The sequence below is a fragment of the Ochotona princeps genome, chromosome 3 (assembly GCF_030435755.1).
Source record: "Ochotona princeps isolate mOchPri1 chromosome 3, mOchPri1.hap1, whole genome shotgun sequence".
Classification (NCBI taxonomy): Eukaryota; Metazoa; Chordata; class Mammalia; order Lagomorpha; family Ochotonidae; genus Ochotona; species Ochotona princeps.
In genome coordinates, this window is record NC_080834.1 from 93,779,523 (window position 1) to 94,067,880 (window position 288,358).

Here is a 288,358-nt window from a genome sequence, read left to right on the forward strand (position 1 = left end):
CTGGAAAGACAGACGTGAAGGTGGGAGCTACAGAGGAAAGAAAGGGCCAGGAAGAGACGTGCAAGGGGCTTTTAAACCCCTCTTGATGTGGAAGTTGAAGCAGGGGTCGCTTTGGCCCTTTGGTGGAGAATATTGGCTTGTGTCTGTTACTGCAACAGTGATTTCACTGCCTCAAAGGCCTGCCAGAATTCTGTTCCTTCTGGGTCCCAGCCAGAGGTTAGAGTGACTCAGGGCTCAAAGCAAGCTCCAACCTCCTCTGGTAACCATGGCAACCCCCCCCCTTTTTTTTTTTTTTAAAAAAGAGATTTGTTTATTTTTATTGGAACGTCAGATATACAGAGAAGAGGAGAGACAGAAAGGAAGATCTTCCATCCATTGATTCACTCCCCAAGTGACCGCAATGGCTGGAGCTGAGCCAAAGCCAGGAGCTTCTTTCTGGGTCTCCCACGCAGGTGCAGGGTCCCAGGGCTTTTGGCCATTCTTGACTGCTTTTCCAGGCCACAAACAGGGAACTGGATGGGAAGCAGGGCCGTTGGGATTAGAACCGGCGCCCATATGAAATCCTGGCATGCGCAAGGAGAGGACTTTAGCTGCTAGTCTACTGTGCCAGGCCGGTTAAAAAAATTTTTTTTCTTGATCAATATCAGTGGAAAAAACGAGACCCCCACAATTATTTATCTCTGATACTGGATGCCATTACCCAAACATACACTAAATCACCTCTACCATAATGATTTGGATCCCATTGTTCAGACCACATTTCATGAATTAGACAAAGTCCAATTCCTTTTCCAAAATTTCTATAAATTCTGAGGCCACCTTCATGCTGTAGGATGTTAAGCTGCTGTTGGTGATGCAGGCATCCCATGTAGGATCGCTGGTTTAAGTCCTGGCTGCTCTGCTTCTGATCCAGCTCCCTGATAATGTGCCTGGGTAAGCAACAGAGGATGCCTCAAGTTCCTGAGCCCCTGATATGACAATACCTGGATGGAGTTTAGGGTTTCTAGCTTTAGCATGGAATAACAACAATCCTTGTTATTTTGAGAGTGGACCAGCAAATTAAACAGCTTTTTTCTAGGCCTGGCATGCCAGCTCAATTGACTTATCCTCCCCTCACAAATGCCAGGGTCCCATAATGGCATCGGTTCATGCTCTGGCTGCTCCATTTCCCATCCAGATTCCTGCTGGTGGCCTGGAAAAACAGAGGAGGGTGCCCCAAAGCCTTGGGATGTTGCACGCACATGGGAGACCAGAAGAAGCTCCTGGTTCCTGGCAATGGATAGGTTCATCTTTGGCCATTGTAACCATTTTGGGAGTGAATCAGTGGGTGGAAGATCTTTCTGTCTCTCTCTGTAAATCTGCCTTTCCAATAAAAATGAATAAATCTTTAAAAACCCCCTTCTTCTCTGTTATCCTTCCTGTAAAACAAACAAATACATAGATCTGAAAAAAGAGTGTTCTGTAAACACTGAAGCAGATTCAGGTTCTCATGGAAGCTTTGGACTCAGAGCTTTTGCGTTCTTTAATTCAAGATCTCTCAGCCTTTTTATTATTGGTACACAGGCTGGAGTGTTCTTTAATGTGGGTGGCAGACATGTGCATTGTAGGATTTTTGGCAGCATCCCTGGCTTTTGTTCACTTGATACCAATAGCTGCCCTTCCTTCCAGTCTTGTCTTAGTGAAGACAGTCAAGAGCTTGCAGATAGTGCCAAATATTGCCAAGGGACAAAAATGTTCCCTTTGTTGCTGTCCAATAACACTTCAAACTAGTTGGAGATGTAGCCATTGTCCCTTCAACCTGGGTCTGCTCACCCACCATACAAAAGAACAACTACTGACGGATGGGCGTGGAATCAGGAGATGTTTATTGCAAAGTGCAAAGAGGAAGAAACCTGGCAGCAATTGAATAACCCCTTGGCTCCCCAAGAAAAGTTAGGTGTGAAAGTCCTTGGAGATTGAAATTGGGGCTGAACAGTACCTGATCATCTTGTGTCCAAGTTCCTGGTTTGTCAGTGGTGATTATGACCTTCCTTGGATCAGTTGGTGTGCTATGATCTTTGGGGAATTTGTGATGGCCGGGTGGGCACCACTAGGTCTTGCATGTAGCAGAACTGTGGGGGTGTGGGGTTAGTTTACATGTTGAGTGATGGTTACCTATGGTCCCAGGCCTGGAATTCCTAGACTTGGAATTCGCTTAAACACATTTCCCACCCCCACCCCCCAGATAGTACAAACCATCAAGGTTTTGTTTACCAGAGAAGCAAAGGACTTTTTGAGTTTGATGATAAGAATGTAGTAGAGCCAGTTATATAACTCTCTTAATTCAGTGAGTTCCTTTTGATGAAAGATGGCAAGGCTACCTTAAGGGAAACAGAGGAGATGGTGGGCCTTACCTTTCCACTATGGTAGTTTATTCCCTTTGGGAGCCATGATTCTACATTTATTTTGTTCAGGAATTTGCATCTATTCCTTCCCTATTCCTTACTAAGTCAATTTAGGTTTGAAGTTGGTATATTTCTTAGCTTCATCTAAGTGTTCAAGAAGTTAAACATGTCTCAAAAAGTATACAATATGTGTAGCACACGTTAAAATGTGAATTTGGAGAAGTAGAGATATTTTTATCACAGATACCACTCAGTGCCAGATTTGTTAGGATTTATTGCCACTCAGACTGCCCTGCTGCCTACACATGGCATCTCACAGGCTGATTTCCTCACATGCAGGTGCCATTCTCATCAGCGGCCACCCACGAGGGTGGAGGTCCCAGCAAGCTCCAAGCATGTCGGGTTGGAGAACACGCCATTGCCAGCAAATGTATGTAAAATGTTCAGCCACTAGGGGGCAGGGTTGACTCATTAAACCAAGGGTCTTGTTTTCTTTTAAAATCTATGCAGTTTAGACCATCAATCTAATGTAGCTTGGTAGTATGGCCATCAAAGCAGCTTCAATTATTTTAACAAGTTAACACTCAAAGACCAGGTTGTTGGAAATTCAAATTACAGTAATTGGGAGCTACTGTAAGAAATTCATTGAATGCAGTTTTATTAGAACAAAATTTTACTTTTAGAATAGCTGTAGTTTTACTGAAAACATTACACAAATGGCATAGAAAGAATTCCAAAAGGCCCAAACCAAGTTTTCCCTACTGTCAACATCTTACATCGACACTATGTATTTAAGGAACCAGTATTGGCACATTAGTGCTAATCGAAGTCCACAAAATTTTTGTTCCAATGTTCTTAGTTTTTATTTTTTTACTTAATATCCTTTCTGTGCCCAGGATCCCATCCAGATACACCTTACACTTAGTAGTTCTGTTTCTTTTGACTCCTCTAGACTGACTTCTTCCCCCACACTTTCCTTGTTTTTGCTGGTCTTCACTGTTTTGAAGGAAACTGATCAGATTTTTGTAGAATACCTTTCAATGTGCATTTCTCTAATACTGTCAGCGTTTAGATGGCGGTTTAGAGAAGATAAGAGGCAAAGTACTCTTCTTAGCATATGATGTTATCAGCCAACTTGAAGTCAACCTGGTTTCTGGCTTCCATCTGCTCTATCCCCTCCTGTAGGCATTTGGAGTGTGAACCAGCAGGTAGAAATTCTCTGTCTTTGCCTTTCAAATAGCAAAGAAAATAAATAAAAAATGGAAAAGGCAGGTGGAGGCGGTGGCAGAATGAGGCTTACTATCCAGTTCTTCGTTCTTTCTTTTACTAATATTTCCTGCCATTTGTGAAGAGTTTGAAAACAAAACTCAGTAAAATGCATTGAGATCTTGCTAATTAACATGTAATGAAATGGTCATATCATAAATTAAGGAATACATTTTTCCTAACAATGTGCTTCTCCAAAGACAGAGAAGGAAACCATTACTTAGTCATACATTTTGTGGTTTACAAAAAAATTTTTATTGTAATTTTACAATAAACCTTTAATTTTAGAATAGTTATGAAAAAAATCATGAAGGTAGTATGTAGAGCTTACCCTGCACCCAACTTTTCCCATTGCTAACATCTTACATTAATGTGGGATTTTTATCATTATTGTTAAGTTGGTATTCTTCTATTGCAATTAAATAACTCTCTAAATTATTCATATTTCCTTAGTTTAATCCAATGCTTTTTGTCTCTTTCAGATTCCCATACAGCAGGGCTGGGAAATGCTTGTTCTGTTAGGTGTGTAAGGCTGATGAAATCGTTTGGTGTCGCTTTGCCAATGCAACAGCAGGTGGGACTTAAATTCAACTTTGTGTGGCTTGTGAGTGATGCTATAAATTTCCAAATGGCCCAATGCTGAGAAAAGGCTTCCCACTCTTTCTACAGGATGGTACACTAACACTGGTTTTCAGGTCTCAGGCTCATCTTGTCCATAATGATTTCCTAAACTTTGCTTGTTTTTGGTGACTTTGGTAGTCTTGAAGAGTATTGATCATTTGTTCTCCGATTGAAATGTATCTAATGCTCTTCTTATGATTGGACTGGAAGAGGGGGAGATCATAGAGGTGCCATGCCACTCTTACCTTCTTATTTTAAGGATGCATACTCAGAGCATCACTTGACAGTACTGGTGCTGGTCTTGACCTCTGGCTGGAGAGTGTTGTTGAAGCTATCCCACTGCAAAGCTTTTCTTCCCCACTCACCTTGTCCGTGATACATTGTTTGTAAGGAAGTTGCTAGAAGAGCCCATGCTTAGGGTGTAGAGAGTCCTGGAACTGTCCTTGTGGGGAGAGCTCTCCATCAATTATTTGGATTCTTTAAGGAATGCTTGTTTCTTCTCCATTTATTTACTCACTCTACAATTTACCTATATCCATTAAATCTCATGAATATTTTGTTATTTGGATTATAATCCATACTACTTTTAAAAATATGCTTGCTCAAATTATTCCAGTTTTGACTATTGAGGGCTCTTTCAGTTATCTCTATATTCAGTTGGCATGTCTATGCCATTTATTTATTTTTATTGGAAGGGCAGATTTACAGAGGAGAGTTAGAGAGAAAGAGAGAGAGAGAGAGAGAGATTTCATCTACTGGTTCACACCCCAAATGGCCACAACAACCAATCTGAAGCCAGAAGCCTGGAGCCTCTTCTGGGTCTCCCAGATGGATGTGGGAGCCCAAGGACTACAGCCATCTTCCACTACTTTCCCAGACCATAAGCAGGGAGCTATATGGGCAATGGAGCAGCCAGGGCACAAACTGGCACCCAAATGTGATGCTGACGCTGCAGGTGAAGGACTAGCCTGCTGAGTCACTGTACTGGCCCACTCTGCAGCGTATTTTTAAGAATGCCTTTTGTGGAATGCAGTTACAAGAAGCTCCAGGCTCATCTTCTATTTGCTTCCCCAGTGTTAGAGTCGGTCATTTTCCTAAGAGCTTTGATTCTTTTATTAGAGGATGGTGTTAGAAGCAAAGTTCTAGGTGTTGGCTTTATGTATACTTCCACACACCACTGTATATACTTTTTATTCTTTCAACCCTCCTGTAAAGCTGTTAGGGCTGTTTTGTAAGGGAGCAATCTTTATAGCCATGAACACAGGTTGCCTACAAATTCGTGCTCCTTTCAGTGTCTGCATGTATGTATTTAGAAGTGGAGTGTCCATTATGGCCTGTCATTGGACAAAAGATTGTGTGCTACTTGCCATTTCTTCCTCTATAGAAAGAATCAGGTTTTCTCCTGCAGTCATTAGCAGTTCTTTGGCAGAGGATGGGGGTGCTGCATCAGGTAGCGCTGTTCTACTGAGAGCACAGACTCTGTATCTTAGATAGGATTGCTTCTCCTGGGTTCACAAGACCAAAGAAAGGAAATTCTTTCCCAGGAAATGTCAAGCAAGCTTCAATCAGAACCAGGGCCAATGCAATATTAGGGAGTTAGGGGCTGTGCGGACAGAAAGAAAGAAACAAAGAACATCACTGAGATTAAAAATAAAATGTTGCAAAAGACAAGATTCTGGTAGGAAAGAGAGGGTGTGAACAACCTCTGCTTTTTTGTGTCCTAGGGCAGTTGAGGACATTCGGTGGGTCCTTAATTAGGATTCATTTGCTAACGCCAAGGGAGGTCTCCAGGTTTTTCTATTTGGATATTTTCTGTGTAATTAAACTGTATTACATCTCTGACTACTCATCTTTGGGAATAATATAATTTGAAGCTCATGAGATCAAAGAGATTGTGAAACTCTCAATGGGGCAAGTAAGAGCCTTGGGCTGCGGGAGAGATTAAGGGCAGTTTAAGGAAATTGTGCTGCAGCAAAACACGTTTAATAAAAACGATTTATTTTATTTTTATTGGAAAGGCAGATATACAGAGAGGAGAGACAGAGAGGAAGATCTTCCGTCCGATGGTTCACTCCCCAAGCGGCCGCAACGGCTGGAGCTGAGCCAATCCGAAGCCAGGAGCCTCTTCCGGGTCTCCCTCATGGGTGCAGGGTCCCAAAGGCTTTGGGCCATCCTCCCCTGCTTTCCCAGGCCACAGGCAGGGAGCTGGATGGGCAGCAGAGCAGCCGGGATTAGAACCGGCGCCCACATGGGATCCCGGTGCGTGCAAGGAGAGGACCTTAACCACTACACCATTGCGCCGGGCCCAGCAAAACACATTTTTAATACAGTCATGTTGATCACAACACAGAAGTATATTTATTGTAGAAAATTAGGTGATACAGCTAATAAAGCAAGACATTCTCCGACACAGAGATATTCGCTGATAGCATTTTGCTCTATCCTGTCTCTGTCATCTCTGTAGCCAGGGACAATATTGAACAACCTATTTTGAGGTCATCATTGTAGCACAACACTGAGTGCCAATTTGAGTGCCTTCTGCTCTGCTTCCAATTCAGCTTCCCAACCATGCACCTGAGAACATGGATGGAATTCTAGACTTCTGGCTTTGATCTGCCCAACCCCAGTCAATGCAGCTGTCTGGGGAATGAAATAGCAGATGAAAAATTTGTTTATTTCTTCCTATCTCTGTAATTCTGTCTTTCAAATAAAAACAAATACATAAGTATTATTTTTTAAAAATCTTATATTTGCTTACCTTTTTCCACTTAACAGTTTATTATCATTTTCACATTATTAAATATCACAAAAAATTTTGTATTAGTGGCTATATGACATTCTATAACACAGATAATATTCAGTTTGAATAATGCTGTGGTAAACTTTTATTCCCATACATTTTGAATATGTCCAAGATATTTCCCTTAGAAGCAATTTCTAGAGGTGGAATAACGTGATGTTAGCCATTGTAATTGTATCATGGAGTTGATAGCAAGTAACTTGACAAGCATTCTTGTTTGGTATGATTATTATTTTTTAAAGATTTATTTATTTTTTTATCTTATTTTGAAAGGCAGTGTTAGAGAGAGTGAGAGAGACAGAAAAAGTGAGAGATCTCCTATTTGCTTGTTGATTTCCCAAATGGCTGCAACAGCTGGAATTGAGTTGGTCTGAACCCAGGAACCAGGAGCTTCCCCTGGGTCTCCCAGATATATGCAGGAGCCCAAGTATTTGGGCCAGCCCCTGCTGCTTTCTCTGGTGCATTAGCCGGGAGATGGATGGGAAGTGGAGCAGTCTTGATTCAAACCAGCGTCTACATGGGATGGCAGTGCTATAGAAGTGGCAGCTTTACTCACTAAACCACAATGTTGCCTGGTTAAGTTTGATTATCATATATATATCCTATTTAATAGACATTAGCAACTGGTCCCCACAGAGACTCCTGTTTCACTCTTGTCTCGAATGTGCCGCTAATCGTTTTAATAGTAACTGAAAATACTATGAATCACAGTACTGGATTCACATGGTCTTGTAACTGATCTCTATGACAAAAGATGGATCCTTGACCAGAAGGATTGAAAAAATGAGTAGTAGGCTTGTAAAGAGTGGGTGTGAAGGTAAGATGGGTACTGGGAATGAATGATGAGGCAAGTATTGCCATTTGGGCTAGGGGAAATATGCTGGAAATGTGAGTGTGTGTGTAGCTGTGGGACTAGAAGGGCTGTGTGCTAAGCTCTTATGATGCTTAACATCTTCTAGCGGCACAAAGTCACCAGCAGACTGGGCCGCACATCTGGCTTAGTAGGGTCACAGGTACATTGAGTAAGGGGGTAGGCCAGCTAATGCCCGGACACACAAAATGTTCAGATCTTGGAGAGGTATAAGCTGGAAAAACCATCTTTTCTATCATAGAGACAGAAAGTATCACAACAAAAAAAATAAAGAAAAAGCTTGTAGGCCCCAAATTAAGGATAATCACAGAGGTGTTAGTTCCATTACATGGAATGGTAATTTGGGGTAGTAGCAGAACGAGTGCATTAGAAGAATAACGGCAGGTTCATCATCTCCAGAGAACTGTATACTGCACCTGTGTTAGCTGGAAGCCCACTGACACTGTCCTTGGAGCAGCTGCACAGTTGTGCGAGCTGCAGGCTCAGGTGCTGCATCCGCCGTTGTCTGCTCTGGTGCTGTGATGGTTGTGACTGCTGCTCCTGTGTTCAGCAGTTCGTACTGAGTGCTCCCTTCCTTCGAGCAGCCTTCAGGGAGCCACTGTAGAAAGATTACACTTTTTTGCCCCATTTTTAACTTTCATAAAAAATTCTCTAGTGCAACAATTTTCTACTTTTCTTGCTTTTTTTTTTCTTTAGAAATCATTCTTATTTGACATATATATGTTGGGCATATATATGTTTTTTTACTTACCCTTGCAAAAATCCCACAGAGTGGAACAGTAGTAGTATCACATTTCATAAATGAAAAACTGAAACAGGGCAGTTAAGTAGCTTGTTAAGTGCTCCATGGTTGTGAGTTCTAACTAAGGTCAATTGTTGCTTGTTGGGCTGCAGTTGGTTTCGGTGCAGCAGGGGTTTGGGAGATGAGGGACAGGGTACAAGAGACTAGAGGCTGGAATCTCAAGTCCAAGGAAGCGTTTGTTTAAATATTCTCCTAAACAACCCAACACACACACAAGCAGATATTTTCTGCTTTTGTGAATGATAAATCATGATAGTGTTCTGTAGCTTTGAACTTCATACTTAACATTTCATGGACATCCTATCTAGACCACATATCTGCCACATCGTTTTATTTTTTTCAACAATTATTTATTTTCATTTGATTTGAAATTTAAAGATACATTGAGAAATACACAGAAGTAGAGGATGGAAGTAGAGAGAGGGAGAGAGAGCCTCTGTTTGTTGGTTCACTGATTCAGTTTCCAAATATAACAGCCAGGGGTGGGGCAGGCTGAAGACAGGAACTCAAAAGTCAACCCAAAAGTTGGGCAGCAAGGATCCAAGTGTGTGAGCCATCATCCACTGCCTCCCAGGATGTGTATTAGCAGCAAGTTGAATCCAAAGCTGGTGAATTGGGATTGAGAACCAATCACTCTGATATGGAATGTAGGCCTTCCAAGCAGCAACGCAATTCCGCTGTGTCCAATACATGACACCCCTTCTGGTTTTTCTTAAGTATTAGGAACACAACACAACTACAATCACTGAAATGTTGGTTCTGTGTTTCTAACGTCAGAGATTGTGATTTGGTAGATCTGAGATGGGAGCAGGGCATGTGGGGTCTGGAAAAGCTCCTATGTGATTGACACACTCCAAGGATGAATAACTACTTCTTATCTATGCTGCCTTCTTTGAGATGAATGAGCTATGAACATGAAAACATGCAACCATTTATAAACCAAGTCCCTTAGTGAGAGAGAGAGAGAGAGAGAGAGAGAGAGAGAGAGATATTAAGCAGAAGGGATAGAAGACTGAGCTCCATTGCCAGCAGAGGCAAAAATGCAGCAACAGTTGCATGCGGATGTGGGTGGTGTTTCACAGGGGTGTGCAAAGGAGGGAGGTACCAAGACAGTGACTGGTGTGTAAACTGAGAACTGATACTGGGTTGGAAGTTGAGGGTCTAATACTCAGATTACATTTACATGGCAAGCACAGTTTTATTTAGAGTGTTTATTTGAAGTGTCATGTTAACTGAAAGAGTTTGAATACCAGTTTGTATTGCTTTATTCTTTTTTTTCCCCTTCAGGAATAACACTTCTCATCACCAATTCACTTAGGGGCTTGGAAGACATATATAATACACACATGAAAGATTTGAATGTCATCTGTCATTCATTTCAGTTCCCTTTCCTTCCCCAGATATTACCGATAAATTCTCTTGATCTTCTTCCCTCTGTGCAGCACTTCACTTATGGATGAAAGAGGTAACCAATATCAAACATTCCCAGCTTTGGGAGAAAGTTAAACAAGAGGTCCCAAGATTTAAGGCTAGGTAGGGCTCTAGCTCTGCACCTTTCTCCATCCCTAGCAGGTGCCTACTCTTGATTTCCCACAGGAACTTCATCATTCCAGGCCCATATAACAGTAGGGAATCCAGCCCAATCTTGCTCTCCACTGTTCAGTACCAAGTCACAGGGCCCACGAGTCTACCTGAGGCAGCCCTCTTCTGCTAACTGGGCTTCTGCCTCATTATTAAACCTAAGGGCCTCTGTGGGTGCTACCATTGCCAAATTGCTTAGTGGCCTGCCTGGAGCCCTAGACCCTTTCTAGGAATTAAACACACAACTTTTCTCTTGCCATCTGGAACTGAAAGGTTCCCCAGGATCAAGGTTTCTGACTGGGGATTAGCCGCTGGAGGTCAGACCTTCCTGTCTGAATTTCCAAGTGTCACACTGTGTGTTGGGGAGTTTCCACTTCAGTCTTAAATCTTCTTTCTCCTGCCCCCTTGGACAACTGCTCTTCTGAGCAATAAGCAAAGATTGCCATAAGCTTCCATTATCTGATTGCTTGGATTTCCTTTATTAGCACAGATATTTCCCTACACACACACACACACACACACACACACACACACACACACGTATTTTTTGCTATGAATAGGTGAGGTCCAATGCTGTATATCAAACCCCTTGCATTTTCCCCGAGAAACTGAATATGCCCAATATGCCCGTGGCCATAGGGCTGTGCAGCTGGTGAGTACCAGGAAAGTTTTATTTAAAGCAATAGTTTGCAAATGGAATCTCAGCTTAAATATTCTAGAGTGTTTTTTTAAGGATTAATTAATTCATTTAAAAGGCAAAGGGAAACAGAGAGAGAGAGAGAGAGAGAGAGAGTTCTTCCATGTGCTGGTTTATTTCTCAAATGGCCACAATGGCCATGGTGGAGTCAGTCCAAAATGAGTGGCCTGAAACTCTGTCCTGGTCTCCCACATGGTTGCAGGAATTCAAAGCACTTGGGCCATCTTCCTAATTTCCTAAGAATGTTAGCAGGGAGCTGGATTAGAAGCGAAACCAGTCAGGACTCAAAAGTAACACTGCCACTTGGGCACCAGTGTTGCAAATGAAGTTGAACTTGCTGTCCACAACACGTCACAAGAGATTGATTTCTTAAAAAAAAAGTGAGGAGGGCCCGGTGGCGTGGCCTAGCGGCTGGGGTCCTCGCCTTGAAAGTCCTGGGATCCCATGTGGGCGCCGGTTCTAGTCCCGGCAGCTCCACTTCCCATCCAGCTCCCTGCTTGTGGCCTGGGAGGGCAGTTGAGGATGGCCCAAAGCTTTGGGACACTGCACCCGCGTGGGAGACCCGGAGGACGTTCCTGGTTCCCTGCATCGGACCGGCGCGCACCGGCCCGTTGCAGCTCACTTGGGGAATGAAAACATCGGATGGAAGATCTTCCTCTCTGTCTCTCCTCCTCTCTGTATATCCGGCTTTCAAATAATAATAATAAAAAAATCTTAAAAAAAAGTGAGGAGCAATAAGGTGTTATATGAAGTATATTACGTATAAGACTTGAGTCTCAACTCCCACCAATTATGACTTTGAACCAATCCTTACAGAGTCTTCCTGTATTATTTCTTCTTCCCTGGAGACATGGTGAGGGTTCCATAGCCATGCCTATCATCCAGTCTAGTTGCTTAGTAGTTCTTGATTCTTGATCACCGCTCCATGATATGTTTCATTCTGTGTATTCAGATGTTCAGGTTCCCAATTTTCAAAATGTTATAGACCGGTGTGAAGTTTCTGCCTGAGGATGGACTCTTCCTGCTTTTGTTTTTATGCACTGCCCCATTCATGACCTGCAACGGTCATAGCAGGTGCCAACTAAAGCAAATGCCACAGAAGGGGTGCTGCTTTACTTCCAGTAAGAAGCTGTTCATTTATTTTTGGAAAAAACAGAAAGCAGAGTTTGGGAAGGGTACTTTCCTGCAGGTGGGAAAGTATACCACCCGCCGCCACCCAGAAGAAGGTCAGAATCCAGTGCCGAGTGGGCCTAGTTCAGAGCAAATCCTTTGAGAAGCCAAGGCAGCTGCTTGCCTGCTCTTTTCTTCTATAATTAATGGGGAGGTTTTGTATCTTTATGTAAGACCTTTTAATCCAAAGGCTGCTAAATGCTTTACAAATACTAATTAATTCAATTAAACTTCACTCCACCACCTTGAGGCAAGTAATTTTCCCTTCAGGACATCACCTCCTTGCTGGCCACAGTATGCTCCATGGACTAGGGATTAGTGACAATGGGGATAATTAGAAATAACAGTAAGCCCTGGAGTTTAGGTGAAGCTCTGTAACTAAGATCTCAAGTACTTTGCACATATCAGATCAGGGTAATGAGGACTGAATAGATGAGTGAAGACGAAAGAGAAGATGCTGCATCAGCCTCAGGTTCCACTCCAGGCTGAGGACACATGACCCTGAACAGCTCCTCGTGACCTCTTTATGACTCAGTTCCTACCGCTTTCAAATGGGGGTAATAATATTATTCACCTCCCTACATCATAGAGATGTTGCAAGGACTAATGTTTGTAATACGCTGCAGAGTTCTCAGATGAAAGATGGAAATTAATACATGATGAAACATTACTGCCACATATCTTTACACCATCTAAATGGACTATGCAAGTGAAAAATCAGCATCCTAGCTGTTCCTGCAAAGAAACTGGTACTGCCATCATTTTTATTTGACATCTCCCAGAGACACCCAGAGGGTGAGAACTGCTCTGGGCAGCAGACATGCTCTTGGAAGATACGAAAGAAAGCTGAGATACGAGATCAGTAAAGAGGTCACCATTTTTTATTATATCTCTTCCTTTCTCATCTTATTTGGGATAGAGTATTAGAGGATAAATGAGAGAGAGAATTAGAGAATGGTCGAAGCAACATTTCTTCCTGGTCATCATTCTCTCCAGAATGGGCTCTGTGCAAAATCCCTATGCCTTAGTAGCCAGGGTCATGAATTGAGAGGCCCGCACTGTCAGTGTGCCTCAGTAATGCTTTCCCTGACTATGACCATTCACTTATGTCAGAAGTTTTTGCTTTCATCCAGCTTTCCTGGCCCAGTCCCCTACTTAAACATCTCTGTCACTCCAACGTAACTAACATTTGTTCTGGAAAATGTATTTCAATATTGGACTTGTTTTCTAATAATATAGTTAACTTTCCCATGCTATACTTTAATTTCTGTTCTTCACCTATCACAATTCTTATCACATTCGAGTTAGTTGAATAAATGGTAAATGAATGAATGGATGGAATCTGTCAGAAAAATGTTAAGATTAGAACTAGATCTACATTTCCGATTCTCAACACACCACACAGAACTTGTTAGGCATATTTAGTGCATATTAGACTTACTGAATAAGTGAAACCAAAGGAGGAGAGATTGATTTAAGAAAAAAGTCCCCTAAAGGAACAAATCTTCAAGAGGCCATCCTTGTGGCTAAGTGGATTTATACCTGTAATGCTGGTATCCCATATGCTGGCATCCCATATGGGTAATGCTACACTTCTGATCTAACTCCCTGCTAATTGCCTGGAAAAGCAGTAGAGAATGGCCCAAGTCCTTGTGCCCCTGCACCTTTTTTGGAAGACCTGGAACAAGCTTCTGGCTGCTGGATTTGGCCTGGCCCAGCTCCAGTCAATGTGGCCATTTTAGGGAGTGAATCAGTGAATGGAAGGCTTCTCATTCTCTCTCTCTCTTTCAAATAAATAAACTAAAATTTCTTAAAAAAAAGAAATAGCAAAATTTCCGAGAGAATTCTGTAGGGAAATGGAGATTTAACTTTGAGGACTCAAGGAACCTGTCTTTACAGTATAGGCTGATCAGGAAAAACACATGTTTACATTATTAGGGCTTGTTGTATCAAGCATACACTCAGGCTGACATTCAAAACTCGCATGGACTGGCCATAATCTGTGTTTGCTGAGCCATCTCATGGCCCGCATCATCCTGAACATACCTCCTTGCCTGCAGTGGGGATGATGGACTCGAACAAGAACTTGTGCTCTTGTTCAAGATTTCCCTCACTCCAAATGTGCTTCCTGTGGCCTTACTTTTTGTTTGATCACCAGAATCTCCACCCGTTAAATCTCTTCCTGTCTGGTCTGTAGATCTCTCTCAGATGCTTCGTGTACCAAGAGGTTGTCCTAGTCATCTAAGGGCAGAATTCCACAGACAGCATGTTGGATGTGCCAGATCAACCTGCCCAAGCCCATGCCCCCTTAGTTACCTGGGTCACGGATTGAGGGAGCTGCATTGCTGAGTCTGAGGATTCACTCTGTCACCTTCTGCTTTAATGGAGGCAAGTTATTTTTTTCCTTGCACCTGTGGTTCTTTCTCGAATGAATGCGCATAGCCATGACAGTGGGAAAACTGTAAACAATGCTGTGTGTTAACGGCTGAGAATTGCACCTCCTGCATGGACACCCACAGTGATGTTTTCTCTGCTTTCCAATGAAATCTCACTCTGTTTCTAGATGCTCATAGCCAACAGCGTTGAGGGTGAGCTCTGCTCATGAGTCATGCTGCCAGAGGTCAGACATGGATGTTTCCCATGAGAACTCCTGGGAAAAGTGAGGAACCTGTCAGCACCTCACAGTGTCTTCAGATTCATGGAGCTGTGTTGTGGCTAATGATTTTCCACAGATACTTGGTCTTTCTTCTAAGATGATGTTGGGGACTCAGCTGCTGCTCAAAACTTGATTCATTTGCTAGGCTAAGTTTGTGTGCAGTTTTCCCCCAGATCTTTATCAATTGCATCGTCACCCAAATCCCACAGTGGGGCAGGAGTTGCCAAGTGTATTTAGGAGCCAGGCCAGCAGGTATTGCCAGGTTCAGCCAAGGAGGCAAAACACTCCTCCCTTATCTGCCCACTTCACATAATAGTTCACCTCAGCCCCAGCTGTTGAGATGAAATTTGATATATTCTCTTCCTCCACTTTGCTAAATACTTAAATGATTGCCGACCAGGACTGTAAAATAAATGTTCATTTACCATTTTGAGGTGCAATATTTTTTGACAAAAATACAAACTTTCGTCACTGTACAAGTCACCCTTTGATGATGGGCAAAGTAATAACTTTTAGTATTTCACAAAGCTGTGAAGTCACCCTGATTCCAGCTCATTTTCATCCCTGCTGCCCGAAAGGCTCCATGCTTTGTGTTTTGACTTAAAAATGTTATACATATTTATATTATATTGATATATTTTAATTTTATTTTTATTTATTGGGTTAGATTATGACAATAATTTTGTCAATTAGAGAACTGTATGTTTGTAATAAATATGAGTTTGCTTTGCTTACATCTTTTTTATCTTATATTTTACCATTTGCTTAAGGTTCTTTAAAAAAGATTTATTTATTTGGAAGGCATAGTCACAGAGGAAGAAGAAAAAAGAGAGAGCAAAAAGAGGAAGAGAGAAAGAAGAGAGACAGAAATATTTTCCATCTGTTGATTCACTTTCTCAAATGACTGCAATTGCCTGGTCTTGGTTCTTGCCAGAGCCAGAAGTCCGAAACTCCATCCTGTTCTCCCACTGGGGCAGGGCCATTGATTGGCTCCTCAGGCGCATTCGCAGGACATTGGACTGGAAGCAGAGTGACATTGGTCCAGACCAGACCAGGTTTTGTATATAGGATGCAGATAGCACAATTTGTGGCTTAACACCTTGCACCACAATGCTACCCCCTGCTTAAAGTTTTATATGTACTTTCCATACTCCTTCCTTGGTCTTATTCTGATTAGGTAAGTCATGTCAAGTTGGGGAAATTAAAGACAGTGTTGTTACTTAGTGTGAAGGAAGAGTCAAGGAATAGTCGACACTGTGAGGGGGGAAACAGCCATTGTTACCTGAATGCCTCCTATTGGCCAGTGTTCCTCAAAAAACTGGAGAGGTAGATCATACTATCATCATCCTTCTTTCACATGTGAGTAAATAGAGGCTTAGAGAATTTATGTAACTTACTATGTCCAAAGGTAGCTTAAGTACTGCCTAAGAAAGCCCACATTGGAACCAAGTCCCCAGGGACTCAGAACACATGTCTTCCATCATAGGGTTCTGTCACCGGCTATCAAGTTGGAAATGGAGTTTGATATTGCCTCCAATGGTGCCAACGTGCCATGTGCTTGTACAAATCTCTTCTATTCTTTCCACAGTCCTGCCAGATCTTACCAGATGAGAAGAGCCGGTTCCTCCAAGGTTGATGATCATCCTGCAGAGCCAGTGCAGACCAGTGGCTGGAATCCAGATGTGCTTCCAAGTCTGAGTGTGCATGCTGCTCCACACTGTACTGTGACTTCTGGCCGCTTTCTGACACTTGGTTCCAGCTTGCCTAACAATCCCCCACCTTCCTTCAGACCTGCTTGAATCCCTACAAGCCTGAGGGTAGCAAACATGATTTGATTTATGTATGTAGTCCCAGTGCTCAAATAATGTTCACTGAATAAATGTATGAGTAAACAAAAAAGGAATCTTGCTGTACAGGCCCTTGACTGTTTTATTTCTTGATATCCTTTAGCATTTAGCCACTCGTATTTGAGGAAAAAGCAACTACATAAAGTAATTGAATATAGTCTGTTTTCTATATATTTTCCCATAATGTAGACTTAATTGCACATAGCTATCAAGTGGACTGTGTTGGCATGCACAGGAGAATGTGATTACAAAAAGCCTTTGAGAGGGATTAGCGATCGTTTATAGCTTTTGGAAGCAAAATGAATGGAGATACTATTAAAAACCTGAGGATCGGGGCTTTCATTAATCAAATATAATCTGCGGCTCAGAAACCCTCCCCCACTCCAGTTCCTCAGCTCCTGTGGAGAAGGCAGACCTGGGAGTTCCTGTCCCGGCTCCTCCCTGGAACAGTCTTGCCAACTTGGTATAGTCCTGCTGGCTTTGCAGTCAGATGCCCGATGTTGGCAGGCACTGGGCAGGCAATGAATTCTTTGCCTGCAAGCTGGGCACAAAGGGATCGGCATGGGAGCAGGCTCCTTTGAGACAGCTGCTCTCCGAGTGAGAGAAAGAGAAGAAAGAGAGAGAAAAGGGAAAAGAGAGAGAGAGAGAGAGAGAGAGAGAGAGAGAGAGAATGCATTTGGCTAGAAGCAACCAGAAATTCCTGTGAGGAGAGGATGACTGGTGGGAGGAGTCCAGTTTGTTGAGAGGAGGTGTGTGCTCCAGGAGTGTTAACCTGAAGGATCCTTAACTCTTTCAGTGAGCTGGGGAGCGGCGCTTGGGGCTCTGCGGGCAGCGAGCTCATCCTGGAAGTGTGTGCTCAGGACGTGTGTCAGGGAGCAGGAGTGCAGGAACTCTTTCATGGGGGACCACTTTGAGAAGGGCCAGCATGCTTTGCTCAATGAAGGAGAAGAGAATGAGATGGTAAGATTCTAGCACACTCCCCTCTCCCCACTCTCCAACTTTCATAACACACACACACTCACAACCTACATGCTCTCCCTCGGACACACGATCACACACGCCGGTGTGATTTGACTCTGTTATTACGTGTGAAAAAGTGATGTCCAAGAAATCTGTCTGACCCAGAAATGTTACCTCCTCTGACAGATGGTTGCTAGAATGGAAGCATTGTGTTTATTTTTATCAAGTATGTTTTCTTTGGAAATAAAGCAGAGAGGGAGAGAGGCACAATGCACTGTTTGCCTTTAGAACCTCGAGACAGAGAGAGTTGCTCCAAACTCTGAGTCCTGTCAGCCATCTGTGGTGTGAGGAGTAGGGTGTTGTCAGATAGCAAGGAACAGAACATCAGCAGGGAAGCCTCAGCACACGGGCTCTTTGACCTTTTTCTCTTCTGACATGTCTCGCTCACGGAGTTTGTCAGCCAAGGAAATCATAGAAAATACTAGCAACTATCTACACACATATGTCTGTTTGCTTCTGGAGTTTGACTCATGGCTTTCAAGTTGTGTCACACAGAAAACTGAATTGTTGACAGGCTCCCTTATTTTTGATGTGTTCCCAGCTTGGGAACTGTAGGACGGTCAAAGATGACTTTTATGCTCTTGCTGAATTTTCAGCTGTATTTCTCAATTACAATGTAATCAAGAGAGAGCTTAAAGTGTGCACTTGTGTTTAATAAGGTCTTTCTGCTAATTGTGTAAGCATAGCCTTTTATGTCAGTAATGATGTAATTAAAATGTTAGAATGGGATGCTCTCCTACTATAATAGCATTTTATCTATAATCACATTTTATCTTCCTGGAATTAATGTATAAATAGCAAACCTGAAAGATATTTATTTAAAATGTTTTTGTTTGTGTGTTGTTAATTGCTTTAGCCCTATTACATTCTTTGCTCTAAAACTCTCAAGTCTAATCTGCTTACCTGTTCCTATAGTAACAACGTTGTTTGGACTGTCAGGAGTAGATTCATTCCTCTATCAAAGATGAAAACATTAGAAAGAAATGAAAGGCACCTTAATTCAGGTGACTTTCCTAACCATATCCTTACTTCTTTCTGCTTTGACTGCCAACAATGGCCGTTAAGTTCTATCCTGCAGAAATTACTGTCTGGTTTCATGTTAGAAATCATCTTGAGAGAAATATGTTTCCTTACTCTTGGTATTATGCTGAACATTTTATCCTCTTCTTAAATACATCTCACAGAAGGCAGTGGCTCCCTCCTCCTGTAATGTGTTTGTTTTTCCTCTTTCATTTAGAAACACGTCTCCTCTCCTGCTAGACATTCTTTCCACTCTTCAACGATTGATCTTTCAAGCCGTATTAAGCATCACCTATTTTTCTAAAACCCATTTGAACCTCTAGAGAAGCTACTACATCTTCCTAACCTCCACATTCCAACAAGGCCATTTTGTTCTAGCACAGCTTTGTCGCAGCGTCACCAAAGGCATGAGGGTGGTCAGCCTGGTTTGTATGCAGTCAAAGGCCCGCCAAGACAGGGCCTTTGCTCTGGCCAGGGACACTGTGTTTTCTGGTGAGGAGTCATTTGGCTAGGGTTCACAGCAGACACGCGGCATTAGTATGCACTCTGGAGCTCCTTGTCCTGTTCTGCTTGGAGAAGCCTGGCCACCTGCCTGGTGCGGTGTCTGATGCTAGGTCTCTCTTTCACTCACTCCTTCACCCCTCGTCTGCAGCACTAGCCTTCAGATACTTTTGGAATACCTTAAATGTACCCCACACATTTTTATATTGATTTTTAGTTTGCCAACTATCTTTTTTTAAGCCACTAGTAACCTTAGTCTTCACCATAACCCTATAAGAAAGATGGTATGAGTCACATTTTAAAGATGTGTAAACCGATGATTAGAGAATTTATGGTTATTATCAGATCTAGGAGCTAAACTTCATATAGATTCACCTAAGCTGGCAGCTCTTTGGCCTCTGGATTTGAATATAGTCCATTGATACCTTTTCAGTTCTTCCAAAGTGCATACTGTAACAGAACATAGCTCCTCCTTTCATAGAACAATTAGAACATCTGATCTTGCATTCCTTAGCGCCAGTATTGTTATATATGATTTATATTTCCCGAATACATCACTCTTTGGCTTCCATGTTAATCCCCTTTAGAAAGTCAAGATTGTCTAGAAATGGGTCATACCAGCATTCACAGATTCTTACTTTATACCATTGCTTGAGTTTGTGTCCTTGAAAAATTAATTTCTTTGATTCCAGAATGTCTCCACATTTTAAGATGAAACAACACTCTAGGGTTATCTCCCATGTTAATAAAAAGAACAGGAATAAGAATCAAGCCTAAAGATGCCTGGGATTACCTTTCATTCTAAAATAAAAGAAACAATAATTAAGTAGTGATTTTGGGTGACCTCAAAGCCATAACCTTAGAAGTGCACAATGAGACAAGAGCCAAAGGAGGGAGGAATGTGTTGAAAATGACCTCCAGAGATGGTCTTGCAAACGATGGGAAAGACCTTAAAGAGGATGGTGCCAGGCTGGAGCAGAGGTCTAGTTCCTCCTATCTGGGCCCGCTGCTTACTGAATGGAGCCTCAGTTTTCTAATCTGTAAAAGTACACCAGGGGGTCTGCGTCCCCTTAGTGTCTCATGGGGTGTTTATGAGGATCAACTGAGACTATCTATGTGGAAGCATTTTGAGAAACACAAAATGCTGGAGGTGTCCTAGTTGTTATATAAACAAAAGTAGAAGTTGAGTTGGTTAACTGCCTTTGTAGTTAACCAACTGAATGAATATTACTCCACCGAAATGAGGTCATCTGTTTTCATCCAATAATGGGAAGAGGAAACCATTTAGACATGGAAAGGCGCTGAGTTGCCCTGTGCTGGTTTTGCAGTGCTTACTTTGGGAAAACACCTGCTTGGAGACTTGGGTTTCTTTATTTCTTAAAGGACAATCTCACTCTAAGAGCTCACATCCCTTTGACTTCCAATATAATCTATATCTGCTTTGAAATATCTTAGGAACATTAAGTATTCATTTGCTTATACCAATACTGAACTAAGCATGGCTTAGTAACTGAAACCATCATCTTTCTGGAGAGGTGTTTTGTTTCAAGTGAGATTTTTTTTCAACGATTAAAAAAAATATTTGGAATGGCAGAGTTACAGATAGAGAGGAAGAGACAGAGAAATTTCCTATCCATTGGTTCTTTCCCTAAATAGCTGTAGCGATCAAGAAGAGGCCAAGCTGATAAGAGTCAGGAGCTTCTTCTCGGTCTGCTCTGTGGGTGGCAGGGCCCAAGCGCTTGGAACAGGGATTCTACTGCTTTTCCTTGAGAATTAGCAAGGAGGTAGTTTGGAAGTGGTGGAGCCAGAACTTGAAACAATGTCCATAAACTGCTATACCATGACACCAGGCCTTGGAGACTTCAAAATACAGTTCCCAGATTTCTTTTTTGATCTTTATTATTAGATTTTAGCAAAGAGGAGAAGAAAAACCCTCAAGTATAAAAGTAAAATTTATTGTCAAAATATTGAAATAACCAAAAGGAACTAAAGAATGAAGTAAATATGATTGATGAGTTTACAATTGAATATGATAAGTATCACATTGATGATTTTTCTTCCAGACTTATAAAATACACCTGCATAAAATTTACAACATTCTAGTTATTTGCTATGTGAAATTACTGATATGTGGTTTTTCTAAATTGCACAAATATTGCATAATAATGTGTAACTATACATCTCTTTTCTTGAAGCTACCTTCTCCATCTTTCTCCACTACTCTTTTCTTGAAGTTACCCTTTTATCACACCTGAAAATGTACAATGGATATATTTTCCTTTTCATAATTATAGTGCTACATAAACATTTCACTGTCTCAGTTGTAGCTGGATTGTGTGTGTTAAACAAATCTCCCAGGTTGCATATTCATGTTGCTTCTAATTTAAGTAATTCTCCCAAATTGCACATTTCTATTATTTCTAATTATTTTGTGTGGAACAACTTTCTATATGCATTTTTCCATATTTATCATTATTTACTTATGGATAAAGGCCCAGCGAAATTGTTCTCCATCAAAGGAGATGTGCATCTTATATTTTGATGGATATATACTTCTCAAATGCCTTTTAAAATGTTGTGATTTTAACAATTTATACACAGCAGAAATCCTTTATGAGAAGGCTTCTTTTCTCCTTCAGACTTGCCAATAGTGAACATTATCAATCTTTTAGGTTTGACTCATCTGTTATGGTAAATGATATTTTATGGCTGTAGTGTTTTTGCATTTCCTTGATTTGAAGCTGAACAAAATTTAATATGTGTTTTTTGGCATTGACTTTTCTCTGCTTAGAATCTGCTTTATCCCTGATGCTATTCTAATTAATATTATGCTAAATATTTAATTAAAATATTTACATTTTAAAGAATAGATTGTGACTTATTTTTTTATACTGGTTTGGTATAATGTGTGGTACAAATGAACCAATGACATCCAAGTAGAGTATTCTTGTTGTACGTGGGCATGTATTCACAGGGTGGTGGTGGTGAACCATAAAAAAATAATGACTGTTTTATTTGAGTGTTGGCAAATATTTAGAATATTGAGTTATGCTAATACTAGGTTACTAAAAACTAATGAATGTTACAAAGCAAGAGAAACTCAGTTTGAACTTCTGTGTCTTTTCTGAGAACCTAGCAAGAAGTTAATCCTGCCATGCTAACACTATTTAAGGTGGCAGCATCGTGGTGCGTGGTGGTTTCCGTCACGCTGGAAACCCCGCTGTGCATTCAGCATGCAAGAGGAACATTTGTCCTCACCAATGCTTAGGCCCGTTTTGATAGCTGATGTCAGTCTTTTCTCATACCCTGAGCAGAAGCACTCCACCATCTCAATACCCCCTTACTTGTTATGCTCCATGAGTACTTCTGAGTTGGTTGCCAATGTTAACTAGTGAGCCCACAGCGCTCATAGTGGATGGATTGTGTTCAGGCTGAGACTTTTTGTCAGTGGAGTATTCAGGAAGCTGGGACATCGGCCAAATTGAATGTCTTTGTTCTTGATTCATTACTACAGAACTCTTATGAAGTCAACTCATCTTTGATATAAACTCTTGAGGAGTGAGTTGGAATCCATAAGACAGGGATCTTATTCAATCATTCTTTCCAAGGCCTCCTCCTGTTCTACCCCTACCCCTATTGTTTGGCATGGTACTTGGCACAAATAAGCCATGCTTGATGGTGCAATTGTAAGTGCCATTAACCTGCAATTTTACTTTCTGACAAGAAAAAGAGGACAACAGGGTTAGAAGGAAGAAACCATTTGACTAATTTAAAGAAAAAACTAGAAAATTTTGTATTGTTTATTTGGAGCGGTCAATAATCCCATTAATCTGTCCATTGGCTTCTGTCTCCACCAAGCATAAACAAAGCTTATGATTGTTTTTAAAAATTATTTTTATTGGAAAGGCAGATTTACAGAGAGAAGGAGAAACAGAGAGAAAGATGCCCTATCTGCTGGTTCCCTCCCCAAGTGGTTGCATGTCTGAAGCTGAGCTTATGTGAAGCCAGGAGTCAGGAGCTCCTTCCAGGTCTCCCACATGGATGCCACATCCCAAGACTTTGGGCCATTCCCTACTACTTTTCCAGACCACAAGCAGGGAGCTGGATGGGAAATGGAGCAGCTGGGACATGAACCGATGCCTACATGGGATTCCCGCTCATGCAAGGTGAGGTTTTGGCTGCTTGAGCCATCACTCAGACCCACAAAGCTTATTCTTTAGAGTTAATTAGCCAGACTATACTATATTTCTATGAAGTACTGCATTCTATCCTTTCATCCATTCACATAAAAACTCTACCATTGTTTAAGAAACCTCTGCTCTGTGCCAGGCGTCCTCCGTGCAAATCAAGGAGAAATTTGAGTGAAACATAAACAACTTCTGTTTTCAAGAAGCTCACAATTGAGTGGGCAAGGCAAAGTACATGCATAGTGCAACATGAAAATGAGATGTCCCTGGTCCAACAACCATCAATATTTTTAGTATAGCATCAACAGAGCATTTAAATCCAAGTGTCAGGCTTTTTTCTGAGTATAGGGCTTGGTCTGACTGTGCAGGCTACATGGTTGGATCTGAGAGATCTTTAGAAACTGAAATTTAAATACCTTTATAAACTACAGACTGTGGGATAAGAGGGAAGGACTGAACAGGGTGAATAGTTGTCAAGAATGTCCCAGAGGTTACTGGCTTGTCCAGTGTCAGAAGATAACATTGTTCTTTAATCCCTCAAGGGAAGATAGGATCAAGTTAGGAGTAGGATTAGGAAGAGAAACAGAAAATACTTATGTGGTGATTGATTATGTGGGTCAGTTTCTGGACTAAGCACTTTTACACACACCAGTTTATTCAGTCCTCTTGGAATTCCTACAAGTCTTTACCATCTCACCTTTATATGTAAGGCAACAGAGGCATGGGATGTTTCGGTGACACACTAAAGTTCACTTGGCTAAGTAAATGGCAAACTGTGACCACTGCTTCTTGATTTTGCTGAGTGCCAAATGTTCTGCTGAACTTGTTAATGGTGGAGAAAGTAGTAGGGCATCTTTGACACAAGCACAATATCAGGAGTCTGATGACAAGTATTGTGTGTTGGCTCTGTCAGCATTTCATCTCATCTCAATTCAAGGTGATCAGATTAGTCTTGGACTTTGCACTGTTTCTAGATGGAGCTAATAATACGGTGCTACCAGTTTGAGCCAGGTCTCAATACAGATGATTTCTTGAGATCTGTTCTCACTCCTTGAGATAATTCTTAATTTTTTAAGACCCTTTCCAACACACACACACACACACTCACACACACTCAAAAATTTAAAACAGGTACAAAAAAATCCATGTGTATCATCTTCAGAAATTTAAATGGTACTTGATTTTCTTTCGAAGCATTGTGAGGTTATATTTGGTCAAGGAAAGGAAGTCATATCTGGAGACCTCGTATGCAGTGGAAACTAGGAATTTACGGCAGTTGTTGTGTGACTTACTTGTGAAAGAAGGAATAAACATAACTGATTCAGCACTGCTGGATCTCATAGGGTTTTCAGACTCACGGAAGATAGTATTTGTAAAAAATTGTCCTTCAGAGTGACCTCTTCAATGCAGTTTCATCCCCAGGAGCCACTTTCAAGACTCTGTGGATCCCAGCCAGAGCACTATCACCCCTCCATCCCTCCACCAAATGACCCACAACTATTTCCAAACGCCCAGCATAAAACTCTTGATTAGTTCTGGAAGCCATAGCCCCGTAGGAAGGCCATCTTGGAACATGGTCAACTCAAATCCACCCACAGCTAGAGGCTACTCTGGACAAGGAATATGCCTATGCCTTGGATGTACTTCTGAAAAGGACAAGGAAGAAGGCCAACTCTGGCAAGCTTTCCAGAGAAATGTTATGTACCCCAGGCAAGGACACCCTCTGATTTCTATGAGTGCCCACATCAGGTTCTAGTTGAGACTGTGATCACTTTAGTGTATCAAGAATCTATTACTCTTGGCAAAGTTTGAAAGTCTGAAATCCAATCTCAAAATCAGTACATAGAAGACAATTTTGTGAGGAATGATTGGCATTTCAAAGCCAGTTTCAAAACAAAAGTACCCAAGAATTGAGTTTGGGAAGACAAGTTCGTGCAAGGCGAGGACTTTATCTGCTAGGTTACCAAGCCAGGTCCACTGTACCATTTTATTTGTTGCCTAAGCTGGGGATATTTTAACTGCTAAACAGATTAAATCACAGGTGATGCTTTTGATTCTGCTTATAAATTCAATCCCTACATGCCACTATATCTGGTCATAAAAGTGGTGTAATTTGCACGTGGTTATCTTATTCTCCTCTTAGATTTTTCTTTTGTTTTCTTTTTTTAAAAGGATTTACTTTGTTTTTATTTGAAAGTCAGAGTTACAGAGAGAAGGAGACATAGAGAGAGGTCTTCTATTTGCTGGTTCACTCCACACATGGTCACAATGACTGCAGCTGAGTTAATCTGAAGCCAAGAGCTTCTTCCAGGTCTCTCACGTGGGTGCAGGGGCCTAAGGATTTGAGCCATCTTCCATGGCTTTTCCAGGTCATAAGCAAAGAGCTGGATGGGAAGTGGAGCAGCCGGGGTGTGATTTGGTACCAATATGGGATGCAGGGGTCCAAGCATTTCAGTCATCTTCCAATTAGGGAGTTGAATTGGAAAAGGTGCAGCTGGGACACAAATTGTTGCCCAAGTGGGATGCCAGCATTACAGGCAGCAGCTCTACAGCTATGTCACAAAGCCAATTCCTATTTTTTTCTGGTCTAACCACAAATTCTAGTACAAGGTTGTGTAGGGGCAGTGAACAATTGTATTGTTCATGTTCTGCTTGTGAAAACATGCAATCTATCACCCTTACTTATATTAGCTGTAGATTCTTAATGATACTCCCTATTGTCTGAGAAAGTTTTCTTTTATCCCTGTTTTTATAAGATTTTCTTATCACAAATGGAGATGCATTTTACTCAACTATATTTTTGCATTATTGATATATTCAGGTGATTTTCTTAATTAGTCTGTTAATACTGTAGTCTGCTAAACTGACATTGCTTGATTTAGGTTTTAGTGCTGAAGAAGCTTAAATCCTGGAATGTACCTCATTTAATCATGGTGTACCACTCTTTAAGCATGTTGTTTGATTTGACTTAGTTTAATTTGATATTTTAACATGTACATTTGTTTCTATAGTCCCAAGTTTCCAAAGGATATTGGATAATGGTCTGTAGTTTTGCTCCTTCTTCTTCCTGTTCCACCACCACAACCACCTCTCTTCCTCCTCCTCTTCCTCCTCCTCCTCCTTCTTCTTCCTCTTCTTTTCTCTCATTTAGCCATTCTTTATGGTTTAGTGTGTTAGTAACTACTACTCTTACTTCTTCCTCATCTAAGAATGCCTTTATTTCTTTTTCATTTCTGAGGCATGTTTTCATGGAAAACATTTCCATTGACAGATGTTTTGTTTCCTCACTTGAAATGTTCTGTGTTACTCCTAGATCTATGCTTTCTGATGAGAAATCTGTGGAGATTGAAACTTTTCCTTTCATAGTTAAGTGCTATTACTCTGGCTGCTGCTGCGGCTTCTCTGTGTAGTTTTGAAAGGACAATTTTTTAATTGTCCTTTCTTTCATTTCATTAATGCTTTTATCTTCCTTCATTTCTGCTATTGAATCCATTCACTGTGTTTTTATTTCAGGTATTATACTACTCAGTTCCAAGAATTACCACTTGGTTCTACTCCTTATTTTTTAAATTTCTTCTTTGAAACATTTGAATTTTTGTTCTTTTTAAGTGTACATGTAAATATTATGCCATTTTGGTGATAGTGACTTGAAAATTCTTTTCAGATAATTTCAGCATAACTGTCATCTTGGTGCTGTCATCTCTATGTGTACTTGAAAAATTTTGTGGGGAAATGTAGTTAAAAGATCAGTTTATTATGGGACACGGAGCTTTTTTTTTCATAATGCATTATTTTAATGAGCTTCCCAAAGGCTCCGTGTATGCCTGTGTTTAGGTGCAACAGTCAAGATGCCACTTGGAATTCCAACATCACATACAAGAGTGCCAGGCCTTAAATTTTCCAATTCCTGCTTTCTGCTGGTGTGTGTCCTGAGAAATAGCAGGTGAAGAACCAAATTCCTCTCACCCACTTGGGAGATCTGGAATGAGTTCCTGGCTCCTGAATTCATATGGATCTGGTCGTGGTTGTTGTAGGCATTTAGAGGCTTGGCCAGTGGACTGGAGCTCTTTATTTCTCTCTCTTCCTTCCCGGTACATTTTTTTTTCTTGCCTACTCAACTTCCATTGATAGTCAAAGGCTTAGGGAGATTGCTTATTCTGCTAAGAAGGGATAGGTGTTCACATTGTTGATGGCAATTCTTTACAATAGTCAAGGTATGGAATCAAGATATGGAGTCAGTCATCAATGGATGAATTGATTAAGGATATCTGGCTGGCATAATCCATGGAGTATTGTTCAGTCAAAAAAGAATAAAAATCTGGCATTTTATATAGCATGGGTGAGCCTGGAGGATAGTATGTTACATGAAATAAGACAGAAAGACAACTACCACGTGTTTTCATCCATATGTGACAGATTAAAAATCCTGGAAGTATGGTGGCTTCCAGAAACTGGAAAGTGCAGGTGAAAGTGAGACAAAGGAAGATTGGTTAATGGATACCAAAATACAGTTAAATACAAAGAATAGGTTCTAGGAATCCTTAGCCCAGGAGGCTAACTATAGATAATAATTGATTGTATACTTCAAAACAGCTAGAAAAGAGTACTTTGAAAGTTTCCAACACAAAGTAATGCTAAATGTCTAAGATGATATATATGATAATTCACTCCTACTTTGATCATTGCATGTCACAAACATGTGTTGATATATCACACTGCACCACATGAATGTGTATAGTAATATGTCAAATAAAAACACTAGGTTGAACAAGAAGGCAAAATGTTTTAGATAAATACTGTAAATACTGTCAACACAATTTTACCTTTCCCCATTTCCTTCCTTACTTTCTTGTTTGGTTATTTATTGAGTATTTATTATGTACAAGTTCCAATGCTAGATATTATATGAAGCAAAATTCTTTGTCTCAATGTTTGGGGAAAAATAATTAGTGAGCTAGTCCTATGACAGGTGCTGTGAGAATAGAAAGCTATAGCCAACTTCTGGAAGACTTCAGTGAGACGTTGCAAAATGGTTGAAAGTTCTTGGTAGATGAATAGGACTTGGCCTGCAAGCCCAGGTTAAGGCAAAGCACATTACAAGCAAGGAAACACAATGTACAAAGGTACTGAGATGTAAAGGAACAAAGCGCATTGTTTTCAGAGAACTAAGTGTGTTGGCTAAGCTGGTTTGTGGGGTAGTGAAGTAAGACAGGGAGAACAAAGTTGAGGTTGGAAAGATAGTGCGATGAAGTTCCAGGAGGGCTTTACATGCATTTTAAAGGGATTTAAAGCTTTGAGTATTTGGCCAACTTTCTTGTTTTGGTTGAATTTTCTGGGCATTAGCATTGAAAAGCCGATATCCTGAGCAACTTCCTGAACAAACCAGAACAGTTCCTCATTTTAGTAATCAGTTTGAGGAAGAACATTATATAGATAGGAAATCTCAGACAGAGGTGGAATTGTCCACATGGCTCTTGCACTGATCCAGTCAGAGCACAGACTGAATTAACAGAGCAGTAGTGTCAGGGATAGTGCAGAATAAACCGATTCAGAGTTTCTAGAAGACGAACAACAAGATTTGGGCTACTCAGATGTTTGAGGAGCAAGGAAGAGCATATTAAAGGGAATTCCTAGATCTCTGAGTCACACAACTAGGTCCATGATGGTGTGGAGGTGATTCATAGAGAGGAGGCTGTAAGTGGTGTGTTTGGTTTCAAATATGTGACTCATTGTGACTAAGGATATTTCATGGAAAAAAAGTTTAATTTGAATAATACCTTTATTTATTTACTGATTTACTTGTTCTTAAAATTTTATTTGAAGCGCAGACATGCACACACACATGCACGTGGGGGAAACAGACATATCTTTGATTTGCTGGTCTACTCCCTAAATTCCCCTAACAGCTAGCATGGGGCCAGGTTGAAGCCAGGAGTCTAGGGTTCCATTTAAATCTCCCATGTGTGTGGCTCTTGAATCATCACCTGCTGCCTTTTAGGAACTAATTAGCAGGAAGCAGGATTAGAACTAGAGCTAGGGCATGCAGCCAGGGACTCTGGTATGGGTTGTGTGTGTCCCAAGTACCAACTTAACCACCAAGTAAATGCTTGTCCCATGAATAGTACTTTTAAAGATTCTTAGAATATTTTTCTCTTCTCTGGGAGAGGAAACAATAAAGGTAGCACACTGGAAACTTCTTTTAAAAATCTTGAAAAACTTACCTGTTTTACTTATTTATTGGAAAGATAAAGACAGAGAGAACTCAATGCAGGTCTCCTACCTGCATGAAGGGACCCTGGTAACTGAGCCGCTATTACCTGCTTCCTTTTAGAGTGCACAGGAGGAGGAAACTGGAATAAAAAATGGAGCCAGAACTGGAACCCAGGCATTTGAGAAGATCATACCATTAGGCCATTAAATTGTTTTTCTATTCTAGAGATTGGAAACCTGTGGATCATGACTCTAAGTAAATCTTAGGGCCGTTGCTATGGGTTCTGAGGGCACATATGTATGGCAAACACTGGAAAACATAAGGTATTTTTTTTTTGAAATTTCACATATTGCCTAAAAATACGCATAGCCAATGTAATATTGAATTGAAACTGATGGTCATCATGCTTGTCTGGACACTAAAACACCGCTGGTATTCCAGAGGCCTTCCTTGGGCCGATTCTAACCATCTCCACTCCCTGGTGCTTATTCCCACCCCAGAGGTAACTTCACACATGACTTTTATAAATATTACTTTTCTGTTAAAATGTGTTTCCTAGTTGTTTATGCATTGTTGAACAATAATTTTGAAGCTTCTAGAAATTGAATCACACGATATTCTTTTGTGTTTTCTTCTGTTCATTCCATTCTAGAGATACAGCCATACCGCTCGCTACATTACATTGAGTATGCTCATTTTCATTGAGGCAGAGCATATTACTGTAAGACTATCATTTGAAAAGTCAGCTTAATTGTGGATGGATTTTCAGATTACTTTCAGCTTTCAGAGTTTTTTAATGGTTTGCATATTCAGGTAATATAAGGAGATGTTCCTGTAGAGAAAATACTGTGAATGGAGTTTTTGGGTCATAAAACATGAATCTCTCTCTCCAATATTACCATATAATGGCAGTGATGTTAATAATTTTATCTCTCACCACCAACACATTAAGGGAATGTTCCTCCCACTACATACGGTGGGACTCATTGGTCTTCAGCATTCCTTCTACTTTTTTATTAACACTCTTTGTACGTAAAAGATGCCAAGCCATCTCAACAGGAGAGCTTGATAATGTAGTGATTTGCAAAACAATTCTTTCATACAAAGTTTGTTTAGGTACAAACATTTAATGGAAAAATAGTACTTAATATATAGAGGAACTGTCTCTCCCTCTGTTTCTGAAATCCTGTTTTTCAAAAAATAAAATAATTTATTTTAAAGATACAGAGCTGTTCGGACAGAAAGGAAAGTGTGTATGTGTGTGCGTTCATGTGTGGTGATGGGGTGAGAGGTCACTTTCCCACGCTCTGGGCTGTAGCCTGGTGTCTGGCACACAGTGTAGCTATTAGCAGGGTTGTCCAGAAATGGAACAACCTTTTTCAGGAAGTTCAGTTTGCTTCATTGGAGGTGTGGGAGCCAGGGTGGCATTTGTTATAGATATTGTTGAGGGAAAGCATAGTTGATCTGTCCCTCTCTAAGAATTCATTAGTAGGTTTTCATTTTTTATTTTTTTATTTTATTTTTTTAAATTATTTATTATTTAGCTTCATTAATTACATTGTATTATGTGACACAGTTACATAGATACTTGGGTTCTCCCACCCCTCCCCAAACCCTCCCACCATGGTGGATTCCTCCACCTTGTTGCATAAACACAGCTCAAGTTCAGTTGAGATTTCCCCATTGCAAGCATATACCAAACACAGAGTCCAGCATCTTATTGTCCAGTCAAGTTCAACGGCTTCTTAGGTATACCCTCTCTGGTCTGAAGACAGAGCTAGCAGAGTATCATCCCAGTCAATTGAAAGCTCCAACATACCATCAGCAAAAATTTACATCATTATGGAATTAATTGACATAGTAATGAGTAACCAATATGTTAAAAGTAAAAATGAGAGTTCCCAGCCACCTTCTGTGACCACCTCACCTACACTTCAATTTTAGTTTATACACAACATATAACATTCATAACATAACATGTTATACATAACATCATATCATCTTAAATTAAGGCAAACATGTGGTATTTAACCTTTTGGGATTGGCTCATTTCCCTTAGCATGATGGTTTCCAGTTTGGCCCACTCCTATAGAAAATGAGGAGTGATTCCTGAGATCCTCCTATTACAGGATGGAGGCGAGTGTGGAAGGCGAGTATTATTTTCCAAAGCTTTCCCTTTAGCTCCTCATTGGAGAATTTTCCTAAGGCCTCAGCTTTCTTCTCTGAAAAATGATGACTTGAATGTCTGTTAAATGTTCTGCAGAAGCTAACTGTTTATGATTGTCATTGTTAACCCCTGTGTTCCACTACCCTCATCTATTCCAATCTAGTTTTTTAGATTAGATCTCTACAATGGATTCTGTACCACTATTCACTTAAAAATATTTGTGGGTCTAGTGTTTGTCAGAAATAATTTTGCTATGCCAGGAATCCAGGAATCAACAAGTCAGAGAGAAACGCCTCTGAGTTTTCAAAATTTACATAAGACAAGTAAGAAAAATACCAGAGTTAAGGGCTTCCAAGGATTCAAAATAGGATGATGTTTTAGAAAGTGGCTGAGTAACTATTTAGACTGTGTTATGAGAGAAGCTGAAGAATGCCAAGGGGTCACACACACTGGGATGTCACTGAGGGCATTCCAAACAGTCAACACTTCAATTTTTTCATAATAGTAACCACTTATACATGAGTAACATTACAGCTTTCATCTCATTTCATTCTCACAATGGTTTTGTGAGGAAGACATTGGTGTTTTTACTTTCTCATATGAGGCTATTGCTTCCAGATGATAAATTTAGGAAGTGGCAGAAGCAGGTGCTTTGCTTTGAATGTTTTGCCTTTCTCCCACATGGACCTGTGCATTTCAAGTGGGCAGGCTGTCTGCAGAGGGCAGGCAGTCCCAGATACGGACCTGCCAGTGCTTATGGCACCAAATGTGTGGAGTTTTTCCCTTCACTACCAACCAATCCTCAAAATCTCTAGACTCTCAATGGGTGTCTTACCACAAAGCCCAATTCTGATGGTAAGCATCCAGATTCATGATCATACTGCACAGCATCACAGGCAGTCTGTGAGTCTGTCCTAAGGATGGAGATGATCAAGTATGGAGTCTCCAGGCAAACCAAACTTCTGTTTAAATCAAGTGTACTTTCAAGGCTCTCTTAATCCATGCCACTTCATGTTCAATAATATGCTAGAATGACTCACAAAACTGGAAAACACCATTTCCTCTCACAGGAGGGATTCTGTCCCCTGGAGTGGGGGTGTGGATACCTCCTAGCTCATGGATGTGTTCATCAGCTCTGAAGTTCTCTGAATCTATTCCCTAGGGGATTCTGTGAAGATTCCGCCACACAGGCAGGATTGATCTTGAACTTGCTGAAGATGGCAGGGTTCCCATGGGTGACTCCTCTGGCACCCATTCCCCATCTAGAGGCTCTCTAGGATTCCACTAAGAGTTACCTTATTAGCATAAACCCAGGTGTGGTTCCAAGGGCCCTAGTAATCATTCAGGAAATTCCAAAATTCTATTAGCACACACTAGGAACAAAAGCAATTATATATGTCACATGGAAGAGAAATTTTAAGTTCAGCATCACCTGGAAGTCTAAGATATGCCTCTTGCTCAAGACTGCCCCGTCAGGAGATTAGAATGTCGCCTACAGAAACTGCTGTCTGGCTTTGGGTGTAGTTCTTCTTGCCTGTTTTGTCTCACTCTGCAGTTTGAAGCTTATGAAAACCTGTCTAAGGGGAATCTAGGAACTTGTCTGGGCATCACAGCCTTTAGCTCAAAATGTGAACAATCAGCAAGTGTTCAAGCACTGTCCCCTCTGACACCTGCATATGGAAATATCAGACTAAGGAGGGGGAGGAAAAGGGGGATGTTCCTCGTGAGAGGCAGTCTTGTCAGGAGGAAAAAGTTTCAATGAAGAAGAACCAGGCTCTGTTACCTACCAGCTGGATGACTCTGGGCACATTCCTTAGCCTCCTGGAAGCTTACCTGCCTTGTTCTGACCTGTGGCTGATAAGTACCTTGCTTGTACGAATTAAAGCAGCATGTGGAGAAACATGTATTTAGGGTGTCTGGAACATTGTAAGAAGTTACGTTTTACATGAACTCTGTGTTTTCATGATCTTTGGTCCAAGTTTGGGTGGAGAATTATCCACAGAGCTGGGTGTTATCACCCTGTCTGCCGCCGCTGCTTTCCTACCAGCCAACTTGTGTGACAAGAAATAGCTTTCACAACCCAGGCTGGCAGCATCCTGGCTTGAGAAGAGGATTAGTCCTGATTAGTCAAAAGGAACTACAGCCTTGAGCATCCTTTGTCTTGCCTCATCCCGTGACTAGACTGTTGCCTGACTGGTTGAGTCACAGCTAGTGACCTCTGCCTTTGGAATTTCCAGGGAATGATGATAAATGTGAGAGAAGTCTTGTTGGTTGTGGGGAGAGATGTAGGTGCCTTTTTTAAGTGTTTGGCAAACTTTCTTTGGCTGCCTGCTAGGTGGAGTGGTACACATCCCTTCAAATTGTAAAGTCCCACCCCAAACTGTGATATTGGACCATGCATGCCTGAGTTAACTGTTATGCTGCACTGTACTGACCCCTCATCATATACTGATGTGATTTTGCATCCTGAGACACACTCCACATTTGCAGCCTCTGCACCTTTGCTCAAGGCCAGCTCCTCAACTCAGAGAGCCCTTTCCACAGTCTTCCTTTCCATATCTTGAGTTTCTACCTATTCTCTCCAGCTCCATGTCAACTAGCTGTTCTCTCGGAAGGCCATTCCTAATTACCATATCAGTGGGAGCTCCTCACCCACTTGAAGCTCGTATTTTCCTTTGCACATCTCACAGAGTGCTTGATAGCTTCTGTCTTGAATTATAGTAATTTTTAAAAAATTCCTCTTCTTCCATGTGAGCCCTTTGAGGATGAGAAATTTGTCTCTAGCTAGTAGACCGTGGCCATGCCTTAAATGTGGTAGAGAATTTGAACTGAAGATATTTTGAAGACTGTGTTTGGGGGTTGCAGCAGGACATGTTTATGACCTTCCCTTCCAGTCTTAGGCCTGACTCTTACAGTGTAAGAACACGAGGACAATATTGTCACAATGTCTGGTTTGTTTTGATAGAAATCATAATCTTTATGTGGAAATAACTTGGGACTGATATAAAGCTTTTAGGAATAAAAGTCAATCAGAAGCCTAAATATGAGCCATTCCTTCTGAGCCTCCAGAATTTATGGATCAGGTCATTCAGGTTTAGGATGTCTTACATGAATCTAGAAGTCAAATTACCCAGGCATACCTTAGCAAAGCCTTCTTTGGGTTAAAAAAATGGCATACAAAAACTACTGTGTGAAAAGAATTTTAATAGATGTTGGGGTTGAGGTAGGCAGCGAGGTACCCTGATTTATTCAGCATGATTTGTTGTGATGCTGTTGCAGGGTGCACAGAAGCTTCTGTGAAGCAGTCTCTTCACAATGAACACCTGGAAATAAAGGGAAAGAGATTACCTTCAGGGAGGCAAGACTGTTCAAGATGCAGCCTTGGAAAACCTTCAAATATCTAATGAAGCCTTTAGAGGAGTGAGAAATTGTCTTCCAGGAGCTGAATGGTTCCCAGGAAGAATATTTGATTGTGATATGATTGAACGAATTAATGTGTTTATGAAGGCATATGCCAATCAGGGTCAGAGAAGACAATATTTGTCTTGGAGAGCACATTCTTCATGGCAATCTTGTTTATCTGGGCAAGGGACAGTTGCACTCAGGTTACTCCTTGTTCTGGCCCAGGTCCCCAAGGCTTTTTGTTGTTGTTTTTGTTGGGAAGGATTTAATTACCTAATCAATCTCAGTCCCAGTTATAGGTCTACTTGAATTATAAATTACCTCATGAATCAATATGGTAGATTGTATGTGTTCAGAAATCTATCCATTTCTTCTAGGTCTTCTGATTTAATGGTGTATAGTTGCATGTAATAGTCCCTGATCATTCTATATATGTTCAAGATAGCCATTGTTATATTTCCTTTTCTACCTCTGATTCTACTGATTCATATCTTCCTCCTTCCTTGATTAGTTAAAGCAGTAGGGAATCTATTTTGTTGATTTTTTGGAAAGAACCAGCTCTTTGGGTTGGGCATAATAGTGTCGTGGCTAAATCCTCACCTTGCAACTGCCAGGATCCCATATGGGTGCTGCTTCATGGTTTTTACTGCTCCACTTCCTGTTCAGCTCCCTGCCTGTGTCCTGGGAAAGCAGCAGAGGATGGCCCAAAACCTTGGGATCCTGCATCCACATGGGAGACCCGGAAAAATCTCCTGGCTTCAGATCAGCTCCGGCTGTTGCAGCCACTTGGGGAGGGAACCAGCGGACGGATGATCTTTCTCTCTCTGTCTCTTCTCTGTGTAGATCTGATAAAATAAATAAAAGAACTAGCTGTTTGAGTCATTGATTTTACATCTACATCTATATATCTATATTTTTTTTGGTCTCCATTTGTTTTTTTCTTATATTTTCATTTTTTCTTCCCTATTTTGATTATTCCTTTTTTTTCTGCCAATCTTGCAATTATTTTGCTGTTGTTTTTCTAGCTCTTTCAGATGTATGATTGGCTCATTTACCTGGTGCATTTATAATTGCTTGATATAGGCATTAATTGGAATAGACTTTTTATTAATCCTGCCTTGACTGTGTCCCATAAATTTTAATATGTTGTGTTGATGCTTTCATTCATTTCAAGCAATTTTTAAATTTTCTTTGTGATTTCTTCTATAACCCATTGCTATTTAGCAGCATGTTTCTCAGTCTCCAAGTATTTTCATATCTTCTTGTTGTCCTCCAGTTTCATTCCATAATGGTCTTAGAATACATGATGTTGATTTTTTTTAAACATTTGCCGAGGCTTGTTTTGTGGCCTATCATATGATCAGTTCTGGAGAAAGTTACATGTCTTGATGAAAAAAGTGTAATCTGCATCTATTTGTTGTATTGTCTGGGTGCGTTCTGTTGTTTTTGCGTTGAGTTTCTGTCTGATCAATCTGTGCATTGAAGTTAGTAGGATGTAAAGGTTCCCCACTGCTATTCCATTGAAATCGATTTCTCCTTTTAAATTCATTAATATTTGTTTCAAGTGACTAGATGCCCTGGCATTTGATGTGTACACATTTATTATGGTAATTTCTTCTTTCTGAATGGATCCCTTGATCATTATATCCTGTTCTTCATCTCTTTTAATGTTTTTCACATTGAAGTATGTATTATCTGATGTTCAAAAGGTTGCAACAGCTCATGTTTTCCTCTGTTAGACTGGAATATCCTTTTCCATCCTTCACTTTCAGTTTCTGCATATCTTGTTGCTGAGCTGTGTCTCCTGTAGGGAACATACAGATTTTTTTTGATCCAGTCCACTAATCTATGTCATCTAATTGATGCTTTTAGCCATTTACATTCAGGGTTAATACCAACAGGTAGTGATTTGGTTTTGTCATTTTAGCATTGGGTTTCTCATTTTTTGATTTAGATTTCTTTTGTGCATTTATTAAGGTGTTCTCTACACTTGCATTTGGGAATTGGTTGGTATTATTACTATTTTTGATTGTTTCTACTTGTTTGCTGTTCTGCCACTAGGACATCTTTAAGAACACTTGTAGGGCAGGTCTAGTAGAGGTGGAAATCTTTCAGCTTTTTTTGCTTTGGAAGTATTATCTTTCGTTTTCAAAGAACAGGTAAGATTTGCTGAGTATGTTATTTTCAGCTGGCATTTTATTTCTTTTAGAATCTGGAATATGTTATTTCATTCTCTTCTGGCGTGCAGAGCTTCCTCTGAGAGGTCATCTGTGAGTCTGATGATTGGGGTTCTTTTATAAGTTAATTGACTTTTCTCATGTGCATATTTAAATATCTTTTCTTTATGTTCAACCAAAATAGAGCTTGATTATGACGTGTCTTGGTGAGAACTGCTTTTGGTTGACTTTATTTTGGGTACTGTGCCTTTCCTGTATTTTGTTTCCCATTTCTTTCTCTATGTTTGGGGAATTCTCAACTGTTATTTTATTGAATAAACCCCAGATTCTCTTTCTTACCCTTCAGGCAGTCCCATGACTCTTATGTTCAGTTTTTGATGTTGTCCCTTAATTCTTGGATACTTTTCTTAGCTTGAGTCAGTTCCTCTTCCAGCTTTCTTGTGTCAGCACTATTACAGGAGGTATCTGTCAGTTCTGAGATTTTTTTTCTTTTGCCTCATTTATTCTGTTATTGAGGCTTCCCAATGAAGTTTTGATTTGCTGTGTTGTGTACTTCATTTCTGCTTTGAAAAAAGATTTATTAATTTTTATTGGAAAAATCAGATTTATAGAGAGAAGGAGAGAAAGGAAGAAAGTTCTTCCACCTGCTTGTTCACTCCTGAAGTAATCCTAATGATTGGAACTGAGTTGATCTGAAACCAGGAGCCAGGATCTTCTTCCAGGTCTTCCACATGAGTGCAGAGTCCCATAGCTCTGGGTCATCCTCTACTGCCTTCCCAGGCCCCAAATCAGGGAACTGGATGGAAGTGGAGCAGCTGGGACATGAGCCGGCACCCATATGGTATCTCAACACTAGGCTATCATGCCAGACCTGTATTCTTTATTTCTAATAATTCTGTTTAATTTTGTTTCAATATTGCTATTTTCTGTGTCACATATTCCTAAATTTCTTAAACTTCTGTACATGGTTCTAATTGTTTTTAGGAGCTTTATAATGATTTCTAAAAGTTCTTCATCTGGCAGTTTTTTTTAATGTCTTCCTCAATTAACTCTGAAGGTAACATAATCTTTCGTACATTTTCAGATGAGGCATCAGTAACCGCATTCGTTGTGTCTGTGCCTCTTTTGCCCTTGGTCATTGCAACTCAGATTAGCAAATTCTTTTCCCTGCGGCCATTTTTAAAGCTGTGTCATACACAAGTCTACTGGTCAACTTTATTGAACCTGCTCAGTTCCTGATATTCCATTTGCCTTTACTTGCCCGCTCCTTCTAGTGAGTTTCAGTTACGGGCTTCCATGCTACACTTCTGCCATGGCCTCTGCAGCCATGGCTTCTGGGTTGCCACTCTTCACTCCTTGTGATTCTGTGCTGTGCTACACCATTATCTGCTCAGACTTTTCCCTCTCCTAGTTCCAGCAAAACTCAGCATTAGGAAGATACCAGCTGTGACTTCAAACTAGAATATAGAGGTCTCAGTGGCATGCATTGCAGAAGTAATTTTTTTTTCTTTTCTCATCTTGCCAGAGCCCATTGGCAGTTAGGTCTGTATGCAAACTGGACCTATTTTTGATGGAATCTGTAGGATGTGAAATTGGTATTATTTTCCCAGTGAAACTGTTGCAATGTGTTGAACCAGAAATGAGTTCTTTCCTGGCTTATTGCATGCACAGCTTGCTGTTGCCCCTCCTCATACCTGCTCCTCCTGAGACTTTGCCACTGAACTCAGAATGATGCCTGATGTAGAAGTGATGAGGGTCTGGGCCCTGAAACACACTCTGTTCCCTCACCTTTGCACCTGGGCAATACCACCTTGCTTCTGCTCACAATCTGATAACAAAAAATCAGCGGGCTCCACAATTCTATAGCTGGATTTACCTTCTAAATCCCCTACAATCTCCTTTTCCCACCTGACCACCAGTGGAGCTCCAATCACTGTTGGGGTATCTGTTCACTGCAGCACAGCTGTGCTGTCTCTGCTTGTTCCCCATGTCCAGAGGTCTCGGGTATCCCTCTGCCACTGGCCTGTCCTCTCCAGATTCACGGGATTGCACCCTCTTTGCTTCTCTTAGGCTAATCCTTCCTCATCTGTTCTAACATGAACTCACCCAATTCTTCCATCTTGGAGAGTTCTGAATGACTAATCTTGATTTAGCCTTATGAACCTTCTAGAGTATAGCTTTACTTAGCATCTGGGAACGCTGCTCTTTCCAAATATCTGTATGAAAGTTTGTGTATTGATGTCTGTTTTTTGGAGAGGGTCTCTAGATTCTGAGAAGGTTTTCTGTGCTGTGATTTAAATCATTGCTACAGAGAGCACATACAGCCTAGGGGCTGTAGGGGAGATGGCTTAGACACCTGAAAGCCAAAGGTCAAGTCCCGAGGGATGCAAAGGACTGGATGTCCAGGAACAGAGCGAGAAGTGAGAAATGTGTGGGTAAGACAGGGCTAAAAAAGGGACAGTGTGCTGTTGCATAACAGGCATCGATCACGAAGAGTTTAATTATTTGTCTGGTACTCTTTGACATTTTTAAATATTCTTTGTGTGTTTATCTCATTGATCACTGTCTTGTGGGAGGTAAGAGTGGGTGGAGGGCAGGGTGGCAGGGACAGTTCCCTTCAGCATATTTGGGGATATGAAAAGATACTGCATAAATGCAGGAAGTAAATTGCCACCTGATGATAATAATAGCAAAGCAAGACATTGTACGAATTTTAAACCCTATGTCTGGCAATAGTCTCTGAGATGCAATCCATTTTGGGTTGGTACAATGAAACTCTCTTCAGTAAGTGATAATTGAGTGACTCTAGTCCACAATGTTTCATAATTTCTACAGAAAATGTAGCAATGTCTTACAGATCATTGCCACTCAATTATACTGTAGTCTTCACCAGACTGAGAACACGGCAGCTCTTAGAGTGACACTGTGCTGTATAACTAAAGTCTCTCCGGAGCCCCTGTGGAGCCCCTCTGGTTGACTATTCATATCCCAGTTCCGTTACTAGTGGCACGTCATTCAGGTAACACCTAATAACATCATACCTTTACATAACACATGTATTGCCTTAACTTCTTTAATTTATTGAACGAGGATTCTGTTGTTTCAATAAATTATTTTTATTTGAAAAGCAGATTTCATAGATAGGAAGAGGCACAGAGAGAAAGATCTTGCATCCACTGATTCACTCCCCAAATGGTGCAACACCTGGAACTGAGGCAACGCAAAACCAGGAGTTTCTTCTGGGTTTCCCCCACGGGTGCAAGATCGTAAGACTTTGGATCATTCTCCTCTGCTTTCTCAGGCTGTAAGCAAGGAGCTGGACTGGAAGTGGAGCAGATGGGACACCAACTGGCACTCATCTGGGACAGGAGCGCATGTAGGTCAAAGATTAGCCTGTTGAGCTGCTGTGCCAGCCCCAGTTGCCCTAACTTTTTTTCTTTTTCTTTTTTGTTTAATTAATTACATTGCATTATGTGACACAGTTTATAGGTACCGGGATTCCCGCCACCCCTCCCCAAGCCCTCCCCCCATGGTGGATTCCTCCACCTTGTTGCATAACCACAGTTCACGTTCAGTTAAGATTCTTTCATTGCAAGCATATACCAAGCATAGAATCCAGCATCTTATTGTTCAGATAAGTTCAACGGCTTGTTGGGGAGACCTTCTCTGGTCTGAAGGTAGAGCCAGCATAGTATCATCCCGATCAATTAAAAGCCCCAGCATAACATCAGCAACAATTTATGTTGTTATGGAATTAATTGACATAGTATTGAGTAACCAATATTTTAAAAGATGCAAATCCTTAACCACATCCTGTGACTACTTCATTGACATTTCAATTTTAGTTTATATACAGCCGGATTCTATACATCTTAAAATGGCTATAGATTACTGTTCAGCTGTCTCGTGTCTATTTTCATTATAATATTTAGCATTTTATAGCATTGAAACATAATTTTGCTGAACCTGGTTTTTTTTTTGGGGGTAGTCTAGACTGGTTTATAACTCTAACAAGACATATGTCAACCATTTAGGTGCAGAACAGTTTTAGGAGGGGTGTGCAGAGAAATCCTCAATACCTTAGTGAGGAGTAACTAATCTTTGTGTCCCACCTAGTAAGGTATAAGTGAATCCACGCTGACAGTTTCCTGTCTGATTCTAAGCTTTTCTTGTTGCTCTCTATCTAGTCTAGATTTTTTGTTTGTTTGTTTGGTTATTTGTTTGTTTTGCAGGGTGTCCGGAGCGATCCTGATGGTCATTGTAAGGGAGGGTGGGGACCCCAAGTTGGAACCAAGCGAGGACCAGAGAGAGCTCCCCTCCCTAGTCCTGAAGGAAGTTTACTGTTCTTCTGTTTCTGCAGACTGCTCAGAGTTGCCCTAACTTTTAAAGTGTCATATTTTTGTGTGTCCCCATTTCTAATTAGACTAGTGAGTTCCTTGAAGCTAGAAGTGCTATCTCATTTGCTTTTGGATTTAGCACATGCTTAACATTTGGAAGACAATGAACACTTGTGAAATTGAACTAAAATTAAAGAAAAAATGAAGCAAAGCAATGTCCAGCACATGTAACCTTCCACAGGTGACAAAATTCTGAAACTAAGACCCAGCTTTGTGTTGGACTGATATTTGTGCCTTGGAAAAATTCTTCAATATTTTTCTCCTATGAGAGAATACAATGAGGTCTTCAAAAATTTCAGGAAAAAAATTCACGTTATGAAAAAACGTACATCAATTTCAATTTCTTTTCATTTGGATAAATTTTCAGTAGCTCACTACAGCGCATCTGCACTAGATCTCTTTTGAAACAGTAAGAAAGGTAAGAAGGCGAGTTTGAAAATCCTTTGTAAGAGCAACAGTGATTCTGTTAACACTGACGCAAGAAGAAACAGAAAAAAATATGTTCAAGTATGGGTGGGAGAATCATGAAATCACTGCAGGTTTATGAACAGATTGTGGCCTCTGTGTCCTCCCAAATATCTCCCCTTGACCTGACTCTGCAATGTCTGCCTTTTGCACTTGGGTATTAATGATGAAATTCACAGAAGCAGATCTTCTGCATCATTTTATTCTAACTGAAGAGGACTGATGGGCCCAGCGGCGTGGCCTAGTGGCAAAAGTCCTTGCCTTGAACGCGCCGGGATTCCATATGGCCGCTGGTTCTAATCCCAGCAGCTCCACTTCCCATCCAGCTCCCTGCTTGTGGCCTGGGAAAGCAGTTGAAGACAGCCCAATGCTTTGGGACCCTGCACCCGCATGGGAGACCCGGAGGAGGTTCCTGGTTCCCAGCTTCGGATCTGTGCGCACCGGCCCGTTGCGGCTCACTTGGGGAGTGAATCGATGGACAGGAGATCTTCCTCTCTGTCTCTCCTCCTCTCTGTATATCTGACTTTGTAATCACATAAATAAAATCTTAAAAAAAAAGAGGACTGATCATTAAATGAGCACTAACAACACAAATATATTCATATATTGAAACCTTTTTTGCCCAGTGGCTACAAAACCATCATGATTAGCTGTGCTGCTGATAAAAGCAGAGCTAACTATGGAAATTTTAAACAAATGGGATTGAGATTTAGAAACTTTCATGAAAGAATCGGAACAGGAGAAGAGCCATGCATTTTTCAGAATGGTTATGGACAAATCACAGTCAATGCAGTGGATATGAAGAAGCGGAAGTGGTGCTGCCACCATCCAAGAGAGCAGACCAAGAGTATGGGTGATGCAAGAACTTGCTGAAATACTCTAAGCATGTTGCTTATTTGTTTCCTGGAGGATCAAGGAACAATAGTATTTGTTTATTATGGGACTTTTTGGGGAAAGTTTAACAGAAAAACATCTGAAAAAACTTAACCAGAGTCTTCTCCACTACAACCGTGCTCTTGTTCATTCTGGCTCACCAAAACAGAAAGGTCTACTTTGCCTCTCTGAAAAGAATGCATTTCTGGGTTAATTGGAATACTTTATCAGAGTGCTGCTAACCTTGAGAAATCCTGGAGGAAGCCATATAGTACTTTTATGTTTTGCTAATGATAGTAAGGAACCTAATAATTACACATGAAATCAGCTTTTGGTTGAGAGCACAGAAACCCTACTGATAATGTAGTTTTAATCAGATGAGATAGAGAAGTTGATGATTTAAAGTTTTGTTCTCAGCTCCCTTGTTACCCAAGAGGCCATTCTAACAAGGGCAGAACATTCACACTGAAAATTCCTGAATCCAACTGCTGATAAACCAAGGGACAGAATTTCAGGTATGTGTTGGGCAACTGGGCTCAAGCCATGGCAGCAATAGCAAAGTGCTTATCTAGCACCTAGGCCGATTGACTCATTGAGATCTTAGAGCAACTCTGTAAAGTGAGTATCATCATTACTCAATTCTGTAAATTATGAACTGAATAATGAAGATATTAAATAACTGAGTGAAGGTTATACAACACGGGAGTGGCTGGGCTGATCTTCAAACTCAGAGTGTCTTGGTTAGAGACTCCACTTTTAGTAACGCACTCTGCCACCTCTATTTCATCCTTTCTATTCAGTGTAACATGTCTGTGACATTGCAGGATACAGTTCTGGAATTGAAGCTATAAACTTTGTGAGGATGGTCTCCACTCTGTCCCAGGCCCAGGGTTTTTTTTTTTTTTTTTTTTTGAAGAAAGCTTGTTTTGATTATTCATTCATTTGAAGTAAGGCACTTATTTACATTCATAGTATCTTCCAGATTCTAATAACAGTCCTCCCACACCCTCCCATGGAGTAAAGCAGGTACTTAATAGCATGATTTCAAGTAGACCAATCTCCATGGGCTTCCCTTTTGATGTAAAATTCTTTTTGTGTCTGAACAGGAAAGGAGCATGCAACCAGTAGCCCCACACCAAACTCCTATAGACAAGTTGACTGTTAATATCTTTGTGATCCAAAGACATTTCATGAAATCCTGATTCCAAAGACTAGGCTTGGTGCCGGTCCCTCTTGCTCAAGATACTGCTGCTTCTAACAAAAGGGATCATGTGATTATTGTCATCATCTAGCCTTCTGTCACCTGGCTTGTGACCATGACTGTTATAGCTCTGAATCAAACTTTAGACTTAGCAGCTGAATGACCTGGGTTTGGATCTTAGCAGAATTTCTTGCAGTGTGGACTTGGACAAGTGGTTCATTCTGTTTAACATTTCTGAGCTCAGTTCCATCATTCCAGTAATGAGGTTAATATGATCTCATTTCAGAATAAAGTAGGACTAGTAATGAATTAGAAGACCTCTGTCAGAGGTATCTGAAGTTGTAACATAGTGATTTACCCTGGGTACTCAAACAACACAAATGGTTTTTCCCAGTTAGACTGCAACTACCAGGCATTCTTGGGTCATGTCTTACAGTTCTTGCTCAAGAATCTTCTCCATTCTCCATTCACCAAGTTCTCTCTTTACCCTCATCAACTTCTTCATTCTCTGGACCCAGTTTCATCACTAAGATTAAACCCTGCTCATGTATTGTTTGTAATGCTTAATCAGTGTTGTGTCCTTTTGATTATGTCCCAGGAAGTATTTGGCTACCGGACTCATGGATGCCGACAAGCCCTCTGTTTGATTGGATCCATCTTGTCATTTGGAATTCTCCCCTTGGTGTTTTACTGGAGACCGGCTTGGCACGTATGGTCCAATTGTGTCCCATGTTCATTGCAAGAAGCAGATGTTGTGTTGCTGCGGACAACAGTAAGTGTGTATCTTACTTTGTAGCTATGGCTTTTTCTCCCATTGAATTGTGGAATGCCTGGAATAAAGGTGAATAAAGCAGGTGGTTAGTAGAGGCTCCGTCTTAACTTCCTATATAGTTTTGCATCTATCAAGAATTCAATATCACAGTTTGATAGAATTTGATTAAGAAGTTTTATTTGAAAGAGCATTAAAAAATTGTAAGACTTATGACTATTAGAGAACAACTAAATTCCGGCTCAAAATAGTAAGCAGTATAAAATTGTTCTCCAGGTTACAAATTCATACTCACCCTTCCCCTGTGAATCTTGAATTATCCATGTCTATCTTCCCCACCCCACACAATTGGAAGGGCCCTAGGTGTTCGGGGGAAAGGTGAGGTGGAGAGATGAGGATCCTTCTGAGGGGGATGGTGTCTTCTGGTTTGACAGAGTGACAGCTATTGATATGGTATGTTGCATTCTACAGCTGTGCTAGAGGAGCAATGCATCCACCTTATCCCTTAGATTATGGATTCTCTCTGGTGTTCCTGTCAGTGAATGACAACAAAATATTTACTTTTATTTTTGTTCATTTTATTTATTGAAAAGATGAGAGAGAGCAAGAATGAGAGTGAGGGCAAGAGTGTGAGAGAGATTCTCTCCACTGGTTCATTCCTCAGATCCCTGAAATTGTGCAACTGAAGGAAGGATTTAGGAACTCAGGCTGAGTCCCCCAGGTGAATGACAGGGACCTGAGTACTTGAGTTATCAACTGCTGTCTCCTCAGGTGAACATGAACACAAATCTGGAACTGGAAACAGTTGGGACCTGAACCTTGGGACATGGAATGCCCATGACCCACGTGGTGTCTTATTTCACAAAAAACGAGTTCAACAGGATTTTTGAAAAATCAGCACATCTTGGAAGTTTGGCTTCTTTTACATGTGATAATCTCTTCAGATAAATATTCTATTTTATTCATAATGAGGGAGATTAGAAAAAACCTTCTAATTATACATATACACACATTTACACACATACACATAATGTGTTTCAATCTGAAATCAACAAAACTGAGGAACTGGATGAGGTATTCTTTCATGTTGATTTGCTCCATTGAGGTCAATATGGCCCTCATTTCTTGATCCCGGAGTCTTCAGAACAATCTACTTTATGTCTCAATGTAGCTGATCTGTGAAACAGGACACAGGTGAGAGTTGAGGGAACTACTGAAGCATAATTTAGTAAGAGCTCCTTGGAGGGTAAACTTCAAACTTTAAGAAAGCAAGACTTTGTAGTGGAGTAAGAGCAGATCATTCTGGTGATATTGGATTGCAGGTGCATTTTGCTAATGCTTCAGATCCTACTTCATGAAAGCTCCCAATATGTGCACTGGAAAAGAGCGTCTGGAAATCACTCCATGAAATGTCTTTATTGATGCATAGGGCTAGGAGTTGGGGAAGTGATGCAACCTTCCTGGGCTCATATACAGGCAAGGGACCTAATTAAGTCCATTGTGGCACCTGGTTCTGGACCCATCTCATAGAATATACTGAGCCAAGTGGGCCTCAAACTTCAGCTGACATCAGAAAGGCTACAGAGGAAATTTGGGGCATGTTTCTAAATCTGCTGGATTTACAATGAAGAGTATGGCTTGTAAACTGGTTCTTGGGGGATGCCAATGATTCTGGTAAGAAACTACACTTGGAGAAAACCTGCTGAAGATGGTGATCTCTTCCCTGAGAAGTCTATAACTTACTAGGTTCTTGGGAGAGGAACAGACACCTGTGCATTTGATTTATAACTCAGAGTCGTTGTGTGTAATTCTGTAGTCTCAGAGAGGAATGATCCAGATTTATAAAGGTGATATAAGTGACCCTCCAGTTCACTACCTGAGTGCTTTTCTAGGGCAATGGCATGTGTTCTTTCACACACATCAATAGGTATATAAGGCCACCATGTTTTGGAACTTTTCATAGTTCAATTCCTCCACAGGAGCATAGAGACCCATGAGATTCACATGTTTTGGCATGAAAGGAATTTCACTCTACCCAGCAGGTGTTGAGATTTGTCTCTTCGGTGATTCTTCCTCTGTGTCTGTGCCTTTGCTGCAGCAGGAACAGAATCCAAGAAATGAAGAGGGATTTTCCTTCCAGAGGGTAGTGAAACACTCTCAACCACCCGAGAATGGCTGATGGCTGAACTCTGCTTTCTTGGCTTGCTGAGTCTGGACATTGTTAGGAATAAGAGGAAATATGCAAGGAAATGGAAAGGGGAAGCAGGAAAATGGGAGACGTGGAGAGGGCAGTAGGTAAGAGAAACAAGAAGAGGAAACTCAGAGTAACAAACGTAAAAAGCGTAACTTAGAGACAGTGCATTTGGGGATTTGGAGTCTTTCTTTAGTCTTGACCTCTAGTCCTAGTAACTTGGGTGTATCCCCCAACTTTCCAGAATCTCAATTTCTTCACTTACAAAATACAAGAAACAAAATACTTGTGGTTTTATGGGCTGCTGTGAGGATGCAGCAAGATTATGTGCATAAAAGCCATTTGCAAACTGTAACACACTTTATAAAAGATCACTCTGTATGCGTGTGTGCGCCCATGCACACACATGTGTGGGTGTGTTATGGTCCAAGAAACTCCAAGAACTTTCTACACGAAAGAACCTGCTACACTCAAGGCACATCCACCTCTCACAGCCCTATTCCTCTGGAGGCTATACTCTTCCCTCTTTCCACAGCAAATCTGATGTACTCTTCCCCGGCCCCAGCATGGGGAAGGATACCATTTGACTAGCAATCTTAACCCTCAGACATACTGACAAGGGACCTCTAGTTGCATGTGGTCTGCTTTGCAACTGGGTATATAGTGGAATGACTGAAAAAAGTACTGTGTCTCCCAGAAGCGGGGTCCCTCTTTGGGCCCCTTCCTTTTCCTCTTTGAAAATGTGTGAAGTCCTTCCTGCTTGTCACTGCCTCTCCTTGACTAATCAGAGCAGTCTAAACCAGCTTCAATCTTGTCTTCTTCATCTTGATTTCAACTTTAATTTTTAATTACCTACTCTGGTGTGTTATCCTAAATGGATTTGCTATGCCAGAGACTCTCTGAATAAATGAGACTCTAAATTAGCCTTTATGTAATTAGGCAAGGACTCAATTATTTCTAACATTCTTACTGTCTAAGTCTTAGAGAAAAATAAGCTTAGGGCACAAGTAGTTCTTTAAAAATCTGGTACTAGTGAGTTTTTGTTTTTTGCATGAAAATGTCACCTTAAAATCTATTTGAATTATGTCACAATAGCTATGGTATAATGACTTCCCATTAGGGAGGACTGCATGATTCCCACGTGAAATGGTGTCTGTCTCTTCTTTATGTTATTAAAACACACATATATGCTCACACACAGTGCTTGGGGTTTATCATCAATCTCATGCTGGTAAGATTACAGAGAGCACTGCTGGTTAGGTAGTCCCTTCTTACACACACACACACACACACACACACACACACACAGAGTCCATCACGCACTCACCGTTCCCTTTAGCTCTTTTTGGCTCCCCTTTAATGAGTACCTCTAGAGATTTTCATCTTTTCCCAAAAGGTAAGAGCAATTACATTTTTATTATGTCACATTTTAAAGTGGCATTTTATTCATTATTCAACTACTTCTGAATTCTGACCAATATCTGTAACAATGCCATATTTCTATGCAAATAGCATGATTTACATTCATTGGCGGTTTGAATTCAATGCTCCTGATGATTTCCATAGTTTTCATCTTTATTATAATTACAAACACATTTTTTCCTTCCCTGTCGTTGTGTGTCACGGCATACAGAGGAGAGCACTGATGGCTTACGAGGCCTGACTCAAGGCACTTAATTCTGATGTATTTACGGGAGGTGAGGGGGACATTTTCCCTTTGATTTCAATTAAAGATGCCAAGGCCAGAGCCCTCCATTTCAAAAACTGAGAAACTGCAAATCAGCCATGCAAATGTATCTGCCTGTGCACCAGGATTCTCACCCATCAGCAGCATTTGTGCTGCCCGAACGTGCTTCCTCCTCTTCCACAAGTGGTCTCTCCCCAAACCAGCACCATTATGCAAGCAGATGCTTTGTTTTGTTCATGCTCTTTTGATTATGATGATGATGAATTTCATGGTACAATTCCATAGGGTCTGGGGTTTCTGGCCCCCCTCCATTCCCAGCCCTGACTGATTTTCCCCATATTATTATAATAGTTTAGTCCTTCATAAGGAGTAATAATACCATCAGTCTGCTATTTAAGTGTGTCTCAACATTGCTGGTACAGACATTGCCAGACAATCTAAAACTCTGTTGTCTAGATACTTCCAACAGTTTCATTGGTAGTACACCTTTGATTTAGAAGTAGGGATGCATACTGCATTGTATCTTCACACCTGGATATGGTAGTATCTGTTACGCCTTGTTCATGCTCTTAACCATAATGTCATGTTTCTTCTGAAATTCTCCTTTCCATTTATTCATTCATTCATTTAGTATTTACCAGATGCTCTTCTAATCACTAGGAATACAGGTATGAAGGACATGGGTGATGAACCACGTGTTTACAGGGTGATGTGATATGGCAGTGGGGAGCCAACATACCTACACACACACACACACACACACACACACACACACACACACACACACCCTTCTCTAGAGAGCAGATGTGCAAAGCAGGTGCTCTATCTCTACTTATTAGAACCTCCTCATTAGTATCAGCTTATCTATTGCTTCTGTGTTGATTCATTCTCTGTCCCAGCTCTGGAGAACCCTGGTAACCTGCCCTGTGTTTTTTAAGCTCCATGTTTGTTCCTGACTGCTGTAGAACTTTTTTTTTGCATGTTGCCTTGTATTAAAATGCGATACATTTTGTAGTTTGTAATAAAACATGTCAGTTATTATTTTATTTAATTCTCTTAGAAATCTTGGGAAATGGACACTATTATTGCCATTTTACAGAGAAAGACACAGAGAATAAGTGACTTAGCAAGCTAAGTAATGTTGGAAGCAGGATTTCCCTCTCTTAGCCCCTTTGTCTTCATAAATTTGATGGATACAGATAGTGTGCCAGCTGCAGTGCTAGCTCATGGGCTGCTGTGTCTCAGGGGAGACAGTGTAATGATTATTAAAGAGGGCACGTGGACTTCATCACACTGCTGCACAAATTAAAAAACCCATTTTTTTCCTTAAGACTAAAACGTAAGAGGAAGAGTGTATTGAGTTCTACCTTCAGGTTGTTGCTCAGCACTTATTTTTTCTTAAAGATTTATTTATTTTATTGGAAAGGTAGACCATATTTATGGAGAGAAGGAGAGACAGAGAGAAAGATCTTCCATCTGCTGGTTTACTCCCTAAGTGGCCGCAATGGCTGGAGCTGAGCTGACTCAAAGCCGTGGGTACAGGGTCCCAAGGCTTTGGACCATCCTCTACTGCTTTCCCAGGTCACACGCAGGGAGCCAGATGGAAGCGTAGCATCCGGGCCATGAACTGGTTCCGATATGGGATTTTCAATGCTTGCAAGGTGAGGATTTAACCACTGAGTTATCACACTGTGCCCCAAAACCCAATACTTAAAATATTTTTATTTTCACTTTATTTGAAAGGCAGAGGGACAGAGTAGAGCTTTTGTTACACTGGTATACTTTACAAATACCTGCAATAGTCAAGGCTAGGTCAGGGCAAAGCTGGCATCCTGTTACTTAGCCTGGGTGTGCCTGGGCCTTAATCAGCTGCCTGAAGGCTACGCATCAGCAGGAAGCTGTATTAAGAGCAGAGGAGTGGACCCAGCACGGTAGCCTAGTGGCTGAAGTCCTTGCCTTGCACGTGCCGGGATCCCATATGGGCACCAGTTCTAATCCTGGCAGCCCCACTTCCTGGAGACCCGGAAGAGGCTCCAGGTTCCTGGCTTCTGATCAGCTTAGCTCCGGCCGTTGGGGAGTGAATCAACGGAGGGAAGATCGTTCTTTCTGTCTCTTCCCCTCTCTGTATATCTGACTTTCCAATAAAAAGAGTAATAAAAAAATCTTAAAAAAAAAAAAGAGCAGAGGAGCTGGCGTCTGAGCCAGGCACATTGATATGGACTGCGAGTGTCCCGAAGTGCATCTAGCTGTCATACCTTGTACTGTCCCCAAGTCCAATTCTCCACAGCACCGATTAAGAAATGTGGATTTGGTAGATTTATTAAAGGCCTTCCCGACCCCAAAGGGCAAGTGTTAAATGGTAACAGATGGGGACAGGCACACTGAGAGTGGCCCAGTTTTAAAGGGAATCTCATGGACAAAGAACTTGAAGCCAAATCTTCTGATTCTTGAGTCCTCAACTTTTTAATATGCTGAATTTCTTTCTCTAGTTTTTTTCTTGTGTTAAACTTTTTGCACATAAGGACTGTGGTTTACTTTTCATTCTTTATATTACTTATCACGTGTGCACAGAAGATATTCAATATCTTCAATCTGTGTTTAATTCAATGAAATATACGGACTTTAATTGGTATTACTATCTGCATGGTTTCTATCAGGCACTTTATTGTAAACACTAAAGTGAGATGTCATGGTTGAGAAAGTAGATTACTACAGTGCAGTTTCTTTAAGGTACATGTTTCTGCTTCTGGATTCTACCCTTTCACCTCCCATTTCAACCTAGTTTGTAAATTAAATATTCAGCCAGAAATCCCTGACACCTTTGACCTAGCCTCTCAGACGTTGCTCTATCTTAAGCCATTATCCTTTATAACATATAACCATTAATATTGTGATTTCAGCTTTCTAAAAAATTATTTTATTTTATTGGAAAGTCAAATATAACAGAGAGGAGGACAGACAGAGAAGAAGATCTTCCCTCTGTTGATTCACTCACTTCCCAAGTGGCAGCATCAGCTGGAGCTGTGCCAATCTGAAGCCAGGAGCCAGGAGCCTCTTCCGCAACTCCCGTGCGAATGCAGGGTCCCAAGGCTTTGGGCCATCCTTGACTGCTTTTCTAGGCCACAAACAGGGAGCTGGATGAGAAGCAGGCCCACCAGGATACAAACTGGCGTCCATATGGGATCCTGGTGCACTCAAGGAGAGGACTTTAGCCTGTAGGCTACTGTGCTGGGCCCGTGATTTAAGCTTTTTTTAGTCCATACATGTCTCATTTGCTACTTCCCTGTAGGGATTATTCCCCTTGACATATTTTACACATGGAAGCAAAGAAAAGCCAAAAAAAAAAAAAAAAGCATGAGGATCAAAGCGGCAAGCAGAAGTGAAACCCATGCTGAGGAATAATGTTTAATAGGAACTAGCTAACTCTATGTCCTGCGCAGTGACTGATTCCCCAGTGACAGTACTGTGAAGCGACTAAAGGGCCTTCCCTGAACAGTTTATTCAGTTAGGACTTCGATGCAGAATAGTACAGACTGGCTCAAACTACAGATATGCTCAGTTCTAGAGGCTGGAAGTCCCAGGACTGACGTGCCAGCAGAGTCGGTTCTGGTGCAGCCTGTGCTTGGCTGGCGGGTGATGGCATTCTCACTGTACCCCCAGACGGCCTTTCCTTTAGTGCTTGTACTTCCATTGTCACGTCTTCGTGTTCTGTGGACATCCTTCTATTGGATTACAGCACCTCATTTCATCTTTGATTCTTTAATAGCTCCACCTCCAAATGTAGTTCATGGTAGTGCTTCAGAGTATGAGTTTCGGGGTGCACAAGTCAGTCTATAATGGGCCAGTTACTGACCTTACTTTGTCCCCATTGCATCTTTTGTTAGCTGAGGCTGCCGATAACATTTATTTCCTTGAGAGTTTGAGAGAACTAAGCAAGGTGAGATGTGTGTAAAACACTGTGATTGAGACTGCATTGCATGTGGGCCTTCCATGAGCATTGTTACTTCTTACTAACACTTCCTCTCTCAATGTTTCAATGAGCTAGATAATCTGTATCTCCCATTACATTCAGAAAACAACTTCAAAAACAAATCAAAAAGAACCATTTCCTTTGCATGTAAACAAAAAATTCTTAGCTGTACAACTTGACTGCTTTGCCGTACTTCACACGTTAGGTCAATATGTCCCCAGAAATTTATAATTAATGTGAAATTTCTCCAGTGGTTAGAATTTTCTCTATGTCTCTTATAACTAAATCCTACATTTTAACCATTGTTAACTTCTTCTAATGAAGCAATATGGGAAATATGAGGTCAAGATGTCAAGAATATCCATGGGTCTGGCTGAGAGAGAGTGTGAAAAAAAAATAAAAAAGATCCTTACTTACACAATTTGTCAAAATTGTGATGTTTTAAAAGAGCCTGAGCATTAGCTATAATCCTCTAAATACTTCACCTTGGCTAGAGTTCATCCTGTTAGCATTGCAGTGCATCCACCTCCAAGTGAAAAGTGCAGGTTTTCTAATGTCTCCTGAAACTGTGTATTGGGTATTTTTTTTCTTTTTAAAGTAAGCTCAGAAGTGTGTGTGTGTGTGTGTGTGTGTGTGTGTGTGTGTGTGTGTAGTGAGCTCCCAGACTGGGAGAGTCACAGCCCTGGCTTGAACTTCAAGTGATCATTACATTGCTTTTAAATTCCAAGGAACGAGGTGCTTGTAGAAAAAGGTTGAAATGAAATAATCCACTTCAGTGATATAAAAGTTAGCCTGACATTTTCCAGGTTCACAAAGTGCAAGGCCACAGGAGATTAAAAACAAACGCTCAGGTGTCTGTCTTTCTCTGTCCGGGTGAAACATACGTCCTCTGTGTATATTCAACTTCTGAAACCTATCGCTGAATTTTTAAAAAATCTACTCTCTCAGAGTTCAAGGGCTAAAGTCATCATTTCTGTTGATAAACAGAAGGGAAAGCCTGTTTGGTGAGGCTTGAGATGTGAACAATCCCAGATTTGCCAGGCAAACCATTCCATGTATTCGTGTTCAGGCCAATTATTTAAAATGGTAGGTTCACCTGTTTTTCCTAAGTGTTAAGTACTTGAAAAAGAATTAGGAAGCAGACTAAAGTGGAAGAATACATTTCCAAGGGAAGATGCTGCTTCTCCAGAAAGGGGAAGGAAGTTTCAGAAAGCTCTCAAGAACCACATGCTGCAGAAAACAAGGCCAGGCACTATATGCCACCTAGCTGTTGCATCCATGCTGTGATCCAGACCTAGCACCAGAAACAGTATTTTATCACATCTTTTGAGGAGCCATTAAATGCAGTATGATTATTACACTTACTTTTTGAATGAAGAAAATCAGGCTTGGAGAGTTCTAAGATCAACCCTCTATTTTTTCTTTAATGGTCAATGGCAAATTGAAAGCTGAAGGAAGTTGGTAATATCATCTCCAGGAGTTACTACATATTGACTTACTTTCCTTGCTTTCATTTCCTTTTTTGACCCTTAAAAATTTGAATGATTTCAGACTCTTAATGTGTTAACTAAGAGGCAACTCATGGCCAGTACTGTACACTAGCAAAAATGACTGTTTAGCTGTTGTATGTTATATTTTGCTTATAGGATTCAATTTTACATAATCGAGAATTATGGGTTACTTGAACTTGGGGCTAATAATGGCAAGAAGTAAAACTTAAAGGCAAACACATGTAAGTTTATCCTTGACTTACAGATGCTACAAGCTAAAAGAGATCTTCCAAACATCTATGAAAACTGCATTTTGTAGAGAAAATATGCATGCACTTCAAAAGCTTTTTATGAACTTCTAAAATTACCTTTATACATTAAGTATTGTATAATACTTATTATACAACAAGTAATATAAATTACCTTTATACAATAAGTAGTGTAGAAATGGTTTTCATTTTTCATTAGTCACTTGGACTAAAAACAAAGCTGTTGCATTAGATTAACATTTACTTTTTTACAAAACACCACTTTTTGTTTTAACCACTTAAGAGGGAGGGGAAAAAGAGGGAGAGGAAGCAGGATAGAAAGAAAAAGAGGGAGAAAACACTCTCCCACCTATTTATTTACACCCAGAATGTTCACATCATGTGGGGCTGGACCATCCTGAAGTTGGGGGCCAGGAACTCAGTCCAGGTCTCCCACACGAACGTCAGGGACCCAGTCATCTAACCGTCTGTCACCTGCTGACTCTATGGTTCTGTGTTATCATGAAGATGGAATTTAGAGTAGAGTTGAAGCTCAAATTCAGGCACTCAGATAGGAACTGTGGGTATCCTCACAGATATTGTAAGCACCAAACACTTGTCCCAAACTTGATCTTGAGAACTTGTGGATTTCAGTAGTTCACTTTACGTTTCCCTCTTTGGAAGTTATAGTCAGCAGTTTATTAGCGGTTTCACAGGGTGCAGGGTGATGGCCTGATTTGAGGAATCCGAATCTGTTCTACTAGCAGATTGTGAGAAACTGATTTTTTTTTAAACGCAACACAAATGTGTGTGATTTTCACACACAAGCCACACACACATAACCATGGGCTACTTGTGGGAAGATGTGACTCAGGTCTCCATTCTAATCCTGATACTGATAGCAGACTGCCTGGAGCAATTATTAAATTTGCTGATGGTCAGCTTTACCATGAGAAAATTGAAGGTGATCCTAATTCTGACACTGGAGAACTGTGAGCCTAAAACAGGAAATTTTTTTAAAAAAATTCTAATTAATCAAATGAAAACTTGTGGTTAGTAGTATTTTAATTCACCTAAGAGGATAATGAGTAGCTATCTTCCTGATTATTTTTTGCTTGATGGCCAGAAGGCTCTGGTCTTGATATGTATTTTGTAAATTATGTTCTTAATAGCCTGGAAATCACATACTTTCTTAACAAATTGTTCAGTTAAACTGTGTTGTTTTGGAAATCTCAGTGGAGTTTTTTTAAAGCAAAGTATAGACTAGAGCAGATAGTAAGAAGGAACCCTGCAGGGGGAAGTGGGTTCTGGAGTAGAATGTCATATCCTTACTCTAAAAGTTACTGATTTTAATCCTCATTGACTCACTTATAATTTTAGAGGATAATGCATAGTAACTGTGCCATAGAATTTTTGAACATCAAATGAAATAGCACATGTATTTATCTATCTATATATATAGTGTACATAGAAATAGTAAGTGCTAGATAAATGCTAACTGTTCTCAGTATTAAAAATGAGCTTTTCTCATAGTCCTCTTAGATGAGGTCAGTGTTATATAAAGCTGAGCTATGTGTATTCTAAGAGGTTGTTGCCTAATGTACCGTCTGCAGAACATGTTCACAAGGTTCAGTGGTTCACTCATGGAAAGTTAGACATCTGCTCATTTTCAGACTTTGAATATGATTTGATTTTAGTCACCTGTTTTTAAACCCACAATGTAATAGCTAATTACAGTATTATTTTAAATCAATTCAGTAATTTTTAAATTTCCAGTAAGATGGTTTTCTCTTTCATACCTGCTCTTTGTTTGGACCTTTCCAGCTCTCTATCGAGCTCTCCATCCTGCCATCTCTGACTCTTTCTCAGAATCTGTGCTGGGCCTGGCTGGGGCATAGGCATGTTTTCAACATTGCCAAATGTCCCAGTACAAGAGTAATGATAATGTGGGAAGGCCAAGGGTGGGATGATGAAAGAATCTATCATCTTGAAGGTTGAGAGAAGGGACCACTCAGAGAGATTAGAGGAACCTCGGATGTAACTTTGAGCTGGACCCTGAAGAATGGTTAGGATCCATCCCATATATTTATGTGAAGATGAACTGAGAGGAGAATGCGGATTCCAAGGTAAGGAAGCAGCAGGAGCAAAGATATGGAGGTGGGCTTCTCTTGGAGGGAGAATCTGTGCCTTTTGCAGCCAGCTCTGTTGCTCTTTATGGCAAATGTGGCTGTGCTGGTGAATATCCTTAGCTCTGCCCTGCATTCCTCAGGCCTGACTTCCCTTTATATCTTTTTTTTTAATAATTTATTTTTTTATTAATTACATTGCAATATGTGGCACATTTTTATATGCACTGGGATTCCCCCTACCCCTCCCCAAACACTTCCCCCATGGTGGATTGCTCCACCTTGTTGCATTTCCATAGTTCAAATTCAGTTGAGATTCTTTCATTGGAGGTATTTACCAAGTATAAAGTCCAGCATCTTATTGTCCTGGTAAGTCCAATAGTTTCTTGGTGAGACCATCTGGTCTGAAGGTAGAGCCAGCAGAGTATCATCCCAATCAATTAAAAACCCCAATATAATATTTACAACCAATTACAACATTATGGCATTAATTGACATGGTATTGATTAACCAATATGTTAATAGGAAAATGCAGGTTCTCAACCACAACCTGTGACTTCTTCATAGACATTTAAATTTTCATTTATATTCAACAGTGTTCTATACACCTTAAAATGGCTATAAATTGCCATTCAACTGTCTCTTGTCTATTTTAATTTTAGTATTTAGCAGTTTATAGCATTGAAGCATGATTTCTCTGAACCTGGCTGTTTTTTGGGTAGTCTAACTCTAGAACAAGACTTATGTCAACAGTTTAGGTGAACAGTTATAGGAGGGGTGTGCAGAGAAATCTTCAATATCCCAGTGAGGCGTAACTAATCTTTGTGTCCCACCCAGTGAGTTATAAGTGCATCCCCACTGACCGTTTCCTGTCTGTTTCTAAGCTTTCCTTGTTATTCTCTGTCTATCTATTTTAGTTTGTTTGTTTGCTTGTTTTGAGGGGTTTCTGGAGAGGGTGGGGACCCAAAGTTGGAAGCAGGCAAGGACCAGAGAAAGCTCCTCTCCCTTGTCCCGAAGTAAGTTTACTGTTCTTCTGTTTCTGCAGACCGCTCAGGGATCCTGGTTGTTGTTCCAATGACCTTGGCTCCTGCAAGGCAGGACTTGGGCTTCTTCCATCCCATGTGGTAGATCCCTTTATATCTTAATGCTGGACCACATGTGTGAGCAAGCTTTATGCTTAGCACTTGCCCTTTCAGATAAGAATAGTTGCTGTTGCTACATCTGTTTCAGTGGATCATTGTGATCTTCACTAATCCAATCATTCCATGCTTCTGGGGTTCTGCAGGCATGGGGAGCTGTGGATTACTGAGGGTAAATGGGATGGAGATGTTGGGAGAGAGGATTGCTGAGGGAAAACGTGACAGGTTAAAAGTGATTTCTGGGGGACTTCCTCCAACCTGGATCCTGCACTTGCAGATAAATGAGGATGCGGAGACTAGGTATTTTAGAGGAAGGAAGCTGGAGGACTTTTCAGGCCCAAATCAATACACCTGCCCATGTGGGAGACCTGAACTGTGATTGTGGGTATCAACCACAATCACACAAAAACCATAGCTGGGTGGCTTGCCTGATAGGGATCAATCACAGTATCCATAGTGAGTGTTGGGACAGGAAATGGATCATGTTAGGCTGGGCTGTGACACTCACCAGCTCATGAGAGAACCTGGTCTGGGAGCAGATTCTGTGGGGGATCGTGGGCTCGTCCCTGTGTTTGCTCAATGGCTAAAGTGGTGATGAGCTGAAACAGACATGACTGTGGAGCTCAACAACATTCATGGGAACAGGGCGAGCTGCAGCATCTGATGGCAAAGGTCAAGCTGGTTATGCCTGGCTGGGTTGCAACAACCACTGGCATGCACAAGATCTGTGGCTGGGAGAAAGCTTGGTCAGGGAGCTAAGGGAATGCCCCTGCTGGGCTATAATTCCTACTAGTGAGCATGAGAGCTGGAATGGGGGTGTTGAGATGGGCTGGACATAGCTGCAGCATCCCATGGTGTGATGTGGACTGGATGTGCCAGACTGGGTTAGGCTTCAGCACCTATTGATGCTCACAAGAGTCAGTATAAGGGTAAGTATAAGTCAGGTTGGGCTAGGTCAGTATACTCATTGAGTCACATGTGAGCTGGGTCTGGGGATGGACCAGGCATTGCTAGGCTGCAGCACCCAACAGTAAGAGCTGGAATGAGTGTAAACCGGGAAAGGCTCAGACTGGGGAGCAACTCCTGTCAAACTAGTACTCCACACTGTCTGGCACACAAAAGAGTCAGGTTGGACTCACTTCTGCCAAGGTTTCTTTGGGTATCCCCTGAACTGGATCACTGAACTCAGAACTCCAGCCATGGGGAAAATCACAGGATATGTGATCTGACCGTGGAGTGCATGTGTCAGTACAGGCTCTCCATTGTTGCTGAGGCCTGGGTGGTGGATGGCATGCCCAGATGGTCCTGGGAGCCATGACAACCAGTTATTTGAGGCCTGCAGAGGACGTCTAGTACTACAGAGGGCTGAACAATTTAGACAGCTCTCCTGGACAAGTATCAGGGTGAATAAAGACTTTAAGGTAGACTATGTCAGCTAATGGATTTTGGAAGGATTCCATCAGCCTTGGAACAGTGAAATCACAGCATGTCAGAATTTTCAGAACCAGTTTTGCAGTATCATTGGAACATGTTTCACATTGGGGATTTTGGAATGACATTGGGTGGCCTTCCCACATTTCTGGGTAGTGAATGCAATTGGGTTGCTGGGAGCAGCCCTATCCCCTTGTCTCTCCACTTTCTCCAGATCCAGATTCAGAAGAAAAAAGGAGATTGGAGGCAGTTGTCTCATCCACTTTCCCCCTTTCCTTGACCCATTCCACCCTAATTGGTGGTCCGTATAGGTATGCATCCCTCTCATCTATGTAAACATCATCAAAATTAAAATTAATTTATTATTATTTTTAAAAAGATGGGGATGTGTCCTTGACTTGATTTCCTCACCCTTGGAGATACACTGAAACCTTTGAAATGCTTGTTTTATTGTTTCCTCTGTGAAATTTTGCACCTGGTATGCAAATGCCCTAAGGAAAGGTAAGGGGAGGAGCATGGGTTCCTAACTGAGACTATACCTCTTGCTTCTCTAGCTCTGTTAGCGATTCATATGCATCCTCAGATTCTCAATGCTCTGTATCCAACATGTTTCAAAGACATAACTCTACCAAGAATGTTCATCAACTCCATAAACTTAGAGTTGCATTAAAATGCTATTTTTCAAGTTGAATCATAGCCTAATGACTTGTCTTAACTTCATGGAGTTTCTGGTATCTGTTTCCTCAGGATGAATTCCAGACTTACTCTCGGAAAAAGGTAACATGGATCTATTTGTCAGCATTGAGCAGTGCCTTTGGTCTCACTCCTGACCACCCTCTCATTACTGAGGAGGAGTACATCATCAGCAGAGCCATCAGAAAGCCAGACCTAAAGGTAGGTGCATTTATGGCTGCAGCTGATACCAGACACACACAACCCAAAACAAGGTGAACTTTGGGAGCTCTATTGTGCCAATCCTTGACTGGCAGTGTAATGAATACAGACTTTGGAGCTAGAAAGGACTCACTTGAAATCTCAGCTTTATGCTTCTCAACAGTGCAAACCTGATTTATCTAATTCTGCTGAGTCTAAGTTTTCTCATCAATAAAATATGATGGTAAAATACACATTTCTAAGATTAGTTGGTGAAATTCAGTAAATTAAGGAATTCAATGGTCCATATAGTGCCAGGTCCAAAAAAGCATGCTCCAAAACATTATCCTTTAATGGTATTATGTCCTGGATTATAACTTGCATAAAGGATTAATCTGACAGTAGGCGATTATCACCCAAGGAACATTCTAAGGAGTTTTCTTATATCTATAAAATGACCTTATTTTGAAGTCTGTCATTCAAAGGTATTGGGATAATCCTTCTTCATTATATTTAATTATTACAACTCAGATTATGACTAGTTAACACTGATACTGTGACACATTTAATGAGACAAATTGTCTGTTACATTGTTAAAAATAATAAAAGCCAATTGTCAAGCATTTTTTTAACAGTCAATTATTTTCACCTAGTGATCTTAGCTGCCCAAATAAGCACAGCAGAAGAGGTCAAATCCCTCCACCTAACATATTTCCTAATTCACATGGAGAAGCAGGATTCACAGATCTGCCTTATGGACATGGCCTCAGAGTCTTACTGTCTAGAAATTCATGCATTCTTAACTGCATTGAATACATAAATGTGCAGACAAATGAAGAGATGCTCAAATAAGTAAACAGAACTTAAGAAAGGAGAAGAGGTCTAGAAACAGAAAGTTGTTTCTCAGGGAGTTGGGCTAATAACCCGACCCTCTCTGAGTCTTGTGTTTCTTATTTACAGAACTAGAGCAACAATCCCTTCCCTGCCTGTTTCCCAGGGCGATTGTGAACCCAAAATAAGAAGGCTTGCATTAAAAGGCATATATTAAGGTGATTTGTGAATTGCCGTGATTTAAATTGACAATAGGGCTAAAACTTTCATTGGACTGAAAGAGAAGTCATGGACTCAGCCTTGGTGGCATGATGTCAATAACATGCAACCACACGGATCAATTGGACCATCTACAGGAAGTTTGGAGAGTGCCACCAAATATAGACTGGGGAGAGTATAAGGACCATCTTGTGGGTCCCACTGAAACCCACTGCTGAAACAGGGTGCTCTGGCAGCATGTGCCAACAAGCAATGGAGGGTGAGAAGCCTAGGAAGAGGAACTCTTCCTGAATCAGGGGTGGGATGATGAAAATCACTCTACAGTAAATACTCCATTTCCGAGTTACAGTTTTCTGGTCCAAAGTTCTAGGAAATGGGTGAATAAACTCATCTCTTCCTTAACCTCTCACCTGTTTGCAGAGGCTCCAAAGGTGATGAAAGAAGCAGATAAACTGCAGGCAGAGTTTTGTGTGGAGGAATCTCAAAGATGCTTGGAAGGTCTATGAGGACGTTAGCTTTCTCATTCTGCAAGGGTGTCCATAAAAGTCATCATGCAGTCTCTAAGGCCTACAATGCAATGTACTAGTAATATCTTTATCCCTTGTATGGCTTCCTTCATCTTTGGATGGTTCATGTTCAGGATGCTCTGTGTATGTTTCAATCTGTTGTTTCACAGCCTTTTGATAAGAGTTCTGTAACTCCTCAGGGCCTCACATTCTACTGAGGCTTCTCCTTTATCCTTTTTTTTTTTTAAATTTCTAAAACAGATTAGCAAATTTATGAAGTTCATCAAGTGGACAGTCCCTACCTTATACAACTTGAATGCTGACATTAAGGGATTTTCAGATTCTCTTTTGGAAACTAAATATTATGTCCTTTGAGTGGCTGAACTTTAGAGCCAGATGGACCAGTGCAAAAATTCCAGCTTTGCAAGTGGCTCCACCAAAATGAAGTTCAGGTGCAGAGTGAGGGTGGAAGCAATGTCTATCCTACCATACGATGATGAGGATAATGTGTGAGAAGCTGTTGAAAAAACAGTGACTGTCAGTACCCGATTCTCTTTGCAAAACTTTGGGGAGTACTGCAAAGGAAAGTTAAATTCTAAGGCAACAAACTTGAGTTCCTCATAGGATCATGATAGCTGAGCCACTGTAGGACTAGACACTTTCAAATACTTTGTTCTCTAATTTTCAATTTATTATCAATTATCAAGTATTACCAATGAAAGTGTCCTTTACATTTGTAATGAAAATCAATTGGAAATAGGACACATTTTTAATACTTTACTTTGCAACTAGCTTATTGAATAAGCTTGTGTGCACACATGCACACACACACATTTGCTTAATGAGTGGAATCAAGATTCATTTGAGGTAACTTTTACTGGAGTGCAGGGATTCAAACCATATTTCTGGTTGACATGGTTTTGCAAAGCATTCCTTCACTTACCTAATCAAGAATATATTGAGTACTTAAAACTTTCCAGCTGTATGTTCTTTCCAGTTTTACAATTTATTTTATAATGCCTGCACTGACTATATCATTGCTAGGTGTAGGAGATAGATAGAGGAGCTGAAGTGGAACTCAAACATTATCTGGCCAATTACCTCCATTTATTCCTGGAGAAACCGAGGTGCAAAGATACTCAGCTAAAGCACACAGCAGCAGAGTAGCTATAAAAAGAAGCTTTGAACATTGTTTCCTGACTTTGGCTGCACATTAAAACTACCTGGGGGAAATTCTGAAATATTCATGCCCATGATGCACTGCAGCCAAATAAAATCAGAACCTGCTGGAGGGGAAAGGAACAGGCAAACACAAGTGGTTTTTGAAGTCTGAGACTATAACCATTTCTGTATTGCAGCATCACACTCTTATTGCTTGTCTTTGTGCGTGGTTGGACCAGCAGTTCATGGCAACTCAGATTCACATTTAAACTGCTTAGAGACATCAGAAGCAAGAAGGCAATCATTACCAGCACTCACCCTCGCTCTTCCACTGCAAGCACCCTCAACCCCTCTCTTACCAGCTTCATCTTTTTTTTTTTTTAGCATCTTCTATAGATTATTCCTAGGCCTGTCGCCTATAAGTTAAAGTCACAGATACCTTACCCTAGCATTTAACACTGCTCATATTTGGTCTTAGTTTATTCTTCCAGGTTTATTCTCCATTCTGCAGTGACAGAGGCCCACTCCTTGACTTCCACCTCTCCACTGACTCGTGGACTATCTCTTCTATTTGTCCTCTTCTCACCTGAGCAATATTCTTCCATTTCTCTAATATTGTAGCTCAGTTGTCATCTCCTTCAGAATGCTTTCCATCCTCATGTTTCTATAGAATTTCAAGACTATATTTTTACTTCATTATATCATTATTTCTTTGATATATACATATTGGAATGCATGAAATAGATTTCTTTCTGGGAAAATATTTTAGCTTTCAAAAAGGGTTTCTTTATTTTTTACTTGAAAGGCAGATTTACAGAAAGAAGGAGAGACAGAAAGATTTTCCATGTGCTGGTTAACTCCCCAAAGGCCTGTAATGGCCAGAGTGGAGCTGATCTGAAGTCAGGAGCCAGGAGCTTCTTCCCAGGCTGCATACATGGGTGCAGGAGCTTAAGGCTTTGGACCTCCCTCTGCTGCTTTCCTAGGCCATAAGCAGGGAGCTGAGTTAGAAGTGGAATGGCCTGGACATGAACTGGCAGCCTTATGGGGTACCAGCACTTGTAGTAGATTGTAACAAGTTTTTTTTTTTTTTTTTTTTAAATTTAATTGAAAGGCACAATAGCAGGGGTGGGGATTCTTTCACCTGTTTCTTCATTCTCCAAATGGCCACAACAACCAGGGTTGGACCAGGACACAGCAGTAGTCAGGAGCTTTGGCTGAGACTGCTATTTGTGTTTCTGGATCTCAAGCAGTTGGGCTATCTGCCATCACTTTCCCACATACATTAGCAGGGAGCTGCATGGGAAGTGGAATGGCTGGGACTCAAATAGGTGGTCATGTAGGATGCCAGCAGTGCAGGTGAAGGCTTAACACATTAAGTTACAGTGCTGGCTCTGGAAAATACTTCCTTTCCTTCACATTTTAAAAGTAATAGAGAGACCCAGCGCGGTAGACTAGCAGCTAAAGTGCTCACCTTGCACGCTCCAGGATCCCATATGGGTTCCGGATCTAAACCTGGGGGCCCAGCTTCCCATTTAGCTCCCTGCTATGGCCTGGGAAAGCAGTTGTGAATGGCCCAAAGCCTTGGGATCCTGCACCCATGTGGAAGACCCGGAAGAGGCTCAGGGTTCCTGGCTTCAAATTAGCTCATCTCTGGCTGTTGCAGTCACATGAGGAGTGAAACAACAGGAGGGAAATCTTCCTCTCTGTCTCTCCTCCTCTCTGTATATCTTGCTTTCTAATAAAAATAACTAAATCTTTTTTAAAAAAAGTAGTAGAGTATAGAAACATGAGTTATTAATCAATGTATTTCATCAATAGAGTAGGCCCAGGACAAATTTTACTGAATTATGACTTCTAATAAAGTATGCCATTGGTGAAGCAGAAAGGATAGCTAAAATAGAGAAGAATAAAATAAATAAGTGTATCAGGACTCTGTGTTTGCTTCCCTCGTCTGTGATGCTGTGTCCTCTGTGATCCTCACACTAGAAACTTGGTGCTTTTCTTTTGCAGGTAAGATGCATAAAAGTGCAGAAAATAAGATATGTTTGGAACAACTTGGAAGAACAGTTCCAGAAAATTGGGTATGTTCTTCTAACAGGTACCTCTAATAAGGAAAATTACGACTTCAAATGTGTTACTGCCAAATATGTTCATCTAATTATTATTATTCTAGTTCTTTGGAAGATTGGCTCAGTTCCGCCAAGATACACCTAAGGTTTGGATCAGGTCTAACAAGAGAAGAACAAGAAATTAGGTATTGTGAAACTGTTGCTTATGTAGCTTGAAAGAACTGTTATCCCCTAGCGGATTGCTTAACATCAGAAAATATCGTAATGCTCTATTTACACTATTAAGGTGGATGCTTTCACATACATTATCTCCTACATGCTTCGACAGCAGCTAGGGAGCCCATAAGAACACTATGGAAGATTTGCTGTTGCAGAACTCCAAGTCAGTTATGAGGCAGAGGATTTGGGACGGGCACTGGGATGTTGAGTGCGTCTGTGGTTTTGAACAAATGTCTTCTTCTGGGCCTTGGCTTCCAAGCTGTAGAACAGGGCAGGGGGACTGAGTAAAGGCCTTGCTGGGGCTCTTTCTGTGACTTTTGCATTCCTCCTCACTCTGTTTCCAGGACTCTGGGAACACCTAGAGTCATGGAACATCAGCACCTTCTGGGAGCTTGGATATACAGAATTTCAGACCAGGTCTCTCCCCTCATGGACCAGAGCCTTCCTTTTCAATAAGGTCACCAAGTTAGCTTTATGCACGGGCCAATTGGAGGGCTCTGCTCTGAAACATTCTGCCAAGCTTTTGGATTTGAGGGTCTGTGAAAGATATAGAGAGTGGTTAGTGTTTTCTCAAAGGCAAAATAAGTCAAAATGCCAGTGTTCCACATAACCAAAAGAACACATCTCTGAGTCTTCTTTTAGACAGATGTGTAATTCTATGTATTGAGAGCCCTGGATCTTTCCATTCATATTGCAACAAATACTGCAGATTTTTATTATTTCTGAAGAGGGGTAGGATGATAGGTATGGTATGTTTTTTCCTAATGACCTCCCCAGCCCTCTTCCATGAACCAAAAATTCAGGAGAGACAAAGTCAGAAACATGTCAGTTTTGAAACTAATTGAATGAAACAATAGGTGATTTTCAATATCCAAATTACCATTTGAGGAAGTTGTTACACCTTTAGGGAATTTAGGTCAAGAGAAGCAATATGGTCTTGTTCATTGTTTTTAATACTTGGGACCCAGTTGTTCAGAAAAAGATCGAAATATTACAAAACAAGAGAGGGCTTTGTTGATCATACAGGTGAGTTAGCAAGCATGGAGTAGAACTTTTTCTGAATGGGTGAGAATGAGTTTCATTGTTCATTATTGGCAACAAAGTGAGCTGTGTTCTTCTGGTACAGGAGGTTAATATGTGGACCCAACACTATTGATGTTGAAATCACACCAATTTGGAAACTTCTCATCAAAGAGGTAATTTCTTTAATATTTCCTCTCAGTATTTGATAGAAATTAATTTTGTTTTAGTCAAAGAATCAGTAGCACTACTTATTAATAAATGATTAATTTTTGAGGTATTTAAAAAGATTGTCAAGTGTGTTTTTCATATTTCTTCTCTTTCTCTTGAAGTGCCTCTTTTGTTCATTGTGTAATAAAATGCAGAGTGGGACACTCGTGTGTACTCGTGTGATTTAACGTCGAGTTGAATACATGCTGGTTCATCCTACTTCCTTACCTCTTTCTTCCTTCCCTCCCTTCCTTCTAGTTTTTACAGTACTATTATTACCCCACCCATTTCAATTTTGTGAAGCTAAAATGATAAATGTTATATAAATAATCTTTTTCTTAATGACGTATACAGTTTCCTTGGCATTTAAAGTTTTGGGAAGAATAAAACCATCTATTTAACCTTACTAAGTTCTACGGACCTAATTCATTGTATGTGTGAGAGGGAAAGAAGGACGAAATGTTCCATGTGGACTCCATACCTGGCCTTCTCATGTTTCATAACCACAAAGCTTTACTATAGAGCTTCCTCTGTACTTGGCACTTACTGGTTCTTGCTTGAAAAAAAGTGCTTACTAATGTCAAAGTAATGTCTCAATACTTCTGGCAAATCTTGAAACATGAAAGGAAGAGAAGCAAATTGAGAGGAGCTTTCTGCATGCTTCCTCTCTCAGTAGGAGCAAGAACTACAGTGCTGGTTTTGGCCGGACGGAAACCATGCAAAAGCATGTGATTCAGGCCACAAAGCAGCAGCACAACTCAAGGAGTTAATGTCTGTTCCCGATGGAATTCTCCACATTCCACTATAACTTACCACTTTTGACTCAGCTTTCTGCTTCTGGAAGAATGTAATCTTGAACTCACCTGTTATTGTACAGCTCCTCAACGGACTGAAATATGCCACAGAATAGAAGCATAACCAAGAAAATCTTTCAACTTCATAAGCTTGAACTAAAATTTCAGCTTTCTCCAGTCCAGTGATTATAAATGGAAAATATTTGTATCTATTCTTTAGACAGTTTGGAGATGGTCACCATGATGACACAAGACATGCTGCTTTGCAAGTTTTAAAAGGCAGCAGCACTTATGTTTATAAGTGTTCTAGGATCAGATTGACTTGATTTGAATCTCCACTCAGTGCTGATCACAGCTGTATGATGGGACAAGTTTCTCAAGATTGAAGGCTCCATTTCTTTATCTTTATGATGGAGTAAATCAATAACTTCTGGTTAACAAGGTTACATGGAAATTAAATGAACAAATTTAGGTAAAGTTGCTATTACTGTATCTGACAGATGTAATTGCTGAATAAATTTAATAATAATAGTAAGACTGCATGGGATGACTCATCTCAAAGAGATATTATGGAAACAAACAGGTCAATGAATTACCAAGTGTGAAGTCTAAATGTCTCCCTTGTCTTCTTATTTTTTGTCTGTTAACAGGTTCTAAATCCATTTTACATATTTCAACTCTTCAGTGTCTGTCTATGGTTTAGTGAAGATTATAAGGAATATGCTTTTGCCATCATAATCATGTCCATCATTTCCATAGCTTTGACAGTATATGATCTCAGAGAGGTGAGTTTTCCCATTAATTTTGTAGTTTAAGAGAGACAGCAATAATTACTTCACTGAAATTTTACTAAAAAGGAGAGCCAGTAAATAGTTGTGCCCACTTCATATTGATTGAGACCAAGTTTGCAAATGTTTAGCACAGTCACTAATACTCAGCAAGCTGGTTCCATCTCTTCCTCTCCATTTTAAGCTCTGACCTCAAGTTTTTTTTTTCCCTGTCTTTATTTTACTCAGGGATGATAAACGAAAAAAAAAATGCAAAGGCTCAAGAAGTAACTATAAACGAAAAAAATATAGAGAACACTGAGGACCTTAAAGATGGTAAAGGCTAGAAGGTTAGAAGGCAGAGGCATCTTTTCAACATGTGTTCCCCTGCACTACAAGTTTGATTGACACTCATTTGTCAAGGTCCTGATTCAGCTCCTGACTTTTGCTAGGCACCAGAGGGTCTAGGCACTACTGGAAAATAATCCCAGAGAAAACATGATTGACTTCTCTCTAAAACCATGAATTGCCCATCTCATACAGGTAAACTTTCCATGTCTCTGAGCAAGTTACTCTTTTATTCTTTCAAATTAATTTTCCAAGTCATCTCTCTTTAGCTTTTTGAGATGCCTATTTTTTTTATACTCCACGAAGATGGGAGACGCTGGACAATTTGCCCAACTCCCACATTCACAGTCCCAGACACGCATCTCCACACACTCCACTTGTACTCACTCCTCACTGTGGTGGAGGACGGCCCTCTGCCGGCTTAACAGGCTGTCCTCTCTCCTCCTACTGGGAAGCTCATGGAGTCTGTGAATTCTCTCTCATTCTGCCGGAGACTCCTTTCATCAGCATGGGATATTTTGAAACCTCTTCCATCTTAAAAACAAAGCTCAAATAGATGGTTTAATATCCTCATTCTCATAACTAAAATGTCACATTAAACTCAATGCAGTCAATACTGAACTTAAGAATTCCTCCCCAGATTTGCTCATTAGGCTTCTTTGGTTTGATGATACCACTGACCATTCATTTGCAAAAGCCTGGGATCTGGCTGCCATCCCATTCTTAAAATTGTTTTCCCTTCTTTCCCGGTCATATGACCAGTTCTGTTGATTGTTCTAGTGTTAGTCACTTTTCCTTCTCCACCAAAATTAGTCCAAGTTACCATCCCCTGCCTGTCAATTGTCTGCCAATTTGTCTTACTACATTTGCTCTTGCCTGCCTCTAATGCAGTCTCCATGCAATTGGCTGAACTACATTTATTTTAAGATTTATTTTTTTGAAAGGCAAAGTGACAGGAAGAGAGAGAGAGAGAGAGAGAGAGAGAGAGAGCAAGCCTCTGTCTGTTTGTTCATTCTGTAAATGGTTGAGACAGATGAGGTTGTGTCAGGCTTATGCCAGGAACCAGAAACTGCATCCTGGTCTCCTACCTGGGTTACTGGGGTCCAAGCATTCAGACTATCCTCTGCTGCTCTGCCAGGTACATTAGTAGAGATACTGGATTGAAAACATAGTAACTGGGTTTGAACAACAACTGAATGTGCTGATTATTGCAAATGGTGGCTTAATCTGATCAACTACAAAACTATCCTCCCTGAGCCACCATTTTGAAATATAAACCAAAATCATGATTATTCACATGCTCTCACTGGCCAAGTTCCTGCAAAGTATTACTGTTGGCTGCTGTCACCATTAACTTCTGAACCTCACCATTACCTTAAGATTCTGAGAAGTTTTTTCAGCTTCCTGGTCTCTGGAACTTTACGGTTTTTGATGGGATACAAATATCTTATTTATGGAAATAGTTTTGACTTCTCAGCCCTTGTGAGAAAATCCCTGAGGGATTCTCAGAGTGCAGTCAGAGTACCCTGCTCCTCTTGCACTTGGAGCTTGCTGGTGGTCCTTGTAACTTGAACTGCTCTGACTGTACTCGTGGCTTACATTTGCTCTTGCTTAGCTCTCCTTCCTGAATTCACCCAAGCCTGCTCTGTATTTCTTGCCTTCTAACATACCAGTCTTTGTTTAATGAAACATAGTCCTTTCTGTGGCTACATGAGCACATGGAGACATGTCACCTGAAATTGCCCTTTCTTTGCCTCTTCATGATTTGCCTTCACTCCTTTGACTAAAACGACTCCTAAAACGACTCCTATTCAGGTGTTAGATTCAATATTACCTCTTCAAGGAAAATTTTCTTTGTTCTTGTTGCTCCACAGAGTCCTAGAGCTTTTAGCCTCATCTCGTTGCCGATTGTAATCATACATTCATGTAGAATATTGCATTGAGATGCATTTTCTCAAGACAGTGTAAGTCCCTTAATGGTGGAAGGCTCTGTCTTCTGGTTACTGTTCTGCCTGATCTCTTAGCAGAGTTCCCGGAGCACTAGCAGGCTGCTCAATAAATGCCGAATGGATGCACGAATGAATAAATGGGAGAGTTGATAGCAAACTCCCTGTCTTTGATCATTTTTAGAATACACAAATATTATTTGCAAATAATATTAAATCAGGAAATGTAGAGTGTCTTATTTGAAAATCAGGAGAAAATTTAACACACTGAATGACAGGGACTTTTCATGCCCCAAATCAGTTGGAAGATCTTCTATTTTTTTAATACATGCAGAAATAGATTCAATTTTATTTTACTTTGTGTTCATTACTCCATATGTTTCTTGTATTAGACCAATAAATACCATGAGGAAATAGCAGGAATTACCAAACTCCTTAAGTGTTAATTGACTGGAGACTGTAACATGGGACAACTCAAAGCTGCAAGGACAGTTGGTGCTTTAAACTATGTAGGTACAAACACACATTTTGAATGATGTGTTCTTAATGACACATACCTACTTAAATGACTGAACACAAATTTGTGTGTGTTTTTTTAAACTACTCCTTTTGACTAGAAAAGCATGCATGGGAACATGTTTCTGCTGAAGAGTACATATTTATTATTATTATTATTATTATTATTACTTTGCCAGGAGAGGAGCACAGCAAATTGGAAGTTTTTTCTGTTGAAGGGTAGCATGCTCACTGTTTTGTTTATAAAGAGTGTATTCAGCTGGAAACTGACCTATCTTTAAATAAAGTGGGTACCTTACAGAGTAAAATATCTGGCATCTCTACTCAAGCAGATAAGGCTTTCCTCTTTTTTTTTCTTTTCCAGCAATCTGTAAAACTCCATCGTCTAGTTGAGTCACACAATAGCATTACAGTCTCTGTTTTGGGAAGAAAAGGTAAGATCCATTGCTATAGATCTATGTGGTTTGCACATAGAACCAGAAAAGCACTGAAATTTCTGTTTCTGATTGTTGCTACTACTCTCTTCTTCATATTTTTTTTGCATTTTCTTATGAAAGTGTAGCATTTAGGATATTTTTGACCTTTAAAGATGATTTGATTGAAATGGAATTGGTATATGATAAATGGATCTTATTTATGATGTACTGTTTGATACAAAAGAAATAGCAATGAAACCATCTCCACAGTCAAGATAATTTGATTGACCTCACCTACAGGTATCCTGTGCTTATCTGTAGTACCTCCCAGCCCTTCCCCCTCTCCCACCAGACTCAGATATTCATTTACTTGTCTTCTATCATTTTTTTCTTTTTAATATATATTTTTATTATATTATTTATGTATCTGAGGTGAAGGGGGATATTGAGGGAGAATCCCCACTCAGTCTTCCACCCATCCAAGGTCCCAGATGTGGGGCATGCTGAGATACTTGCTCAAGTAGTCTTAATAGTCTTCCAGTTATGGATCGCTGCCAGTCACATCCCTCCCAGCTCGATTAGGTCATTGAAGAAGCCACTGATTAACACAGTCCATCATGGAGTCTTCGTTTGCCCAGTATTTCGCTGCCCAACGTTTAGCTGAGGTGGTTGATTGACCTGTTCCGTCCTCCGTCCTCTCTTAGCCAGGGCTCTGAGTCCAGCAGTTCGATTGGGGAGATCACCAAAGAGACTTCGAGGTATTTCCAGATCAGATTCCCGCATGTTCCAGCTAGTACCGGTTCCGGCACAGTCCATCGCCACAATCAGTTGGTGGTTGCAGTTGCTGGGCTGGCTCCGTTCTCAGTCCCGACTTGCACTGGAACCAAGGGTGTTGCAGTCCAGCCTGGTTCTGTCCAGCATGCACTAGACTCTTTCATCAACCAGTGGGGTCTGCAGCCCAGTCGGGGCGACCCACAATAACCGCCACCAGGCCCGCCCCTCACCCTGGCCTGCCAGTATACATAGCAGACTAGTCCAGTCTGTCCCGCTTCCCATATGGCTTGCACTCTATCCATTTTATTATAAGTGCTGATAATGCTTTCCTTTTTATGCCTGAGAGTATCTCATTGCATGGTAACACCAATTTATTAATCTATTCACGCACAAGTATTTGTATGAGTATTTGTATTTTTTTTCCAGTTTGGGCTGTTGTAGATAATATTGCTAAGTCATTATGGTCACAGGTCTTTGCATGGACACACAATTTCATTTCTTGTAGGGAATAACTAGTTGTAGAATGGTTGGGTCATGTGGTAGGCATATGTTTATCATTTCAAGAAGCTGTCAAACTTTTTGCAAAGTGACTGTACCATTTTACATTCCCACCAGCAGTGGGATGAGAGTTCTAGTCGCTCCACATTCTCACCAACACTTGATGTGGTTAATCTTTCTTAGTTTTAGACACCTCCATATATGGTACGATCTCATTGTCATTTTCATTTGTATCTATCTAGTGACTGATGGCCTTGAACATCTTCTCAAGTGTTTATTATCTACTGTTATACCTCTTATGCTATAAAATGTCTATTCAAGACTTTTTATATGATTGTTTTGTTGTGTCTTGTATCAGACATGCTTTGCAAATAGCTTCTCTTAGTCCATGACTTACATTTTCATTCTCTTCATAGCATTTCTCTAAAAACACACTCTACATTTAAATCTAGTCTGTAATTTGTTTTCTTTTGCAAATCACATTCTTGATTTTATAACCAAGAAAATTTTGCCTGCTCAAGGTCACCAATTTTTCATATTATTTCCTAAGTCTTTGTATTTTATGTATTGCATTTAGTTTTATATTTTATTTTGATTTCTCTGTTTTGATTAATCATTTTTTTTTGTTTGGGACTGAAGTTTATTTTTTTCAAGCAGGTATCTAAATGTCTTAATGTTTGTTAAAAAGATTAATCTTTCTCTAGTGGTTGCATTTGCATCTTTGTAAAGAATCAATTGTACATATATAAGTGGACGTATTTTGGGGCTCTGGGTCCTATTTGATTGATATATTCACCACTGCCATAAAAATAGCCTCATAATAAGTTTTGAAATAAAATAATTATGTCTATGAATTTTAGAATCAACTTGTTAATTTTTAAAATAAAATGACAGGATTTTGATTTCATTTACATTGAATCTATAGTTTGATATTTGGGGCATTAATTTATTCATAAAATATGGCTATGATATATCTTTCCAGTTGTTTAAAAGGTGAGTAAATCCCAGATACACCTGTGACACATTCAGGGATAGAGTGGACAGGAAGGGGAAAGATAGGACAGAGATCTTTCAGCTTTCATCCTGTGCTTGTGGGAAAAGAGAGCATCCCTCCCTGTTGCCGGCCTCCTATGAGCCCAGAAAAGAGGAGGCTCATGGTACTATGATACAGTCGCTCAAGTTCCTGGTGGGGGAAGTACATTCTGAAGAAGGGGTCATGTGGAGGTTGGAGTTATGGTTGCCAGTTCATAACTCTAAACTAGCTATTTGTCTGTCTGATTTGGTTCCCTCATCAGAGATTTTTGGCCCCCAATGTTAAGGGTTGTTGAAGAATGAAGCTTCATCACATCTTCTGTAACTACTTCTTCCTGATTAAGAGCATAAGGCCTTACATGTCCTAGGCTTGTCAATCTCTCCCCATCTCATGAGATGGAAATTCTAGTTGGTACTGAAATGACTGTGTCCCCCAGATTGTCATTGCCATCCTGAGAAGTCGTTGGGCTCTACAGCAGAGAATCCCATCAATCAGCATGTGTTACATTGGAAAAAGAAGTTGCAGGTAGAGTGCTCCTTAGCACAAAGTCTATTAATTCCCCTTAAAATGAGCATAACACCATCAGAGTAGAGGTGAAAGGCTCCATCAATCACTGCACAGGCTCCTCCTTGCTCCACATGTCAACAGTCGGCTTTCTAGACATGGTCTCGTGTGCCACACTAACATCTGCGAATATTATATTAAAGGAGCTAATGAAGGAAAATCTAAACATGTTTCCAGACATGGTCAAGAGAAGAAGCAAGAAAAAAATCACACCTGCCTCAAATTGTGCTAGTCTTGGGCCTGGCATGGTGGCCTAGTGGCTAAAGTCCTCGCCTAGAACGCACCAGGATCCCATACGGACGCAAGTTCTAATCCAGGCAGCCCTGCTTCTCATCCAGCTTCCTGCTTGTGGCCTGGGAAAGCAGTCAAGCATGGTCCCACATCCTTGGGATCCTGCACCTGTGTGGGAAACACAGAAGAGGATCTAGGCTCTTGGCTGTAGATCAGCACAGCTCCGGCTGCTGCAGCAGCTTAGCGAGTGAATTAACAGATGGGAGCCCTTCCTCTCTGTCTCTCCTTCTCTCTTTATATCTGACTTTGCAATAAAAAATAAATCTTTAAAAAAAGAAAACAATCCATTTTTACTTCTCTTACACCATTATATTTTCAAGGTGGATTATTTCTGTAAGGAGAAACATCTTTATTCAACTCTTTCATTACCCTGAGACTCAGTTTAAGAAAGTAAAACAAATATTTGATTTTATCTTTTGTTTAAATAGCTTTCTTATTAAGGGTTGGCTCATTTAACAACTGAGACATTGTTAAAGTGCCATAACGTTAGACATGATTGATGTATTTTCATCTATTTTAGTTTTTATTCCTGTTTTTGTTCAAATTATCCTATGTTTGACCATTGAGAGCCTCTTTAAAATAGTACCCCAAGTTTACCATGACCTTGATAATCATTGAGGGCTTTATTCGATTCATTTGAAAAATCTTTGCCCCAATCCTGGGTGCATCTATTTTTTCAGTCTTTCTATAGATTACTTTATTGTAATGGTGTTAGTCATGATTTCCAGGCTTCAGCCAATAATATATTTGGGAAATAATCTTTAAGGATAAAATAAATTATGTTCATACTTGCAATGATGCTAGCTCCACTTTATAAATTTTTGGAATTTCACCTGACTTTAGTGCTTGTACTCAGTTCACTCCTTTTTATATAACCAAAAATTCTTATTGTCAAGACATGGATGCAATCACTCATTTGCTTTTCTTCATTATATCCAAGAGCTCTGAGTGGCGAACAAGTACTCAAGAACCATTATGTTTTGGAATTCTTGCTTGTCCCTTTTTGTGATATCCCAGTGTGATTCTAAATATTACTCTTGGAAAATTCATCACACAAATGTTTTTCCATTCTCAGCCTAATATGATATTAACACAAAGAGAAAAGATTCAGTGTAGTTCAGAGATACTATTCTGAGTAGACTAATGCTTACTGTCCTTCCTTCCTTCCTTCCTCTCTTTTGTCTTTTTTTTCTCTTTCAGTTTTTATTTTAGGGGCAATCCATGTTTTCTTTTTTTATTATATTTTTGACAGTCTTTACATAGTTAATTACGGTAAAAAGGTTCAAGGGCTATAGGAAAGTGGGCAAGGCTACTATTTCCATATTGTTTTCTTCATGTATCTGAGGCAAAGGGGGATATTGAGGGAGAAGGCCCCACCCAGTTTCCCACCCCAGGTCCTGGATGTGGGGCATACTCTGAGATCCTTGCTCAAGTGGTTTTGATAGTTCACCAGTTATGAATCGCTGTCAGTCTCTCCACTCCAAGCACGATGAGATCGTTGAAGAATCCACTGGTCGACATAGTCCATCATAGAGTCTCTGTTTGCCCAGTATTTCACTGCCAACATATAGCTGAGGTGGTTGATTGACTTGTTCTGTCTTCTGTCTTTTGATGGTTAGGGTTCTGAGTCCGGCAGTTCAATTGCGGAGATCTCCAAAGAAACTTTGTCTGAGATGTTCCCAGGCCAGATTCTTGTATGTAATAGCAAGTACAGGGCCCGGCACAGTTCATCGCCCTGATCAGTTGGTGGTTGCAGTTGCTGGGTTGGTTCTGTTTTCAGCCCTGACTTCCACTTGAACGGTGTTACAGTCCAGGCTGGTTCTGCCCAGCACATACTCGGCCCTTGCATAAACCAGGGGGAGCTGCAGCCCAGTCGGAGCGACCCACAATAACTCCCACCAGGCCCGCCTCCTACCCTGGTCTGCCAATATGTGCAGCAGACTAATCCAGTCTGTCCCACATCCCACTTGGCTCTTGTACATGTCGATGGGTATTGAAGCTTAGTTCCATCTAACCAGCTCAGCTATCCAGCCCTCACGGATGTTGTTGAGTGCCTCTCTATCTAGCCACCCCAACCCCTGTCCTAGTTTTCGTGCCCTCCCGTGGGAGTGGTAATCCAAGAGGGAGGAGCCCACTATTTCCCTCCCAGGTCTCTCTCACTCCCGGATTTTGCACTCTCCAGGTAGTTCTGTGGTTTGACTTGACAGAATTAACCCCCGGTGCCAGCTTTTGCCAGCTGATGCTGTGGCTAAGCCCAAACAACCCCACCCACTCTGATTTATGCTTGCACCAGTAGGAACAATTTGCCCAGCCTGGCTTTTCCCTGATCCAGTCACATGAGGCGCACAGGTGTTGTAGCCTTGCTTAGTCTGGTCTGCCCCCATCCCAGCCCACGCTCTCCAGTGGGAGTAGCTGTCCAGCAAGGAAACCCCCTTCCCCTTATTCCCCCTGCCGGCTCTGCCCTCTCCCTTCCTGGTTCTCATGTGTGCCGCTTGGGCGCTGCTGTCACATCCAGTACAGGCAACCTCACCCTGGCATTCCATATTGTGCACTGGTTTTTGTCACGACTGAACCTGGCCCAACCCATACTCTGTTCTGGTGCTCGGATTTGCCAGAGGATGACGCGAACTGATTCAGCCTCGTCTGCCCCCAACCCATGCCAAATGTATGCCAGTGGGAAACTTTCCATGGCCTATTCTGGGCTATTTCCTTCCATGCTTCTTGTGCTTACCTGCAGGGTCTGTGTCCTGCCAGAGGAGTTGCCCAGGCTCCTCCATCAGAACCCTTCTCAATGCCATATTTAGTGCGTACCAGGGGGTCCATGAGCCAACCCTACTCAGTTCACCTCCTGTCCTAGTAGGAACAGTGGCTTTTCCTGACTGGCCTTCAACCCAAGCTGGTTCTTGCTGTTGGATGTTTCAGCCCAGCCATGGCTCGTCCATACCCACACAAGGCTCACACATGGTTCAGTAGGGGCTGAGACCTAGCCTAGTCCGTCCCACATCTACCCTGGTCCTCCAGGACACCAGATGGTGTTGGGGTCTGATCAGAACGCAGCCCCAACTCCAGCCCACTCACCCCTTGGTGGGAACCTCAACCCAGTTAGTGTGTCCCCTTAGCTCCCCAACGGGGCCTTCTCAAAGCCATAGATCACGCGCATGCCAGTGGTTGTTCTGACTCAGCTTGATTCAGCCCCTCACCTGTCACAACCTCTGCCTTAGACACTGTGGCTTAGCGTCCCTGACTCACGCAGACCAGTAGGTGCAAGAGCCTAGCTCGGCATTACCTGTGCTCCATGCTGGTTTCTAGTTTCACTTGTAGGCTGTTTGATCAGTCCTGCCTAGTACATCCCGTTGCATTACCAATTCACACATTAGCCAACTGTTGGAGCTACTTTGCCCAGCTTGTCTGACCCCCAGGTCTGGACCACATGTTCACCAGCAGGAGCTATGACTCGCCAAGGGAGTTTCCTAAATTCCTCCACTTGATCCACTCCCAGACCCAGTTCTCATACATGCCATTGGGTTTTAGGTCAGTGCCCAGTGCAGTCTGGCCTTCCATTTGGCCTTGTATGAGCTGATGAATGTTGCAGCCCGGCCCACCCCACACCCCATTCAGGATGCACATTCAGGTGCTGCTGCCTTGACCAGTCCAGACTGTTGTGGGTTCCTTTACCTGTGATTGATGGCAAGCTCCTTGGTCATGCCTAGCTTAGTCCATCACCACCCCAACTCTTAAACTATCCAGTGTGGCTAGAATTTCCACAGGATTTGTCCTACACATCCCCCACAGAATCTACCCCGGATATGGTTCTCGAATGCTAGTTAATGTCATGGCCCTGCCTAATGTGACCCCTCTGCTGATCCATCATGTCAGTTAATAGGATATCCTGCTGGACAACCGCGATCTTTAGCTTATGCATGAACTGGTGTTTGGTGCCCGGCATTGTTTAGTAATTACAAGTTCAGAGGAAGAGTTACTATCATTGGGAATCTTTAGGACTGATTCACATCCCAAAAGCACTGTGAGTTCAACCTGAAGCTACCTAAGCAGAAATTCAAAGAACCAAAACCCCAGAGCTTCCCGGCTGGGTGGCCAGCAGGCGGAGCCTGGCACCAAATGGCGCTCTGGCCAACTGGGGACAGCTCATCATGTGCACGTGGTGGCTGGAGTCAGGATCCGAACAAGATGCCCTGTGCTGAGACCCACCAGCAGCCGGGAGGCTGCTGGAAGTTTAATCCCCCAGGCCCAAGGTCGTGCCCCTCCCCAATCCTGTCCACTGCTCAATGAAAGCGATGGGTGGGACCCAGACCCCGGGCCTGCCCAACTCAGCCCCGGAGACTTCCCCCTTGGTGTACTTACCCCAAAGGGAGCAGCCCCCAGAGTCCATTTTTAAAAAAAGATTTATCTAGTTAGTTCAAAGGCAGAGTAACAGGGTGGCGAGTGGCGGGGGGAGAGAAAGAGATACACAGAGATCTCTTCCACTCACTGCTTCACTCCCCAGAGAGTTGAAACAATCAAGGCTGAGCCATATTGAAATAGGATCCAGGAGCTTCATTTGGGCCTCCCACATGAGTGCAGGGAACTAAGCACTTTGGCCATCTTCTGCTGCTTTTCCAGGGGGCTGTATTGGAAGTGGAACAGTCGGAATCAACCCAGCGCCCACATGGGACACCAGTGTCTTAACCCACTACGTCACAGTGCCAGCCCTAAGATAGTACGTTTTTAATTTACATGAGAGTCAAAGACTTAATGTTCTACTAAATAAAGAGTTCAATAACAATTATATGGCTAAAAGACAGCAGTAACATAAACAAGGGCTATGAAAAACAAATAAAATGTTAATTTCACTTATATAATAAATTCTAAAATACTACACTTTAAAAATCACTCAAAATAGTTGTCTGCATGGTTCTATCAAAAAAAAAAAAACTAATAGGTGGAGCCCGACATGGTAGCCTAGTGGCTTAAGTTCAATGCCCATGTGCTGGGAACCCACATGGGTGCTGGTTCTAACCCCAGATGCTCCACTTCTGATCCAGCACCCTGAGAAAGTAGTAGAGGATGGTTCAAAGTCCTGGGAACCTTCACCTATGTGGGAGACTTGGAAGAAGCTCCTGGCTCCTGGCTTCGGATCAACTCAGTTCTGTCTGTTGAGGCCAAGTGGGGAGCAAACCAGCAGATGGAATATCTTTCTCTTTGTTTCTCCTCTCTGTGTACCTTTCTAACAAAAGTAAATAAATCAGTAAAAACAAAAAATAAATAAAAAGTAAAAAGTATTTCAGAAGCTGTTTCGGAAATGGAGCTGGGATTTGAATCCAGGGACTCCAATATAGGATGTGGGTACCCCAAGAGGTGACTATGCAAGACACCTGTCCCCAGTGTGTATTTATTAAAGACAAGGACTTTATCCAACAATACAGAAGTGCATTCAGGAAGTTATTATTGACAAATTAGTAAGAATTTATGGTCAGGCCTTATTCATTTTTTGCTGATTATCTCAATAATGTTCTTTATTGAGCAGGATCCAAGAGCACAATCTTTGTTGCATTTCTCTTCAATTATTTTCAATTTGGACTTCCATTGCACTGGCTCTTTCAACTCATCATTTTGTAAAGTATCCCCCAATTTTGATTTGCCTAATGTTTGCTAAATGTCTCTCGCTTTGAATTTATCTGATGTTTCTTATAAATTCAGGTTATGCGTTGTTAAATATATTGCAACAAGGTATAATGTTGTATTCTCTCTACTTCCTCTAAGGTGATACATAATTTAAATTTGTTCTGATAGCGTCGATGTTGACTTGAATTACTTAATTAAATAGTGCCTCCAAAATTATCAGTGTACTCTCTTCCTCTTGGTAATTAATAGTTATTTTGTTGAGAGATACTCTGAGACTTTATATACAGACCACAGAATTTTCACTTCTTAATTTGAGTATTCATTGATGTCTCTTGGTTAAATTAATTACTACTTTGATACTTTCCAAATAATGATTTTCTAATTTTGTCTTTCGACATTCAATAATTGCCATTTTACTGAAGGAAAACCTGTTTTTCTCCTCACTTCTGATGTGATGGGCTCTTGCATTCTGTATTGTATTCAATGGCTGTACTTCTCTGTTAGCATTGTTAACCTGCTACAGACTTAGGCACAGAGAGCGCTTTAAGTTGGTTTTGATATATTTTTGATCTTTCCCAGTGCTTCCCTATTTGTTCGCACAAGAAAATAGTCTTGCTTCCGTTATGCTCCTCTGGGTCCAGTCTTGTAATATGACATTCCGCTAAGGACATTTTGTTCTTTTTTGAGTTAATGGAATTTATAAAGCACACGTTGGACAAATGGATATGCTTATTATTACTGGGTTTTTGCTGATATTAAGCCCTTACAAGTGACAGAAAATATGCACAAGCAAATGGAATAGTAAACATTACGTGTGTGTTTATGTACACTTTTTTGTGTGTTTTGTTTTTAATTTTTTCTGAAATGATTATAAAGTGAACTAATTTCCTGTATTTCACAATACAGATGTAGGAGCTTAGTGATGCTTCCCACTGTACCTGCCTTCCCACCCACATTTCCCACACCCCTCTTTCTTCCTTATTTCCTTTTTCCCCTTTATTTTTACAGTAGTATGTGTTCATTTCACTTGGCAATCACAGGCTTAACACTTCATTAGTTAAAGATATTAACATATAGCAAGCAGAAAAAGAAATCTAACCTACTATTCCTCAGGAGTACAAGCAAAGGTTGCAAATAAAAATCAAAACCCCAGACATCAATCTCCTCATATAGATTACATTTCTTCGTACTCTGTATTAGTTATCACAGATCATGAAAAATATATTTGTCTTTTGGGGGCTGGCTTATTGCACTAGGCATACTGGTTTCTAGATGCATCCCATTTAGTTGCAATAGACAGTGCATCATTTTTATGGCTGACTAGTATTCCATCGTATCTATGTAATACATTTTCTCTATGCAATCATCAGTTCATGAATTTCTGGGTTGATTCCATATCTTACCTATTATTACTTCAGTTTCTATAAACACAGAGACATTTTTTATACCATTAAATTGTATTATCTTTATTACACACACACATAAACACACACACACATTCTAATTCTAAACCAATACCATAGGGTTCTTTTTGTAAAAATTTTTTTTTTATATTTGTAACTTCCTTTATTTAATGAGATATCTGTATCTAATTAACTTCAATGTATCTTGTCATTGTATCATATCTGCTTGAATGTAATCTATCTTCTATTACTGCTGGTACTCTCTCTGATTCTCATCCCACTCTCACCTTTTTCACCCTGAGGAGATCCCAGCATCCCATAACATGGTGCTATCCCCAGGGGCCCCTGCCAGGCTCTTCCACTCTGTACTGAGCCATCCTGTAAACACTCTTCCATCCTAATGACTCCACATTTCAATCAGGCTGGCCCCGTCTCAGCAGCCACTCCATGGCTGCCTGTCTTGCACAGAGCCTTGATCCCTGACACTGTGTAAGGAAGGAAAAAAGCCCAGGCAGGCAAGGAGGAAATCAGCAAAGAAGGGAGCAGGAGGGAACTTTCCATTTCTCGTGAGTAAAAGCTAGCACCTTTTCAAGTGTTTAAGTATGTTTGCTATGGTGCAGGATCTGTTCTTATTTAGCAATTTTTCTATACAGTTAATTGAAGAACATCTCTTTTTCAAGGAGCTTTTTATATATTAGGAATATTAATATTTAATCTACAAACTTCGGAATATTTTCTGAATTTGTCATTAATCTTTATTTATTTGCCACACAAAGGTTTGCCATTTACATTTTGTGTATTGTGTACTTTTTTTGTTTCCATATTTTGACTAAATGTTGAAAAATATTCTTCTTCTAAAATATTTTTAAAAAATCTCCTGGCTACCTTTTAATTGATTTCCAACTTTGAAAAAAGCTGGACCAGATCTTTCGGGAAGACATGTTCTCATCTCTGTGGCTTGTGTTTTCAGATGGAGTCCAGGAGTTGGAATCACGCTTCCTGGTGCCTGGAGATGTACTAATTTTGACAGGGAACAAAGTGCAGATGCCATGTGATGCCCTTCTGATTGATGGCAGTTGTGTGGTGGATGAAGGAATGCTGACAGGTGAGCATGTGTCTCCACAGCCCTGGATGGTCCCAGTGCTGTGGTGCTGTTCCCCTACTCCTCTGGGACCTCTATTCCCAATAGCCTTTAGTCCTACTTGGATGAATATGAGAGTTGAAGCAAAAGCCACAATCTAAGTATTGTCATACCATCGTGACTGAGTGGGTAGCATTTACAAAGAATTGTTACCACCTCCCTTGTATCCTAAAAGGTTGTAGAGGTGATGAGATCTTTCAGAATTGTCTGTGTCTTTTGAGCGCAATTTTTTGGACATACAATATGTCTTCAAATAAATTTTGGAGTGTTTGAAAACTATTGATGGCATTCTGAAATTGTTTGGATTAAGTCCAAGCTCTTTCTACTTAGCTTAAATGTGTGAAAACTTCACGGTGACACAGCTGGCAGAGTGAGATTTTTTGGACTATTTCATTTTTAAAGAGGTTGCAGCTAAACATTTCTATCTCCTCAGGCATTTAAGTTTGTGATGACTCCTAAGGCATCTATGTGATGAAAACATTCAAAAATCCTTTCCCTGACTGGAGGTCAACCAATGTGTACATGTATAGAAACATTACATGGCACCCCAGAAATATGCACAGTTTTTCTATGTGTCAGTTAAATGCAAAATTAAAGAAAATGAATAAGAAATGCTACACAATGTGCTGTAGCCAGGAAGGTCCTGAGAGGCCACCTCAGCCCTCTAGATGTGCAAACTGGAGCTCAAAGAGGAGTGACAAGGTAGAGCACATGTGCAGAGCTCTGCGGGGAGGTGTTGTGCCCGCGTTTCTGCCAGATGAAGAATCATAGTCTTCCTCAGAAAAGACCTGGGCGTCTAAGAAAGCACAGTGATGTTTCCAGTTGCTTGTCTGGATCCAAACAAATCCATTTCTCTCAGCAGACCAGGAAGGCATGAAACGGAGACAAAAACACCCATTTCCTTTCTTTGTGGGTCAAGTATCTTTTGCTTAGGAACTCATGGATTCATACAAATCCCAGAATGCTAGGACATCAGCGCTGTCGGTGTCTATTTTCCATATGTAGCAAGCCCTACGCTTTGGCACTGTAACTCACTTTCTTCTGCCCCATTCTGCAAGCCAGCAGAAGGCTTCCCAGGTGCAGTTCCTGAATGGGCCAGAGTTGGCTTTCACAACTCTGTTCCTTATGTGGCATTCACACTTCAGCCCAAGGTAAAAGCTCATCCCACGTGCCAAATTCAGTGGATTCTTTAATTTCTCCTCATACTGATCTTTCTGTTGCATTTGACTATCCTATTCATGTTTTCTGAAAATTCTCTTCTGTTAACTTTTAAGATAAAGTGCTCTCTAAGTCCTGGGCTCATATAAACAGGTAACAGGTAACTGACTACAAGGCATCTCAACACTGTCATTCTCCAAGGCAGCTGCAAGTCACAGTGGCCAGAAGGACAATTCTTCCTCCTCCTCTAGAATCCCTCTGCTGATGAGTAATAATGCCACCCTCTGCCTCACCTCTTACATCAGGAACAAGGAAATCAATTTTAATTCCTCTGTCCGTGTGATCGGTCAATAGAAATGTTTCCTCAAGCTTTGTGGCTTCTTATTTCCTCATTTCCTGAACCCAGCCCTTTTTGTCTATTCTGATTGCGAGCTGCCATGATGGAGACCATCATCCCTCCTGTGGGACTTTTGTGATCACTTCCCATCTGCACATGTAGCCTTTAATTCCACTTCTGTTTCGCCTACTGAGGATAGAGTGCTCTCCTACGCACCTGGGCTAGTTGTCTCAGGGTGAAACAGCTCAACAGTCCCCTGTCCTATAGGAAAACGTTGAAGTGCTGATGAATGTTACATTTAGGGCTCTCTTACAGGGCTCCCATGGCCTCTGATTCCAACACCTCCCTCCATGCGAAACTGCACAGCTGTTTTTTGTTGTCTATTTTAACTCTCATGTTTGGAGCATAGTACTAGACACGGACAATACAGATTGTATTCTTCTCCGTGTGTATGTCTTTCTCCCACTGTCAACTAGAGACCTCTTAACAACAAGAGGTGTCTTCTCCCTGTACTCTCAGTACCCAGGGTCATGTCTGCCTCATGGCAAGTTTGCCACAAATGTCAGTTGCATCGTGAGTGAGTGCTGGCTGGATTTGAATGAATGAGGCATCTCACCTCTGGAAATGAGAGTCTTATTTTCTGTAGGAGAAAGTATTCCAGTCACCAAAACTCCATTGCCCAAGTTGGATAGCTCTGCACCCTGGAAAACACAGAGTGAAGCAGACTACAAGCGGCATGTCCTCTTCTGTGGGACAGAGGTCATCCAGGTCAAGGCCACCTGCTCCGGGAATGTGAGAGCAGTGGTGCTACAAACCGGTTAGTGCCTCTTCCTTGATCTTGTCACCATTAATCACATAATCACAGCTAAGGTATCCAGTAGCTTGTATTCATTAGGCAGTGTTTATATAAGGAGCAGTCTTTAGATAACAAGGCAACTACATGTAAATGAATATATTCTAATTGTCAGTTGAGCCAGGGCATATACTTTTTGTGTGCCTTGCCCTTTATGCTTGATTTGCAATATAACATCTGGCAGGGCAAAATACTGTGTGTCCCTGCTTTGCATATTAGTAAGCTGAGGCCACACATTTCAGGTGAACTTTAGAAAAAAAAATGACTTAACTAGTGACAGAGCTGGGCATGAGATTCAGGTCTTCTAAATCCAAATCCCAAATTCTTTCTACATAGGGATGATCAGAAACTGATAATACAGATCAGTGTCAGAAGGGCAGATTTGTCATTGTTCAATGGGTCACCTAAGTTTAATTGAACTGAGCTGTGTGCATGCATGCTTGTGCACATTATGAAGCAGTTCCTTAAGATAAAGCTGTATTTGGAAAAGTTGTATCTTGTCACCTGTTTGGTTCTTTCCTATTTCTGGAATGCATTGAAATGGGAAGCAGTGGCTTGGAAGGCTAGGGAGGCTAGCAGGCTTCAAGAGAGAGAAGCAAGTTCCATTTCAACCACTGTGCCTTCTGCTAATGATCCTTCAGCTGCCTTCGAGGGCAAACACTGCTTAAAGACCTTGAGCAAGGCAGAAGCAGGGAGAAGGCTGAAGACTGTGTGTGTGTGTGTGTGTGTGTGTTTGCTTTTCAGGATTCAACACTGCCAAGGGGGATCTCGTGAGATCGATTCTCTACCCCAAGCCAATGAATTTTAAGCTGTACAGGGATGCCATTAGGTTCCTCCTGTGCCTCATAGGGACGGCCACCATTGGCATGATCTACACGCTGTGTGTCTTTGTGCTCAATGGGGTAAGCTGCCTTTGCTATCACGCACACACATGCATATGCTTGGACAGTCATCTCTACAAGTTTTATGCTGTCCATGTTGACTCTACTCTAGGACATGCTTTACTAACAAAGCCAAATACTAAAGCCTGCTTATAGACTCCCAGTTCCCCAATATAGACAAGTGATCATTGAGTGCTAGGACAGTTTAGCCCTCATGGACTAGTGAGGTAAGATGGTGTGTTGAAATGTCACATTTTAACTCTTGCACACTTTCCTCTTGTACTTGTAATTTTTTTTTGAAAAATTTATTGATTTGAAATGCAAAGTGGAAGAGGAGGAGGGAAAAGGTAGGAGGGAGAGAAAGAGAAATCTTTCACCTGCTGATTCACTCCCCAGATGGCCACGACATCTGGGACTGTGCCAGTTGGAGACCAGGAGCCAGGAACTCCATCTGGGTCTCCCACATGGGTGTAGAGGCACAAGCACTTGGATCATCTTCTGTTGCTTTTCTATATGCATTACCAAGGAGCTGAACTTGAAAGGCAGTAGCTGGATCTCAAGCTGGTGTTCTGATAGAGGATGCCAGTATCACAGATATTACCTTAACTTGCTGCACCACAATATGGGCTCTCCCTCATGCTTTTTTAAAACAAGATTTTTACATTTTCAGTTTCAGAAAGCTTTTGTTTCTGTTAAACATATTTGGCAGCTATTAAGTGAGGGATTTCAAGTAAGTTCAGCAAGCCAGAGCTGGTGAGGTGGTGGGAAGCTAGTAGACTGTCCTCAGCTAGCGGTGGAATGAGCATCACAAGACTTTTCATGACTCAGGACAAATATGTTGAATTAATACATCTTCATACCCTTTGACCACTGAAATCATGTCTCAGAATCCAGCCTAAGGAAGTAAACAGGAAAAAAGTGGAAGGCACAAAGCCACTCCATGGAGTCACCTAACTGCTGCTTCTGACTGTCTCCCAGGAACCTCCTGAAGAGGTGGTGAAGAAAGCCCTCGATGTTATCACAATCGCAGTTCCCCCAGCTCTGCCCGCCGCTCTGACCACAGGCATCATCTATGCCCAGAGGAGGCTGAAGAAGAGAGGCATCTTCTGCATTAGCCCGCAGAGGATCAATGTATGTGGACAGTTAAACCTTGTCTGCTTTGACAAGGTATGTGTGCTTCTGTTGTCCTGGGCAGCTCAAATAGGTGCTTTGGCCCTCACAGGAGGCAGGAAATGCAGGCCATCTCGATACCGACTTCTGCTTGGTGTGTTCTGGGACAGATACTTGCTTGAGCTCCCAGATTCTGCAGTTTAGAAGAGAGGTAATAGGTATGGAATAGGTGACTCTTGGAGGGTCTTCCCAACATTGATATTTTATGAAAAGCATCCTGTCACGCCACAGTCAGAATCCTCATTTGAAGGACAAATTTTAAACCCTTCATTATGGTCACCACTGTATCCTTGATGCTAAAAATACTGCCTGCCCTATAGACAGTGCTCAGTAAATAGCTATTGCACTAATGAGTGAGTAAAAAGGGAGAGTTTATTAAACTGTGCCTTGCTATGAGACTTAATTACACAAATGCCCACATGAGCCATTATTTCATTTTCCCATCGGTAGTTCAATTGTTTAAAATTACGGTTGACTATTTGCCATTATGAACCACATTCTACCTCTCCTGAGGATATTGCTGTAGCCTGCAGACACATGTGCTGGGATGAAGGTGGGGCTGGGCAGGGATGCAACAGGAAAGGAAGGGACTGCTGGTAGGTGGCCACGGCAAAGCAGAGCGTGTGGTTTTGACAGGAGAAGGGCATTAGTGATGGGAGAGGGTGTCTGTGGGACTTGAACATCTGCATAAGAATTTCTACAAACTCTGAGCTCAGAAGAGACAGTAAAGGTTATTTGTTGTTGCCATGTTTTTCTTTAATATTTTCATTGTTGCAAATTCAATGCAAAATTTACCATTTCAGCCATTTCATAGTACAGTGAGAATCTACTTAATGCCAATAAGTATATTCCCACTGTTCTACACCCATAATCATCATTCATCTTGAGAAAATTTCTTCATTTTCCCAAACTCTGTGCTTGGTAAAGCATACATGAAAGGTTTTGGTAGCAGAAAACCAGTGGGATCGGAACTCTAATTCCTAGTTTATCATAATGTACTACTTTTGTATTTTTATTTGTAAATATAAAACTATTCTTTTAAAAAAAGATAAATGTAGTTTTAAGGAATTTGTTAATATATCAGATTCTCAGCATCACGGTACATATATAATAATTACTATAGCTGAATCCTCCTCAATTCTTATGTTCCTATGTTAGTAATAAAAACAATAGATTTAGTGTAGTTCATAGATATAATTCTAAGAATACAATGACACCTATTTTACTTTAAAACTATTCTAAAATAAAAGTTAAAAAGTCTGCCAATAACAGCTGATAAACATGGCTCTTGACATTGTTTCAATATTTTATACTCATTAGAAATTACATTCTATATATTAGATAATACCCTTGGAGTTGGGAAAAGATATAGATGTGAGAGAAAGATAAATGTGATATGCATTTGAACTAAAAATGACCCATAATTATGTTATCATTATGCTTAGCTTTTACATTATTTTGGATAGTGAGTGTGCTATCTGTATTAATTTTCTTAATCTTCATAACAACCCTATGTGATTACAATCATGTTACTGCATGATCACTGCTCTGATGTTCTGAGGGATTAATCAATTTGCCTGGGGTCACACAGTTGGTGTTTGAACCTGGTCTGAACTCTTTCTTAATCATCATAATGTCCTGAGAGAAATTCCAGTAAACACCTTTAACCAAATAAACGTCAAATAGTAAATGAGGGAGGGAGCATTTGTCCCAACCAGTAAGAGCCCCCTCTGCTACATGCAGACCCTGAGAGACAAGAGATACTGGCTCAGGTGACTGGACTCTTAGCACCCAAGTTGGAGACCAGGCCTGAGTCCTGGCTCCTGGCTTCAGCCCTGCCCACTCCCAGCTGTTGGCAGGCATTTGGGGAGTAAATCTGCAAGTGAAAGCTCTCTCTTTCTCTCTCTGTCTTTCTCTCTCTCGCCTCTCTCCTTCTCTTTTTGAAATAATGGAATACATAAGTTTTAAAAATAGCAAATAATTTCTTTAGAGTCTCCCATACACTTTAACATTTAGGTAAAAATTCTACCCTATTACTTATTTCTGATGACCTGTTTTGAACTTCTACTATGAAAACTATGGTTCACCCGTTTTATACCCATCACAAGCTTGCCACAGATTTTCCCATCCATTTATTCTGCCCATAGGACCTCAAAAGTAATCCTTTGACATGTGGAGTTGAGGTGCTTTTAAGTTCAAAGAGCTTAGGGGCCGGCTCGAAATACCTCTTGAATGAAGTCCTGCGTTTTTGCTCAGGACTCCACACTCTCCCTGCGTAGCCCGTCCTTGAGGTGCTGACCTTGACTGTGTGTTGGGGATGTACATATTCTTCTGGAAGCATGGCCTTCACTACGGGCCAGCTGGGTCTTCAGAGTCATTCAGGTGCTTTTTTTTTTTTTTTTTCTGTTCAGACAGGCACCTTAACAAGGGATGGCTTGGATCTCTGGGGAGTCGTGCCCTGTGATAGAAATGGGTGAGTAGCTTAGACGAAATGCATTGTGTTGTACCTTTATCCAGAATTCCTCTTTTACTGGTTGAAAACACTGAATGGAGGACATGGGCTTGGATTCTGGTGAGCACTGACTGACATAGTATCTTAACCTAAGGCAAGTCTTCACTCTGGGCTCTCTCATCCCAGGCCACTCAACAACCCAGAAGATGAAGGAGAGGTTTTATGATAGCATTCAAATCCTTCCTGGGGTGTGCAGTTTTCTCCCAGCGGTCAATTTTTACTTGTCAGAAGCCTGAAGGTGGCTCAGTACAAGTAATTAGGACAGTGCCGGAACATTACCCTCCGGGGAGAGTCATTCCTGCAGAAACAGAAACCTGTCGGTGACATTGGAACCTCAGTCTCAGGCAGCTGAAGCCACAGCTAGTGGATTTCTTCTTCCTTTATATTCTGGTTCTGAGAAGCTCACTTTCACCGCTACAACTCCCTCCCTTTGTTTTTGTTTTTGTTTTTTTGATTTTTTTTTTTTTTTTTTTTTTTTTTTTTTTAGCCAGAAAAGACACTGGGCAATTTCAACTTAAGAAAGTGAAGATTGGCCTGCCCTCTTGTGGTCACGTATGAGTTCTCTGCTCTCCCTGGCTTTTCTCCCCATCGCCACCTCCAGCATGCTAGGAACCCAGCATGAGACACCTTTGACATTTATGTTTAGTTTGAAAATGAAAATACTTATCTTTCACCCTGACACTCTAAATCACAGAGAATTTTAGGTAAACAGGTTCCTTAAGGTTCTTTTGCATTATGCAGATAATACAAAATTTATTCACAAAGTATCTTTAAATTATATATGATTAAGACATTGTCTACTAAAATACTAGCTATAAGCAAATCGAGTTCTGGGGTTAAGAAATAATCTTGATGCTTCTCACCACCTCAGTGTACAGACAAAGACTTTTCTAAGTTCTTTTTGATTTTTCTGGAGCATGGATTTAGCTAGCACCTACTCTCCTTGCATACACTCTTAAGCACACTGGTTTTTCTGTTAGTTTCTTTAAAAAAAACCTGCATCGATATACTATGTAAGCATCGTGAGAACAATCTTTTTCTTGTTTGCACGCGCATCCTCAATGCCACGGCACTGTACCAGGTGCACACAGGTGGTAAACAGTCAAATTTGTTCATTTAAAATGAACTACGCATGTTCTGTATTTGGACCGTTCTGCTTAAGAAATTTGTAAACTTGCTGTTTCTAAAAATGGCTTGTAAACATTTCTACAAAAATGTTTGATACACTATTTGAATTACATTGATTAATTAGCACTGCCTCCCCTTTGTTTCCCCGCTACCTACTCCCCTTTTTTCTTGTCACAAAAAGATCAAAGTTGACATCAAGTGACTCAAAGCAATTTGAAAAAATTGATAAATTTAATTACTAATATGAGAGAAAACAGATTTACTTGTAAGTAAAAGCATAGCATCTCATTAACTGACTATTAAATATCTTATTAAAGGTGAGCTTGTCTCTCATCATTCCTATCTTTTTCCAAAAAAGGTCCTGACAGATGTCTCAGGTCCTTCCCTAACTGCTTCAGGTTTCTCAGGTTTGATCCACCGTAAATGCCTAAGTAAACCCACAAGGGCAGGGATGACAGAACACTCCATGTATTTTGCTAAACTGGTGTCTGACCCAATCCTTTGGGACTCAGAATTATGAATTTAGGATTACATATTGATGTCAGCATGCACATGTCATCTTAAAAATGAGACCTCTCCACAGGGTCCCTCATTTGTGTTTTGCTTTTTCGGTGTCAGGCTAAGCCTCTGTGTTAGCCAGTGAGCTGGTGAGTTCTTCCTTTTAGATGTTCACTAAAACACCACGGGACGTGTTGCAAACCACGAAGAGGACCTGCTATTTCAATGCATAATAATCTCCCACAAGGTCAATAGTAAGACTACTGGTTTTACAACTCTTAGTGTCATAAGAGGAAGCTTGAATTTAAAAATTAGGCCAAAAATGTGTCTGCAGTATGAGTTCACACTGTGATGTGGATGCCGTCCAAGACAAAATGCTGCATCCACTTAAGACTGCACTTAAAGAAATGCATATCTGTGTGATGAGAAATCATATTCTGATCCTGAAAACCACATTAAAAGCAATCCGACACATGCAAACTTCTCTCTCTCTCTCTCTCTCTCTCTCTCTCTCTCTCTCTCTCTCTCACACACACACACACACACACACACACGAATAACTGGATAGATGAGAGGTCTAAAACAGCTGTATATTAGTGGAACAGCTAGAGGATAAGGGAAGAGTTGATCCAACAATCTGGAAGAAGTTGGCATGCAGAAGAGGGAGGCACATAGATCCCGAGTGCCTCCCTGGGGAAGATTTTGCTTCAAGCAGGATGGTCTGCTTTGTGCACTCACTGCTCTGCTGTGCATTGGAAGGGCCTGTGCACGGACTGTAGAGGACATCCCTCTAGTGGGTCTGACAGTGAACTTGGTCTCACTCTTGACTAGTGAAGGCAATCTGTTTGCAACATTTTTTGTTATTTTTATTTATTCATTTTAGTATGTGAATGGTTGGAGGTGGGGAGGTTGAGAGAGAGAGAGAGAGAGAGAGAGAGAGAGAGAGAGAGAGAGAAAGAAACATTCTCATAGCTCTCATCCAATGCCTGGTTCCCCAAATGACTGCAATAACCAGGGCTCAATCAAGCCAAAGCCGGAAGCTTGGAATCCAATCTGGGTCTCTCCTATGGGTGAAGGGATACATGATATATGTACTCAAGGCATTACATGCTGCCTCCCAGAGCACACAGGCAGGAAACCAGAACTGGAAGTAGAGCATTCCACTTCCTCGCTGAGTCTGCGCACCCCAATCTGGGATTTGTGTGTTCCAATTGGCACCCTAACTGGTTTACTCTATGATATTCCATCTGATTTCAGTAGGAAATGATGAGGGCAGTGGTTGCAATATATGTACTGGATGTCATGGTAGAAGAAAGGAATTCAGTGTCTTTTTGAAAATGTTTTAAATTTCATATATTCAGCATTATGGTACTGAAGTTTTCCAAGAATCAACTCACTCGCGCATTTATTGGCTGTGTGCTGTCAGGCCAACATCAAATGTGCTGGGAGTCACTTTCTTCAGACACAACTGACTGATAGAGCAAAATACTCACACAGTAAAATATCTAGCATTGAGTTGGTCTATTCTGTCTCAAGGACTGCAGAAGAATTCATCTGATAGTTGGTGTGGAACTGGAAGAGCATGGAACGGAGGGGGATTCTTAAGTTCTTGTCTTGTCTCTGGAATTAAACTAGTCAGAGAAGGGATGAGGAAAACAGGAAGAAGAGATCTGGAAAGAACATCAGAGGTCATTCCTGCACCTTACTCCAAATACGATGCTGAACAAAGGTTCATGATTAGGGGAGTTGGAGAGTGAGTATGTGAAGTGACAAAAAAGTGTTAACATGATTGGTAAAAACAATGTAGCTTCAAGCAGCTCCATTTTGGCATGAACAAGTAGGACTAAAACTTTCCCTCTTCTTCCTTTAGCTTCCAGGAAGTCCACAGCTTCGTCTCAGGTAAGGCTTTGCCATGGGGCCCACTGTGTGCTGCCATGGCCAGCTGCCACTCTCTGATCCTCCTCGATGGGAACATCCAGGGAGACCCCCTGGACCTCAAGATGTTTGAAGCCACTGCCTGGGTAAGCCTCAGTTCTGCAGAGAATATCAGAAGCATCCTCAACACCAGAGAAACCCAGGCTTTCTTATGGCTTTTAGCATTTGCAAAATGCAGGTCTCCAACACAAGCACATAGTAAAGTGAAAACTAGTTGCAGCCTAGTTTCCCCACTGGTTTAATGCAGCTAACGAGAGCAACTTGCATTACAGGATTATTGTGGGGAGTTGATAAGATGAGACATTTAAAAATGAAGACTGTGTCTGGATACATTGGATTGACTGATTCTTTATGCAGTGTTTTCCTGTATTTAAATGTTCCATTGGACACCACAAATACATGCAATGTTTGTCAATAAAAATAAATAAATGGAAAGAATATATTTTTTTTAGAAAGTGAGAATTAGGAAACACTACTGTCTAAATTGCTTAGGATAACTCAGAGACTCACCGTGCCCAAGTTACTTTAGCAGTGGTTTCCTTTCTAAGACGGGAAACAATGAAAAGGAAAGTCATTACAGAGCTTTTGTGGAGACTCTGAACTCAATGTAAGAGAAGTGCTGTGGTTCAGGAATCTGGCTCCTCTGGGTCTAGTTTCTGCTCTGCTCTGACAGTTCAGCCTTGTGTTAGGTCCTTGGCTCTTTTGGCCGTAAAATAAAAGGATTGAAGTAGATCAGCAGTGTTCACATGACACAAGAGAAGACAAAATGCTGGAATCTCAAACATCTTATTCAGAAACATCCTCTAAAAACTAAATAGTATTGGTCTGTTGGGGCTACAAGGTAGAAATGAGAGAGCACAGGTTCCCAACTGCTGTGCTGCTATTTCACCACATCATCAGGTCCTTCTGCTCTACTGTAGCATGATCCCACAGTAAGCTGGTGCTATCTGGCCAATCCCGCATCCCATTTGGAATCTTAAAGTAGAGAGTAAAAATTCTTCTGTGAGATTTTTTTTTTTTATTTCAGCCATTCAGTAAGATGCTTAAAAATAGTTGAATATCTTTGCATGAATTTTTTTTTACTTCATTCTGGGATCGTTATTACAGAAATTACTGATCGTTAACCACACAATCACAGTCCCTGTTCTGTCCAGATTCACCTTGAGGACAGTCATTCCAAATTTGACACACTGGGGATAACGGTTTCAGTACTGAACTCCAGGAAAAGAAAGATGTAAGGTGTTTGCTTTATACAAAATAAATCTGGCTACAAATGCTCACCATTTTCAAGCTAGATTTTTCAGAAATTGAGAATGAGCCTTTATATATGTATAACACATTCAAACAGAGAAAGCAGGATAAATTGCATGAATAATTCAGAAGTGTCTGCCTTCCAAGTTCCACAGCATTTCCAATGCATTCTATGTTTCTGTGTTGGAAAAAAAGTCTAGCTTACCTCCATCCAGCTGAGAGAGGAGACATGGAGAAAACACAGAGCTGATCTGAGGATTTTTTTTCAGTGGGAGGATTTGGGCATAGTATCTGTGGTCAAACAATACATAAATATCTACCATGAAATTTCCCATTTGTAAAATAGGAAATGGCAATTTCTGGAGACGATTTCCACATCAAGGGAGTGCCAGCGCATGCCATGGTGGTTAAGCCCTGCAAAACAGACAGCCAGGTAAGTCTTGCTTCCCATTCCCCTCACCCTGCCAAGACCCAAAGGGAAGCTCCCTTCTGACACCTGGTGTTCAAAGTTCACAGAGCTGTCTTTGAATTCCAGAGGTAAAAACTGGTAGACGTTTCTTCTTTAGCTAACAGCTGAAGAATTTAGGCAGGGAGAGAGAATTCTCAATGATCAGAGGCTGTGTTTGTCTGCTTCTCTCCACTCCCTGTTTCTCATCCAGGTCCCAGTTGAAGGAATTGCCATCCTGCATCAATTCCCATTCTCATCAGCACTGCAGAGGATGACAGTCATTGTCCAAGAAGTGGGAGGTGACCGGCTGGCATTCATGAAAGGAGCACCAGAAAGGGTAGCCAGCTTTTGCTACGCTGAGACAGGTTGGTAAACAGACACTATTCAGACCATGGGACTGCATCCCAAACGTGTGCCCGTGCAGCAGCTGACCTATGAACCCAGCTGCCTGCTGGATCTCACCAATGGGGTAACTCACTGGCATTGCAAACAGTACCAGAATCAAACCTTCTTTTCCTGCTTTCTGGATTTCCAGCTTCCCGTCTTGGCATGGTACCACCATGCCTCTATGCACACAGTTCAGGAGTCACATCTGAGCCCTCCCTTTCCTTTAGTGCCTTTATCTTGTCACTTGCTAATTATGGCCCCATCACTGCATCAGCTCAGGCTGTCACCACTGCTGACCACTTTGATAGTTGCCAAATTGTCACCTCCAGTCTCTGATTCATGTTCTGTATGACGGACGGGTAGGTTTTTCCACTACAACTGTGTTGTCACATTATTGTTTTGATCCTTTTGTTGCCTGCAGTGTTATCTCCAACTCCTTTGAGATCCTATGTAAGGCTTTCATAATCTGGGCCCATCAGACATCTCAGATGTGCCTGATACCCCCTCTCCTCACGTGCTGTACTTCTTTAAGCTGAACTAGTACCCAAGGTTTCCTGTTTCATGCCTCTGCGCCCAAGAACATGATGTTCACTTGGTGAAAAATGAATTTCCTTCTCCTAGTCACTTGCTCCCGGTCTTACATGCGAATGAAGTACTTCCATAACATTGCAATTGCATGCATCACAGCAAGCATCTTATTTGAGTATATTGATAGCACATTGGCTGTTACTCAGTTCAGCATAAACCCTTAGAATAAGGCTCACCATTTTATCTCTACATAACTAATACCTGTTGTATAGCAGAGCCTCAATACACATTTTCTTAGTAAACCGAAGAACAAAATAATTCTATGTGTTCTCCATCCTGCTTCATCCACCCTTCTGCCCCCACTTTATTTCTCTGTATTTCTACACTGGTTCACTAGATCCCAAACAGTAAACCTGACAATGTAGTGAGGTGTACAATTCTTATGGACTTGGTAGTGAACTTTTTTGGAGGCATGTTTTCTTGGGCAAAGGATGGATTTTTTAGCTGCCAGTACCAGCTACATAAACATTTCTTACTAATGCTGTGATATTTTCTGAACAGTACCGGCTAGTTTTGTCAGTGAACTTCAGATTTACACGACACAGGGTTTCCGAGTCATAGCCCTGGCGTACAAGAAGCTGGAAACCGACCATCACACAACTGCTTTAACAAGGTGAGTGGACACAGAACAGCTCTCCCAGTTAGTGTTCAAGTATGACTCCAAACTTTCGTAAAGGGGATTAGAGCCATCTTTCTGTTTAAACTGCTAAATGCTAACTGGGAAATTTTCTGAGGAATAATAACTATATAAGATGTAAAATGTGATTTCATATTTTTGGTGAAAGTGGATGGATGAATTCAACTAATGTTTCAGAGTAAGGTTATATCATTATTATCAAATTATTGTACTGGGTGGAAGGTAAACATTCTGGTATCTCACTGTATGGTAATAAACATACAGCTCAATAATAACATAGTTTGTGTTTACATTATCTTGGTAAATATAGAAAAGAATAAAGGAAGTTTTTGCAGGATCATCCTAGGGAAATTTTGGAATCACAGATTACAATATAAATGTTCCCCAGCTAAAATTGACTGTGGTGCTTATCAGTTCAATCTTACTCATTGTGGTTATTTTGAAAACTTTCCATTGTTTTTAACTAGCGAGGCTATTTCACTTTCAATACAATCTCCAAGATTTGGTGTCAGTCACTCCTGGTTATACTGCTGAGGAGATAATGAGACCCAGTTTGTTAAAAAAAAAAAAAAAGGATTTTAAATTTGGAAAGTCCAATATATTTGTTTTCAACTTTATCAGACTCAATACTTTCTTGTTTGTAGCTATATTTCATATTTCCACTCTATTATAAAATAAAAATTTATGTGTAATATTATCTGCACACATTGGATGTAAAAATAAGGCCTTCCTACATAGTAAAAACAAATGCAAGCAAGGTATCACTAAAAATAATGCAGTCGTCCTTTGGTGTCTGTGGGCAGGGGAGATTTGTTCTAGGAGACCCTGCAGATACCTACAGGTGAGGCTGCTCACTGGCCTGCATCCTATAAAAAGGTAATGAAGTGGTAACTTCTTCAGTCTTATGGGGCTTAATCACAAATCCACTAATGGGACTAAATATCATGTTGTCGATTCGTCTTTTTTTTTTAAACCTTAAAACCATGACATTATGACATATTCTTATAGCTAAGTTAATTGTCCTGTACTTTGTTATTCCTTGCTTAGGACAAAATCTTCTTTCCATGTGTATGTGTGTGCGTGGGTGTTTCCACAGGGTGTTTCCAGTATTATAATCATAATCTCTTTGAGTTGGCTCAGTACATACGTGTTTCAGCCTGTAAAAATCATGTGGAGTGCCATCATGGGGGTGACGGTGCTTTTTTTGTATGACATTGTTAGTTTTTGACGGTGCTTCCTTTGTATCACATCGTTAGTTTTAGAGGCTTCAGGAGAGAGTGAGGCATCTGAAAGGTGCAGGAACAGCCAGCATACTATTCCAAGATGAGACTCTTCAGGGGCTTAGTCCTTTTTGTTTCTTGACTCAGACTCAATACTCAGGGAAAGATGAATCATAAAACGATAGAAGGAGAGACTTTAGGACCCAGAAATGAATTTGCTAACCAGATAAAAATGTGATTTATTTATGATTACCCAGAAAGTTAGAGGGATGGCTGAGAATAGGGTCTAAGTACCGTGATTACTGTAGAGTGAGCCCTCCCGAGGCCCAATGCCGGAGGACCGAGTGATCCGACTGCTGATGTGGACCACAGCCTGTGTCAGATATTTAATTTTGCAGGTGTTTTCTTGGCCTGTCTGGCACACTGTGCTTGACACATATATAAAATTGGCTCATCTTTAAAAATGCATCTTAAACTTACGCCTGAGTGACTGGGCTACTAGAAAGATTGGAGGTCCTGAACCATACATCAGTTAGGTTATCCTTCAAAGATCAGAGCAAATTCACTTCCTTAGAAAGGCTTTTCCAAATACTCAATCCAAAAATGTACCATTCTCTTGAACTCTGTGCAACTCTGGTTTGACCTGCCACAGTTCTGTCTTTAGCCATCCATGCAACCAAGGTATTCATGTTTAATCTTTTCCTCCTAGTTGAATGTGAAGTTTTGGGGTGAGGAACTACTGCACACAGTACACAGTACACAGTACTACTGTACACAGTCTCTTCCCCTTTGACGCTTCCTAGTGGTAAATGCCCACAGGCCTGAGAGCTTTACTATGTGGTTTCTCAATGAGAATCATAAACAAGGAAATGAATTTTCTTAGATTACTCAACCAGAAATGGTCACTATCATCCAATCATTTAAAACAGGCACATATCTGTTGCACACTTTCCTTGTGTCATGGATGTGGTTGAACACAGCATTGAGCACAGGTGCGTTTTCCTTCAAGGAGTTAAGCTAGAGAGATTAGAAGATCAACAATGATCATATATTGGGAAATATGATCTTAGTGGTGATAGGATAAACATGCCAAGAAAGCAATCATTTCTATCTAGGGAAGTGTCTTTGGGGGAGACAGCACTTGAGTTAGGCCTCAAGACACAGTAATAATTTCAGTGGTAAATCATGGAGAATGCACAAGCTCCTACCTGAAACCAAGAAGGTCTCATAGCAGCATGGTGCAAAAAATGTCTATGGCAAGTAGTTCAACTTGGCTGGAGATCAGGATGATAATAAAGTGATCAACGACTCTGGGAAAATAGTTTGAAATGTAATGAAAGATAATGAAGAGACTTAAATGCTAGACTCAATAGGAAATGCCATTCATGTACCTTACTCTGAGATGAGTGGTTCAAATGATGTCTATTATTGCCATTCCATTGGGTGTTGGCAGTTTCCTGGAAGTCCCACCAACTGGAGTCCATGGCTCTGGCTAATGGAGGGCCTAGAATAGAGGCAAATCTAGAGGCAAATGTATGGCGAACAAGGCAAGGAAGCTTTAGTAGGTGCCAGTCCACCTGTATTTGAATCAGAATTAGGCAGCCCTGGTGTCAATCTTGTCGTCTGCATGCACCATAATTATTTGTATATGCATCTTTGAATCTCTGACCCCAGATGTACCCTGCTACATTGGGTCCTGGAGAGTGAGTTCTGGAAATGTTCATAATTAGGTTAGAACCTTGGAGGCCTCACTGACTTGCAAAAGAACCTATATAAACACCTATGCTGTGTGCGGAAGAGCAAAGCCACTGCTGAGGAAAGCATGGCAGAGGGAGCATGACCTCCATGGAGGAGCTTTCTTGTTGAGATAATGATACCTCCTGTGGCTAAAATGCCATCTATTATGGCCATGGCTTTGGGAGAAAATGGTATCTTCTTTTCTTTTTCATCTAATTCATTCTGAGCCATGTGTTGAATCAGAACTAGAGCTCCTCTTTGTGGGTAAGTAGTGAGGCCATGACCATAAATGTAACCCCTGCAGATAACAAATCCCTTTGTGCTCAGTTAGCTAGTTCTCTTTACAGGTTAAAGCAAAGATTTACTTAAGAAACACTTCCTTCCTATTGCTTCAGTCAGAGTACACATATGAACATCTTCTTTCTGGATCATTCCTGGTCAGTGCCTAAGGAACAGTACTTCAGTGAGTCGACCTACTTGGCCAGTCTTCCATTTTGCATCACTTCTGCAAGAAAGCACTAAGGTGCTGTTCCTATTTAATCACATGTGTATTTCCAGGGAGAAGGTAGAATCAGATCTGATATTCCTGGGATTGCTGATCTTGGAGAACCGATTGAAGGAAGAGACAAAACCTGTCTTAGAAGAGCTCATCTCAGCCCGGATAAGGACTGTAATGATCACAGGTACAGTGAAAAGGATGAGCGTTTACTGTGGTTTGGACAGGGGTTCATTCACTGGTCATTGCTGACTAGCAACTTCGTGCCAGACTCCATTCTGAGTGCAGGGGATGGACAGAATCAACAGAGTTACTGCTTCACCAAACTTCTGAAAAATCAAGGAGACATCAATCAAATGGTAACAACTGTCTTGAGGTACAAAAAACGAGTGTTCTGGGGCAACATAGCTGACTACTGTGGAGGATGTGGTTAAGAGAGTCTCTCTAGAAGTGACATTTGAGTTAAGACCTGGTTGACAACATGATGATTTTCAGCGTCAAATATGAGAAGGAGAATTCTTACTCAATGTGCACTATACCCTACAAAGGAGGCTCTTCTAAAGAGGGCTTATGACCGTGGAGGTTATTCTATCTACTATTAACCCCAGGCTCTTATCACAGACGCAAACAAGACTGAGAAAGGGTCATACAAAACAGATGTGTCAAATATTGTAAAGAGCACTTTTCAATTGATTTTATTTTTTTTAATTGTAAAAGAGACTAGAGTTAGAGATTAAACAAGTGATTTTCTAGTGAATTCATGTTTTTTGAGGATGTATTGGCTTATCTTTCTCTACTCTCATATTCATATTTCTAAAAAATTTTAGCACTATTTCTTGGGTCATAAAAATATAGTCTTTTCTTAATAAAGCACATCCTCCTGATCCCTATTTCTCCAAACATCATTCCACACTGGGGATTTCGGGATACCTTCACTCCCTGTTCTGTAAAGATCCATTGCCCATCTCCAAGCCTACATCCAGAAGGGCTTTGGATGACTTTTACTTTCTTCCTTTCTAATCCCTGGTTCAACATTAAGGAGTTGCTGATTTAGTTTTACTGCTCATTAGAATTTTCCCTATACCCTGACTCTTTTATTTCACAAAGTTATTATTTAGTGCTTACATATCACCTTTTCTCTTTAAAAAATTTTGCTATTCATTTATTTATTTGAAAGTTGGAGTTTCAGAGAGGAAAGAGAGAGTGAGTGAGAGGAAGAGAGACAGAGAGAGAGAGAAAGACAGACAGAGAGAGAGAGAGAGAGAGAGAGAGAGAGAGAGAGAGAGAGAGAGTGAGAGAGAGAAGGAGAGGGAGAGAGGGAGAAAGAGAGAGAAAGAAAGGTCTTGCATCTGCTGGTGCACTTCCCAAATGGTCTCAATGGTTGGGACTGGGCCCAGCCATAGACGGAGCTATGCATGCAACATAATTTGTCAGGAGTCAGGAGCTTCAGCTGGGTCTCCCACATCCACATGGTTGCAGGGGCATAAGGACTTGGACCATCTTCTGCTGCTTATCCAGACACTTTAACAAGGAGTTGGATTATAAGCAGAGCAGATGGAACTTGCACTAGCACCCATTTGGCATGCTGGCGTTGTAGGTGGCATCTTAACTACTGCATAACAATACTGGTGCCAACACATTTCCATCATCTGTTTATGAGCTTTTAGATCTATATATAAGGAGTTCATTTTTCTCTAACCCCTGTTCCATTTCTCTCTTCCTGATATTGAAATTTCTGTTCTGTTTCTTTCATGGCTTTTCTCTAACTTTTTTTCAAGTACTGTTCTTGAATGGGATAGAGGACTAAGATGCAACAAGATTTCTTGAAACCCTGAGATATGTTTTTATTGTCCTGACACATAGAGGACATCTTGCCTGGATATAGAATTCCAGACCTTTATTAATGATCTCTGTATGCATGCTATTCTTATTCTTTTGCTTTTTGATGTTTGACATTGTGCATTGCAAACCTAGTTCAAGTTCATTGTAGGCAACTTGCCCTTGTCTGCACATAATCTTTACCTTTTTCTTTGTTTCCATTAATTCATTTTGGAACAGAGGATGCTTTTATCTTGGTTCTTCTCAGGAATATTTTCTGAGACTGCTCATTTGCTGATTGCCTTTGGTCCTTGTCTTTTTTTTTTTTAACTTCTAGAAAATTCATTATTTGCGTCACTGCCCACCAGGACCTGTTGGTGCAGTCTGTGCTCTCTCTTCTTGTGATGATGATCATATTTTTATATTCTTAGTGTTTTACGTTTTTTTAAATCCAGGTTTTTGTAAATATAAATTTCATTTCTCATTATTACCTTCAAGCCATTTGTTGGCTTATTAAAGTTATTAAGCAGTATTTTAGGATGGAACTATCTGTAGAAAACTTCCCCCCCTTTTGATGGTGCATTTGAGTTTCCTTCAGCATTCTCATTATTGTGAAGGCAAAGTGCACCTATGGTGGGTGTGTTACTTCACCAGGCATGCATTCTTGCTGTTTTGCCTCATCTTTTCCTATCCAGCTTCTAGGACCTCATAGACAAGTTGTTACATTTTTCCATCAGGTGACTGAAGCTGGGTAGGTCAGTAGTAAATATTTCTGGGTGGTGGAAGTGGCATGGGCCTCTGTTGGCGAGCAGGCTGTCAGTGTTCTAAATTAATGTAACTTTACCATTGAAAACTTTACTGATGAAAGGTAACATGGCAAGAAACGGGGCCATGGAATCACAGATTAGGGGCGAAAAAGACCTTAGATATGATCTCTCCATGTGCTGAAGAAGGCCTAACCTCCTGGCCTGGCTTTCCAGGCTTTGTGATTTGGTTCCATCTTTTCAGTGTCATCTCGGGGTACTCTTCCTTTCTTGCAGGTGATAATCTGCAGACTGCAATAACAGTGGCCAGAACGTCTGGGATGGTGTCTGAAAGTCAGAAGGTCATTCTCATTGAGGCAAATGAAACTACTGGATCCTCTTCAGCATCTATATCATGGACATTAGTGGAAGAGAAGAAGCACATCACGTATGGGAATCAGGTACAACTGAAGCTGGCCCTCTGTTGTTCTACCTCACTGGGCTTACACAGTCTGTGACTGAACAGCTGTGATTGGCAAGCCTATGACTGATCTGGAATCAGCATAACTTCTTCAAAGGACTAACACATAGGCAGTTCAATGAACTCAACCATCTCAATATTCTGAACTGTTCCCACTGAGCTTGCAAGTACAGTTCTCTCCTGGGTTCTTGAAAGAACTCATTCTTTCACGCTTCAAAAAGTGTTGATTTGGTATGAGAAACAATGTGGTAACCAGAGCTGTGAAGTGAATTTCCCATTTTCCCTTCCTTGTCAGCCTCCCCATTGTATTCAGAGGGGACTTAGTCATTGGGAAAGACACGTTGCACTCCTCAGAAAATCAAGCTATGTCTTTGGTAGAGAGAGTAGTGTTCATTTATCTCCAGTCTCATCAGTATTCTCTCTCCATTGTGTCCTTGCTGCATAGTATTAATTCTGCAGGGGAAAAAAGAAAACCACCAGTAAGTTGTCACTTCAGGGAGAGATTTGTGAAACTGCAATGCTTTTGTATTTATCACTTGAAACATGTGAAAAGTGCTCTTCTCTGGGGCTCACTGAGATAAAATCTGGACGAGAACAGGACATGAGTAACTATTATTCCCCTGTTCACGAGTTGTATGATGTGTGAAGACTGATCCAGCGAAGCGACACTGCGTCTCCGAGGAATGAGAGTTGCCGTGTGACTTTCACACTTGATCTTAGCCAAAAGACCGAGAAGCAATTACAGTGTGACTTTTAAAGAGAGACCCTGCTCCGTCTCCCTTCTCTTCTCCAAATGTGCTTATGTTCTTAACCATCTATCAAGTAGAAAATCTAAAATAGCTGTGCTTTGCTTTGCAGAACAATTACATTAACATCAGAGAAGAAGTCTCTGAAAATGGTAAGGAAGGAAGTTACCATTTTGCTTTAAGTGGAAAATCCTTCCATGTTATAAGTCAACATTTCAGCAGCCTTCTTCCAAAGGTAAGTTCTAATAGGGCTGCATTCTCCCTGAGAAGATACTCATGATGTCACAGAACACTGTCCTAGTTAACTTCAGACTTCTAATTAGGCAAGTTTTGGTTGGTTAGTTCAAAGTATCATACTAAAGGCAGATATTTTTCAATGTGTTGCTGTCACAGTGCTAGATTTGAAATAAACATGAAAGCCAATTTTCTACCATCTGTAGGATTAATGTATTTATGATTTGTTAAATCATAAAGATTGATTTTTGGTAGCTGTTACTATATTGCCATGATTAAGGTTCTTACGGTATGGTGGAAGTAGAAATTCTAAAATACAGTAATAAATATAAAAGGCTAAAGAATCAAATAGTAAAGAATAAAGACTAAAATAAAAAATAAAAAGGAATAAAGAAGCTTTGTTAGCTTTCTAGTAGAGGACTTCTGTACTGATGCTCATTAAAGGAACAAACTCTTAAGTTTTTCCGGTGAAGAACAAACCTATAGTGGGGACAAGCAAAATATCTGTATCTCTATTTCTAACAAACCAGAAAAGACACACGCATACACACACGCACACAGCTTCGAATGGGCTTCAAAAGTGTCAGAAAGAACAGAATGAAAAGACAATGCAAAATTTCTTAAAAAAATTTGTAGTTGCCATACGCATATGAACCAATTAGAGAAAGTTGTGTCCAATATATTGTGAAAGAAAAGCGTGTATATTCAGTTGCTCATCATCTTAAGCACTGTTTGTGAAAAAGAGAGTAGGCTTTGAGACTGAAAGAACTTTAACTTATTGCCAAAAAGGGTAGGGAGCACATAGATCTAACACAGAGCAACTTCGGTTCTGTTGGAGAGAACTTAGGTGCCTAAAACTTTTATAGGCTTTACTTCCCCCAAACCATCAATATTCCACAGCATTAATTAGGTTTGGGGTCTCAGCTTACTTTCATAAGTAATCATCTCTGGTTTCTTTGGTCAATTAAAAGACCACAAATTGTCATTATCCACCGTCAGGCTATTTTTCTGCTTGTTTTGAATGATTTCCTTAGAAATAGTTGCTGCTTTTTCTTTTCCTGGGGTCCTAACCTCTTGTTATGTAGTGATTTCTCATATCCACTTATTCAAGAATCCATAAAGGTCAAGATTTTCAGAACTGTGTTCTCCATGGTACCTGGACTAAATTCCTGTAGCTCATCTTTATCAGTCTTCTTTACTGATGCTTGGTTTCCAGTAGCCACTTAACCGATGACAAAAGGGCTCCTGGGAACCATTTTCCAATTCTTATGATGTTGTCAAATGTGTTACTGTTCTGGACATTATTAATTATATCAGGTATGACCACCTGACATCCTAAGTATGTCCCTTTTGGGTTCCTTTGCAGATACTGATCAACGGGACCATCTTTGCAAGAATGTCTCCTGGGCAGAAATCCAGTCTGGTGGAAGAGTTCCAGAAACTGGAGTAGGTTCTTTGTTAATTTAGGTGGCAAGATCTGCATGGAGACAAAATAGTCATGGGGAGAAACCTAAGACACACAGTTTGGTTAGGGGTTTGGTTCTTCCCATGATTACAATTGAGATTAGCAATACCAGGATCCCCCTGTTCAGATTCTGATTCAGCTGCTCATTTGGTTCTTAGACTTCAGCGTTTTTCAGAGCTTTTTACGATTAGCATCTAAAGTTGGGAATAACTACACTAGAGTTTAAGGGGCTTGAAGGGCTGTGGTAGTCATTCAAATGGAGAGGTGTGATCTCAGTTCTTTTGAGTAATATGGGAATTTATACTTATTTTTGTTATCATCATCACAGTTATAATAGAGGGAGATTCCTAGGATATAAGACTTCCAGTAACACTAAAAAGTCAAACATTTTTTTTTAAAGATTTATTCATTTTATTACAGCCAGATATACACAGAGGAGGAGAGACAGAGAGGAAGAACTTCCATCCGATGATTCACTCCCCGAGTGAGCCGCAACGGGCCGGTGCGCGCCCATCCGATGCCGGGAACCTGGAACCTCTTCCGGGTCTCCCACGCAGGTGCAGGGTCCCAATGCATTGGGCTGTCCTCAACTGCTTTCCCAGGCCACAAGCAGGGAGCTGGATGGGAAGTGGAGCTGCCGGGATTAGAACCTGCGCCCTTATGGGATCCCGGGGCGTTCAAGGCGAGGACTTTTGCCGCTAGGCCACGCCGCTGGGCCACGCCGCCGGGCCCATTCAAACGTATTCTTAAGCCAAAACATTCTGTCTGTTGCAAGTCAGAAAAGGGCTTACTTTCTGACACAAAGGTTCTCATTTTTTTAGATGAAGTGGACAGTCCAAATAAAATGCCTGTCATGTGAGACTTCTAATTTTTCTGTTAGTGGAAAACCACTGGTAGCAGTACTGGACCTCATCCACATGATTCCTGCTCCTGCTCACTCCTCCGTCTCTCTACTCACGTGTTTCAGTTATTAGAAAATGATCTCAATCAGAAATCCCTGTCTGCCTACTTGATCAAAAATTTAGAGTAAACCAATTAGAAAATAGAGCAACTAGTGCAAAGGCATAGCCTATGTTGTGAATCTTGCATTTTAAAAAGTTAACAATAATTATGTCTATTAGAAAAAATTATTCACCCAGACTCATAAAGCCTTCCAGAAGTAGGAAAACATTCTCTTTCTTCAAGCCGGCACTCTGTGAGCGGCTATCAATAAAACAGGACGATCTCCTCCTGTTAGTATAAATTGTGCCAACAACTAATACTTATCAATTTATCATTTTACACTTTTAATGTACTTTCCATCCAGTAGCTAATTTAATACTTAGGTAACTTTTAGAAGAGAAAATTAGTGGCACAAATGGCAAAAATGACAAGGTCAAATTTAGATTCCCCATCCAAGTTCTAATCATGACTGACTCTGCTGTTTATTCTGATAGGATGTAACACAGGTACACCTGGAGCAAGACATCATATATTATCCCATAATGAGGAGCATGCTTTTGTGTGTCTAGTAATCATTTCAAAAATAACAGAAAGAATTAACTGCACACTTCAAAAAGCACTGTATCTTCTAGTTTTAAAATCTGCATGTTCTCCACCATGTGGTAATGTTTAATCACTTCATTGTGAATTTCCTGTGTTATAGCAGAGAATGATGTTCTCTCTGCAGTGAAGCGCAGGGTGTGCACGAAACACTCAGGCTGATACGATGTGCAGGATTTCTCAACAGATGTCCAAACTGCTCAGCCACACCTTATTCTTAGGGAAACTGCTTAAAATTTATATTTGTTTTAAATCCTGTTACAATGATCACTTTGCCTTTTTAATGGGAGATCTGAGCTGATGAGATAGCTTTAATCTCTACAATTGACACTGTTTCCTTTCAGTTACTTTGTAGGTATGTGCGGTGATGGAGCCAATGATTGTGGGGTAAGTAGTTGGTGGGAGGCCATAACCTCACAGTCCGTTTCACCTGCCTGGAGCCCGTCGGATATGGTGCCTTCGGGAACATATGCGCTCTTTGCCTCTTGGTATTGGCAGGGTTGAGACTTAAAGGCGTGCGAATCCTTGGTGATCAAGGCAGGCTAAGTGGGGTGAAATTTGGTTCTGGAGCTCCCGATGCTTTAACTGTCTTTTTCCGTTCCATGTCTTTCTCATGCATCAGACAGAGTAAGGTTGGTCATCTCACTAATGTTGGAGCCCACAAGCCATTTGTGACAAGCTGGCCTTTTCTAATGTGACGTCAGTGGAGATGTGTGTGGGTCAACATGAATGACAGTTGCCTCTTTTTTTTTCAGGCTTTGAAAATGGCTCATGTGGGTATCTCCTTGTCAGAGCAGGAGGCATCTGTGGCATCGCCTTTCACTTCTAAAACTCCAAATATTGAATGCGTACCTCACCTTATCAAGTAAGTATGCACTTTACTCAGCGTTGTTTCTCTCCCTACCTCCTCTCTCTCCACTTGAGGTATAGATCTCATTGTTTTGTCTTCATGCCCACTGCATGGAAAAATGAAATCAAACATTCTATTTCTGAGTGGAAATATATGGAGTTAAAAATAACACTGAAAGAACAGTGGCATTTTCAATGAAATATATTGGTAGGTTACTTTTACACAATTTGAATCTGGGACTTGTTAAGACTGATTTGAAAGGGTTGATTAGGCCCTTATTTTAAAAATGCATGCCCTTTGATGCTTTATGCGGGGATACAGAGAGAAACCCACTTGCACTCATTCTCTTTTGCTTCCTCATGCTTCTTTGTGATACCCTTTCTATTTCTGCTTTTCAGAATCTTTATTTATCTCTTTCAATCACACTAAAATTTGTCTTCAGGCTTTAATTTTTTTTCTTGCACAAAATGTTTACTTCTCCATTTTATTGAATGCTAACATGGTGCCTTCTTTTCATTATTCTAAATAGAGTACATTTACAGTTAAAAAGTGATTTAATGTCTGCTAACTTATACTTCAAAACAGCCTAGAGATGTAAGAATGTGGTTATTATTTATTTGAAAAGTTAAGAAAGTGAATCTCAGAGTTCTTAACCAGGGTAACTAAGCTCACACAGCTGTAAGTGACTGAAGATTATTTTAGAGTTGGGTTTGTTTAAATGTGCTTTATTTACAAGTATCACACTCCTTTCACAATATTAAAATAACTGCCTTTCTAACTCCTTTAAATTTGTTAAATTTATTCAAACATTTGACAAATGTTTGTTGGACAGATAGTGCCATGAAGTAATGGAGATAAATGAAGTATTTATCAAGGTTGATAGGTACTGTCAAAGAAATAAATTGGCTAATGAAAATGGTAGCAAGATGGCTGGAGAGGTGAAATTAGCTACATTGGATGGATTGGATGGGAAAGCTTGTCTAAGGAGATGAGCAAAGAGGAGAAATTAACATCTAGGCAGAGCAAATGGCAGCAGCAAAACTCTTAGCACAGGGAAAATTCTGGTTTGAGAGTCATGCTGGAATGCCAGGAAGTCATTATGACCATATATGCAATTTTTAAAAATCATTTTCCCTAAGTGGATTAGAAAAAGTTGCATTTTCTAAGCCATCTATTTTTAAATGTGTCTTGTTTACTCAACACCAGTCATCAACAATAACACAAGTGAACATGCTCATTGCATACAAATAGCCTTCAAATCTGTAATCTTATCTAAATCCTTAATTCAGAGATGAAGAAGTCAAGACAAGGGCCATCCCATTGCTATGTCATCTGGGATAGAGCTCTGTGAACTGACTTTGAGTTATGCAGCTGACACAACATCCACACAGAGGATGGGTAAATCTGGACTGCATCACCAGAAGAAGGCCAATGGACCTGGCTTGGAATTGTTTTATCCTCAGCGTCTCAGCTGTTGCTGAGCACAACGGCAGCCATCTCCCATTGGCTCAAGGTGGTCTACTCTATCAGAGAAGTGTATAGTCAGACATCTGAGTCCAGCGAAACAACACACTCATTTCTCTTCATTACGTTCATCTCATTCCCTTTCCATTTCTCTTCTTACACAGGGAAGGACGTGCAGCTCTTGTGACCTCATTTTGCATGTTTAAGTACATGGCTCTGTACAGCATGATTCAGTATGTTGGTGTTCTGCTGCTCTACTGGGTATGACTTGGGACTGAGGCACTTGGTTAGGGAGAAATAAAGCCAAATGGTGTTGCGCTCTTAATGTCTAATGCTTCTTAGGGAAAAGAGTGCAAATAGTGTATGTGCACATCATCAGCCTCTCTACAGAAAGATCCTACATATTTTATCAAGTTAACCAGGAATGGAAGCACACAAGAGGAGTTGTTGGTGTTGACTCTCTTAACAGAGAAATGTTTTACTGGTTGTGGCTGAGGATGAGAAATGAACATGTCCTTTCTCTTCTTACTGTTGCTTTTCACCTGGTTGGACCAAGTCTGCATCTTTCCAGTTCCATAGATGGGTCTCTGAATTGAAGCGCTGGTAGATGCTTCATAACTGGATCTCCTATGGGAAAACACATCCTGAATTCAATGCTTTCCAATTACATTGGTGCTAATATTCCCAACATGGCCAAATTTAAGCGATCTACCAGATATTAATTGTTGAGTCAGTAATAAATGTACTCTTACACAGTTATATACAACGTGTGTACTGTAGACTCAAGAATTGTAAATAGCCCCAAGAGTATGGATAGCAGTAAAATATCTGAAAATTATTAGGAAATACTAAACTGTATGTGACCTTTGTTTCTAATTATTTATTTAATGCTATAATCACATAATTTATGTTTTTACATTGACTGTATGTGACAGGCAGCCCACAACATTCCTAAAAATGTAAGAACTGTCTTTCAGGGTTAGTACAAGCCAGTATATCACTGGTTCCTTGAATATAGGGATTTGACAACTGACATATGATACCATAAAAATTCACAGAACTTGTGTTGATTTTCACTATCTATCAAGATACAAAAAGAGACAAGAAATGGCTATTTGTGAATGCAGTGTTTGAGTTTATTCTACTTTTCTTTTTCTTTTCTCTTGGGTTTTGGCTTTTCATTCCATTGCTTTCAGACTATGCCTTTTTATATTCACTGATGAGTTTGCTAGAAAAATATGGGTTTTATGAAAATTTGGCCCTATTTTGGAATCCCAATAACTTGTACTCAAAAGTAGATTTTAACATGGAACTCATTCAAGTCCTCCCACCCAGGAATGAAGAACATGGAAGTTAGCTCCTTGAAATCAGTGATCTCTGAATACCTTTTCCCCTAACAGTATTAATGTACTCCATCAGGACTTTCTAACATCTTATCTAACAGCATCTAAGTGTGCAACCAGGACATTCAGCTATTCTTATTTTCTATTGATAGAATGTCGGTAGCACTATCAAATATCACTTGTTACTATTGGAGATGACTGCTTATACTGAGCCAGATCCAAGCCTGACTTTCCTGCTAACAGGGGGAATGTGGTAGAGGGAAATGTTTCCATCACCAAAAACTAACAGTGATGTCCCAGACCCAGAAACCCTGTGAAATGCCATGAAGATGACCCTCCTGGTCAGAGAAGCTGTCACAGGCATGGCCTGGCCACCTTCCTAAATTGTCACCGCTCACCATTCCAAATATGCCCTGACCACATAATCTCCCTGCTCATTTACTTGAAAAATCTCATGCTGTAGAGTATAAAAGAAAACATTTGATGTGTAACTTAATCCAGATATTATAAATTCTTAAAAATATTTGCTTTCTTTGTTTTTACTTTCAGGAGACAAACAGCCTTTCAAATTACCAGTTTCTGTTCCAGGATCTGGCCATTACAACTCTTATTGGGGTAACAAGTAAGACATTTTAAAAATTTCTTTCTAGAGGTGCTCCCCTCAGCCAGTTTCTTATATTCCTCAAAGATTTGTCTATCATGAGGTACAGCAGCAACAGTGAAATGTGCTTAATTCCAAAGATATATAGATCAATTAATCAATGTTTACTGACTCTATCTCTATCTATCTATCTATCTATCTATCTATCTATCTATCTATCTATCAGCATTAGTATATTGAAAGCATTAGCAAATGAGAGAATGAATGATTATTTTGCTATTTTCTTAAATTCTGGCAAAACACGTAAAATAAAATAAGCACCTTGAAAATCAATCACATTGACTTCAATGTGTTTTAGGGCCAGCTACAGTTGAAATGTGCCCAATTTTTAGAAGCTCAGTGAGTCCGTTTCTTATTTCCAAATCTAGCCTGAATTTAGAACAGAGCTTAAAGGAAATCTTACCATTATTTTATTCCTACTTCTCACTTTCTAACAAACGTATGAATTCTCTGCATGTTGAAATAAAGAACAAATAAATTAAAAAAAAAAACCCTGTGAATTCTTCCAAATTTCCCTTTATAAAGAAGATTTTAGAATTTTTGATGTAAGAGCTGTTTTAGCTTCCTAAGGATGTTGGAAGGAAGGTAAGATTTACCACATAAACTCTGTCCCTATCCAGACATAACCTCCTCCATGATCGTTCTCTCACTACATGACACATTTCATACAACTGCTACATCACAATCACCCAAAGCCCCTGGTCTTGTGCGCCCTGTAGGCTTACACATGCATGTGGGATGACAGGGATCTTTCATGCTGGTACCATGCTGTCGTCTCATGAAAGTTCTCTGGGCAATGCCTATTCAAATTCTTCCCTGCTCCCCAAAGCCCTGACAAAGTCCTGTGATCTCTGTGATCTCCTGTGAACTCTTTAGAGTTCCAGCTTTTCCAGACTATCATACAGTTGCCTTTTCAGATTGGCTTCTTTAATGCGGTAATGTATGTTTTTGCTTCACCACGTCTTTTCATGGCTTGATATCTCATTTGTTTTTCGTACTAAATCATATTGTGTTGTCTTGATGTGGCATAAGTTATTTACTCAGTTATGAAGAATATCTTAGTTGCCTCCAAGTTTTGGCAATCAGGAATAAAGCTGCTGCACACTTGCAGGTTTTTGCATGGACATGTTTTCAATCTCACTAGTTATATGTGCAGGAGTGTAGCTGGATGACACAATACGAACATGCTTCCAGAGGAATGTGTTCTCATTGACAGAGCTCTTGTTGCTCTGTATCGTCACCAACATTTGGTGTTGTCAATGTTCCGTATTGTAAAATGATCATTTTAATGACATCTACTGGTTCTTCTAGGGCTCTTACTCTTATACCTTCTTCTTCATCTAGTATTTTGCTTCTGTGACAATCTTTTTTCTCCATTACATCAGCTTTTCTGTATTCTACCAGAGCATTCTCAGCAGCACATATGTTCTTGTGTCTATTTCTATTGAAACTCGTCCTTGACCCCAGACTCAGCACTAGCTGCTGTCCCCTTTATTGTTAATTGCTCTAAGAGGTTATTTGTACTCACTTTGTCCATTTCCCATCTATAACTTCACTACCATTTTTCTTTCTATTAGCCAGATTCTGGACATAAACTCAACTTTTTGGCTTGTATTATTTGGTAGAAAATAGTGGTGTGTTTGTAACTGCTTTACAGTTGTCTCTCAAAAAGTTTGTACATACATATGAGTTTATTATCAACTTCACTAAAAATAAGAATGTAGTGAGCAAGTGGCAAATTTCACATAGTAAAATTCAACAAGAGAATTCTTTTTTTAAGCTCTACACTCTTGTGTCCATAATCAACATATTGATGGCAATTGGTGACTGAATTTGTTCCAAAATAAATGTTGGTTGACTTTTTACTTTGAGTTGAATGAAGAAGACAAAAGAAAAGCAGCAAAAATTATGTCAAAGCTTCAATCACTCATCTGTTTGTATGGAATAGTAGTTTTTCAATACTGGAAGGATAGTTCTGCAGGATTTCTTTGAAAACATTTGCAATGTATTGGATATAATATGAAATTTTAATGTCTATGATTAACTTCAAGGACATTGGTAATACTAAAATGGGTTAAAATAATCAGGAGATGATCAATTTTGCAATATTCTGTTCTATATTAATTTAACGAATTACAAATTTATGTGATTTTTAAAAAATAGTGGCATGTTTTAGTAATTGGCTTGCAAATTTAGCAGCAATTGGTCCTTAAGAGCCAGCCCCACCCATCATTGTGGTAGGTGCACAGGGCTGACACATACCAAAGTTACAAGCCTTAAACAGCCTCTTTTACCTGCCTCATAGTCTTATTTTCATACTATTCCCTCTTTTGTCACCTCACCTAATCCTAACTGCTATTACAGCAATTTTTTTTTTAAAGATTTATTCATTTTATCACATCCGGATATACACAGAGGAGGAGAGACAGAGAGGAAGATCTTCCGTCCAATGATTCACTCCCCAAGTAAGCCGCACCGGGCCGGTGAGCGCCGATCCGAAGCCGGGAACCTGGAACCTCTTCCGGGTCTTCCACGCGGGTGCAGTGTCCCAATGCTTTGGGCCGTCCTCAACTGCTTTCCCAGGTCACAAGCAGGGAGCTGGATGGGAAGTGGAGCTGCCAGGATTAGAACCGGCGCCCATATGGGATCCCGGGGCTTTCAAGGCGAGGACTTTAGCTGCTGGGCTACCAAGCTGGGCCCTAGGTAATTACTTTGTAACCCAACTCTCGTTTTTTGCCACAGGCATTTGTGGGCTTGTTGTTAGCCTTACAATGTGCTTAAATAACATACACAGCTTTTCTGCAGTGTTCAGCAATACATAGAACAGATGTAAAACAGTTTGAGTCCCTCTGAAACCAGGAACCTGTGTCCCTCGTTGGAAATGCGGGTTACCATCTTCATAGTTCCCACTGAACTGTCACAGGGGTGAAACATATGCAAATTAAAATGCCGCTAAACTTTCCTATCATTTCAGAGTTCTGGTTTGCGTGTTTGTTTTGATTTACTGTTAGCTTGATTGTTATCAACTTTGTCTGTAGCTCAGAGTCCTGACAAAGTTAATTCTACTCACTTCTTATTTTTTGAGGACAGATGGGAAGCTGGAACTCTAATTCATCACTTTGCTAATAGAATTCCTCGTTTGCCACTAATATTTTTGTTTTATAATTATTTCCATATGCTGAAAACTGGCCCATATATTTATTTTCTATGCTCTACAGTGTTCTAGTTTTGATTTTTTTCACTTGATTTCTTATCATTTTAATTTTAAGATGAATGTATAAGAGATTAGATACAGCCTGAGCACATGTTGACATACTTCTGCTCTGTTCCGCCCATCCTAACTGCCTGTCTCTTCCCTTTGTTTTTTTTTTTTTTAATTTCAGCTTTTAAGATAATAGACTCTGGACCCACACAACAGTGAAAAGTTTAATACTTCATTGAATAAGAAGTAAAAAAACCAACCAAACAAACAACAAAAAAACTGGTTTAATGGGAGTGCAGACAATGACTATATGCAATAATTGAGCAGAAAAATGACCATTTCACCCATTTACAGTAAATTATAAAATAATCACAGATCACTAGAACTATCATAGTATAATATTCTTAACTACAGATTAGATATAATATAAAACCAACTTTTACAAAACTGCATTTGCAATGCTATTAATTTATGTGAATGGTTCTTTTTTCTTTTCTTTCTATCTCTCACATACAAGAGAGAAAACTCAGTATTTTTCTTTTGGGGTCTGGTTTATTTCACTCAATATCCTCCAGTTGAGTCCATTATGCTGAAAATGGTAATATTTCATTCTTGCATACATCTGAAAAATATTCTGTTGTATGCATGGTATATACACATTTTGTTTATCCATTCATCTAATGTTGATTCCAACTTTTGGCTGTTGTGGACATTACTGCTGTAAACATGATGCTGCTGGTATCTTCAATTCATTGTGTTGAAGTCTTCGGGTATATACCCAATAGTGACTCGGGGTATATATTTTGAGTATCTGTATATTCATGAATTTTTTATTCATATGGCAAGTGTATTTCTAGTAAAAAGAAACATCCACCCTGCTTTTCACAGTGGCTGCACTAATTTTCATTCCCACCAACATTCCCTTTGATTGCATCTGTGGCTCTGTTTTGAATATTAACCATTCTGACAGGTGTAGGTGACAGCGCACTGTGGTTTTGATTTGCATTTTGCTGGTGGCTAGTGATGTTGACTATTTTTCAAGTACGTGTTGATCATTTATATTTCTTCTTTGGAGAATTGCTTGTTGAAATACTTTGCTCATTTCTCAACTGGATTGAGTTTCTTAAGTGATGGCTGTTCTTGGGATGTTAATCCTTTGTAAGATAGGTGTTTTAAGGGTATTTTTCCCATTCTATTGAACGTCTCTTCACTCCACTGGTTATTTCTTTTGCTTTGCAAAAGCGCCTGAGTTTGATATAGTCGTATTTGCTTTTAAAATCCTTTTACTTATGTAAGGTTAATAAATTTCATGTATTTCATAATACAGATCCAAGAACACAATGACACTCTCCACACCACTTACAACCCTCCGACCCAAGTTTTGTTTTTGTTGCGTGTATGTTAGTGATCTTATCCAAGAACAGATGCCCTATACCAGTGTCTTGGAGTGTTTACTCTAAATTTTCTTATAGAGAAGTCATAGTCTCAGGTTTTAAATTTATCTCTTTGATCCATCTTAAATTGGTTTTTGAGTATGGTAAGAGATATGGACCTAAGTTTGTTCTTTTATATATATATTATATGTGTGTGTATGTATTATATATGTATGTATATATATTTAGATGTGTGTATGTATACTTTTACATGTGTATGTAGATTTTATTTATGTATATACACACCTAAATATATGCATGTATACCTATGTATATATATATATATATGGGCCTAATATGAACCTAACTTAATTCTTTTACAAATAATGCATATATACATAAATGCACATATGTAAGTAGTTGTATACTTATATCTAAATCTATGCACTTTTGTGAGAGAGAGAGAGAGAGCACTTTTGCTAATATCACTTGGCCATAGGTACAGTACACTAGGTATTTTTAAGCATTACTTCTTGGACTTTCCATTGCCCCTTGATGTAGATGTACCATATTTTATTGTAAGAATTGCTGTGATAAACATCTTTCTACACTTATTATTATTTTCTTAGGCTATATTTCTAAAAGTGGAATAAATATTTCAAAAGTTACAGTTATTTTCTTGTCTTTACATATATTGCCAAATTGCCATGCAGTAAGTGTGCATGAATTTCATGCTCACAAAAATGAGTGTTTTTTGTTTCATTACTACACTGTCTGTACTTTGTGTTTTCCTATTTTAAAAGACCAAAGAATTACATTCTATTATTGTTCTATATCTGCTCTTTTAAGGATTTTTCATATAACTTTAGTTTGATTCATTGTTTTATTCTCAGTTTATGATGTAGCCTAATTTGTCCATTATCTCAAGTGTGTGCACCAAAGAAGTTGTATTTTGCTTCTGATGAAAGAAGCAACATTTTCCTTCTCTGGTGAGTACAAATCCTGAATTTATTTTACAGTGAATCTGAATGGTGCCTACCCCAAGCTGGTGCCTTTCCGACCTGCAGGACGGCTCATCTCCCCACCCCTCCTGCTCTCTGTCATTCTCAACATTGTTCTCAGCCTGATTATGCATATTGTGGGCTTCATCCTGGTTCAAAAGCAGACTTGGTATTCCACGGATGTGCATAGGTATGTTCACACACTGGACTCCAGTTTCTCCATTCTAATTTCTGCTAAGCAACATCTGGCCAACATGATGGGATGCAAATGGCTCCTATTTCTATAGGGTGTTTGACTTCTGTAAGTTCCTCAGGCAGCTTTCTAGTGATTCTTTCTTCTTTGTAGCACAGATGTTATGACTTCATCCACCCTTTTGTCTGAGTTGTATTATAGCAGTCCATAACCATCTTTCCTTAAAAAAAAAAACTTATTTGAAAGACTGTAACAGAAAGTAAGGGATCCTTTATCAGTTGGTTCATTCCCCAACTAGTGGCAATGACTGGCTGGGCTGGGCTGAAGCCAGGGACCTGGAATTCAGTCCAGGACGCCCTCATATGTACAGTGGCCCATGCACTTGGACCATCTTCTGCTGCTTTCCCCAGAATGTTAGCATGGGACAAGATCAGAAGTGGAGCAGCCAGGACTCCAACGGAAACCTATACTGGGCACTGGTGTTACAGATAGCAGTTTCACTTACTGTATCCCTGTCACTGTCTTCTATGTTTATGACAAATGTGGATTATATTTTTTTCAAATAGTCCCAGTTTAAGCATTCTAGTTGGAGATAAGTGATGTCCCAATGAAGTGTTGGTCTTTCTTTTTTATTTTTGAAACTGTCGTTGTTGGGTGATAAATTGTGTATTTGTTCAACTTACAAATTATCAGAGACCTCAAGCCACTTAAGAATAATGACTTGTTCATTTCCTTGCCATATAGCTTTAGCATGTGCAATGGATGCACAATTCATTGAGTTAATACCCATCTCTCTCTGCTTTCTATCATATAACAATAAATCCAGAAGATAGGCCTATCTGCTTATTTTTGTCTTCTTATTTTTCAGTGTTTTCTTTTCCAAAGTGTAGGCGATTGTGGAAGTATTAGGTGTTGCTTCTTGGCACTAGCATGAAGCCTTCAGGATACAAATGTATTATAAGGTTTTGTAATTGTTACTTCATCAGCATCTTTGATTTTTCTCCTTAGTGCCTGCACAGTACCAAATGAAACTGTCCCCAGGTTGAACATTTCTCCACCTGCTCCAGAAAAGCTTGGAAGTAGTGATGACTTCACAAGTTTTGAGAACACTACTGTATGGTTTCTGGGAACAATCAACTGTATCATTGTGGCTCTTGTATTCTCTAAAGGAAAACCATTTAGACAGCCCACCTATACAAATTGTGAGTAGAGCTGTATTGGATTGAAGGCAATAGGTCATTGGAGAGGAGAGTGGACGTGCTCAGAGCTGGCTTTTATGTAGAGTCTCCTGGCTCCCACTACAGTTTTCTTCAGAACACACAGTGCAGCTACATTCTTATAGTCCTTTGCTTTTTCTTTTAAGGTGGCATAAATTCCAGTTTCTTTCTCCGGCTCTTCCTTTCACATGAAAATTTTACTTAGGAACTTTGTTTTTCTGGGGACTACTCCAATTTGGGAGGACAAATTTCCCTCTCTCTTTGTCAGCATTCATCCTAGAAGAGGTTGGGAGAAGGGGCATAGCACTCAACTGGGAGCTGTCTCTCACTGTGAGGACAGTGGTCAGGATGGCACTGTGTAGTGGCAAGCTCGGAGTGGGTCAGCCTGGAGGAAGCCAAAATTTCTCCCCACTCCTTATGCTCTGAAATGTGGAATCTCTCCTAGGAAGGATGAGAGAGTGGCCTATGCAACCTCTGCACCACTTGTTCACATCCCATCATTGCCCTTCTAATGGGGAAAATTCAGAAACACAGCTGGAAGAATTGATATCCTCATCAAACTTCTTCCTGCATTCATCTTGGGATGAGGAAGCAGTCACATGCTGACCTCTACCTGATCGCAATGTAAAACTCTGCTCACGTACAACTTTGTTTTCTTTGTAGAAAAGAAATTGAGGAAGATGATTTGCATAAAAGAGACTCAGACACTTGAGTGCCTGTATGGCATTTATTGAAAAAATATGTTTTGTCTCTGTTATTCTATTGATATTTACTGCTTGGATGAACTGAAACTTACAGAAGGCACCTGACTATTTCCACTCCTCTCAAGGACCTGCCTAGAAACGGTCGAGGGAAGGGTGGCTGAATGGAAACTCACACTTCCTAGCTTTGATGCTGCATTTGGATAGAGAAAGCAAGGCAGCTGCATCAGTGTTTATGTGATGCCTTGAGCCTGATTCCACACAATAATAGCTTGTATTCTTGTTTCCTCAGACATATTTGTCCTTGTGCTGATCCTCCAATTGGGTGTGTGTCTGTTCATTCTCTTCGCTGATATTCCAGAATTATACAGGCGTTTCGATGTAAGTTTCAATCTGTGTGATATGATGTAACATTGCAATTTCAAAAAGCAGAGCACAGCTGCAACCCATGTGGGTTGTTGACACCAATTATTTTGGGAGCAATGGAAGAGTTTAAAATAATACTAAATTTATCCATAGTTTTTATTTAAGCTAGTCAACGTATAACATTCTATCTTATCTTTAATTGCTGGGACTAAACAACAGTCTTTGAAAAATATGGAACATTATTGTTTAATAGATCCTTTGCAAGACTGGAAAAATTTCATATATTTTCTCTTGCAAATATGAAAGGATTTGTTTTCAATGCTTCTGTTTTAAAGCTGTGTAAAGCAGTTTGTGACTCTTCTTTGTTAATTCTCAAGGCTACATTCACATTTCTTTTACCACATTAAAATTGCTTTTTTTTCCTGTATGTTCATACTTAATGTTTAAAAACTTACTTCAAAGAACAGTACACAAGCTAACACCTTCTCTAACATTTTGCAATACTGAGACATTTTTTCCTTTTGTTTTTCATGATATGGTTCTATAGGCGCAGGGATTTCCTCTCCTACCCCGCTCCTCTCTTTCTGTTCCCCTCCCTCATATTATTACAATAGTATAGTCCTTCTGCAACAGTCATAAGGCCAGCATTATGTTGTTTAAGTGTATCATGACATTGTAGGTATAGACAATGACAGAAAGTTCAGCGTCCTATTGTCAAGATATATTGAACAGTTTCAGTGGGGGTTTCAGTCCATCTTTTATTTGGGAGGAGAGATGCATACTGTAACGCATCTTCACTTCCCAGTATGCTGGTTTCCATTGTACAGTTCCTCTGGGTGAATATGTGTGTATTTATGTGTGTGTGTGTGTGTATACATGTTTATCTATGTAACTATTTATATAACTTTTAAACTCTACAAGATACCAAAATTTCGTATGCCTAAGAAAAGGAAAATGAATGTCTGCCTTCATCCAGCTTGTTCCACCTTTGAACTGGCATATGAGCATTGCTAGATAGCCTTTACACCGTTCAGTACAATGCATAAAGGACACTTCAAGGAACTGAGCTTGTTTTGCTCAGTGCTTTGTCTATCTGCTTGTCTCTCCATCTCCAAGCTGTTTCCAGAGGCTCAAGATTCTATTCTCTCTACTCTTTATGGTATGAGTGCCTTGCACATGAATGGCACAAAATAGCAAAGGAATGAGTGCCTGGTGAGTCAGTCATCAAAACAACTGCTTAGAGCACACAGAATTGCAAACCAGCAGTGCTTTCACAAACTCACAGTGACTTCTGACAAGTAGCTGATATTTGTCCCTCCCCCCGTTTTTTATACTTTTGTAATTGCATGACTTTGATTAATGGCATAATTGCCTTTCTTTTTAAGTATCTTCATGAATTACATTGAGCACTTATGGGAATCTTTGCTCATTATTCTTCAGAGTAAGTTAAAGCTTCTTAATCTGGATGAAGTTAAAGTTGAGACGAATTGGGCGTAATCACATTCTTTAATATAGGAAGCTGGGCTCTGGTGTGAAAAGTGGGGAACCTGCATGGAGTCATTGCTGCTACGATTAAAAAGGATTTCACAAAGAACTCTTTTAAGAAAATAATGATTCCCTTCAAGAAAATAATGATTTTTCTTATATTGCATAAAAATACAGGCTCGTTTTAGGAAATGTCAAATATGCAGGCAAGGAAACAATTCTTCTACTTTTTAAAATCCATGTACTATAAATGTGCCTTGGCTAATTTACGAAGTTTATTTTGAATGGAATCACGCTGTTGTTCAACCTAGATATCACTCATTTTAAAAACACTGTATAAATTTTTTAAATAGAGGGTGCATTCACATGGCTTACAAGGAAAGCATTAGAAAAGCCACGTGTTAACAGTCTTCTTTCCATTCCCGCTTCCTTTTGGAGGCAACCGATGAGACCTCTGAATTTTGCACATTTTCAGACTTATTTTGTACCTATGTCAGAAAGATACATATCTCTTGAATGTTCTTAAATAAACCATATTCACATTCTCTCAACACTAATAGAAACAAATTTCTATTTATTTGCTCCGGTGTTCGGGGGTGGGAATGTCACAGTGATGCACCTTGTGAAGGAGTCACTGGAGAACGTGGATGTTGGGGAGAAGGAATACAAAGTCATTGGAGAAGGGGCGGGGTCTGACGGCAGGCTATGGCTTCAAGTCTTGCGAAGGAGACAGGAAAGAAAAGGGAAGCTGGTGAGTAGAGTTTCAGACTGCAGCTGCGGGGTGAGTCAGGCTGAAACTGCACATCAGGAGGACTGGGGCCTTGAACAAGAGTCACAGACTCCACACTGTCTAGTTTTGTTGACTGAGTGCAGCCAATGGGAAGGCTGTGATTGAGGTGCTCAGAGGTGCAAGAGGGTCATTGCTTCATATTATGAGAGCAATGGTTCTTTCCTCTGATGAGTTTCAGAAAGGCATTATTCTCCCACGTATTAAGTGAGGCTTGGGGAAATAGATGGTTATATCTAAGGCCCTATTGGCCCATGGGAAGGCTGTGATTGAGGGTGGGAGTGTGGTGATGTCGAACCTAATGGGGCCTCTCCTGTCACTTATCTTCCCCACAGCAAGGTGTCTGATGGAACATTCTCATTGTTGCTACAACCACATACACCTCTTTAATGGACCAGTATATATGGGTCTTTACTTCATATCAGTGCATGAATCTTCTTTGTTTGAAAAATTACAACATAGAATTACACTATGTATGTGTATATAACATATAATATATTTTACATACATTCCACTAGCTCCTCTGGCAATTTCCTATGTGATGACTCAACCTGTGCAGTGGTTCAGATAGTCTTAAGGGGGTGCCCTGATGCCATGCTCAAAAGCAAGGTTCAGGTGAGGATGGATGTGTGGCATCAGAGACAAGAGGGCAAATCTATCCGATGAAGAGTTTGACACCTGTACTCTCAAAGCTGCCTGGGAATAAAGCCACATTCCTGGATCCCTCTTCAGGACAAAACACAGAGAGCAAACAATAGTGCCTTCTCTATTTTTAAAACTGCAAATGGCCATGAGTATTTAAGAAATTTAGGAACTATAGAAGACATTGAATGATAAAAGGCAAAAGGAAAACAAAATCAACTATGAGAGTTAAAACTTGCAACCATCAAATATTATCCTTCTGTATTTTTCTGTGCTTGTTTGCATAAGAATTCTTTATGTACATGTGAAATACTTGTATGTAGATGCAAATAATATTCACACACATGCACAAATGTAAGTGTTACAGCTATGGGACAATGGACACTGGGAACTGTGATTATTTTCCCAGCATATATTTGTGTTCATTCTAATTGCTTCATCATCTCCCACCAGCTGCTCTGCACTCCTGTGCTGTGGAGGGTCTGCATCGTCATCATGCTCAGCTCCAATTTCATCGTGTCCCTGGTGGTGGAGGTGAGTGCCTGCAGCCTGTAGGTCACCCTGTGTGTGGGGTGTGTGTGTGTGTGTGTGTGTGTGTAGACTGCTTTGGAAATCTGCGCAGTGGCATTAGCTGACAAGGGCTCAGAGATGCAAGAGGGTCATTGGTTCATATCATTGAGAGCAATGGTTCTTTCTTCTGATGAGTTCCAGAAAGGCATTATTCTCCCACGTATTAAGTGAGGCTTGGGGAAATAGATGGTTATATCTAAGGTCCTATTCATTTCTAAAACTCCCCCCATTGAGCATAGAGGCTCAACCACAATTCACTTTTAAAAATAGATCTAGTATTCACAAAACATAAAATTCACCCGTTTAAAGTATACAGCTCAGTGGTTTTTAGTAGATTCACTGAGATGTGCAATCCTCAACACTACATAATTCCAGAACATTTTTATCTCAGAAGAGATTCTGTACCCATTAGTGGTCACCCCTCATTTCCCATTCCTTCTCTGACTCCCTGATGACTACTAATCTGCTTTGTGTCTCAGTGGATTTGATTATGCTGGACACGTCATATAAACTGAATCATCCAATATGCAGCCTTTTGTGTCTGGCTCCCTCCACTTGACAGCTTCAATCATTTTAGGTTGCAGATGGGAACTGAGAGCCACAGTGGGCTTTTCCCAGCTGGAGTTCTTCAGCTCCTATTTGCCCCATTTTCCTAGGGACATGAACTTGTTCCTCCTTTTCCCCCACCCCAGCTCATCATACCCTCCTTTCCCAATGCTGTTAGACATAATCTCCATTCTGGAACACCAACTGTTAGGCAGGGAATGTCTCCAAACAACAGTCACGAAGGAGATATGGGATGCAGGAATCGTTTGTCCCTCTTCCCTCTCTCAGTTACAGAACTAGAATTGTTCCAGCATTCATGGAGGGCTGGGAGCACTTCCTGCCAGACTCACTGCCATATTGTGTAGGTAGGAAATCCATGAACTTTTGTTACCATTCATAGTAAAAGCAGTACAGGAGCTGGTGGCAAGAACAGGGCATCGAATCAGAGTAGCAGAGCTAGTCTCTGGTTGCTACACCTCTCAGACTTGACTGGGAGTCAGAATCACCTGCAAGATTTGTTAAGGCTCAGATAGTGATCTCTCTTTCTACTTCCTCAGCTTGAATTTCGCACAGGTTGTCAGGTGATTCTGATGTGGCCAGCACCGCAGGAGCGATGCTTTGAGAAGTGCTTGCTCAACCATGTGGTCTCCAAAAATGATGAAACTAATGAAAGAGCATAATCCTGGGTTCCCCTGTTTTAGCTGCAGAAAAATCATCCTTACCACTTAAAGGTTAATCTATGAACACCTTGCACCACCCGTGATCAGAGTGTTTCCTGTCCAGTACACCTTTCTTCTATTTCTGCATGTTGAAATACTTCCTGTGTGCTAGGGCAAGATATAGAATCATCATCTTCATGAATCTTTCCTGATGCATAGATCAAATGGGAAAGCATTGAAACTCAATGAAAAGTTTCAACAAAGAGATTGGAGACAGGTGGTTGAAGATCAGCTTCTCTGTGGAGTTGTTAGATGCACTCTCTCGGAGCTGCCCACCTTTCAGTCTCGTCATCCTTAGATGTGCTGTTGTGTGTGTTTGCTGCTGGTGGTTCCCTGAGCATTATAATGGCTTTCGGGGCAGAAACAAAACAGCAGGAGAGTCACTGGCGATCTTTGCCCCCACCTTCAACCTGAACCTTTCATCAGGAAGCAAATGTTTCCTAGCAGCTCATCAGCAGTGGCAGAATTGTGTTCTGTTGTCCTCCTGAATAGAAAAAAGTGAAAGCATGCCACAAAGGAAAGAGATTGCCTCATGTTGCTTACTTATTTTCCATCATTTGAGTTGGAAGAGATGGGAGGGAATAGGCTGCAATCAAGTGTCCAAATCTTGATTCCCTTCCAGGAGGCTCTTCCCCTGTCCATGTGTTTGCAGTTCCTTGTCACAGGGAGCACAGGTTCAGAGGTTGGCACCTAGGCTTGAATCATGGTCACCAACACTTTCTCATGTTTGATGTTGGCAAGTTACTCCACTTCTGCTGTGTGTCTGTTTCTCATTTGTAAAACAGTGATAATGGTCTTACTTCAGAGAGTGGTTGAAATAAAAGCATGTAGTAGGTGCTGATCCATATATAGTCTGATAAATAGTTCTGTTGTATCACCTCTTGTAGCACTTTCCCCTTAAGCTTTTCAAAAAATATTTATTTTTATTGGCAAGGGAGATCTACAGAGAGAGAAGAAAAGATAGAAAGATGTTTTGTTTAGTGCTTCACTCCTGAAATGGCTGCAATGGTCCCAAGTGGCCGCATTGGCCCGAGGTAAGCTGATCCAAAGCTGGGAGCCAGGAACCACCTCCAGGTCTCCCTTGTGGATGTAGGGCCCAATGGCTTGGGCCATCCTTCACTGCTTTGCCAAGCCAGAGGGCTGGATCAGAAGTGTTGCAGCTGGGACATGAACTGACACCCATATGGAATGCTAGGGCTTGCAGGAGAAGGATTAACCAATTGAATTATTATGCTGGCCAATAAGCGCTTTTTGTTTCTTTGTATGTATTAATTGTTCATTTTTTCCTTTATTGCTTTATTTTCACAAACATTTGTTGGCCATGTGTTGTGTCTGAGGGAACCATATCAGGGGGATATGGATGGCCGAGGATACAGGTCATGGTCTGCTGAGAGGACACATGCTGGAGTAACTTGTGTGTAAACTGCTTCTCTTGGCAGCCGTCAAACTATGTTGTGAAGAAATCACCTTGATGGCTACACCATCTGAAACACTGCTTTCTTCTTTCTAGTTGGAGCTGGATTAAGGTTTACTCAGTTATTAAATGTAAGACTGACCCTGCCCACTCCTAGTAGGAGGAAAGCAAAAGCTGTTAGTTTCTTTCTTTTTTTTTTTTTTCACGTTAACGGTAACTAAGCTCGCTTTGAGATGCTTGCACCAACAGCTGAAACACCAGACACAGTGAGACACTCACTCAGGAGGTCCTTTGTTAAAGCAGTGTAAATCACAAGACGGGAATGGAGACAGAGAGAGGGAGAGAGATGTCTCCCGCCACAGTGGCAGGAGGGGGATTCAGGGGCAGCAGGAAACAGGGGGTCAGCAAGACAATGGAGGGCGGGCAAGGGGTAGCACCCAAACCAGAGTACATATTCGGGAGTCTGTGTTTTGTGGCCAGGGTGGGCAATGTGGGGCCCTGCCGGATTGGTGGATTGGTGGATTGGTGGACAGAACTGCTGGGGCCATAGGTGCTATGTAGGTGAGGTGGAGGGCAAGGATCAGGGGGAGCGGCCACGAGGGGTTGTGGAAAGGGCTCTCAGGTACAGCGCCATGATGTTACAGCAGACTGGTGGGAACAGGGTTATGAAGTTACGGCGGATTGGCAGGCACCAGATTTGAACCTAAAGGTCTCATGAATCTTAAGGAAGTCGAGACCTAGGAGAAGCAGACATTTAAAATGGTACTGAGTATAAAATGGCGTGGGACTTCGGGGCTGATGTTTGATTCGCTCCTCATACAAGCAGCTACTCACAAAAGATCACCCTTCCTCTTTGTTGATTATTAAAAGACATACGTGTGTATGTTTCATGTGAGTTCCCAGAAGCTTCGACACTGGAAAACAGTGTAGAATAACAGGAGGGCTCAGTGGTTTGCTGTCCCCTTCCAGAGCAGCAAGGCGGTAAGGGGCATCACACTTCTAAAACAGCAGAGAAGCTTGAGGCAAGCTGTAGAGTAGTAAAACTTTTCTCTGTATGTTTCATTTCAATTTGTTTTGTCATCAAGTCTGTCAGGGTTTTCCAGAGGTAGGTTAGATTTTAAAATCAAATGCTCCTGCCCTGTATTACCCCCCAAGGAGAACAACCCTCGTTAATTAAAGAGGACAAAAACCCTTTGTTACAGGGAAGTGGAAAAGCAGGTTTGGCTTGGTGAACCTTGAGATTTGCAGGAAACTGATGAAGAGGGCTGTTGGCTCTCTAGCAGTCTGGCACCTGACACTGCTTCTCAGATGAAAGATTTGGACTCTCTTAACTTTTCATGGCAAGGACCCTCCAATAGCAAAGATGGGAAGATTTTCTTGAAAATCACCCTTTTTGGTAATCTTTTTGAAAATCCTATAGACTGAGCTGTTTCAGCATGAAAAATATATCCTTACCACACATGTAGCTATTTAAAGACAACTTCATGGCCTGCAGTTTTTCTCTTTGTTTTTCTTTTTCATAATAGCTTCACAGTGAGCAACTTACATGACCCAATATGATGAAAATGGAAAATTAATGTGAGAACTTCTCATGAATTCTATATTGCAAATTAGAAGTTGGTAATTCAAGAAATGAAATAACGATCCAAACTGTTTCCATATCTTTCGCAATTAAAAAAATGTGTATCAGTGAAGGCTGAAACCTGTGTTAACCGGGCCATGGTGCACAATCATTGTTAAATAAGTAGTTCAGAAGAGTGGTTAAAGGAAGCAAGTCGTACTGAGCCAGGCCATGCTCTACATTAGGAAGAGAGGTAGGGTTGTGTGATTCCTACAATATACTTAAGAAAGTGTTCTTTCTATCACTCAATCTCAGATAGGGTAATTGATTGGCTCATAGTAAGCATCATGTTGCAGGGAATTCAACAGCAACCTTGTTTCTTGTATCAATCGAAAGAAGAATTTTCGTGCAGACTGAAGAGCCTGGAAGTTTTCTGCCCTTTGTGATCCCACCTTGATGGCTTGGCTGGGGGCTGTGTGGATTCTAGGCCTGACACCCAGCAGGACACCTGGCAGGTCACGTAGGCAGACCACTCCTCAGGAAGGAGGTACCTGGTGTTTGATAAGATCCACCACCCTATAGCTCATTGATTTGTACTTTTTGAAAGTCGCTAGTTTCAAACCCACCAATAGAAGCCTGCTAGATCATGACTGTATAATTAATAGCCTGAAATGTATAAAAACTGGGGAGCTTGGGCTCTCGGGGTCTTTTTCCTTTCTCTCTCTCTGGCTCACGGGCTTGCTGCGGATCCTGCAACGGCTGCCCCTCCCCCGCCCTGCCATGCTGGGCTGGGGGAGGTGGCTGGGAGACCTAGGTTAGTTCGAATAAACCACTTTTATGCCTTAGCACCGGCTTCAGACTTGATGATTATCTGGGGATTTCAGAAACCGGCACAACATTTGGAGGCCCCAGCGAGATCCCCAGGTCATCAAGTCTACAACATTTTGGGGTTCACTGGGATCCCCAGGTCATCAAGACTAAGGACGTGTGTGGTGAGTGTCACCTAGGGCAGGAATCCCTGAATGGGTTAAGTGTTTGTGCCTGGTGAGTGGGCCGGAAGGCCTCTCCAGGTGAGGCACCTTTTTGCCAAGGAGGAGCTGGTACGTTCCCTCCCAATGTTTTTTTTATCTTTTAGTAGGCTTTTTAACTGTGTGTCTGTTTTGTCGTGAAACTGTTGTATGTTTTTGTGTCTGCCGGCTATAGGATAAATGCTTGCTAGAATAGTTAAATTGGCTGCAACAAGTTGAACTATTGGCTAGAAAATCTTGAACTGTGAGAACTTTGTAAGAGGACCTCTTACCTAAATTAAATTGAACCTATGAGTGGCGTGCCTAAGTTAAATTGAACCTATCTGTGGCCGCCTAAATTTTAATCTGATTACAGTGAGGGAAAGTTTCTCTAGATTAATTTTCTCAGCAAGCAGGACGGCCGAAAGTCTCCGGAGGATAGGGAGTCGGCAGCTGACATTACAGGGTCTGGGCGGACGCGTAATTCGGCCCTGTTGGCTGGGGCTTCCTTGGTGACGACCGGGCCCCCACGGCTGACTTCCCTGGGTCCAAGTGCTTGACCTGAGGGACTGTGGGCTCTCCCTGGTTCCGAGGTGGACGAACCAGCCTGCCTGGGTTCCGAGTCCGATGAGTTCGGAGGCAGCCTTCTAACTGGGCGTCAGGTTCGATAAGGCTTCCGCCTGCAGAGTCTGATGGGGAAGGTGGCCTCCTAGCTGGGTTCCGGATTCGAGGGGGTAGGTTGGTTATTCCAAGCTCGAGAGGGAAGAGCCAGTGTCCAGGTGCCAGGTCAGAGGGACCGGTTTGTGTATGTGTAGCCTAAGTTCCGAATCCGAGTGGTTGAAAGGTGCCCTTTCCACCTGAGTTCCGGGTTCGAGAGGCTGTTATGTCTTTGTCTTGAATTGGATGTGTCCCTGTCCTGCAGCCCTGTTCTCATTTTGGGCTTGAAGCCTGAAAGCTTTCTCCAGGTGATTTTGAGTCTGAAAACTCTCTGCTTCCTGGTGTTGCAGGTCGGCCTCAGCTTGGCTTTTAGGCATTGATATGCATATGTAGCAGGACCTGCCCAGAGACAGCCTTTCGCCATCCAACCACCCCCCTGCTGGGGAAAGGCCTGGAATAATTTAACTCTTTATAGTCTGGCTTTAGTCCCCTCTTTTTAGAGTTCCTGTGCTGAATCAAGGTGTTTTGTGTTACAGCAACTGACTTCAGGAATAAACTTTAGGTGTTTTGTAATGCTTTCTGCTCCTTTTTAATTTTGAAACTTAATGTGGCTTCTAGTGTTCCAACATTGATCAAATCTGGCCTACTTGTTAGCATGCTCAGTTAAATGTACATTTAACCAACTTATTTGAATCTCTAAATGTTCAGAAGTCTGAACCAAGTCTCCTGACTTTGGGAATTCCATAGGATCCATGGAATCCTCAAAGATAGAGACAATTTGGATAATTTAATTGTAATTTGAAATAATCTGGATTATCTCACAATGTTATGAAGTTATGCCAAGTTGGTTGCTACTTACATTCTATTAAAGTGATGGATATTTGCATGGTTGCAGAGAATGTATATTGATGTGTATGTTTATTAGTCAAAATATTTTTTAATCACGAAATTGATTCAGGATGTAAGTTATCTGTGTTCTTATTTACAAAGTATTGTTTCTGAGACTTTGTCTTACAGGAAGACAACAGATTCCTAAAAGAATGTGTGGTGAAATTGTCTATATTGTGTAAATTTCTAAGTGTTTAACCTTTAAAGCAACAGAACTGAAATTGTTTGATGCCTTGTTACAGAACAACAGTGTTTTAACATCTCCTTTTCAGTTATTCTCATCTTGTTGATGACTAACCCTGCTAACTAGGTTCAGTAAATTCTTCTGGCAGCGGAACTGGAGTTCTTCCATTCCCCTGACTTGAATGAAACAGAAGATAAGAAGATGCTTCAGGCCCTAAAGGGAGGGGCGTACTTGGAGCCTGGCCTTTGACTTTGTCCCTGCCATTGTGTTGCTTATCTGCCTTAATTCAAGAAAGAGGAGGTTCCCAAGTTTGCTGGAAGGTGGTAACTGCTTCTGGTTCTAAAGTGGGTTTGCATTTTAAAATGTTTTCATGGATTGGCTATATTTGAAAGATAACTGAAGATTGCCTGAAACAATTGTGTTTAAAATCTAACCTGCTTTTATTTAGAAAATGTAGAGACAGAGAATTGGCAGATGAAGGATGGTTGCAAGCCTGAGAATGTGTTCTTGGTGAGAAGGTTATAAAAGGAGAATTATGAAAAAGAACATTGCTGTTAAAATATTTTGTCCTACAGGAGTATGGCTATCATAAGATGCAAAAGGAAAGGTGAAGCAAAATACTTAAAGGTTTAAGCATGTTAAGAAAGAGGTAAAAAAAAAAAAGTCATGAAATTTCAGAAATGAATCTGACTATAATTTTTAAGATTGCTACAACATTGTTTAAGTATTTCACATTAATATCTAATGTATGCTGACATTTAAATTTGTTGCAAAATGCCTTTGAAGTGGACATCTATGGAAGTGCTCCTGAATATCTGACCATGGAAGTTTCAAGTTTTGAGGACTGTTAATGGAAACAAATTGGTAACTTTGTCAATTGTATATCCAGCCTCATTTCAATAAGCTCTGTTGTTATTCCAACCTTTGAATTTGTTAAATTCTTAGAAGTAATGTGATGATATTATGCACTAATTCCTGTGTTTAAGGTTATATCTGCCTTTAGTGACTGACCAAAGAAATACACATTTCGTGTCTCAGAAAGGTAACTTAATTGTCTTTGTTAAATTCTCATGGTTTAAAGAAATATTTGTGTGGTCATTTTATAGGTGATTAAAAATCTGATCTGTTACTGTTTGAATCAACCTGACTCTTCTGATTTTTGGAATTCCTAGATTGGCCCCTAGGAATCTCAAAATCATAAGAATATTTGTCAAAGATTGCATCTTTTGGTTGGTAAAGATAATTGTGTAGGAAAATTTGGTTACAAAAATGACTTTAGGAAGCCTTGTCTACAAGGTCTAAAAGGTGCAAGAGTGTACAAAATTCTACAGGTGCACAGCTGGTTTCACAGTGCTATCTAAATGTGACAAGCTATGTCATCTATTTTAATTTGCTTATAGATGAAAATGCTCATGAATGAGAATTGTTAAACTAAATCCTTTTGAAAATAATGTATGGATGCACAATTAAGCTCTTGGAGAGTCATGTCTGTTTCTGTTTTCTCAGGACCTACGAAGTCTGTTCAGCTATATAGTTCTGCATGCATTCAAATGGACTTACTGCTAAGGGCACAGTTTCAAAACACCATAGGATGCCAAATCCTCATAAACTAGGTGGTAAAATGCATGGCTATATGTATGAAAGTGTTCCATGATAACTCAGATGTCAGGTAATGTAAATGCTCCAACATGGGAAACGATTCTTACAGCAGACTCATAGACTATCTTGAGTAGCACTCAGTGGCCTCAGAATCAACCCAAAGGCATTCTGGTCTGACAGAAGAGCCAGCAAGAGAGCAAGCATATCAGGTGTGGAATGCCAGGACACTGCTGCGAAGAGTGTCCCTCCGTGAAGGACCTCTGTGGTCCATACCCCTGTGCAAAGAAGCAGCCATCGAAGATGGTTGTGCTCTTCTCTCAATGGAGGAGAGAACTTCCACTTTGTGTGTGGCCTTGTCTAATGCTTCGTGGGGTTGTTGTGGATTCAAGAAGCTTCCACAGCCTAAGCATCGTGTGTCAGGAGCCTCAGGTGATCACTGACGTCACACATAAGAGTGCTAATTTATTAAATTCATTAGAGTCACTGTGTACTGACTTCCCATGCAGGACCTGTAACTTTAGAGTTATACTAAAAAGATATATTATTAATATTCATAGATTTCTCTAAGTAGTGTCTTGTGGATCTAAAAAGCCTTATTAGCAAGAAGAGCTTGAAATACAGTGGCTACCAGTGGCCTATAAGTTAGTTGGCCTATGACTACTCAACCAGTACCACAACTAAGCCTTCATAGGGTAGGACACCCTGAGTGCTCTGAAGCAGAACTCATGACTTCCTCACTTGCCAAACTGTTTGGAATCTGTTTGCTCTCCTACTTAAGATTCTTGTATTCTTGAATTGCAAGTACATAGCTTGTTAGACTATAACCAGTATATTGCTTACCTCTGCCTTAAAGTGCATAAAGTTCTGTAACCTCTTGTCAGAATACTACAAGCTACTGAGTTATTGTAAATGAAAGCCTGTTTAAATCTCTTGCCATCAATAGCATGATTAGTAGGTCTTGCAACAGAATGCTTTCAGTGCTGTGCTTTATGCGTGTCATCCCGAAACTCTTAGGGCTTGCAACAATTGGTAAAGTATAATTGTTTTAGAAAAATCTAACACTTGCCTGTTCCCTACTGTTGGATTTGCCAATTTTCAGGAAAAGAACTCTGCCAAGTATATAAAGGGAATCTGAATGGCCTTTGTCTCAGGGAGCCATGGTCACAGGCTTCCCTTCCCCATGCAGCAGACAGACCTGGAGTTAAAGGCTGCGGAGGAAAATGGGCATGAAGGAGATGAGGAAGAGGCCTTTTTGGACTCTGCTTGGCATGGAAGCTGAAATGAGGGTCACCTTGACCCTTCTTTGGAGTAATGTGAGTTTGTGCCCCTCATTAGTGCTATGGTGGTCTCACAACCTGAGAGGGGCCCCACCAGAGTTTTGCCATGCATTCCAGGTTTGATTGGAGGCAAACTCCACCTCCCTCTGATTACTTTGGTGGACATCACCTACCTAGATATAAAACTACTGTTGCATTTTCAAATGTCAAATGCAATAATTTCCAAGAAGTCAGCTTGCATTTACCTGTCCTGTGATGGACTTATATCCTAATGCTGCATGCTAATCCTTGCATTGTTACTTTGCCTTCTGATTGATCTAGGTCAACTATTTATGCAGCTCAGGGGGAGTTTCATGTGTTCCACTGAAATATTATTTGCTGAAACAAAGGTTAAAACCTAACAATTCTTTTGCATCTAAGCTCTAGAACTCAAGTATTCAAACTAAAGTTTCTAACTGAACTCACGACCTACTAAGTTGGAAAAAATTATAATTATGTTATGTTTTGATATCTAGACTTCAACAAAGAAGGGCCTTTCAAGTGCCAGGCTGTACATCGAACACCTGATGACTTCTGCCTTCTATCGGGAACCGTTAGATAGACCCCCCCCAACTGCTGCTGTTACTCAACTGCGCCCCCCTGTCAGCAGGAAGTAGTCAAGAGCGGACGACGACGTCCCCTTTCCCTAAACTGTTGGGGTCTAGTCCTCTGTCTAGAAATATAGGAGCCAGATAGGATGATAGGCAGTTAGGGTCTCCGGTTCCTGACAGAACTGTGTTGTACACATGTAACATCTTAACACTAAAAAAATTCTTAAATGTCAGTATTTTCAACGAGGCTTGTACATTGTTAATTGTATTACTAAGTGTGTTATTGACTCAAAGATTTGATTAGTTACTAGAAAGAGGGGGGAATGAAGAGCCTGGAAGTTTTCTGCCCTTTGTGATCCCACCTTGATGGCTTGGCTGGGGGCTGTGTGGATTCTAGGCCTGACACCCAGCAGGACACCTGGCAGGTCACGTAGGCAGACCACTCCTCAGGAAGGAGGTACCTGGTGTTTGATAAGATCCACCACCCTATAGCTCATTGATTTGTACTTTTTGAAAGTCGCTAGTTTCAAACCCACCAATAGAAGCCTGCTAGATCATGACTGTATAATTAATAGCCTGAAATGTATAAAAACTGGGGAGCTTGGGCTCTCGGGGTCTTTTTCCTTTCTCTCTCTCTGGCTCACGGGCTTGCTGCGGATCCTGCAACGGCTGCCCCTCCCCCGCCCTGCCATGCTGGGCTGGGGGAGGTGGCTGGGAGACCTAGGTTAGTTCGAATAAACCACTTTTATGCCTTAGCACCGGCTTCAGACTTGATGATTATCTGGGGATTTCAGAAACCGGCACAACACAGACAACTTTAGTGTGCAAAGCAAAATTTATTTAAGAAAGTGATAGAGAGGTCTCCTGCTATAGCAGCAGGAAGGGGGCTCCAAGGAAGGAAAGACCTGAGCCAGTGGAGGAAATGGTGTCTTTTATGCAGCATCTCAGGGAAGGGGGAACAAAGTGAGTCACTGAATGGCAGGGGAAAAAAATCATTCAACAATGTCTGGCACCTTGCTCAGGACAGAATGGACATCATAAAGGTGTGTCTGGCGGCTTCCATCCCGATAAGCTGAAATCTTAGGCACCATCTCCCTGATAGTGATTCTGAGATGGGGATTGCTTTAGGCTGTGTCTCCTTGCTTTTGTGGAAACAGCAAGCTAAGACATAGGAACTGATCCAGTCTCTTTGTTCTCCCTCAAGGGGACAGGGATGAAGTTACAGACAAGGGGCTCTGGAAAGCATAAGCAATGGGGAGAATCAAGATTTTACATCTAGGAAGGTAACTTCACCAGGGCCCAGAGACCCTAAATGTATTAGCCTATCTGACTCCTTACGACATGAAAGAATGTTCATGTGGACAACTTTAGTGTGTAAGGCAAGGTTTATTTAAGAAAGAGTGAGAAAGAAGACTCTTGTCATAGTGACAGGAGGGAGCTCCAAGGGAGGAAAAGACCCAAGGAAATGATAGAAGTGGTGTGTTACTTACCATCTCAGGGAGGGAGACCAAGGATAGAGAGAGAGAAAAAAAGGGGGAACTCATTTGCCTTGAGCAACAATGTCTGGCAATTTGTTCAGAACAAAAAGAACATCATAAGGATGTGTCTGGTTGCCTCCTCCTCCCATTCTGATCAGCTGAAATCTCAGGCACCATCTCCCTGATGTAACTTGGAGATGGGGGTTGCTAATGTCTTCTTGCTTTTGTGTAGATTACAACCTAAGTGATGGCATTGCTGTGTTGATTCTGTCTCTTTGTTCTGCCTCAAGGGGACAGGAGGAATGAAGTTATGGAGGAGTTCCTGAAAGGGTAATAAATGGGGCAAAGCCAGGTTTTATATTTAGAAAGTAACTTACCAAGGCTGGAGACCCTAACTGCTGCCTAGCCCAACTGACTCCTCACAGACAGGGCTGCAGGATGAATCCAGATCTGCCCAGTTCTAACACTGTGTCCTATGTTCCAATTTCATGGACCTGTAGTCATAACTGTGCAATGATGTGCCAGAGTGTGCAAAGGCATTTCATACATGTGGCACTAAAAGGTCAGTTGCATTTGGTGTTAAATAAGTTAACAGCTATTTTCTGTGAAATCAGATATGGACAAAGGATATAAGGAGAAATCTAGAACCGAATATTTTCGATTTAACTTAAATATGAGAATCAAAATAAATCTAAGACAAACTACTTGAAATTATGGTTCCGGATTCTTACAATGATATATTTCTTTCTTCGCCCACAAGAGTTATTTTCTAAGAAAAAAGAAGGCCAATTCTGTCTCATGAAGCCTTCTTTGATTTGTTGCATCTACTTGACCATTAAAACACAATTTTACATACATCAGTAACAGTTACAACAAAGTGTTATTACAATGAGCGGCAAGGTAACTGACTGACCCGCCAAGACCGACACTCCTTACCAGAGTGTGGCCTGGAAGAGCATATATGCAGAATTTTATAAAAGATTGATCACATAGGTTTATTTATACCGAGTTCAATACAGAATTCATTTCCTGGACAACTCATTCCCAGATATTGGATGTGTGTTTGATGGGACTCCAGTTAATTACAAAAGTTCCGGGTACAAGGGGGGAGTTAATCACAGAAGTTCCTGGTACATGGGGCTCACTCCTTTAACGATTAATATCTCATTCTGTGGGCCCTTCTCTAATAACTCTTTTGCAAAAGCATTTTACAGAAGCAAGGGCAAAACAAGTTAAATCACATTGTTCCTGTCCTAGTTATGGCCCATTTCCTCAAAACAATGGTGAGCTTGGACAACAGCAACTTCATGTTGTTTTTACTTTTAACTGTGTATTTTAAATGACAACCTTATGTTATTGTTACTTCTACATTGCACTTTCACATTTTACTTTTACAGATTTGCTCTTGGCCCAAGATCTTGTCAGGCTGGATCAAAGCAGCCATTGCCGTGGTGCCTTCTGGAATGTGGAGTGCCCATAGCATCAAAGCACTTGACCTTGAGTTGTAAACAGTAACTCTTTTATTTTGCAGGAGGCCATTATTGAAAACCGAGCCCTGTGGATGTCAATCAAAAGGCATTTTGGTTACAAATCAAGCAACCAGTATCGGATATGGCAGAGGGAGTTGGCAAATGACCCCAGTTGGCCGCCGCTAAACCAAACCTTCTTCTCTGACATGCCAGGGTGTGGCAGGGGAGTATCTTACAGCAATCCTGTGTTCGAAAGCAATGAGGAGCAATTCTAAAGGAAAGGTGACATCCAAGTTTATATCATAGAGAAACAAAGAAAAAAGGGACCATTTTTGATGATTCTTTAAAACAAGAAGACTCTCAGAATATCAATTTTTCGGATACCTGTCAAATCATGGTGACAAAGTCTGTTTGACAAAATACGTTCTACAGAGAAGAACCTTGACCCAAAAGGGTCCTTTCCTCTTGGCTTCTGAAAGTGTCGACAGTTTCTATGCAAAAGAATGGACTGTGGATTGCAGTGGGGCAATAGATTAGCAGGTGAATAGGGGAGAGCATTTGTTCTTAGCATAATGCTTTCTTTCTTTCTTTCTTTTTTTTCAGAAAAGTTGAGGGGAAGCAGTACTGTGTAGACTCTTAGAGTTGTAATATGTTAAAGATCATTTTCACGATCTTGCTTCATTGATGGAAAAACTGACACACGGCACTCTACACCAACTCTCCCTGCCTTCTTGCTGTCATGGTAATTTTCAGATTTGGAACTCTTCCCTTCACATTTGACTTCCAGCCTCTCTCCATATGACTCAGGATCAGCTCAGCCTGGTTCTGTGATGACAAAGAACTCAGTATCTTAACAAACCAGAATTTCTTCTTTGGTCCGGGCATTCTCAGAATGATGAGGACTGAAGGTTGTACCAGCACAAGGACTTCAAGTTTACTGTGGCAGCGGAAGGAAAGGGCTGGATCAACCTCAGAGGGTGCCTCCTGGTCTCATCTCATGTATTTATTCCCCACTCCCATCTCATCAGCCAATGATTTGGCTAATTAGAAGTAGGAAGTGTAGCTCTCCACATGTAGGGCTTTCTGGGCACATGCAGGGCCTTGTGCCTGGAAGGACTTCACACATTTGCGTTTAATACTGTGTTTCCATGCTGAAATTAATTTTGGGTGGGTCGCTTCACTTGCATTTTGTAACAAGCCCCACAAATGATGTCATTGTCTGAATTACAGTCTTGAGCATGAAAGCAAAGGAGTTTATCAAAGAGCACAAGTGCTTCCCACTAACCCCTTCCTCCGCTCTGAATTGCCATGTTTTGGGAGCCCCTCTTTTCACACGCCCATCCTGAGGAGTTTTCAAAGCGCTGATGTATTCTTTTTCAGAAACATTATATATTTCCATTGATCTAAGTCTTCACATAGACTACATATTTCTAAAGTTTGAGGCTTCAGTTTCCAGAAAACTAAAATTTCGCTATTTATTATCATTACAATTTGGTTATATTGGACTCCTTCTGCACAGACCACATTCTTGTTTCTGTTAATTCAATGGACAACCTGAATTTTAGGAGAACTGCTCTAGATGTTCTTTCAAAGCTAAAGCAGATTTTCTTATAAAAGTGAAATCCCAGGTGAATATTGTGGGCAGAGGTAAACATGCTGATCCGGGTTGGCATTGTTGCGTGCCAGCAACATCGGCGAGCCTTCTTTCCCCCTTCTGAGCCTTCCAGCATTCTGCAGAGTTCCACAATTGTAACTGATTCTTGGAACACAGTATCTCCAGCCACCAGGGCACCTGGTTGCTCCTGATTTTAAAATAAGATAAGAGGATGTTTCTGTGTTACAAGGATGCGGGATCATTGTATTTCTTGGTACAGAATGAAATATCTTTTTCCAAAGCTAACCTTAGCATGATACAGTAGCTCCAATTGCCTTTTTCTAAAAGTGATAGTTTTTCTCATTTTGTAAACACAGAGGATTGTGGGAAGGGGTAAGTTGGAGATGGTGTATCACATAGTCAGGAGCAAGAGTAGTGTTCCTAGTGTGGCCTGCTGAGTTCCTTGCTGAGTGCCGTTATCTCCACACACACGTGAGCTGCATAATTTTGCCATGATTCAACAAAGAAGGGTTTAACCTCCCATGATATAAAAGAGATAACTGAGAGTCAGAGGCTAAGAGCAAACCCAGTAATCAAACACAGATCTACTGAGCAAATCTCACATTGCTTGTAAACACCTCTTGATTACAAGGCTCCAGGTGGATATGGCATTCAATGTGGTCTCATGGTGGAAGGAAGAATGGAATCTTATTCATCAGGGGGAAGGATGCAGCCCTGCACTGGTAACAGGGCCTCTGTTCAAATGAAAGCCAGGCATCCTTCTAGGCCTGGGCTGGAGGTGTGCTAAAACCAAAAGCATCCTGAGTTTCTCACTTGCCATTCTGAGAATGCCAGGCTGAATCTCTGGTCTTAAAAGCTTCTATCCTCAGTAATTAAAAAACAACTGATGCTGCAGGAACAAAGAACTCCAAGCAGCTCTAAAATCTTTGCCAAGAGATTCATTATGAGGCTGTCTTCTTGGGACTGACTACATGTTAAAGTCAGTAAGTGAAGAAACAGAAAAAGGAAAGCCTGGAAAAGAGGAGAGTCAGGGGATTATGAAGAAAGTGCTCAAATACTTGAAGGGCTATCATGGGAAAGAAGGGCCTGGCTTGCCTGAGAAGGCATAATCAGGACGAGTAGGTAAGGAGTAAGAGGAAAGGACCACAGGCTGCCATGGAGACTACTTCCTCAACACCCAGCGAGGAGGGAGGTTGTGACTGGTGACCACCAGATCTGGATATGCACTGGGGGTTTGAATGATGAGTGCAAGGCCGGTTAGAGAAGGAAGTGTAGACGGCAAGGTTTCTTTCAGGCTCCAACTGCCAGGCATTAGGGTTTTGAAATGTGCTGTGGACCATTGGCTACTTCTGCCCACCCAGAATATCAGACCAACACTGGAATGAGGTGAGAAGAGGGTTGGGACAAGAGCTTCCAGTGCTGTGAAATTCCACAGTGTGAGCCTATAGATTTGACTGCTTCATGCCTTGGAAGGAGACTTCCAGTGTGGACGAGAGCCTGAAGGATCCTAACCTTAACGTTGACAGCTGGCGGAGTGTTTCTGATGTGTGCTCTTTCTTTAAAAGAGGATTTGGAATTTTTGAGTCAAAGAACATGGGAAAGTACCCTAAATCTGTGCTCATCTACCTACTATGAAGAAATTTTTCTACGTGTATCTTGGAGGAGAAGAGGACATAATTTCATAATTCAAAGCGTTTGAGAAGGTCCCTTAAGTGTTCAGCCTAACGTACCGAACTCTGATTCACAAAGAAGCACCCCAAGTCTGGGCTCTCATCGCAAAATATATAATGATCTGAGGAGAGAAATATGTCCACTCCATCTGTGTCCTTAGGCATTCCTGGAAGTGCACATATGCACACTTGCTGACATGATGACTGCAAAATGTGATTATTTATTCAGAGCCTTGTATGTAGTTCATGCTATAATAAATTATTCTGTACAGAAAGAGGCAAATCAAATCAATAATCCTCTTATTCTAAAATCAATTTTTCTCTTTCCCTTCTTTTTACAATGAGGTGTTTCACTTCTTTGACTAAGCAGCAGGGTCTGTTCCAATAACACAGAATTCAAATAGTATCTTTACAAAGTTCCAGACGCTTCCCAACATCACAGGAGCTATTATTCTTTGTTTCATACACTGGATGTTACAGTTTGCAAAATGCTTTCATACCTGCATTTATCTCAGAGTAATCTTAGGTGAAAGGCAGGGTGGGAACCACTACCTTCCTGTTTCTGATGAGGTGCCATCCCCTTACAAAGATTCAGTAAGTGATCGAGGACACACAGCTAGCATATTGGGTAGCTGGACTCAGACACAGGTCCTGTATTTGTGAATTCCCTGCTGTGCCACATGCCTATGGGGTTCTCTTACTCAAATGAAGTTTACAGCTCTGAGAAACAAGAGAGAAGCAAAGCAATGGCCACCATGAGTGAAATTCTTGCTAGAAAGAGGTTTCAATTATTCATAGAAGTTAGCCTGAATTTGACTATCAATCACAGAAAAGGTAAACCCCAACAGTGGAGGGAATAAAATCATAAAGCCAGAGCCCCATGAGTCTTATGATGAGATGAAGCTCTGGTTTCCGACTGCAGAAACGTCTATCGTTACTTGCATGTGGCTAGCCCCAGGCTTGTGTAGCTTCTCAGGGTCGTACTGGTTCTCTCTTGGCTTTGAAGTATGTTCACTTCCCTGTGTAAAAGCAATTTGAAAACTGCTACTACACAGCACTTTTCCTGGCCTTTCAATTTCTTTGGACTAATTAAAATGACCTTTGAAACTTTATCAATGCTGTGAATTTCTTCAAAGCTGAATGAACTCACAAATAACAAAACACAACTGTCCTGGAGCTGTTGAAAGGACCTTAGGGGTAAGCCACTCTGGCCTTCCCAGACACACTGAGTTCACTCCTCCTCAAGAAGATAAGATCTGCCCTCTGCCCTGTGTGAATCCACCCTGAGGCTCATTGCTTCTTCCTATTATAGCTCACGTCTCCAAGCAGCCTTCTTGGACCACTTTACACCATCTTGCCTTGACTCCGTTAGCTTCGTTTGTTTTCTGCATGATATTTATACAACCCTCCATGTGACTGAAGTTAAAAGGAAACTAATTCCTCAAGGTCACATTCTTAAAAAGTGGGTGAATTGAGTCTGAGACATAGGTCTTTTGACTTCGAAATCAAAGTGCTTTTATTCTGTGTAACTAGTGGGATTCTGATAATAAAATGAGCCAATCCACTATAAATAGAGTGGGGAACACTATAGGATCTTGTGTATGCATGAATGAAAAGCATTTATAGAGGCTGAAGTTGTGGCATAGCAGGTAAGCCATGACTTCTGATGCTGACATCCCATATTGCTTGCGGTCCAAGTGCTGGTTTTTCCACTTCTGATCCCAGTCCAGCTGGTGTGCTTGGAAAAGCAGCAGAAAATGGCCCAAGTACATGTGTCCCTGCACTCACATGGGAGGCTCAGCTGAAGCTCTTTGCTTCTGCCTTTGCATTACACAGCCTTGACTGTTGTGGCTGTTGGGAAAGTGAGCTAGTAGACACAAGTTCTCTCCCTGTCTGTCTCTCCTTCTCTCTGTAATTCTGCCTTTCAGATAAATAAACAAAACTTTAAAAGAAAAGCAGAGCACTCATGGATTCAGACAGACTTACCCAGCCATATTGCTCACTGTCTCCTCCCAATTTTCTTCCCTTAGTGTGTCTGCTCCATGAATAATCTGATGAGTCCCTGACTGTGATAAGGGTTGCTCACTGTTGACCATGGAAACTGTTGAGCTGAAAGTTGTGGATAGAGTGCCTGTCTTGTAGAGAGGTGTTACCTGTTTTGAATATCTTTTGCACTACACAACCGTAGGGACCACATTCATATTGTGTTACAAACTCAAAGTGGTGACTCTCTGCGGTCAGTTTTGCAACCACACACATCGAGGGCAATGAAGTGTTCCACCTCTTCCTCATGCCATCAGTTCCTGTCTCTGGCAGGGTCTCTCATGCAGAACCTCTCTTGCAGGCCTCTCTGACTGAGGCCTCCCTTGATGAACTTCTCCACTTTTCCTTTATGAATTTTGTTGCTCAAATCTGGTGATGTCATGTGCCTAGTCAAAACACTTTCATGTCCTAACTTATGCACCAAACAGAAGCATGCATTGCTTGTTAAAGCATTCACTCCTTTTCCCCTGGCCATGGCTGACCTCACTTCAGACAATTCCACTTTGGAATTTTGTACTTCAGCAAGCTAAACTTGTCATTATTCCTAGCATTCAGTACTTACTTTCCCACATTAATTCCTTTGCTCACATGTTCCCTCTTTCGGCTCTCAGTAATCTTATGTTACCTTCATATATTCAATTGAAATGGAATGCCATCTGACATGATAAGCAGGAGGGAGCTCATTTTAATTAGCACTCTCATTACACTGATCACATTCATCTTCAGTGGCACCTACACCCCAACCCACTTCAACTGAAGAGTGCACACTTTGAGGCTAGGCACCATTCCTGCGTCTTCTCATCTCCATGCTGTGCACCATGCCTGAGGCCATGATTAAGGGCTCATCAAGCAACTGTGGCATGGTTGAATAAAAAATATAATCCCTGGGATATTTTGTTGATGCATGTTTGCTTTGTTGTCTCTGAACATCTCTTTTCCATTCATTACAAAGAGCAGAACTATGAACAAAAATAAGCAGAAGTATAAAATACAGTCATTCCAATAGAATACAAAGTAAGTTTTGTTCCTTGTTTTATAGTGAGGGTGTGGGAATGTCTGGGGCTATAAAAGTTAGGATTAAACTACAAAAAGAATCTCAATACACAGAAGAGATTGTGAGTATATTTCCAAATATTGTGGGACCCTCTTAGGAGGGCAAGCTAACCAAGGGCAGGAAAGTTGAAGCAGTCAAGCTTCCTTAAAAGTCAAATATTGGATTTAAGTGAATAGGCAAAGTTTGAATACAACAAAATATTTCTCATTTGTTTATGGTTTCACCTGATACTTAAGAAACTTTGAAAGGGCCCAAGGAGAAGAAACTTATGGATTAAACACAGATAGGTAGAGCTAGAGTTGTTAGGGTTAGAGGGACAAGCAGAGATAGATGATAAATAGCTGAAGATATATTCACAAGCAGGATACGTGAGGATTCACCCGAGGCCTGTCATTTGGCTTTGATGTGAATGTGTGAAAGTGGAAGGTATCACACATACACAGGAGATACAGCGTCTGAGTGGCTAAAGAAGGAAAATGTTTAAGAGAGATGACAAATGGCCAAGAGTGACATAGAGTAGCTGTGCATGTCACAGAGGCCTGGGGTCTCGTGCAACCAATCTCAGAGTCAGGTAATGCTCATGAGAGCCTGACTATAGAAGCAGAAGAGATTATTTCGAATTAGCGTGTGGCTGTGTGGCCTGTACAGCATCCCCCGGTGCCAGCAGAGAAAACGTGCTGTCACTGGAAGCAGGGCATGTTGCATTGCATACAGGTGTGGTAGGTCTGTGGGTTTACATGTTTGGACAAATGTGTCAGCATATTCTAAAATGTCTACTGAAAAATGAAATGAAAAGATGTTTGTTTTGGCACAAATACTTTTAAAATATATGCCTTGGCCTTTTCCCCCCAAAATAAATATTTTTCATGAACTTTTTTTGTAGAATCTTCACATGCACAAATTCAATTTTTTTGTTCAATGAAGGTAAATTCATCTTTTAATTCCACTTAAACAAACTTTTCTGAAATATCATCACTGGTTATAAAGATAGGAAGGAAACATTCTCCCAAGACAAAATGCTGATTTGGTGGAGGTCCATGCTGGAACATGGTAAGATCAAATGCCCTGAGAAAACCCTGAAGAATCCCAAGGCTACTGTTCCTGGTCTACTCAGAAGCGCCACAGAGCATGAGCAACTTGCTGGATGTTCTTTATTGAAAGCTGAGCTGGTTTTCTTTCTACTCAACCGCAGGTGTGCCTTGAGAATGTGTCAAAGGCTTAAGAAACCTCAGGATTAGTTAGAAACTGGTTTGACCTGGGAGTGATTTGTAGATTTTGATCCTCCCTGGACTCAGGTTTGGTCCACTGCCAAGAATCACCATTGGAAAAGATCAGATCTTGGTATTTTCCAAGCCTCACCTTTGCAGGGTGGTTATGAAGGCTCACAGGTATCCTAGAGCATGGTGGCTGGTTCAGGTGAGCAGAAGTCTGGGTCCTCGCCTTGCATGTGATGGGATCACACATGGGCACTGGTTTTAATCCTGGCAACCCGGCTTCCCATCCAGCTCCCTGCTTGTTGCCTGGGAAAGCAGTTAAGGGCAGCCTGAGGCCTTGGGACCCTGCACCCATTTGGGAGACCTGAAAGAAGCTCCTGGCTCCTGGCTTCAGTTGGGCTCAGCTCTGGCCATTGCGGCCACTTGGGGAGTGAACCATCGGATGGAAGATCTTCCTCTGTCTCTTCTCCTCTATGTATATCTAGCTTTCCAATACAAAATAAATAAATCTTAAAAAAAAAAAAGTCTGGGCCTGAACCTGGAGCCTGTGTGCGGACACAGGAGCAGCCAGTGTAGCTGGAATTGTGGGCTTCCAGAGATGCCTCATGTCTAATGGCTCCTTTAGGGGCCACACACTGTGCAGAAAATGTCATTCGAAAACCTCACTGCTGTGCAGTGAACAGACCACTAAAAGTACAAGTGTAGGAGCTCTGCTGTCTGAATTTTAATTGAGATTTATCTGATTTGTGCCCCTGGGCAAATTAAGTGCTTTATCTGGATGCACCTTTGTTTCCTGGGGAATTGGCATGGAAATATTAATCAGTTCATCATTCTCAGTTGCAGAAAAAAAAATCAAAGAATATTGGAGGTCGCTCATTATGTCTTTTCTTCCACCGCTCAAACTTTATTAAACCTTATTACACACTGACCTTGCAGATGGAATATCTGCTTAATGTGTTGTGTGAATCAGTATAAAGTTAAATAAGACAATAGGTAAATAGTGAATGAAGCCATGAATACATTAGAAACACCTGGAAATTGAATGCCTATAATCCCACTTTAATAAATATGCAATTATTCAAGTTTCACAATATGTTTAAAATTATTCTTTTATTTACTCTGTTGATTCCTTATTTACAGTAAGATCCTGAGTTTATTACTTCCAGCTCTTATTTACAGAATCAATTACTTACACTTCCAAAAAGTCAACTTTCTTTCTAGTCTTCATTTTGCAGTTCTCCTCCTCCTCCTGCTTTTTTAACTATTCTGAAAAATTGCTTTTCTAAACAGCCCTTCAGGATAATTTCTAATTTCATGAGCTCTCCTGTGAGATACAAGGATTGTGTGAAAACAGCGCAGCTTTGGATATATCCATAGGTAATGTTTTGCTTTTCTCTGTCCCATCATAGGCGAGCTTTCTCCAGGGAACAGTCCACAGCAACTCATAGGCTTCTTTTTGGAACGTGATTCTCAAACTCGGATTTGAGAAAATCCCCAAGGACCTTATTAGAAATAAATTCTGGGGCTCAAACTCAGACACACTCATTCAGAATCCCTGGGATGGGCTCAGGGGAGCTATACTTTCAACAGGTTCTGCAAGGAAATCTGATGGTAAATCAAGTTTAGAAATCATCACGACCCTGAAAGAATAAGTTAGATTATTTTCTCTTAAAGGTGCTACCTTATACATGTCCCCATGGATATTCCTCTACCATTTTTCCTGCCAAGTTACTCTGTGTTGAAAGAACTTTTCAGAATATATTTCCTTTGGAAATGCTGCATTTGTCACGGTGCATTCTTCCGATTGTAAAAAGAGTCTCTGGGGAGAGAAATCCAGCTGTCAGCCATCTATTCCTTGAGATGAGCTCATTTACTTCTGTAAGAGCTCTAGGTACTGTATTTCTTGATAAATCAATCAACCGATAGCTACGTTCAATTCTGGGGAAATGAATGCCTATAAGCCAAGGTTTAATATCTTATATTTTGAAGCTAATTGAAAAATTTAAAAAATTACCCTGCTTAAAATATTTAAACCAACCCACCCTTCAGAGAAGGGAGAAAAAGACAGATATTCCTGGAGCAACCTTAGTTTTGAACCTTTGGAAGGAACTCTTTCCTTCTGTCTCTAATCGGGGGAGGTATCTACAGTGGACTTGTAAGAAATCAATTTGCGTTTTGAAGTCTCTTTTTGAAGATTATAATCTCCTTAAGATAGATACTAATATCTAGCTCAATTTGGGATATAGGTCATTCTAAAATATCCATGGCCATTTTCCATTTTTGTAACCACTCCTTTTTTTCCCAACTTTTTTTCTTCCTGAAGAAGGCTTTCGGGTTTACAAAAGCAATTGGGTCTCTCCTTTCTTTGCAGTGACAGTATCAGTTTCAGAAATACCATTACTCTCTGTTTAGTCCCATTCACAGGTCCCAATGATCATCGGTATTTCCAGTAATGGTGGGGGAAGCAGAGATGGGAGTTTAATGTCCTGACAGCACTGGAATATCTTTTTTGGCCACTAATTAGACTTGGGTTGGTTACTTACTCAACACAGTTAACACTTGACAGTCATTCTCATTGACACTTACTATTCTCATCAGATGACTCTCACAACTGGCAGTATGTGTAGATTTGTTCTTGTGGCCAGTCAGCTGGAAAACTCTCTAGAATATTAAATTAAACAGACAGTCTGTTCCACTGCAGAGCACAGTGGCAATGGGGCACAAGCGTTGGCAAGCTTAAAGTCCTTGACAATAGTCAATACATTTCTAGCAGCATAAAATGAGCTATTGAATTCTTCTGAAACAATCCTAATACCTTAGGCAGAAAGAATAGTCTAATAAAACTCAGTGACTTTGCATGGAAAATTTTAAATTAAGGAAAGAAGGAACTGAAGGCTTTGAAGTGAAGGAACTGAGGAAGAAGAGACAAGTGAGAGAATGAGAAGTTTTACATCGTGTGCGGAACAGGTACTTTTCCTCCCCAAGGAGGTTGATAGTGCCTGTGCAGACATGGAAAGACAAATATCAGGAGGCCCCTTCGCTGTTCTCAGGTTGGGTTCCTCAGAACAGAAACTGAGTTAGGGTTTTATGAGGAAATACTTTATTAGATTAAAATGTGTTTTTAGTAAGAGAACAGAAAGGTAATACAAGAATATGATTTTGGGTAAAGTCTTATCCTCCCTCTGCTGCTGCCAAGGAAGGTAAACATTACTTCAGCGTGACCAAACTCTTGGCAAGGTGCAGGGCTTCAGACTTCAACCTTCACCAATCATTGGCTCAGGCTGCTTGGGCTGGGTGGATGGTGGTGAGCGAACTCCAGGCAGTTCTGGGTCTTTGGCAGGATGAAAAGACTAGAAGCCAAGGGCCCTAGGGCAACTCTGTAAAGAGAGCCATTGGCTGAAGATCATTGGAAAAACACATGGCTGCCTGGGAAGGCACCCAAGAAGACCACAGGTGGTAGATGCCATTGTTCGATTTTCTCTCCACTTTGATATTGATGATCCCAAAGCAAAAGCAGATTTCCTAGAGTGATTTATTCATTCATGCAATATTTATTGAACATGTACTATACACGAGCCTCTTGCTGGACTAAGTGCTTAGGTTTGAAGAGAAAGGTGTCTTTCTCATGATTGTTAGAGTCATTAATAATGAAACCGTGGGAGAAGGGCTGGTACTGTGGTGGTATAATGCATTAAATTGGTGCCTGCAATGCTGGCTTCCCAACTGGGGGACCCAAATGGAGTGCTGGGCTCCTGGCTGTGACCTGTCACACACCTGGCTATTGGCAGTTACTTGAGGAGTGAACCAGTGTTTGGAACAATCTCTTTTTCTGTCACACCACCTTTCAAATAAATAGATAAATATTAAGTAAAGAAAATCTACACACACACACACACACACACACACACACACAGGGATAGTCTCCAGAGCAAAGTTTATGGGTCCAGGAACAGTGAGAGTCAGCAAACTTGGGACGTATAATTTGAAAAATAGAATTGACTCCAAGAAAGAGTAAGTAAATGAATGCTGATTGGGTGACTGAAAGGCCAGGTGTTTAAAATCCCAAACAGAAGCAACTGAATTAGAGAATAGTTGCTTCCACAATCTCTATCAAACCAGCAGTATCTGCTGCTCATAAAGCTGACTTTCACAATAAGTAGGATTGGAAACATGTTCTAGTCCTTGGCTTCCATGAGCAGCTTGGAAGAACCAGTTCAGGTCCTGAACTTGCCCCACTGTCCCTGTGGAGGGCTGCTGAGGGACATCCATGCCCAGAGATGAGAGTCCCAGAGAAAGCCCACTTAAAGGAGAGGGTGGATCTTTTCCTCTTTGATCAGGAGTCAGCTGTGGACAGAGGAGGTGGAACATTTTTTCCCCTTGGCATCAGATGTTCTAATCAAAAGCCCCTGGGATTCCTTGCTGTTTTCGGAAGTTGCAGCTATTCCAACAATCATTTTCAAATGTCCTCCCTTCTACAAGAAGACATCACTAAGGACTAATGGCTGGTATGTAATTGTATCCACGCCTGTGAGGTCTTTAAAGGATTCACAGAAAAGGCAGAGCCTTCACATCCCATGTTCCATAAACTTGTTGAAGTTCCTTCATTTATCAATAGCACATACACGTATCAGTGACAAGCAAAATGGGAACCCAGCAGTGAGAGATGAACTTGTGAAAGCTCTTTTGTGGTATGAGTCATAAGTGCAGCTGGAGGAGAAAAGGAGACCAGATAAGATGAGAATCCAAGGACATAGCTCCCACAGAGCTCAAAACCAGGGCGGGCCCCATTCCTCTCTGCCTTCACAGAGGGAAGTTCTTTCTGGGTGTAGGCAGAATTGGACGGAGACTAACAGCAGTGGTTGGTGAGTGACTACTGGGCATCTGAGGGCTGCTTTTTGTCAACCACATGAAAATTCAATTTCGAGGCCAACCAATTCAGACTTCCAGCCTCTGGCTCCAACTCAGTTTTCTAGTGTTCCCTTTCAACTATGTTGAAAAGTTCACGAAAAATTCACATTACTAATTCATGAATTCATTTTTTACATGAGCCTTTTATTATACCTTCATAGAGTAGGACAAAGTGTACCCTGTAAATTATAATATTTCTGTTTGTCAGGGAAAATTGTAGCTCATACTTGAGCCATGTCTGTTTTGAAATAGCTTTAAAATTCAAGTTTAGTTTTCTTTTACATTTTTATTCAGAATGAGGCTGGTATGATGATTCAACTAGATAATCCTCCACCTGCAAGCACTGGCATACCATACGGGTGCCAGTTCATGTCCTGGTTATTGCACTTCCTTTCCAGCTCTCTGCTCATGGAAAAGCAGTGGAGGATGGGCCAAAGCCTTGGGAAACTGAAAGAAGCTCTTGGTTTTGCATCAGCTCAACTTAGGCTATTGCAGCCATTTGGGGAGTGAACCAACAGATGGAAGATCTTTTACTTCCTGTCACTTGTTTCTGTAAATCTGCCTTCCCAACAGCAATAAGTATAAAATAAAAACAAAAACAAAGCCAAAATATCGGCTGACACAATAAAATGCTGTTTCAAATGTTTTTATTTTACTGAAGTGTATGTATTAATTACCAAGTTGCTATTATGATTATAATGCAACATGTTTGCTATATGATCACAATACACTTTTTTCTCTTTTCATTAAACTACCTAAGTATAATTAAAATGTGTTATGGTTTCTTCATGTGATATCTATTTTATTTTGTATTTTTGAAGTCCTATTCACTGATACAATTACAATATAAAATCTAATAAAAGACTATTTTTCTGTCTGTGTCTGTTTTCTTGCCATTGTTGTTATTCCTTGCATTTTACAGTTAAGAACACTTGCCATGCCAGTGACGGAGTTATACAGCTAATCTTTGGGCACAAGCAGGCCAGGTGCACACCTTTGTTTGACTGTTTTGAATCCTATGACTTTTTTCTTTTGTCCACAGTACCCTAGTATTGGTTTCCTTCTTGGACCTTGACTTCAGAATTCAGACACTTCACTTAGAAGTCTCCTTGCCTACATATTCTCAACCCCTGTTATCTTTGCTCAGACATGACCCTGTGAAAATACCTTCTTTAACCATCTGATTTGACATGTGACTCCATTAGCCCCACAGCTCTACCTCCTCACCCTGGTCCCCACCAGTACCATGTATCCATATGTATGTTCTTAGTTCTCTCTGTAGAAAGCTCACTCATGTCAGGCTGTGAATTCTACCCATTGACTTGCTTTGTCATTCTCTCCCCCATCAAAATGTGTGTCCGTAAGCAATGGTTTTTACAGGATTTGCTCAAGGCTGTCCTCCTGACATTTTGAGCCTGATAAAAAGTGCTTACTAAATAAATATGTGTTCAAGAAATCAATAAAGAACAGTAAAATAAAGGCATTGTATCTGATAAAAGGTAAGCTAAATCTGATGTAAGTAAAATTGCACAACCCGTGTAGGTAGAAAATGTTCTTGGGGAGGGAAAGCCATACATATCACTGGCTTCTCAGAGTTCTCTGTGACCCTAAACATGGCTGAGCAGTTGTATTAGACAATTTATTCATTCTTTGAGCTTCTAGATTCCAGATACCTGCCTTCCAGCCTTTTCTGAATCCTTCTTGTCCCATTTCATTATTTCTCCAGGAGTGGAGCTAAGTTCTGGTTCTATGTCCTAGCTTGAGTCTGAACTTAAAATGCACAGGGTGGCTGTCTGACACCTTTCTAGTTCCTCTTCAGTGCCAACACTAGCCTGAGAGTTCATTAGTTGTTTGAATCAAAAGGACAGGGGTAAAAAGTGAAAGCTCCTTTGAATTGTGTGTCCAGCTAAGACTTTAATTTGATGCATGTATGATTTGACACACTGTCATCCCATAGATGCCAGTTGGTTCAAGTCTCAGTGGCTCTACTTCTGATCCAGCCTTCTGGTAGTGTAGCTAGGAAACACAGCATGGGCTACACCCATGTAGCAGACCTGGAAGATACTTCTTGCTCCTGGATCCTGGCTTCGGCCTGGTTCAGTCCTGGCCATCACAGCCTTTTAGGGAGTAAGCCAATGGACGGAAGATCTCTGTCTTTGACTTTCACACACACTCTCTTTCTTTCATTGAAATCTCAACTTGATGTTCTCCAAATTCAAGCGAGAGAATAGGAAAGACCTTAACCGTATTTTCAGCTTGAAGAGGTCATATTTGTATTTCTTTTTTTCACCTTTCTTTCTTTTATATTTGAAAAAAAAACACCTTTGTCAACATTCACAGCTCACTCCATTGATTTCAAGACCAATGGTTTACTTAATTGGCAATTTGAAACACACATTCAAGACCACTGAATGTCACAGACATTTTGGAGAGAACACCTGTTTGCTACAGGTGCATGCACTACAAGGAAGCCAGGATAAAGGGCAGGCCATGGTCGAAGGTCATCTCTTGGGCCTTCCCTGGTGAGATATTCAAGTACCATTGGACTGACTGTTGAGTCATCTGATAAATTGTGGTTTCAGGATAAAAGTAGGATTAATTATGAAGAGTTTTTTTTTTTTACCTACCACACATTGTTTTTTTTTTTTTTTTTATTTTTTTATTTTTTTATTTTTTTATTTTTTTTATTATTTATTATTTAACTTCAGTAATTACATTGTATTATGTGACGCAGTTACATAGATACTTGGGTTCTCCCCACCCCTCCCCAAACCCTCCCACCATGGTGGATTCCCTACCACACATTGTTATAAACACTTTATAATAACACATTTAATCCTGGCACCACAGTGTGCTCACGTGGCATGCCATGTTCACCTATATCCCCATCAGCAGTCCAGGGAAAGCCTGGGTACATTCAGTAAGAACTCTTGGTATCCTCTCTTCCCAGTCCCTGGCAAACACCAATCTACTTCCACTGTTTTTTTTTATTGGCTAGGACTGGGACCTTGATCCTGAATTTCTTTTTTTTTTTTTTATAATTTTTGAATTATGTGGTACAATTTCGCATAGACTGGAATTCCCCCCAAACTCCCACCCCGCAGCAGATTTTCCCCATTTTACTACAATGATATAGTTCTTTATAAGGAATCACAATTCCATCAGTCTCTTATTTAAGTGTACTCCGACATTGCTGGTACAGACAATGTCAGACAGTCCAGCATCCCATTGTCTACACATGTCCAACAGTTTCATTGGGAATCCATTTTTCATCTGGAAGTAGGAATGAATGTTGTATTATACCCCCACATCTGATGTGATAGACCCCAGTACCCCATGACTACATACATTTCCATAATCGAGAAGCCTTGAAACAGGGTAACAACTGATATGAGTTAGAACAACTGCAACAACAACAAGAATGACAATAAAAAATTACAGTACCATGAAAAAACGTGCCACTGAGTAACCAACACATGGGTGAAAAGAAGAAAACACAAAAGTCTCTTGGGAAAAATGATGCCACTGTGTAATCGATGAGCCAGCAATGAATTTGACAAGAGAAAAGGAAGCCTTTGGAATAAATAAAACCGAGATAAAAGACATCAAGACACACGGGATGCAGCCAAAACACACACACACACATACACACACACACACACACAAAAAAAACCAAACAAAAACAGCATGGATCGGATTATTGACGTTTCTCTTTTCATGCTAATTTTCCTTTATAAGAGAGAACATATGGTATTTGTTCTTTTGTGATTGACTCATTTCACTGAGCATAATGGTCTCTAGTTGGGACCACCTGGTTGTAAATAGCATAATTTCATTCTTCTTAATAGCTGAATAATATTCCACGGAGTAGATACACCACAATTTCTTTAACCACTCTTCTTTGGACACACATCTGGATAGGAAACAGACTCCAAGATATAGGAACAGGGAAAGACTTCTTAGAAAAGATGCCAAAAGCAAGGATAACCAAAGCCAAAATGAACAAATGGGACTACATCAGACTAAAAAGCTTCTGTACAGCAAAGGAAACAATTAACAAAGTAAAGAAGCAACCAACAGAATGGGAGAAGATTTTTGCTACCTACACAAGTGATAGGGGACTAATAACCAGGATCTACAAAGAGCTTCAGAAGCCCAGGGACAGCAAAAAACAAACAAAAACCAATGTAAAAAAAAAAAAACCTGTAACAAAATGGGCAGAGGAAATGAACATTTTTCAAAAGAACAGATTTAACTGACTAACAGACATATGAAAAGATGCTCAGGCTCCCTAACCATTAGAGAGATACAAATGAAAACCACCTTGAGGTACCACCTAACTCCAGTGAGACTAACCTACATTCAGAACTCAACTAACAACACCTGCTGGCATGGATGTGGGGAGAAAGGCACCCTCCTTCACTGCTGGTGGGAGTGTAGGCTAGTACAACCACTGTGGAAATCAGTATGGAGAGTGCTTGGAGAATTGCAAATAAATCTGCCATATGACCCAGTTATCCCACTCCTAGGAATGTACCCAAAAGGAGTGAAATCTGCATATGAGAAGGATATCTGTAGTCCTATATTTACAGCAGCACAATCTACAATAGCAAAGACATGGAAACAATCCAGATGTGTGTCCAAGGAAGAGTGGTCATATTTATATATATTTTTTAAAAGATTTATTTATTTGGGACCCAGTGCAGTAACCTCTTTTTTTAACATATATTTTTATTGCATTTCCCTTTTGTTAAAACTAATTACATTGCATTATGTGATACATGTTTTTATGCACTGGGATTCCCCCTGCCCCTCCCAAAGCCCTAACCTCCCCACGGTGGATTGCTCCACCTTGTTGCATTTCCATAGTTCAAATTCAGTTGAGATTCTTTCATTGGAGGTATTTACCAAGCATAAAGTCCAGCATCTTATTATCCTGGTAAGTTCAATGGTTTCTTGGTGAGACCATCTCTGGTCTGAAGGTAGAGCCGGCAGAGTATTATTCCAATCAATTAAAAGTCCCAACATAATATTTCCAACCATTTACAACATTATGGCATTAATTGACATGGTATTGATTAACCAATATGTTAATAGGAAAATGCAGGTTCTCAACCACAACCTGTGACTTCTTCATAGACGTTTAAATTTTGGTTTACATTCAACCGTATTCTATACACATTAAAATGGCTATAAATTGCTATTCAGCTGTCTCATGCCTATTTTAATTTTAGTATTTAGCAGTTTATAGCATTGAAGCATGATTTCTCTGAACCTGGCTGTTTTTCGGGTGGTCTAACTCTATGATTCTAACAGGATATATGTCAACAGTTTAGGTGAGCATGTTTAGGAGGGGTGTGCAGAGAAATCTTCCATACCCCAGTTAGGAGTAACTAATCTTTGTGTCCCACCCAGTGAGGTATAAGTGCATCCCGACTGACCATTTCCTGTCTGTTTCTAAGCTTTCCTTGTTGTTCTCTGTCTATCTATTCTAGTTTTGTTTGCTTGTTTTGAGGGGTTTCTGGAGCGCTCCTGATGGTTATTACGAGAGGGGGTGGGGACCCAAAGTTGGAAGCAGGCAAGGACCAGAGAAAGCTCCTCACCCTAGTCCCGAAGGAAGTTTACTGTTCTTCTGTGTCTGTGGACCGCTCAGGGATCCTGGTTGTTGTTCCGATGACCTTGGAACCTGCAAGGCAGGATTTGGGCTTCTTCCATCCCATGTGGTAGATCCAAATGGGGGTGGTTGACCTCAGAGTTCTTGGTCTCCGAAGGCACTCCATTTCCCCGTGGTCTCCTTGGCAGTAGGGATGTAGTCCTCGGTGCTCCTTGGTGAGGTACTGGGAGTCTTCAGGATTGGGATAAAAGCCTCCTCCTGTCTGCCTGCTCTACTCTGGGGTCCCCCCCTACTCTATGCGTATGACCTCCTGTTAAGAGGATGTTAGGATTACTCCTGATTCCCCCATATGCCTTTGTAGTTTTGCTATTGTCTAATGCTAATTTGAGTCTGTTGTCTATGAGTTACCAGTTATGATCCTGATAGGTTATATTTCCCATCTTCCTCATACTTTCTAGGGTGATGTAAGATTTCTCTGCTCTCCCTCCCCATTTCCAAGTATCATGGGGCCTTATAAGTACATTAGGTTTTACAATTCTTTGATGTAGATCATAAGCAATCTGCCTCATATCATTGGTTACTTTACAATATCTTATTGCATGAGATACAGGCTGTTTGGGGTTGAAATAATATTACTGTTGTTCGGATTGACATCATTTCATAACAGCCACATCGAGCACAACAACAACAACAACAGAATCAACAGCACATTGCAGCACCCTGATAAAATAATGTGCCACCGAGTGAGCAACACATGCTTAACTAAAAGGAAACACAGAAGTCTCTTGGGAAAGATGATGCCATCATATACTTCATGAGCACTTGATGAATTCTACTAGAGAAAAGAGATTATTTGGAAGCAAGCAAACTGACATAAAAACATCAAAACATATGAGATACAGCCAAAAGAGCAAACAGACAATCAAAAAAATAAATAAATAAAACCGAAAATAATCCAGGTAAAAAACCTGGGCTATTCAACAAATGCTTTTGGGACAACTGGATAGCAGCTTGCAGAATAAAGAAGCAAGACTCGCACCTGTCGCACTATACAAAAATCAGCTTTAACTGGCTCAAGGACCTAAATCTATACCCAGAAACCATCAAACTATTAAAGGAAAACATAGGAAACACACTCCAAGATATAGGAACAGGGAAGGACTTCTTAGAAAAGATGCCAAAAAAAAAGGCAATCAAATCCAAAATGAACAAATGAGACTACATCAAACTAAAAAGCTTCTGTACAGCAAAGGAAACAATTAACAAAGTAAAGAAGCAACCAACAGAATGGGAGAAAATTTTTGCTACCTACACAAGTGATAGGGGACTAATAACCAGGATCTACAAAGAGCTTCAGAAGCCCAGGGACAGTAAAAAAACCAACCCTGTAGCAAAATGGGCAAAAGAAATGAACAGACATTTCTCAAAAAAACAGGTTCAAATGGCTAACAGACATATGAAAAGATGCTCAAGCTCTCTTACCATCAGAGAGATACAAATGAAAACCACCTTGAGGTACCACCTAACTCCAGTGAGACTGGCCTACATTCAGAACTCAAAAAACAACACCTGCTGGCATGGATGTGGGGAGAAAGGCACCCTCCTTCACTGCTGGTGGGAGTGTAGGCTAGTACAACCACTGTGGAAATCAGTATGGAGAGTGCTTGGAGAATTGCAAATAAATCTGCCATATGACCCAGTTATCCCACTCCTAGGAATATACCCAAAAGGAGTGAAATCTGCATATGAGAAGGATATCTGTAGTCCTATATTTACAGCAGCACAATCTACAATAGCAAAGACATGGAAACAATCCAGATGTGTGTCCAAGGAAGAGTGGTTAAAGAAACTGTGGTACATCTACTCTATGGAATATTATTCAGCTATTAGGAAGAATGATATTATTCTATTTAAAACCAGGTGGTCCCAAGTAGAAGCCATTATGCTCAGTGAAACAAGTCAATCACAAAAGAACAAATACCATATATTCTCTCTCATATAAGGAAGCCAACATGGAAAGTGTAACTCCAACAGTCCAATCTATACTGTTTCTTTTTTCTTTTTTTTAAGTTTTATTTATATTTATATTTCTTAATGGAAGCTCGCTCTGTTCTGTTCCAGACTGTAAGGAAAGTGTGAATGGAATTCTTCTGGGGCTGGTTAGGAGTGGAAGAGGTAGGAGTTGAGTACAACTAAACAAAGGCATTTGATTTCAAATTTCAGATAGAGGATGAGTCATGCTTGAAACATGCTAACATTTATAGTGTTGCAAAGTGCTCACAATGCCTTTTTTTTTTTTTAAGATTTACTTTTATTGAGCAGTCAGATATCCAGAGAGGAAGATGTTATGTCAGGTGATTCATTGCCCCAAGCGGCCACAATGGCTGGAGCTGAGCCAATCTGAAGCCAGTAGTCTGAAGCCTCTTCCAGGTCTCTCACAAGAGTGCAGGGTCTCAAAGCTTTGGGCCATCCTTGCCTGCTTTCCCAGGCCAGAAGCAGGGAGCTGGATGGGAAGCAGGTTTGCTAGGATTAGAAACAGAGCCCGTATGAGATCCTGGCGCATTCAAGGCAAGGACTTTAACTGCTAGGCTATCGTGCCAGGCCCACAAAGCCTTTCATTCAGATATCATAAGACACTTCCTTCTTTGTCACCTGATACAGAAATTCTTGGGTTTCTGTAGCCCCTCGTTATTTCTGCAATATTGTAGCCCTTCCCACGTCTGCCTTACAAAACGGACACCTCTGTATAGCTGTCTTTCTCCAAGCTGTGAGTACTTTGAGATAGAATCGGATGCATTCCTTTGCTCCTGCTTGGGATTCCTGTAGGATCTCGTGTGGCACAGACTGCCAGGTGACCAGAAAATCCACTTCCTCTTCTTCCTGGCACACAGCTAGACCAACTCCTAGGCAATCTTGCAAGCAGGAGTGGTCACTTGACTGAGTTTTAGCTAATATTCCAACATGCTTACAGCCCACCTTTTCCAGGTCTAGGCCTCAGAAACCTTAATTTGTTATCCTTCATGCATCTCTCTTCATATCATCACAATGGCTTTGGAAACCACAGGCTGATGATGGTGGAATTGCAGCTGGAAGGAGCCTGGGTCTCCAAATCACTGCTTGGAGGACTCCCATTTCTGCTGCTCCCCCAACCCTTTCCAGCAACCACAAGCTTAGCTCTGCATAGTTGCTTTATTAAAACATTGAAAATTGTTATTGCTTCTTGCTATAAAAGCTGTCAGCTTCTCTTAATCAAATCATCCTGCTCACGTAGGTGTTTAACAAAGTTAGTGAAATTGATGCTCCAGTAAGACTCAAGTAGAGAGAAGTGTTATTGGAGAACTGGTGACATGAGTCTGGATTTGTGTCCTGGTGTCGATGACAATTTGCAAGGCTGGATACAATGGCGAGAGTAGAAGAAACAAAGTTTTATTTAAGAAGGAGAAAGAGAGACTCCCAGTAGAGGAGCTGGTAGAAAGGAAAGACCAAGCCTCAGAGGCTTCTCAGTCTAGATGTATTTGTATGTATTCAGCATAGTCTCTCCAAGGAGCAAGTGTGCTGGTTAAACATCAGTTACTGTGAAGGCAGAGTAGCTTTAATGGAACCCCTTCTCACTTGTTTCTGTTGAAACCTAAATCTTGTTGCCCACTGGCAAATATTTGCTACAAGCGGTCTCCAACCTGCTCTTTTTAGCGTGTACCTGCTGGCAAGGTACAGCAGCATATGTGCTGGAAATGTAGTGACATGGTTGGTTTTAGTCCTTGGCTCCCTCAGAAGAGAAACCACCAAGACAGCTCTGAGGACCTGGAGTAATGGTTCAGTGTCTAAAAACCTTGCATGCGCCAGGATCCCATATGAGCACGGTTCATGTCCCAGCTGCTCCACTTCCCATCCAACTTTCTGTTTGTGGCCTGGGAAAGCAGTTGAGGATGGCCCAAATGCTTGGCATCCTGCACCCATGTAGGAGACTTGGAAGAAACTCCTAGATTTGGATTGGCTCATATCCGGTCAACTGGGGAGTGAACCAATGGGAGCATTTTTATCTTTGCTTGTCGCTGTAAATCTGCCTTTCCAATATAAGTAACTAAGCAAACAAACAAATATTTTGTGAAAAGAGGGAGTGCTTTGAAATCCAGACAAGACATTCAAATCAGAACTGAATACCTGCATGGGGGAGTAGGCTTTGAGATTCCTGTCCCTGTAAAGTAGGAATTTAAAGTGTGGTTCTAACCTGCTCCATCATGCACATTGCAATGTTAATGGGTGCATCTTTTGGGCCAGGAGTGGAGGCATGTCATGTCTATAGCAGAGTTCTGGAGAAAATATGGCAGGAGAGGAGGTAAAATTTCCTGGTGGAAATAAATTGGACTAAGACACAGGAAATCTGGCCGTGAGCCCTGAATCTACTCAGAGATCTTTGCTGTACAACCATGAGAAAAAAAAATTTTTTTGTTTGCTTTTCTTTCTCTGTCTCTGTCCTTTTCTTGTTTTCTGGATGTTTTGTTTGGATCAGTGATTGTGGAAGAGCTGAGATATTCTTTTAGTTCTTTCCTTTGACTTCACGTTGGATGGGAAAACATGTTGCTCTTTTTCTTTTTGTGTCTTCTCTTCTGGATCTTGCTTCCTCTCTTGTCATTGGAGGCCCCTGTCTTGTCCCATACCAAGGAGAAAACTTCTTCCTTATTAGAAAGGAGTTTATTTTTTGAATTCGTAAGAGTGCTATATGGTCTACTTCCAGAAACAGGTGATTAGAATCTGTCTTCTTTAGGTGGACAATTTGGAGAGTCTCAGGAGAGTCTCCTGAGTTTGATGGCTAGGAATACTATAGAGTGACCCAGAGGAAGCAATTCCTGCCAATGCGGAGATTGCTTCTCCTTGCAGGAGACCCCAGCTCATCATCAGTGACCTTGCCAGCCGTGAGGTTTCAGGAGGCTGACTAAGCCACTGGGGTAAGAGTACATTGTAGATGGTTTGCAGTGCATTTGATTTAGATGGCCTAAGTTTCGAAGTCTGTTACAGACTTGCCAGTAGGTAGAGCTTAAAATGGATGTGGTTATTTTTCCCACAGCCTATGTGCTTTGGTGTCTCAAGTAAGATCCTTAAGACTACTGATGTCAGATGTTAACCTGGTGAATGAGTCATTGAATAGACCCAATGTCAGCACATTCATTCTAGGGACCTGTGAGCCTATCACTTCCAAAGTACTTGCGAGGAGCTGCGATTACCAAAAGGCTCTGAGTGTTTCGTGTTTGTGTAACACAATAGTGTTTATTCATCATTTGGATTACTTTGGGTCTTGGTTGTGGATGTATATGCCAGGCAGAAGGCAAAGGTAAATAAGTAAATATTGGTTCATTTTTCCAAGTGGTCATCTTGGCCAAGTGGCCATCCCCATCCTTGGGCTAAGATGCATGCTAACAGTGTAGGGTAATATTTATCTTTCAGTTCAGTAATCCTTTCTCCCTCATCATTCCTTACATGGGGAGGCACTCAACATCTACCTCAGTAAATAAGTGACATGAAGAAAAAAGGTCAAACAAAACAAAACAAAATAGCAACAAGCAGATAGATTAGCAGCCAATCCGGCAGCTGGGAAAGGATTTTCTTTTTTTTTTTTTCCTTTGTTAGTCTAATAGGCAAGGTGTGTGCCAACAGGTTTTAAAAGCACCTGAGAACAGCAATGACAAACAGTGCCTGGGCTCGCAAACGCAGAGGTGGTTGTGACATTTCTCCAAACAGCCAGGAGCAACCTTCCTGAACTGTGCTCGATGGAGGAGAGCAGTAGGAAGGACCACCGGGCTTTGCTTAACCAAGGAGAGGAGAATGAACTGGTGAGTTTTCCCTGCTTTTTGTTAGTCTTTTTAGCATGTCCAGGGCTGTGGACAGGGGCTACTGCTTTCAGCTACATTACAGAAGACAGACTGCAGCCTGGATGGTGCTAGCTTCAGGATCTGGAAATGGTTAAGTCTGGTCGGGCTCCTTGAAAGCCACAGGGCTCTCAGCCACAAGTACGAGTCCCTTTCCAGGCTGAGGAGGTGATGTCCTTGGATGGCAAACCTCTTGCCAACCTCACAAGTGGTGATCCCTGCGTGAGGCTTCCTTAGAAAGGTGTGGAAGTGGAAGATGCCTGGTTCCTCAGGGGTCTTTCTCTTATCTATAGCATTGCCATTGGTCTAGCAAGCTCTGTTACCAGCAAAAATTCTTTTCTAACTCTTACACTTTTGGAACTTTTACATAACCTGGGCTCTGGCTGCTTTTTCTAAGACCAGAGAAGTTTTAAGTACCAGGCACTGAAGAAGGAGAGTGCAACCAGGGATTTTAGCATGTATTAAGAAATGATTTACCTCCAAGTCTTTCTTTCCTTTACTCATTCTACCATACACATATAAATAGTGAAAAATAATCATTCAAAATTTGAAATTTTGCAGTGTCTATGTGGGGATAAGAAGTTTACATTTATGATTTTACTTAATCCTCAGAACTCAGTGATGGAGAAACTAATCCTATTTCATAGAAAAGGAATTTGAGACCAGGGTGGTTAAGCAACTTGCCCAAGGTCATTAATCTGCCAGGAACAGCTGAGAATCCAGCCCACTCATTGGCTCTCTCCGCAATGTGCTAGCTAGACGACAACTTCATCTCTGGTTAGGCAAAGAGAAAAGGAGACCAAGAAGGAAAGGGTGGAGCGAGGGGTCTCCTGGTGGGAAGAGGGAAGAACCTGGAGGACTTGGCTGCTATAGCAGACAGGTATCAATTTTCTGGCTGGTCTCTCCAGTTCCCTGTGAGAGCTGTGGAAAATTCACATGCACTCTCTCCCCTCTTGCCCTTATTGTTTTAAGTGTTAGGAGATTTATTACTTTATTTGAAAGGCAGAGCCACAGAGAAAGAGAGAGGGCGAAACAGAGAGGCAGATCCTCCATGTGCTGGTTTACTTCCCAAATGGCTGCAATGACCAGAGTTGGGCTGGTTTGAAATCAAGAGCCAGGAACTTCTTTAGGCTCTCTCACATTGGTACAGGGGCTCAAGCAGTTGGACAATCCTAGGCTGCCTTCCCAGTCACATCAACAGGTTACTGGATCAGAAATGGATGATCTCTGATTTGAACCAGTGTCCATATGGAATGCTGGTGAGGTAGGTGGTGGTTTTACCTGCTATGCCACAGCTCTGGACCCAGCCCTCATTTGCTAATCTATGCAAGAGAAATGATGTTATACATATCCAACTTGTCCAATAAGGTAACCACTGGCCATATGTAGTTTTGATCATAGAGGAGTAGCTGAGTCCTCACTGAAATAGCCAATCTAGGTTAAAATGTATTGGCTAAAAAATGGCATATATCTCATTAATTTTGTTGATGCTAGTTAACACTTTGAAATGATGTCATTTTAGGTCTATTTTGGGTTGAATTAAAGATTTGAAGAAGATTTCGTTCATCTGCTTCTTTTTACTCCTTTAAAATAGCTGCTTGGGAATTTAAGATTACATCACATTTGTAGCCTGAATTGTTGGACCCTAAAAGCTCAGTGATGGTGCAGTGCTTTAACATGTTTGGAATGGAGGGATGCAGAAAAGGAAAACTTATCCACTGTGTTCACTGCTCTTCAGTTCTGTGCCATTTCTGATAATTTCCAATATGTAATGAGTGGTCATGAGAATCTTATATTGATATGTATTCTTCTCTAGCCAGGTGTTGGATTTGTAAAGCTTAGCACCCAGGGTCTTAACTTTTTCAATCACAGAGATGTCGTGGATGTCAAAAAATACGATGATGGTCTATGTGCCACAGTTCCTTGTTTTTTGATAGAGGATACACATTTCTGGAGACTTCCACAAAAACTTTCTATTCAGAAACCTGTTATGTTGACCTCATGTTGCCAGGGCCTTCTGGGGAGGGAAGGTGACTGAACTGCAGAGTTCTCTTTCATAAGTTCTGTTCTCAGGTAGATAGGGGTGAGGAAAGCATGTGAATGATACGATACAGTCTTTGTGGGAACTGGGGTAACCTAAGAATACAAGACAAATAGTAAGCTGCAAGGAACTGGAAGCTAAGCGCTGGACAATCGCTGCCCTGCAGGTCAACAGGCCCAGTGTTGCCAGACCTTTTTCCTGGGTTGCATGCCATCCTTCTGCACCTGAGCCTTGCTCCCAGTGATGCCGATCCTAACAGGCAACAGTGAAGGCTGAAGTAGCTGAGTTCCTGTCACTCACAGGACAGACATGGGTTGCTTTCCTGTCCTGGCTTTGATTCAACCTCAGTCATCTCAGGCATTTTGGCAGTGAGTCAGCAGATGGTAGTTTTGTTTCTTAGATAAAGAATTTAGCACAATAGTAGTAAAGGTTTGAGTTCTAAGGAGAATCAGAAATCTACATTTTATAAGAAGCAGCTAACAATAAATTTTGGAAACAAATTCACTGCCTAAAATCAATGAGTAGGATGAAACTTGTGCATGGTTCATTCCAGCCTTGAGACTGTGCTGTTCACTTCCTGAAGATTCTAGAAGGCCCAATCTGACCTGGGCAAGAAAACACTGCCCTTGAGCAATTCACAGGCCTTCCCAATAGCTTAGACTCTTTCTGGGTGTTTGAGTGAAATTACGTATTATTACTTGTCCCAGCAATGTCTCATTTACAACAGACCTTCCCACTCAGTCACAGCAGATTGTTCCCTTACATCCATCACTTCATGAGCACAGGTTGGCACCAAAATAAAGCCCTGCATTGGTTAGGAGAGTTTGACTTCCATGACACCCTCAGCCCCTTTTATAGGACCTAACTTCTAAAGCTTACTGTGCTGGACACCCAGTTAGCTACTTGACAGACAGTATGTCATTCAGCTGCACAACAACCCACACAATGGATTGGGCTCAGGGTTTTATTGGCCTTTGCGACCTGCTCCTGCCTGCCTCCACCCTTTCCCACCTGCCGCCAACAAACTGCTCTGCTTTCACCACTCCTCTCCCAGAACATTCACCGTGCTCTGGTGTTTCCACCCTTGACCTACCCTCTGCAGTTTGATTTTCTTTTCTTCTCCTGATACTGATTCAAAAAGAACAACAGCTTTACTGACAGTCCACAGTATCTATCACAACACAGACAAGTGAGTCTGGAGTCCTCAGGATTGTAGTTCAAAGCCTGAAGGAATGGGATTTGGCTTCAGGTTCACTGAGTTCAAATTCCAGGAGGCAAGTTATGTAACCTTTCTGAGTTATTTTTAGGATGGGAATAGTAACATCTACCATCTGGGATTGGGATAAGGATTAAATAAAGTTACATAGCATTTCCGAAACAGTTCCTGTACAAGTAGGGAGATCACAGTGGAACTCAGATTTGCAAATGTATTTTAGTACTTGATGAGTCTCTAAAGGTACAATAGAATGAACTATTTTTTCAAAAGGTTGGGATCCATGGAATCCTGTGTGTGTGTGTGTGTGTGTGTGTGTGAGAGAGAGAGAGAGAGTGTGAGAGAGAGAGAGACAGAGAGACAGAGAGAGAATTATCTCCTGAATACTGATGGTTTCATAGAAACTCTGTAGGAGCCTCTGGGATGTTCTCAGTAAATAGCAGGCATTGTTCTGATTTTTCTCTTTCTAGAAGGAAAAAAAAATAGTATTATGTATCTTCTCAGCCAAAATGTCTGGCGGTACTCTTTGTTTCTGTTTTGGGGTCTTCCTCGGCTGCCACATTTGTTTTCCCAAGGATGACCTTAATTCTGCCCCCACACAAGCCACAGTTTTGTTTGATCACATAGGTCGCTAAAGACCATCCTCCTCTCCCGAATCTCTTTCTGTACAGACATTACTAGGAGCATGCCAAATTAACAATGGGAGTGGGTCCAGAAGGTAAGATAACTATGATGTGGAAGATGGAGAACTGGACCTCATGATAAACAATGAAGGAATCCCAGACTCTGAGATTGCAGAGATGAGCTTTAGGTTGAGGTTCTGCTACTAAGAATGTGTTTGTGAAGACTCTTTTGGACTTCATGGGTGCCAAGGACAGCACTACTTACCTCCCAAGTCACAGATTTTGTGAGGATCATGAATGAAATGTGGGAAATGCTATTAAAGTTACTGGATTCATTTATTTTGTGCCTATGACTCATTAGCTGAAAATGCAGGAATATGCAGAAGCACGATAGGTGAAACTGATGCTGCATGTGTACCTCCCGGCTGTAGGTGAAACCTGGGGAAGGATGGTCACTTGAGGTCCATCATTATCAACACCAAGAAATGATCTGTCAACGGTTGGCAAGAGAAATTGGGAATTTTGAGCGTCTAGATTATCTCACCTTCCATGAAAGGATCATCCCTATCTCCTGCCCCCCTTCAAGTTCAAAGGATTGAAATTGCAACTGAGAATTGAACTAGAAATTTGAAGTCCCTGATCGATATTTATATAAACAACATTGATGAGGACAATCATAGCAATCTTCAGCTGATACCTAGCTGTGGGAGAGAAACAACATTACAGTGGTTGACAGCATTGAAATTTAAATTTTTCTCTACTTTAGTCTGTAGAGGAGAAATTGACAAGAGATAGCAAAACAGGGCTCACTGCTGAGTTTTTGTTTCAAATTATCAAAACACAGGTGGCATTATCAGTGACATGGCTTGCTGGCTATGCCTAAAAAATAAAATTAAAGTATTTGATTTGGATTATAGCTGAACTGTGGTTGTCAGTGTAAAGTATGCAGAAAGAATTCATCCTGGAATGCTTCAATAGAAGTTTGTTCTGCAGAAAAAAAAATGACAATAGCTATGTCTAATCCATATGGCTTAAGAAATTTTGGGGAGTTATATTTAGTTCTAAAACTTAAGGAGGACGTTCAAGAAGTGGACTGTATGTACAGGGATATCTGTATATCAAATCAGATTACTTAAAATAAATTGGGCTTATACCTAGGTGAGTGCTACACAGCTGAGAGAAAAGTAGCCAATAGCTAGCAGGCATTCTGGGCCTGGTTAATGCCAAATTTGTGTTAACTATTCCAGTGTGCCCGTGTAGTTGACTATTCCATTTTTTAAAAAAAGATATGTGGGAAAGTTGGAGAATGCAGGTCTGAGACATACCACCCCATTCCCAGGTGTTGGGGGTTGTGGAGGGATGCAGATTGCTCAGGGAAGTGGGTCTGGGAAGGTGTTGGACTGGGAAGTAGCTGAGGGCTTGTTTGACAGGGGAGGAATGACTTCTGGGGTCTTTCACAGACAGGGCCACCACACTCACAGGTAGGCAAGAGAGCCGAGACAGAATGTTTTAGAGGGGGGAAACTGGAGGGCATGTCTGGGTTGGGTCAAGGCACTTGCTGCTGGTGGGAGACCTTGGCTAGGTTAAATAGCATCACCATTGCCTGCTGATACACTCAAAAGCTAGTGTTCGGGGCATGCCTAGCTAGGCATGCTTTATTTGCTGCCTATGAATATCAGAGCAAGGAGTGGTTCACATCAGGCTGGGCCACAGCACCTGTCATATTGCAAGAGAACTGGACCTGGGGGCAGATTCTGTACGGAATTGTAGGTTACCTCTGTGAGACTGCTGATTTCCAAGAAAGCTGGGAAGTGGTGATGGACTGAGCTAGGCTGGACTGTGGAACTTGGCTGATACTCTCTGGAGCCAGGATTTGAGACCAGACCTGTGGCAGGCCATGCTGGGCTTGGTTGTAGCACCTATCAGTTCACATGAGAGACGGAGCTGGGGGTGGAACTTATCTGGGAGCTTCATCCATTAATATTTGTGTTGGCTGGTGTGGGTGACTGACTGACCCTGACTTTACACTAGCTGGCACAAGCAAGAGTCAAGTCTGAGGTCACCTCAGGTAAGATTTCTTGGGGGAACTTTCCAGCTAAATCGCTGAACTCAAACACCTGCCACAGGAAAAAAAATCACAAGATATGTGGTCCAAACTTGGAGTACATGTATCAAGACTGGCCTCCTCAGTTGCAGATGCCAGTGTCATGGAAAGCATGTCCAGATGCACAAGGGGCATATGACAGCCGGCTCATCTAAGCCAGCAGAGGACATTGAATATCCCATCAGAGAATGGAAAGCAGAACAGGTTGGACAACTCTCCTGGCCAAACTTTGCTGAGTGTCTGGGGGTGTGGATGTACCTAAAATGGAGTCAGCCAGCCAATAGACATTGGAAAAATTTTTCTCAACAGAGACCCATGTGAGAGTGTACCCTTCTCAACTATGTAAATAATATTAAAAATATGAAAAATTAGGAACTGTTCCCAAAAGAACAGTCTTGGTAGCTGATGTGAATAAAAACTAGAGCCTTATAGAGTCCAGCCTGATTTATTTTCCTAGCAGGATTTTCTAATCACCCCTTTGCTGGGGTACCTCACATGGAACCCTACTGATGATGTTTGTTCTTCTGTAGTTCTCTCCAGTTGAATGTGTTGTTACTCCTACAATTATGCTATATCATGTGGCTCCAGGGATTTTTCTAAGTGTAGTCATAATGTATTCCGCCAAAGAACAAAGAAAACGGAGTAAAAACTTAGTGTACCTGGTCTAATAACTGAACAAGCCCCCCCTTTTTTTGGTAAAGATTTACTCATGTATTCGAAAGACAAAGCTACAGAAAAGCAGAGAGGGGAAGCAAGAGAGAGAGAGAGAGAGAGAGAGAGAGAGAGAGAGAGAGAGAGAGAGAGAGAGATCCATTCGTTGGATGGAGCCAAATTGAAGCCAGGAATTTCATTCTGGATTCCAATGTGAATCTTCAAACTCTTGGGCAATGTTCCACTGCTTTCCCAAGTCATTAGCAGGGATCTGGATGAAAAGTAGAGCAGCCAGGACTTCAACCAGTGCCCATATGGGATACTGGTATTTCTGGTGGTGGCTTAATCTGCTAGAGCTGGCCCCTGAACAAGTTCTTAAAAACAGATTGAGCCTTTCCTGGAGTTAGAGAACTTTGGAGCATGATTGGAGCATGAGAAAGATCTGCTGCTCAAGAAGTGCTGTGCTGAACTTTTGAAGATGGAAGGTACGGTGCGGCCAGGTACTGTGAATGATCTCTAAACACTGGGGGTAACTTCTAGATGACAGCCAGCAAGAGATGTGGGCAGAATTGAATCTTGTCAATTGCTTATACGTGAGAAAGGTGTTCCTGAGCTCCAAAAGGATTGACCCCTATGACATACAGTCTTATGAGACACTGAGCTGAGGATCCTAATCCATGGAAACAGCAAAATGATAAATGTGTGTTACTTTAAGCCACTTAGTGAGTTAGACAGCAATAGAAAACAAATGGGCTCTGACAAGCAAGATAGTGACAACCAGTACGGTCAAAAAAGCCTGTCTTATGCAGGCTATTCATGCTCCCAAGCTGAAAATGGCATACAGCTAATTTTTCCTAAAGAGCAAAATGAATTGAGTATTCTCTGTGAGCCCCCTCCTGATAAGCAATGCCCTGATTCCACAAATCACCTTTCACTAACATTCTATGTTGCCCCTTGATCTAGAGAAAATTTCAACTCCAGACATTGTGCCTGCTAAGCATCAGGGTTTAACTTTTCATCTCTTTACCTGTGACCCACATGTACTAGACTCTAGCTGCTAATGTGACCAAATATGAGTCTGCAGTTGCCTTTGTGTTCACAGAAAGAACACACGTTAGTATTATTGTCATAGAACTAATGGACATTATAGGAACAACTGCGGCTATGGGTGACATGTTTACCTTTTTAGTATTATATTTTCATTTTCACTATTAGAGAATAAGGGACTCTGCCTCTTTTAATGTGGGTAATTTTTTTCTAAAGGTTTTCATTTACTTCAAAGAAAAAGCAAAAATGTGAGAGAAAAAGAGAGAGATCTTTCATCTGCTGGTTCATCCCTCAGGTTCCCACAACAGCCAGAACTGGGCCAAGCTGGGAATCGATCTGTGTCTCCCACAGGGATGGCAGAGGCCCACCCTTTAAGCTGTCATCTGCTGGCTCCAAAGATGCATAGACAGGAAGCAGGATTGCAAGCAGGTTAACTGGAACTCAGCTACTCCATTAAGCAGTTCAAGTGAAGTGGGCATTCCACGTGAGAGCTTAATTTGCTTTGCCACAATGCCTGTCTCTCCTTGTTTCAAGGTGTGTTTGTGTGTGTGTGTGTGTGTGTGTGTGTGTGTGTGTGTACTTAATATTTATTTAGGAGGCAGAGAGAAAAAGAGATAGACAAAGGATGATTCATTCTAGCTGGTCACTCCCCAGATGCCTGCTATGTTTGGAGCAGGGCTGAACCAGCCCCACACTGGAAGTTAGGCAAGCAATCTGATACTCCACATGGATCACAGGAGCCCACTACTTCAGCCACTGCTGCCTAGGTTTCACATTGGCAGGAAGTTGGTGTCAGGAGCCAGAGAGGGGGAAATCCTCAGTGTGGGAAGCAAGTTTTTTAACCACCAGACTTTATACTGCTCCGTGAACACCTGCTGCTTACAGCGGGAAGGAAACACAGGAGAATGGCTGAAGGTTGAGCTGCTCAATGATTATTCTTAAAATCTCCAAGACTCAGTTTCTTTCATATTCAAGTTATAAACTACAAATATTAACAATGTTTATTTTGATAAATAGTAATGGCTATTGTATAGGATTGCAGTGAGGAATAAATGACAAATACTCAAGAAAGATTAGTTGTTATTGTCAATTATGGTAGTGAAGGTGATTTATGACATCTTACCCCTACATAAGGGGCATTGTACGGCATGAACATGGGGCTTAATGTGTAAAACCATGGTTAATAATGCTTGGTAATTAGTGGTAATTTATGCAAATCACTGCTTGTTCTCAATCCAAATCAGTAACAGTGGGGTTGAAGAATAATGACCATATTAAATGATCCATTAGCTAGGGACAATATTATCCTAGCATTAAAGAAGAATTTTGACACATTGACAGAAGTAGAGATAGGAGAGTAGAGTAGTAAGAATGTCCTCCCATCCACATGTGAAAGCACAGCGTTCTACATGTGCAGATAGAAAGAACAAAGGTTTGACTGTTAACAATGAATAGATAACGGGTGCTATGGTGGTTGCCTTTTAAAAGAGATAGCTAAGACATGATGAATTCTGCTCTCATCAAAGAATACAGATATGATTTCCTTGGGTCTGATTCAAAGCAGCGAACATTTGAGGTCTACACAGAGAAACTTCATTTGCTCTGAGGCTGTTGAAACATTCTTGCCCAATGAAGCCTACAACATGGTGAAACAACCACAACAAAAAATTGGACTCACCAGTACAGGAGTTAACTGCCACAACAGTTCTTTTTGTTATAACTTGGTAGAGGAAATGCATATGTAACTCTGTGTTGTTCAAATCTTGGTTTTATCGCTCTTGGAAGAGAGTTATGAACTATTTCCTAACAAATCCATTCCATGGTATAAATTCAACAGATAGTTTAGGTGGCTCAATTCACTAAAAAAATGTAGAAATGAAAGTTTAACAGAGACTAAAAGCCACTTTGTTCACAAGACTGTCTTACATGAATGCTAGCACTCCAGATACAATGAAAATTCAGGAACAAAGTTAGGAATATAATAAAGGGTATGGTTCTATGAGGTGGAAAATATCCCACTCAAAGCTAATTTGCGAAGAAGCCATGTGTAGATGAAGTGGACACTCTCAGTCTTCTTTCTGAGGAGTTTGACAAATTTACCTTCTATGTCTGATGTCTGATGGAATGTCTACGCACTACCCACATAGAAAACAAAGAACAATGGTTTTCAAAGTTTGGTTTATGAGCTAGCACTCGAGTCATGTTCCTGTGAGGCAGCTTCTCAACTCTTAATTGCAAACTGAAGAAATCAAGGCTCAGCTAAGTAATATTTTCAAAGTTACATTACATGATCAACAGAAGTGGGATGCTCAATTACTATTTTTTGTTACAGTGCGTTCCTTCTGCATGATTGAAGAATGTGCTGGTTTGTGTGCATGCTCGAGATATAGTTAGTACATTTACCCAATCTTTGAATCATTTCAGTGCTTGTCTTAAAGCCCTTCTCTACAGCTTCATATATTACAAAGCTGAGCAGCTTTCGTTTGGCCTCGGACTTCTCGTTTGACAATCTGTGTTCTTTTGGAAAAGCAAAAATTCCATTTAAGCTACTGGATCAATCACTTCGAGAAATACAACTGTGGTGTTGGCAAGTAACATTTAGTTCTACATATTGCCTGTGGTCAAATCATTACACAGTGAATCCAATGGGATTAGCCACTTTTAATCCACTGAAATGTTGAATTGCATAGTACCCAAGACAATATTAACTCAACTTGCGTGCTTAAAATGTTTCAGGAACCGTGTCAAATGTTTTTTATGTGTTATTGCCTTCATTTCTCACAATGGCTCCAGCAGACAGCTGGTATTACTCCCATTGATGGAGAGACAAATGGGAGCATCAGAAGAGGGGATTGCCTAGAGTTGTATACCTGGCTAAGTGTTGAAGGTTTGGTATGAACTCAGTTTCCTGATACCATGTTTCCAGCTTATAAATGCTACCCAAACTACTTCTCCTAATAATAAGCCATACTTTTCACAAGAAAAGTGTAAACATTGGCAAATTTGAGTGGTAACTAATAAGTAATGAGCAAAGAATGAAAGTGGGAGTGTCTAGAAGGCAATGAGTTGGGCCTGGCAAATAGAGAAGCAGGTGCCAGAGGTAAAGAACCTGGCTCTAAGATATGACTTTAGGTGATGACCTGAGTCAAAAGGTTCCTACTCCAGGCTTCTTCCTCTGTATTGTGGGCCTAAAAACACACACATGAAGGTTATTGTCTCTCTCCTAGCACCTGGAATAGAGCATTCTAGGTTGAAACATGGAAAGAGAGGAAGATCACTGCATAGAGAGAAAAGAAATCCTAAATTCACAGCAGCACATCTTACAACAGTGAAGCTGTGGAAACGACCTGTATGCCCATTGAAAGAGGAATGGATAGAGGAACTGTGGTACATCTGCTCTTTGGAATACCAATATTCAACCATTAGAAGCAATGAAATTCTATCATTTGCAATAAAATGGTACCAAGTAGAAACTATGAAGCTTAGTGAAATAAAACAATCCCAAAAGATAACTACTTATGTTCTCTCTGATACAAGGCAACCTTCATGCAAAATACAAAATCAACAAATATATAGGTAAACATGTACATATATTTGTGCATCTAGAGGAGCTGTATAATGGAGACGTGAAAATACAGTACAGTATGCATCTCTAATCCTGAATAAAACATGGACTCCCAATGAAACTGTTAAATATATCTTGACAATAAGATGCTGGACATGCTATCATTGTAAATATGCTTTGAAAACATATATTACATATATTGCAGATTGGTTCTTTTAAAACAGATTTGTTTATTTATTTAAAAGTTAGAGTTACACAGAGAGAGATGCACATGCAGAGAGGTCTTCCACCTGCTGATTTACTCTCCCTGTGACCCGGTTGGTCAGGTCTGGCCTAGCCAAAAGAAGGAACTTGGAGCCATATCCAGGTCTCTCATGTAGATGGAAGGAGTCCAAGTGTTTGGGTTTTCTTTCCACTGCTTTTCACAGTTCATTGACAAGGAACTGGATTAGAACTTGAGCAGTGAAAATGCAAATGTGTGCCATGTAGGATGTCAACTTTGCCTGCAACTGTTGGCCCAGCAACCTTCTTTTTAGTGTTACTGTGTGTGTCTCCCCCCTTCTAGTGTATTTTCTTCTTAATAAAGTGTGTCTGATGCAAACAGCATGTGTTTTATCCTTTATTATCCAGTCTAACAATCTTTGCTTTTAATTAATATTAAGGTCATTTACATTTACATAATTACTCATATAGTGTGTTTAACCTAAATAATGCTGATATTTGTTTTCTATTTATTCTCTTTGTATTTTGTATGCTTCTTCAATTAACCTTAAATCATACAATGTCCCTGGTCTCTATGTTTGTCACATGTTTTGCCCTGAATAGCTCTACCATTGTTTTAATGTTTCACAGCTTACTGGATATTAGCTATTGTTTGGTTCTCCCAATGATTTTGCTATTACAGATACTACTACACTGAACAGCCAATATGCATCAATTTCTCCATATATATGTATTAGTTGATTAGAGTATATTTACAAGTAAGAAATTATCTATTTGATGTGTAGAAACATCTTTCTTTCTTTTTTAAAGATTTATTTTTATTTTATTACGAAGTCAGATATACAGAGAGGAGAGACAGAGAGGAAGATCTTCTGTCCGAGGATTCACTCTCTAAGTGAGCGCAATGGCCGGTGCTGTGCCAGTCCGAAGCCGGGAACCTGGAACCTCTTCTGGGTCTCCCACGTGGGTGCAGGGTCCCAATGCAGTAGGCCGTCCTCGACTGCTTTCCCAGGCCACAAGCAGGAAGCTGGATGGGAAGTGGAGCTGCCAGGATTAGAACCGGCACCCATTGGAATCCTGGCGTATTCAAGGCGAGGACTTTAGCCGCTAGGCCACGCCGCCAGGCCTGAAACATCTTTCAAATTTGTGATGTAATGTGACACCTTGCTCTTCCCCAACAAAGTTTTGTAGTTCATAAAATTGTTACCTGAATGTATCTGTAGAGGTTTTATTTCAGTCTTGCTTGCATTATGAGTACCACTTCTAGCACCAACAAAAGATGTATAAAAATGAACTGAGATTCTACCAGAATTACAATCAGTTGGTGCAACTGCTGTGAGTAAACATAGAGAAAAAAGTTTTTAATAAAAAAACTCATTTCACCTGCAAGCTGAACTGAAATTCCAAATTGCTATACTTCTGTTTTGCAGACGTTTGCGCTCTGGCAATAACCCGTCATAAATGACTTCCATGAAAGAATGTATTTATGACACAATATGCTCAGGAGAATATCCATTATATTTTAGTCTATTAAAACTATAACTCACAGATACGATTGAAACAGGTTCATGCAGTCAGAGAAAACATGGGGAGAAAGGAGGGCCCAATGGAAACTGTGCTCTAAAATAAAGTACATGCATGTTTCTGTGGTATGTTTGAAACTTTTCATGAGTAATCTTAAAATAGAGTGGCTGCATCACTGAGCTAAGAGACCATTTTCCCCACTAGGTGATTGCCTTGAGGATCAGAGGAGGAAACTCTTAAGATACTAGTTGTTTTGTAGAGGGAATTTGGTTGCTCTAGAGGTGAGATGATTGACCTAAAGTCACATGGTTGATATCGGACAAAGCAGGTTCTCAAGCCTGCCTCTTCTGTTACTTACCTGTGACCTTCCGTTACATTTAAGATTTACTTTCAATTTTATATTAGAATATATTATACATAACTGATTTTATAATGATTATATTATTACAATATATTTCTGTTATAACCTTGCTCTATCAGAGGCATGGAGAAAGCTAATGGAAGTGACTATCCAGGAGATAAAAAAATTTCTAGAGCATTAGGCCAAGAGAATTTTCAGGCAATTGCATGAGCTAAACTTGCATGGACCCATCATCAAAGGTGTCATAAAACTCGTCAGTACAATTTTATTGATTTGAAAGAGAGAAGAAAGAGGAACAGATAGATGGACTGAAAGCTCCCATCTGCTCACAAACCTGGGCCTGGGTTGGCACAGAAGCTGGGGATTTGAGAATTCAATCCAGATCTCCTGGGTGGGTGACAAGAACCCTATAGCTTGAGTCCCTCTGGCTGTTTCCCAGAGCTTAAATTGGCAAGAGGCTGGCACTCAATATTGAGCCCAGGTACTCTGGTATGGGACACAAGTGTCTCCACTGAGATCTTAAGTGCTGGACTGATTATGTACACTCCAGATCTGTTTTCTTGATATTATAGTTTGGACATGGTCTACACATGGGAGTCCAGAGTCATAGAAAAAGTAAAACACAGCAATAGCAGAATCCAAAATGACAATAAAGATGTGATTCATAACCAGCATCCCTCAGGCTCTTCAAAATGCAGTAAAATTCAGCTTTGCTTTTTGTTTGTTTGTTTAAAGATTCATTAATTTTCTTTGAAAGGCAGAGATAGAGAGAGAAGCAGAGAGAGAGAGAGAGAGAGAGAGAGAGATATTTTTCATCTGCTGGTTCACTCCCCAAATGGTGGCAATGGCTAGAACTCAGCCATACAGAAGCCATACAGCCATACAACCATACAGCCATACAGAAGCCATACAGCTTCCTCCTGGCTCCCCATGTGAGTGCAGGAACTCAGGTACTTAAGCCATGCTCTGCTGCTTTTCCACATTAGCAAGGAGTTGGATTAGAAGTGGATCAGCTGAAATATGAATCAGTGCCCATATGGGATGCCGATAGCACAGCAATAAACTTAACTTACTTTGCCACAGCTCCCACCTCTAAAATTAGATTTTTCAAATAAAAGTGATGTGATGAAATTTCATTGCTATAATTTGAAAATTAGGGGCCTGTGCAGCATCTTAGTGAGCTAATTTTCTGTCTGCAGTGCTGGCATTCCAAATGGGTGCTGGTTTGAGTGCTGGCTGTTCTCCTTCTGATCCAGCTCCCTGATGACCTGGGAAAGCAGTAGAGGATGGTTCATGTCCTTGGGTCCTTGTATCCACATGGGAGACTGGGAGGAAGCTCCTGGTTCCTGGCTTCAGACTGACTAAGCTCTGGCTGTTGTTGTGATTTGGAGAGTGAACCAGTGGATGGAAGATATCTGTCTTTCTTTGCTTCTCTCTAAATCTACCTTTCAAATAAAAGTAAATAAATCTTTAAACAACTTGGTATTTTTTTTTTTTAAAGATTTATTTTTATTACAAAGTCAGATATACAGAGAGGAGGAGAAACAGAGAGGAAGATCTTCCGTCCGATGATTCACTCCCCAAGTGAGCCGCAACGGGCCGGTGCGCGCCGATCCGAAGCCGGGAACCAGGAACCTCTTCTGGGTCTCCCACGTGGGTGCAGGGTCCCAATGCAGTAGGCCGTCCTCGACTGCTTTCCCAGGCCACAGGCAGGGAGCTGGATGGGAAGTGGAGCTGCCGGGATTAGAACCGGCGCCCATATGGGATCCCAGGGCGTTCAAGGCGAGGACTTTAGCCATTAGGCCACGCCGCCGGGCCCAAACAACTTGGTATTTAAAGATTGGCTTCCAATAAATAAATGTTTTAGGGGGAAGACTATTTGTTTCCCCTAAAACCATAAAAATCTTTATTCAGTTTAAGAAAATATTAACTATTGCTAGCAGAAGTACAAAAATTTTTGCTTGCTACTCTCAGGACAAGTAAATATAAATTTTCTTATGAAGCCTTTTATGTCCAGACATAATGTCTAAATTCATGTCATCATACTTTTTTGAGAAACTGAACATTATTTATACTTTTGGTCATTGTCAATCATGTTATTATAAAACAAAAATGAAAGTGGATAAAGCTATATAATTCTGTTACAATTTTAATACTTTTAGTGACTTTTTAATAAGATCAATCTATTAGAAAGAGTGACCCAGAGACAAGGCAAGATGAAGATAGAGAGAATCTCTTCCAGTTCCTGCTTACTACCCAAATGGCTATGATGGGCATGGCTGAGTCCGGCCAAGGAAGCAGACTGAAGTCCATCTCATCTCATGCATGGTTGTAGGCAAGCAAGCATTTGGACCATCTTCTGCTGCTTTCCCAGGAGCAGTAGCAGGGAGATGGATTGGAAGTGGTGCCATCAGTTCCCTGGCTGGAGTTCATATGGCATGCTGGTGAAAGCTGCAGCCTAGCCATCAAAACCAGCTCCCTGAGCTGACTCTAATGAATACACAGAAGCAAAGATTCAACCCCTTCCTCGTGCTTCCTGAGTGATGTTCTAGTTCCATGTGCCAAGCGAGTGAAAGGAATCTCCCCACCTTTTTTTCCCCTCCTTAATAATGCCAGCTGAAGCAACAACCTGATGCCAGCAGCTGAAGGCAGATTTCTCTCCCAACCAACTTCTCTGCATCTAAAAGTCTGTGTTTCTTGTGGCTGGTTCCTTGGCATAGTAGACTAAGCCTCTGCCTGTAATGCCAGCATCCCTTATGTGTGGTAGTCCAAGTCCTGGCTGTTCCACTTCAATCGACCTTCTTGCTAATGTACCTGAGAAAGTAATGGAGGATGGCTTATGTCCTTGGGTCCCTGCACCCAAGTGAGAGACGCAGAAGAGATTCCTTATTCCTGGCTTTGAATGGGTCCAGCTCCAGTCATTGCATCCATTTAGGAAATGAGCCAGCAGGTGGAAAATCTCTTTTCCTGTCTCATCTTCTCTCAGTAACTCTGTCTTTCAAATAAGAATAAAATTACTTCTTCAAAAAAAAAATCTATTAAGAAATAAACAAATGTTTGTGTTTCTTAAAATGACATGTAAAGAAGGAAAATCAGTGAGCTTTATTTACTCCCTAGGAGGTGTTTGGTTATCGCACCCAGAGTCTGCGGCGAGCCTTCTGCCTGCTAGCATCAGTGCTGACCTGTGGTCTTCTGCAGCTCGTGTTCTACTGGAGGCCTCACTGGGGGGTGTGGGCCACCTGCCTCCCATGCCCCTTGCAAGAAGCGGACACTGTTTTGCTGAGAACAACAGTATGTACCCTGCTGATCTTTGTCAAATGTGATGCCTTCCTCTAAGTTGCCTTTTGGGCACAGCCATTGATTGATTAGCTTTCCTGCGGGTGGATTTTCCTCTTGTTAAAGAACTTCCCTAGGCCAAGACAGGAGATGTCCAAGCTAGCTCTCCAATCTGCTATCAGTCTATCTATCAGTTGTCTCATTTTGACCCAGGGACAAGGTCCTTCTTCAACTTCAGTGGTGCAAATTCCTGCCATGTTGGGCTAATGAGCAGAGCTCTGAACGATTAAAATAGTGATAGTGTTAGAAGTCAGAATACAGGAATTATCAATTCTCTTCCTCTCACATCTCACCCCAAGTTTCTGGCTCAGCAGCTATGAGATGGGGCAGAGAATTTCTGTTGAGTAAATGTTGAGAAAATGCTGATTCTCTTGTTTGAAACAAAGTTTTGTCCCAAACATTGAGACTTATTTGCTCTAGCACCTGGTAGGCAGTTGGTTGGTTGAGTACCTTATTGACTAACAACTGAGAATCTCATGGGTTTGATTGTCTTTTCCAGGATGAATTTCAAAAGTATATGAGAAAGAAGGTTTTCTGCCTCTACTTATCCACACTGACATTTCCTATAAACAAGAATCCTGAAAAACCTCTTGTGGCTGACCGACATTCTGTCATAAACCAAGCTGTAATAAAGCCAGAACTGAAAGTAAGACATTGTAGCATGTTTGTGGAGAAAGAAAGAAAATAACTGTTCAAGGATGAGCAATATCAATGTGGGAATAATGATAGTTCAATATTGCAGAAAATGAGACCCTGGTGACAATTTGCATTTGGCCATACTCTCTTCCCTTGATGGGTTTTACCTTGTAAATGACAACTGTTCTATTGCATTTGTGATTACAGCTGCGATGCATTCAAGTGCAGAAATTCAGATATGTTTGGGTCAACTTGGAGAGGAGGTTTCAGAAAGTTGGGTGAGTATGACTTTCCCTTATTGCTTCAAGATGTAGGGAAGAGCCCTCTCTTCCGAGTGCACGAACTCAAGTGTTTCTTCGCTCGACAACACCCTAGATTGCTGGAAGACAGCAACTCCTGCTATGACATCCATCACACGTTTGGATTGGGTCTCACCAGCGAAGAGCAAGAGGTCAGGTAGGATATCCAGTACTCTCTAAGAGTCAACTCTGCCAGCAGAAAATGAGTCTCAAATGGGTCCTCATCAGTGTATTGTTGACATAATGTTTCATCATTTTGACATAATCCCAGTTCAATTACTGGCAGCAGAAGGATATTCAGAATTACTTTCTTATTAGGCAAACTTACTAACAGAGAAAACACTGAAAAATGAAGCAATCAAATGCAATTTGATCTATTTTCCTTGGCTGGTAGAATAGTCTTCTTGGTGTTATCTTTCATTTTAAATTTTAATAATTCCATTAGCATCGGCTTCTTTTTTGTTAAGAGTTCTTTATTTTTATTTGAAAGGCAAATTTACTGATAGAAGGAGAGACAGAGACATCTTCCATCTGCTGGTTCACTCCCTCAACAGTGCAATGGTTGGAGCTGAGCTGATTTGAAGCCAGGAGCCAGGAACCTCCTCTAGGTTTCCCATGTGGTTGGAGGAGACCAAAGTCTTGAGCTGTCTTCCCCTGCTTTTCCAGACTACAAGCAGCAAGCTGTATTGGAAGTGGAGCAGCTGAGACTAGACCTGACACTTATTATGGGATTTTAGCACTGCAAGGTGGAGGATTAGCCTGTTGAGCTGTCGCACCAGCCCCAAACATCTGCTACTTAATACTCTAAATCCTGAGCATCAGAAAGGCAACAGTCTGATTGCATCTTAGGGTGAACAAATGATGACGATTGTTCAATTAGTTGTTTTATTCAGGATTATATACATGATATGAAGAGGAGGTCTTAGCTTATGGTCAGAAATCAGTATATATTTTCAGTATAAATAATAGCTCTTGTTGATTTGTTAGCTAAATGGCTGTAATATGCCAGGTACTTTGTAAGTAAGTAGAAATCCAAACATAGATTTAGTCACTGTCCAGGAAACTTACACTGAGCAGAGGGAGAAACAAAAGTAGTGTTACATTTATCAGACTGCACCTGTACATGCGCACAGAGCAGGAGATGCTTACACTGCTTACTGAGTCACAGGTATATACAGGCCCTGCTTACTTCAGCTGCTTTATGAAGAAGAGAGCATCATGCTTCTGAAAGGAAATCATTGTGTCTCCTGTAAAATCTTAAGTCACTATTTTTTCTCACAATAATTTTTAAAGATGCATTTATATCTGAAAGTCAGACTTAGCAAGATAGAGGAGAGAGTGAGAGACAGATCTTTTAAGTTACTAGTTTACTCTCTAGATGGCCCCAATAGCCAGCGCTTGATCAAGCTGAAACCAGGAGCTTTTTTCATATCTCATATGGGTGACTGAACCTCAGGCTCCTGGGCCACCTTATGCTTTTCCCAGTACGCTAGCAGGAAATTGAATTGGAAGTAGAGAAGTCAGGGCTTGAACCGGTATCCGTATAGGATGTTGATGTGGCAGTAGGAGGCTTTTCTCACTATACCACAAGGCCGGCTCTTCTTGTACACATGTTTTGAGATGTTATCTGCCTCAAGCATGTGAAGTCAGCCAGAAACACTATTTCTTACATCAGGAAGATATCTGGTATTGAATAAATAGAGTTTGACCTTTTTAATTATGAAAATTCTATAGGAGCAAAGTGGTTTGTGTGTGTGTGTGTGTGTGTGTGTGTGTGCGCGCGCGCGCGCCAGGGGACAAGGCAAGAATTTTGCCTTTTTAATAAGCAGTTCCCATACTTTTTACACATATCAAACACAAGAATTCCTAATCTGGTGTTCTTATACTTTATATGTATCACAACGCTATGAAAATGAAAGATAGCTAAACTTGGAAAATATAGCAAAAAGGCATAGAAATGCGCAGTTACACAAGATTTCAGATTTAGCGCTTAATAGATGGAAACACACAAAGTTTTCAAAGTCATGGAAACATACTGGTCTAATAGCACCAAAAGTTTAAGGCTTTGATTTAGGGCACTACTCAAGAATTCTTATTACTAGCTATAGATAGACTTTCACAGGCAAGCTTTTCCATCCATTTAGCTACCTCACATTTGTCCTTATTTATCAAATTGTCAAACTTTAATAAACACCATACATAATTAAACTTAATTCTAGTCCATGCAGTGAAGTACTTGACAATCTAATAAGCAAGACAAAGAGTATACTTTCTCAAAAATGAGGAATAGAGGAATATTTATCATATTTATAAACCTAGGAATATTTTATTCCCTAGGCATGCCAATTTGGAGAATATTGAGAGTTAAGTAGAAATGGGACATTTTTGTTCATTGGCAAAACAGGCTATGCTCCTTTTGGAATGCTATGAGGAGCTAATAAATTTTTGTAAACATTTTGTCAATTATAATATACTGTACAAATATGAGAACTTGTATTTCTCGTGCACATTGCTGCTTGTGTGGGTGCGTACAGGGGTCTTCAAGACGTTCATGGAAATGCATTTCACTAAAAATATGCATGGATTTTGAAATTTCTGGGTAACAAAATTAACTTCTTTTAAAACGTATTTTCCCACAGTCTTTTTGAAGTGCCTTGTTATATTTGCAAGGTGTTAACCATGAAACCAAGGTGTTACATATCAACTTTCTTTTTTTTTTCCAAACAGTAATTTATGTAAAGTTTGCAGTTTTATTTTTTTTTTATTTTTCTTATTTTCTATGACACAGTTTAGTAGATACAGTTTTCCCCTCCCATTATTTCCCCTGTATTATTATAGTAGCATAGTCCTTTAATAACAATTACAAGTTTTAACATTCTGCTGTCTAAGTGTGTCATAGCATTATACATATAGAAAAGGGTAGCGAATCTAGTATGTTATTTTCAAGTTATATATATATACATATATACATATAACTTTTTAAAGATATATATATATATACATATACATATAACTTTTCAAAGCTATATAAGATTTAAAACAACTTATTGAAAAGTCATATTTACAGAGAGAAGGAGAGACAGAGAGAAAGATCTTCCATTTGCTGATTCATCCCCCAAGTGGTCACAATGGCCAGAGTTGAGTCAATCCAAAGCCAGGAGCCAGGACCTTCCTTCAGGTCTCACACGCATGTGCAGGGTCCCAAGACTTTGGGCCATCATCCACTGCTTTTCCAGGCCACAAGCAGGGAACTGAATGGGAAGTAGAGCTGCCAGGACATGATCTGGCACCTATATGGGATCCTGGGTCACATAAGGCGAGGACTTTAGCCACTAGCTACTGTGCCAGGTCCTGTTAAGTTATATTTAACTGTTTGGGAGTCCCCCTTTCTTTCTGGAGTAGAGAATCCTGCTGAATGCACCTTTACTTTCCAGAATGCTAGTCTCCATTCTATGAGGATATATGTGTGTATACTTGTTTCCTATATATATATCGTCATTCAGTTCAGTGCTATGCCTCTGTCCCATAGATACCAGGGTAAAATTGACATGGTTTTAACATCAGAGAGATCAAGAATGTCTGACAAGTCTAAGAATATGTTCATATCTTCTTGTTAGCTGTTCTTCAAATATAATCATTATTTTGAAACAAATGACTCAAAATATCATTTTAACTTCATTTTGATTCCTTGAGTTGTGACACAGACTTTTTCATACCAGCAAAATTTTGTCCATCATGTTGTTTCTTTTCATTTTAAAAATATGTAAGTACTTTAGGATTCTGTACTTGAACATAATTCTTTATTTGAAGCCACAAAATCGGCAGACGGCATAGAAGTAGGTAATACTCTGTTCTGTTCTGAACTAACCGGTCTGAGACAGTCGATTTTCTGCAGAAGATTGGTGTGTGGACCCAACGCTATTGAGGTTGAGATACAGCCCATATGGAAGCTGCTTGTTAAACAGGTGACTGCGTTTTTATTTTGCTTTTGATGAGTTTTTGTCTTTCCACTACTTTTTCTTTCTCACACTTTGAAAATTTTAGTAGCTTGTGAATGCTTTCATGAAAATCAAATTTGTGTTGCATGCAACTTTTTACTATTGCTCACTCACCTATACTTCTTCTGCCTATTGAGGATAGCCTATGAATCAATCAATTATATACATATGTGTGTGTATATATATGCATGTGTGTGTGTATATATATATATATATTTATATGTTTTAATATTTATATATATAGTCCCAGAATTTCTACCGGACACTTTTCAAGAGCTAATTATTTTAAATTCACATACATCTTAAAATTTCTTCCTAGAAGTGGGGACAGGCTTCTTTTCTGAAATCGTCCATCTCTTTTGGGGTGAGGGTGGTGTTAGGCTGTTTTAGGGATTTTCATGGAGGTTGTGGTGGTGGCACTGGTGTGGTATCTTAGCTTGTGCTGCTATGACACAATATCATAAACTGGTTTCTTTAAACTACAAATATTTACTCCTCCTGTTTGAAAGGCTGGGAAGTTTCAGATCATCTCGTCCTGGGTTTCAGATTACCACTTTCCCACCCGGTCTTCAAATGAGGGACATTTATCCCACCACCAGAACTCTACTCTTGTAGGAGCGCAGCTCATGTTAATTCACATCTAATGTGAGTGAAGGCCCCACCTCGAAAGAGTAACATGCTGTGGGACAGGTTTTGAAGTAGGAGATTAAGCGGGACACAAAATACTTGCCATTTACAGAGGGCAATGTATCCCTTCCATAGTTTCTGAGGATTTGTAGCATATTACTTGGGTGTTTTTCAAATGGCTTTATTATTTCCATTTCTTGAGAATGACTGTTCTTTTTTTAGTGGTTTGGTTTGTTTTCACATTAGTTTTCCTTTGTGCTTCGAAGTTATTTTCGTCTTAAGTAAGATATTTTTCCATGACCATTTTCCCTTGTCCCCCTGTGCTTGTTGTTTCTTTTTGATAGCTCTGACTTTGCTGCCAAATGGTATCCATTGGGTTTCAATTATAGAACCAGGTCTGTCTTGGAGTTCTGGGTACCTGTTCCTGAGCAATTTACCAGACGCAGCTCCTGAGCCATTCAGAGGGTTTGGCACAATTCCGTTTACCATGAGCTCTGTTCCCTCCTGTTTTACCCTTGGCGAGCAAGCATCACTGGCTACTTTTCTCAGCGCTTGCCCAGGACAGGAAACCTGCTCCCATCCCTGCTTATTTCTAGCCCCTGTAGGGCGCTTTGAGTCTCTGTTATCCCTAGAGCTAAGATGCTAGCTAGCTGTAGCTATCTAACTATTGTCTGGTACTCAGGAGCTGGAAACATAGTCTATTTGATGCGGTCTGTTTCTAGTTCATGAATATGGTCATTTAGTTTGTAAATGTGGCCTTATCTATTTTTAAAATTAAAAAGCATCTATTATTGTCCTGTGTCTGGATCAGAAAAAAAGGATAGTGCTTCACATTTTACTTTCTGAAGTAACTTTTGGCTTACAGAAAAATTGAGTGGGAGGTACAGAGATTTCCCGTATACTGGTGACCTCACATGGGCACAGCCTCCAGAAGTATCAAAAAGCACATTACTTTTAAAACTTCTTAGTTAAGTACATTTTCTTGCTTCCAAAGACTCTCCCAGGTGTCAGTTCGATCTTCTCTGAAAGGAGCTTGTGTTTTTCTGGCACCTATTGATTAGATATTTAGTGAAAAAATAGCAAGTAAAATTATTTCCTCACATCTAGTTTCAAAAGAATATTAAACAAGAGAGATGAATTAATTATGATGATGTTTCATCTCCAAGAAGTATTTAAACAATTTTATGCTGCATTTGTATGAACTCAAAATCGTATTATAATTAGCACACAATCTACAATTAGATCATTCTGCACTAAGCAAACAAAAGAGCTCTGATTTACAAGTAAAACCCCTTGTATGGAAGTAATAACAAACATTAAGGAACAAAACCTTTTTTTTAGTGTGCAAAATATGTTTAAGAGCTTAAGAAACCCTTAAAATGTTCAAGGGCTTAAGAAACCCTTAATATGTTCAAGGGCTTAAGAAACCCTTAAACCATTATTGTATTAACTGATGTCATTTCATTTTTAGGATTAAAGTAAAATTTAGTTATACGAAGTAAAGGAAAGCTATAGTACCACTGTTTGGGCCAATATTTCCTTTGGGTTGTCATGACCATCAAGGGACGTTCCTCAGGAAAAGGCATGTTGCTTTGTTCCACTGGGACGTCTATGCTCACTGCAAGTGTATACCATCCAATCCATCTTCTCAGATTTTTCCCCTCTATGTTCATTTTTTAATGGGAAAGTCAGCCAGACCAAAACAGGAAAATTGAGGGAGTAAAAAAAAAAGAAGTTACCCAAGCCTTTGGTATTTAGTAACAGGAGACCTAAAGTGTGCAGGCATGACTGGTCTTGGAGGCCATGACGCCTTCTGTTCATGATTTTCCCTGACAGCCTTGCACAAATCCTATTCAGGATCCCTCTCTGTTCAAGGGCAAGGTCAAAGATGACAGTCAACTGTTTGAGGACCTGAGACCTAGTGAATTATTGTTTTCAAATGACCTGGATAATTTTCTTTGAACAGCTTTATTAAATCTGAGTATAAAATAATACGAAAAATAAATCGGCAATGAAAATGTTCAAGATGAAACTTTATTTTTAAAAGAGACCGAGTCATGTGTCTATTCCATGTGTCTCTATCTGTTTTAAGAAATTAAGTTGTTGAATTTTTTACTAGCAAAATATTCTTGAAAATCCCAAATAAATGTTATCAAATTTTGAGCATGCTTTTTAGTAATTAAAATAAGTTTGCTTCTACCATATCATAATCTACACACTTGACATGATCTCTACCCAAATAATAGAGTTGTATGTGAATTCTTACCCATTAGATGTTACTCTATGTTGGTCCATGCAAATAACCCAAGGGCTGTTTTTGCTTCTACAGGTTTTAAATCCATTCTATGTGTTCCAAGCCTTCACCCTCACTTTATGGCTGTGTCAAGGTTACATTGAATACTCTGTGGCCATCATCATTTTAACCATTATATCTATTGCCTTAAGTGTCTATGATTTGCGACAGGTAGGTGATAAATCTCATCTGGGTTGTGTTAAGTGGGATCCTATTTCTCCTCTTGGTGAGGAAGGAAAGCTTATTATGGGCTCTCCACTGAGAGCAAGGAGTTGCTTTGTCAGACCCAAGCTGTCCAAAAGCACATGCAAACACTCACCAGTGTAGAGTCTCCAGACAGGGGTGCAAGAAGACCAAGCGGAATTTGTCTTCACCAACTCTCATTATCGGCTAAGGCCTTCATGGGCATTGACATTAGAAGGACTGTGAGGCTGTTCCTGAAAATGGTCTCTTTACATAATTATTGCATTGGTACTGCACATTTTCCTGACAGTGTTTACAATTAATTTCAATCTCTCTCTTAAAATTCCTTCATAATGTATATTTCCATAGTTGCAATTCAGACATACCATTCTTTTTGTAATTTATTTTAAAAAAAGCTTTAGAAGATTTTTAAAATAATAGCAACTGTTCGTATCTGTGGAGCACAGTGTAATGTTTCTATACACATTGTACAAGTGTACTGATAAGATCAGGGTAATTAACATTTATGTCTCTAGGTCATTATATTAGTATTAGACTCTTGGAGTTTATCCTTCTCGCTTGCTTTTTTTTTTTTAAATGAATTATTGTAAGTTCTAGCTACTACATTGTGCTGTATAGTACTAGGGACTAATTCTTTTTATCTATCTCCAATCAGGTATGCTTTTATTTAAGGGAACCACAAACAGACACAGGAATTCTTGCGTTTAGAAACAAACAAACAAATAAACAAAAAACAGGTTTCATTCTGTACACTCCCTAGAACAGTGTTCCAGCAGGAGAATTACCTGACACTCGTGAACTTCCAGCCAATAGAATAGAAATAACAAGAATATGCTCTTTTGAAAATTTTTTTTCTTTACAGTCGATTCTTACTTTCTAAATATTTAAAATTACTATGTTATGAGAGAATCCACAAGAAGTAATTCAAACGCTTCAATACAAAATACATCTTTTAATTTATTAATACATTATCAGTTGAATATAGCTTTTCATGCTTTTTACTCTATTAAGTGAACATACACGTTCAAACTGCTAGAAATCTTATTTTAAAAATTAAAATAAAATGTTTCTGTGCACATTGATTTGGCACTTCCATTTCCTAAGTTATTTTTTATATAATGGCAATCCAGCAAGTGAATGAAAAATTCTAAATCATGCTTAAAAATGGAGATTCGATTATCCATGACATATCGCAATTTATTCAACCCTCCTATTTTTATGAGAAATAAGGTAATTTCCCAGAATTTTTGCTGCCATAAATAACATTGAATTATTATAGACATGTACTTGCATATGCGTGTTTGCAGTTTTTAAAGTTTTACTTATTTATTTGAAAGACAGTGTGACAGATTGAGGGAGAAATGAGAGAAATGTTTCTGTCCACTCTTTCACTCTCAGATGATTTCAGCTGGGCCAGGCTCAAGTGACAACCCAGGTAGCTATCTGTGTTTCCCACACTTGTGCTTTCCCTTGGTAGCAGAGGGTTAGACTGGAAGTAGAGCAACCAGGACTTGAACCAGAATCTTAACTTGGGAATCCAATATTGTAAGCAACAGCTTAACTCCCTGCACCACATTGCCAGTCCTTGCCCTTTTTATTTTTTAGCATAGCAATCAAAAGCCATGTTATTGAATTAAAAGATATGTATAATTTGAGTTTTAATAAATGTTGTTGTAAGAGGAGTGTTCAAAATGTTCATGGAAAATATACATTTGGAAACAAACCACATGGATTTTTAAAAATTGCACTAAATTATACCTCTCTTTAAATTCCATTTTTATGAGATTTTTGAAGTATCCTCATGCCTCACATTATTTTCTTCAAGGGAAATAATTTCTTCCCTCAGTAACACACAAAGTAACAATTTCCCCAGATCCTGACCAGTATTGGCTATTATATAGTGATGCTTAAAATGCTTCTAATATGCTTTTAAGAAATTGATGCTTTAGTTTACATTTCGATGACTAACAGAGAAAGTACACACATTTCCCCTTGTCTAATAGAGTTCAGCATTTTCCTTTGTGTTATTGACCTCTTTGTAGCCACCATGAATGTGAAAATGTTGGAGTTTTCACTCTTTTTTTCCCCCAAAGGACTTTGGCTTTTGCATTACATTAAAAATTATGTATAGAGTCAAACATGTTTTTTTCTTTCTTTTTAACAAATCCTGCATTTTCTGTTTTGTTTATGAAATTCTCCCCTCCCAGAGTTAGGTAGTCCCTACTTTTCCCCTTTGTAATTTGCTTAATGTTTATTTTAAAATCCTCAATGGAATTTAGCCATTCAGGTTCTGCATCTTTAGTAGACCCTGAGATTCCTTTGCTGAAAACAGACTGACATGAGAGTCACAGATTTGATGCAAAGTATTTCCTTGAAAAACTGGAAAGGAATTAGAGGGCAAACAGTAATCCCATTAGCAGCTGGTATTTGTTAATAAGAGCTTATCTGATGCAACCTGAAAGGCATCTTGTAATACTGTGCACAATGGGCCAGGCTCCTGAAGTTGCTTTTCGGTTTAGATCACGGTCCTTGACGATCAATACCTGCTCGGTATCACACAATTAGTAATAGGCCCACACATCCATGATGTGTGTATTTGTGTGAGCCATAGCAGATTGCAAAAAGAAATACTTACCATGATGCAGTCCTACTGTTACCTGAGAAGGAAGCAGAGGGACATGAGAGAGATGTCCCACAAATGCAACCAGAAACAGTGGCCACATACCTTACACTGAGGCTTCCTGATTCAGTCTGTACACTGTCCCACGAGCAAAATCTCAGAGTGATCAGTGAACTCCCCCAGCAGATTTGGGGCAGAATGGGTCAGGAGGATGGGTGGCAAGAGTGAAAGGAAGGCATTTACTGTCATCTACAAATTGTTCTCTTCAGCCATTTTGAAGTTCATCATTTCGCTGAATGAAAGATTTAGCTAAACAAGCATAGGCTACTGGCAGTTTAAGAAGTGAGGTATTTGCAGGAGTGGAATAAGCGAACTTCCTGCATCTACTCAGAAGGTTCCCCAAACCAAGCTTAGAATCACTCCTGCAGGTACGTTTGGGGCAGGTACATGTGCCAAGCTTGGCATTCTATTCCTGAGCATGCTGCCATACTGCATTGCTGGACTCTGCTATGGGTGGCACCTGCAAACAGTTCTGAGTGCTTTGCATTCAGTCACAACTGAGTAGGGCTCAAGAGGCCCCAGAGTTAAAGCTCTCATTACTTGACTGTGGAGGAAATTGAGCCACAGCCACCACAAGACCCTGGAGCACAGATGCTGAATAATAACAGTGTGCAAATTAGTCTTGGAAACGGATTCTGATCCCACTGAACAGGAACTAGAGAAACCAGAGGGAGCCTAATGAAAATCAGGCAGCGAGCTTCACAATCATAGCAAGCGTTGCAGTACTTGCCTTCTCCCAGCTGATTAGTTGTCATAGAAACCAGTGTTTGTAGAATTTTTGAGCATATATCAGCTCAAAGAGTAGGCTTACAGGATCCCACTGCAGCATTGTTGGCAGAAGTGGAATAACACACTTCTGTGAAATGTCTATCTACTAAAGTTCTACTACATGATGGACTCTGAGGAAGCCACAAAACTACCTGGCAAGACAGACATGATGGACTAACAGAGAGAGCTGCCATGGCTGCCCATTAGTGCACTAATGCAGGATGAGTCACAGGGAGTAGAAGGAAGAGTGCTTCCCTGGGGTTGGAGAGGACCATGCATGGAGTGGAGGGAATGTTTGAGCAAGGTTTTAAAGGAAAGAGTAGAAAGTGTTTGCTAGAAACAAAGAGTTGGACATTCCAGGCAGGGGTGTGAGCTAATGCATGGAGCATGAGAGGTTACACAGAATGCTAAATGGACAAACAAACCTGGCCTTAGGCCATAATGTGTTTGGAGACTTGCTGTCAAGAATCATTAACTCCTATTGCACTCCATCCAAATGTGCTGATGTTCACTCCATCCCTGCCCCACCCTTGAACTCGGATGAAAGTATCCTGGCATTGACTGAGTGGGTTTACTATGCAAAAAACCAACTTCAGATGCATTTAGAAGGAAAGACGCTTATCTCCTTATAGGGGAAGGTGCTGTTTTCAAACCCCAGAACTCATTCATCAACAGAAAGGCTTTAGCATCAATGGACTTGGATTTGGTGGTCAATCTTCGTGTTACGTAAAGGATTGTGAGGAACTTTCTTCAACATTTCCAACCCCACTGTGTTTGTTTTTGTTTCTTATGTGTTCACTGGAGATTGTAGCATTCTTCTGAGAACTGAAGAGAAATCCAGACAACATAGTTCAATTGCCTGGCACAGAGCAGCTCCTTGCCATTTTAAACTATTTGAAGATAAAAATAATTTAACTATTTTTTTAAACTCTAATATTTCCTCCCAAGTAGGTAGAAGTTAAAATGGCAGTGACCAAAGGAGTTTGCTAGGCAAGAAAATAATCTCAAATACAGTTAGATCCAAGGATGTTCATCTTCCTAAGGGCGAGCTGTGTGGATGAGTGCTTCATATATAGGGTTGGTCAGCATCACAGGGGTCCTGCCTGGCTCCAGTGTTCTTGCTACACAATGGCACTGACCATTATCACTATTTACATCCTAGACACGTGATGCCCAGCAAACAGACAGTCAAGCCTCAAGGAGTCACATGAGGACAAAGAATATGTAACCAACAGCGGTATCACATCTACCTTTCAGTTGGCCCCAATTAGTGATGTTTAGCTTTTGTGCAAAGTGGAAATAAAATTATGTGGGCTTTTTGTTATGAATATTTACACTGCATTCATTATATTCTATTAAGGGGGAAAGTTTTATAATTGCAAGTGATGTTTGTTTTAGCCTACTGACATCTCTAATGTTAAAATTTATCAGCAGAGCAGGTCACAATACTTGGCACTTAAAAAGAAGTTACATGTTTAAGTTCAGTTAGCTGCATTTAAGTATTGCTGATGACTCAATCCGTCTTCTATGTAGAGGCATCTAAGTCACTGACATGTGTACACGAAGAAGTGCCTGCAGGGCAGCACAGTCCTGCCTCTTAGCACCAAGGTCTTTCAGGCTAATGGTGTCCCACTGATACTAAGACTGGGGTGTAGGAAATCTGCTCTCCCTGCTGCATTCCCCTCCTGGGTGTTTTCCTAGGAAACGCTGCCTCCAATTTTCTGGTCACCTTCTATCTTCTCCCCCTTTTCAGTCATATCTCAATAATGGCTAATGTTTCCATCTCAGGCAAACTTTTCCAGGTGTTACAGTCTCAAAACTGGTTTTTCAGCACAACTGCCTCATATTAACTAACATCATGAACTCTTAGCTCTGTTTCCTATACGGAGGACTTTATAAAAATGCACTCATTTAATAACTTAGCCCAGTGAAATTGATACTGTGAGGACATACCTTGTCAGATAGAAAAGGGTGTGGGGAGTGTCAACATGGCTAATAGCTATTAAGGTTAATGACACCTAACTAGCAGCACTGGGATTTATAATAGAACAGTGTGATTCCAGTGTGGATATGCAGGCATATCCGGTCATCAAGGCACAACCCAGTTAGTCCCAGACTCTTACAAGTATATCCTCTTCCAGATTTAGTGTTCTACAGCTGGGGAAACAAGAGAATGACAACCTGTCCAATGTTTTTCTTATTTCTGATTATGAATCTTTGAGAAGTGAAGACTTAGTCCCAGAGTGTACATCCTTGAGGCAATGGCTGTGCATAGGATTGAAATAGAATTAAACTCACAAACACATTGGCTGCTGCAAGTAGGGGTCGAGTAGAGCAGGGTTTGGGACAGGGAAGCTACTCTATCTAAAGTAAAACATGGGTGCTTTGCCCAGAGTAGGTTTGACTGTAAGGAGGGTGCTCATTTTTTTTTACACTGACGTCATGTGGTTTTCAGGTTATGGACTGTCTAATCTTTAACCCTTGATTTTAAATTGATAGCAATCAGTTAAGCTGCACAGCCTTGTGGAGGAACACAACAAAGTCCAAGTTACAATCATCGTAAAAGACAAAGGTAAATGATATATTCTGCTGGCGTCACCATTCTGATCTTCCAGGGATGGACTCAGTCTTATTTGTCTTTGATTATTAGCCAAGGAAACAAGGGCTTTTCTAATCAAATATAGGACCGGGACTTGGGTGAGACAAAGGAGGTGTCAAAGACACAAAATTTAAGGCAGCAAATAATAACACAAATCCTAACCCTGCATCTGCATTGGCCCCACAGTAAGTGCCTCCTTAAATTCCATACTCCAGGCCCCCACGTTGCATCACACTCATTCCAGCTTAGATTGGATGATTTCTGTCCAGTGCCTGGGTCACTTCCACTTCCCACTGCCCTCACATTTCATTCATTTAAATGTGAATGGGTAAACTCTTTAAAGGGCCTCTGACTGCCTCCACTGATCATCTGAAAAAACTTGGCATTGTGCATTTTCAACTTCCATCTGGCATTGGGCCTGGATGGGACTTTTGTATGCTGGATGGGCATGTGCTATTTGCTCTGAGCTAGTCTGAGGTGGGGTGGCCGTGGTTCTCCACAGGGGAGTAAGGAACTAGGCCCTAGGGCTGCAAGAGCTTTCTGAACAACTAACCTCAGACTCCAATCTAAAGAGACACAATGTGCTGTAGGGAATCAGGATCCCTGCCAATGAAAGCACGTGGCAGCCAAACAACACATTTCCATTGACCAATGTGGGTAGGGCACTAGCTGGGCACTAAGCTCAAGGTGAGGTTATGTTGTGGAGCCAAGGTTTTACTATATCCTGTGGACCCATTCCCTCGCCTTGGTTCTCTTCCAATTTTCAGTTGAGTGCGAAGGAGCTTGAGTAGGTAAACAGGCAGAGTAGTTCTTGACAAGCTGGTTAATACATGGAAGCAGAAAAAAGTCAGGTCCTCATGGAAACTTTGCTCCTGTACAGGTTTACAGCAGCTGGAATCCCGTCTTCTGGTTCCTGGAGACATTCTTACTCTACCAGGGAAGTTTTCGTTGCCATGTGATGCTATTCTGATTGATGGGAGCTGTGTAGTGAATGAAGGCATGCTCACAGGTATGTAGTTATTCTGGAACTTCCTCCTTCTTGTCCAACATCCAGGAAAGATATTAACAAATCAGATCCAGATAGCCATACCTTCCTTCTAAGATTCTAAGAGATAAGTGATGGGGACTAGCATGGTGGCACAGTGATTTAAGTTGCAGCTTGAAACACAGGCATCCTGTATCAGAGCAGTGATTAGATTCCTACCTATTCTGCTTCTGACCCAGCTCCCTCTTTAGGTAGTAAGTAATGGATCAAATGCTTGGTCCTATGCATGTGGGAGATTAGGATGTTTATGGCTCCTGGCTTCAGCCTGGTGCAGACTTGGTCTTGTGTCTACTTGGCTGGGGTGAACCAACTGATGAAAAACTTCTCTCTCTCACTTTCTCCCTCTGCATATGCATCTCCCTCTCCATCACTTCAAACAAATATTTTTTAAAAAAACTTAATGAATGTCTTACGAAAGAAGTCATATATCAATATAGACATGATACACACAACCAGCAATTATTGAATAATTTGCATGTTACGCCAAAGTAAATGCAAAATAAGAGTTATTTCATAACACATATATTTAATTGTCCTGTGGGTGGCATGAGTAGGGTGCTTTGATTTTAGCAAATGGGCAGCCCTGTACAACTTGAAGTACAGTTTGCTTATAGATATGGAAAGGGTTTATGCATTATCCAAGCAAAACACAGCTTGAAGCCCCAACACCTCCCATGACTGGGAGGGTTCAGAGATTTTTGTCTCCTCAAATACTCTATGGAAGGAAGACTGCAGAGGCAAAGGTCTCCCTGGATGGCAGAGTTGGAGCTGAACCTTAGGGCAGAGACCATTCCATAGTTCCCATCCACTGTGTGTTCGTATTTCCAGTTGATCTCATAGAGCAGGACACCAGTCCTTCTGGTTGAAACTCATGCAGCCCTAGTTTTCATATTTAACTTGGGAAGTCTGCTTTGTTTGTGTGATTAGTAAGGTACTATTTGTAAAATATTCTTTAGACAAAAATAACCATAGCACATTCTAATGAGAGAAGAGCCCATACAGCAAGACAAAAATAAAAACTGTCTTTCTGTGCTTACAAATTGTTGACTTTTTCTGTTTCCAAATGTTATAAAGATGGGAGTGAAAAAAAAGCACACACATTTTTTTAACATCTTCTTAAATGTAATGAGAGTTCATTATCCATCCCCAAATTGTTCAACACAGCAGATTTCACATTAAAAATGGGTCTGCTTAATTTAAAATTGAGACAAGAAAATGTAGTAAACACAAATATATTCAGTATAATTACAAATACTCCTGTAATGTGTTTGAAGTCTAACTGCCTTATAATGACGGTGATGACGATTTGCATACTGATCATATCTCTTATCTGAAATGTTGCCATAGTACCCGATGTGCAAACCTCACGCTCAAAAAAAAGTCCTCCCAGCTCAGATGCAGAAACCGTCTCACATCTCCCAGCAGCAGCCTGACAATGAAGAATGACTTCTCTGCTTGGCAGCAGGGAGCGTTGCAGCGAGAAATAGGAAAGAAGGAATGGCCTGCTGCCCTGCCTCTGCTCTTTCTCTCTCGCTGACCGGGCTGTGCAGTACTCATTAGATTTCCAGGAAAACTCGGAGAGCTCCAGAGAAGTAGAAATGGTACATACTGTTGTCTTTGAAATGTGCAGAACTTCCCTAAAATGACCTGAAATGGCAAGTGGCCTTTCCCATTGCCTGGCTTTGGAAAAACAAAGTCAGCAGCACTAAAGTATGTGATACTGACATGTGGTATGTGTAAGAGATTACAGTTATCAGTTTTGCTGGGTGACACATTAAACAGGAATATATATGTATAAATATAAATATAAATATAAACATATGTATACACACATTATACATTACATATATGACTCCTTCCACTCATGTGGACAAGGTCCTCATTGAACAATTAGAACACAGGAATTCGATTTTGAAGCTACAAATGTCTTGCCTGGACATGCATCGGTAAATATAACTCTGATATTTTCTCTCCTATGTGCAAACATGGTTTTTAACATATAGTAGTCTTTCTTTATGGAAGAATAAAAGTAGCAAATACTGTTCTCTGAGTATCTCTATAGCAACTTACTTCTTAGGAGTAGATTTTACATCTCACTTCATTCTGGCATAAAACAATTGAGATAAGAGTTATTATAATATCAGCTTGCAAACAAGGGAACTGAGGTGCAAAGAAATCAGGGATGCTTAGCCAGCAGGTGAATCAGAACTGGATGTAGCACTTGCTCTCAGGCATAAAGGATCCTGAGAGTGGGCAGTGTGAATCGATGGGGGTGAAGCTGCAACCTTTATTTTGGTGCCTTGTGGCCTTGGCTCTATAGTTGGCATTGCTGTCCAGAGCAGTAGCTTATTGAGAGCAGCCTCTACATTCCCATTGTCTTTGCCTCCACCTAGCACTACAAACTCATTTGTGCACTTATATGCATATTTTGGTTCCAAAGTTTGCCAGTCTTGGACAGATTCAGTGGGAAGGGGCTGACACAAGTTCTCCCCATCATCAGCAGCCTGCCCAGTTCCTGGCTCCCAGTTGGGTACCCTGAGTTCTGTAAGGCATTGGCAAGAAGGGAGGCAATTTGGAAAGGGCAGTTCTTATCCTTGTTTCTCTCACTCCACTTGGCCTGGGAAGCCTGAGACCATTGGCTGGGATGGTACATGTTATCATTTGTCCTCCTTTCAGTGAACAAAACATAGGAGCCTCCTCCCAGTCCAGGGATGTTCATGCTGCTAGAGATGCAGTGGAGAGAAAGTATGGCAAGTAGAAAAATTTGCTCTGCCTCTCAGAAAGTCCCTAAAATGATGAATGACTTTGGAAATTCCAAAGCCAATCATCACCTCCTCTGTCATTTTTTTTTTTGCCTCCTTCTTAAGGCCATAAAACTCTTCAGGATCTAGCTCCTCCCAAAAGCAAGGAGGAAGAGCCAAAATATAATCTGTGCATTTGGGGAGGATGGGAATCTGTGAATAATTTTTTCATAGTTCTCATATCTATTAAGCACCCTGCTAGCATTTTACTTATGGTACTTTATTCATTTACCTGGGTGAATCTGAGATCCAGGGAAGAGAAGTAATTTGCCTAAGATCACAGCCTGAAAGTGGTGAAGTTGGATGTAATTTCCTTTGTTTACTTGTTCATTCTTTCATTCATCCCAGAGGTGTTAATTAGCAACCACTCTTCTGGAGATACAGATAGTGAATGAGGCAGATAGGATTTCTGTCTAGAATGAAGACAGGAAAGTGTATTTAAGACAGAAATGCACAGCAATTTTGAGTTTAGTGAAAAAGAGAAAGCACACAAATCCAGGCATTCGGGTCCCCAGAGCCTGTTGTACCCTTTATTTCTTCGGTTACAATTCCCTTCCTCCCTGTCTATGCATCAAATTACCAACTTATTTGGCAGACATGCACACACCCCATTCAGAATCTTGACGTGGAGATGCAAGGCTGTCTGCGGGAGATTCTTTCACATTGGCATCCGGTCAGACAAATGTTGATGGATTGTTGATGGATCTGCATGTAGTTGATGGATTACACATCTTCTCTTCTTCCTTTCTTTTATCTGATTTGTCACTGTCTTTTAAGGAAAACCCAGAAAAGCCTTCTTTGTGCCAAGCATTGTGTAGTATGCTGGGGTCACAAAGTCAATGGGAAATAGTCCCTGCTTTCAAACCGTTTGCAGTCTACAGGTACCACAACTATAAATAAACAAAGACATAATATTTCAAACACTGGCACCATGTGAAGGTGTCTGACTCCTTGGGAATATGAACAAGAATCTTCGTTTCACAGCAGAGTTCTGCAAATGGCATGAGCCAATTCAATAATTCGGAATAAATAATGAGGGTGTCCCTAGAACTGTATCCAGTATCTTAGTACCTTTAATCTTCTGTAGATGAATTCATCCTTTCCTGGGATCCCAAAAAAGACAAAAGCATGAATTTTAGTATTATTGTCAATAGTGTAAAAGAGATATGAAAACCATTTCTGTGCGAGTTCATCTTACTGTAATGTTACCTCTGGAATATTATCTTTAATTCACTTTCCTGTTTGGATCAATACCTGCCTGCTTCCAATCTCATTGGTGTGTGTGTGTGTGTGTGTGTGTGTGTGTGTGTGTTGTGGTGGGGGGGAACTGTGTGTGAATGTTGCCTCAGCATAAGCATGTATTATGCACTGATGATCTGTGATCTACAGGGAGAAATATATTTTAAGTCATCAGTAAATGCTGACATTTCTCAAACAATTCCGTCAACAGCGTAGCATGGTGATTTGGACATTTTTGTAAAGGTTCGGTGATTTTTGCAAAGTCATCCAATAAATCCACAGAGTGAAAAAACACCATAATTGTCTTGAAGAAAATGGTACAGAGACAATGCTTGGCTAAAGAAATTTTCCATCAGATATGCAAGGCCACTGATAAAAATTTTACAGTTTGTTGCACCTTAGGATATAAAAAATGCATATCGTAAAAAAACCTAGTTTATAAAAACCAATCATAGAAAAACCTAGGTAATTGCTTTCTCTTAATTCATCCATACATTCTGCAGAAACATGTATTTAGAACCCATTATTTGTAAAACTAGGGAAAATGAGGAGCAGACAAAAATCATATATGTCAAAGTCCCAGCCTTCAGCTATTGCCTCAAAGGAGAGATAAGACCTACATTTATATAAATATAAACAATCCAATACTGTTTTCAATTAGAAAGATGATGTGTTATCATGCTAATTGTGCAGTTAGCGAAAGACTGATGAAAATTTTAAATTCATTCTAGTGCTCTCTAAATCTGAGCCAAGAGATATCATTACCAATTTTATTGTGTCTCTGAAATTCATTTACTTTTTTAAAATCAGAGCTGATTTTCTTCGCACCTTAAATATCCTGCCTTGCAGCCACCAGGGAAAGGGAGAAGATAGGTGTCAAGAAAGAACAGTGGTCAGTACATGGAAACGCATATGTGCTGCTTTGGCTGGAAGTGGGGCAGTAGAATAACAGCAACAACACTCAAGTTCCCAAGGACATGGACAATTTGGCAAGACAACCGGGCATTGTTTAGCAATGAAGCAAAGGGAAAATCTATAATTTTTTAAAATAAAATAAAGGAACCATTACTGGGAGTCACTTTGAGAAAGACCACTGAATGTGCTTTTCTAGCCTGGCTAACTGAGCTTAGGAGGGTAGGATGTCTATTGCTTTCATGTACTATTATATTCCCAAAACTCTGCACAACGTAAGTGTTTGAAATTATTTGATGACTGAATAAGTAGGTAAATGGATAAATGGATGAGGAAAAGACAAAGAAGAATGGTAGTCTTCTATATAAGAATGGTAGTCTTCTATAGTTATATGCTTTATAACTAACTGTAGGACAGATGAGCTTATATTTTTCTTTTTATTTGAAATGCAGAGTCTGTGTGTGTGTGTGTGTGTGTGTGTGTGTGAGAGAGAGAGAGAGAGAGAGAGATTGTTCAATGCCAAAATGGTCAGAACCAGGGGAGTTCAAAAACAGAAGCCAGGAGCTTCGTCTGGGTGCCCAAGCACCTGGGTGATCCTCTGCTGCTTTTCAAGGCACATTAACAGGGAGCTGGAGCAGAAGTGGGACAGCTGAATTTGAATGGATGCCCATACGGGATGCTGCCACCTGCCGCTGTATCATAGCCGTACTTCTCAGGTCCCAGTTGATCTTTACTATTTGAAGTAGAGTTAAGTGCACCACTGTTCGCATCACCAGCATCCCTAAGTACAATCTGATGAACCACAGAATGGGTATTAAGACTGCATGGGTTACACTTTGTATCACTTCTTGAAATTGGCAAGCTCCATTCCCAGTAACTAGCTGCATTTAGGTAGAATCAACAAAATGCAACCTTCTTTAGGAGAAAGTATACCTGTCACCAAGACACCACTGCCTCATGTGGAGAACACCAGGCCCTGGAAATCACACAGTTTGGAAGATTACCGGAAACATGTCCTTTTCTGTGGAACCGAAGTTATCCAGGCCAAGTCCTCCGGGCACGGGCCTGTAAGGGCAGTCGTTTTGCGAACAGGTCAGTGCATCCCACTTTTGTAAGCTTGGTCCTTGCATGGAAGTGTAGAGGATTGGAGCAGTGAAATTTTGCCTGTGATTATAGAGTTTACCACTTGCTGGTAAAAAATAGTCACACCCTTCCAGTCATTTGTATTCTAAATTGTCTCCATTTTAAACTGCATGATTCATTGTTAAAATCCCTTGTATGTGATGAAGCATAAACAGGGATGGTGCAGATTTCATACTTGTGTCTCTGGTTGCATATGTAGGCTTTTTCTCCTCTCCCTCTACATGCCTGCTGTGACCCCCAGGATGTGCTCCTTTCGGAGAGTTGCTGTGTAGGTTGTCTTTCAAGCTCCCTGCTGGACAGCTCCACTTGTGTGCATTACAGACGCATCAGAGTTAAGCAGATGAGAATGAAGCCATCGTCCTTCATTGCCTCTTCCTGCCAATAACATTATCTCCTGGTTAACCTGTTTGTATCATCTTTAAGACTGAATTTTCCCTCATACTAAAAGGGGCACCAAATCCCAAAGTTTTTGTAACTTCTTCCTGAATTCTGTCCCCTGTTCCTCACCCGCAAGATTGGTGTTTCAGACAGGTTATCACCATTGCATATCTAAATGATACAGAACAAATAGTCTTTTGACTGTTTCCTTTCCACTTGACCCCAGCTTTTCTCTGATCTGTCCTCTATCTGTCATGTAAGCATATTTTTCAAGGTGAAGTTTGAAAGAGTTTATACATATCATGCTCAAAACTTGTTACACCTAGCTGTGAGAGTTCCACTCTTTCACATGTTGCCCCACCAAGGCCATCCACCCTGATCCTGGCTTCTGGCCGCCATCACTTCACAAACTTACACAAGTCACAGCTTCACCTTGAACCTTTATATTACTGTGCCTTGATTTGGTCTGTAATTCAATTACTGAAAGTTTTTTTTAAGATGTATTGATTGATTTACAATCAGAGTTACAAAGAGAGAGGGAAAGACCACAGAGATGATCTATTCTCTGGTTTACTCCCTTAGATGCTCCCAATGGTCAGAGTTAGGCCAGGTCAAAGATAAGCTCTAGGAGCTTTTTTGGGTCTCCCATGTGGGTACAAGGGGCCCGAACCTTTGGATCATCTCCTGCTGCTTTCTCTCCTGCTGCTGAGCAGCCAGGGTGAATGTGCATCCATATGGATGTCACCAGTGCAGACTCTTTACCTGCTATGCCAGAAAGTCACTCCCACTGAACTTTTTGTTTCCTTGGGTGGCAAAACCACATTTGAGGACACCAGGTATCCAATGTAGTGGGAATAAGTCATTTCTCATGATCAAAGTACTGCCTCACTTCTAGAACATAGTCAATGATTTTAACCAGTAATTTAGACATATTGATAATCAATTACTAGGTGCTATGCATGCAATGACTACCAGAAAACTTTGTGGAAAACATGTTTCCCTTGAAGGAGGTTGTGACTTGGTGCAGGAGATAGATGGTCATATAGCTAACTGTATCATGGGGAGAGGAAGGCTGTATAATCCAGAGTCAGAGTCCCCAAAGAGTGAGAAGTGTTATTTTTGGTGTGCAATGCAGGGGTAGCATTCTGAAAACACTTAGTTGTCCAGATGGCATTTTGACTCACACCTGATAGGATGAGGTGGCTTTAGCCAACTAGATTAAAGCTAGAAGTACATGCTAATATTTGCTTTCAAAGCATAAAGGAAAAGCACATATAGCGGTCTTTGGAGGTCGTGAGGGGAGGGAATCTACAAGATCAATTCTGAAAGGTAGGAGCAGATTAGAGGATGGGAACCTCAAGAGCATGCCTATAAATCTGTATTTTATTCTAAGAGAAAAAGTATCTTGGAAGATTTTGCAGCATGATCAGAATAGCACAATCAGAGATCTAAACTTGCAGATTTTCTAGAATCAACTTGCCTTATGCATTCTTTTTTTAAAATTATCTTTTAAGAAGATAGTGGTTTTCCATGCACATTTGCTGCAAAACCTTTCCTCAGCATCTCGTTTTCTCTGGTTATGAATTCTCCAACTTCTAAGTCCTCTTTTCCTTCACCTGTGAGTGAGAAACTGCACTGGATGAGCCACAGAGGCACTGATGCCCAGAGCCAGAGAAAGCAGAGCAAAGGGAATGCTTGCTCCAGTGACTTGCAACAAAGAATGCAAAATCCCTGTGAAGTCCCAACATGCTGCTTTCCTTCCCTTCTCCAATGACTCACGTGAATGATACTTAACTAGCCTTCCAGCCACTTTGTGGTTATCTTCATGTAGGTTATAACACAGCCAAAGGAGACTTGGTGAGATCCATCCTCTACCCTCGGCCTGTGAACTTCAAACTATACAGTGATGCCTTCAAGTTCATGGTATTCCTTGCCTGCCTTGGTGTCATGGGCTTTTTGTATGCCCTAGGGGTATATATGTACCATGAAGTAAGTACTAAAGATAAGACTTTTTAATAGTATAATTTTCTCAAAAAGCTTGACATGACTTTAGCAGACTGAGCAAAGTTATCTGTTGATCCCAAAGGGAAAAAGAAGTATCAGGCAGGAATTGATGCTAATGTTGGGTCTGTCTTCCCAATACCCCGAAGATAACTTTGCGGCTACAATGATAGCTAGTTTCATAAAAGTGCAGGCAAGTTTATAGAGGATTAGAAATGTTAATGCTGAGAACAAGTGAGAAGTCAAACAAGGAGCCTGGTACTTGACTTTGTCTTTGAGCCTAGCTTTGTGGGTCTCCTCTATAGACCTGGTATGGTCCCTGACTGCCCAAGAATTGACCTTGTGGTTAACATAGTGGTCACGTGATGTGCCCTGGTGCTTAGCAGACTAGGGTTCAGATCTTCATATTTATTAGCATGTAACCTTGAGGAAGTGATTTAAATTTCCATGCTTCAGTTTCCTCATCTGTTAAGTGGAGAAAATAGGAAATATTTACATCATCAGCTTCTCAGTTGGAGTAGTAAAATGAAGTATGCAGCCTAACACAGCTTCCATGGCAGTCAAGGCAGAACAAGTTCATTCGATGTTTGTCTTTCCCAGAGCTAATGATACACACTGAAAGTTCAGTAAAATGTTAGTTCTAGATCTAGCTGGTTGGCATTCACTCAATTTGTGGTCTGATCACTTTCTCCAGGCCTTGTTTCTAGAGATGAATATGGTGTATTTGAAGATAAATTAAAACATGAATGAGCCATAGCTGCTGCACCCAAGGTGCTTGTCTGCTGAGCTAGGAGAGAGATTTAGATGACAATGGTTAAGACGCTGAGTGAAATATCACAGCCAAGGTTAGCTGCTGTACCCTGGAGCCCGCAGAATGTTAAGAGAGCAGAAAAGGGATGGGATCTTAAACAGAGGGTCTGTCAAGCGCAGAGGACTAAGATTAGGAAAGGGCAGAGCAACTTGGAATAGGGATCAAGAGTCTCCTTTATTCCACACTATGAGACAGTGTTGGCCATGCCTTCACCCCAGCCAGATGATGGTCAAGACCTGAAAGAGAGCCAGAGAACTCACTCACTAGGGATATTCCTTCTGAGGGACTGGGGCTTCCCAAGGGTGGCAGGGCAAAGGTGCCAGCAACTGGGCTAACCTGTCTACATATCCCTCATTCCCAGGTTCCTCCCAAAGAAACTGCAACCATGGCCTTGATCCTGCTCACTGTGACTGTGCCCCCTGTGCTGCCAGCTGCTCTCACCATGGGCATCGTGTATGCCCAGAAGAGGCTGAAGAAGAAGAAAATATTCTGTATCTCTCCACAGAGAATCAATATGTGTGGGCAAATCAACCTGGTGTGCTTTGACAAAGTATGATCCAAAATATCCAAGTTAGAAATTGTATTTTCATGGTATCCAGGGCTGGGAGAGGCCTCAGAGGACATCTGGTCCAATGTCCACAGTTTATAGATTGGAACACAGATGCCAGAGGAGGTTACGTTGTGAGCTAGTGTGAGATCCTGTTCTGGAAGCCTACATTATTGATTTCTCTGGTGGCATCTTAGTGATGGTAGGATGAACTTTTTCTTTAGTAATTTAGTGTTTTGAGTCTGCTTTGTGTTTTCAATCTGTTACTATAATGACTTTTGTGACTAGTTGAGTTCAAGCAAAATCGTGAGGAACATTTCTGTTCCCTGCATCCATTCTCTAGAGCCCAAGTGAACATGGTACCTTCTTCTCTTCCTCGGGAAAGGAAAAGGAATGACTGGATAAAGGCCTGCATTGACACACTTAGTCCTTAGCTTTTCTCTTGACTCCCCCAAGGGGATCTGGATTGGGGAACGTTGTCTCAGTAGTTTGGGAACTGGAATGGCAGAAGTGGAAGAGCATGTGGCTGGGATGGGAACGGGAAGGGACTGCAGCTAACAGGCAGTTCCCCAAAACAGAACTCGCATGGTGCACCTGCAGAGATGTCAGGGTCATCTGCCTGCTGCTCGGTCCCTGTCCTCAGCTTGGACAGGTCACTTTACCTGCTTGGTCCTGCTCTGTCTTCAACTCACTTGCATTTGAATAATAACCCACTTTGTCAGAGGGCTAATACTATGGACAGTGCTGGTAATGAGACCCATTAATGAGTTATTTCTGACTCGTGAAAAACAGTAGGAGGAGGCAGGGACACAGGAGTGTAACATGATCATGATGTGAGAGGTGTGCTTAGCAGACTGTAAGGAAAGCATCTCACACAGTAGTTTCCTGCCAAAGGTAGGAGGTATTCTTTGCACTATAGTATTGGTCATCATAGGTGAGCAGATTGAAAGGCAGGGTGTGACAGGCTTCAATCCCATGGGGAACAGAGGATGGTGGGGTACGGCTTGAAAGGAGGCTGTTCAGTAGAAAATAAACCCGAAAGAAAGAGATCCTGATTTAAGGTCCTGATATCCCATGATAAGGAGTGGGGCCTTGTCTTGGAGGAGGAAGTATATCTTTATTTTATAAGAAGAGTGACAGCTGAACAGATACTTTGCTTATTCTATGTTGGTGGAAGAAATTGGCTGAAGCCAGTGTCACCTGCAGTGAAAGAATTCACCAGAGCATATCAAGACTGCAAGTTAGGTTTATCAAACACACTGCAAGGAAGCAGTGGGCAAGCAGGTCAGGTAGAGATTGACTCCTGCTGCTGTAACACAGACCATAGTATGAGGAGCGCACTTATCAGGGCAGTCCCTTCTTAGGACACTGTTGCTCTATGCTTGCAAGGAGCAGTGAGCAGAGCTGTCAGAGCCTGTCAGTTACAATGAGCATTGCAATCAAAGATGTATGCTTTAAACTGTAATAGTTCCTCACTGAGAGTTTTGTATGGTCCCAAAAGTTTTCCCAGGTAAGTGATTTCATTTTTGGGTGGAGCTGAGGATGTTATATCCTCTATTATCTAAAATACTTCACAAAATGCTATGGGGTCACCCTCCACATCCGCATGGATCAGCAATGACAAATCTTTGGCATTTTGGAGAAGAACTCATGTTACATAACTGCTTTGTGCTGGATGAAGTTATCGCCTTGACCCTGGCTAATTTTATTTGTCTTCCAGGAGTCTTGGCTTAGAGCTCAACAGGAGCTAGAGTCTTGTGGAAAGCAGTGATTTGTCCAGAAATGTCTGCCTGCATTGTTCAGAGACCTTTACGTGACCTCATTTGAAGGAATTTTATGTTGTAGGAATTGCTGCATCCTGTGGAGAGAAAGTGAATTTGGTTTGTTCAAAAGAGGAGCCCCAAGAGTTAGGACAAGGAGGATAGATATTAGCAGAATCACTTGAAGCAGAGGAGAAAATGTAATTTCGTTTCAAATCTGATTTGTTTGTACTTAGGTGTCACATTGCTTGACTAACAGCATAGGCATAAATGTACTCGTAGAATTATCAAGATATCAAAAGTAGCTGTTATTCTCACGCGTGTTGACCAGCCTTAAATGACAAAGCATGAGAATAATAAAGTGTCACTTCCAGTTAGCATTTCTTTTGAAATGGGAGCTGTCTCTACAATCCATGCAGTCTTTGGTGTGATTAACTATCAGGCTTAAGATCCCTTCCCTTAAAACTTCTTGGTGATTTCTATTTTTGACACCAGTGACTCCATCTTGACTTTCACTGCCTCCTTAAGATCGGTATTCTTGTCTGAGCACACTGGAACTGGGTTTTGTTTGTCCTTCGCTGCAGGTTGGATTTGACCTGATTGCTGACCTGGCCCAATGTTGGCAGGGAGTATTTGACCACCAGAAGTTAATGTCAGCAATCTTTCCAGCCACACTGGAGCAATACAGAGTTTAGAATAAGTACTCCTCAGGCTAACTTCATGTAGACTCCATTGTTAAAACTAGGTTTATCTGTTCTGTAGGCACAGTCATCATCTCAATGAGGCTCGACAGCATTATCTTGCTAAGAAATATACATCTATGTTATAAATCTCAAAAATGACAATAAATAGCAAAACCAAGAGAACATCAAAATTCAGAAGAAGTCAAACTTGAAAAGCAAGATTGTTATGATTTGTTAATTGACTTTGCATTACGTATGGCAACAAAAGTTCTTGGAAAATTCTCAAAATCAAGAGTCAATCCATGGTATACTTATATTTTCTAAATCATGATTTCTAATATTTTGAAGCTTTAGAGTCTAATAAGAAATAACAAACTCAGTTACTCATTGTCAGCTTTAGAACTCTGCAAACCAGGCATTTCAAGCACAATTTTTAGATTTGCTATTATTTTCAACTGTATCTTATTATGAGTGGAAGAGCCTTAGTGGACTTATGAAGCAATCATATTGCCATGAAAAATAAAAAATCCTCATAATTCTGGAATTTTAGAGGAGTTATGAAGAGTTGAAAAGATAAACACTTTTATCTGTTAATCAAAGCATAGTAAATAAGAGGAATCACAGGAGTTTTCCTAAACTTAAAAATATGAAACATTCAAATATAGTACTAATAGTATTTCATCAAGCTTAAATAGTCAGAAACCTATTTTAATGAATAGGTTAAGTCTCATAAGACTCAGCTTTCCCAAGAGGAACTTAGAGAATAGGGAACATCAGAGATTACTTGAAAGTTTGTGACAGAGATGGAGCAGAAGGACAGTTCTAGAAGGTAAGCATTCCTCCAAAGACAGATATCATGCATGGCTCCCAGACAAGGAAGGAAAGGATAGAGTGACACCAGGAGCAATCTTGGTCTCAGCTGGAAGTGGTCTGTCTCTTAAATAACTTCACTCTTTCTCTTGCTGTTACATGTACAAAAAAAGTCTCCAGTTATCACCAGTCAGGGGCCAGAATGGTAATTGTCACAACAACTTCATGTTAGATTCAGGACCAAATACCAATTCTTTAGAAGCTTTCTGAAGGAGATTCTTTTACCCAGTAAGCTAGAGTACACAAGGGAGATGGATGAAATATGTCATTGCCTACTTGTTTCTGAAACTAATTGTTTCCAGTAGCTGTTCACTTTATGACCTGTCTCATGCTATGTCATCTGTATTCTCATGAACTCCTCTACTGGGTGGTTAGAGTGGCCACTCCTGGGCTTTCTTGGCCAAATACCATGTGGCCCTATGGCAGAGGACACTGCCAAGACCTCTGGAATGGGAAATAGCAGTAAGAGAAACCTAACCCTGCATTAGACATTAAGTTTATGAGTGGATTTTTAATACAAGTAGGTTAAACTACAATTTGCTTTGTTTCATTTTAGTTTTCACATTAAAAATCTTCGTCACTGTGATTTTATAATAAAGCACTCCACAATTAATAGAATTTCCATCTACTTACATCCAGCTCTATCCCTGGGATCCTGAGTGTTCAATATTTCTTCAAAAACCTTACAGAAAGTGCAATTCAAAGAAAAGTTTATTTTAGTACAAAATACTTTTTAAATCCTGCTATTTGAGAAATCTTCATAAAGTCGATGGAAATACCTAATGTTAGAAAATACGCATAAATTTCATGTTTTTTTCCTACAACAAAATAAACTTATCCTTGAATTCCATTTACATGAATATTCTGGTGTCCTATTTGCGTATTTCTGTTTTCTATGTTGCTCTATTGCCTATTCGCTAGCGCAAGCTCTTTTTATTCAGGGCCAGGCTTGTATTTATGCTAAGAGGTGTTCTTTTCTTATGCCCTTTAGAAGTTTAACAATGATTTCATTTCCCTTCTATTTATAACTAGTTTTGTTGTATAAGAGTCATTTTCACATACAAAAATTATATACTTTCATTTCTGTTTCACTGAAGAAAATCTGTTTCCATGTTTGAAATATTAATGTTTAAAAACATAATCTTGTCATCAGGAAACCATTTCCTTTTGAATTAACTTGGTAACTCTTTTTAAAATGGAACAACTAGAGAGGATTTGCACAGTAAGTACATATGTATTGGGGCACTCCTAATACTCAGAAGACAAATGAAACAAAAGATTTTTTTAAAGGTTAAGGAATAACTCATGTGCACATGTGAGCTCTTTGTTTATGAAATCCAAATAAATTAATGAAACAGATTGCTTAATTCTTTAATATGGAAATCCAGAACAGGTATGTGTCTTTTCATGTGTTTTGCAGAATCCTCATATTTCTTGTGATGGGAGGATTCATGCTGTAACGTTCTTGGGTTGCTCACATCACAGCCAACCTGTTTCTATGGTTTTACTTGGTCATGAGAACAGAGAGTCATGGCTGCACTTCACTGTAAAACATTATGTTATGACTATAGATGACATCATTTGATGGGAAACTAGAAAATCCAGTGCCTTCTACCTCAAAACAGTGATGTCAGAGGTGGGTGCGGTGTTCCATGATGCTTGGGAACACATGCCCCCTGCCTGTCAGTGCTGAGACAGTGGTGGGCGCTCCACTTGCCCTCATATTGGGCACTCAGCAGGCCCAAAGTTAGGATTCCATAGCAGGAAAACAGGGTTGAGATTAATGGAAAACCATGAGGCAAGGAAAAGTGATGGTGCTGACAATGCAATGCTCAGGGTTTGCTTTTTTTTTTTTTTTTTTTTTTTTTTTTTGCTTGTTCTATTATCTGACAAACATTTTGCCATAATGCAGCAAATCACATCTCCTGACCATTTTCTTCTTGGTTGAACAATTCGACTCACGGTTGTTAATTAATAGTTATTAGCACCCAGGTTCTCTCTGCTATCTCGAAGTTCTTTATCAACATTTCATTATCAATCTAGACTGTTACGATTTTTTAGAAAATTACTATGAGCCAGATGGCAAACTGTGAGCTAAACAGCCTTGGAAAGAAAAAAAAAAGCGACTTCTGCTGGGGAAGACAGGAGTTGCCAATGAAAGCGTCAGATGCTCTCAGGCTGGTTTTTGTTGAGTTGCCATATACTACACCTGCCCCATATAATAACAGCAGCAGTCACAACAATAAACAAATAAAACCAAACCAAAACACTTGTATTTTGTTGTCAAAGTTAGTAAGTAGGATCACCAAATAGGAACATGGAATTCTGGGGATCATTTATTGCCTGATTTCAGGTTAAATGTTTGTAGACGAGGGATTTGGACATCTGAATTTACCATTATTTCGGGGAAGTCTTTTTTTTTTTTTAACAATCATGATATAACTAAGAACTTGAAATATTATGCTAATCCCAATTCTAATCATTTTATCCAGACAGGTACTCTTACCGAAGATGGGTTGGACCTCTGGGGGACTGTCCCTACTGCTGACAACTGGTATGTCCCTTGAGTGCAGATAGGACGTGTGACTGGTAGAGCTACTTTAGTGATACTCAGATCCAGTCCTTCACGCTTGTGTTTAATTAAATGAGTTTCAAGTTCAGACATAGGGAGAGCAGATTGTCAAAGTCCACATGAAAAACGAAATAGAATAAGATGGATAATTAAAAGGCTGAATGAATAAAACAGAGGAACAAAGTGAAATTGAGACCCGAGTTAATTAAAAGTCATAAAAGTTTCTTTCTGGTCGGCTTTGTGGGGTCAAGCGTTGGGAGGGTGGTCTAGGAAAGAATGGTTTCATCTTTTCCCTTGAGGAATTCACAGTTTAGTGGGATCTGAAACTACCAAAAGACCCATCTTCAACGTATAGCATAGGCTATGGGAATTTTGCTATTAAGGCAGAGATTTCTGATTTTATAAAGAAGAAACAATATGGGTTTATTCAAGCTGCACTCTATTGACTTTTATAAGTAGTAGGTAGAAATAGAAATCAGTTATAATGTTTAGTGGATCAAAGGTAATTAACTGAGATGCCTTTTGGGATCAGTTTTGAAAGATGTGTAGCTAAAAATTTTGTGGACAGACTGAAAGTTGGTGCTAGAGGGAGAAGAGAACAATCATACAGATGTCCACCCTAGCAGAGAGCTGGAGAGGAGGACAGGACCCTTCTCTAGGTGGTATCCCAAGCTCTTATCTGCATGATGTGGGACTGAGACCAGCCTTCTGCATTTGATTGATGGTTGTCATGGCTTTTAGGCTTGGGATGTCCAATTTTGGGCATCACACATCGGTTGATGCTGTGGTTGCTAAACAAATGTCCTTTATACTCCAGAATCTGAGACATGAAAGACAGAGATATGAAGATTCAAAGAAGACCTGGAGAAGACAAGACATTGATTCCACACGAAGGACTTTGGCCTTTATCAGCTAGAGCACAGGGAGCCTTTTGAAGGTTTTGAGCCCAAGAGTTGTGTGATGATAGCTCTGCCTTAGCACGCAGAGACTCTCAGACATGGATGGAGACAGCTGCAGCACATGTGCACCTGATGCAGGGGGCAGCCAGGATGACATAGCAGAAGATACCTTCGGCTGGGAGAGGGGCAGTCAATGAACTAAATGCATGCTAACCCTACTCCTGTGTCTCTGCTTTGTCTCAGCCAGGCAGGACCTCTATTGCCTGAAGCAGTGAAAGGAGAAAAGGCTGCTAGCAGTATTCTCCCCTCACTTTCATTCGTGGTCTTGGCTCTCTAGGTTTTTAGAAACAACAAGATCTGGCAGCTATTCAGTTCCAAGATGTGAGGAAAGGAAGGTGAATTGTGTCACTCAATCTTGTCAAAAAGGAAAGCAGATGGTAGAAGGAGATACAAACTAGGAATTTCAGAAAATGGGACAAATTGCATAGAGGTGACCAATGAGCACAACTTGGAGTTCATGCATGCCCTTGCTACTTGGAACTACCATGCAGGCTTCTTCCTAACCCTAATTTTCTGTTCTTCTAGAGACTTCTGGCCTACGATATAAAGTACTTTAGAGAAAGAATAATAGAGAGTCTGCCATGGTAGCTCTGTGCTTCCTGTTCGTGTACCTTTCTCAAACACCACCATTACACAGGCTGACTATGAGTAACCCTACAAAGTTAGATCTCTGTGATGATTCCCAAACCCTCTAATGATACAGCATCAACTGACTAGTGGCAAATGTTTGAGAAGAAAATTCTGTTCACCTCCAAGAACAGTTTTTACAATAACCATTAAGCAGGTAGAATGTTCTGGTTGAAAATGTGAATGAATCAAAGGCATCAAATCTCTGGACAAGGGTAGAAATAGAAAGAAGTTTATGTTGGATATAGAATCTTGCATATGAAGGACAGGGGTAGCAGTAGAAGCTTAAATCTAGGTACAACTTGAGTAGAGACAATATTGAGTTTCAGGTTGAGTAGTTCGGACTATATCGGATGGAGAGTAAGGAGCTTTTGAAGGGATAGCCAGGTAAGGTAGGTGACTGTAATTCTCAGTAAGATTAAAGGGGAAGAATGTGCAAAATGATTTTATTGAAGATTTTAACGTTTTCATTGTCTTTTCTACCAGTTTCCAAAAAGTTCACAGCTTTGTCTCAGACAAGGCTGTACCTTGGGGTCCCCTGTGTGCTGCCATGGCCAGCTGCCATTCTCTGATCCTCCTCAATGGGACCATCCAAGGAGACCCACTGGACCTCAAGATGTTTGAGGGCACCGCTTGGGTAAGATGCTAGTGGGCCCAGTGTGGTAGCCTAATGGCTAAATCCTTGCCTGTCACACGCCAAGATCCCACATGGGCTCCGGTTCATGTCACCGCTGGCCCACTTCCTATCCAGTTTCCTGCTTGTGGTCTGGGAAAGCAGGAGAGGATGGTCCAAAGCCTTGGGACCCTGCACCCACGTGGGAGACCCAGAAGAAGCTCCTGGTTCCTGGCTTCAGATCAGCTCAGCTCCAGTTGCTGTGACCACTTGGGGAGTGACTTAGCAGATGGAAGATCTGTCTAACTGTGTCTCCTTCTTGTATATCTGACTTTACAATAAAAAAAATTTTAAAGATGTTAATTCAACTGAATGAGAAGAATCTGAGGAAATACCTATTGGGAGTACAGATGTGTTTCTTTTTCTTTAAGCTTTTCGTTACATGAATGAAACAAATTTTACATGTTTCATGTATACAGTTTTTAAAATTTTTATTTCTTTATTGGAAAGGCAGGTTTACAGAGAGACGGAGAGACAGAGAAAAGATCTTCCATCTGCTGATTCATTCCCCAAGTGGCTTTAATGGCTGGCGCTGAGCTGATCCAAAGCCATTGCCATTGGTTAGTGCTGAACCCATAGACTGCAGCTCTACAAGAGAGGAATTAGTTGATTTTATTTTGTTTACATCTAAATAGTCTCATGTGGCTGAAAGCTCTTTTATGGGGCAGCACAAGTTTAGACACTGAACACGGGGACTTTTGTGCTAATTGGCTCGATATTGTGAGCTGGATGTGAATAGAAACTTAAGGATAGAAGCCCTTTGTGGAGGTTCCAGAAATGTAATGTGAGGAGTTCTGAACTCTACCACATTTTGGCCATATGATCCTAAACACAGAAACAAAACAGTCTGTTCTCTTCTTTTGACATTGGGAATAACAGTCACTCATTCCTGGTTGAGCACTGAGGTGATGAACATCAGGGGGTTTTAGGGACTACTATGAAATTACAAATAGAAGGCAATCATGCATTTCTTCCTTATTTCAATAATTATTTTGCTGCCCTCAAAAATTGAAACAAAACAAAACGTACACATCAGATCTATAGAGCTGTAAAAGAATGGAAACAACCATGGCATGATAGACACTTCAGAGGAAGTTGACAGAATGATGTGCAGTGGAAAATATTTAGCTTTCTAGAGGCCAAGTTAATAAAAGGAGAAAGTGAAAATAGGGCAGTTGCTTGATAAAAGAGAGTTAAAATGAGAATATGTGCTGTGAAGAGTTTTTCATTTGGTACACACAGTCACAGTAACAAGTTCCCTGAATCTTTTTTTTTTTAAAGATTTTATTTATTTTATTACAAAGTCAGATATACAGAGAGGAGGAGAGACAGAGAGGAAGATCTTCAGTCTGATATTTCACTCCCCAAGTGAGCACAACGGCCGGTGCTATGCCGATCCGAAGCCGGGAACCAGGAACCTATTCCAGGTCTCCCACGCAGGTGCAGGGTTCTAAGGCATTGGGCCGTCCTCGACTACTTTCCCAGGCCACAAGCAGGGAGCTGGATGAAAAGTGGAGCTGCCGGGATTAGAACCAGTGCCCATATGGGATCCCAGGGCTTTCAAGGCTAGGCCACGCCGCTGGGCCACAAGTTACCTGAATCTTAACGGACAGTCAATATCCTGATAAAGTCACGTCCTCATTGATGTCACCAGCATGTGTTGTAGAATCCTTAGTGCTGTATGTGAGCTTGGTGTTGGTCCCCGGAGAATCTCCCATCACAGGGGGGTGATCTTCTGTGCTGATAGCACAGAAGCTGGGACCTTCTTTGGAAACATCCATCTTCAGTGTTAGCTTTGTAAGAACAGTTGTAGTTACCTAAAACAAAGGATGGGGTCCGGCGGCATGGCCTAGTGGCTAAAGTCCTCGCCTTGAATGCCCCGGGATCCCATATGGGCGCCGGTTCTAATCCTGGCAGCTCCACTTCCCATCCAGTTCCCTGCTTGTCGCCTGGGAAAGCAGTTGAGGACGGCCCAAAGCTTTGGGACCCTGCACCCACATGGGAGACCCGGAAGAGGTTCTTGGTTCCTGGCTTCGGACTGGCACAGCACTGGCCGTTGCGGCTCACTTGGGGAGTGAATCATCAGATGGAGGATCTTCCTCTCTGTCTCTCCTCCTCTCTGTATATCTGACTTTATAATAAAAATAAATAAATCTTTAAATAAATAAATAAAAATAAAACAAAGGATGAAAGTGCAAGAGTGTTCACTGAATTTAAAGCTGGGTCAGAAGCAGTCTCATGTTCAGCACCTTTGGCAGAGGAACCTTCTACTAACATTAACAGGAGGGAACATCTTCTTGCAAACATCTAGGAATTTTAGTGCTAGAAGTGGGTATCAGAATCTGGTATCTGGAGAAGTGAGGTGATATACTCAAAGTTAAGCCAGCTAATCACTATAGTTGAGACTTGATGCTGTTTTCTGCTTTCTGACCTCTAATATTTTATGTATGACTGCCCTTTTGTATTTTTCTATATGCTTATTTGAAAGAGAATATGCTTCTGGAATATGCTTATTCCAGAAAGAGAGAGAAACACATAAAGAATCTTTCAGCTACTGATTCATTTTCCAAACTTCCTTATATGCTTTAAAAATATTTATGTACTTATTTAAAAGGCATTATTAGAGAGAGAGAGAGAAAGAGAGAGAGAGAGAGAGAGAGAGAGAGATGTTCCACTACTGGTTATTGCAAATGGCCACAGTGGCTGGAGTTGGGTCAGTCCAAAGCCAGGAGCCAGGAGCTTCATCCAGGGTCTCACCTTGGGCCATTAACTACTGTTTTCCCAGGCCATTAGCTGGGAAATGGATCAGAAGTAGAGCAAATGGGACTGGCACGGACAGCCATATGGGATGCCAATGCTATAGGTGGCAGTTATGCCATGGAAACTGCACTGCATTCCCATGTTTTAATTTTGATACTGGCTTTTCAATGACATTAGTTTCTGTTATAACATCCAAAGTTTACAAATGCTGTGTGTGGGTTCTAATTTGCTAGCAGCTGATCTGTTAATTCTATAAATATCTAAATTAAGAAATGTGCATAGATACAACATAAACAAGTAGTTCTTTGTGTATTTAGGGCCCGCTTCTGCATCATCTGAGATATATGCTCACTATTATCAGAGAGTACATGTTCACTTAACTCTTTTACCTGTTACTAAACATAACGGTTTAGGAAGAAACACTGAGCTGTAGCTAATGCTTCTTTACCAGTGCTCCTTAAAAGGTATTCATAATACTTCTGGCTTTTTGACATTCTACAGAAAGTTCCTTAATATAAAGCTACACAACAGAAATTCGACAATTACTGTATTAAGATAATTGGCCTGAAAGAAAAAATATGGGAAAAGGGCTTTCAAAAGATTGAAGTGTTATACAAATAAGAGATATTTCTTTCTTGCTGTTTTCTTGAATGTTTTCATTTTCTAACAGAAAATGGAAGAATGTGATATAGATGCCTGCAAATTTGAACTACCAGATTCCAGCATAATAATAAAGCCAGGACCCAAAGCCAGCCAGGTATGATGTGTGTCTTCAAATTATGTGATTCTTTTCCTTTGGTAAGATTTATTTATTTTTCATTGGAAAAGCAGATTCACAGAGAGAAGGAGAGACAGGGAGAAGCATCTTCCATCTGCTGGTTCACTGTCCAAATCACCACAACAGCTGTAGTTGAGCCAATCCACATTCAGCAGCCAGAAACCAGGATCCTCCTCCAGGTCTCCCACATGGGTTCAGGGTCCCAAGGCTTTGGAACATTCTCCACTGCTTTCCCAGGCCACTGGATGGGAAGTAAAGCATTAGGGACACTATTTCCAGATGGGATCCTGGTGCTTTGAGGTGGATGATTGACCAATTCAGCCAATGTACTGGGCCCAAAACATATGATTCTTAACTGGTGAAACTTCTCTGACTTTTCCATATTTTTGTATCCCTGTAATTTAGACTTCTCTCAGCATATTTCATTGGTTGGGTCACCTCTGAGTTCATCCAGGAATTTACTGAGCAATCACTGAGTATACTATGAGGAGCTGTTAAGGGTTTCAAAATGAAGTTGTGTTGGGCCTTGTGCTGGCTGAATACAGAGATTGGGGAAAGATTGACTTAGGTACAAGCTGGTGCAAGAAGGTGTGCCAAATGCTATAGTAAAGGCTTCAGAAAGAACTGTGGGAGTCGGAGGTAGGAATGACCCCAAGGGATATGACCTGGAAATTTGGCCCGGAAAAGGACTGAGATTTTAGCAGGCAGTCAAGGGAAAGGCCAGATAAGTTCTGGAAGGAGTTACCCAAGAAGCAGTTAGAAAAGCAGGAATATTGTGACATACACAGCCCTTCATGATGGCATGGGGCACATTGTAGAGTAAACCACTCTGTGCATTGGCTAGACCTTGTCCAAAGGCCTTAGACACTCCCTTTTGTCGATGCCCATGCAGAGTCCTGTGAAAGCCATCGCCATCTTGCGCCAGTTTCCCTTTTCCTCGAGCCTGCAGAGGATGTCTGTGATCGCTCAACTGGCTGGGGAGCATCACTGCCACATCTACATGAAGGGTGCCCCAGAAATGGTGGTCAAGTTCTGCAGATCTGAAACAGGTATGACATGCTTCTCTTTGAAGATGTAAAAGGCTTTAGAAGTCGCAATACGTGCTGCAAGCACACGCAGGAAACTGCAGTCTATGGATGTGAATATTTTCTGGGTAAGGTAGAAAGAAGGCCTGTACAAGATAAAGGTGATGATTTCAAGGTGCAGAGGCAAAGGGTCATTCCCGGCTGTGATGCAGCCAGGAAAGTATAACTGCTATGAGGCACTGGGGAGCACCAGAAGCCAGGAAGGGATGAGACTGTGGGGTCAGAGAAGAGGGTTAGAATTAGGAGTATTTCAGAGGGAAAGGAAGAAAGAGATCTGGATCCTGCGTTGGTCCTACAGAGAGTGGAGGCTACCCGCACCGATGGGGCTCAGGCAGAGTGATGGAAGGAAAATATAGAGAAAATAAATCTTTTAGGAAAAAAAGTGATTAGAGTAAATTAGATCATATTAAAGAAGGCTAATTGATCATTTCACAGCAATTTTATCTCTCTGGGCCAGGTTTTGAGCTGATTTGTATTGTCTCCTAGTTGTGCAAACATACGCATTCTCTAAGTGCCAGCTGAATTTATCAGAATATTTTTGCATTCAAATGAGTTAATTTGGATCCAAGTGGCCTTTTTAATCCTGACTTTCATCCATATTCTCCTGGTGATTGCTGATAGCCATCAGCTTGTGCACAGAATTCTAAATTTGGTAAATAATTGCTTGAATTTTTCTATTTAGAGACTTTTAAACCTTAGAGAGCTCTCCTTTTTCTTTTCTGCTATACTGCTATACTACCACTACTCCTGCCTTTCACAGACTAAGCCTTGTCTTGTTTGCTCCAGTACTGACCTAAGAGAGCATGGTGTGGACACCTAAACTGACACCTGCTGTTTCTGCTCTGTCAATAACAACTTAGAGCACTGTGTCTCCTGTTCTAACACCATCTTCCTATGATTCAAGGCATAGAGAACTAGTAACATCATTGAAACCAGATCCCCATCTCAGGGAGTGTGTTAGAATTATACAAAGTCTGAAATTAGTGGAATCTGCAGGTCCTTTTACTTAAAATATGGAAGCTTGAGGTGTAGAGAAAACTTGATCTGATTCAGAGCAGAGAGTCAGTTGGGATGCAAAGGAGATTAGGATATCAGGACCCATCATCACTGAAACTGTGCTGGGATTTCTTCAATAGCTACACAAGCATACTATAAACTGGAAAGATTTATGAATATAAACAAATGGTTACCAATTCTGTAGCAACCCACATATGTTTGCATTGTCATCATCCAAAGCTGGGGTTGGCCAACTTTCCTGTGATGAGCCAGATTGTACATATTTTAGGTTTTTCAAGCTACACAATATCTTTTTCAACTATCCAACCCTGCCTTTGCAGATTTAAAGCAGCCACAGACCAAGAAAATAAACAAACAACCCCCTGAATAATAAAATGAATACAAACCTCCAAATGGATGTGAGTGAGTTGCAATGAAACCTTATTTACAAAGGCAGATAGTGGGCCAGATTTGACATGTGTGTCACAGTTTGCAGAGCTCTGATCTAGCAGGTTGATAGTTTCTCACATTTCATTGACAGGGATGTGGTCCTATGATCTATTCTCACTGAATTCACTGCATTTGACACTTGATGTGCAAAATTAACTGGAATTGCTATAGCAAAATACACTATATGGAGTGGCTTAACCAATAAGAATGTATTTCTCATAGTTCTAGAGGCTGAGAAGTACATTAAGGCACCAGACAATCAGGCTCCTGCTAAGGGCCATTTTTTTTTTCAGATTTGCAGATGTCCATCTGCTTGCTGTGTCCTCGCATAGTGGAGAGAGAGAGAGATTATCTCCTGTTTATACTGTCAGGGCCCTAATCCCATTCATAAAGGCTCCAACCTCATCTCCTAATTCCCTCCATGCATCTTGGAGTCTGTCTTATGAGCTGGGGAACCGTCATCATGACTTCACACTTACCTGTCCCCACTCTTCTGCAGTGCCCAGAAATTTCCCACAGGAGCTAAGGAATTATACGGTGCAAGGCTTCCGTGTCATTGCCCTGGCCCACAAGGTCTTGAAGACGATGAAGCTTTCAAAAGTGGAACATTTAACCAGGTAAAGATCTTGGAAATTGGCACAAGGTGCCACTCTGTGAACCTGAGGGAATGAGCTCTGGAGGTATGCAGAGGAACAATTCACACCATTGGGAAGTCTCTTGGAGGTGGAGACTCAACCACATTCATCCCTAAGTCAAAGAGCAATTCTAGGGTTAGTCTCACCTCGCATTCCACCAAAAACTACTGACTATCCTCTAACATCAGAGCATTATGTTAACACTCCATATAAAGAGATGTTGATAAGAGATAGGACTTTGAAACAGTTTCAGAATTCTTTAGACTTGGTTTCTACCAGGGATTAATTATATGCCTCCTTCAGATCTGAGGAGGTAATGAATGCAAATTGAAGAAAGAAAATACAGCAGTTGTGTTCATGAGAGGATGATGCGTAGACATTTTTATTCATTGTACTTCAATAATTTAAAATTAACAAGGTTACAGAACATACACAAGAGTATAAACACAATGAATTCCACATCAGATATATTAATGGATGTATTAATAGCCATTAATTTTCTACCAATTTGGTTTCTTCTAATGTGGCACTTCTTGGATTATGCTTTTTTAAAAAAAATCCTCTGTCAATATAAAGAGAACAGATTTCATATACTTCATAGGTAAAATTCTAAGATAAGTATACTTCCCTCTCTCCATCCTCTTTTGCTCAATACCTGTTCTTTCACCTTTATTTTTATTTAATATTTTTAAAAATATGAATTTCAAACCACTCTATAATCACAGACTTAGTACACCACTAGGTATAACTTTCAACAAGTGAAAAACGGAAAGATCACAGTTCCATACGAGTATAAGCAAGGGATAAAAACAACAATCAAATCACAAGATGTGTGTTTCACTGCTATTCAGGTTTTTTTGCATTCTGTATTAAATACCACATATCAGAGAAAATGTAATATTTGTATTTTGGGGACTGGCTTATTCTACTAAGTGTAATGGTTTCAAATTGCATCAATTTTGTTACAAAAGATAGGATTTCATTCCTTTCTATGCTGAGCAGTATTCCATAGTATATGTATGTGTGTGTGTATATATAAATAATATATATAATATATATATATCACAATTTCTTCATCTGGTCATTAGCCAGTAGATATCTGGGTTAATTCCATATCTTTGCTATTGTGAGTTAAGATGCAATAAAGATGATGGTATAGATAAATCTTATATATATGGATTTCATTTTGTTTGAGCAAATTCCTGGGGAGGGGTGGATGGATCTTATGGTAGGTATATATTCAGCTTTTGAAGAATCAACATACTGATTGTACTTAATGGAGTCTTCCACAATGATTGTACTGGTTCACATTGCTACAGTGTATTAGGGTATGTTTTCCCCTACTTCTCATCAGTATTTATTATGTTTTGATTTTTGTATGATACTGTTCTAACTGGGATGAGGTGATATTTCATTGTAGTTTTTATTTGTGTTTTCCTCATGGTTAGCATGAAGATCTTGAACATTTTTTATGTGCCTCTTAACCATTTGTATTTCATTCTTTAGAAAATATCTAACCATGTATTTTGTCCATTTCTTAACTGAACTGTTTGCTTTGTGGTTGGTGAGTTTCTTGAGCTCTTTATAGGTATTGATGTTTTGTCAGTAACATAATTTGCAAATTTTTTCTCCCATTCATCTGTTGCCTCTTTGTTGGATATTTTCTTTGCAGTGAAAAAGTTTCTTAGCTTTCTATAATCCCATTTGTCCATTTCTGCTTCTATTGTCTATACGTATGGGACCATTTCCAAGCTGTCTTTGCATATGAAAATGTCTTTCAGAGTTTCCCTCATGTTTTCCTCTAGTAATATGATGGTATCAGGTCATACATTTAGATATTTAATCCCATGTAAGCTGATTTTTGTGTAAGGTATACAACATAGTTGTTGTTCCATACTTCTGCATGAGAAGATCCAATTTTCCTAACACCACTCATTGAAAAGATTGTCCATCCTCTAGGGGACTGATGTTAGAGTGTTTGTAAGAAATGTTGGCCACAGAGGTGTGGACTAATTTCTGGGATTTCTACTCTGTTCATTGGTCTACATATTTGTTTTTGCTCCAGAACCAGGTTATTTTGAGAAATGCTGTCTTGCACTATGTCTTGAAAGATGATGCTGTGATGCCTTCAGCTTTGTTTTTGTTGCTTATGATTGCTTTAGCTATTTGAGGTCTTGTGTGTTTCCATATGAATTTTAGCATCACTTCTTTTAGAACTAAAAACGTTCTGGATATTTTGATTAAGATCGCATTGAATCTAAATTGCTTTGGTTCATATGGGCACTTTGATGATATTAATTATTTCATTCCGTGAACATTGAGGATTTTTTTTTAGTTTTTGTGTCTTCTTTCTTTCATGTCTTGTAATTTTCATTGTAGAGACCTTTCAACTCCTTGGTTAAATTGATTCCCAGATATTCAATTTTTTATTAATTATTTTTATTGACTTTTTTGACATTTTATTAACAATTTTTTTTGCAGCTACTGTAAATGGGATTGACCTCAAGGTTCCTTTTCAGCCTAGGCAGTGTTCATATATACAAAGAATATTGATTTTTGGGTATTGATTTTATATTCTACATCATTCCCAATAGTCTCTTAGTGAACTCTTTTGGTTATCCTATATAAGGTTCATGCCATTTGCAATAGAAGTAATTTGATTTCCTCCTTTTCAGTTTGTATTCCTTTGATTTCTTTTTCTTGCCTAATGGCTCTTGCTAAAATTTCCAAACTATGTTGAATAACAATTCTGAAAGTGAGCATCCTTATCTGATTCTGATCTTAATGTAAATGCTTCCAGTTTTTCTTCATTTAATATTATATTGGCTATAGGTTTGCCATAGATTGCCATGATTGTGTTGAGAAAGGTTCCTTATATGCTCAATTTGCTGATGATTTTATTTCTTATAATAATCAAAGATGTAGCATTCTATCAATTTTTTTCTCTGCACCTATTGAGGAAATCATATAGTTTTTATTTTTTCATTTATCAATTTGATGCATCACATTTATTCATCTGTTTATATTGAACCATTTCACTGGAGATAAATCTCATTTGGTCTGGGTGAATGATCTTTGCAATATACTTCTCTCTATATATATGTTTTGAGAACTTTTGTATTGATGTTCATCAGGGATGTTGATCTATAGTTTACCTTCCTCTTTCTTTGTTGTATTTTTTTCCTGAATTTGGAAATTAATGAGTTTGAGAGAATTTCTTGCCTTACAATTGATTGGAATGTTTTGAGGAGAACTGAAATTAGTTATTTAAAAGTTTGTTGCAATTTAGCAGCAGTGAAACCATCTGATCCTTGCTTTTCTTTGTTGAAAAAATCTTTTTTATAAGATTTATTTATTTATTGATTGATTGATTGCAAAGTCAGATATGTAGAGAGGAGGAGAGACACAGAGGAAGATCTTCCATCCAATGATTCACTCTTCAAGTGACAGCAACAGCTGGAGCTGAGCTGATCCAAAGCCAGGAACCAAGGGCTCTTCTGGGTCTCCCATGTGGGTGCAGGTTCCCAAGGCTTTGGGCTGTCCTCGACTGCTTCCCCAGGCCAAAAGCAGGGAGCTGGATGGGAAGTGGGGCCACTGGGATTAGAACAGGCACCTTTATGGGATCCTGGCATGGTTAAGGCTAGCCCACTGCACTGCACCCTGGAAAGATCTTTATTATTGACCCAATCTCTTGATTATTATTATATTATATTTAGCTCTTCTTTGTCTTCATCACTCAGTTTTAATAGATTGTGCATGTTCAGACATCTATCCATTTCTTCTGTGTTTTCCAGCAATTTAGCATATAGCTATTTTTAGTAATTATTAATGGTTCTTTTTATTTCTATGGTAGTCATTTTAACATCTCCTTTTTCAACTCTGATTTTATTAATTTGGGTCATCTCCTTTTTTGGTTAGGATAATTGTGTGTCATTTTTTAAAAATCAGCTCTTAATTCACTGACCTTTTGTATGTTTTTTATTTGTTCATTTAGATTTTATTTCCTCTCTGATTTCTCTGATTTTAATGATTTCTTTCTTCCTAGCATTTTGGAGTTTTCCTTGTTCTTGTTTTCCTACGTCCTTGAGATGCATTGTTAGATCACACATTGGATACCTTTTCAGTTTCCTAATGTAGGCACTAACTTCTATGGCATTCCTGTTAGTGCTTTATTTATCATAACTAATAAGTTTCGAAATACTGTATTGTTATCTTCATTCACTTCTAGGAAATTTTTGAATGCCCTTTTGAAATTTTTTTGACACATTGTTCACTCTAGTCTCCATGTGTTTGCATGTACTCTAGAGTTTCTTAAGTTACTAATTTTTAGCTTCACTCCATTGTAGTCTGAAAACATGTGCTTTTTGAGTCAGCATAAGCTCTATCCTAGATAAAGCTGGATGCACAGATGAGAAGAATATCTATTCTGCAGCTGTGGGAAGAAATATTGTGTAAATATCAAGTAAGACCCCTTTTCAATAGTATAGATGAGTTTTCTTCTTTGTTGATTTTTTTGTCTAATTGATCTGTCAGTTGATGAAAGATGCTAAAGTCTAAACACTGGAGTTTAAAAACTGTTTTAAATAGTCAGCTATTTCACATGGAGTGCATATTCACTTACTATAGTCACATCTACCTATTGAATTTATCCCTTTTCATTACATAACGTCATTCTTTTGTTTATTTTAAGTTTTTGTGTTAAAATCTATTTTGTCTGATATTAGGATGGCTTGTCCTACTTTTTTTCTTTTCTTTGGCATGGAATATCTTTTTATATCCTTTAACTTTCAGTTTGTGTATCTTTGTTGGTGAGGTATGTTTCTTGCAGGCAGCAAAAAGATGAGCTCTGTTCTTTAATTCATTCATCCAATCTGTGTCATTTAATTAGATACTTTAGGCTGTTTAAGTTTAAGGATATTATTGATAAGTAACAACTTGGTCCTGCCACTTTTCCATAATATTCCTATTGTTTTCTTTGGGTTTCCTTTGTACTTTTACCAGGAGGTTTTCTCCTTCACATTCTTTCATGATGTCTTTTTCTGTTTCTCTTTGTAGCACATTTTTAAGTATCATTTGAATGGCTGTAAGAGTGGTGACAACTTCTTTACATTTCTGCTTGTTTTTGGAGGTCTTAAACCTTCTTTTATAATTGGGAACTTTGCTTGGTACAGTATTTGGGATTGAGAACATTCTTCTTTTATAATTAGAATTGTGTGTCTCCACTGCCTCCTCGGTTGTAGGGCTTCTGATGAAAAAATCAACTGTCAATCTAATTTGAGATCCCTTGAAGAAAATCTGGAATTCCTCTTGTACGTGTGTTAGAATGCTCATGTTCTATTTTGAAAAGTTTGACTCTAATGTGTCATATTATGCTCTTGTCTGATCAATTTGCATCAATAAAACGTAGGACTGGATGATTTCTAAGGAGCTTGTTAACTATATTTCATTATTTAAAATGGAATCACAAAACTTGTCTTGAAATATATGAATGGAATTTTGATATTAGCATTCCAGGTATTAGCTATTTTTGGATAAGCAATAAGACCAATTACATATAGGATTTTTAAATTTTTCAAACACAAGTTGGAATGATGAATGTTAAACTCAAATGAGAAAAACATTTTTGGAGCTGGTGAAAGAGCACAGCTGTGTTGGTAATTATGTGCCTTCCATCAATGCAGGTTTTGTATAAGCATTACACATGAATCAAGGTTTACCAAGAAAGTAACATGTTGTATGAAAATCATCAAAATAAATCAGTGAGAAGAATTTTAGATCTTGTTTCTAGCTAATGAGAAAATTTCAGTCCAATTTATAATAGAAAGTAATGAAGGTAAAAGATGAGAAAATCTGGTTTGGTTTTTTGTTTTTTTATTTTTAATTTTATGGTACAGCTCCATGGGGTCTGGGATTTTCCTATCCCTTTGTCCCCACCCTGACTGATTTTCCCTATATTATTACCTTCATAAGCAGTCACAAATCCATCAGCCTAATATTTAAGTTAGTGTGCCCTGACATTGTGGGTACAGACGATGCCAGACAGTCCAACATCTTATTGTCATTGAGAGTTTCATTGAAAGTCTATCTTTGATTTGGAAGTAGGGATGCATACTGCATTGTATCTTCACATCTGGATATGATAGGTATCTTCACGTCTGAATATGATAGTTTCTATTACGCCATCACTATACATTCCCTTAAATGAATATCCATGAAACAATGTCAACAGCAGGAATGAAGTTAAAGCAAAAAATTTACAGCATCATGGAGTTAAACAACATGGGACTGAATAACTAATGTATTGGTGAAGAAAATCTTTAATGTAGTCTTTAATGAAAATCTTTAAAGAAGTCTGCAATTAGTAGATTTTAATTTGAATTATTCTTTGAGATAGCTAAGATTTAAAATATTTGGAAAAAAAACCCTGCATCTAAACATGTGTAGAATTTTTGCTGCCATTATTCTACCATAAATAAAGGATAAAACAATTTACATGACATTTACAATGTATTACTGGCGTACTAGGGATAATTTGAATTATGTGGGAGTATGTGTAGATTCTATGCAAATACTATGCTGTTTTATATGAGAATTTGAACATCTGCCAATTTGGATATCACAGTGGGTCTTGGAACAAATTCCCCATGGATACTGAGGAATGATGAGTTATTTAATAAATGGGCTTGTGAATGAAGGATTTAGCAATTTGTATTCTGCTCCAGAGAGAAGGTATTTCATTGTGTACCCAGGTTTGAATATTTCTCATCAAGACATCCAATTCTGATCTTTCTCTTAAATAAGGCTCACTGACCCTGTGTTTCTTTTACCTCCCACACACTACCTACCTTGCAATAAAGGAATAGTATCAAAACAAACTAGGAAAGTCCTAAGTACAAATGAGGGAAGTGGAATTGTTAATGGAGTCATTAGGTTTTTTAAAAAATTAGATACACCATAGCCAGAGAGCAAAATGATAAAGAAAAGCTGGTTCATCTTGCCAGCCCTTTGCAGGGAGGCCCAGACTCACATATAACCTTGACCCTGGATGGTGAGGCTAAAACAGGCAGAGTGCAGAGGACTGGCTGATGGCACGCAGAAAAACAGAAGTGTAGGGCTCCCTCTCCTCCTGCCCTCTGCCTGCAATCTGAACTGCACTTCACAGAGAAATGAACACTGAAAACTCAAGAAGGAGCCTTTGGTCTGCACATTTACTTTTTAGAAAGCCACCTGATAGTCATTCCATTTCAGGGAAGAAGCTCTGTGTAACTAATGTAACCCAGTTAGACTCCAACTTCAGAAAGCTCTTCAGAGCCCTGGCTGATTGGATGTATTTACCAGAGGTGACAAATGGAGGTTAAGATGAATGACCCATATCCAGTCGAATGGTATCTTGGTTGCATCATGCACCTGATAAATGTCAAATGATTTGAAATGATTGCAAGTTCAATGAGAGAGGGAGAGGTGGGGATGTTTCTTAGAAATTCAAATAAAAACACAAGGTTATAGAGAAACGTTCTTGGAAAATATGCACTGTATTTTAACTCAGTTCCTAATGAAGTTTATAAGATAACCTCATGTATGAATGAACTTAAGAACCTATATTAGAGTCCAAGAACAAGCATATTGTTCTTATCAAAAATTGGATTTGGTAATGAGAAAAAGCAGCTTTAAAATACTTGAAATTAATTGTCCCTGGGAATAAGGATGAGGTGGTAGGGAAACAGGGATTACTGGCTTTCCTTACAAGTTCTTGGATTATTTATTTATTTTTTAATTATCTATTTGAAGGTCAGAGACATTTAGAGGGCAAAAGAGATAGAAAAAGAGAAATCTTTCAGTCCCTGGTTTACTCGCAGATGCCAGTAATGGCCAAGGCTGGGCCAGGCCAAAATCAGGAGCCAGAAAGTCTCCCATATGAATGGCAGGGTCCCAAGCACTTGAACCATCTTGTACTGCTTTCCCAGTCCATTAATAAGGATTGCATTGGAAATGGACCAGTTAGGACTCAAACCAGCACCATATGGGATGCTGTTGTTATAGGCTTACCCACTGCACCACAACACCAGACCCACTTTTTTTTTTTTTAATATGCTCATGTGTTGACTTACCAAAGCTTAGGATTTTTAAAAAAGAGTAAATCCAATTGATGAGACTCTATGGCAACACTTTAATTATTAATTCTTTGCTGAATTACAGAGAGCATGTGGAGTCGGAATTAACGTTTCTGGGACTTCTCATCATGGAGAATCGCTTGAAAAAGGAAACCAGGCCAGTGCTGACGGAGCTGAGGCAGGCCCACATCAGGACGGTGATGGTCACAGGTAGGCGGAGAAAGGGCCTCCCCAGGGTGACTCTGTCTCAGGCATCAGAAACAGACACGGTGCTCAGTCAGCTGCTGTGACTGAGGCAGGGAGAAAACCGTTCAGGCCAACTTAGCTCCTCTGTGGTCCAGTTATCCGTGTGGCTCCCTCAACAGGGCCAGAGGTTTGGAGGTCGGAGTCCTGGCTCATTCTCTCCAACTGGTTTCTGTTCTTCCTTGGCAGGATGCTGGCAGTGTTAATGGGGTCCCAGTCCATGCCTAAACATTAGAATGGATGTGCTCAAAAGCACAAAAGCTCCACATGAAGGATGCGAGATAGTGGTCTCCAGGGCAGCAGGACCAGGAATGGTGTATGACCATTAAGCTCAAGTAGAGCTTGGCCCTAAGTGTTGTTTTCCCCACTGACTGAGGGAGGTTTTATGCTAACAACCGGGATCATACTATGTGAACTGCTAGAAGCTGTTGAGATCTTGAAGATATGTCCATTTAAGTGTTTAAACATTCCTTTGTTTATCCCTGAGTGTTTTGGAAGTACATGGTGGACAGGTGCTAAATTTTGCCAGAGCGAGATAAAAGCACAGCGTCCACCAGGGGCAGTTTTGAGTGGACAGGCAGATATATAAATCCCTTTATTAATATATGCCTTGAAGAGCAGGAAACAAATTGGAGGAGTAGTAGTTCAATTCTGACTGTGGAGAAGAGGTTTGTTTTGAGCAAGCAAAGTTCCCTTGTTTTCCAGGTGACAACCTTCAAACAGCCATTACTGTTGCAAGGAATTCTGGAATGATTCCTCGAGGTAGCCAAGTGATCATTGTGGAAGCCAATGAGCCAGAAGAATTTGTACCGGCTTCTGTGACCTGGCAGCTGGTGGTGAACCAAGAAATTGAGCCTGAAAAGAGGGTGAGCTAATGTTGGACTTGCACTGCCTTCTGCTTTCTAGAAGGTGTCATAGTCTTGACTCCTCACATCTGTCCAGAGTTTTGAAGTTTGCAAAGCTTTTTCATCCAGGCTTTTCAGTCCAGTCGCATACCAATATTACTGGGAGGAGATTTTAAGTATCTTGATTTTGGCAGAAACAAATAAATCAGAAGCCCTGAGGTTGCAATTGGCATGAGCTCCTTTTCCCAGGGATTCCAGTGTGCAATCATGGTTGAGAATTGCTGATTGACACCCTACCTTCCCACTTGATCTTCACAATAGCCCTCTGGAGTTAATTGAATGATTCATTTTAGAAATGAGAAAATTGAGACTCAGAAACGTAGTGGGAAGCAGGCATTCAGCCTAGTGGTTAAGATGTCCATAGTACTCAAGTTCAGGTCCCAGCACTAGCACCTGACTCTGGTTTCCTGCTAATGCCGACCTTGAAAGGCAGTGGGAATGGCTAAAGTGGCTGAATAACACTCACCCGTGGAAAACTTGGCTTACGTTCCTAGCTTCTGGCTTTAGTCCGCCTCAGTCACGGCCACTGGGAGCATTTGGGGAGTGGGATCCTTCTATACTTCTGTGCCTCTCAAATAAGTTAATTTAAAAATTTTTTTAAGAAAGGAAATTTAAGCTGAACCTGGCATGATCATCTAGTAGCTAAATCCTTGCCTTGCATGAGTCGGGATCCCATATTGGTGCCAGTTTTTGTCTTGGCTGCTCCACTTCCAATCCACCTTCCTGCCTGTGGCCTGGGAAAGGAGTAGAAGACAGGCCAAAGACTTGGGTCCCTGAACCCACAAGGTAGACATAGAAGAAGCTCCTGGCTCCTGACTTACGATCATCACGGCTCCAACCATTGTGGCCATTTAGGGAATGAACCAGAGGATAGAAAATCTTTCTCTCTGATTTTCTTTCTCTCTGTCAATCTGCCCTTTAAATAAATAAATAAATAAATAAATAAATAAATAAATAAATAAAATTCATTTTCAAAAAGAGCAATTTAAGCTTGCACAAGACATAGCTCAGATCTGTTGGATTCCATGTGAAATCATGTGCATTTAGAGTGCACTGCACCTGTAACATGAAGTCAATAGGCATTAGGCTTGTCAAGGTGGCAAGCTTCCTGCTCACACAAACAAGAATAGCTTTTTCAAATGATGAAAATGGGCTACAGCCAGACATTTCATCACTGCAGATGAATTCAAAGACATGGCCTTTGATGGATTACAAAAATGCTCTCTTCCTCCAGGCTGAATAGCCTTTCAGACAAACTAGAGTGGACCTTTGTGTATTCGGGAGACTTTGTACACCACACAATTGGCACAGCTGTACACAGCGGGTCCCTCCGTCTTGGAAAGACAGGCATTAACTTGGCTCAAGCTCTAGTGCATGGGCTGCAAAAGATGGCAATTCTTTCTGCACTTTCAGCAGATTCCTGGTACTTACTTCCTTGGAATTCCCCTTGCTTCTACATCAGTACACATTGCTCAGATTCATATGACAGGATTCAACTCCTGTACTAACTGCAATGAGCAGTCCACATTATGACTCACTCATGAATTTAATGTTTTTATTGAAGTATTGGTTGCTAATGGGAGAAGTCCTCCTCCTCTCTGCTTTCACTACGCTTCATCTTCTCACCTTCCCACCACAAGCAAAAGAACTTTCTGTCCTTGATTCATGCAGACAACTTTTGATCAAGCCTTTTATTGATTGCTTTATAATTGAGGTCTCAGCATAGGGGTGTCTTACCTTGCACTCTGATTCATTATAGCAAATCTTTTTTCCTTTTCCCAGACATGTACATAATGCTTTTGTTGAGATGAATTTCTCCCGTGAATACAATTTCTTCTCCTCCTTATACAAATGTAAAGTTTTCTGGAAAATACTGCATGAAAAACCATTACTAGCTACTGACATGAGGAATATGTAGGCATTCACAGCTGAGGTAGAAGGCAGCCAAGGGAGACATTGGTAAGGTAAAGAGAGGAGAGAAAGGGTTTTAGAAAAAGGATTGATGATTGTTTTTCAGAAGGTAGCGTGTGCAAAGGAATCCGGGAACTATGATAAAAAGGGTCAGCTATTGGAGTAGGGTCATAGAAATCAGGTGTCAAAAGAAATTAGGCGCTGAAAAATCTCATCCCAGAGAGAGAAACAGAGATCTCCCATCTTTTGGTTCTTTCCCCACGTGCCCCCAACATCCAGGACTGGGTCAGGCCTAAACCAGAAGCCAGGACTTTAATTCAGCTCTCCTGAATAGATGACAGAATCCTAACTATTTGAGGCATGACTCCTGGGGTGCCCATGAGCAGGAAAGCTGGAATCACAAGTTACAGCTGCGAACTTGAACTGGGTATTCAGATATGTGATGCAGCATACCCAGAGGCATTTTAACAGCCACATTGAATGCCTGCTCCAAAGCGTAATTTTTGAACAATGGAATGGTTATGAGATCTTAGGAAATGTGAGGCTGAGTGGGGGGCAGAAGCATGGAATCTGCCCGTCCTGAAAATCACTGATTGGTGAATCAGCCTAACTGCCTCTGCAAACTGACAGCACATGTGATACTGCTCAGAAAGCACAGAGAATCAGATGTTCAGGTAATTGGGGGGTTGGAGAAGCATTCTGAGTTTCCTTTTTCCTATAGGTCAGTATTTCAAGAAGTCATTCATTATTCATGTACCGGCCCTCGCATTGTTATGTGGTTTGAATTCATTTCCTTCCACAAAATCCTAGGACAGCAGAGATGGGCCTTTGGAGCCAACAAAAAGAGACAGTGCTCTTTTTGATTTCAGGAGTGCTCCATTAGCGTTGGAAACAGTTCAGACCATGATGGTGAAAGAGGGAGCTCTTACCATTTTGCGATGAGTGGGAAATCCTACCAAGTCATATTTCAGCATTTCAACAGCCTGCTTCCAAAAGTAAGTACCAGAAAAATGAAAGGGTTTTGTCTTGCTCTTCAAAGTAGTGAGGCAGACTGGGGAATCATTCAGAGCCAGAGGGACTTTGCATAAGCAAGCAATACATTTTATGTTGTGTCAATCAAGTAAGATTTTGGAATTGTTATTGTAACGAGCCTCACCTACCTCGATTGATTAATAAATTGATAATGTGTATGATTATATTATCAAAAAGGAAGTAAAATATTCTTGTTTTCATCTAAGAGATATGACAATAGTTCCTTCCCAGCTAATAATTTTGTCAATATAAATTGACATTTATTAATTTCATATGTCACAATTTAAATCCTATTTATTAGATTTAATTGACTAATTTTGAACATATCTTTTCCATATTTTTAAGTGGTATCTTCAAAATAAATTTGTAGTGAGGTTAAAAAGCATGAAAATGAAAAGAAAATGAAAAATAAAAAATAGGTACAAAGAGAGAATAAAGTTACGAAACGGTCATTGAAATTGTCTCAGGTTTGACAATCTGCACCCAAGAGGAGCGTGGCTCCTCAAAGATTCTCAGGTCTTTCAGCCCTACATAATCCCTAACACAGCATGGCCTCCTCTCTGTTGTTTGAATTGATCTCACCCTGTAGCTAGTCCCATCCCAGTCTCCTTCTCAATGTGAAGAACCTCTAGATGGTTCAAACATACCACTTATTTTGTAGGCTAGCTTTGCTCTGAAAGCCACCAGCTTAGGTCAAGCTGAGTTCTATTACTCTTCCCATCCAGATTCTTAAATTACAGCTGAAGGAGGCAAAGCCGCTGTGGTTTACTTTCAAAATCATTTGTTATCCTGTCCTCTGTATGTCCTATTTTAAAATTATGTTGTGTGGAGCTGTTCTATCAATGTGGCAGAGATCAATGGAGTCCAAGCTGTGTGCAGTCTTAACTTTCATTGTCTTACCTCAAGGACCACAGATCTTAGATCCCTAGGGCTTCTCAGAGAGCCAGAAAGTCCAGCTCCTCACTGTAGAAATGTGAGAACTAAACTCAGAGAGGTTAAACAACTGCCCTCCGTTTGGCACAGCTGCTTATGATGCAGCTGACCATATAATGTTGTTTCTCAACTTCAGGTTTATTGCTCCTCCCTCTGCTCCCACTGCAGTTACAGAGAAAGTGGGGAAAAGAACCGTATTTCCTTAAGCATTATTATCCTAAATGATATTGGGCTTCTTATTAGCATTAATTCAGGGTCATTCCATTTTGGAAAAATCATCTGGGGGGAAGTAACTGAGTTGTGATGGATGCTTAATGTGAAAGTCCAGTATTAAAGCATCACATCTCTTCCTTTGCTTTCAACATTGCATGTGGCCTGATGAGCCACTTCCCAATGCTATGTTAAGCTATTTGCTGGGGTGATATTTTCAGACACTCTATTTGAGAAGTGTTCTTCTTCATCTTAACTGCAGTGACTGTTTTCATTTTTAGATTCTGGTGAATGGAACCATCTTTGCAAGAATGTCTCCTGGGCAGAAGTCCAGCCTGATTGAAGAATTTCAGAAATTAGAGTAGGTGTTATTATGTGAAGGGAGAGTGTCCACGTTAGCCACTGCCGCATCACATGTGTTCCTCTCTCAGTGACAGTATATTGACACGATCTATTATTTTACATTGGTGTGATTCGGGCCTGCAGAAGAAGCTCGGCTGAGTCCCTGGCTTAGGGTCTCTTACAAGGATGTGATCAGGTGTTGGTCAGGACTGTAATTATCTCTGTCTGAGTGTAGACAACCTGTTACCAGCCCCACTTACCTGTTGGATAGTCACTTCCTTGTGGGTGGTGGGAGCAAGAGTCTCAGTATTATACTGGCTGCTGAATAGATACCACTCTCAGTCCTTTGCCACATGCCCTGTTTCATAAGGAATTTGGAAGCTGGCTTCCATAAGAATGGACAAGTGAGAAGCACTCAGTAGGACTGAGGGTATGGAGAGAGATGAGTGTCAGCATTTTACATCCAAACTTCAGTAGTGGCAATCCATCATGTTTGATATCTTGTACTTGTTACGAAGAAATCACTGGGTCCAGTTCCTTCTCAAGAGAGTAGGTTGCCAAGAAGTGAGGCTCATGGAGGATTATATTAGGACTCCCTAGCCCAGAAAAAATCCACAAGTATCTGTTACACACAGAGAAAATAGAGTGGGGGTGTTTACATCACTGGGAATGGGGAAAATGGGAAGGCATGTGAGTTATCAACTGAAGTCATTCCATGTCAGTCCAGCAGACAACTATTTCAGGTGCTCTTGGCAAGAGGTCAAACAGCACCTGAAAGCAATTATATCAAAGAAAAGTTCTTTCATGTTTCCTTAACAAATAAAGATGACCCAGGCATTTCAGAGTGAACCAGTTATTTGGGACAGGTTGCGTTATTACTTGCTGGGAATGTTCTAGTTTCTGGCCTACGGATTCCAGAAAGTGAAAAGGAACAGAGAGTAATGAAACTTCCCCTAATGGCTGATAAGTTGCACGTGAAATCGGGAAACTGCTTTTTATCATTACATTTCATCGTGCAAGTACTCATAGGGACGTCTCAAAACTGCCCATTAACTCCCACAATGCCTTGAGGCTGGGTAAGTAATCAGAGCCTAAAACGGCTGTTTTCACCTCTTTGGTCATTATATGGTATTGACTGAAGAAAGTAATTTTCCCTTTCTCAAATGTCTGAGAATTTTTGCCAGCCTCAATGCTTAATTTCGACTCTCTATTCTCCTAAAAAAAAAAATCAGTTCAGAAAAACACATACTGTGTTGGAGCGAGCTATCTTCTCAATCTCCTAATCTTATTCTCATGCCTTCATCATTGGAGGTATGCATAATATTTTCTGAATGTTCTTTTTAAATCCAGTTATCAGATTTTTGATGTGATAGTGAGCTTAGATATGTGCTTTAAGCCTAAAAAAAAAAGAAGCTGTTGTTTCAGCAGCTCTGGATAGTCACGGTATGCATTTGTAAATGCTTATGAGAGGGTTTCATGTGCACTAACCTGATTTTAGGCTGAACCATATGAGTATGAATGTGTCCATATTTGAATATTTAGCCAATAAGAATGTGGCTTTAAGCTGTTTATTTACTTATTCACATTTTATTTGAAAAGCAGACAGAGATCTTTCATCTGTGGTTCATGCCTCCAAATATCCACAACAGTTGAGCTGTACCAAAGCCATGAGCCTGGGACTCAATCCAGGTCTCTCCTGTGGATGGCAAGGTCTCAGGTACTTGAGCCAATACTTGCTGCCTCTGAGGATGTGCAGCAGCAGTAAGCTGAAATTGGAAGCAGCACTAGGACTGGAACCCTGGCTCTGATAGGAATATTGTATCCCAAGCAGCATCTTAACAGCCACACCAAAGTCCTGCCCTAAAAGTGTTCATTTTCTATGTGTTAACTAATAATAAGGAAATTCCTAAGCAAACTTTACTTTTCTCCCTTATTGATTTTATCATTTTATCTGGTTTTGGTAAAATGTAGGTAAATGTCCTATTGTCATTAATGAAGATCCATAAGGTATTGTGTACTTATAATGCAAGAACAGCTTGTGTCTTACATAAAAAGACCTTTGTCTACTGCTTTAGTTATTATTCACACCTTCATATCAAACCTGATACAGGTAGGGGGCCTATTATCTCATTTTCAGTCTGAGATGCATCATGGATTATAATTATGTTATATCACTGGTTATATATGTTAAGTTACTTTCCAGATGTCTTTTTTTCTGGTATCTGAACTTTAAAAACTCTCCCTAGAAAGCAATAGTAAAAGATGGATTGGGTAATGATCCCTGCATTTGCTTGCGTGGGAAATACTGAAACCATGACTGCATGCTCTTCAGCTTGGCTTTGGTGAAGATACTCAAATGCCAGCCCTGTTTTGGCTGATGTCCTTGTTGGTATCACTACCATTTCAAAATAATTGATTGAAACTACTTAAATAATCAAATGGCCCTTTCTTTTTTGCTGAGTGTATGAACTTCAGAGTAATTTTCCTAACTCCACGTGTGTTTGGGATACACACACACACACACACACACACACACCCTGCATGTGAGTGGAAATCACTTAACTTTTCTTTTCCTTTCCCCTGCAGTTATTATGTGGGTATGTGTGGTGATGGAGCTAACGACTGTGGGGTGAGTAGAAGTGACTTCAGCTAACGCAGGACCCCATGATCCCTAGGTGTCCTTCTCTGCATTCTTCCTCCAGAAGCCAGAGCATTATTTTGCAGTTTACAACCTCCTGTGCCTGAGTCTGGGTTAGAGATGGAGAGGAGTCAAATGAAATGAGTCATGTCAGCTGTTTTCTGGCAAATCTTAGGATAAAAGAGATGAGGGAAGACAATTTGAACTTCCTTCAACATGTCAGACCTGGAAGAGAGTTTATAAAACTAGCTGGTTTCAATCCCCCATATTATCAGTTGGGAAATAGCATTCAGGCAGTCGGAGTAATTTTGCTCAAGGTTACACAACTGATAAAGTCTTAGCCATGAAGTTTAGCACTGATTTGACCTGCATTTTGAATTATGTGTAAATTGCATTTAGTTAGTCCTATGAAACTCATACTCTGGCTTAGGTATTAAAAGTTAGCTTTTGCTCCTTTTCTATCTCTCCCCCTCTCTCCCTAACTCTGGTTTTCAAATAAATAGATTTATTTTTAAAAAGCCAGTTAGCTGGGCCCGGCAGCATGGCCTGGTGGCTAAAGTCCTCACCCTGAATGCGCCGGGATCCCATATGGACGCTGGTTCTAATCCCAGCAGCTCCACTTCCCACCCAGCTCCCTGCTTGTGGCCTGGGAAAGCAGTTGAGGACAGCCCAAAGCCTTGGGACCCTGCACCTGTGCGGGACACCCAGAGGAGGCTTCTGGCTTCTGACTTTGGGTCAGCATAGCTCTGGTCGTTGTGGCCACTTGGGGAGTAAATCAACAGATGGAAGATCTTCCTCTCTGTCTGAACTCCTCTCTGTATATCTGTCTTTCCAATAAAAATAAAATAAGTCTTAAAAAAAAAAGCCAGTTAGCTTCATCCAAAAGTCCTATAAAAAGTATGGTTGTTACATACTGTAGAAAATTCTAAATTGAATGAATCTGTGATTACTTCTCATGTACAATAAAGGAACGATGTATGTTTTTAATTTTGAATTTAAACATATGATTTGAGCAACATTTTATAGTGAGGATTACACACATGAAAGAAGGCTTGAATAGCCAACTTGTCAGCCAAGAAGTCAAGAATATTTCTTTGTCCAAAGTTTGTTAGATATTTGAAATCTGATATTTATTTTGCTTCACATTTTAATTCCCCAAATGTTTTGTTAAGATGCTCATAAAAAGACTTATTATAAAATTTCTGCTCCATGAGAAGTGGCTATTGGTAATCTTATCCTTAAAAATCTGGAATGAGTGCAAGTATTTCACATAGAGGTTAAGATCACCTATTAAAATGCCTGGATTCAATACCCTGCTCTGGCTATTGTTTCCCAGTTTCTGTTAATGCAGACCCCAGGAAAACAGCAGGAATGGCTCAAGTGGTTGGTTTATTGCCATGGATATGATAGAAATAAATTGAACTCCTGGTTCCCAGCTCTAAGTTTCAGCTGGAAGCCCTGCAAGCAGGGAAGCAGTAGAGTTCTCTCTATCTCTGTTCTATTCCCCTTCCTTCCTCTCTCCTCCTCTCTCCTCCCCATACACTTTCTTTCTCTCCCCACCCCTTCTCTCCTTTCTTCTCTTCTCTCCCCCTCTCCCTCTCAAATTACAAAACACAAATTGGAAACAAATGTTTGGCTGTATGGACACTTACATGGGAGGACCATGCCCTATACTGAAATGATGGAGTTCAAGTCTCAGCTCCACTCCTAATTCCAGTTTCATACTAATGTTCACCCTGGGAGGCAGTGGTTGATGGTTGAAGTACTTGGTTCCCTGCTACCCACATGGGGATTTCAAACTGAATTCTCAGCCCCCTACTTTGATCTTGTCCAGACCTACATATTGTAGGATCTGAGTGAATAAGCAGCTGTGTAATCTTTTTTTCTCTCTTTGAAATATATAAATAAACAAGCCTTTGGTTTTAAATATGGGGTGAATACTCAGTCTTACTATAATTATATAGAGTTTAGTATGAAACAAAAACACTAAGCATTTAAAAAAATGGTGTAGTGTTTCTTGTACAAAGAGCTCATTGTCTGATAGGGAAACAATCATGCATAAAACTAACCCTGAGGTAACATGGATGTTCTTGAGTTACATAGCCAAGACACAGAAGGCTAATTAGACATGAGGAAGGAGGAAATGTAATAGTATTGAACTTGAAACTGGTAAATACCAACTTTATTGCTCCATGGAACTGCACAAGTCCAACATCTCATTCTAGGCCACACTGTTCCTGTAGGACTAAAGCCTGGCTGGCCTGTTGTTAATGCATTTCTAAGCACACTCTAGACAGTTTTCAGAGAGTAAGAAACCAGTTAGCCCTCATTTTAGAATTGCAACGCAATGGTTAGAATGAAAATGATGAGTGTGATCTGGTGCCACATTCCATCTCATTTATCAGTTGATTGGCTGGATGAAGTGGATGAAGGAAAGGTAGCCACAAATATCTCTTCCTGCTCTTCATAAAAACAATATGAGGTATAACAACTAAAATGGTCGAAGACCCCAGTCAGTCAATCCAACTGATGGCATTTTTAAAGTGTGTATTATGTATTTATTTGAAAGGGAGAAAGAAAGAGAGCAAGAGAGAGACCCATTCACTGGCTAATTCTTCAGATGTCCATGATTGGGTCAGGATGAATCCAGAAAACCATAATTCAATCCAGATTCCCCATAGGAACAGCAGAATCCAAGTACTGGAGCCTTCAAGGAAGTGCATCAGCAGGAAGCCGGAATTATGAGTGGGTCAGTCTAAGTCTGAGGTGCAGACACTCCCAACATTGTCTCACTGCACCAATGCCCTTAATATATTTTTTGAGTCAATACATACATTTCCTTATCACATCTATACACTTCACACCCAACACGCATGTGTATGTGTGAGTGTACAGACACACACACACACACACACACACACACAGAGCACTTTTGCCTATAGAGCATTATTTAACTGCTATCTTTTTCATTTGTGACTGTGGATCATGGGAGAGAGCGTATTCTTGGTGAAGGGACAGTGTAAACAGAGACTCAGGGATGCAAAGGTATAGTGTTATAACTTTATGGTAGGAAGAGTCTTTCCCAAGGAGTCCAGGCTGTAACACAAATTATTCTTTCCAGGCCTTGAAAATGGCTCATGCAGGAATCTCACTGTCAGAACAGGAAGCATCTGTAGCATCGCCTTTCACGTCAAAAACAGCCAACATTGAGTGTGTACCTCATCTCATCAGGTTAGTCATCCCTTCCCCTTTTGCCCATGTGGATGATGGGCTCTTTGTCTGGCTCTGGAGACACAAAATTGAACTATAACAGTTGTGGGTGAAGTGCCATTGGTGCATTGATTAAAGGGGTCGTCACGGCTGCTTGAGATTGCTGGGGGAAGCCACAACAAAGTGAACTTAGCTAAACCTTCAAGGATATGTGATTGTGTTATGCAGACAACTGAAAGCATCACTTGATGTTGATGAACCATTTGCATTTCTTCTGCTTTGTGTGCTTAATACTTCCTGGGCTATTTCTTCATCAATTGGGAAAGATTGAAGCAGAAAGGGCACACTTCATTACAGAGATTCTCCAAAGACTATTACATGTCTTCAATATGAAAACTAGTATATACAGGAAGTGATTCCATGGAAGATGTTACAAGTAATTGGTTGGCAAGGATTAGAAAAGCTGAAGGAATTACAAGCTATTTTTCTTTGTCAATACCATTCCCTCACACTCATCTCCCTTTAATTTTTGATGGTATCTCTTATCTTTATTTAACATCATAGTTTGCATTCTGTTCATGCATCTTGTTCCCTTATTTTCTTTTTTAAAAAGATTTTTTTTTTTAATTTGGAAAGTCAGCTCTACAGAGATAAGGAGAGACAGAGAGGAAGATCTTCCATCTGTTGATTCACTCCCCAAGTGGTCGCAATAGCTGGAGATGAAGCAATCGGGAGCTGAAGCCAGGAGCCAGGAGCTTTTTCTGGGTCTCCCACATGGGATAGGGTCCCAAGACTTTGGGCCATCATCGACTACTTTCCAAGGCCACAAGCAGGGCTGCCAGGATTAGAGCCAGTGCCAGTATGATATCCTGGCTCATGCACAGCAAGGACTTTAGCAGCTAGGCTACTGCGCCAGGCCCCCTGATTGTTTTCTATAGCATTATGGAGTACCATCTAGGAATTTGATGGCCACTAGAGTGAAAGATATCACCCCAATTTGAGATGTTTGTGGAAAAGACAGACATTTCTTCTGTCTTTTATGATAAAGCTCCATAGACTCTGGGATTTCCCTTATGCCTCTGCCCAAATTCCCCTTCCCCCCACAACGATTTTCCCCTATATTAATACAGTAGTATAGTTGTTCATAAACAGTCATAAGTCCCTCATTGTGGGAATGGACAATGGCAAAGTCCTGCATCCTACTGTACAGATATAGTTAAGTTTCATTGGAAGTCTCTTTGATCTGGAAGTAGGCATGCATACTGTATTGTTTCCTCACATCCAGATATTATAGTCTGTATTGCACAGTTATTACACATTCTCTGAAATGAAAAGCCATAAAACAAAATCAGCAACAGGAGGAAAAATAGAAATTTACAATGCCAAGAAAACCAAGAAACTTCTTGTAGAAAATTATACTACTGTATGACCTTTGAGTCAGTGAAGAATTCAATATGAGAAGAAACATTTTGAAGAAATGAAACTAAAAACAAAAACATTAAAATCCATGAGATATAATTTCTGCTGAAATTTGTTGGTGAGATGTGTCTCCTGTAGGTAACAGATAGATGGGTTTTGTTTTTTGACCCAGTATGACATTTGGTTCATGGTTCTAAGCCATATACAGTCAGGGTTAATATGAATGGATGATAATTTGGTCCAGTCTTTTTAGCAATGGGTTGTTGATTGTTTGATTTAGTCTTCTGTTGTTGTCCTAGATGTTCTTCACATTTGCATTTGTTTTGGGGATGCTATTCCTTTTCTCTGTCAAGAGAACATCCTTAGGTATCATTTTTAGGGCAAGAGGTATATTCTTTTAACTTTTTTTTTACTGTGGAAAATTTTTATTTCCTTTTCAAAGACAAAGGAAAGCTTTGGTCGGCGCGCTATACTAGGCTGACAATTTTTCTCTTAGAATCTGAATATTTTGCTCCATTTTCTTCTGGCCTAGAGAGTTTCCTTTGAGAGATCAGCCGTGAGTCTGTTTGTCATTTCCCTATATGTCAGTTGACATTTTTACATGTGTATTTAAGGATCTTTTCCTGTGTTCAGCTGAAGAGAGCTTGATTATCATGCGTTGCAGTGAAGATCGCTTTTGGTCAGTTCTGTTGGGAGTTCTGTGCCCATCCTGGATGTTGTTTCTCAATTCTTTCTGCATATTAGTGAAGTTTCATTATTTCCTTAAATGCATTTTTAATCCCAGCTTCTCTTTCTGCATCTTCTGATGCTGCTATAGTTCTTCCATTTGGCTTTTTAATAGTTTTCCTTTATTATTGCATACTTTTCTTGGTTTAACTCAAATCCTCTTCCAGCTTTTTGATTGTTTCTCCATTGTGACAAGAAATATCTTCCATTTCTAAGACTCTTTCTCCTGCCTCACTTATCCTAATATGGAGCTTTCCATTGAATTTTTAATCTGCTTTATTGTGTCATTCATTTCCAATAATTCTATTTGATTTTGTTTCAGTGTTGCTATTTCCTGTATAACATATTCCTTAAATTCCTGGAACTCCTGTATGTGCTTCTCATTGTTGATAAGCAGCTTTATAAGAAGTGTTTTGAATTCTGTATCACCCATTTTCTCGCTGTCTTCCTCAGTTAACTCTGAGATCGGCAAAGATTTTTGTTTCTTCACAGGGGAGTCTTCAGTAATATTCATTGTGCTCCTGTCTCTTCTTTTGCTCTTGGTCATTGTATTTCTGGTTAGCAGATTCTTCTCAGGACAGGTTTCTAAGCTGTATCATCCACAGGCATACAGTTCAATTTTACTGATTGTGTTTGGTACCCAGCTCTTTATTTGCAGTCACTTGTGCCACTCCCTCCAGCATGTTTCATGTCTAGATTCTTGTTTTAGGCTTCCTCCATGGTCTCCGTAGCTCCAGTCCCAGGCTTGCCAGTCTCCATCTCCTGTGACCCCCTGCTGTGGCTGACCATTTTCTGTACACCCTTTGTCCAACTTCTGGTTCAATCAGTTCCCAGGATTAGGGAGAAACCTGGCGTCCTAAATAGCTAGGTTGCTGGTGGTGGTGATACTGCTAGAACTTGCTGACTGTTAAGTCTGAGGGTCACCCAGAACTATTTTGGCCCATAGGAGTCCAAAGTTGATAGTATTTTCCCTGTAGAACCAGTGCAATGCACTGAGCTGGAAGTGAATTTTCTCACTGCTGTCCCTGAAGTCTCATAGCCTTTGCCACACTGTACAAACTGATGCCTGATGTGCCATTGGTGGAGTTCTGGATATGCTGGCCATTAGGTCTGGGGACTATGCAGACCTATTTTGGGTAGAAGCTGGAAGATGACACATTGGTGCAATGCACTGAGCTAAAATGAGTTCACTCCAGCTTAGTGCATGCACAGTCCCATCCCACAGCCTTTGCCTTCCTACACAAAATGGTGCCTGATATGACTGGTGCGGGTGTGGGCTGTGAAACTCACATTGTTTCTGCATCACTTATTTGGGATCTGCTGCTCTCTCTCTCTGTACCTGGTTGAATCAAACAAATTGGCAGGATGGGTAGTTCTTTGCCTGGGTTCGCCTGCTGAGCTCCCAGTGAACTCCCTTCCCACCTGGCTGCTGGTGGAGCTCAGTTCATTGCTTTCTGACTGCCGTTGGGTTATCTCATCACTGCAATATCACTTTATTGTCTTTGCTGCTTTTCCAAGCCCATCAGTATCCAGATGCCCCTCTGCCCTCACCCTTGTTCTCTTATTTTATGAAATGTGCCCCTTTGCTTCACCCTGGCTGAAGATTGTCAGTGTCAATGTGTTCTTACCCTGTTCTGCCATCTTGATTCTCCCGTATTACCAGTTTCTGTAAATGATTGGTTCCACTGAGTGAGTCACTGAAGTTCAGATTCCCAGAGTTTATTTATTTCTCTCTTCTTCTTCATCCTGAACCAACAGGGCACTATGTCTTATTGGTTTGTCTATGCAAAGTGGCTAACCCTTTTTCTCACTGTCTCTTTGCCTTAATATTGATGTTACACCATCGGGATCGCTTCGAAAACCCCTCACAGCAAACAAACAATCATACAAACTAAAAAAAAAAAAACCTAAAATAAATAGACAAACAACAGAAAGTAGAACTTGAAATCTGACAGGAAAGAGCTGGTGTGGATTGGCTCATGCCTCGCTGGGTGGGACACAAAGATAAGTTACTCCTCACCATGGTGTTGAGGATTTTCCTGCACCCCCCCAAAAAAAAATGTTCTGCACCTTAAATGTCGACAAATATCTTGTTAGAGTTACAAGCCAGTCTAGATTATCCTAAAATCTGCCAAGATCAGCAAAATTATACTTCAACACAACAAATGGCTAAATACTAAAATGAAATAGACACGAGACAGCTGAATGGTACCTTATAGCCATTTTAAGGTATATAGCAGCCAGTCCTGTATATAAACTAAAATTGAAATGTCAATGAGCTAATCATAGGTTGTGGTTAGGACTTGTTTTTTTTTTTTTTTTTTTTTTTAAACATACTGGTTACTCAAAACCATGTCAATTCCATAATATTGCAAATTGCTGTTGATGTTATTTTGGTACTCTTAATTGACTGTGATGATATTCTACCAGCTCTAACTTCAGACCAGAAATGGTCTCCCCAAGAAACTGTTCAACCCATCTGGACAATAAGTAGCTGGACTCTATGCTTGGTATATGTTTCCAAGGAAAGAATCTTGATTGAATTTGAACTGTAATACTGCATCAAGGTGGAGGAATCCACCAGTGGGGAGGGGAGGGGTGTGGGGTGGGGGGATTCCCAGAGCCTATGAAACTGTCACATAATGCAAAATAATTAATAAAAAAATATTGATGTTACAGTGATTAGATACAGATAGTTCTCAGAAATGTCACCCTATTTCTTATTTTCCATCATCAACACAACTCACAGACCTCATTAAGCATTGTACTTGAACATGTGTTAGACAAAGAATTGGACAGTGGATCCAGCATTGTAGCTAGTTAAAATCCTCGATGCTAGTTAAAATCCTCGATGCTCCATTTTTAATCGAACTCACTGCTAATGCATCTGGGAAAAGTGCAGATGGCCCAAGAGCTTGGATCAGCAGGAGCTCCTGGCTCCTGGCTGAGGTCTGGCTCAGTCTGGGATATTGTAGCCATTTGGAGTATGAACCAGAAGATAAGAACTCTCTTTGTCTCTCCTCCTCTCTGTGATTCTACATTTCAAATAAATAAAATGTAAGATAAATGCTTTTTAAAAATGGGGCCAAACCTTGCCATGAGGATTCATATCCCAGTAAAGTATATAGATATAATAGATTTCTTACAAAATAAAGAATTTCATACTTGATGCATGCAAGTTGCTTCATAAGTGTGCTTTAAATAAAGTCATATCCAAACTATACAGTAAACATTCTGGTAGTTTGAGTAAGTGAATTTAAGCCAAGTAAGAAGGTTTTAAAAGGGTGTTGAAACATGGTGGCTGGCTAGGGCTTCTGTAAACAGAAGGGGGTTGGGAAGGAATTACAGGTGGGAATAAGGGGAGAGACACATTAATAATTAAGTTTGTAACTGGAGAGTGCAGGCACAAGTTAGCCCAATTGGACCAGAAGAATTTTCATATGGAAATTGTGAAGTTTAAGCAAGGTAAAGGGAGCTTCCTTCCATAGGGAGTTTCAGAAATTTCCTATCAGGTCCATTAAAAAACCCATGAAATTGGAACTTCATATACTCTGTCATTCTGATGTGGTCTGATGCATTTATGAATACAATATACCTTTTTAGAAAACACAAGTTGTGATGTAAAATTTTTCCAGTAAGATATAGGTTAGTTAGAGAGACTTAGGTTAGAGACTCCTTGCTTCTCTATTTCATAGATCCATGAAAGCTAGATATGCTTTAGTTAGACTTATTTTAGCATTGGTATCCTTGGTGGAATCTTACTTCTGGGGAAGCTATAATGGGTGGAAATGAGGTATAGTTTTAGAAACATAAGCCCATGGAGACCATTATGCTCAGTAAGATAAACCAGTCTTCTCTCTGATATGATAGCCTTCATGCAAAATACAAAACAATAGATGTATAGGTAAATATGTACATGTATTCTCATACATTAATTGTATAATTGGAGACTAACATACCGAGAAGTGAAAAAATGTTGCAGTATGCATCTCTACTCCCAAATAAAAGGAGGACTCTCAATGAATCAATTAAATGTACTTTAATGTTGGATTTTGTACCTTTGCCTATACCTATAAATGCCATGATATTTCATGGCATGCCATGCTATCATGCCATGATATAGCAGAATGTTAAAACTTGTAACTGTTATTAAAGGACTATATTATGGTGATAATATGGGAGAAATCGATGGGAGGAAGAAACAGAGAGGGAGGAAAGGAAGAGGGAGAGGAAATCCTGTTTCTATAAAATTGTATCATGGAAAATAAGAATAACAAAAAGTTTATGGAAAATGGGAAAAAGACACATAGGTCCGTAGTTTTTCCATTGTTGTTTTTTTTTTTAAAGAGGGAGAGACAGGCATTTTATGTTCATGGGTTCACTCTGCAAGTTTCTGTAACATACAGGGCTAGGCCAGCTCAAAAAAGCTTGATGCCAAGAACTTTAGATAATCTCCCGCCTGGGTAACAGGAACCCAAGCACTTGGACCATGATCAGCTGCTTCCATAACCTATTAGCAGGAAGCTGGGTTGAAAGCATGACATCTTGAATCATGTACTTTGCCAGGGGACAGGGTCTCAAGTGGCAATCTAAGCCTCTACACTACAAGCCCACTCTCAAGGTTGCATTTGTGTCCTCGGAAGTTTGACTCACTGGTTTCCACTACTCAAATCCTTTGGTGCAGGGTCTGTGTCTTACTCATTTCTGCATCAAGCATGTGCCTAGCTTCTTGATGTATATATAAGAGTGATCAATGAATGTTTGCTGAACATGTAAGTCAACTCATGAGTCACTTATAAGTTCTAAAGAATTAAGAAAAAGCAGGGAGTTAAGAGGCTGATGCAAACACTCCTGATTTTTATTTGGAATTTATGTGTGTGTGGTTTCTTTAAGTCTGGATGTCTTAATTTTCCTGGAAATGTACACAATTACAAAAAACAAGGTAAAAATCACAATTTTTGTTAAACTCAGGAAGAGTAATCCAGGCCTTCACACACTTACCCTTACTAGTAGTCCTAACTACCAGCAGCACCTTAGTCTGTTGGAGAAGATGGAGAACATCTACCCAAATTGTCCTGATTCCTCTTCTACCCAAACCTGCAATATTTGTCCATTTTATTTCTTTTACTTACTTGAAAGGCAAGGTTATATAGAAAGGACGATGTGTAAATATAGATAGAATTCTTCTGGCCACTAGTTCATTCCCCAAATGGCCTCAATTTCTGGAGCTGGGCCAGGTCAAAGCCAAGGTTTTCCAAATGCATGTAGGGACCCAAGGATTTGGACCATCTTCTGCTGCTTCACAGGTGTGTTAACAAGAAGCTGGACCCGAAGTAGGGAGGACTTGAAACAGCACTCATATGGGGTGGTGATAGCAGCGATTTTACCCTCTAAAATATAATGGCTTTTTAAATCTTCTGGTTGTATGCAATAAAATTTCTATTACTATACAATAAAATGTCTGAGTCTGGTTAGCTCTTGAATGTCTATCAACTTTCAACACTGTTTAAATTATTAGGGGGCCCAGCTCAATGGCTTGATTCATTAATTCTCCCCCTTCAAATGCCAACATTGCATATTGGTGCCAGTTCATGTTCTTGCTGCTTCACTTCCCATCCAGTTTCCTGCTTATGGCCTAGGAAGGAAGAACAGGATGACCCCAAAGCCTTGGAAACCTCATCCATGTCTTACACCCAGGAGAAGCTTCTGGTTCCTGGCTTTGGATTGAATCAGCTCAGTTCCAGACTTTGCAGTCACTTGGGAGAGTGAACCAGTAGATGGAAGATTCTCTCTCTCTCTCCCCTCCCATGTATGTGTGTGTGTGTTTGTGTGTGTCCTACTCTCTGTAAATCTGCTTTTTCAAAATTGAAAATAAATAACTAAATCTTAAAAAAAACCCATTGAACTGTAGGGATTAAGCTTCTGATCTGTGAGTGCCCATTCATCTTGGCCTTGGAAGAGAGGTTAATAATTTGACTTTCAGGTTTTCCTTTCCATGCCTTGGTTGTGTCAGCAGTCATTAAATAAAGTGGTTAGGGCCCGGCGGCGTGGCCTAGCGGCTAAAGTCCTCGCCTTGAAAGCCCCGGGATCCCATATGGGCGCCAGTTCTAATCCCGGCAGCTCCACTTCCCATCCAGCTCCCTGCTTGTGGCCTGGGAAAGCAGTCGAGGACGTGAGGACGGCCCAAAGCTTTGGGACCCTGCATCCGCGTGGGAGACCCAGAAGAGGTTCCTGGTCCCGGCATCGGATCGGCGCAGCACCGGCCCGTTGCAGCTCACTTGGGGAGTGAACCATTGGATGGAAGATCTTCCTCTCTGTCTCTCCTCCTCTCTGTATATCCGGCTTTCCAATAACAATAAAATCTTTAAAAAAAAAATAAAAAATAAAGTGGGTAATGGAGAACCAGAACAAGGAAGGCGTGGGTCACCTGGCATATAAATTTTCTTCTGCCTGGAAGGATGGTTTTCCAAGCTCCCCAAACCCCTCATCATGTGCTCCTGCCTCACAGTGGCCTCTTTTGCTCAGAGTAATCCCTACCCAACACAGCTTCAGATAAAGAAATCACAGCTCAAGTGGAATTTTTAACAGGGGACAATATCTACTTGTTAAGGTACTCAGATCATTACCTTGGGTTATTCCTGGGCTGTTGAAGCCACCAAATCTATTTCATTTCAAATGTTAGAGTCACATAGACATCCCTGGAAAAGTGAGGAGATCCATTAGTTTTATGTCTCTAAGGTCCTCTAGGAAGTGAGTTGTTACAGTGCAATGATTGCAATCAAGTCAGTACTTGACATTTATAATGTTGTACTGTGTCCATAATGGATAAGTAATCTTCTTACTTCACTGACAGCTTGTTGAGAGGAAGGCGCATGTCCGGTTTAGTTCATGTTTGCCATGGCTCTTAGCATAATGCTGGCACTCAGAAACCAGAAACTAAAAAGTGAATCCATGAGTTTGATAATGTGTGAAAGAGAAAGAGAGTGGATGAATGAATAGATGAGTGGTTAAACAAGTGAGAAGCTGAATCAGTGATTCAGTTAATGTACATCAGTTGCCTTTAGGGAATAATTATATTTATATTGAAGTCCTTGTGAAATATAAAAGACTGGGAGCTGTGTATGACACATAGTCAATTATTAACCTTATTTTTCAACAGAGAAGGCCGAGCTGCTTTGGTTTCATCCTTTGGGGTATTTAAATACTTGACCATGTACGGAATAATTCAATTCATTGGTACATCATTGCTCTATTGGGTAAGAAGCAAAAGCCTATGTTCCCAGTCGTGATATTTACATCTCTAGTTTATTTGGGGGTGTGGCTCCTAGATTTACCATTATATAAATAAATGGCATTTCTCAAAATAGCTATCTGTAGACTTAAGGCCCTGGTTTAATGATGAATGAAATATGAAGTTACATATGTAGGTGTGGGCCTGGCACCATAGTCTGGTGGCTAAAGTCCTCTTCTTGCACATGCTGAGATCTCATATGGCCGCCGGTTCTAATCCTGACAGCTTTGCTTCCCATCCAGCTCCCTGCTTGTGACCTGGGAAAGCAGTCGAGGATGATCCAAAACCTTGGGATCCTGCACCCATGTGGGAGACCTGGAAGAGGCTCTGGGCTCGTGGCTTCAGATTGGTTCAGCTCCAGCCATTGTGGAAACTTGGGGAGTGAATCAGCGGATGGAAAATCTTCCTCTCTGTCTCTCCTCTCTATATATCTGACTTTTCAGTAAAAATAAATAAATCTTTTAAAAAAACTAAATAAGTAGATGTAGATCCTTTATTCTAGGATGTTGATTTTCTCCCAATAACGTAAGACACTTGTCCTCTCCAAGTCCCTGTTTCTTCACTTGTAGTATCACGAGCACTTCAGAGAAGTCTAAATATAACTGGTGGGAAATGGATCAGTCTCCAAGGGTGGAATACTTTTGGCGAAAGACTGAGAAGAGATAAAATGGAGAAGTTTTATTTGGCTTTTAAAGACTGGAGTGCTAAAAGCCTCCTATATTAAGTTGTTTGTTTCTGAATCTACCCAGAATGTATACAGTTAGATAAGTCATTAGTAAAGGATTAGCAATTTTCTAAAAATAAAAGCAAGCACTCTTTAAATTAAACAGCAATAAGATTTTAACAATTAATCTGCTGCTTGAAATAATTATGTATAGGTTGAAAGTAATCTCCATTATTCCAAAATCATAGCCTGCTCTACAGTGGAATTACTCAGCAGGCCCAAAGCACTTCAGCAAAAGAGCTGCTTGACTTTTACCCTGTGATATTTGAGTCACCTGGTGGGTTGCTGCTTACAAAGTTCACACACACAGAGGGCTACAATGCAGTCAAGTAAGGAGAAGCAGGGGCCAAGCAGGATATCAGAAAATCTGGATTCACATTTTGCCTTTATCCAGAAAACAAATTAGATCTTACCTTTGATCAAAATGTGCTCCTGGAAAAGTTATCTGGTCAATTATTTTCAAATCCTCCAAAGATTCACTCAAAGAGCATGCTGGTCCTAGAGTGCAAAGAAAACTAAGGCTGCTTCTAGTAAATTCTCCTTGCTCCATCTCTTCCAGGACTCAGGGGAAAGAAAGGAAAAGAATATGAGAAAGGTAAAACAGAAAGATGAAGAATTGGAAATGAAGAGTTCACAGAATTGATTCAAGCCTTTTGAAAACACCAAAACAAAACTTGAATTCAAGGGTTTCCACAGATGGAATTAGAATCATAATCCACTGTGGAGTCATTCACTCTGATGGTGTAGATCAAAACAAGCGTGGCCCAATAGCAACATGAATATGTTTTGTACACATAAATCTGGTCTATGATGTGTTCAGAACAAAGTTATACTTCAGTGCTCGATCAACACTTAAGAAGCAAACATCCAGACCTGATTGCTAAAGGTAGCATAAGACAAGTTTCAAGAGAATAATGCTTTGACTTTTATAATGAAATGCTTCTGCTTCTTGACTGTGAACTTAAAAGAAGTTTTATGTCTATGGAAACCTTAGAAAGGCAAGGATACCGGACTGAAGGCTGCAGTGCACATACATGGGAAAGTCCTTTGTTCACTTTGTGGAAATGAATAAACTGCAGGAGAAGTAGGAGCATGCTTCAAAAATTTAAGCAAAGCAGAACTGAAAGACAAGTTTATTTGGTGTGAATCTCCCCACCCCATTTGATGCACACATTGAAGTCCATGCAAAATATCTGCATAATGTTTACAGAAAATCTGCGTTATAAAAACCAGATGCATGGATTTCAAAATATTTCTGCAGCACGTATTAAATGATTCATTTCATTTATTTGGAAGGTAAAGTTAAGGGGAGAGAGAGAGAGACAGAGAAAGAGAGAGAGAGAGAGGATCTTCTGTCTACTTCCTCACTCCTTAAAAGGCCTCAATGGCCAAAGCTTGGTCAGTTCGAAGCCAGAAGCCAGAAGATTTTTCTGGGTCTCCCACAAGGGTGCTGGAGGCAATGACTTTCACCATCCATTTTTGCTTTCTCAGGCACATTAGTAGAGAGCTGGATTGGAGGAACAGCCAGAACTTGAGCTGATACTTGCATGGTATGCCAGTGGCTATGCCCCTGGCTATAGTGTTGGTTCCTTAAGTTTGTATTTTAATTCCATTTCTTTGTCAACCTTTTGAAGAACAGTTGCATGTTACAATCTCAATTCTTGAGTAAGGATGGAAAGTAATACCTGCTGAGGGAATTAAGATTTTGATTTCTAATTTTATGTATCTTAAGATTCTCCAAGGAATTTTTTAGGCTTTGATATCTTATTTTGAGAATCGCCCAGGCTGAGACTACCACTGCCAAATTTAATGCATGAAAAGGAGGTAGTTTAATAAAGACTGACATTTGTTACTAGTACGGCATTAAATGAATCAATATGAGAAGTATTCTATGCTTCTCTGTTCAGTAAGATGCTGATGATTTTTGCTAAGTTGCCTTCTAACTACTTGAAAAACAGTGACGGGATTGATAATGTTTACTTTTTTTTCTTTTTCAGCAACTGCAACTCTTTGGAAATTACCAGTATCTCATGCAAGATGTAGCCATTACTTTGATGGTCTGCTTAACAAGTAAGCCCTTTAGCAGAGTATGTTATTTGTATTTATTTATGGACTTCTAGATGTATGCAAATAGCTTCACTGAGAAAGAGCCACCTTTATCACCTGTGATAAAATCTCATAACATTTTGAAAGTAATAATGAGGGTGAGTAGACACCTGAAATTTTCCAACTCGACTTTTAAAAATCCCTGGGTGATTATTATTCCTTAGCCTCAAGATATGGTCAGTGCACTCTGAATTTTTTGCAAGTTTGTATCTTGCACATAGAAAAACGAATGAGAAATCTTCTAGCTATATATTTTTGAAACTCAAAGATCACTTTTCGTTATTCAGCTATGCTTCACGTTGACATGAAACCAGATTTTTGCCAGGTTTTTGACATGTGAAAACAAATGCTAGCATTTTATTCTGGGAGAATTCTCACAGAAGTGAGGTGTGGCTTACAGTAGCTATTGTTCATTTCCTCCCTGTGAGGTGACACTGATAAAGCATTTCCTATCAAGGAGCTCAGGGCTTGGCACTAACTCTTAATAAGTGAGAAAGGCAATGGCCTCAAAAACAAGCAAAGAAAAAGAATGGCATTGTCATCTCTCTTTCCTTTTTCAACAGTAGAATTGTAATGAAAAATAACAGGTAAAGCATCAGGCAATGCTTGATTTTAATAACCTTGAGAATTTCATGTAGTGTCTTAAAGAATGAAATAAATATATGAATCATTTATTACATCAACCCAGTGACAAAATTTACCAGATACAGAGATATAATATCAATTTTGATTCTTAGGGTTGAAATGTATATTCATAGCCTATTAAAGATTACCTGTCTATGTGCTTTAATAATAATAGACTAGAAAATTTTGAATCAATGGTATTGCTTCTACAGTGTTGGATATCTGTAAGCAATTTGCATCATTAACTTGTGAATGATGCAACAACAAAACAGAAAGAAATACTAGGGGGTTCTAAAACTACACAACTGGTCTAAGAGCAGTATCCTGGAGAGGGTTATCATATACCTCTTCCACCATTCCAGAACTCTCTGACCTTAAGAAAATGAGCTACCAATAATTAAAAATCATTTCCTCATATATAATGCTCTTTTAGGGTAGTAAAGAGCAGATAGAATGCTTGTAATGTGAGCAGCACAGTACAATGCTTTCATTTCAACATGAGGGATCTCACTCTGCCCCTCTCTCCCTTTTCTTCTCTTGACAAGACTAGCTAGGTTGATAAGCACTTGAAAGGAAATATTATCAGAAATCCATAAGCATGCATGATAGTTCTATTCCTGTCAGAACTGCTTTGTACCTGTGAGCAGGTTTTAAATTTTTGCGTTCTTAATTCCACATACCAGTTATGGATTTGACCTCAGGTGGTGAGGCTATTTAACTCTTTCCCATAGGTTTAGCCTGTTTACTGTCATGCCAAGTGGTCACCTTGAGAAACTCAGCATCTTCTTCCCTAGTGGCTTCAGCGGGAGTGTTGGGATGACTCATGCCAGTGCCATTATTGCCATTAGGAGAAAAAAGCCTCAGATGTATGGTTGATCAAGCATAATGTTCTCTCAGAGTGACAGCACTTTATCCAATTACTATTACGACTAGTTCCATAATGGGATTGAAGTCAGGGGAAAATAGTGAAGATGGGAGAAGCAGAATTGAGTATTTATTGTTTGTTTTTCACCCTCTGCCTTCCAACACTATTGTTATTCCATCTCTGCCAGCTCAGATATTCTAGGGGCAGATTATTTTCTGATCAATTCCAGGTATTAAAATGACCTCATCTTTAGATATTAAAAGTCTAAGCATTATAAACTACCATTTCATCTTTTCAAGCAATTCAAAGCTTTTCTCCTCCCTGGATCAAGATTGACCTACGGTTCAGAACAAGCCAAGGGAGAGAGGAGAAAAAGCCATCAGACTGTACTTCCCTTGTGTAACCTACTTTCCATACTTGCTTTCGTGAATGAGAGAACTAAGAGCAAAGGAGTTTGTAATTATGTGGAAGTCTGTAGTTCTTCCCTGTCAGATATTATCTAATGAACATCTACATTCAGGAAATTTGCATGATTTTTATCAGTGAGTTCTTTAGAGCTCCCCTGTGGATTGTTCTATAATAAACCTCTCTCAAAATGAATGGCCCCTCTCCCTGTTTTTCTCTCTGACTCCTCTCTCTCTTTCTCGCTCTGTCTTCTCTCTTTCTCTCTCTCCTTCCCTCCCTCCCTCTCTCCTTCCTTCCCCACAATGTCCCTCGGGATTTTTTTTCTGAAGCAGATTTCCCATGAAGATATCTCAGGTCGGGTTCAGTTCTACACCTTCCACATCTGACCTGCCAAAATACAGATGTGTAGCTTGCTCTCACTGCTGCTCACCCTTTTCCTTCTGCTGGTCCAGCAGATGAGGGATGAGCAATGTCAATGTCTCATCTCAAAATCATTTTGAGTCTCTCTTAGGGTGGTTTCCATTACTTTTCCTCGCTAGTTTGTAGTTATGCCAAGCAGACAACAACAGTTCGTGCTGTTGCTAACAGTTCTTGAACAGAGTCCCTTGGTTAATTTGATGTGCTTCATTTACAGTCTTCACATAGGTAACAGGCAAAGTTGGGGCATGGTTATAGTGGAAGGGTCAGTGTGGATCTGTTTTACTAGATACAGTACTAGAGACAATCATCTCTCTTTACACTGGTCTGACATTTACCATCCACTGTGCTCGAACATGAGGCCCCATACAGTTCCTCCGGGGGCTGGGAAAAGCCTCAATCCTCTTTCTCTGTGTTCTACTCTACTCTGTGTTCAATATACAAGTGCTTAGGGGCATTAAAAAGGTTAATCACTCAGGAGTTAATAGGGGGAATTCATGAATTTAAACAAATAACATGCAGGTGACTGACAGGAGAGAGTAAATTCTAAGGCAATTCAGAGACATGACTGAATGGTTTTTGATATCTGAGGTCAAGGAAGAGGTAGCAGCACAGAAAGGACAAAGATAATGATTGAATCATGGAAGATGTGAAATCTGCATCAAAATAGCAAAGATGGACAGATTTCAATATCCCTTACTAAAGGAGGAGCATTTCAAATAGAGAGGAGCAACATGGGCAGTAGAGAGAGCTGATAAATGTGGAGTCTGAGGTCTTCAATTTGACCACACAGTAGGCTATGTGAAGCAGCAGGAGCCACGATTAGAGAACATGAGTGAGGCCACATCACCAAGAATCTTGACTGCCAGTCTGAGAACCATGGCCATTCCTCTGTATCCTTAGGTGTTGTCAACAATTGGATGATCAATGGATTTTTTGTCTTGGCAAAGCTCCTAACATTTCTAAGTTCTCAGGTTAGGGCTTAAGCCCTTAAGACTTAACCTTGAGTTAGTACTAGAAAAAGATAATAGCATCACATATTTAAGTTATTCACATATATAGCTAATTTGCATATATGTATATAATCTTGTCTTGTTCTCACAAGATGTTAAAAACAGAAAGGCAGCTGACGAGACAAGACATATTAAATCAAAGAAAAAATCAAGGAGAAAATAAGATGGAATCATGAGGATGCTAATTAGGAAAATGAATGTATTGAAGTCTATTTCAGCCCTAATCTGTGTAACTGTCTATTGAAGAGAGTTTATTCCAGTCACATCTGTGTCCTCTTCAACAAAGTACACTTGAATCAGAACAAGAAAAATCGAGAAAGGAGGCATTCAAGAACATTATTTTGGGGTCAGGTATTTGGTGAAGTAGTTCACACCAGTGTCCCACATTGGAGTCTACGGTTTGATTCTAGGCTCTGACTCCTGAATGTGAAATCTTAATAATGCATCCCTGGAGAGACAGTGATAGTTCAAGTAATTTGATCACTGCCATTCATTTTGGGGACTGGGTTGAGTACCTGGCTGTGCTTCAACTTGATACAAACCCAGACAGTGAAAGGATTTGTAAATGAACCAGTCAATGAGAATACTCTCTACCTATTACTCTTTCTGTGTCTTCATCTGCATCTTTAAAGATAACCAATCAAAGAAGTCAAAAAGAATGTAATTCTACAAAAAAAGCTGAGAGCAGAAGCTCTGGAGCACCTGGGCCCAAAGAAGGCCGAGACATCAAGGACCAAAAATGAAAACCACACTTATTTCCAAGCTGTCATCTTGTCTCTTTCTACTTATTGATTGCAGCTGACAATTTCTGTTCACTCAACTTATAAATTACCTCAAAGATGATATTAATACTGAATTTCCAGAGCCTTTTTTCTTGTTTGCACACCTCAAGTGTTCAGTCTCTCACTGTCCTACTTCCAATGCTTTGTAGAGAAAATTTACTGACTTGACTTAGGTAAGATGTTCACATCTGGGTCAATCAGCCCTGTGAGGTCATGGTATTCAGCTCCTTTTAGATAAAACACTCTAGCACATGCAAGATATGGGTACCAAGGAAGAGGTATGGAGGAAATGTACACACTATATAAATACAGAAATCCCATCAGGACGTCTAGCTTTGCCGAGTCTTAACCCTGTTGCATAATCAGATGGAAAATATGGATCTTTTTACTTTAGAAGTTCCAGCACACATACTAAATACTTTGTGTGCATATTACATGTGTTCACGAGATTTCTGAAATTCAACTTACGTGCTTCACAAATATTCATACTAAAAAAATTGACCAATATTTAAGAATGCAAATTAATGAAACCACTGTAGAAAGCAGTCTGGAGAGTTAAAAAAAAAAACAAGCTAGAAAAGGAAGTTTTATATCATCCTGCAATTCCATTCTCGAGTATACACTCAGAAGACATGGCCACACTGTATTAAACAGACATCTGCATCACCATATTTATAGCAAAATTGTTCACAATAGATAAGACATGAAATCAACCAGGGTGTCCATCATCAGATGAACAGAAAAAGAAAATGTTGTGTAAGTAGAATGTAACATTATCCAGCTATACAAAGTAATGAAATTTTACCATTTGCAGCAAAATGGATGCAACTGGAGGACACCATCTTAAACAAAATAAGCTGAACACAGAAGCACAAATAGCACATAGTATCCTCTATATATGCAAGACAAATAACATGTGCTAACCCCTATATGTGGGAGCTTAAATTCCCCTATATGTGGGAGAAAAACCCTTTATTAAAAAGGAAAGAAACACCGGTGTGTATCAGTAATTCTGCAAATACACTTTTGTCAAACTTGGTTTTATGTCTCTATCAAACCAATGGTTAAGAATACTATTCTACTATAGTTTCAATGATCTGTTATTACTTTAAAATTTACTCTATGTGGGTGAAATGGTCATTTTTCCATTTAATTATTGCTTATACCTGTTTCCTTCATTCCTGTTGAACTAGAATATTGTTACTTTGTGATTGTTCAATTATTTATTTGGTAGCACATTCAGACTTTGACTACAATGTTAAGTAAAAGTTTTTTATCTCAAAAATAAAGAAATAAAAGAGGGAAGGAAGAAAGGAAGGGAGGGAGGGAGGAAGAAGAACAGAAAGAAGAGGGAGTAGCAGTGTATTCTTAGAGTTATAACTATGAACTATATTGTATTAATACCACATTGACATGAAAAATAAAGTTTTAGATAGTCAAAAACCAAAAGTGACCGCTACTTAGGAGAAATATAACTGCATGACATCCAAAGAGGTCAAAAAGTTTAAAAATATAACTTGAGAATAGGATTCGAAACCCCCATGTCCCGCCACATAGCAGACCCTGGGCTAAGTTTATTAAATGCCAAAAAGTGAAGTGCCACAAGGCTTCTCCTACGGGAGTTCACGCTGTGATGACTACATGTGTAAATTACCAGATTTAATATGAGACGCCTTGCTCTATAGCAGCACGATTAGTAATGGGCTGTGGGAACCCTGAGGAGGGAATGATTAATTCTACATAGAATACAACACAGTGCAAGTTTGTATTCCTCTGTATGCAATCTGATAGCATACATCATTATCATTTCAAGGGAATCCCAGACAATTCAGAAAAATTATTCTGGCTGCTGATCAAGAAGACTGCTGTCCAAGCTTGTATTTCAGAGTTCCTAATTTTAGTCCTTTAATGTATGAAGTCCCTCTTTTTTCAATATTTCACAAAGAACATGGTCTTTTTTACAAACAGGCCGACTTTGAGTTCACGTCATTGCTCAGTTACTTACTAACTTAGGGTGTTAAAGCAAAGTGCTCTACTTCTTTAAATCTTAGGTTCTTAAATGTCAGATTTACCCAGTTGATACTGTTTTGTTTTTTCAAAGGGTCATGTTTATGAAACACTCAGCATAGCCTTAGGAACTTAGAAAGTGTCCTAAGATGTTAGTCATTAAAAAAAAAAATATATATATATATATATATATATATAATTTCAATAATTTAGAGTGAATTGTGTGAATTTTCTCTGCTAGAAATATTAGGATTCTTTAATATGCCTAAGGTCAAAGTATTCTATATAAGAGTCCTCAGTCAACCAGTCAATGCCACAAAGATGCTGTAGAATTACTCAGCCCCAAAAATCTGTCTTACAACACCAAACCATTATGCACCCCATTCATGGGTCTTCAGACTGGCTATTAGTCAGCCTGTCTAGAATAAATTCAGTAGAGCTTCTCTGCTTTAGCATGACTATCAGTTGATCTTGCCGTAGGCCATGGTGTGATTCAGATCTGCTCCACATTTTTTCCTTCAGGGGTCAGACCAAATAGACAGATCGAGAGTACTTTCTATGGCACTCACAGAGAGCAGAGCCAGAGATCATGCCTGGCCACGGAAGCATGCTTGGAAAGTTCCAACATTAAGGGGTTGCCAAGTGCAAGCCATTGCTCTGAGGCCAATAATTCAATATGCTACAGTTTCTGTGTAAAAGAAAGGCCAAAAACTACAATAAGCCTACCGGAGGGGGAGGATCAAAGTGACGGGAGACAAAGCCTCAAAAGCAGTTATTACACAACTCTCCATTGTGCACAGTTGCCCTGTGAACTCCATGTTCTGGCTTGGCAAGCTGGCATGCAGGAGGAACCTCAGGTACTGTAGACTGGGCCCTTTGAGCTTTCAGAGGGCATGGTCTGTTTGCATTTCATTACCCCTGATCCCCGGCCAGGTTGTGGGCATTTTCTTTGTGTACCCAAATGATGACTGCTGAAAGCAACTCTCTGGAGTTGGACCAAACTTCACAGGTAATAGGCTCCAAGAGACTGTTCATATTTCAGACACCAGCTACACATCTGGGTGGGGGTGAACCTCATCCCACGCCTACATTTCTGACCAGTTGGAGGAAAAACGAGGGGATTTCCATTCCCTATTCAGATGACACCGTTTGCTGCCACAATGGAAAAACTCAAGAGAAGTGCTGCACTTATTACAAATGTTTGCCTACAATCAAAGTAAAATCAGAGGCCTCCAAGCATGGCACTCCTATTGCCCTTCTTCCGTGCAGCTAGGACACGCACTCTGACACAGAGATGGGAGGAAAATGGGCAGAACACAGCTCACCAGGAGAGTTTGATTGAGCATCAGTGTTGGGAGTTTTTATTGGGGTTTTGTTATGTAGCCATGATTGACTGAATCTCTGGCTGTGAGGCTGAGCTGCTTCCAGCTCCCTCCCCTCTCTTGTGGAGGTCAGGCTGACGGGTGGCTCCAGGGGCCCACTTTGTTATTACAAAGATGGTTGTTGGGGCATTGTTATGATATAAACCTTTATGCGTGATTTCATTCTTCCTGAATGTTCCACACTTTCTTTGAGCCCTGCCCTAAAGTGTAAAGCATATTTCATTTTCATCAGGTTATTAGAAAAGGCTGCTTCTGAGAAGGATATATCATTTTTTTGAAAGCATTCCTTCCTTTCAATCTCTACCCATTGCCAATTTTTTTCAATGAAAAAACAATCATAGGATTGAAAAGGCAAAATATATATTAACACTCTTAACTTGAAGCAAGGGTTTTTATGTTCTTTTTTTCTGCATGAATATAATGGGCACCAGCAGTCCCCTTTCATGCCTGCATCCAGGAAGGAACAGAACATTTGTCTAACCTCTATCAGAGTCTGACATGTTCAAGTTGACTGAATAGTGGAGTGAGAATTACTTAAATCACCCAGCATTTGTAGATCTGCCTGGCTGCCTACCTTGTTCTCTCATTCTACTTCCCTGTCATCACTGAAAGGCTGCATTAGTACTACTCTCCTCTTCTTTTGTATACATTACTGGTCCATTTGATTGTGGAGGGCACATTATATGGTTAATGGATTGACTATAGAACTGTTTAAAAGTGTACCTATTTTTATTTTCTTGAAAGAGAGAGGGAGAACTGTACAGCCAGGCAGTGCTGAGCCAAGCTGAAGCCAGGAGCCCAGAACTCCAACAGAATCTACCTCATGGGAAGGTTAGAGAGAAAGAGAAGGAAAGAGAGAGCTAGAGAGATCTTCCATCAGCTGATTTACTCTCCAAATGACTGCAATGGCCAGGGCTAGGATAGATCACAGCAAGGATTGGCATCTAGATCTCCCAGGTGGGTGGCAAGGGCCCAGGCACTTGCACCATTATCTTTAATAACAGGATGGTGAGTCAGATGCTCAATACCCAGGACTCAAACCAGCACTCTGATATGGGTTAACCACATCCCAGATAGTGGCTTAACCCACTATACCACACTACCCTCAAGTATAGATATTTTTATTTTGTTACTTCTCATTTTTGAAGATAAATTCAAACCATAGACTTGATACGCAGCTAGGCAATGTGCTTACAAATGTATAAATCTTCAGTTTACACTCACTGATTCTGATTACTAGTGAAAGTTTCAAAGTAATGTGCATTTTAACCTTTGATTCTCAATGATAACAGACAAATTTACGTTTGTCTTTCAGTGAGTTCCACTCATGCCTACCCAAAGCTGGCTTCGTATCGACCAGCAGGACAGCTCCTCTCTCCCCCATTGCTGCTATCTGTCTTTTTGAATTCCTGTTTCAGCTGCATAGTGCAGGTCTCCATATTTCTCTGTGTGAAGCAACAGCCCTGGTATTGTGAGGTCTACCGATACAGGTGAGTTCACTTACTAGATTTTGCTTCCAGAAGGTGGTATAATGAGTATTCAATGATGTTGTATGCCTTGACTTGCACATATATCCTTAAACTTTGACAAAATATTTTGTCTCCACTGTGCTGAATACAAATGATAGGACAAAGTAAACAGGTAGTGTGAACCATGTGAAGTGAAAGAGAAAAAGATTTATCATGTTTGTTGATGTGCCAATCTACCACCTGATGATTGGATAAATCTAGGTAACATGAAGACCAGAAATCTGTAAACATTTCATGTAGAGTTCTAGAAAGTAGATATTTTTTAGGTTATGTGAGCTAGATTATCTTGTTGCAATGAATCAACTCTGCTGTTGCAATGCAGACTCTGCTACAGATAACATGTCAATAGTGGAATGGCTGTGTTCCCACAAAATGCTACTTATAAAAGGGGGATACGCTAGATGTCCATGAGCTGTAGTTTTCCAGTCCTTGATATGGAGAGTCAAGAGAGATTTGCTTAAATTATTTCAGGTTTTGCAAGTGAGAGTTAAAATTAAACAATTAATGGCATCTTTGTTGTGATGGAAATGGAGCTCAAGACTCAGAATAACTTCTTCTTTTCCCTGGCATTTAAAGTAAGACCCGGATGAGGTGGACTATGGAATAGATTCTCAGTTTTACCTGTTCTCATGAGCTCTCATTTTCCAAAAAAGAAAAAAGCAGGAACAGAACTGTGCCTTTTGAAAACAGCGCAGGTACAAGGGCTACCCTCTCATCCCCCTCCTTCCACTCTCTGATTCTGAGGGTGTTAGGACCTCGGAAATCAGGGAAGCACAGATTGAAAATGATCAGGTGATGTCCGCAGTTGCCACTTGCACCATATATCTACCAATCCGAGGGTTATTTAGGATAGAGAATCTCATTTAGTTTCAAAACCAGATTCACTGCCCGCTTTCTTATTCCGTTCCCCAAATTAGAGTACATGCACTCTCAGTCTAGAGGGCAACATGGTGAAACCAAAGAGGAGGTGGACAGGAAACCAGCTCCTGGAGTCTTGCCTGTATCCCTAAGTAGCTGCTTCACACTAGACCTCAGTTGTCTTTCCTGCAATATAAATGTACTGGACTACTTTCAATTTAAATTAGGTAATTCAAGCCATTTAGTCTATTTGTCTCTCTTTGTGTCATAATGCTTTGTGACTGCTGGTTGTCTCATTAATTTAATTCAGCAGATGTTAACTTCTCATCTACTCTATGTAAAGCATATATATGGAAATCAGGAAGATTGGGATAATAAGAATTAATTAATTCTAGTTGGGAAGGGAATCTTATCTACATAAACCATTACAACACTTATTTAAAAGTTCAAACTGAATAAGAAAGCTGATGAAAACTAACTGATATGTTTGATTTTAGAAAAAAAAAAAGAATTGCAAAGAGACTGAATAGGACTCAAAAAGCCCAGATACTTAAGACATATTTTTCTAAGAAAACATTGTATGGCCTCACTACACTAGATATCAAGTATGTGTTACAAATATGAGCAAAACAAAAAGGCAGAACTAAAAGGTGAAAACTAGAAATGTGTTGATAAATAATCACGAGATAATGAGCTAAACACTGCAAAAGAAAGAACAATGGATGTATACATCTCATTTCCAAGTAAAAATAAATACATTTCAAATCCAGTGATATGTGAATGATGATAGGGAATTTAGTGTCCAAAACAACAAGCATTAAAGCTGTGGCATTTGGGCAATAGAAGTACAGGGAATATGGCAACACTCACAGCATGTAAGGCCAGAGAGGTAAGCTAAGGCAGAGTGTGAAGCTCTTATAGGCCAGCGTGAGCAATTTAAGCTTCATTTACTGGTGAGGAAGAGCCATGGATGTGACATAAGCAGGACAGTGACATGGACAGATTCTCAGTGAAATTCTTGGTTATAGTGGCAGAGAAGACTGAAGTAGGGAGATTCAAAGTCAGTGTGTAAGGGAGAAAGCTCAATTAGCCCAGCAGGAGAAAACTCATATCTGTACTCCTTTCACATGACACCTTTACATTCCAAATGGAAAGAAATTCTGGGGAAAATTGTCATCCAAGCCCTTTCAAAATCACTTGTTCTAAATGGAGCGCCAGACAAAGAAAAGAATTTAACATCCTTTCGACTTTATTTCTGTGCTGTCCCTGCAATAGTGGACAAAATATGTCTTGTTACTTACTGGCTAGGATAGATTGAAAGCTGGGATCTTTAGGGGGTGATTAAACTTTCCTCTACTAATGGGTAAAAACTAGAGTAAAAATTCCCCTAAGCATTGTTGATTCTTTCGTAGTGAGTGCTTTCTGATCAACCAAAGTAATTTTTCAACAAATGAGAATTTGGAAAGAAACTGGACTGGAAATGCAACTCTGAACCCTGCCTCGATTTTAAGTTTTGAGAGCACCAGTCTGTGGCCTGTTGTCACGCTCAACTGTATCACTGTAGCATTCATCTTTTCTAAGGGAAAGCCATTTCGAAAACCCATCTACACAAACTGTGAGTATATGAATGTTCATTCTATTTTCAACTTTTTTTTCTGCCCCCTTCCTCTCTAGAGTTGCAACTCACTGCTAAGAGAAAATGTCATTGCATTGCTCTAAAGCAATTACAGAATGTAATCATCATAGGTGGTAAGGCTCGAGGGCAGAAGTTGCTAACTCATAGGTAAGCAAGAATCAGGGGTCATCCATCCTCATTTTAAGCAATGCACATGCTCAAGATATAAAAAGCTTTGTAGCAAACTGAAATGCAGACTGATCTCTTAAGAGTCTCTACAAGGTTTGGTTAGTTGCCTTAATCATCCTGGATCTGCATTTCCCATCTATACAATGGGAGTGTTTACTACCCCTCAGGGCTGCAGAGGGGAACTAAATGGAATATTGCACATAAATGGTCTAGCACCATGTACAGAAAGGGTCTATCATGCAAAACATATGCTTCAAAACTTTTACTTATTTCCATAATATGTTCATCTAAATAATGTAAAATCACACTTTGAAAAAGGAAATACAAAACTTTAAAACTCTAATCAGCACTGTTAGGCAAAGAAGCAGAGAAAATACAGCTTGATTAACTGGATTAGAATGTTTTTGAGATGGAAAAGACACACTATTAAACACTCCACCAGGCTTAAAAAGGGGAATGTTGTGGACATATTAGGATACATGGTTGTTCTGTCTACCATGCAATTGGTTCCAGTATTTCAGTATCACATATTGTACTGTGGGAAACAGCTGCAGAAATCACTTTGACCTAGCCGCTTACAGCTTTAAGAAAACCGGGTGCAATTATCTGGTGAAACCATGTAAAACTGCTTAGTGCACAATTTAAATTGTTTTCTAGAATGTTTATGCCAAGCTTTATTCCTAGCAGTTGCTTGGAGAAGGTTTGCTTCATAACAGCGTATCCAATATGGGATACCACACAAATGATAAAGTTATAAGGTGGCTGATCTGATAATGCTGTTTTTAAAGTAGCATCCCATCTAGTTGAAATTTGTGCTCCTGATTGGGAAACTTTATTGTAGCCTTGGTTGTGTGGCATAAACTCTATGCTCTAATTTTCTAGATAAAATGAAGATATTAAAAAAGCACATGTTTTGCCAATGATTTTAACATCACATTACAGTAGTCCTCTAATTTCATATTTCCTGTAAACTTCTTCCTAAAGTTCTTATATTTTTTCTAAATATAAAAATTCAAGAAACCTTTTATTACAGTAAGTCAAGATTCTGCTTTTTATTTAAAAATCAGTTCCTTATACCGCTCACATTATTTAGTAGAGGCAGATAGAGAAAGAGATGGAAATAGAGATAGATGTAGAAATAGATATAGTAGAGATAAGAGAGAGAGGAGAGAGAGAGAGAGAGAGAGAGAGAGAGAGAGAGAGAGAGAGAGAGAGAGATGCTTCTTCTACCGATCTATTCCTCAAATGTCTGCAACAGCCAGAACTAGTCTAGGGCAAAGTAGCTACGAACTCACCCAACTCTCCCATATGGATGGCAGGAGCCACCACCATTGTCTTCCATGGCAAGTATTAGCAGAAAGATAGGATGGACATGGTTGTGACTTCTTCTCAGTGCCTGAGTCTCTGGGATTCTGAAAACAGCTCAGGAGAAACCCACACAGCTCACTCTTAGGGGCTAAGCCCCAAGCTGTTCACATTGCATCATTTTGGGAGATAAAATCCTTGCAAGCAAGCCTGGCTGCTCTACAGAGAGCTGTCCATTCAGTGAGGCATGATTGAACACTGAGGGTAGGTGGGAATACTTGGAGATGAAAACTGAACTCTAGTGCTTTCAAAATAGGGCCTGCCATAGAGGCCCTATGACTTAGATTTTCTGGTTGATAAAGAAAGTGATGGTATATGGGTGGGGGTAGGAAAGGGGGTGTATACAGCAGATCACCAATACTGAGATAGAAGCAGTGGAGTATAAAAAAAAGCATAGTTTTTGTTTTATTTTATTCAGAACTTCTTAGGGTTGTAAGACCCCTATACATCATGGAAACCCTGGTTAAATGGGCAGATCTAAAGCACCATCTACAAAGAGTTGTGCTAAAAGCTTTGACAGACCCAAGAGTGGGAAACTGAGGGGTAGGAATCAAAATATGGGTACAACACACCCTGAAATGTCTGTTCTCCAGGTCAAGCAGCTTGGGCAGGTTGGAAAGGAGATCAGTAGATGGACAAGCTCATGTCTCACTTATTCAACTCAGCATTACAGAACTGGATCCCAAGTCGCTTTCACGTGATTACACTGTAGTCATTAGACACATTAAGACCAAATAAAGCAGATCTTTAAAAAGTTCAAAGAAAATGTGTCATAAGGAAGCTATGCGAGAACTTTAGAATATTTCTGGACTATAATAAACATATCTTTTAATACCATTTTTTTCTATGACCTTTCTGATGTAATCTCCTAAACCATGTGAAATTCAAGTTTCTAAAGGAAGATGAAAGAGTCTTTGAAGAGAAAATGAGACTTAGACTGGACTCTTGATGTTAAGAAAAATTGTAATACACCGTGGCAGGAACGGCATTATTTACATGAGACACAGCAGCTGGAAAGCGTCAGGCCTATGAAGAAGGAGCAGGCATGATAGTTTGACTTGTTAGTTCCACATAAGACAGAGATCTGTGTAGAAAGCCTGACTGGGGCCAGATGGTAAAAAACCCTGAATGTCAACTGAAGATCCTTGGACTTGGACAGAAAATAAGAAAGAGATGTTGTTAGGAGAATTGACTGTTCAACCCACACTTTCATGGCTCACAAACCGTATGGTGACAATGCCCTAGGACCTCCCTGGGCCATGTATGTGAGCAGGTCACTGAAGCATGTAGTCTCTGGGAATCCTAAAATAACTCCTTCATTGTAGTTATTATGTTGGCTGAGCTGCTTTCCACACTCAGCCCTTACAAGAAAATATTTTAAGATTTCACTTTTATCTTTTAGGCATTAGAACATATTTTAAAGCATATGAGGATGTATCAAAACATCTGAAAATGTATCTGGTATTTGTACAACAGAGATAATTGGTTTTGCAATGTGTGCCAAATTATATAAAATACTCTTTTAGCATATAAAGCAATGTTTGATGTTTCTTCAGATGTATTTTCATTCCTGCTGATATCTGCACTGAGCATCACGATTTTCATCATGTTTGCAGATTTCCAAGATATATATCATGGGATGGAGGTAAGTGCTACTTATTAGCACATCTAGCATGATTTATATGTTCTATGCACCACATTTGCATTATAATTTGCAAGTCAATTATTACATATTCTCTCTGGCTATTAAAAACTGATAGACTATTTTTCTTGATTAGCAAAGCAAATAGCATTTAGGTATATCACATATATTTTAATATTACAGCTGGTAGTGTTATCAGGTATATTTATCTCTTTCACACCTGAGGTGTTATGTTTGGATACTTCATTGCAGCATATTTTATAAATACAATAAAATTAATGCATCAATACCATGACTCCAATTATCCTACTTTCTTTTAGCACACCATGGAAATTCTTCACAATGTAGTTGTGAAGGGAAGGAGAAAGTAAATTTATAAGCCACTAATGTGAAGATATTGCATGAGATATTGGCTATATGGAGTTTTATGTTAGTGGATGTCATTTGATCCAGGGTGTACTGAGTTACCATTAAATTTCTGAAGGGGTTACCAAAGTCATTCCTGGACTCCATATTGTGAGACAAATAAAGCAAAGGGGGGAACTGGCTCCCAACATGCCAAGCTATCATTTTCCTGTGAATATGAGTCACCACTTGAGTAACGAGGATGTGCTCACTTGAGACATTCAAGCTTGAAGGGTATGTGAAGGCAGAACTGGGAAGGGCATAATAAGAAGGGCTTCTTCTTGTGACTGTCTGAGAGATTTCATAGAAGAGCTACAACTTGATCTGGAACCACATCGGTAGACCATATTTTGCTAAGGAAAAAGTAGGGATTTTCCCACCAGGAGAAAAGCTAAAGTGTACAGGGTTCAAAGTGCTGCTCTTGCTTTGGAAATGCAGAAGAACACATTGTGGCAGAGACAAAGATCCAAAGCAAAGCTGTCTTCCTGGACAGGCCAGGAGATGGGCAAAAACTGAAGCACTGTGCTGTGGAGTATGCAGGGTGCAAGGGAGATGAAGATGAAGAAGGCCTGGTTGGAACAAGGCAGCCAGCAATGCTTGGGCTGGACGTCAGACATCAGGACATTAGAGAAGGTTTTTCAGCAAGATACTTGAGACTGATTAAACAGTGGGAGAAACACTGAGTGAGCATGAGAACGTGGAGAGCAATGCACTTAATAAATAAAAACTCAAGCCATCCATTCTCTTCAGTGAACATTATAGGGCTCCAGAGTGCACTTGGCACTAGAATCACAAAGTTGAGGAAGACACAGGCACTGCTCACAAGCAGCTCATAATCCAAGAAGGAATCATCACATAGATGAGTAATTTCAAACCAAGCACCTTCTAGGGCAAGGGCTGAAAAAGAGCCCTCCCAGGTCAGAGTGATGGCAGGTCCTCCTCTAGGATCCAATCCCGCTTTTCCAAATAATGCTTCCACCCAATAGGCTATATTGTACAAGCTGCAAAGACCATGCCCCGCTTGGGAATAAGGGCAAACTTGGAAACAACCCAGATCAAGACATGGATGAGAACTTTCAGGAGAGATTAGACACCTTGGAGAGGCTATGGATTCCCAGGAATTCAGTCCCACACACCATCACCTATTCAAATTCTACTCAGTAGGACTAGATAAAGGGCTTTGCCATTTCCCTTTGGGAAGCATACAACCATGTGACACTGTGACTCTCACACTTGTTAAATGAGTGTCTTTGTGGTCAGTGTGCACCCATCGGTCTCTGAAATGGAGTAAGGTAGAGCAGGTGAGACTTCCCTAAAAGCATTAGATGTGAGGCTAAGTACCTTTGTTTTAAAAAAAAATAATGCACCTAGTCTCAATCAAATACACTCGTGCCTCTGTCTCCTGGCCAGAGATTTTACCTGTCTGTCCATTTAATTAAAAAAAAAAAATTCCAGGCATATTTTGCTTTGCATGATTTTTCGAAGTATATAGTCAATAAAATATAATGGTGGTGTTTACTTTTCGACAGTTCCTTCCGACCATAACTTCTTGGAGGGTTTTGATTCTGGTGGCAGCCCTTACCCAATTCTGTGTGGCTTTCTTTGTGGAGGTAAAGACATTTCTGTATGTGTCTGGGGAGATAAGCAAAGTTTTGCATTCTCAACAATGTTCACTTTTTAGAAAATCATTTTGATTCCCCAAATAATAGTTAATAAGAGTTTTGTAAAAAGTACACACGTTCATTTGAGGGGGAAATTTCTTGGAGAATAATTGAAAGTTCTGTTGAAGCTTATGTTGAATGCTTTGTTTCTGCATAGAAAGCAAAGCATCCATTTACACTCTACAAAAGCACTGTATTGCACTGTGCATTCTCAGTCACCTAAGGTTGATGAGAGCAGGTGACCTTGTAACACTAAAATTCAATGAGATCCTGTAGAATGTAGCAGTGTCTTCAGGAGGTGTCCCCAGTGCAGAGACAAGGGAAGCCATTGCTCATTCTGGACAATCCACCTGCAAGCTCTTCCCCTTACAGTTCCCGTCTGCTCAGTGTCACCACAGGACTTCACTCACTCAAAGTCTCAGGTGCTGTTTTTCATGGAGATCTGAAAAAAAAAAAGTTTATGCAACAAAAGAAATTCCATTGAGGAAAGAGACCAAACTTTCAAAAAAGTGTGTGTATGTATACACACATGTATGGTTTTATTATAAAAATAACTCAGATACTATAGCAGTATTAATACTTCAGGGTTATTTTAAAATTTGCCCTATATAAGTGATGTTGAACATCTTATTATTTGATTATTGTTTCCAGTGTCTGCCTATTTCCCCATTTGAACTACGGTCCTTGTATTTGTTGATCTCTTTATTTGGTAGAGACAATAGGCCTTTGCCTTATAAGGTTAATTTAAAAAACTATTGCAAAAAATAAGCTATGAAGTTAAAAGACACATAAATAAATGCTAAATTTGCTCTGCATTTTAATTGAGAAATTCCATTTCTGAGATTCCATTTTTTAAAATAACCTAAAGAACCTGGAGAAAAAGTAAGATTTTCATTATAGAATTAATTGCAGTGGCTAAATATGACTTCCATACATATCTATTTATATGGAAGAAACACCTCACAGACATAATGATTTGGAAAGCATAATTGTGTCTTCATTGAAGGAAAATGTTTTAGAAAGAATATCATTACCTAAAAATTGTTACTGACAGAAAGTCTGGCATAAGCATAGCAAAACACAACATTTGATCAGTTCTGTTACTACTAATGGTAAAAATTTCTTCAGTGTATGAATAAAGGAAAAAGAGGACTCAGAAAACTGAAAACATGATTCTAGGGTTTTTCTAGACATTCAACAACCCATTAGTCGGCATCTTCTATGTAGAAGGTGGAAAGTAGCCAAACTAGTCCCTTTTTGTTTTATTGATTTTAAGTATTTTATTATTGTTACCATTTCCAGTCAGGGAGTGAAATAATTTTTAGTGAGTCACTAAGACAGGATTTAACTGGAAATCTGTAGAAATGAAAGGCTGATAACTTTCATTAGATTTCCAAGAACTCAGGTACCCCTTTGTTTCTCCAGGGGAAGAATAAGCGTTCCTTAGGGCAATGAAGAAGACTGCAGGAGTGTGGGACTGGGTGTAGCTCAGAGTAAGGCTTCAGGCCGCAGGCTGTGGGGGGAGCGGCGTGGCTGCAGGTGCAACTGTGCAATGGTTTCAATACTCTTCTCCCTTGATTTTCCAGGATGCTATTCTTCAAAATCATGAACTCTGGCTATTTATCAAGAATAAACTTGGATTCCACTCAAAAAGTCAGTATAGAATCTGGCAAAGAAATCTGGCAGAAGACTCTGCATGGCCTCCCATAAACAGGACAGATTATTCAGGCAATGGCAAAAATGGATTCTACATCAACAGAGGCTATGAAAGCCCTGAAGAGGTTCCCCCAGAACAGCTCAAACTGGGCAACCTAACCACAGAACAGCATTTTTGGACCAGACTGTAAAATCATAATTATTGTTGTACATGTTTGTACATGTATCAATTCTTTTCCCCAAAGTGAAAACTTTGTATGGAGAGATTGCTTTTCTTTCTCCATTGCAGCATTTCAAGTTCATTTCTCATTTTAATGAGGCTGACAGAAAAGGAGCTTCAGTATACTGATTTTGACAGCACCTTTTACCATTGAGAAAGAGAAAAAATGCTATTTCTAAATTACTATTTCCAACAAACTTTGTTCATATGCAGGACATTATCCTTTTTCAAATGCATACATTTGGAAGTTTTATCAATATAGTGTCACGAATTATTTACATTTATAGTCATGTGTAAAAGATGTACGTAACTTTTTCTAAGGCCACAAAATTTTTTTTTGGTCCCCTTTGTAAGGTTTTAATAGGAAAATGAGAATTAGCATCAATTTTAGTTATTCATCTTGATTCTTATTATAAGCCAGAGTTTTGTGAAGAAGGCTGGAGGATTTTGTCAGATACATGTAACCTTGATATGGCCACTGATAAGTCTAAATGAATTCCAACCGAGTGGCCTTTCCCCAGGCTCTGTTTTAGGGCTAGTAGGATAGAATGTTCAGGGGAGACTACAGAAGTAATGAAACGTTAAATGTGCTTCTCACTTGCAGAAGCTTGACTCCTCTCCTTGCTCTTTATTATTGACACACAGAATCTGCATGTTCCAACTCTGCAGATTGGCTCAAAGTCAGCATAGCTCATCCTCAGAAACAAAACAGCCCAGGCACAGGAGTCATGATGTGAGTACCTAGAGCATGACAACTCCCAGGCTTCAAAATGATCTTAATTTCTATTTCATCTTTTCATTATCCAAGCCATCCTATTAGAAACACCAGAAGGACAGGTGTGTTATTTACAAACACATTCTGCACACTCTCACCTTTAATACCTATGTCACAATCACAGTGAGCAGAAATTCCTTCCTAGTGAGTATTTTAAATTACCTGCTTGGCTTTCATCGCAGTCATAAATCTAATTTTGCCAAGGATCTGTATCTTTTACCGATCAAAGACGAACAATTGCTTAACCAATCACGTTTCCTATGTGTCAGTTTTGTGCCTACATCTGCAATAAATGCATTCAGTTCAGGAATCGACAATTCTAAAGTCATAAGGACTGATCAGCATTTTCAACATTTTAGCAATACTTGATTTTAAATAGCATTATACACTGTTGCACAAACCTACAATACAAAATCTTGGAAAACAAATATTCTATGTTAATGTTTTCTTTGCTTTTTAACCTTTTATTGTGTTCACACATCTTTGGAGAGTGATAAAGATAAAGAAAGTGAGAAATTTTTAGTTGATGATTAAGAAATATATGTCAACCTAAAACATGCAGTAGCTCGGGTTCCTTGAGCCGGCATTATTGTATTTAGTAATTTGGCCTGTGGAATAAAAAGATACATTGGATAACATAAAAAACTATTTAAGAAAAAAATTTTCAAGAGCCTTTTCTTCCCAAGTTTTGCCAACAGTCTATCAGGCATCTAGTAGGTGATGATCTTTATTTCACTTACCATTTTTTAATTAGACAGTGTTAAAGTCCATTCTTGATTGTAAACAATTTGTTTAGAGAACGGTTAAAAATTCTTGTGGAAAAAAAGTCTGGGAAAATATCTTCCTTATATGAGCATGACCATGTGTAGAGGAAACAAACTGAACAATCTTAAGCCGCCTGGAAGCTAGAGGGCCACAGATGCTGGGCACTGTGAGAACTGCTACAGTCTCCGACATCACTGCTGTGGAAGTGGGCTGAGAAACTTAATGGTGAATTTGTGACATTATCCAGCAAGCTAGTATTATCTTCAGAGGCAGCGACATTAAGAGATCTCCAGAAATGTTTGAATTTAAGCCCCACATCTATTCCTCACCTGTCGGTCAGGGTAGTGATTCTGCCATTCCCATGTCACCGTCTTCGGTGAGCCCTTTTCTGAAAACTCAGCACACTTTAGGAAAAGTGACCATTATGCTACTGCCAGGCTCATCTCACTCTAGGGAGTTCTATAGAACAGTTCATTTTTTGCCGACTGTTAACTTGGAAGCAGAGCAGGAAAAGATCTGAATTTGAAGTAATCATAAGGGGTCATTTTTTTGGCTCCTGATCTCTGGTAAACATTTCCCCCAAAGAGGAACTCAGGACATGGGGAAGATGGAGACAGAGTTGATGCCATAAAAAGTGACAGGATCAGTGAAGATGCAGAAGTCTTGGCTGGCCCTGCCTACAGCACGCAACCCTGCCCAGCACCTTAGCGCCAGCCCTCACACCTGCAGGTTTTTCCATGGTAGATTCACTCAGCTGCAGATAAAAAGTTGGGGAGAAAATGAGGCCATATTGCTCATATACAAATCCTTTTCTTGCTTTTAATTCCTAAACAATACAGTATAATGACTACTGCATTAAAAATAAAAAGATTTATTTTAGTTGAAAGTAGGAGTCAAAACAGAGAAGGAAGGAGAGATAGAGGGAGGGAGATCTTTCATCCACTGGTTCACTTCCCAAATAGCCACAATGGCTGGGGCCAGCTGGGCCACTACAAAGGTAGGAACCAGAGATTTTGTATAGATTTCCCATGAATGCTAGGGCCCGAGCACTTGGGTTATTCTCCGCTGCTTTCCCAGGCCATTAGCAGGGAACTGGAGCAGCCAGGATCCAAACAGGCATCCATGTGCTATGCTGGAACCACAGGCAGAAGCTTAATCTGCTATGCAACGTTACTGGCTCCAGTATAATGACTATTTCATAGCATTTACATTGTGTTAGGTATCATAAGTTACCTAAAAGTGACTTAAAGTACCAAGAAGATGTGTGCATACTACATGCAACCGTTGGGCCATTTTATATAAAGGATCTGAACACATGCAGTTTGCATTATCTTTATTATTGTACTGAAATAGTTCCACATGTGCCAGAGGACAACTGTACTTGTTCTTATCTTTGCAATTCACTTCTAAATTATTTATTGCCTAGGATAAAATCTACATACATTTATGCTTGATCTTAGCCAAAAGGTTGAGAACAGATCCAAGTTTTATTGAATTTTCTATTTAGTTACTTTATCTACGGTAGTTCTAGTCCTTTCACTACTCCCTTTCCCAATACATATTTATTGCGAATTTTATGTTATATGAAGCTTTGATGATGGTACAAAAAACATGCCACTAACTGATGATATGATTTGTGGCATGAAATTTGTTGTAATCCTAGATCTTTGAGATTTGCAATCCAAATGTACCCCACCTCCAAAACTTCCACTGAAATTGTATTAAAAATGAGTTTACTTAATCTGACACGTAAGATGAAAGAGTAGATCCGTGCCACTCCTGACTTAGACTAAAAGCTTTAAAAATATAGAATATTGTTTCCTAGAGACCACACTTTAAACCAATAGTTAATGATCTCTTGACCAAGATAAAAGATCAAAACTATAAAACACTTATAACTGACTGGTCTTTGAGTCAGAACTGATGCAAATGTTTTAAATATCCAAAGAGCAGAATCCAAAATTCTATGTAGATAACAGCTTGCTTCAGCTTGCTGTAAGCTCTTGACAAGCAACAGGGATCTGAGGCTCTGGGAACAGAGCCCTTCCCCTTCTCACACCTCCACGGGTGCAGAGAGAAGGAACTGCACCTTCTAATGGTTTGTGAAAGAGAGTTCCTTAAATGGCCTCACAAAATGCTGAAATGTCTCAGTTTCTTTTCCAACAGGAAAAAAAAAGAAGATAAACATGTATGTTGATCTTAACAATGTGGAGTTCTTCACATTTCTTTCTAATCTGCACATAAACAGTTCTCCTGTTCTTTGGCAGAACAACCACCCTTAGGGAGAAGGAAAGCAGTATTTACAACAGAAGACTAAATGTGATGTGATTTTGGTAAGGTCCTCAGCCGGCTTACTCAGAAGGCAACTGCTTCTTGTTCAGCTGCCATTGCAAATCTGTGCCAATCCAAGGGGGGGAGGGAAGGGATGTCCTTGATTCAGAGATAAGATAGTATCAGTAAGTGATTTATTAAAGAGCCTGCCATCCATCCATCACTGAAATTTGGAACACTAGTGATGATTTGAAAATAAGGTCTTTGTTTCTTTCTTATAAATTGCTTCAGTTTCAATACCTCTTCCATCAATTGTTAATAGTACTTTTGTCTTTGTCTCTTTGAAAACAAGCCCAGGATGGAGAAGGCACCAACAGCAGCCGTCATAAACCCAATGGTACTTATTGCTCGGTTGGCCTATAAGAAAACAAGAAATAAACACATCTTACTCCAAAGAGTCTCAGTGTCCTCAATGTTTAGGCTTGTTTCCCAACTAGAAGACCTGTTTGTACAATGGATAAACGGGTTAATTAAACTTCCATGCAAGATCAAAATTCTGTATAAGGATGAAGAAATTAAATTATAATTATACCAAAGAGACAAGTACACAAAGTTATACATTCATTATATTCTTATCAATCCAGAAGCTTGTAAACTAATTAGATGTAGGATTCCCATTAATGGTCACAGTGCACTGGCAAAAGAGGCACCAATAACCCTATTTTGCAAAAATTTGAGAAGTATTCAACCGACTCTCTGGAGGCCATACCACTGAGATATTTAGAGATAGACTGGATCTTTAGAAACCTGTTTTTAAATTTTTTTTCTTTTTCCCTCTGCATAGCTCTTATATCCTAAATATATGCTTTGGGTGGGTTTCTACCAGAGTGAGTAGTGTGTGTGTGTGTGTGTGAATCAACATGCATAACAGTGAAATAATTTGGGGGTGTGTTCTGAGCTAAGTACCCATTAGCTCTTATATGATAGATGTAATTTCCATTCTGACAAACAACTTTAAAAATAAAGTCAATATTGCTGTTAACTATTATGTCAAAAAATTAATCTCTCATGTAGACAAAATAAAATAAACCACTCTCAAGCTCAATTGTCCATAAGGGAATTTAGACATTTATAGCTTTAAGGGTATTAATCAGCATCATGATGAGGGAATCTAATGAATATTCATGGGTTTCATGGCACTCAGCTAATATCGCCTTCCATCTCCATGGGTTTGATGCAATTTTGTGACCCATAGGTCACATTCAGACTCTTCAGAATCATTAGGCGTTATGAAAACAACATTTATTCTATGGGATTTAAAGATCAGGACTTTAAAATAAAGCAAAAGATTTTCCCCAAATGTCTGGGGAATCAGTTCATGAGCTGGGAGGCCTGACTAAGCATGTGTAGCTCATGTTGTCTCCCAAAGAGCCTGCCAGCCACACACTAACACAACACAATGCCATCTCCCTAAATGTGGCTTCCCACAGGGGAAGAGGCAGGAAAGGCCAGGGCTATAGCCAGGGAATAGGTGTATAGCAGGAATATTCAGTGCTCTGTATATTTGCAGCAGATACTTCCTACAATCCACTATTCTTCAGTCCTATAGACATGAGGTCTGCAATGGTGACTCTTGCCTCTGTTGGACATCTCAGATGCCAGTAAAAAATAGTACTAGCATAAGACCTGGATCAAAAACTGACAGCTTTGCTTATAATTTTCATTGTATTTATTTGACTATTTCTTATGTATTTGTCTTATTTGTAATTTCAGAATGAATCACTGATCCAAATTATTTTCTAGGGGAGTATCAGAATTCATCGCAGCACAGAATAATTCACATAGCACATATGGGACCAAAAAAAAAAAAAGGCAGAGAGATCCAGGATACAGAATAAAATTCCAAAGAGGAGGGAGAGTCACTAATGAGCTTGATAAAAGCTTTTAAATCAAGACCAACTCTAACAGGTGTTGAGACACCAAGATTACACAATGCAAGGAAATGGAGCCAGTCAAAGGAAAAAATATGAAGGTGCCACTGGTATTCTTAAGCAGAAGTATCAACTGACAGGAAGATATAGCTCTGTGAAAATGACACTATTATAGATAGATACAAGTTTCTAAAGACAAAAGATGTTGGAGAAATCGCATCAACCTCAGAGGTTCTGAGAAGGGAAAAGGGAAGCTAATTCAACATCGGAATTCGTTGAGATCACAGGCCAAATTACCACTATCATAAACCCACTCTTGGAAATACTGGCAGTTTCCCAAATCCCAAATGCTCATTATTTTAAATCTCCTGATAGGAAAATCCCATGTAATTACACATAATGGATCTGACCTGTAAGATTGTAAGAACTTAGGATGTTTCTGCTGAAATAGCAGACACAGCATTTTTCTACTTCAAGACTTATTCATGACTGTAAGATCACTAAATCCAATCTACACATAGTATTCATTATGAGGCTTCGATCCATGGGCCAAAACAAAGGTCTCATTCTGAGGACCTGCACGTGTCCCATGAAGCAGTAGCTGACCCTGAGGCAGGTGTGGCCAGATGTTAGCACAGTGGGCTCACAGATGATTACAAGGTTTACCAAAACACCCCCTGCCTAAGATGCTCAGGCGTTGGTTCAGCCAGGTCCATTCAAAAGTGTGACCACCTTAGACAAAAGCATACATGTCAATCATCTGCTTGGACTATAACAGTAAAAACTGCTTTTTGTTAGAAATTAAACTACAGAAAAGATAAGCTACAATCTAAGGTGAAATGTTTGTAAAATACAAATCTGGTAAGATATCATGGTCCAAAATACACAAAGAATTCTCTAAACAATTGGAAAATCAACAACTAAAGCTTAATAAGCATGAAAGGGGCTGGCACTGTAACAAAGTGAGTCAAGCTGCCACCTCTGGTGCTGCCATCCCCGATGGTCACTGATTTTAGTCCAAGCTACTCCACTTTCTTTCATGCTCCCTAATAGTTCATCTGGGAAAGCAGCAGCAGATGATTGCCTAAGTGCTTGGGCTCCGGCCCCCATGTGGGAGATGCGAAGGAAGCCCCTGGCCTCAGACTGACCCAACACTGGCTGCTGCAGTCATTGGAGAAATGAAAAATTGCTCCCTCTCTCTAACTCTGCCAGCAAAAACTCTCAAGCAAATTAACGAATCTTCAAAAGACACTTCTAAAATTAGAAAAGATAAAAAGATATCAGGAGATACTTCATCAAAACACATGAAAAGATGTTCAATATTAGATATAGTTATGTAGCTGCAAATTAAAACAGAAATAAATCTATTAGAATTACAAAAATCCAAAATATTGATAACATCAAATACTAGTAAGGATATGGAGCAATAGGAACTGTCATTCACTGCTTGTGTAAACACAAAATATAACAGCCACTTTGGAAGACAGTTTCTCATTTTCTCACATAATTATACATATATGCATATATGATTCAGCAATCATACTCCTTGAAATTTATCCAAAGGGGCTGAAAAACCTAAGTTCACAAAACAATCCTGCACAGCTATGTTAAGGCAGCATTGCTCTTGATGGTCAATGATCAGAGAAACCACAATGCCCTTTAGTAAGTGGATGGACAAATGGTGATAGCTTGACACAAGGGAATTTTATTCCATATTGAAAAGAAGAAACTGCTAACCATGAAATTACACAGAGAAACTTGAAATGCAAAGTATGATGTGAAAGAAGTGAATCTAACTATACATATTATGTGATTTCAAAGCACATGACATTTTGGAAAAGAAAAACTATGAAGAAAGCTCCAAATAATTGAGTGGCTCCCAGAAACCTGGGGAGAAAGAAGGATGAATTGTTGGAACAAAAAGAAAGTTTAGGGCAGGAAAACTGTTAGTACACTTCCATGGTAGACTCATGCCACTCTAAATGTGCAAACTCTCAGAATATCTCCACGGTGAACCCTAACTAAACCATGGACTTTGGTTGATGACAATTTGTCAGTGTTGCTCCACCAGTTTTAACAAATATATGGTACTACTGGATACAATTTCTACTATTTGTTGAGGAGTATGTGTGTGTGTATGTGCACGCGTGTGTTTCTTGAGCCTAAGTATGAAAGGTGAAAAGATGTGGATTATCACTGCAAGGAAATAGAAAACACTTGCAAATCCAGCCAGATACATCATCAGTTGGCGTTTATCTAGCAAGAGAAGTGAATCTCAGAATAACAATTTGTGTTACTGGCGAACGAGTTTCCACTCAAAAAAGTCAACATTTTCAATGTACATTTTCAATGTACAAAGGTACTCCAAAAAGTCTGTGGAGAATAGATTAAAAGATTAACAGATAGACAAATAGATTAAATACATTAACAGATAAGTCTGTTCCAGTACAAAAATATTGCAATCTACGCAGTTTTTTCCTATTACACATTTTCCATGAAACTTGTGAAGATGTCTTCTATGCATATATCTTAACAATCTTTACACCAAAATAAACATATCCTTTAATTTCATTTTCTCACCTAATTTGAATTTGTTTTATGGTGTGGTAACATGGAAAATAATAGCGGGGTTAAAGATAGCAAGACTAATATAACCTCTGGTGTTGATTCCACTTCAAGATCCTTCCAGCTTAAAGTTCATGATATTCAAATTCAGGTCTCTATTGGTCATTAATTTCCTGCATGATTGTGGTCAACTTGTTTCCCTTCTCCTTACTTCAGTGTTTTTAGCTTTTCTTGTTATTTTTCATCTTGGTTGAGGCCTGGGAACCTTTTCATACCTAATAACGGCTTTTTTTATCTCCCAAAAAAACTCACCTGTTCAGAAACTCCTTCTCCATAGCGAAGCAAAGTTACAAAATGCTCGCAGTTATTGACAAGCAAGTCATAAGCCACTTCCTGTCCAATAATAAACTCTGACCGTTTCATGACTTCATCCACTGGGAGAGGGGAGTACGTCTCATCATATTTGTTGTTTATTCGGTAGGTGTCATTTCCCACCACATCCTTCAACAGCTGCATCTTCACCAGGGCCTTTGTGCTGAACATAGACTTGGCACTTGAATACGACGCAGGAATGCCATCTGCAAGATGGATTCTGGTTAACAAGGTGTAATGAACCAGTCAGTTCTCTGTGTGCTAATACCCTCTAAAGACTTGACAAAAATCTGGGATATTTAGATCCAACTCTGATTAATGCAGCATCGAAACCAAACAGATTTATTCTTATTAGCCTTAATCTACAAGTTTCTTATGAGAGAAACGGGTTCCCGATCAGTTGGCATTCATACAGGTTCCTAAAGTACTACAAATAGGATTATTGCTCATTTTTCTAGAAAGTTAATATTCTGGTGCTTAGCAGTAGTGCATTATGATTTGTAGGCTTGTTTAGCATCATGCTACACTCCCCAGCTTTACCTCTACACACATATACTTTCAATTTGCCTCAACTGGGTACCCAATGTCTGGTTCTGAAGCCTTCAAGGTGATAGTCAGCTGAGTTCAGGCTAATGTCCTGCTTTTTAAGTCCTAAGTCTGAAGCTAACCTGCTCAGCACCGCTCACCAGATGTGGTTCTGTGCCTGTCCAACACACCTGTAAAATGCTCCATGCTCTGCCACTAGACCTCAGCTGCCAGAAACCCAAGTATGCTGGCCTGCCACAACCAGCACCTGAGGATGGATGGCTAATTCCTCAGTTAACAGGTCCAATGCCAGACCTGGGACCCTCTCCAATGGCCTAGGACTGCCATACTCTGGTATACCTAATAGGCAGGGTTCATAATTTTCCCTTTTCATACTTTAATTCTTTATGAAGATTTATTATTTGAAGGGCAGAGTTATAGAGCAGGAGGGAGACAGAAAGAGAGATTGTTCTTCCATCAGCTGTTTTTCTCCCCCCAAATGGTTGCAACATCCAGAGAAGGGTTGATCTGAAGCCAGGAGCTGCTTTTGAGTCACCCACATCAGTGCAGGGCTCAAGCCCTTGGGTGATCTTCAGCTACTTCCCCAGGTGCATCAGAAGTGGAACAGCTTGGATCCAAACTGGCACTCAAAGGGAATGCTCGCACTGCAGGCACAGGTTTAAGCTATTATTCACAGCACCAGCTCAAAAACGTTTCCTTTTGGTAATCAAAAGCAAACTTTCTTTTCTATTACTTTTTTCTTTTCTATTACCTTGCTCATCTTAGTAGCATTTCCAGTTAATATCTTACACATTAAAATTTCTCACATGTTACAAGTCCTTGGGACAAATGAGAGAGTACCACAGAAAAGGGCATTGGAAAATGGATTTAAGAAATAAGTATTTTGGTGCAAAATAATTTTTGAAAGCCATGCATCATTTCTTTCTATCCTTGACTTCGTTTTGAAACATCCTTATATATTCTAATTATAATTACTTAACTTTTTTCTTTTTTGTTTTTTTCTTCTTTTCCACTTTTTTTTTTTTTACCAGTCCAGTGCCAAAATGAGGAAAAGGATGTTTGGAGAAGTAAAGTGGCTTGGAAAACACTGCCATAGTTAATAATAGAAGCAAAAACTGAATTTCTTTTTACAAGGCAGCACTCAACATTTGGATTTTAAGACCTAAAATTAAGGGGCTGGATTAAGATGAGAGTGTGTGAAGTTGCATCTAGATGGTGTTCAAATCCCTAGAGGCAGTTACGACTGAGAGCAGCAGCACCTCTGCTCTCTCTGTATTTTCCATCCATGAAGCAATGTGCTCAGCACTTCATTTAAGGTAATTCCAGCTTTATTTGATACAAGACACTAAAGAACTCTGCAAAAGACAGATGCCTACTATTCTGTGGTGAAATCAGAATTTAGCTATTCCTTTACTGAGCATTAGTCATTGTCTATTTTCAAAACCATTAGAAATGAAACAGACGTGAACATCATTAGACAGAAATATTTCCCCAGGACAGGATTCTAGTACAACCACATGTCTTCTTTTGAAGAAGTAGCACATATTACCAAATTATTTTTGTGGACAACTGTATCCTGTAATATTTCCATCAATAAGATTTTCATACTCCTTTCAATCTATCCTTGACAACATGGACTGACACATTTTAGACTTTGCTAGTGAGACACTTTGTTTTACTTTACGATTTCTAGGTGACTAGAGCACTGAAATTAACAGTGTGCGTGTGTTAGTCTTTGCTTTTCTTCTTTTATAAACTGTTCATAATTTTTACCCATTTATTGGTGGGGATTTTAGCAGTTGCTGTCCCATTTGCCTGGGTTACTCTGAGTACTCTCTTCATCTTTTTTTTTTTAAATTGTTTTCCTCAACTATCACTTTCTTAATAAAATGTCCTTACCAATTTTCATGTATAACCGCACTGCCCGCATACTCCACCACCTCTTCCTCAGCTCTTGTCATCCCAGCTCAACGATTAACTTTTCCACATTACTCATCTACACTCTAATATTTAGTGCTGCAGTTTGCTCACAGTCTTTTTTCTGTACCGATATGTGAGTTTCATCACGCAAGGAAATGTCGATGTATCCCCGTACCAATAAGTGCATTCAGCACCTACTAAATCATCTATAAAGAGCTATGGGGGCCAGGCGGCATGGCCTAGTGGCTAAAGTTCTTGCCTTGAATGCCCTGGGATCCCATATGGGCACTGGTTCTAATCCCGGCAGCTCAGCTTCCCATCCAGCTCCCTGCTTGTGGCCTGGGAAAGCAGTCGAGGACGGCCCAAAGCCTTGGGACCCTGCACCCACGTGGGAGACCCGGAAGAGGTTCCTGACTTCAGATTGGCTCAGCACTGGCCTTTGCAGCCACTTGGGGAGTGATCTTCCTCTCTGTCTCTCCTCCTCACTCTATATATCTGACTTTGCAATAAAAATAAGTAAATTTTTAAAAAAGAGGTATAGAATAAACGGAAATCATTGATTTGTATATAATGACTTTGACTCTCATCATTTTTGTGCAAATGTTGTCCTCAGCTGGTTATCTACTTTTTAATCATGATATTATTCATTTCAAAAATTTTTTTAAATATTTAAGTTATTGATCTTTGGTCTTTACAATTTTTGTTTTATTAAACCTAGATGTAATAGATTTACCTACTTTCTACATTCTATTTCTGTTTCCTTTTGTCTTATAATTTTATTCATAACTCTTACTCCAAGAAAACTAAAAGGCTTCCAGAAACGACTGGAAAGAAATCTTACCAGTAGGTGCTATGTTGATAACATAACCATCACCTAAGTACAGGGCCCAGTGCTGATAGCCAGGACGGAATACTTCAATCAAGTCCCCTGGGTGGGGATTTCCAGGGTAGGTCAAACTGAAGCAATCATGGAATGCCATCTGCAATGACAGACAAAGAAGTTTTAGCAAATACACCATACCCAAAGAGAATCAGGTTACGGCTTCCACAAAAGCAGAGAGTGGCAGACCCTACCTTTTGTTTGAATGAATTTCATGGTAAAGTATATGTGCACTTGTAGACAAATGCAATGAAAACTGATTTACCTTTGCTTAATTTCCAACAGTTATGCTTCTCATCCTGATCAACTTCAGTGGAACAAATATTTTCTCATTCTTTCTCGGCAAGTTTAACTTTCCTGACACAAAATTCCTAAAGTGCTAAATATAACATATGTTCTATTCAGAATAAAAAGGGGGAAATAAATGAAAATGTTATTTCTATTTGTTTTTTTTGTTTGTTTGTTTTTAAAGATTTATTCAGTTTATTACAAAGTCAGATATACAGAGAGGAGGAGAGACAGAGAGGAAGATCTTCCGTCCGATGATTTACTCCCCAAGTGAGCTCAACGGCCAGTGCTGCGCCGATCCGATGCCGGGAACCTGGAACCTCTTCCACGTCTCCCACACGGGTGCAGGGTCCCAATGCATTGGGCCGTCCTCGACTGCTTTCCCAGGCCACAGGCAGGGAGCTGGATGGGAAGCTGAGCTGCCGGGATTAGAACCAGTGCCCATATGGGATCCCGGGGCATTCAAGGCGAGGACTTTAGCCGCTAGGCCACGCCGCCTGGCCCTGTTATCTCTATTTGTTTTACTAGGCAAATGCTCAGTTCATTACAATGGTAAAAAATAAAGTGTCTTCTTGAACGTAGCCTGAGAAAGTGAGGAAACAAGTAGATCAGAAATCTTTCAGCCTTTCATTTGGCAACCAAGAAAAATCAAATAGCCAAGGCATGTATGGCTGTTGACTTTCTTTGATATTAGAACTCTGCAAAGAAAGGTCCTTGAAGCAGAAATACATTCGAAGTTTGGATAGATGTCCAACTCAAAATTCAGATGTAATGCGGGACACAGAATATTTCTTCCTTGTTCAGAACAGTGCTGTAGATTGGAGCATGTCTAGGCACTCTGGTTTGTACCCACCAGTGAGCAGAGCATGTCCTTTATCATATTAGCAATTGCAGATGTCTCCAGAGGTATCCACTGGCCAACACACTGTCTAACTCCTCACTTAGTGACTTAAGAAACCATGTGACATGATCCGGTGTAGGAAGGGGACAAGACAAGACCACTTGAAATGTTCATCACATTGAAGAACAAGCCTGAAAATTCTAAGTTTGATGAGGATCCCTTTCTCCCATCTCCATTAAGTCCAATACCTATCTGAAAAAAAACATCTAGATCTCTGAGCATTGATTTTGATGAAGGTTACATTTTCTTCTTATGGTATAAATGCAGAAAAACTCAACAACAGGAAATTCAGTACATCTATGAACAACTGTAGTGAGACCTAATGCTCTATTGATGTTGAATCTCCAATTGACAGCAGAATGTTCCTCCTTGTCTCACTTGACCACAGACTTTAATCCTCATCTACAAAATAATTCTGAGTGTCAGAAATGGAAACGTCCAAATCATTTAAGTTATGATTATAATAGCTCAGGCTAAAAGCTTGGGATAGAGACTATAGTTTTTCTGGCACTCTATACATTCTTTTTTCTTTTTTTTCTGCACTCAATATTGGAAGGGTGCTTTCCCAAGTAGTTGGATGCCATCTGTTGAAACATCAGTCATCACACTGTCACAGAAATGTGGCCAAATGCAAGCTGTCCATCTGTTGAAAAATAACTACTGAAACAACTCTTATGGAAAGTATCAAGTCTAACCACCCTCTCATATACGTCTGAGCCTCATTAATATGACAACTGACAATTGAGGCCCATGGGTGCTAAAAGGAAAAATAGATACACACTATGATAGAAACAAACGTATTCCCCAAGAGGAGGAGACAGCCAGCTCACATCACTGCTGGCTGGAGTTCCAAAATCCAGCCAAGTTTATCTTGAGATCCATCACTTACACGGGGAGCACGTTGTGGTGTAACTTTTTTTTCTAATACACTAATTAAACTGAAAAACATTTTCACAAAAGCTTGAGCTTATGATTTTGTTATCCCATTTTACAGATTAAAGGCTATGATAGCAAATGCCAGCTCTTAGAACACACCCACTGAAACCAATGTATTAGAAAACACACAGGAACAATCACAACCCTAAGGTGTTAATGATGAGAGCCCTTCTTTCACTCTTGTACTTAATACTTGCTAGTTCTGTGCATTTGGAAGGATCACTCACAGGATCTCAATTTCCTCATTACGAAGACAAGCCACAGGGCTGACCTGATCATCTCAAAAAGCTTCGGCAAGAAAAACTCCTTAAACTGACTCAAAGCTGTTGCAAGTACTCTGTGAGCTAATGAGAGCCAGACAGATAGACAACAAGAAGGAGGTGGCTCTTGGTCAAAAATGTGGTTGGGTTATGCCTCTTCTGTGATTTCTGTTCCTAATCCTCTCTTACAGTTAGGATAATTTGGACACTGGTGATTCTGCCACAAAATCTTACAGATGTTTAACACATTTTTTTCAATTTCTGACATACACTTTGTAAATCGATTTATGATGCAGAAGTTAATTGATTTCATAAAGATTGTTATATTCATAAAAAGAGATGACAGGACAGCAAGGAAAGAATTTTATATGAGTAAGACCTCAAAAAGAATAAGGGAAGAATGGGCAGTTGTGGTGTGGCACATTCAAACCACCCTTAGTCACACCAGCATCTCAAATAGGAGGCTGGTTCAAGTCCCGGCTGCTCAATTTCTGATCCAGCTCCCTGTGAACTGCCTGGGAAAGCAGCTTCTGTTTTGGGGGCCCTGCCATCCATGTGGGAGTCCTAGTTGCAACTGTAGGCTCTTGGCTTTGGCCTTGCTCACTCTGGACCATGGAGACCTTGTGAGAAGTGAACTATGAACCAGCAGATGTAAAATCTATCTCTGTTTCTCCATTTCTCTCTCACTGTCACTCTGTTTTACAAGTGTGGTGTGAGTGTGTGTGTGTGTGCATGTATAAGTTAAGTGAGGATCCTATAGACAGACAATTGGTGGAATGCAGTCACTGAACACTAAGAATCACAACAATTTACTGCTGAGTGGGTATTTTAAATATCAACCAAACCAATGCTTGCCCATTTTTTTCAGCAAAGGAGTTCTTATATCAAATTACATAAAAGACAGACTCATCATAATGTAGGAAGCAATGCTGCCCTAGATGGAACCAGGGAGGTCATGAGAACTCCTCCTGGCCTCTGCCGCTGCTGCTGAGGCTCCTGGGATCCCTGCACTTCCAGGAAGGTAGCTTGAATGAAACTCACAGAGTCTCAGTTCACCTCCATCATTTTTAAGAACAAAGGAAACAAAAAATCAGAGATTTTGACTGGCTCAAATGATCTGCTATCCAAAGATTTTCAACAATTGGTGTTTTGGAAACAAACACAAGCTTTCCATCTAAATTTCATTTGTATCTTCTACTTTAAGCAGGCATTATTTCAAAACAGATCATAGACTAAATGCAAATTGTAACATAGAAAAAAATCCCCACAATCTAGGGTAGACAAAATTTATAAAAAGCTTCCAAAAGCATGAAGCATGTAGAAAGAAAAAGGGAGATCCTCAAAATTAAACATGTTTGTAGCAGATGATGGTCCTGTTAGGCAGATGAAAAAATAAACTCCACAGCAGAGAAGACGTGCAAGCCGCACAGCTGCGTAAGAACAGTTGAACTTACTAACAAGCTCTCAAAATGCAACAGTAATAAAGAAACATCAGAAAAGTACCATTAGGACACGGGCAAACACCCACTTTACCAAAGAAACAGACGTACAAGAGCCCCAGGGCCAATGTCATTAGACACTAGGGGAATGCTAATGACAACCCCAATGAGATCACTACACCCCTATCAAACATCTAAAAGAAAAGAATAGCAGCGATGCCAACTGCTGCCAGCTGTGAGAAGCAAAGTCACTCATTCTCTAGTGGTGGAGAAGTATTGTGGTATAGTCACTCTCAGCAGTTTGGTAATTTTCAAAATGTATCTTGTTAATAATACACGCTCCAATAACTGCACTCCTAAGCATACGTTCCAGAGAATGACAAAAATACAGACTTCACCCACCCCAAAACAGCTTACAAGAATGTTTATAGCAAGTTTTTTCAAAATGGTCCACAAATGGAAACCACCTGGATGAACTTCATAGTTCATTCACCATAGTTGAAAACAGCTGTGCTATAGGCCTGCCATGATCCACTACTAAGGAATAAACAGGAATGGACTGTCAATACATGCAAAAGCTGAATGAGTCTCCATAGCATAACACCAACTGAAAAAAAGAAAAAAGAAAAAGAATGCCAATTGCAGGAAATTCTTGAAGTGACAAAATCAGAGAAACAGGAGCAATGGTTGCCAGAAGTGAAGAAACCGGTTTGGAGAGGTGGGTGCGGCTTTCAGAGAGAAACAGGACAGATTCCAGGAGTGGCAGAATATTCTCTCAGACTGCTCAACATTATGAGCTGCTAACTGGGGTCACAGATGAGGAAACTGACCTAAGCCACAGAGGTAGCGACAAAACTGGAATTCAATTTTATGTTTATCTGTTCACTCTAGATTGACTGTTCTTTTTTTATAACAATGTCCAACATCAGTATTCAAAGGAATCCCTACTAAATAACATTTTTTTTGTTCTCCTACTTCTCAAATGCCAATTCGACAAACAAGTTGCGAAAAAAAACATATATTTCATACAACAACACAGGGAGTTTTCCACCTCCACATGCAGAACCAGAGAATGATGGGAAGTCTTGTTTTGCTGGGGAATGCCTGCCTGTCTCTTGCCTGGGGGGTGTCAGGTGGGATTAGAAGCAAGTACAAAGTGCCCAGAATTAAACCCTGGGCAGATGATTGCATTCTGTCCGCCTGTGTGATTTGATTTCCCTGAATGACATCCACCAAAGATGACATGGTCAATTAAACTAATAGAGCCTTCTACACAACCTGTATATGCTGCATGTAAAAAATGGTTTTAACAGCTCATCCGCACAGAATCACAAGTACAGGTTATAGTAAAGGATGGGATAAGAATCTGCGTATGAGTAAGTTCCTGATTTGGATGCTGTGTTTAAAGCTTTGCAATTGTCCCTTGAGGTACATCAGAGGAAATAAACAGTGAGGGACAGTTTGATTAACTGCTGTTCAGGTCCAAGCAGTCACCAGTGCCCCAAGAAACCAACAGGACATTTTTTGCCACTGGAAACACGGTCCCAGTTCGTGAAAGGCTACCCCTGGTTCAGATCTTCCACTCTGAACTGGACTCTGCCAGTCCAGCTGCAGCTTTCACCCAGAATCCTGCTGCAGGGCAATGTCTCCAGAATACGCTGGACATTCAGTAGTTCTCAGACCCTTCGGGCTGCACAGATCCCGGCTCCATGATCTACTCTACATTAGAGGGTCTCCTTTTCCATCATGTCTGCCATCCTCAGCCACAACACTGCTTGCTGTGCTTGAAATCCTCCCCACCTTGCCTCCACTGTACACTTGGCCTCGTCAGTCACCCCTATATGCCAGGGAAAGCAAACCAGTCATTTTCTTCACTCACCTGTGGTTTTCCTTTTTCTCTCCAGCACTGGATCTTTAACCAGAAGTGCCCATTTCCAACTGCCTCAAAACAACCCACTCTTAGATCTGGGTCAGATGCCACCTCCTGCCCTAGGTCACCCCGCATCTGCCCCCTGCACATTCCACCCCAGCAGCACATCCCACCACCCTCACCCTCCCAGATGGGATGGCTGCTTCAGGTTTCTCTCCAGGAATTGAGTTTCTGGCAGAGGGCTTGGCACAGTGACTGAGCAAACAGTTAATAATGGATGAAAAATGGGTAACTTGAGCCTATTGAGGATACGAGTGGTTGTGTTTTTCCAGCCCAGGAGTCATATTTAAGTCCTAAATGTCACAGCACTATCACCATCCCACTTTCAAAGGCTAATCTAATAATAATTGCTCGCGTTATTATTCATAGTTCCTTCAGTGGGAGCAGCTGTTCTGCCTCTTTCCAACTCTGTGACTTGGGGAAGGCTGTCTCCTCCCCTAGAGCCTCAGCCCCCTCGTTTATCAAGCAGGAGTGCTTTCCTACCCTCCCTTGGGTACAGGGTACCAACCCTGCCATCTGACCTCCCTCCATAAGCCCCGCACACCTCACTCTTCAGCCCGGGCGTGTCTTTGGGGGCTCCCGGGCCTCGCAGCTGGGGAGCCTTCTGCTAGGGGCCCTGGGGTTCCTCCATCCGCAGCCCTCAGAGGCAGATCCCAGCTCAGGATTGGCCTGCAGCACCAACGCCAGCAACACAAAGTGTCCCGGCACCAGTGTGCCCGGAGTGGAACTGGGACACCGTCGCTGCCGCCGTTGCAGCAGCGCAAGCCCCAGGCTCCCGGCCAGCTGCCCGCCCCGGACGTTCCCCTGACGTGTCCGCATGCCTCTTAAGAGCGCAGCACTGAGCGAGCCCTCCGCTCTAACAGAAGAAACTGCCCACTGACCCAACGGTCAAAGACAGCATAGTGTGGATCTCCATGGTCACTCCGCTGCCAGGCACTGGGGCATGCTGGCAGCAAGTTTCTAAGAAAGCAGGTGCTGTGGTTATGATGAAACGGTGTTGCTGGGCCCAGAAATGCTGAGAGCCGCACATCAGGCACATGCACTGCCTCATCTTCTGCAAGCGCCCCCTTTTCTAGCCCAGGCCAATGCCTCTGGACCCAAAGAGATCTGGTGTCCCGCAGTGGTCACACTTGTGAGCTTGCTGGGACGTTGAGGTACACACATAGACTCACTGACTTTGGACCCCTCCCTGTCACCCTCTCCCTCTACCTCCCGCCAAAAGTCCATCTGAGAATGGGAATAAAGGAGACAAAAGAACCCATCAAAGAAGATTACCCTGCCAGTCTTGGGGCCTCTGGAACTGGGTACTGCAGGTGAGGAATTTACCTGCCTCAAGTGGGTGCTCCCACTTCAGCTGCGCCCACTGAAGGTAGAGTGGGGTGATCATGGAAGAGGCACCTTTGACTGCCCATGACCTGCCTGGCCTAGCCAGGCCTGCGCATGGGAAGAGTTTTGGTTCCGGGCAGAGCAGCCAAGCAGGTCTCTTGCTCGGTGTGACTTGGGTGCATGTGACAAAGTCAGGCCCTGGCCAAGGGAGTTTAAAAATAAGCCCAGCATGAACAGTATCTGTCTCACTGCAAAACAAGAGAGGCAGGGAATACTTTTCAGCTGAGGAAGGGAGGCCTGGCACCTATCAGTGAACTTTGGGGAACATTAGCTAGAGCTTTCTTTCAAAGCAGTCACCCCTTGATTTGGACTGTGATGGAAATGCAATCCAAGTGAAAGGAACATGTTCCTGCTGGTTTAAAAGTGGAAAAATGTCGCGGCTAGCTGAGCCGGCGTAGTAGGCACGGCGAATGTCCGAGCGAAAAGCACCGACACACGGAGACCATGATGATGTTACAAGTGCTGGGAGCCGACTCTCCGAGCCGTCCCTCCACAAGCCTCTTTATTACCATATTATCTCCTCTTTCCCCCAAGCCCATCAACAGGACAATAGGACACCAATGAGTCTGCAAAGGCTAGGTGCTACTGCCTTAGGCCCGATTCCTGAGTGCTCAGCTTAAGGAATGTAAATCAGCTCCACAGCCCACAACATATTCCCCCTTCTGTATTAAAGCAGACTTGAATGCGCCTGTCTTAGGTTGTGGACTCTCAGGTTATCAGCCTTACCCGTCATCGGGAACCTCCGTAGCATGACGGAGACCCTGTCCTAGGTTGGTCAGTCCCCGGTCCATCTTACCCGTCACTGGCTGCCATTCAACGCCTTGTCTGCTGCAGCTGCTCAACCATACTTGGGGAGGCTGGTAACCCTGTTCCAAGGCTGGGAGTGAATATCAGCTCAGTAGCAAAGAGCAAACAGCAGTTTTCGGGCTTGGGAAAACAAAGCACTTCACAGGTGAAACATACATTAAAGGCACAATGGGAGGCAAGAGGCCATGATCTTAGGAGTAACTTAGCTCGTAACAATGAGCAGACAGCAGTTCCCAGGCTTGGGAAAACAATTAGCACTTGCACAGATGATAAAACAGAAATGCATACAATACAACAGAAAGGCATACGATGGGGTACAGGAGGCCTAGACCAAATCTAACAGCATTTGCTATTTCTTTTCCAACAAATCAACCCATAGTCCAGCATAGTCCAGTATGCCCACCCGCTCATGTTCATCAGTAAAGTCCTGTTGTTCCATAACTCTGGCAGTCTGTTCTACAACCTTGTTCACTGTCACCACGGTAGCTGGCGGCAGAGGCTGTTGATGTACTGGCTATGATGGTCGCCGTTATGCCAAAGTCTCTTTTATTCTTATCAGGCCAACAGAGGCCTCTCCGTCAGTCCCAACAGGCACAGGCGGGATTCAGGGCAGCTGCAGGAGAACAGCAGAATCGCAATAGCCATTCCAGCATGCTGTCAGGGTGCACTGGAACTTGGTGTCATTCCTTTCAGAGGCATCTCCTGTGCTTAAGAGAGAAGCATAGGGATAACACAAGCAAACACGAGCTTCAAATTCAAAGAGCTAAGGTTCACTCACAAGAGCGAGTCCTCAGGTTCAGAGGAAAGAAGAAACTAATCCTCTGCCATAGTGGCTGGAGGAGAAACAAGAGAGAAAAACCCGTAAAGTTTCCTCTCAAAGATGTTTCTCCAAAAACAAAGAAAATTCCTGATATCCAAGGTACCTGGCCTAGGGACAAAAGGCCAGAAAGGTGTCACTGGCCAACTTCCTTGGTCCCTTTCAAATGATAAAGAGGCCAGTCTGAAGCCCTCCTCCTTGCCAATGCCTGGAGAAGTGGGCTGAGGCTTCAGGTGGGGAATAGAAATGCAAATGTCACCCTTGTCTGTTGGGGAAGTAAGTACCTGTTAAGATAAGCATTTGTCCTGGGAGAGACATGCTCTGGTGACTCCAAGACAAGGTGGGGAAAATATAAACCTAACAAAAGGAGTTTCAAATCAAAGCACGGATGGGTAATAGCAAGGCTCAATACTTCCTCCCCCATCCCACATAGTTCTCAGAGAACAAAGTCCAAAGCCACTGATAAACTTCGGCTTTGCCAACAGTCAGGGAACACGCTGCAGAACAGCGACAAAATACTGATATACTTATGTTAAAT

The 288,358-nt window shown here is 40.5% G+C and overlaps 3 protein-coding genes across 6 annotated transcripts; 2 read left to right on the top strand and 1 right to left on the bottom strand.

The window, feature by feature from the left end:
- Window positions 1-17,418: 17,418 nt before the first annotated feature.
- On the top strand, window positions 17,419-136,538 carry ATP13A4 (ATPase 13A4). 4 transcript variants are annotated; one of them, XM_058662107.1, is made up of 30 exons: window positions 17,420-17,655; window positions 44,915-45,088; window positions 60,115-60,261; window positions 64,968-65,038; window positions 65,131-65,211; window positions 66,372-66,441; window positions 67,920-68,054; window positions 71,211-71,280; window positions 82,418-82,552; window positions 84,730-84,900; window positions 85,681-85,838; window positions 86,796-86,984; window positions 89,399-89,460; window positions 92,996-93,146; window positions 94,658-94,744; window positions 94,971-95,124; window positions 96,236-96,347; window positions 99,887-100,011; window positions 102,683-102,846; window positions 103,725-103,847; window positions 105,213-105,292; window positions 107,198-107,240; window positions 107,609-107,718; window positions 109,332-109,428; window positions 111,060-111,132; window positions 116,766-116,937; window positions 117,949-118,142; window positions 119,151-119,239; window positions 122,592-122,672; window positions 136,160-136,538. In XM_058662107.1, exons 1-30 carry the CDS (start codon window positions 17,593-17,595, stop codon window positions 136,370-136,372), a joined length of 3,594 nt encoding a protein of 1,197 aa, XP_058518090.1. In that variant the 5' UTR covers window positions 17,420-17,592; the 3' UTR covers window positions 136,373-136,538. The 4 variants fall into 4 exon arrangements, with proteins under 4 accessions (XP_058518092.1, XP_058518093.1, XP_058518090.1 ...); XM_058662108.1 differs by having other exon boundaries at window positions 86,796-86,948; XM_058662109.1 differs by lacking the exons at window positions 117,949-118,142; window positions 119,151-119,239; window positions 122,592-122,672; window positions 136,160-136,538 and having other exon boundaries at window positions 17,419-17,655; window positions 109,332-109,400; window positions 116,766-116,904.
- Window positions 136,539-159,980: 23,442 nt separating this feature from the next.
- Window positions 159,981-267,050, top strand: ATP13A5 (ATPase 13A5). The gene is made up of 30 exons (XM_058661297.1): window positions 159,981-160,043; window positions 176,548-176,721; window positions 177,266-177,412; window positions 177,610-177,680; window positions 177,778-177,858; window positions 181,597-181,666; window positions 184,656-184,790; window positions 190,771-190,843; window positions 191,751-191,879; window positions 197,789-197,959; window positions 200,220-200,377; window positions 201,562-201,750; window positions 207,553-207,614; window positions 209,705-209,855; window positions 213,322-213,408; window positions 214,322-214,478; window positions 216,460-216,577; window positions 224,792-224,916; window positions 225,655-225,815; window positions 228,635-228,760; window positions 230,222-230,301; window positions 232,869-232,911; window positions 236,042-236,151; window positions 245,435-245,531; window positions 248,288-248,360; window positions 257,207-257,381; window positions 259,691-259,893; window positions 263,004-263,092; window positions 265,024-265,104; window positions 266,742-267,050. Exons 1-30 carry the CDS (start codon window positions 159,981-159,983, stop codon window positions 267,000-267,002), a joined length of 3,660 nt encoding a protein of 1,219 aa, XP_058517280.1. The 3' UTR covers window positions 267,003-267,050.
- Window positions 267,051-271,078: 4,028 nt separating this feature from the next.
- PLAAT1 (phospholipase A and acyltransferase 1) lies at window positions 271,079-285,648 on the bottom strand. The gene is made up of 4 exons (XM_004577792.3): window positions 285,355-285,648; window positions 279,018-279,156; window positions 275,651-275,916; window positions 271,079-271,259 (listed from the first exon to the last, which is right to left on the bottom strand). Exons 2-4 carry the CDS (start codon window positions 279,154-279,156, stop codon window positions 271,158-271,160), a joined length of 507 nt encoding a protein of 168 aa, XP_004577849.2. The 5' UTR covers window positions 285,355-285,648; the 3' UTR covers window positions 271,079-271,157.
- Window positions 285,649-288,358: the final 2,710 nt, after the last annotated feature.

Excerpts from the sequence above, each read along its gene's own strand:
- ATP13A4 (XM_058662107.1), top strand. The coding sequence starts at position 17,593 with ATGGGGGACCACTTTGAGAAGGGCCAGCATGCTTTGCTCAATGAAGGA. Across the intron at positions 93,147-94,657 it reads TGTTTGAAGCCACTGCCTGG|GAAATGGCAATTTCTGGAGA; the intron begins GTAAGCCTCAGT and ends TTTGTAAAATAG. Across the intron at positions 122,673-136,159 it reads TCGTGTCCCTGGTGGTGGAG|GAGGCCATTATTGAAAACCG; the intron begins GTGAGTGCCTGC and ends TTTATTTTGCAG.
- ATP13A5 (XM_058661297.1), top strand. The coding sequence starts at position 159,981 with ATGGAGGAGAGCAGTAGGAAGGACCACCGGGCTTTGCTTAACCAAGGA. Across the intron at positions 176,722-177,265 it reads CTGTTTTGCTGAGAACAACA|GATGAATTTCAAAAGTATAT; the intron begins GTATGTACCCTG and ends TGTCTTTTCCAG. Across the intron at positions 214,479-216,459 it reads GTTCTGCAGATCTGAAACAG|TGCCCAGAAATTTCCCACAG; the intron begins GTATGACATGCT and ends ACTCTTCTGCAG.
- PLAAT1 (XM_004577792.3), bottom strand. The coding sequence starts at position 279,156 with ATGGCATTCCATGATTGCTTCAGTTTGACCTACCCTGGAAATCCCCAC. Across the intron at positions 275,917-279,017 it reads TATCAACATAGCACCTACTG|ATGGCATTCCTGCGTCGTAT; the intron begins GTAAGATTTCTT and ends TCCATCTTGCAG. Across the intron at positions 271,260-275,650 it reads GAGAAGGAGTTTCTGAACAG|GCCAACCGAGCAATAAGTAC; the intron begins GTGAGTTTTTTT and ends GTTTTCTTATAG.